Source organism: Aythya fuligula, chromosome 2 (assembly GCF_009819795.1).
Source record: "Aythya fuligula isolate bAytFul2 chromosome 2, bAytFul2.pri, whole genome shotgun sequence".
Classification (NCBI taxonomy): Eukaryota; Metazoa; Chordata; class Aves; order Anseriformes; family Anatidae; genus Aythya; species Aythya fuligula.
In genome coordinates, this window is record NC_045560.1 from 155,591,713 (window position 1) to 155,856,313 (window position 264,601).

Consider the following 264,601-nt stretch of genomic DNA (forward strand, 5'->3'; position numbering starts at 1 on the left):
CCACCTCAGGAAATTTTCACACCCAACCTCTTTGCTTTGCTTATCAGGAAGACACTCCTGTGCTATCTGATGAAATCTTTATCAGCACAGTTGCATTATCACCCTACATCAGAGCATTGGCTTTCTGGAGCAAGCCCTAGTAACTCATCACTCTGGAAGTAATTCAGGATCCTAGAACTGTAGAATACACAGAAGCATATATATATATATATTTTAACGTAAATGTATTTTTTTCTGATTTTTTATTTGACTTTATTCTGAGCCCCTACAGATCAGCCACTTCAGTGTCACTCGATAGATGCAGCAAGACAGCCATGAAGCAAGGATGCGGGCAAATCTCCTCTAATTAATGTCTTTATCAACTGAAACCTAAGCTTATGTGAAAGTCACGTTTAAATTTCAGGTCATAATATTTTATTTTTAAACAATGCATCTGAATTTTTTTAATGGTTTTCGCTTAAGGACTGTTACCTATGTCCCTGTTCTCTCCTATAGGGTCTGCCCAAATTTCCACTCAGACCTTCACCACAAAAACAGGATAGCAAAAGCTGGCCCCTGTCGTTCACCTGTCTTCTTACCCACAAGCAACAGAAACTCCCAAGTACTGTCCCCAAACAAATGTGTTCAACTTCAGTACAACAGCATGAAATCTGTGGAACATCGCCAACAAGAAGCCCTTGAACACACAGAACCTGCAAGTTCAGTGAAGCTAGATTTTTTGCTGAAGACAGCAAAAATCTAGCTAAAAAAATCTACAGCAAAAAATCTGTCTGAAGACAGCAAAAATCTAGCTAAAAATCAGATTTATAGGCACTATTTAAATCCTGTACAATAAGTTACTTTCTATTCAACGCAGGATGTTTTCAGCGGAGCAGGCACATTTCAGATGCTGAATCTAACATCATTTGGCTTCTCAGCTGGCAGTGTCTTTAGCCATGAGGTATAAACTGAGCTATTTAGCTATCTTCACGTGGGCTGTTCCAATAAAGGCTCATGGTGGTCCTCCTGCATTGGCAATTGATAATTCCTCTTGCTTCCATCTGCTTCAGCAAGTCATTCTTCAGTTCCCTCTCCCACATAGACAAACATAATCTGGGATCTGTTTAGGAGGAATCTTTCTTACTGGATAAGGTTGGGTCTCCTGCAGCTTTTTTTTAGCCTTTCCACAAGCTGCACATTTCCAGAGGTGCTGTTGGAGTTGCTCAGAGATTCCAACGCCCTTAAACAAACTCCAATTTCTGCTTCCAGATATTTCGAGCATAGCTATAGCCTACACGAGAACTTCCTTCTAAACTAGATCTGTGAGTTCATTTGCCTGAAAATTACATTTTTTGGTCACCTGCAAGCAAAGTGCCGCAACATTCAGCATTCACCATCTCCAGCAGTAAGTAGCATCTGATCCTCATCCAGTGAAACTTGGAGATGCTTCGAATTATGAGGAAGGGATGGATAAAAGATGTATTGAACGCTGTCATTTTAGGGTTCTAGATACCCTATCTTTTTGCAAATCCTTAAATTATTCTGCTCAAGCTTGATTTTGAAAGTTTTATTTACAGATCGCAAACACCAGTCTACAAAAAAATACGTATTTTAAGTAACTTTACTCTTATCTGGATATCGGTTGATCACATATAAATAGCAGAGGGGGAAATGCTGGAATTTGCAAAGGTTACAAAGTCACCTCGAAGTGGGGAAGTGGGAATTGATCACAAATGGCTCTTTCCACATCGCTATTTTATTTATTTATTTATTTTTGCACACGTGCGTTCAGGCAAGCAACGTCACCCTAAGGTGCCAGCCACCCAGGCGCCACCCACGAGGTTTGGATGCGTTTTTGGGGCAAAACAGTGCCAAATCGCGACCCCTCGTGGCGCAGGGCGGCAAGCGGCGCCTCAGCCCCAGCCCGCCCTCACGCGTGAGGGGGGCAGCGGGAAATGGCCGCCGCCTCGCCTCCTCCCGCCCCCCCTCCGCGATTGGTGGAGCTCCTCTCCTCCCCGCTCTCGGATTGGCTAACGGCGCTGTCATCTCCTTGTTCGGCTCTGCGATTGGCTGAGGGCGCTGATATAAAGCCGCCCCTCAGGGGCGGGCGCCCTTTCCTCGCTGGCCGCACAAGGTGCTGTGTCCTTCACACGAAGCTAAGGCCGTTCCACCCCGGCGACTGGCACCGCGCCCCCCAGATACCACACCACCACACCATGGCCTCCGTCTCCGAGCTCGCCTGCATCTACTCCGCCCTTATTCTGCACGACGACGAAGTCACCGTCACGGTGAGTGCAAGGCCCCGGCGCCACAAGATGGCGGCCGGCCGCGGCATGGCGGCGGCGGCCTCCTCCTCCCCCTCCTCCTCCTTCCCTTGGAACCGTCCCCTCAGCGCCGGCCTCGTTGCAGGAGGACAAAATTAACGCCCTCATCAAGGCGGCGGGAGTCACCGTGGAGCCCTTCTGGCCGGGGCTGTTCGCTAAGGTAAGCGGGGGGTGGATGGGGAAGGGGGCTCTGGGGGGGGTGAAGCGAAGCTGCCCCCGCGTTGACGAGGCCTTGCCGGGCGCTTTTCTCCTCAGGCTTTAGCCAACATCGACATCGGCAGCCTCATCTGCAACGTGGGAGCCGGCGGCGGGGCTCCGGCTGCGGCTGCTCCTGCGGGAGGGGCTGCGCCGGCGGGCGGCGGGGCTGCCCCGGGTAAGTGGGGTGCTGGGATGGGAGGTGCTGGGTGAAACCTTGGATTGAGATGTTCTTAGGCAGCTTGGGAGGCAGCGTGCGGGTGGGAGGGAGCAGAACCACGCCTCATGCTTAGTAATAAGGCTGGAGTCAGCGTTTGAATTAAGCACGTGGGGCTGGGGTTACCTCAGAGGCACAGGCTGCCCATAAAAGCTGTGGCTGCCCCATCCCTGGAGGTGCTCAGGGACAGGTTGGATGATGCCCTGAGCAAGCTGATGCAGTGGGAGGTGTCCCTGCCTGTGGCATGGGGTTGGAACTAAATGATCTTCGAGGTCCCTCGCACCCCAGGCCATTCTGTGATGAATAAGCTGTCACCGTCCAGGTTTTGCTTCTTGATGTTAAGTCCTTCAGCATGTGACTTTTATGAATTGGTGCAAAAAATTCTCACTGCTCTTTCTTTTATAGCTGAAGAGAAGAAAGAAGAGGAAAAGAAAGAGGAATCAGAGGAATCTGATGATGACATGGGCTTTGGTCTTTTTGACTAATTAGTTTTGTACCTGCCTGTAATAAAGAAGCATTGAACTGTTTGGTTGTCTCTTAAATGCTGGAAGGGAGTGGATGAAGGTTGGCCACACTCCCTGCAGTCCCCAAAACTGCTGCCACTGAATGCAGGCCTAGGGTTTAACTACTCCCCGTGTTGGTTCTTCATCCCCAGCAGCAGTGAAGGCGTAGCACAGCACCAGTTACAGCTCCTAACTGCAGTCCCAGCATGTAGATAGAGGTGTGCACACAACTCCAGTGAGCATGGGAGGTGCTGAGGTTTAGAAGTGTTACTGCTTGGTGTGCGACCTTTTGGGATGCTGCTGCACCCCACCGATTCCTAGCTCACAACACCAGACAACTGAACCTGCTCAGGAGCAGTTAGGGTACAACTGTGGAGGGCAGTTGTTGAGCTCAACATGTTGGAAAAGGCTGAAATGCTTGGTTAAAGTCTGGCTAAAACTGAGTGGCTGTAATTATTCATGTATAGCTGTAATTTAAGAAGTACATGAAAAAAGTTTGCAATACTCAAAGCTTCAAGCCTGGGGTATATAATGCACAGAGGGCTTTGCTTTTCCAGGGAAAAAAAAAGAAAGCATCACAGGAAAAAGCAGCTTTGAAGGGTGGGTGTAGAAGAATTGTTCAGCTTACAAATGGAGTGATGTAAAAGTATTATGAAAACTTTTGAATTGGGCTTATCCTGAGCATGTGAGTCAAGGTAAGGGCTATCTTTAAATGTGTGTCAAAATATTAAATGAAAGGCAATAATAAAGCATTCTGTACGTTTAAAGGAACACTCAAAAGCTGTGTTGGAGGGTTGTGTATCCGGATGAACGGTGGTAGCACTATGCTGCCCCATCTCACAAAACCCAGGACTTTTTGTGGGGAAGATGCAGACACCTGGGGAAATGTGCTCTGGTCTTGATGGGGGACTCCAGGTGGCAGCAGATCCTGCAACTGCATTGCTGCTGAGAGCTTCTGAAACAACTCTGCAGCTGCTGCTCCCCCCACCTCCATCAAAGAAAAAGTGATTTTAAAAGTAAAGGAACGTAAGAAGTGACACCCCGTAATCACAAACGGTTCATTTAGATGGCTGGTAGCACTGGCTGACTTGTTCCTGTGCTTAGAAATAAAACTGCTTTAGGGAAGATTGCTAAAAAAATTTTTGATTTCTTCCTTGGCTGCTCGCTGTAACTTCCAAAACCTCAGGGAAAGGAAGGGAGGGCTCTCCAGTAAACACACACAGACAAAAAAAGAGCCAGACTCACTGGTAACACCTTTTTAATAGGTCAAAGTAACTGTACAGTTCATTATATTCTTCCTGAGAATAATTTATATCCCTCAACAGCAAAAAGGGAGTGTGGTTTTTATTTTAACAGAACCGATGGCATAACTGGAAAAACCAAGGAAAATCTACTCACGCTGCTCTACGGTAACTCCTCCCAGGCAAGATAGACAAAAGGATGGGTTAGTTAGCTACAGTGGGTTTAAAATATTCAACATGGCTTTAATCTGTCTTTATAAATTATATAAAAACGGGGGGCATGAATGGTTACAGGGCTCCTCGAAACGCCGCTCTGAGTTGCTCTGGTACAAAGCAGCATTTTTTGCTTCCAAGGAAAACGACGTTGCTACAAAAAGAACTGGCACGTTAATTCGGGTGAAAGGGACGAGTTTTCAGTTGTGTCCTACAGCTAGCTCCAACCAAACGCATCACACGGGCACGTAAAAGTAAAAGGCAGGAAGATGAAGAGGGCTTTTAGTCTGTCCGGAAACGACCGACGTCTTGAAAATATAGCTTTTTATTTTCTTTCTCTGTAAATTGTGATTAGCATATTGCGACGTTAAGTGTTCTAATAAAAAAAAAAAAAAAAAAAAAAAAACTTCCAGTCTGGATAGTTCATACACTGCGGGCAAGAATTCTCAGCCCTGAGGTTTCCCAGAATTCTTCTTATTCACGATCTCTTTTTTTTTTTCCCCGCTCTGCTGCTCGAACAGTTCTGGCTCCGAGACCCCGCGGCAGCTCGAGGCGAAGCGCGGCCGACGCGATGGGAGCAAAACCCAACCTCGCTCCCCCAGGGCCTTCTGTACAGACTTCGGCTGCTGCCCACGCCGCTGCTTCAATCCCAGACCAGCTCGGCTTTAAAAAAAAAAACTGGGTTCAACTTTTTTTTTTTTTTTTTGTCGCGGGAGAGAAGCGCCGGCTGCCAGGCAGCTGAAGCAAGAGTCACTGGAAAGCCAGGACTGCGCCGGGTGAATCCTCGCTGCTGGTGGAAGGTCAGCCTGTGGCGAGCAGAATTCCTTCAGCCTGCTGAAACTCTTCCCTCGGTGCTCCTAGTGCGGCCTGGACTGGCTGATCATTTTCAGTCGGGCTTGGTCGATGACATCCAGCAAGTTTTTGGCGTCCACGGCCAGAGCGTGAGCGGCCGTCAGCATCTGCTTCTTGTACTCCTGCTGCAGGCTGGTCATGACGTACTGCTGGGCCAGCTTCATCTTGTTAATGAGCTCGGCCAAGTCCGAGTTGAGCAGCTTCTGCGCCATCTCGATCTGCAACGAGAGGACTCGGTCAGCTGGGGAAATCGTCAGAAATCATTTAGGACAGAGCAACAGCACCCTCCACCCTCCCTGAGGTTTCGTTTTGGAGCTGGAGCCACCACGTGGAACTGCTACACAGGATGATTTGCTGCCTTTCTCACTACCACGCTCAAGGTTTTGGAGGAAAATGGTTTTATTCCTGACTCTCCTCAACTCCACTGACAGATCTCAGTCATTTCTTCATCCCAAACGAGGTTTCTAAGGGATATTTTCTCATCCAAAGCTCCCAGCCGCACCGAGCTGTGCTCAGTTTCCTGTGTCATGACTTTGTGTGCAAGCTGTTTAATCAAAGATTAAAATTGCACCAAGAATTAAGGCCCAGATGCTCTCCCTGCACCCCAGTTGTGATTCGCTGTAAGCACTGCTGACAGCTTTTATTTCAACTGTGCTCCTTCACCCACTGCGAGCACCTTCACTTGGAAAAAATGACATCCACACAGCGCTTAGGTTCTAATAAACTTGATTTCATGAAGAAATCGGAGTGTTCACAGTGCCTACTGCATCCAAACGTGTGTGTGCAGGGAAGAGAGAGCCAAAACAGACGGGGACTGAGCAGCACGTGAGCTGTACCCACCTCTCTGTGGGTGCTTGCAGGAAGCACCGGCAGGGTCTCATCCACCGTTGCCAGCAAGGTTCTCAGCGCCAAGCCCACCTCCTGAAGAGAAAAGGAAGTAAATAAGGAAACAAAACAGCCCCAAAACGTGTCTTGACTTCCCAGAAAGCTTCTCCTCCATCAATTCCGTCATTCGGGGGCGAAATCCAGCCCCGATCTCCCAAGTTCCTCCTCACCTTTACCATGGGCACGTACTCCTCCGGCGGGGCCGGCTGGATTTTGCTGGACATCTCGATGACGGCTTTCACCAGCCCCGTTACGTTCTCGTAGACTTTGTCGTTGGAGCGGTCCAGGTTGGCCGTGGGAGGAGGGCTGATTTCCTGCGGCTGAAGCTGGAAGCAGAGAGGAGCTGCTGAAACTCGTGTCCCCCAGCAGATGGGGCTCAGCAACCTCCCAAGCTCCGGGAAGGGCTGGTGTTCGCCACCGCCACCCTGTCCCCGCTGAACACACTCACCCCTGGGGCTGAAGGAAGTTTCCTTCATGTGAAATGAGGGATTTTACCCAAAAATCTCCGAAGAGCTCCCAGTCTGACCCCCACAACAACAAAACAAGGTGAGGAACGAGGAGCAGAGCACTGGGCACATCTCAGTGCTTCGCTCCCGATGGACAAAGTCCCTTTTACAACAGGTCCCTTGTCCCCCAAAATCCTTTTTTTATTATTTTTTTTTTTTGCAGGGCAAATTAACAAAAACCAGTGTCACCAGCAGAGCTGGGACACCCCAAAGGTGTTCACTAGTTTCTTTCCTATAACTGAGGGTAAGGAACCCGGTAATTATTGAATCAGCAGGGAGAGGCCGTGATTGGAATTGGATGAAGCGAGCGAGAAGTTACAAGAGGTCGCATGCAAAGACGTCGGGGGACAGGGCACGTACACACGCTCACGCACTGCTTACCCTCCATGGCTATTGTTGAGCAGAAGGTGGGGGAAGGTTAAAGAAATTTACCGAAAGAAGGGGAAAAAAAAAAAAAAGAGAAAAACAATATTAATAAACTCAGCAGGAAAAAAAAACAAAAAACAAAAAACAAAAAAACACAAACCCAAACCAAAACACGCGCAGCAATAAGAGCCCAGTTAAAAAAGCCTGCAACAAAAGTGATCCTGAAGGGGGCCGGCAGGCGTTCGGGTTAGCTCGTGGCCCCCCCAGCTGACAACTGAAGGGGGGAGAAGTGCTGGCCATGCGCCCACGCCGCCTTTTGGCTCGGCACGTGGGGAAGAGAGCATGCAAAGCTCGAGAGGAGCAAGGCAGGCTGGCAAACAGCGAAGTGGGGAGTGCAGTGAAAGGGCCTCTGCAGCGGGGGGGGGACACGCTTCCTGGGAAACCCTGCTCCCTTTTAACGCAGCCGGGGTTAGGAAGTACCAAGAGCCCGCTCCAAATGCATTGTAGGACGTGTAGTATACTGAAATGAACCCCAAAAACATCTTCAGTGAGCAAAGTCACGACCTATTCCAAACTAATGAACTTTTTTTTTTCTTGAAAGGGCACGTGACAATCCCATTTCAGGAAATCGCTGCCAGGAAAAAGAAGAAAACCAGCACTTTTTTTTTTTTTCCACTGAAGGAGCATAAATAAATCTTCGCGCTGATGATGTTTCTGGCTGCTCAGGTTGGTTTGTCGCGAAGAGGCTGTGTTTCAGAAAACATTTTTCATGTTCCAGTATCAGTAGTTAGAAAGCAACTTTTGGAGAAGCCAAATTCAGCGCCACATCTGCTCCTGCTTTTTTACGTTTTCTGTGGCTTGGCAGCGTGAAAAGCACTGGCACCAGCTGATAATAAATAACCTGGCTTGAACTCGCCCGCGCTGCCTGTTTAGGCTGATTCTTAAATATTCAGATAACCTCAGGACAAAAGTGAGCAAGAGCGAGACAGGCAGGGGCTGAAAGATCAGTCTGTGCCAAACACGGTGCTTTGGTGGCAAGTTTTGAACCTCACGCTCAGAGGAACTGCATTTTTCCCTGAATTTTCTCAAAATCAGCATCAGCTCCATCTGTGCCTGCCGGAATAGGGATTCCAGTTCTCTGCTCGAGGCTTGGCAGGGCTCTGATTAACGCGAGGCTCTCCTGTGAGGAACTGCACTATTTATTAACTGGCTGTCGTAGGAGAGCAGGGATGGCCCCAGCGTATTTACAGGAGCCCGCACCCTAATTCTGACGTTGCTCTCTTCTCAGGAAAGGGCTGGAGTGCACAGAGGTTGTAAAGGGAACTGGGGTGTGTCTGCATCACTTCTGGTAGGGCAGTGCTGACGGGGAAGCCCCCATCAGTGTATCTAACTCCTGGAAATTGCTAATAGCAAAAATAGCTCCAGTGGTTCCCCTCGGGAGGCCCTGGGGTCACTTGTTTCGGATTAGGCAGGTAAACGAGTCCCGAAGGCAGGGAAAAAAAACCTGGAGACATGATTTTCGGAGTCACTGACACTCTTAAGGACCAGTTCCACTTGCACCAGAGGAAACAGGGCAAGGTTTCACACAGCCCTGCAGAACCTCTCTGCTAGACAACTCCACAAAGTTTCATGTCTGGTTTGCTCGCCTATTTACTGGAGATGTGACAACAAAGACAACAGTAAGAAAGTCCTGACCACACCGTTTCCTCTCTTTCCTTGCTCCCCAGAGCCAGCAGGGTTTTGGGAGTCATGGGGCTGCAACAAGGAGCTTTTTGGGGCACCACAGCTCAGATGTTTCTCCTCTACGTGACTGAGGGCCTGGACACCGTGGCAATACCTGAGTAACCTGGGTGTGCTGAGCTCCAAGGCTGGGTCCATGTGAGCAAGATCCTACACTCCTCAGACCAGAAATAAGCTCACCTGGGAAAGATTCTAGGTGAGGAACGTGCTGAATCAGTCCTGGAGGATGTGAGCCACGCAATAAACTCCCTGCAGAGCTGCCAGCGCACGACAACGTCTACTCGGGGAGTTCAGTCACTTTTGCTTTCCATGGGCTCGGGGAACAGCTAACTACCTCTGAGGGGCACCGTTTCATTTTCTGAGACGTGTGCTAGTTTCATTTTCCTGTGCTACCCAGCACTGTACCTTCACGCCTTCGTTGTAGCTGTCCACGGGGCTGTTGAGGCTTGCCAGGCTGCCCAAATGGCCGGGGGCTCCGGGCCGGGGAGGTTTCTTTGGCGGCGCTGTGTGATCTGGGGAGGAAAATCTGCATTTTAGAGGACCAGAGCATCAGCTGTACCTGCTTAATTCTGGTCTATCAACATCACAAAGTGCTACTCCTGCTTTACTGACTCGGTACACCTAACCCAGAGCTGAGAGGTGCTCACCACCTCGTGCCCCAGCTGCGTGTCTGGGCAATCAGGCCTCTTCCTGGCAGAAGCCCTGGGCCTGACTCACTTTAAGACAGAGAAACCTAAATTTAGTTGTCTACCTGTGCTTTGCATGTCTCAACTCCACCCACAGTGGAGTCCTACACGGTGATTCAGCTTCCTCTAGACTCCCCAGCTGTTTGAACACCTCCCTGGAGTTGCTGACTACGTCTCTGGGAATTTAAGCACTGCCAGCACCGAAACACCTCTGTGGAGTTCTCTGGAATCGAATCCAACCTTGTATGGAAATACTGGAAAGCACCTTTGTTGACTACTGCTGCTACAAGACCTGTAATCCAGGATTCAAGGCGACGTGGTAGGATTTGACTGCTTACCTGGTTTCCCCACAGGCTGATATATGTGCTGGTTACCAGCCTACAAAATAAAGCACACATTTATAGCAGTTAGCACAGCGCTCACCATTTCACTAGCAGAATCTTAACCACCTGGAAACAGCCAGTTCTCAGCCCATTTCCCAGTTAAAAACACGTCCATATTCACCATCATCTCCTAATTACATTATTTACACAGTAAGGAAAGGATTTTCATTTATGTTGTAGTACCCACAGCAGCCCTGGCCTGTGTGTGACAGTTTATCCCTCACTATGAATCAAATGTGGTGCCATATTCACGATATCTTTTGCTCTCCATTCAGGGATCAAACTTCTGAGCTGTGAAGCTCTTAATCAAGGTCAATTTGCTTATTCATTTGGAAGTATTTACGGATAGATTCAAGTGAATTTCCTCGGGAATTATGCTTATACAACCTCCAGGCCAAGAAAGATGAAAATCTGTTTGGTCACAAGCAAATTAATACCTTACGCAAAACTTGCCACATTAAAAAAAAAACACACAAAAATGTTACAGTCACATTTTGTGCAAGTGTATCTGTAAAAAGGAGTTTCCATTGCAAAGGAAGACACTGAAGGCAGTTAGAATTTAACATGCCCAGCAGGAAAACATTTCAAGAAGGCATTGGTTTATAAAATAAAGGCTGTTTTCTGCAAAGCCAGAACAGCTCTCTGCATCAAACCTAGGGAAGCTGCTTTTTCAACATGTTAAATAAAAAATCCTAGAGCTCCCTTTAAATGGTGTGAAAACACAGGAGCTGCTTTGGTTCGACTTCAGCTCTGGATAATGCTATCATAAATCACTGCCTAAAAATGTTAATTCACTTTTCTGATCATTTAAGCACCGTTTTTGAATCTCCCACGTTCTCTCTTTTCAGAAACACACCCAGGTGACGGGGGCAGCAGCAGCACCCCCACTATTCCTCAGCTTCCAGCTTCGTAGCTGCCTCCTTCCAGCACTAACACAACCACAGCTGGACAAACCAAGCCCCTTCCTTGCCCAACAGCGTGCAGAAGGTCTGCAGGAGGTCCTCTGAACCGACCTGAGATCCTCACATCTTGCTAACAGGATCATCATCCTGTTAACAAACCTGAAGGACACTCAGAATTTTACTTCAGCATTTATTCAAAGCTTCGGCCTGGCGTTTTTAGAAATTAATGTCAGGGGTTTAAAAATTGCAGGCGGATCTGCCAAGGCTTCTGCGGTTAGGGCTGCCCAGCACTTCCTGAGGCCTCTTTTCAGCTGCTCAAAACTTTTTTTTTTTCCCAATTTTAACTGCATGGACTGAGGATTCCCACGCTAACTCCACTCCTAGCTTGTTTCTAGCAGGTTGCTGTGGAAAACTGTGGCCAGAAGGAAAATGTTCAGGGTGTCGGGTCCCACAGAAATATCTTGCTACCACCATGCCTCACCTACCAAAAAGGCACTCGGTGGGAGGACTGCAGTGACACCTCGGTGATCGGGATCCTGCCACAGAAACCTCTGCGTAATTAATGCCGGGTGATTGTTTAACCCCAGCTCTCCTACGAATGCCTCCTGATTTCTCATCCTCCCGATGAGAAACTGAGATTGACTCAGAGAAGCACCAGGCATTTCCCGCTGCAAACGAAGTCAGAGTTGCGTTTTAAGCGTATTAAATGCTTTAAATGTATTAAGAACTCCAAGAATGCAAACTCAAACTCTGGGACTGAATAAAGAGCCTCTTGTAAAACCCATTTGGGCAACCAGCACGTTTTTCTTCCCACTCCTTCAAGTGGGAAGTGCCCTACCTCACCTGGGAACCTGGAACGTATCCTACAAGCAGTTTGGGATCAGGGGGTTGGATTTTTCAGCCTAACCCCAGGCGGTCAAAGCTGAAATGAGGGTCAGAGAAAGCAGCCTGCCCAAAGGAGCTGTGCTTTGAGGAAGCGGCGAGGAGTTTGATCAGCCCTCTGGCAGGACGGAGGCCATGCGACGCCTCTGGGATTGCATCCCAAATGATCGAGGAAAGTGGATTTTAAATGCTGACTTCCAATGCTTTGAAGGTGATCCCTGGACACCAACAAGGGAGGAAGCGCCAGGTTTCTATCAGTAACACTCCCTGGCCTGATCCCCTGTCCTAGCTGCGTGATTCAGAGGGTCTGATGGCAGTTCAACCACCGGGGAGATGTTTTTAGTTAAGTACACAGCAGTGAAGCCAGGAAGGAAGAACAGCACAGCTGCAGCTGCTGTCTGACAAGAAATGGATGGCTGTGGGGTTTGCTCCATTTGTTTCAGAGCGGGTCAGTTACCCTACACAGATTCCCGGGTAATACAACAGCAACATTTACATTCCTGGTAAGAAAACCCTTCAGATATTTAAACAACTGCTGAAGTTATTTTCCCCCGGCTTCCTGTCGATGGGAGTTTCAGAAAACCATCGAGGGTTTTAAAACGCCCAGGCCCAATTAGGCACCGCAGAAGCTTTTTGAAAATCACTGCGACATCTCTGCAGAAGCATTTGCTTCCACGGCAGCTTCGAGGGGCCAAAACCAACCCCAAAAAATCCTCCCAAGTGCTGCACGAGGAGCTCCGCCTCGGCTGCTGTTCCCGCAGAAGCTGAGCTTCTTGGAAAGCTGGAGCAGCGTGTAAGAGCAGTGGAAACATTGAGCAAAGCCTCTCAGTCATCTCCCACAGTCACGACTGCACAGCGTGTACTACCAGGAAGCTGGAAGAAGGGCTGGGAGCCGAGGAGATCCCACAAGCACTTACAGGGCCCTGGAGACCTCCGTCCTCGCGGTCGATGCTGCCCCGGGAGAGCCGCACGTCGGGTTTCTGCAAGGAGAAGTCACAATTTCACTGCTCTGCTTGCAGAGTCACACAACCTGGGCTCAAAACCGTCTTAAAAACAAGCAAATAACGTCAAAAATGTTATGCTGACATATCCAGATGTCATTTAATTCCCCTCCCTACCATGCTACAGCTACCAAAACGCCCGGTGGGCTTCTGGACTGCTTCTCAGCACACGTGTAAAAAAGGCTTTTTTTAAGCAGTGACGGTACCGTTTCCCCAACACAACACTGGAAACCTGCATTTCCATTTTCCCAAAGGCAAACGTTGGGTTTGGGGCTCGTTTTCCTCCCCACAGCACGATTTCAGCCCCAGGATGAGGAGCGCTGCGCATTAATTCCCGTTTCCAGCTCGGGAAGGCTGAGATGTACTTGGCTGCCTCGCCGAGCCTGCGACCGGGGCCAGTTGCTGGAGCTCTTTAAACGTTGCTTTTGGGCACAGAGGTCTAATAAAGGTGCCCAGATGCACTGGTCTCCACAATTAAGTGACAAACAAATGAATTTCTGCTTTATCTGCTTTAAGAAACATGGGGCCTGATTGTTTTACAAGGTAATGCTACTCACGATCCCTTCCCTTCCTTCTTTCTAAAAGCACCAAAGAATGATTCCAATTCCCATATCCTCCTAAAAAACCCTAAAAGCCATCAGGGGAGGCAGATCAACGTGCTAACGTTGATCTCTTATCATTAAAACACTCGTTTTGTGCCGGCAGCCTGCAGCAAGGGCTTATTCTTGGGGTTTTCATTCAGTCCTTCCCAGATGGAGCAAGGCACAGTCAGAGAGGGTCGCTGCCTGAAAGAGCTTGAGATTAAAAATAGGGAAACAAAATTAGACAGGGAAGTATTTAACCCCTTCTTGAACGTGAAGAACCAACAGGACAAAAACGAGCAACCTGCTCCATGTTTCTCTGAGAATTTGTGGTACTTTTATAGCGAGACCTGCATGGATGAAGCTTCAGTTTATTTCCTTGGTGATGAGGAGGAATTTTTTCTGATGAAAGTCTCATTGGGTACAGATGTTAGATACTTCGGAACATATCAAGTGACTGTGATGCTCGTGGTATTTTTTAGCTAAATATTATCTAAGCACACGACTGAATTTCTATCGCACTGATGCTCACAATTTATCACTTCCATTTCTAGCCAGAGATGTGCCCGAAAGAAGATTCAGAAGCACAATGTGCACATGAGCCCAAATAACACCTTTCTTTCCAGTATTAGCAGGAGAAGTTAAATTTACAGACACAGTGAGTCTTCTCCCCTCCTTGTCCTACAACCCACGGCACCACCAGCAGCCAACGTGCAGCATGTGAGCGACCTTCAGGACATTGCACACACGAACACCTGGCTGCAGTCTAAGAATTGTTGCACGAGAAGGGCGTAAATACACAGAAATTATTATTAAAAGCAGGATTAACAAAATTCTGTTGGACTAGCCCTTGGCAAACAAAGCCATGAAGTTGCCCAGGCTCCTCCAAGAACCTGAAAATGAAGATACCGAGTGCCAATGGGTCCGTGAGCAGTTTGTGCCACTGCACAACTGAGCTCTCCCAGCTATGTTTCATGCAACAAATAAGCCCCACACCAAAATTCACCTGTTCCGTGCTTTATCCATTTATTTTTCTGCATTTCTTAACCTTGTTGGAGCACAAGCAGTGCTCCCAGGTGTGTATGTGACATGTCAGGGGAAAAATCAGGCTGTAATTTTGGCCGTGAAGCCCCCCAGATTGAATGTAACAGGTAAGACTTGTTAGCAAGCCGTGCCTAGAAGCACCCTGCTTAATGCTCGTGTTGTCTCTTCATTTCAGAGCATGAAGCCTTTGGGAAATGGGTGATTTACGATTGCAGATTTTTCTGAAAACGTTTCTCACTTGCAAGGATATTTTTTAGTACAGTGACTGACCGTGATGACGAGTCATCCTCAGATGTGTTTCATACTCACCGTATGATGGGGCTGCTCAAACACACAGACTTTGCTTTTTATTTCTTTTTGGTGCGAGCTTTACCAGACTAAAATGCAAGTTTAAGCAACGTCTTTTCTACTTACTATTGTAGCCATTACAGATATATATTCCTGGTTGGATTTTTATCAAAATCTTGCAGAAAATCAAAGTCCTGGAGAAGTAAATGAATTTCTTTTCCTAATAAAAAATCTGCTATCTGAAATCTCTGGAAACTTTAGGAGGACTTTTCAGACAGGATGCATATGTTGACAAACTGGAACAGAATCTATTTTATTTCCCGAATTCCCGGTCACTCACTAATAAAAGGACCATGTATGTCTTGGCGCTCTCAAGACATGCCGAACTGTAACATCTCGGTGGGATTTTCTCAGGCTAAAAATTAAAATCTTATTTTAGCAACAGTTCACATCAATTATGCTTGAATTGCCGTTCTCAGTGTCAGAACAGGACCAATACGAAAACCACAACTATGTGGGAATTTCAGAAAAAAAAACAAAACCAAGCACGATAAGGAAACTATGCGAGTTATTTCTTCCAAACATTGCAGGAAAGAGCTCTACATTTCTCAGCACAACACTGCTCTCTCTGCTGTGGAGTCACTAAAAGGAGTGTGAAAATGCATCTTTATTTTATATAATTAAAAACGACACCACATAGCATAACTACAACTGCAACAGAAAGGTTCAAGCTGGAAATTAAGTTTAAACGGGGAAGGAATTCATGAAGATGCCCCAAAAGAAGGAAAGTCCTCTGCAAAACGTTCAGAGACGGCCAGCTACAGGGCAAGAAGTTACAGCATAAAACCCACAAATTTCCCTACACCGTTGTACTCAGGAGGTCACCTTGAGAAGGTAACAGCGTGACAATTTCTGTCCCACAACTTCTGCTAAGCATGGCATCACCTCCACCATGGGTTTTCTTAACTGTGGTTGTGGACGGATTCCCCTTTGGGGCCAAACTCTGTCTTAAAATACAGAAGATGTGCTCTTCTAGAAGCAATTTAAAAAAAAAATCAGGATAGTTTCTGGCAGTTCCCAACTTCTGCCAAGACCCCAAAATCAAAGTAGGCCTTTAAGGCCCCCTCAGAGGGCCTTTAAGAAATTATTTTAACTCAATGAATTAACTGATTTGCTTTTAAATTCCTTCTACACATGAGATCAGGGCTGGAAGATCAACATTTACATACCCTGGCCCTGATGGAGTATTTCAGTCCTTCGATCCTGATTTTCTGTGCACACGCACTACAAAGGGAAGCCAGCAGGCTCGAGATGAAGTGCAAGTATCTCAGGATGCGTGCCAGAGTGCAGGGTAACGGGCCAAACCTTTTAGTTACAGCGAGCTGTTGGGCTATTTGTGATCATGGAGCTCTGCTTTCAGGGGTGGAGGCTGCTCATTCAGCTTCTACATGCATTGCACTACGTAAGAGTAAAACCTTGATCAATCTTTGTGTATTTTCTTATTTATTTTTTTTTAGAGTGGAACTACCCAGATGGCTGAGAAGTGATAGGAAAATGCAGAATGAGAGCTTCGTGTACTTCTTGTGATACTTCCCTTGGGAATGAGGTAACCACCCAAACATCCCAGGATAAAAACGAGTGAAAATCTTGTGGACTGCAGCACCTAAAGAAGTGTACAGCAAGATTCCTTGCCCTGAAGGATGAGCAGTGTCCCACCTGTTTGATGCAACGCGTTTATGTGGCAGCTGCCTGCCATACACAACCAGCGTCTTCCGTGGCTGCCTGCGCCACGGGTGAAGTGCTGCAACGCTTCCTCTTTGCTTCGACTTCCTCAAACACAACTCACAGATTTCTGTCTCCTTCCTAGAGGCACTTCTGCCAGGACAGCATGAAAAACTGCAGGTTTCATCCGTGTCCTTTAAACACCTAGTGTGCAACATCCCTGCTGTATCAGGGGATGGGATGGGGTCTAGTCCTGAAGACGACAACCCTCCCCACCTTCCCTATTCTCTTCCTACATCCCAGTGAATAAATTTGCCTCAATTTAAGAAGTTCTTTATGCCTCAGTTTTTACACAACAGATTTATTTGTATTCAGGAGCTTCCCATGAAGAGCGATGTTTGTTTTCTCTTTTTCCAGCAGGATCTCAGCATTTTGGATTCCGTTTAAGACTGCAGCTTGCAAACATTTCTGTCTCCTCTCAAGTACTGACTGGTTGTGTGTTCTCAAAGGACCAGTTTCAGACAAACTGCTTACACAGATAACATCCTCTCTGAAGACTGCTACATTTCCATTTCAATGCCGCTGCGATTTTGTTCTTCATCTGGGGTCTCTCTTCTAGCACACACGGCACCAGCGCCGTTCGTACTTGTGCTAACATGCTTTGAGTTGGATTTTCTCTTTGTAGAAGCAGCAATAAATTTTGGGTCACGAGCGTGTTGCTGCTACTCTAGGGAAATAAAAACTGTACTAACAGAAACCCCAGCGAGGCTTTTTCTTCTCCGTGCAGTGTCTCACATTAAATGACTTGCACTTACCCCTCTGAGAGTCCAATTCTCAGTAGTAGAAGTGCGATACACCGTAGGAGTCTGAGGGCTGTGTAAATAGGGGCTGCTTTTGAAAGCAGTCAGTTTAAACTCAGTGCACTAGGCTGCAGTTGCATAAGTTAAAAATTAAATTCTGGCTCTCCTCTCTCTATTGTTCTCTGTGCTCAAAGGGAAAAATATTCTTCTGAAACCTATAGCAGGGAAGGGAGGGCCATGCTTCAGCCAAACAACGTGACCGAAATCTAAAGGTCAGTTTTCCTGCAGAAAGCAGGAAAAGCAAGCGAGACACATGACAACGATTTTGAGAGAGCAAGTTGCTCTCCTCCTTCAATCACCTGGAGCACAGTTAGAGAAGTCCCTTCTCCTGAGAGAAAAAGGACATGGGACAAGGAAACATATATTTAGTGTTTATAATATAAATATTTCTACACTGTATGTAGTTTGGACTCTCCTGTATAAACTCTGGATATTCTTCAGGAAAAGTGCAAGGCCTCTGGGAGTGCCTCCCCTCAGCATCTTTTCTGCCATCTTCATTTCTTCAGGGCTAACCCTAGAAACACATGCTCCTATTCCAGGAAATACCCACCTATAAAATGAAGCTTCCTCTGACATGTGTCATGCTATGGGTTCAAACACACCCTGTGTCTATCGTGGTAGCTTGCTCAGCTTTTGACAGTGTGTAAACGTGTCATGGGTTTACGAATTCCAATTCCTCGTTTTGGCCATTTTTAAGTTCACGTTTACTTCCTCTCAATCTTTCTCTGCTTTTTGCCTTTTTAACTAAGATTTACATCAAAAATTACCAAATTCAGCTCTGGCAAACTGCAGAGCTGTAAAACTGCTCACAAGTTCCCTCTAAGCAGGATGTGGCAGCAGTGACGGTGTCTCTCCAGCAGTAAAGACTATTAGAGGTCAAAAGAAAAATCACTGAGTCCCTCCTCAGGCAGCAATCTGGGGCACGGTGAACATCCTGCTGGTCCTGAGGCTGACCCAAAGCAGAATTAATGCTACGATTAATTATCACCTATCCTGCAGAACAGGAAGGTCCCACGTAACCTAGCGCCACCGCCGAAGTCACAACTGCCTCCTTCTCAGAGGCATGCCATTAAAAGGCATCCTCAGGAGCAAAATATTAATCCCTCAAGAAGCTCTTGACAATGTTTTAAGTTTGCATCCACAATTTGACTTACTAAGCTTGCGAAAGTCCTAAGCAATCGGAGCCGCTTGAGACTGGAAAAGCTAATGCCTAAATTAGGCAAGAAATTTTCCTTTCCCCTCCCTCTCTTCAAGCTCGTAATTAATTGGACAAAGCAATGTGGGTGCAGTGGTTTCTCTGCTATCATCCAATGGCAAGATGCAAATTCCCACGTGTACGTGCAGAGAAATAAGTCAAAAGCAAGCTGTTAACCAAAAGCAACGTCTTAACTCTAGCACAATTTGGATGGTGGCTAGAACATGAAATGGGCATGTGGGCATCACCAGTAACTCTCAACAGCAAGTAGAGATTTACACCCTTTCTTGTCAATGGTTCTGGATACTGCATCTACCTAAAACCCTGACAGAGTAAGGTTATTCAGCTGGCCAGGAGCTAGGTCTCAGTAACGCTGCCTACACACAAGATCTGCTCTGCATTCCCTCCCACTGGCTTCCTGTAGAATAAAGCATAAATGCTTATTCGCAAGGAACTCAATGTACTGGCTTCGATATCCCTAAAAGACATTTTTTCAAGCTCTGTGGGACAACCACTGCCAGCGAACTTTGATGTCCAAGCTACAAATAATCCATCTGTACAGCAAAGGCTTCCCTGGAGGTCTGCTCTGGACAGTGCAGAAAACTCTTAGAGAAACTGTCTCCTGTCATCATCATCTTTAAATACGCAGCAAGCTTATTTAAACTTACCTCCCCTAACAAACCTAGCACACCTGCACTTATACAAACATGTTTTGTACCTATATACACAGCTTCCAAAACAAAGGGTTCCTTGAAATACACTTATGACCAAACATAGGACTGGTATTTGTCACAATCCATATCACACCACTGCAATTTATTCACCTGCCAGGTGAGGCTCCCCAGCACGAGCCTATTCTGGGTAAAATGCTACCAGCATCTTCTGCTGCATCTGTAGCCAACAGTCTTGAATTTTAACACTGAACTTGAATTTTGACAATAAAGAAGTCAGAATTGAACTCAGAAATGAGTGGCTCTGACAACAAGAAAACCTGGAACTGCAGAGAAACAGTGACAGTAGATGCCATTACCAAAGCATTTCTTCTTCTTTTTCCTGGTGATGCTCAGAGCTTTTCCCCCCACCTCACAGAGCTCTCTTTTTAAATTATTTCTTCCCACTGATGTGTCTCTTTATTCCTTTGGTGCAAGACTGCTTGCAAGTCTAGTCGCAGTCAGGGTTGCTAGATGGCTGAAGGTTATCCCTTTTTTAGGGGCAGAGTGTGCACAGATCGATATCCTTAAGAATAAACAGGCAATCTGCAGATGGCCACAGAACCCACAACTTTTCACACATGAATACTTGACTGAATCAAGTGAGACTCACTAAAAAAAACAACAGCTGTTTGAGGCACCTGTAGCAGAGGTCACACTTCCTAGCTGAACACTTCAATTAAGAATTTCTTCCAAACCTGCATTTTGGAACCGACTCCTGTGTTCATTAATATTCTCATTTCACAGAAGTGATCAGTTTTAGCAAGCTGCAACAAAAAGAGTTAAGAAGCACCACAAAACAAAATTTTACCAGGAACCGTTCCTCCTTTTCAAGCCAGCGTTGATCTTCTTCCATCTCTTGTTGTTGTCGTATCAACCTCTCCTCCATGAGATGTGTGGGTAGAACCTGCCCCATTCCTCGTATGTCCAAAGTGCCTGAATCCTACAAAACAGAGGTAGGTTTATGCAATCTCAAAACCACTGACAATTTGTGAAAACAGCTGCAAGAACTTACTGAGCTTATAGAAGAGTGGATTTTTAAAAGCCCCAGTGCACAATAGCAATCAAGCAGAGTTCCTCGATCTGCTTATAAACTGAAGCAGGTCATCAGAAGAATCACTTTCCAACTGCAAACATTTTATTTGCCTTGCTCCTAATCACTGGAACCCAAAAGATTTGAAAAATCCTGTTTTATTTTTCAATAATGTTGTCACTTCATATGTTGCACTTCAAGTTGGACAACAATAACAATTATCAATTTCCTTTTCTCATGCAATAATGCAACTATCCAGTTGTTAAAGCTGCAGGATACGTATTTTACCCAAACCAAATACCCTTTTCTGTTTCAGCTGACGGGTAAATCATGTCACGAAAACACTTTTAATGAATTTTTGAACAGGTTTTTGTGTGTGCCTTGAGCCTCAATATGCGATATCTCAACTATATACAGCAGGAATAACAACAGCATGGCAGCAAGCTGTAATGGCAGAAAATACGACCAAATCTACCAAGAGTTACCTGAGGCAAACTGAAGGCTCGCACACCTATCTGTTCTACTGTATTTTGGGTGTAAACCTCAGCTCTCACTTAAAGATCTACCAGAGGCACAAAGAACAGAACACTGCTTAGAGAGTGCAAATGGATTTAGGACAGAAACTGCAAAAAGTGAATCTTTGTGGAAGGATAAAATGGAATGAAAAACGTATAAAATATTGGAGGAGAATGGAATAATGGCAGAAGGTTAGAGGGGGGAATAACTTCATATTCCTTGCAGCTATATGCAATTGTGAGAGGCTGAAAAGCGTCTACCAAGAATACAGCTCAAGAACAGTTTTGCAGACCATTTCATTTTCTGTGCCTGATAAATTACAGAGAATCTTTGAGTACAGTTTCTATACTGGATATCTTCCATGAGAGGTATTTTTAACTAGGTAACGATATAACAAATTTTAATATGAATTTTTCCTCCTCTCTTAACACCACTAAGTTTCAGTAAAGCTTTCTTCTAACAAACTCAGGATACCTATAATCACTCGTTTAGTCTCAATGTCTTAGTTAAGATGCTAAGTAGCAGTCACTTCATCAAGAATTTGTGTAAAGAGTACAAGCACTATGTCCAACCTCACATAAGAGGATTTGGTTCAAAAAGAACTGAATTCAGTCATGACTCCAACCCAACTCCAAGAAGGCAACTTAAAAAACACCCAAGAAACATACTCAATTTTCCTACAATAATCTCCAGAGGTATCTGAAGAATAAAAAAGTGTCTTTACTGTACAGAGAGCAACAACAGGTGTGTGAGTTCACGCTACCTCCATGTTTGGTTGCCACACTGATATTTCCTGAGGTCGATGGTTCCAGGAATCTGTTTGATCCAAGAGAGAAGCCTGCCCTGGATAGATGCTGCCTGCCATGGCTGGTATCCCGTGAGAACCAGGGTAGCCAGATACCTTTAGGGAAAACGCAAAAGGTGTTATATTAGCAAACTTACTTCCCCATATTTAATAGATTTTATTTTTTTTTTCTCAAGGGAGCAAACATGAGAGTGCAGAAGGGACTCAATTCCAGTAGTCACTGCAAGGGAGGAGGAGAAGAAACAACAGCAGAAGAAGGAAGCCAAGCCACGATATGATAAAAACTCTTTCTCTAGGACTTGTACTATGTCAGGAAGCCTACCCAAACAGCAGCATTAGAAAATATGTTTCAACCTCTTTAGTCACAACGATCAAAGTCCTCTGATGAACAAAACCAACCGTATCGATACATTTATAAGACCTACACATGCAGAACTCATGTTCAAGTTAATAGGAGCCATGCACACATCACCCTGTGGAGCCATACAAACATGTACCCCCCGTGCATATGACAAGCTTAAGCCTGGAGTGACTGCATGTAATTACTGTGCCTAACTGCACAGCCTGAGAACTTCCCCACAGAAAAATCAAAGTAGTTTTAATGAGCCTGAAGCATTCCAATAAAAACAAGGAAAACCTCCCCCCCTCCACGGGAAAAAGGACCTCGACTGAGTCTGTTGTATGTGGATGTTGATTTGAACAAGCCCAAGAATACCCAAAGGAGGCTATCAGCTAGCAGAAAATAAAAAAATTCAGAGAACCATCAGGGAGTAGAGTATCAAGAAACCCAAGGAAAGCGTGGCAGCTAATCCCTGCAATTTACAACACAAGTAATTTCATAGCTTGGAAAAATGCTAACATGAATATTATATTCCTTCAGTAAATATGAAAATGTCTAATGCATTTCACTTTAGTTTTTAGGAATTTGAGTACTACATCACATTTGAAAGTATCTGCCATCTGGAGTAACCCTACCAGGTCCAGTTCAGGGTTTGTTCTTATGTAAAACAAACCAAAAAAACCCAAACATGTTTAACGCAACTCAATGAAACTAAACTGTTTAAGAAGTGAATCAATCCCACCAGCTGCAACTGAGTTATAGACTCCACGTTTGAAAGAAAACACGCGGAGTATTTAAATTTAATACCTGGTAGTGATTTGGCTGTACCATATGCTGTGGACTCGGATAAAACCCTTCACTGGATCTTGGGCTGGGGTAACCAGGCCTGCTGGGCTGTAAGTATAAAGGAAAAGAGTCTTTTAAAAGAGTCTTTAGACAGAAGAGAGTCTTTAAACAGAAAACTAAACACACCAAATTCCTCTTTGCTGAAACAAACATTTACAGGAGGCACATCACAAAAACAAGCTCAAAAAAAAAATCCCTGAAATAAACATTCAAAGTTATTTACACTTCAAACAAACAAACAAACATCCATATAAAATTAAGTTTTCCTCCACTTTTTTGTCTGGATACAGAAGAAGCTATATTATTTGCTAGGTATTTCATTAAATAACACTCACTCTGTACATTTTTGGGGCTATGTTTGAACCACAGGGCCTTCTCTCTGCTGGTTAAGTCCAGACAGAATATCACAGAAAAACTTAATGCTTAAATCATGTTTCCAGGTGCAAATAGCGAAGTTTCCAAGTTTATAATCTGCATTACGTAAAGTTTTGCCGTTAATTTGTTGTTCTGTGACTGTTCCCAGCAGTTCCCAGCAAAATTCTTTTGCTTCAGTGAGAACACAAATCAAGTTTTGTTTAGCATGAATATTTACACGCGTTATTCTGAGGACTGATGTTAGTTCTGATTATTAACCCCCACGTTTCAGTCATATTCTGAACCCCATGTCCTTCATTATACATGCTATAGGTTGCAACCGATTCCCAGCCAAGAAAAAAACAGAAATATTTCCTGTTAGAAAGGAGCTAAAGAAGAGTTATCGGATTATTTATCTGAGTATCGTGCTTTACCCCTTCAGGAAAAACACAATACTTTGTGCATATAAACAAAGAGGAGGTATAATTACAGAAAACCAGGAGAAAAGGCACCAGAAATTTGGAAAGCCCAGTTCAAAAAGCCTGTTTTCCTGCCCACACTGAACAGATCTCCCTTTTGCCAGAGCAGGCACAGAAACTTCACACTAGTGGACGAAGCAATGCTGGAAAAAGTTTCTCAGAAGTGTACTTTTATCTTCCAAGAAGCAGTATTCTGTTATTTGTACTTGATGTTAACCTCTGAAGGTACATTTGCCTCTTTTCCTGAGAAACAGTGCTGCTGGGTGTTTCAGAAGGAAAAAAAAAATCAACCAAAGAGAAAAAACAAAACCCAAACCCAACCTCATCGTTTTGCACATGGGCTCCTGGTGTCCCTCTGGCAGTTAAAAGCTACTTTCACAGTTCTTTGGAACTACAGAATTTTATCACCACTGCATGAAAAATGTTGTTATCACTCAGCACTTGTTATTTTTGGTTTCTAACTAATCACTGCAATCCAAGTAATTTCATAGTACAGATTGTGATAGCTGTGAATTGTCTGAGAATGTGCAGGAATTTAAGGCTGTAAGTAAAAGGGAGTTTAAGTCCTGTGAAGAATTCAAACTTTTTAAATGAAGTGTTATAAGAAAAAAAGTCAATTATTACCATTAAAAATTTACATAGTAAGTTGAGATGCTTGAAATTCCTTATCTACAAAATTCAACTTGTTCAAATGTCATTAGCATGACATTTTACAAAAACCACATTTTACAAAATCACAATGTAAAGAAAAACTAAGCAACGCTTGCATTGCATACACAGTGAGAGTACCTCAAGGAGTTAAAATATCAAGGCCCTTCTACCTCTTGAAAAAAAGGTGTGCAGTGGTAGGAGCATTAATATCAATCCTAACACCTTTTTTCAGGTGTTTTCATTTATGTGTCACACCCACAGCTCTGATGATGATCACTCCTAACATTAATTAAAGGTATTTTTAAGCCCTAAAGACTACATTCTTAAACAATTTTGCAATAATTAAGTAGCATATTGTTCCAATTCACGCAGTTTATCTGCTTCTGTAATTCAGGATGCTGTCTGTTTACATATACACGAAATCATATAATCTCAGGTGCCTAGACAGGTTGATGGATTCTTTGCCATTCTCAACTCTGAAATGAAAGTAGCAGCTTCAGTGTCCGTATTTCTTGGTTGCCATAAAGTTACCAAAATGAAAAACAAAGCCAGGAAATCTATCAGGCAACAAGCCAGATGTGTGGAAACCAAACAAAAATAAGTTGCCTTCCTATGGCCGTTGGGGCAGCAGAAGGGGCCCTGCTACTACTACTAAAATCCCTATCAGCACCAGAGCTTGAGTAGAGGGCTACAGGAATTCATCACAGACTGATTAGGATGCAGATATTATTCCGCATCATAGCAGTGACTGCACAAAATGAAATCCTCCGAAGTATGGACCCGATCCTTCAAACTACAAAATATATCTTAGGAAAAGCACGCAAGTTATGGAGAGAAGAGTGTGCTCAGCAACTGGAGAGGTTAGACTACCCCAACTGGAGAGCTTAGGGACATCCAAACAGGGCAGACATGCAAGGAAACAAAATTAAGTGTAAACTGAAACACATCTCGTCCTTGGGAAGTAAAACCGTTGTCCAGAATAAGAAAATTACAATTAATTAATTTATACTCCGTCGCTGATGTTTTATAAATAAACTTGACGAATGTCTGAGATCTCACCAGCTAACGTTTCATAGTAGTGCTAGAAGAAAGAAGAAAGAAAGAAAAAGCCAGGAAACATTTTTGTGGCAACTATGGGAGTCTCTTGCAAGTTAAACAAACAAGAAACAGAAAATTGTCAGTGCAAAATTACAGCACAGATCAGTTCTAATAACAGCCTAAGCAGAGCTGGGTCATTTCAGGCAAGCATTAGCAGATGATGACAGAATTGGGCAGAACGCCGTTCTCAACCAACCCATCAAACCTGGCTTTGAAGAATAATCATCGTTTCAATTCCATTTCTTTATTATTACTTTTAGAAACACTCGTGCTTTGTGTTCTGATATCTTAGCTACCTTGGGAGGAGCCTCATCCGATCCTCCTGAGTCCCAGGACACCGTGACTTGTCGCCTGGATTCCATTCTCATTCGTTCTTCTTGCTGCAGCTTCTCTTCCTCCAGTATGGTACTAAGAAAAAACACATCGGAGGTAAGTAAAACTCCAGCTCCACGTCTAACAAACCTCGGAGCTCCCACATCTCTCAAGCCAATGAATATTACACGAAAAGAGTGAGTGAGAACTTTTGAGACCAAGTTGTTTTCTGTATATTGCTTCTGGAAACCAGGTTTCTGAAGAAATGCATCTGTAGGGCTGTCAGGGTGCTTTCAACAACCGAAGCAGCACCGGGCTTTCAGAAAGCTGTGGTTGATCTTGTACAAAAAAGTTTTTTGCATGTTAACAGTTCTTTTGATGTGTAATTACAAAGAGAAATCCTCAAAGACAACAAACCAAGCACTTACTTGCATGAAAGCTTATTTTTCACATGAAAATACCCCGATTGCTGCAAAGGATCAAAACAAACCGAAAATAACGTCCTTTATGGAAGCTCAACCGAGCTTCAAATCACTGGGATTTTCCCCTCTGTTAAACAAAGCAGTCAAAAAAAAAAAAAAAAACCAACATCTCAAATACCATGCTTTCCTCTTACATTTCAGCCTAACCAGGAACACATTCAGCAAAGCAATTCGGCGAGACAGAAACATCTGACAGCATTCACTCCGCTTTTACAAGGCTCAGGTCAGGAGGGTACATTTTCAAACAAAGCACAAGACAGTAGTAAAACCGAGTTTGCTACTTACCACTGCTCTGACTATTAAAAAGCCCGTTTGAAGTTCAACGTGATACTGCTGCCCCCACAGCAGCCTCCTCCCAGTTCTGCTATGTGGATTATTAATGTTGGATATTTGCCATTTCAGAACTGCTCAGAAGGAAGCTTTGGACGAGGGAGCTGCACGCTGCACGGGATAGTCCCGAGATCTGAGCAGGGCAGATTATTGACACGTTGATCTCCCCAGAGTAAAGATAATCCCGAGAAGGAGCTACCCCAGCTCCTTGAGCACTCCAGTTTCTAGAAACAAAGCTCGGTTCTGAGTTTATAATCTCCTGCTCAGACGACTAAATAACCACCCAGAATTACTCATGCAAGGGATGAGATCAACTCCAGCAATCTATTCTCATCTTGGAACTTCGCTGCTTGTTTCAAGAATAAATTCCTGCTTGGTCGGAGGCTAGAGCTTCGCCTTTCCTCCCTCAGCCAAAAAAATTCATGCCACTTCTTAAAAGCAGGGAAGTCAGCTCATCTCAACTGCAGCCTACCCGAGTTTCTGAGTATTGCAGCAATCTCAATCCATCACTGCCGAAGGAACACAAGAATGTGGAACAAAAACAAAATCAGACCAAGTTATTTGCAGCAGTCATTCTGATAGAGCTATTGCAGACAAACAGCTACAGCCCCACGCAGGCGACTAAAAAGAAAATCCTTCTGCTTTACCACCTCTCTCTTCCTACAGAGGAAGGAAAAAGAGTATTTCTTACTATAACTCACAAAGAATTAGCAAAAATGCCCCGTTTTAAGGCTCGGTCAGGCTTTGGATATTCAGCACGAGTTTTTATGTATCATGAGAAATCAGTCAGGACGCATCTGGAGCCACGAACCACGATTACAATCTTTGAAGAAATACCTCAAAACTTAACCAAAAAATGCCAACAAAACAAAAAACCACCTACACGTATGAATAAAATGTGCATTTTTAATTTTTTTTTTTCGTTGATATGGCAGTTGCTCTAATGCGAGCACAAGGAATGGAACAAAAGTCAGCTAAAAGCAGCTGACTAAATTTAGAGATGGCTTATTGACAATTTGGGGCCACGGGTATAATTTGTCACAGCCCAGTCCTGTTTTTCCATAAAAAGGAATGAAACACTGCTACCTATCTGCCTTGCTGTCAAAGCCATTTTATCTGTGGCGTCCCGGTATTTAATACCGTACCGTTAACCTCAATCGTGTCACTGGGAATGACAAATTCTGACTGAAATGATTTGTTTTTCATAACACAGGCTCAGCTTTTTGCCTTACGGCTCTAATTCATCCTGCTATTCCTTCGCCTGTGTCATCACGAGGACCTTTCCCTCCCAGCCCGGCGAGTAGCCTGGTCAACGGCTGATGAGCTACAGCAGAATTTGTACCGGATGCCCTTGACTGCTACATACAAGAAGAGAATATAAAATAGAAATGCCTCGGAGAAGCATCACTCGAAAAAAAACCACAAGGAATATAAATGACTCACAGAAACGTCTTTGTTTTTACAAAGGGAAGACCGATCCATAGACAGAGCACAAGTGTGCCAAGAGATATTTTTGACCTCTTCTCGGTGCAGCTGCTTGAGGACTCTCAACGGTTTATTAGAAATTGCAGAGGTCAGGGAAGTCACATCTAGGCATATTTTCCCAAACGGCACGTATTTTTAGCAGCAGAGAGGCATTTCTACTCGTACGACTTCCCTAGCAAACCTCGAGGTAGAACAAACAAACCTAAGCTGTCTTCTTGGCTAGGTCTGATGAAAAACGTCTACTATTGAAGTTTGTGTAGTTGATAAACTTATTTCATTTTCAAAGAACCTTTTCACTCAATTTTGCCCGTGGCATTGAAAAGGAAACATTTACTGGGAGGTTCAAAGCAGAAATATCTGAAATACTGAAATGCAGCCTTACGTTTTGGAAGACAAAGCAATGCCAGTGTTTGCTTGTATGTGGTGTGGGAACCTAGAGGAAGTGCTGACCCTTCAACAAGCAGCTTCCTTTTTCTTGTCTGGCCAACAAAAACACATGGTTGCATGGAGATGAACACATTTTCCCCGTACAGCCCTAATGTAAGAGCACTTTTGCTGGACTTTATTCCTAATAGTCACTGTCAATGACCAAAAAGCCAACGAAGTGTTGCAACCTCCATCGTATATATCGAGTACGTGCTACAATTTTTTTTGCCAGATGCCATCAAACGACGTGACTTAAACTGCCTTCATTCTTATCAGTTTTGGGCCTTTTATTTATAAGCAACATTTCAAGAGCTGCAGCAAACACAGCCACAAGAAGGCTCAAGTCCCATTTCCATCAGTTAACTATCTCATTGCTGTCATAAAACCAAACTTTAGGGGGATGAATCAGTCATTATTTTACTTTTTGTATTCTTTTTAGAGTTGAATCTGTATTTAACACATGACCTGCAGTCCAGGGATCATCTGGGATCATCTACTCTGGTAAAACCTGTGCTTCTTCATCAGCAACCAACAGAGGGCCCAATCTTGTCACAGCAATGATAAAACTGCTCCTGATTTTGCTATTTCTATTAGAGAGGAATGGCTGGCGACAGGTACTTGATACAAAATTAATTCAATGATGCACTCAAAATGTCATGGCATGACGTTAATTTAAAAAGCTGAAAAGGAAAATCCAGTTTAACACAGAATACTAAAAGGAGTTTTAACAGGATTATTGCCAAGGGATGTGCAGGGCACCACGACTCACAAGCACAAGCCTGGGAGAAGACCTGTAAGAAAACCTGGGAGTGTACTAGGGCTTCCTTACCAACACAAACCTGTAGCATATTGAACACAGCAAAGAATAATTTAAATTTAATAATACATTTATGTATGAGGTGGTATGTATATGTTACGGTGCTGTAAATAGGCAGAACTCATTCTGAATAGCAACACTATTAAGAGTAATAGTGCACGATTTGGGTCTGCTAAATGCTGAAATGGACCTAGGAAGGAAGGATGCGATGACTAACTCATCCTTTACCCACTCTGGACAAACCAAATACCACAAAATTTCCGGCCTTATTTCCCTCCTAATAACACTACACAAATTCTACAGCAATCAGCATCTTTGCGTGGCACAAGCAGCTGCAAGTAACGTTTGTGCAACGCAGATGTCACGACAGAACGGGTAAGGCATCAACTAAACCGAGAACAGCTGAAATATTTGTGCTCCCATCAGTACTCCTTCAGATGCAGAAAAGCAGTTTTTTCCCAAAGCCACGGTCTTTGTCGTTAAAAAGGGAGGAATGCTGCAGTGTTGTATCGTTGGCTTTAGGCAAACAAAGTCTGCTCTCAGCTTGAAAAAACTACCCTGGATCCTATCCAGCACGAGCAGCAGCCACACCACACAGAGAAGGCCACCAGGGAAATGGCTTGTTTTTGCAAGTTCATGGGAATTGGAGTTTTGAAACACAATCCTTCCTCGTTGCCTGAGATGGCCTCGCCATGCGGGACTTGGCAACCTTTCTGACAAGGGGCTGACTCTGCGAGCAGCGTGGAGAAGCCCTGAGGACGACTGTGCTGCCTGATGTCCAGCAGGGAAAGGTCACTGTTTTGGAGGGGCAGAAAACTCTTCGCTTTGGTGAGAACAAAAACTGCATGTTAGGGTTGCTGCGGCCCCAGGAGAGAGCTTGTTCTCTGAATGCTGCTTCAAGTCTCCTAGCATGACAAGAGGAGGGTAAAAAATTAAAAAATCCCCCCCTTGGTGCATTTTTCATCCAGAATCAGAGAACCACTGAGGTTGGAAGGGACTCCCAGAGGTCTCCAGTCCAACCTCCCAGTAAAGCTGATGCACAGCGAGGTCAGGTCGCTCAGAGCTTTTTCCAGGCAGGGTCTGAAAGTCTCCCAGCGACCAGCTTCAGTGCTTATTCATGCACTCTGGGAAACATTTTTCCTGGTAAATGATCAGAACTTGCCTTGCTGCAGATTTTGCCTGTTGTTTCTCACCCTTTGCCTGAGCGTTTCTGACGAGAGCCAGGTTCTGATGAGAGCCAGGTTCTTGGGCATTGGTCCACCCTGTTTATTTGGCGATACCTTTTCCTCTCTTTCCTCTTCTGACTCATGCTGTTAGAGCCATTCTTGCCTTTGCTCTGTTTCTCTGAGTACAGTCTCTGAGTACAGTCTCTATTTTCTTCCAGAGGAAGAAAAAAAATAAAGAATTGCCACTTTCCACCTAGTATCCAAACCACATTACCAAGTCCTATCTTCTCCTTGTAATCCCTACCCAGGCCCACCACTCCTTCCTGTGCACTGATAATATTATGGTAAGGTCCTTGTGAGAAGGGTATGTCCTTCTCTAGATATGTACATTTTAAGTTTACACAAGAGCTCCCAGAGCAACAGACAGTGGAACATTTTACTGAGGAGGAAAAAAAAACCTTAAAAGGCAGCTACAGGAAAAGTTATCCATCCAGCAACTTTGAAACAGCATCAGAATTATACTCAAATTGCCTCTTATTTTAATGACCTGTGAATTCTCTTCTAACACAAACATCCAGCAGCAGCACATATTATGTTACGAAAACAAAACATACCACAAAGCACAACTTCAATGTCAGCTGAAACTGAAGAACTTGGTAATGAATCACAACAAATTCAAGATTGGATTTAGAGCTGTACAGTACCTACACGTTGTTTGAAGCCTTCACATACTGACTGATGCAAAATAGATACTGAGGACTCATAAAATCACTAAAATGGCCACAAATATTAAATGTCTCTATACAACATCTCAGGAATGTTTCTAAGTTTAAATATCACCCTTGTCCTGTGGCTGGAGATATGGGTATATGGACACTGGATTGAATTACTGCAGAATAAACTGTGGTGTGAATTTAGACTGGTGTCAAATGTGCACTCACACTTTACAAGATGAACATAAGGTAGTCCATCCCATTTTACGAAGGGCAGAGTAATTCCTAGCTAATTACAATGCTTTTATTGCAGGCTCCACAGTTGCACACAAAGAGATACCATGGGGAACTTGTGTGCTAGATATGTAATAAAACTGACTTCCAACAGCACTTCAAAATTTTGCTTGTTCTACTGAAAATGCTCAGATGTCTAATTTCAAAGCATCTGCTCTGAAACCTGGTGATTCATTTCTTTAGGAAAATACACGTTTGTACCCCAAAACTGTATACTACATGTTTGACTAGGTAATCACTCTAAATTCTTTCTACTCCTCCCCCTGCCCCTGGAGAACTGTAGCATATATAGCTCAAATTATAAACAAATTACTAGTACAAAATGGAGTTTTTCTTGGCAAAGAAAGATGATTCATATTTCTGATTATTTGAATTCACTGCCTAGTTTAATTTTCTCCAACAGATAAGGTCCAGATTTCCAAGAAAGTATCACCAACCTGGCCCCCTGGAGATAAAGCCTTGCATTTTTGACAGAAAGAAAACACTGTAATGGAAGGCACAGCAAAAAGCAAATATTTCTGAACAAGGAAATGACCTTTCAGAAGTAAAACCCTACCTGAGTTGTGCTTTAAGTTCTGTAAACCTGGGTCGTCTGCTAGGGTCGTATGCCCAGCACTTGGTCATAAGGCTGTAGAGGGTAGGAGGGCAGTTTGGAGGCATGGGGAGCCGCTCACCGTTCTCAATCCGCCCAATTACATCATTGTTCTTCACTCCCTGGAAGGGCTTTACCCCATGCATGAGGATCTCCCACATACACACACCTGGGGAACACACACACAAAAAAAACATTTCCTCCGTGTGAGCAAACAAAAAAAAAACTGGTAAAAGAGAAAGCAAACCTTTCCCCCAGCCCCAGCACACAAAGCCTCGATTTTAAGAGGGAAGAAAGGAGGTTTAATAAGAATGGTGGCTAAAATAAAGGACAAAAGCCTCCTTTCAGAGTTGCTATGCTCAGGAATACTACATGTTACAAATTCCCAGAGTACTTGCTTTGAGAAGTACAGCCAAACAATGCAATTTCTTCTAAACCCTATAGCCAGGGAATCAATTTTTACTTACCGGCTGACAGCCCAAGGAGGGACGTGTAGTAAGATCACACACGCAGTACCAACCAGAACTATTTATGAGGAAGCATGACCCACAGCTGGCTCACAGCAGCCTGCCTGCACATTTAGCTACGCTTTACCTATTGTAAATCAGAATGGTTGCTCATATTCAAATCTACTTTTCTTTCTCTCTCTCTCTTTTTTTTTTTTTTAAAGTAGAATGAGCTGTATTTGCTTTTCCCTTTGACTAGTTCCAACTGGCCTGTTTCGACTTGCATAGTGTATTTTCACTTTGAGGGTGTTTTAACGCTGGCACTGATCCCATTTTTTTTTTTTTTTTTGTGCTGAAACTATGTAATAAAACAGTTTCTGTTGAAACTATGTTAAAAAGCACAAAGGGGAAAAATGGTCTGTCAGGTTAAGATCAGCCAGAATGTTCCACGGGCTTAATTCTTCTGACTGTACCACCAGAATTTTCTTCATACTATTATAAAACAGGTAAAAATCATATACCCTTTGCTTAAAAAAAAAACACACTTTATTTTGTGAAGAGGGTGAACGCTGCTCTTACTTAAAGTCTCGTCGTCTTTGCTCCTTTACACAGCCTGTCTTTGTTTTGTCTGTCTAGAGCAGCGCTCTGTGAGCTCTTGTTCGAGCACAGGTGATCAGATTCATATAAAAAACATGCATATTTAGGAAAAAAAGATGAAGGATTCAGGATATTCCTGAAAGTTAAGCCTAAACTTATACATAGAAAAAAAAAAAAACAGAGATAGAAAAGGTGCTAGAAGAAACTGGAATTTCCGAAAGAACAATAAAAACAGCTGAGTATCTAGAAATTACTCATCTTACAGTAATTAAAAACACTGAACTTCTGGGACAGGACAGTAAAAGCCGCACCATTTGGGTTCACTTACCAAACATCCACACATCACTAGCTGAGGTAAACCGTCGGAAGTTGATTGACTCTGGAGCCATCCATTTGATAGGTAATTTTCCTTTGGAAGCTACAGGAAAGGCAAGACAAGGCAGGCTGTTATTCCCACTGCTGTGTTCAAACAGCTTTGTTTCATTAGGGAAATAATTTACAGGCAAAACCCATCTCCAGTGAGTAACTATCAAATTTGTACACGAGATCTCTGTGCCACCTGGCCAGTTCTGCTGGTCATCCTTGAGAGAGAGGGGAACAGCACCTTGCATAAATATACAGACTGATTAAGCCCCTTCTAATTTTAAGTCAATTCTTCATTCAAAATACAACTATTGTGGTTAAGAACCCACTGGTACTAAGTCTAAAACTCACAAAATCTCAGCTAGGGAGCAGGTGTTTGCAAATGATTGATCAAAATAAGGGTAGCTTGCTTGGCCTTACATGAAGCAGAAAAAACAACTCCAAAACAAAGCATTTCCCCAAACCTCCCCCCAAAAAAAACCCAAAAGCACAACAAGAAATGACCATGTCAAAAACATTCCTCACCTTCTCGGCAATTAAATCAACTGAAAGTAGCTCAGAGTGAAATGAGACAAGTGAAACCAGGAAGCATACTGAAGCGTTAAGAGGACAGATAACGGATTTTTAAAATACACGACTAACTTCAAAATTTATTGAAGATTGAATTTGTAAAGACAGCTACATAATATGCACCAGATTTCAATGTTGCAGTTTGGCACCACATAGAAGGAGAAGAGAGATGGCCTGTTTTTCCCCATCAGGCACTGAAGGGCATCTCACAGCTGCTGGAGACACTTCAGCTCAGTCTTCCATGCAAAATGGGGGTAAAAAGTAATTTCAAGTATGTTTTGTATTGAATCTTGCCAGACCAGTGGCATTTGTGAGTATGCAGCATACAATAACAATGCAGGCTCAAACATCTGTAGCCTTAAAACCATTTTAGGCTACTTATATTATACCATTAATGTGATTATCTCAGGACCCGAAATGGAGAACCTTCTTAGAATTGTGAAAAAAGTACTGTGTGCTTGTCCTAAAAACCAGAATGTAACCTACAAATGCATTTCCTACTTTTTGCAACTTAAATCAGATCCTGTGATTTGCCTTCTTGAGCCATACATGTAGGAATTTACTGCCATCTACTAAATTTTTAAGCAGTTGTCAAACTGAATGTCGACTTACCTTTATAGTAAGTACTATCTTCCATGTATCGGGATAAACCAAAGTCACCTAATTTCACACAGTCAGTGGCAGACACCAGCACATTTCTAGCAGCAATATCCCTGCCAAATAGAGGAGACACTATTTCTAGTCATTTAAAAACTTAAGAGTGGTAAAACACTATTTGAAATATATTATTAAAGTCCAGAAGTATCAAAGTCCCTTGAGAGGACCAAATTATTCTTCTACAGTTTGGGTGGGTACATACAGAAAAAAAAAAAGTCTACATATTTGTCTACTGATTCTAAGAAGCTTAAAGAAATATTCTAGCACATTTGGTCTTATATCTGGGTGTGTATTATATATAGTATGCATATATATGTATCTATGTACAATATATACCATATACATGCAACCTGAACTTAAATCTTTAAGCACAAACAGAAAGTTCAAGCCCTAAATGTTTCATAGCAGTTTGAATTCTGTTTACTGTTAATTGCATACAACATGAGGCTAAAATCAGTCTTTCCCCCCTAGGGAGGAATTCAAAGGGAAGAAAATTAAAAACACATCCAGAAAGAAATTTAGGTTCACTTTCTGGTTAAAAAAGAACTTTTATTTTATAAATATTTTGTTTTCCCTGTTCTTTGCTTAAGAAGCCGGCTGCCCATTGTTTTATTTTCTGTATTTGCAAGATTACAGTTGACTACCAGTTTGAAAAAATGTAACCACAAAGCAACAACTCAGCTGAAATCTATTCCGATTAAAATCAGGCACCATCTCCAAGTCAATCTAGGGCTGAGCCAGCAGGTGTCACTCTTGAAAAGGGTGTTATTTTGACTAAAAAATGCCATACTGATATGGAGACAGACATAAAACACGTAAATGGCTTTTAGGAGTGTCAAAGTATTGCTGCTACACATTCATCATAAGCCAAGGGAAAGAAACATGAAAGTGAAGCTTAAAGGATCCAACTATGTATATTAAGTCTCTTCACTCAGACAACTGTATCTAGTACCCAGAATTACTGCCAACAAGCAATTTGGTAATCTAAGACACAGCTTATTCTATAAAATTTCAAATAGTTACGTATAAAAACACGCACACATGTGTATATACGGGCTTACCTATGTACAAATCTTTTGCTCTCTAAGTAAGCAAGTGCCATGCTAAGCTGGTAAGCGTAGAGTATGAGGGAGGCCAGATCCAAGCTGTATTTTCTGACTTGCAAAAACGATCTCAACTTTTTGCACAAAGAAAAAAAGAAGGAAAGAAGTCAGAACAACAACAAAAAAAAGATAACAGATTTGAACAAGACATATCTCAAATTGTAAAGTTTACCCAAGTGTCAACAGGCCTGCTTTCCCTTTAGATGGGCAAGAACAGAAAACCACTTATGAAAAAGCCCAACTGGGTTAAATCCAAGCAGTATTTTTTCTGTGTGGAAACTGTTAGCCCAATCAAGAAAACATTTCTGCATTGCATTCAGGCTCCTTCTGAGGGCTGAGTGCATACGCTGCTGCTGAGACAAGTGCTCGTGGTCTTGTTACGAGTTCTTCCCTGAGAACTGAGCAAGTTTTTGTCCTAAATGATTTCAGGACATAACAGTATCCAGCAAATTGAAATACTGATTAGATGAATATTGTTTGAGCAGCATGAATTTTACTCTGCATTTACATTTGCTAAGATATACGCATTTAGCTCAGAGTAGCCCCTATCAATGCAGAAGTTTTATGAACCATACTCCCAGTAAAAGGCAGTTAGGACCTAATGTAGGCCTAATCTAGTAGCACTAGATTCTCTTTTATCAATTAAAAAAAAAAAAAAAGGCTTTAAAAAGTAATTTGGGCTCCATAAAAGAAATTTATAAACTTTTGACAGAAAATGCTTCCACTATAGTTTTGCTGCCTTTTTTTGGTCTGTTTGGACAACGTACTGCAGGTTGCTAATTAAAATGTCTTACAGAATGAAATATTACTTCAGCTCACATTTTCAGATATACGTGGCTCAAAGGAAACAAATGAGTTTCAAAAACCTGAGCTCTAGTTTTCTTTAAACCATTCATCCAAATGACGTGATAATGAGGAAAGTCATCTTATCTAAGGTCTCTGCTGCAGAGACTGTACAGAAAGAAAGATAATAAATTCAGGATTCTGAGGAAAATAGCAATATTACTCAGGAGGCTTCCAAAAGCCATCTTTGTTTAAGAATAACAAACCTGCTCCCTTTCATATGCAACGTCCACTTTTCAAGAAACATCTATTCAAGGCTGGGAAAGAAATTTGGATGGTTTTATGTACCCCACTTCCACCCTCCTCCCAAACCCTCTCTGCTATAGTTTCCTTCAATTGCTGCTCACACAACAGCAGCCACTACCGCCACCTTTTAGGAGCAGAAGATGTACCACGTAATTTCCCTTCCAGAAGGCATGCTTGAAAATGCTATTTGTAACTCATTACCATCATCTGACTTGACACAGGTCATGCTCTCACTCTGCAAGAGCAACTGAAGTTCTCTGAAAGCTATGACTAAATCCCTTTGGTACGAGCTGATGCAGTTCCCTTAGTGGAGGAGTGAGGTCAAATCCTGCCACTCCTGTGTCTGAGTCCATAATTCTACCACAAGTATGATATCATGTCTGAGGAGTTTGCCTTTGGCTTAGTAGTGATAAGTGATTTTTTCAGTCTTTTGCAAAGCTAAAAGGGAAACCAAAGGCACAGGGGAAGTTTTCATACCTCTCCAAGGGTACAGAGCTCCATGATTATCCAGACTGGGTTTTCTGTAATAACTCCAATGAGCTTCACAATGTTCGGATGATCAAACTGACGCATCGTTACTACAAGGAGAAAAAAGAAGTTTGTGTTTTTGTTTTTGTTTTTTTTTTTTTAATAAATATAATAATTAAGTTCTGCCCTGGCTGAGCATGATGTAAGTGAACACATTGACCTACCAGCCCAGTGTCCAACCTATAAACCTATCAGAACAGGAGGAGGAAGGAAAAACCAGTATATTTAACTCCATGTCTGAAAAAATATGTCAGTTTATGGCACAGACACACAACCTCATTTGATGATTAAGTTCACATCTGATTTTATTTTCTATGGGCTTAATTAACTTTTCAGTCTCAGCAGCACAGTCGGTATATTTTATGCAGGAAGATGTACAAATGCTTATTAATGTTCTGGGGAGGTCTATTTGGTAGGTTAAACAAAACATCAGTCCTCTGATTACGTTTTTATCTTCCAACATACGCACAACAAGCATCCTTAATTTAATCTTAAAGTAGTCTCTCTTTTACATTTACAGTGTATGCTGTCAACAGAAATACATAGCAATTACCAAACTGGCAAGTCTGCTTTAGTTCACACAGAATTTGAAAAGAAAAAATGTATTTTGGCTTTTAATTAATTATAAACTGAAACAGCAGGTGGTTTTGGATTCACATTCTGATGAGCTCTGAACTCTACTTCTGATACACAACAGCAGTATAACCACTACATCTTGCAACACTAAAAATCCCAAGAAAATCCCTTGGACAATGCTACTTAATCCCACAATGTTTCACTAATATATTTTACTGCAAAGAAGGAAACAAAGATACTCTTTAAAATATTAATGTATTATGAATAAATCAGGAAAAGAATCAATAAAACAAACAACCCTGTCGAGGACTTAGCTTAACACATTAATGAACAGGAATAAAGAACATGCCAACTGGGCAATAAAAACTGGTAAAACACTACATAGAATTGAGACTAGGTTCCTAAATCACTGAACTCCCCTCCTCCCTTTTGAAGTAAAAGGAATTTCAGAGAAGGAAGTTTAACTGAACCCTATTTCAGTATTAAAATCTTGGTAAATAAAATGTATATTCTGAAACACCACCAATTATTTACCTTTAGGCCTCTCTTACACTAATCTAACTCAATGAAATTTGCAGTATGTTTTCCAACACGAAAATATTGCTTCTTTGATGTAGAAATGAAGTGGGAAGACAAAATGATGAAGAGGAAATCAACATACATATTTCTATACTTCTTATGGTCTTAAGTTTTAAGCACAATATATTCCATTGTTGGAAAATATATCTGAGAGACTAATTCAATCAACGTTACCTGACAAACTCACAAATTCATTTTGCCATCAAGATTCTAGAGCCAAGAGGAAGATTCCCTTTCCAGAAGGAATGAACCACTTGCAGAAAGGAGCAATTTACCAAAACCAGTGGAAGATCAGTGAAGATCTCCAAAGCCCAGGCAGTTTGTCTTCCTTCTTGCAAGAATCAACACAGCATCTTTTCAGCACTGGAAAATCCAATGTGAACAACTAAAACCCCCAAACTACCAGAACTGTCTTTATATCATACTTAGAAGTTCTGAATCCGCAGGGTTTACATATGTTATGTGTTATTAAAGGAAAAAAATACACGAAGCTCTTTAATGAAATACTGAAACTCTGGTTAAAATGTTGAATTTGGGCCTTTTATGGGTGCTCTTACAAAGTGGCAGTGTCTTCTCAAGAGTTTGCAATCTGAACACAAACAGGGGAAATGGAATGGATGGAATTAGAAGAAAAAAGGAAGAAAAAATGATTAAAACTAAATTGAAAAGCACTATTTACCTGTCTATGCTGCTGGCATTTCCTGATCTGTTGAGCTCAAGGTCTAATAAGCAGCATTCAATGAGCAATTATTTTCTATGTTGTTAAGAGACAGCAGCCTACCTTTGACTGCTATGTTATTACTCTAAACAATGGTATTTACTTTTCCAACAGCTAGATAGATAGTTGAAAGAACTATAGTAATTTAAGAAAAATCTGACATTCAAAAATAATAAGCCATTAGCACTGAACGCTTTTTCTGAACAATTACAAATCCTTAAACAAAAGCCTACTGAGTAAGAGAATACAGTAACATCTGGCCATAACCAATTAATTTACTGTTATAACACAATGCCTTTACAAGATTTATAGATATGTAATAGCGGAGGATAATAGGCAAAAATTAAGGTCTATGTCTCATATCATAATTTACTTACAAAGCCAAACATTATGGAAATCAGCACCTACAATATGCTTACAAACGTTTTCTGTAAGTATTCTTCTCAACGAAAAGCCTTCCTCGTGTGTGAAAGATATTAGTTGGGGAATGCAATATTTGTGGGCAATTATTTAGAAAATTTGTTTATTCTACTACAATTTTTAATTCTGAAATTTCAAAACAGGTAAGTATTAGACCTAACGTTTTAGCAACTTTTTTAACAAGCACAACCTGACCTTCTAAAGGTAGTGTAATACACTGAAACAAATGCTACCTGATTTTATTTTAAAAATTGGTTGAGGAAAAAAAATAGAAGATCAGATCTCTGACACTGCAAAACTGTTTCTGAAGTCTTCCAGGAGTCAGATATCACTGTTCAACTTGGAAAAATCAAATAAGCCACATATAATCATATACATAGGCAATGCCAGGAAATAAAGCAGTCTTCCTGGCACATTTTGCAGGAGAGAACAAAGCTCATGTTGTACATTAACAAAACATTCAAATTAGTATCAGAAGTTTCTGGCACAGAGGGCTGCAAAATCTTTCCAAGGACCATTTACAGAAGCTACCCTGAAAGAAATAATTTAATACTCACAGGCTTCTTGTAAGAATTTTTCTCTAACGCTGTCTGAGGTGCAGTTTTTACAAGTTTTGATTGCAACAGCCATAGCCGGATTTTCCTGAAACACATTAATTAGAAATAACTGAAATACAGCCCACCAAAAGCTAAGTCCTGTAAAATTCTAGCACTTTAGTTAAGAAATTCATTTTGCAAACATCACTGATAAAACATTAATATAAGCAAAACACTTAGTGTCTGTGTTTATATCTAATGAGCCTTGGAAAATTTAATCTGATTTAGAATATATTAATTCAAACAAAAATTGTGATAAAAGATGACTGATTTAAATGAGTAGTGCTATAAGTGTTACAGGGCTACTGGAGGAGAGTAAACTATGAGCATATTTAGCAAAAGCAAAGGAAAACAAGTAGATACATGCTTGAAAAACACACTTGGCTTCTGCAAGCAAGCAACTTGGAAAGCCAAATAAAGGAGTGTTTGTGGCTGTGCAGTGCAAAGACTGGCTGTAATTCTGACTGACTCCAATCCTTCCTATTAAGCAGACTGCTAACAGGATGCATACTAATTGGACTTTTCAGCTGAGCTCCAACTACAAAGGGAAGTGAAATATTTTATAAATTAGCTTTACAATCAGTTACATCGAGAGCTTAGAACCGATTTAACACAACACATGTATTCAAAATCAGAAACAGATTGTAGCATCTGATTGCTTATCCTCTGAATACAGAAAAATGGGAAGCTCCAAGAAAGCCCAAAGGAGGCCTCCTGGCTCAGGCGGCATCTTTCATCTTCTCTTCCTTTCGTGTCTTCTACAAACACTCCTTTTCTGAGTCCCAGACAGCATGGAGAAGCTATAAGTGCCTTTTATTTTGTAAAGAAGCTTTAGGCATTTGAGCTTCAGTAGAATTCAAAACACTGCGATTTACTTAGAAAATGGTATTTTAAAAGTTTAAATCTTCATTTATCAAGTGAGTAACCTGCATTACAAACCGGAAAGCTCGTGTATCCCTAGCTCTCACAAGAATAGCTCTGCAGGGGCCCAGCAGAAGCTGCTCCACCACAGGTAGCTCAAGCTCTTCCAGCACAGCAACATGGCACATCCCCACTGCTCCACGCCGTGCTAAGATGTCACTCTGATGAATTCTTCATGGATTAAAAGCAGCTGAAGTGTTTTAAAATTAATCCTGATCCAGTCCTGACCAGGGCCTTAGATGACTTCCTTCATATTGGGAATTCTGTGGTGGAGTCCCTGTCCCTGGGGGTGTTCAAGGAAAGGTCGGACGTGGTGCTTAGGGACAGGGTTTAGTGGGTGACATCGGTGGTAGGGGGATGGTTGGACCAGATGATCTTGAAAGTCTTTTTCAGCCTTGATTCCATGATTCTAATGGGAAAATTACACACCACCTTTTCCCCAAAAGGGCAGAGGGTAGACCAATGTCCTCGCCTGGTTTTTAAGGCCTGTGAGAGCCCAGCACTCACAGAATTGTCCTGTGTCCACACATCCTTTGCTATTTTAAATCCATTTTTATACACAAGTGTTACCAGAATTAGAATAATATTTGTATTTTGCAGGCTTCATGTCCATTTGCTAAGAGTCAGTCACAACACAGGTCTTCGGGTTGCCTTTGCATGAAAACGTTGCTCAAAAATCTTCTCTCGTACATAAACGTGCCCATAAGCTGACTGAAAAACTGGTGGTAAATGAAGATTTTATTCCCTTCTGAAATCAGGATCCAACGATCAGGGTTGGAAGAGTTCTCTGGAGCCCTGCCAGACCAATCCTTCTCTCCTGGGGCTACAGACAGAGTTTTTCAACGTCTTATATATCAGTAGTAACATCAAAAGGCAGAGTTTTAGTGCCTGCAGCCAGCAACGACTCCAGATACGCAGCACAACAACATACAGAAAGAGGACTCTTATCAGGGTTTTGCTGATGCTTTATTTTTGGATAAGGAGCCAAAACAGCGAGGATCTAACAGACAGGTACCAAAATGTTCAGTGAGCAGCAAACATCACCGTTTTAAATGACACTTTTGGCTTAATTCCAGAGCAAAGAAACCTTTAAAGACGGTCTTATTTGAACAGCTTACACCTGAGCAACAGGATCCTGGGTGTATATGTATGCATACATCTTTCATTCAGCATGCTATAAATGCAGGCTGGTTGTGGTATTTCGGGAATTCTTAGTAAAAAGCAGCTTTCTAGAAGATGTGGATGCTGCACAATCAATAGAGTAGGAACTTTACAAGTCCAATGAACAAGGATAAATAAGATTTTCAGATTGGAATTTGAGCTAACAGAACGAGATGCCAATAATCACCCTTTTTTTTTTTTTTTTAATGTGACCTGAATACATACAAAGATGGGAAGGCTATCATGCTATGGCATCTGATCTTTTACCTGCTGTACCATTTCTTCCAGAAGTTTACGTTTCAGTTTATGACTACTGCATAAAAATGTAATGGTACCTTACTATTTTTCCTTTATATATTCAAGTTCCTTGTATGTGGTCAAAAATTCATGAAAGAAAGTCATCAGTTTCAAAAATCTGCCACACACACTGACTTAACAAAACCAATTTTTTCCTAGACAAAAAAAAAAATAGAAGTGGACAGCATTTTCTTTCAAGAAAAAGTAGTAGGTTTATTAACATATAAACTAGAGAGCAAGAGAGAGATGCTTACTGCCGAAACAGACATTTTTCAATGTTACTGTCCCTCTGTTGTAGGCTGCTGCCCTTCCAGCATAACAGAGTACAATTTCTCCTCTGTATTTCAGTACAGTGAGATTAAATTAGATTACCTTATCCTGACACAAATGGCAGCTTCTGCACTGAACACTGAACCTAAACCCAGCTCAGGTTTCACAACTTTTGATACTGTTTTGAACTTCTGAACAAGTTCTAGAGCACTGAATATCCCACAGTGGAGTATGGCCAGAGGTACGTGCATGCTTCCCATGCTTGGACACACTCAAAATAAAGAAGTGTATTGCTGGGGTTTAAAAGCAAAATTCCAACTCTGCCAGTGGCTTCGATAAAGACCTGAATAATGTAGTCAGCATTTTTGATTTGTTTCCGTATCTGTAAAAAAAAAAACAGGCATATCGGAGCAGAGAAGCCACTCTGGAGCTCCTTTTTTACATACCTGAAAACTGAAAAATATGCACTACATGCTGATTATTTTGATAAACCACAGAGTCAACATGTACTCGTGTTCTGGAAGACACAGTCCAAGGCATATGAGGCATACATTTATTTATTTAAACTAGAAACTTTTTGTTTGTCTGTGATTTACTTCCAAAATAAGGCTTACCGGACTCATGTAAACTCCTTGATGTACATCTCCAAATTGTCCTTCACCAATGCAGCGCCCCAGCTCAATTCTCTCCCTTTGAATTTCATAATCTCTGGCTACAAGAATATAATGCACTTAAAACATCAGATCTCCGATGAAGAGCAAATGAACAATCCACAAGATACCAAACTCAAAGTAAGTCACTCAAATGTCTCATATGAATAACTAAGATTAACACTTGCTGCACACCAACCTATAAAAATGCCATATACACAGTGGAAACCTCTTAAACAAATGCTTGAATCAAAGCAGTGTAAAAGGAATTGTGAAATCTAATCTGTTAATGAACTATTATGCATTATTTATTTCATTGCAATAGACGTAATTAAATCTTTCTTAATTATAGCTCGTAAAAGACAAAGAACACAAACAGCCTAGGGCAATACAGATGATAATAAATACAGCCTTAGCCCACGGGCCTTTGTATGTTTAAGAGAACTCCACTATGTGATATTTTAGATCTTGGAACCATCAAATGAGCCAGGAGAATTTTTAAAGAGGTAACTGCAAGAAAAAAAAATACAGAAACAAGAGCGTGGCAAACAAAGATAAAATGAAAGAGCAGAATTTTGAGTGCACTACACCACCATCAGTGTGTAATTGGAGTAAAATTGATATAATGCTTTGCAACTTATGCAATTTTGTTAACTCCATTGTTTAATAGACTGAGAATATTTCTGATGAAAATGTCTCGGTACTTCAGCAAAACATTTAATCAATTGCAACTGAATTACTTCATTTGCAATTTAATTTCTAGCAGACATGGAAAAATATTTCAGGAGTAGCAGAAAAGCATGTGCAGTATATGTTTTCACCTCTACTTCTTTTATTCAGAGAGAAAAAAATATAATCTACCAGCTTAGGACTTCATGACTGATTATTTTGTCTTCATTAACACTACAGAAATGACGTCACCTAGAGCTGGGTAATACAATGTTAAATGCCTTTTTCATTTCTTGTTTTAAGTACTGCATTTTCCTCTTTAAAATCCCAAAGCTAGCTGGTTTAACTAGAAATAAATGTTTATTAAATGAAAGTGAATAGGAAACTTAAAAATTCCACATCATTCCAAACTGCAAGCATACAGGGATGGGGAAAGGGTCTCCTGTTACCTTCATCTATTCCATAGCTTTCTGCAGTGCAATTAAGAGAAAAATCAAATGCTTACTTAGATATAGCTTCTTGAAATCAAAGCAAGGACAAACATTTGTTAACAATAAAAAAAAAAGAAGAAATATACTGATGCAATTTTAAGTTTACATTAGCAGAAGTCACGGGTCTGTTCTTGTGATCCTACTGCCTCAGTCCTGCGAGAGCTGAACACTTGAACCCACTTCAATCCAAGCAAAGCGCTTCACTTCATGAATTTCTCTCCAACAGCCCATCTTATGGGCTTCGAATTGAAGGCATACTTAAGTGTTTAGCATCATCCAGGGCTGGGACCACAAGTAATTACTTCCATGAGAGTTTAAATAAAAAGATTTTTTAAAAAAATCATACAGAGTTAATATGTTCACAAAAAATAAAGGATATAGCTTATCACAGTACTTTTTTTTTTGCTCCTGCAATTATTTTGGTAGATTCATGTAGTGACTTACTGCAAGACATTCGAAACACATTGTTTATTTCTGGAAAACATATATTCTTGCTTTTCAAATATTTTCCACAGCAGTATGCTATATTGCGAACACTGGAGTGATCATGCAGCATTCCTGCCACATGGAAACCTGTAGAAATCCTTCCATATGTTCATCATTCTTCAGCAGAACGTGGTACCAGCTCAGCACCACCCTCCCCTTTTACGCTAGCCAAACCTGACGTTTTTGCAGGTCTGAGCACCATCTGATTGCCAATCATTAAATTAGCTAACCATATTTAGTATTATACCTTAATTCAAATATGCCATAAGAAAATCTTTGCAGTGACTAATGCATGACCTTTTTTTGCTTTCAAAGATGAAGACTCAGAAAAACTTTGCATTTTTGTTCTTGTTCCCCAAGTCTTTCATCTTTAACAAAATTGCATGTGGTACAACTTTTTTTTCACCAAGGAATTAGAGAGCAGCAAGTCTGAGACAGAGCAAGGATGAGGAGCAGTTACAGAGCAGTAGGCAGCAGCTTTCCAAATTCCCTGCCCTTATTAAACAAATCTTATCCAATCTTTCTTTGTGCACTGTGTTCAGCATCACCATAAAAAAAATGTATTTTGAGACATAAAAGGCAGTTCTCTGTGAAGTCACTGACATCAGCAAAAAATACTGAAGAACTTGTTTTTGTTTGCTTCGTAACCTGAACTTGAAAGACACTGAAACTGAGTTTTCAGAACATCATCAAGAATAGTTTCTTTGCACACATACTAAGCATGAAATCTCAGATTCACCCCTTGCTAAACCAAAGAAACTGCCAGACAAAAAGTTCCTATTAAGTCCCATACTTACTTGATGGCATTGTATACGTATCTTCTTCATCTATGATCTCTGCATAGTCATCTGTTTCTGTAAAGGGAGGAATTGAAGAATTTCGGGGAAAAAATGAAAACAATTCTCCAAAACAGTACCTCCAATTTATCAAGGGTGATATGCGACAACCCCCCCCCCACTTCAACAGCGCCGGGACGCATTCACAATAGCGTGAATAAAACTTGCTCATGCATAATTTATGGTATGGTAATGACCCCTGCCAATTATACCACGTCACATAGATGCATTCACCAAGGAATAAAAGGAAGATTCATTCGGATTCAGAAAAGTCTAAGCTCTGTCATTGAAACCAATCTCAACTGTTGACTTCAGAAGAAAACCTTTCTAACAGCAAATCCCACCACAGGAAAGATAAAACATCATTAATGGATTAAATTGCTTCATCTTCAATAAAAGTGTGAATAGTAGCTTGCTACTATTTGGTGTCAAACAAGCAGAACAGCCAGTAAAGATGTTCCAGGGCAGCATCTACCCGCTGTCAGTGGGGCAACGTGAGCAATTTCTCTTGGAGCTTAGAGGTATTTTAGGTCACACTCTTGCCTCAGACCCATTTTCCTTGTATCGCTCTCACTTTCCTTTGTTTAGCAGAAATTTCACTATCACTTTTGCTGTCAAGAACCGGCATCTCATGGACTGCTTGTGAAAACGCCCAATTCTCAAAGTTTTCAGAAAAATGCCAGTGTATTTTTTCCTCTGTTTAGGACTTAGGGCTTTTATGTCACCACTTCCCAAAATGGTCTAAATGGTGTCAAGCCCTACCAGAAGGTCCTTGTCTTGCTCTAAAGAGCTTCTTGCAGTGAGTGGAGGTCATTTCCTAATGGTCAGAAACTCTTCCAGGGGTTACAAAACCAATCCACAGCAGTGAGATGGTTACTCACTGCCAGTCACATTCAATTCACCAACTTTAAATGCACAGAAATTCTCAAAATCAAGCAATTTCAAGTCCAGTCTGAGGTTTTCATGGTTGGTTTCAGGTGATCGTGTACTGGGCTACCTTTGAAAGGCGAGATTCGCTCCCCTTTTCTCCCCTTCTGCCCTGGAGCATACGTATGTTCCTACATGTCCTTTGCATCATCTCTAAAGATAAGGTTTCTGAATGGTGAGTGGGACAAAGCAAAGGTCGGATGATCCCTTTTGGCAGCAGCCCTCAGCTCAACCAAATTAAGCCACTTCCGAAACCAGAGCAAGGCCCCTAAATATTTTACACGTAGATAAACAAGAAAAAAAGCTTTCAGACCAACTAAATACTCAAAAACTGGGAAACTAGAGGTCCCTGCAACCTCTCAAGTTCAACACACTTCAGTAATTAAATGGAGAATTAAGTGGAGATTTATGATCCTAACTTGGTACTACTAAAATAAAATTAAAGCGATTTCTCTGTCAAACACCTGTACCATGTCTTGTAAAAACAGAATCAGGAAATTTTATGCCATTTGAATCTGTGCTAGGCAATTTCTATTTAGGACACTGCAAAACAGGGCCACCTAATGAAAATTCAATGAAATCTGAAGGCAGTGCACAAGTCTGAACAGGCAGCACACCCCAGGGGCACTGATCTCTTGGTATGTTTTTTCCTCCTAATATAAACTAGTGTTTTTGCAGAAAAGCCCCTGCTTGATCTGAAAAGCATCTGCTTGAAAGAAAACATCAGTGTTACACCACTGTGATGGGGACGGATCACTCTGCCTCCTTGCAATATTGTTCAAGATGGTTTTAGTTCTCTACTACAAGCTGTTATTTGAGGATAATACCGAAGAATTCTTCATATATGTATAAAAAAGGGGCTGAAAGAAATATAAAAACATCTTCAAGAAGAATTTTAAAAGCCTAGAAAGTGTGGTGCCACACTTCTTTAGAAAAAGAAAACATCTGTCACACTAGGTTATGGGACAGTGCTTATAAAATATGATAAATGACTTGGCTTGTTCACCTCCCTGTTTTAAATTAATGAAGTTTATTTTTAATAAAAGCATTAAGAGAACACTGCAGAGCACTTTACATGGTTTTGAGCCACTGCCCAAAACTGTCCTGAAACGAAAAGGGTCTTCGTAGCCAATCCAAATAAATAAAATGTATGTAATTAACTAAGTATTTCTTATTATACATTTAACACTCTGGAGGGGGATATATAATGAGAATTCAAAAACGATTCCAATCCATGTCTGGCATCGTTTCTTGGAATTAGAGGCGAATTCAATCCAGGTGATGTGCTCCAAGTGCTCTGCACCAAGGGTAACCAACCTCCCTCGCTTGCTGCTTTACCCCATGACTGCAGTCACTCGGTAAGAGATGAGAACCAAGCCTGGTAAGACCATGACCATGTTTGCCAAGAGATGGTCCAAAATCCACGGAGTCTACAGCAAAACCCATCTGGGTAAGGATCTGCAGGCTTGGATTATTCCAGGTGAAAGAAATGAGCAGGCCACTTCTGGACAAACATAGTGTCAGTGATAAAGGGGTGTGAGCCAAGTCGAACCTCACCAAACTGAATGTATTTATTAAAGAGTAGAAAAAAAATCAGTATTACATCCATAATAGCTCATCCTTTATTTTAACCTCTTTGAAATTCTTTTTCTCATGATTTTTATTCTCTTTTCAGAGCCCCTGTTTTTTAAAAGGTAAACACCAATGAAAATCAATGCAAGGTTAGTATCTGAAATACAATTTCTGAATTTATGACAGAAATAAAACACTGAGTTTTTAAGAAACACATCACTATTTCTAAGTAATAACTAGTACTATCTTAACATGACTTATATCTGAAAGAGAGAAAGCAGATGAGAATTAATACACCCCCTTGACAGTTTACTAAGAGAAAGGCCACAAGACATTCTCTCTCTTTCTTCTCATTTCCTTCTTTTGCAAATTAAAAGAACATAAAAAGCAGTGCCTCCTACTTATAAGAATAAAGACACACACACCAGTCTATCAGTTTGATTTTTTTCCATCATCAGATAAAATCCTTTAGAAAAACAGCTAAAATCTTTTTTTTTGTTGTTGTTGCTAAAAAACAAACTTCTTTTCAGAGGATAGCAAGCGAGTATTTCCAGGAAAAAAAAAAAAAAGGCTTTAAATGTTTAAAGAGGATAATATTTTATAACCACGGTTTCAAACTTTTGAAGAAAAATATTAAATGTCTTAAAAATTGGTAGATTGAGTAGCCGAAACCTGATTAATATTTCATATATTCGATCTAAATCAATCCCTCACGTATAGCTTCTTTAATGCAAGGAGCAGTAGCGGACCACCGAGCACTTTGATGCTACCATGCCTTTAAAGCATCACTTTGTGGATTCATTTCCCATGCTGTATTACAGCCATTGACCAAACCCGATCTGTGATATAACCATGTAAATCAAACTGAATGGACGCTCTTGAAAAGCTAGAAACTTTCTTTGCATCATGCCAGAGCTCCCTTTGCAAACGCATGCAATACCACATCTCTGCGTGTCTGAAATGGGTTTTCCTTTTTCGTTTCCAGTTTAGCAGAAAGGGTTAGTGGCACAGCCTGTAAGGTACAATGTTTATCGGCTAATGTCCAATGCAGAACTGCTTTTTAATACTAAAAGGTGTATAAAATTGATTACTGAAATGCGCATTGAGTGGTATGTGGATGTAGGAGTTGCATATTGCATATTAGTAACACACAGACTAGAAAACATATTACCGTCCCCACTAATTTCATCTGCAGATCCAGGTGGCATGCAAGGAGAGAGAAAAACAGAGGGGGAGAGAGAAGGGACAGAGAGAAGGGGAGGGGAAAATACACTATTAAATTCATGAGTAATCCAAAAGTATTCAGACTGCAGTTATCTTATATACCTGACTCAAGAGAAACCAGAAAAGTAGCGGAATTTAAGACTTCTCACCTAAAACCCAAGGGATAAAGATATGTCCTGAGAAGCTTGTATGACGAAACAGAGTTAACGACTTTCAAGCACAAAATTACACAAAAATTAAATCCAGGAGTGGAACTAGTACTCCTAAGGTATTGCTCAGAAATGACAAATTCTGCTATAATTCGAAATTTTGCTACAAAATAGATCTCCTACGGCCAGATGAGCCATTTCAGTTTGGCTTTGCACATACACATAGGGCTGCTGGTAACTAGAGTTGGTGCTGACACTTTCCAAGGAAGGACACTCCTGTGCTATCGCTAAGACATCAGAAACACCCTCTAATTTAAGTATTAATTAGACAGAGCATAGTGCAGTTATGCAAACGAGCCCCACAGCCTGCATTTCTGGTAATGACACTACTCCACGCCAATCCCCGCAGCACAAGCTGATGTACTTTAGACATTATCTACGAAGAAAAGGAAAATATTGGAAAAGAAATGCCCTCGTTACTCTGGTTCTTCTTATGCCTACGGAAGCCAAACCAGCCCAGCCCAAGTGCTGAACCAGTGTGCAGCCACAAGCATCGCTGTACTCAGTATTTAATTCAAAGTGATCTGAGCCGATGCTTACTGTTGCTATTCTATTTCATTCATGAGCATGCTGCATCAGGGCTCCAAGAATGAAGGAAAAATACATCGACAAAACCCACCGAGGGTAGACGGGGCCCGCAGAGCTATACAAATAAAAATATGAGTAATTTGTCAGCGTAGCATACGATGTTTAAAACAAAGTCCCCTACTAAAACGGAGACCGGCAAGTTTGCGACTGCAGGAAAATCCAATTCAATGGGAGACGAAGGGGTAGCAGAAATTTAATGAAATTATTCTTGGAACTCTGTTTGCCTGAGGCTAAAGTAGTAAACAAACAAACAAACAAAAAAAACAACAGTAACCGAGTTAGTATTTCAGCTTTTGGGTTAATAAGGCAGCCTATACAAAGAGCAGTGCAGTACCCTTAGGCGGCGGCTCATGGGAACAGAAGACGAAAGGGAGAAAGCGCTTGGCTTTCTTTACTTTATGCTGACAGTGATTGACTCCTTTACAAAGAGGCAAGAAAAGAAAAGAGAAAAACAGAAACAAATTATTTGGAAATAAAAGAAAAGAGAGCGGAGAGAACATCTACAACGAATGAACATAAAAATAAAAGGTTTACGTTACAGTTCTCTATACGCAAAATGGATATACAAATGTTCATGGGACTCTAAGGCACATTTGTTATTTTTCTACAAATTCCTTTCTACAGCAATAAGCCATTTTCATTTCACTTTTTAAAATAGAATCTATTAAAAAATAAATAAAAAATTGCCAGCTACATACGCCTCCTCATTCACAATGCAGACACCGTCCATCCCAAACGTGTAATGCACTTTTGCAAGCTCCCTAAGTTTTCCTAGAAGGTGCTGTAGCTAAATTCTGACTTAAGTGGCAGTCACCAGACCAAAACATGCATGTACTGACTTTCTAGACACAGGGAAAACTTCACACAAAACAGGTATTTCACATATCACGGTAACACAGAACAAGGAAAAGCACTATGCTACTCTGTCCCACTGACACATATTATAAAATGGGATCAGTCACTGAGTTTTCTTGCTAGTGCAGACCTCACTTGCCAAGAGATATTCAGCACAGTCCCCCTTTCTTCATCATCACACTGCACTGAATTAGCAAAGAGCTTATCATGACGAGAGATATTTCTGAGAGCATACAAAGCGGATTTCACAAGGTGAGAAAGGAGGAAACAAGATGCTAAGAACCTGAGGATAGCTGCTCCTCTTATTTCTGGCATCTGTACACTCTTCTCTGCTTTCATCCTTTCCCTCTCTCCTCTATCTCAGGGAATAGGAGAGGTGATGTAAAAATCCAGTCAACCAAAGACTCCCTCACAGCTACCACTCGAGCAAGGCCCAGTAAAGGGCAGAACTATAGCTGATTTTATTTAAAAACTTGACACTTTCAATAGAGTCTGGAAACCTACAGACCACCAAAGCAGCTGTATTTATGCAAAAAGCACTGTCTTACACTCTTTTTTTGTGGCTGGAGCTTGAGGGATGATGTGCAGGATGTTTTAGAGCTGCATTAAGTGTGTTCACTGTCCAATGTGGAGGCTGCACGCTGAATTTCATGCGCACAAACCTAAGGGTAACGTTCCTAACAAAGCTTTCGACATCCACAAATAGAAGGAAGAACTACTACAGCTATTTTTAGAGGCTGCTGAAAAGGTACTGAAATAAGAATGAAGGAACATGATACACTGCACTGAAATACAAGAACAGGTATAGAGTCGCTGGAAGCAATGCGAGCTGTCTCAAAGGGAAGAGATGCTTCAACTCGACCCATCTGCTCAGGCTACAAAGCTAATTCCGAGCCTGACGCGCTGCAACGTTGTCACTCCTACACCAGCACGTGGGTGGCAGAAGCTGATGGAAACCTGACCAGCCCATTTCTTATGAAGCTCTCTTTGAAATAACAAAGGTGGGTTGACTTCATCATGCCCCGATGAGTAGCGATGCTCAGATCAACTTGTCTCCTGCGTTTGAAAATTTGTGGTTATGATCCACTGCTTATAGCTTGTGCAATTATTCTGCCAGCTTAAATCCAGAATGCTTTGTCTTAAACTTACTGCATCTTCAGTCTAGCTACGGAAAAAGTTTATTTTGGTAAAGATTCATTTTTAAGTTCAAAAAGAAGTTGCAACTCTTTTTTAGGAACCTTGAGAGTACCTGGTTGAAATGAATGTTATAGACAGATTTCTGCCATTCCACACTGATGCCCATAAAGCTTAGAAATGCTGCTGCAAACAGACCTCACCTGACTCCTTTTTTGTTTAATTCCTCTCCCAAATTCTAAGTATTCACTAAAATTACTGTGCTCAAGAAGGCCACAACACTTTGTACATGGTAACCTGTTCTCCAAAGGGAGCCATCAGGCAAGAGGGCAGCTGCTCCTGGAGCTCCTCGTTAGGATATCCAGCACTGGAAGGCTGGATATTGTAACGTCCCTTTCTATTTTAGTCACATATTCCTGAACCAGTTTGAGAAAACCCCAGAGAAAAACCTGTGAAAGAAAGAAATCTATGCATTTTCAAGGTTTTTGAAGTAAAACAAGTACCACAGAGCAGAAACATGAATGTATTTGTCAAAGCAAGTATGCTTAGACATAAAGAATAAAACAAACAAACAAAAAAGTAACAATGCATGGGATGTTTTTCTTGCCATACAAAAATGTCTGCTCAAATCAAGAGAATGGATCGCAAAGGAGGAGCACAGGAGGGGAAGAAATTTAACCAACGCTACAGGTTGATGAAATCAGTGCGATAACTTCCTAGGCTTTGACAGGGAAGAAATCAGCTTAGAGTGTCACCACAGTTCATTTTGGTCTTTTTGTGCATGAAGAGAAGTAAAGTTGTTGTTTTTTTTTGAATCTTAAAAAATCCACGCACTTTTCAGCATTATCTTTTTGGACTGATTTGATAAAATCAGCATGCAAACAAAACAAAACAAAAACCTTTACGACCTTGGGCAAAGAACACCTTTTCCCCCTTATCAATTTATTCAAATTGGACTAGGCAATGTAAGCCCTACACAAGAAACTCCTTCAGAGCTGAGCACAGGGCACACCTTCATTTTTAGCACAGGAATCACCACACAGGGCAGGCACTGTGCTTTGCAAACAGAAGTGATTTAATAAAATCTTATTTGTCTTTCCATCCTTGCTCACAGTTTTGCTTGTGAACAGCCCTCATCGTTCACAGCTATCCTGGGCCTTTTGTATGCCAACACTGTCTTCATTAAGAACATTTTTAATTGTCTTAATAATGTAATCAGGTAAATACACTTAGCATTTTCTTCTCTGCTGTATGTTTAATTTTGACAGTTGGCTCCTGCTATGTTTCATTTTGTTCTAGATAGCCAACTGGAAGTCTTTCTCATAGATAAACTGTACCATATCCTGTTTATTTACTTATTTATTTACTAATGCAGGCATAATTTAAGTGAACTTTTAGTATATCTCCTTCAAAGCAAACCTTCAGGCCTGTGCCTTGTGCCGGTGCCTGCTATCACCTCTCCAGTCACTGCTCCCTCCCCACAGACACTTCGTTTTATTCAGCAGCACCAGAACATCCCAATGCCAGTTTTGGCTTCTGGAGTAGGCCTTCAAGATGATCAAGTCAGCAGTGTGCCCTGGCAGCCAGGAGGGCCAACCTTATCCTGGGGTGCATCAAGCACAGCATCGATGGTTGGTTGAGGGAAGGGATCGTCCTGCTCTGCTCTGCGCTGGTGTGGCCTCACCTTGAGTACTGTGTGCAGTTCTGGGCACCACAGTACAAAAAAGGATATGAAAGTGTTGGAAGGTGTCCAGAGAAGGGCTACAAAGATGGTGAAGGGTCTGGAGGGGAAGATCTATGAGGAGTGGCTGAGGTCCCTTGGCCTGTTCAGCCTGGAAAAGAGGAGGCTGAGGGGGGACCTCATGACGGTGTACAGCTTCCTCATGAGGGGGAGCGGAGGGGCAGGCACTGATCTCTTCTCTTTAGGGGCAAGCGATAGGACCCTTGGGAATGGTGTCAAGCTGCTACAGGGGAGGTTCAGGCTGGATATCAGGAAAGGTTCTTCACCAAAAGGGTTGTCGCACACTGGAACAGGCTCCCCAGGGATGTAGTCATGGCACCAGGCCCGTCAGAGTTTAAGAAGCGTTTGGACTGTGCTCTCAGTCGTATGGTCAGAATTTTTGGGTAGACCTGTGTGGTGCCAGGAATTGGACTTGATAATCCTCATGGGTCCCTTCTAGCTCAGGATATTCTGTGTTTCTGTAAGTCCACCCACAGTCTGTATGTATTCTGCCCTGTTCTGTAGCTCAGCACATAATGCAACATTGGAGCTACAACTCGAAGAATTTATGGCCAGAGAATTTTCTAGTGCAAAGGAAGCACAACGATTAGCTATGGCATACAATCATTTGATATTTTTTCTTCCTATTCATATTTACGTGAGCAAGGATGGGGTAGGAGAAACCAAAGAACTTTGTCATGAAGGATTTATGTAAGAGTGGAGCAAGCTAACTAAGGCTTTATTGATTCCATTTTATGAAGAACTTCTTATAATATATAACTGACTGGGTAACTTATTATTTTTGGAAATATGTCTATCAGGAAATACGTGCATCACCTTGCTGAGGCTAATGGTTGCTATTTCAAAACAAACTGCTGGCCAAAGAAAGTTTCTGTGGACTAGAGTAAAGCATTTAATAAGGTGACTCCAAGCAAAACAGCAGGAAACCCAGTCAATAAAATCATAGTAAAGTCCTATGTTGCTTCTTACAAATTAGATGTACTATTTGCACACAGCAAATAGCTTAGCCTTACTGTTTCCTGAGTGCACGCTCTCGGCCAAGTACAAAGAATTCCTTTTTAATGTGAAAGGAAGAAATAAACTGAGAGGGAGATAAAAGTTGGGACTATCCATCAGCTAGAACACCACTCGCTTCTGGTGAGTCACAGTAATTTAATCCAAAACATCAAAAAATCTGAAATTCCACTCAGATTTAATTGGGCTTTTTATATTTATATATAAATACATGCAGACACGCACACAGAAATGTAAAATTTGACAAATAAAATTATTACTATGCTTAAAAACTGGGGGAAATCTGGTAGGCATCTTGCTTGCACATAATAAAAGATAATGCCTGCTGCAAGAAACATTTAATTTAAAGGCAAGACAGACAAAGAATAGAAGAACAAACAGAAAAAAAAAAAACGCATGCAGTAAGAGGTGTGTGGTGAAAGCTGGTTCAGTGACACACAGCCATAAGAGAACATTTCTTGGCTCCCAGGTCCAGCAATCTCCTGCTTTAGATTCCTGGAACCAACTTCACCCTCCATTAGTTTGAAAAGGTCTTTATTCAAAGTCAGAGCAAAAAAAAAAAATAAAATTTGTATTTAGAAACCTTCAATCTTTGTATGCCTTGGAATACTGAAACACTTGGAAAGAACAAGTTTTCATTTCACTAGACCAGAAATATTTCAAGGTAGCTTAAAGCACATTTCAAAAAGCAAGACAAGACGTCTTTCATTAACAAGTTCAACCTCAAACCTGTAAAACTTCAGACAAATGCCTGAACTTTTCGACCACTACATCATGTTCCACACTGGCTTTCAGCTACTGCTGCTTCCAAATTGTGGAGGGGGGGCTCGCTTTGAAACTTTCCTTTTGAAATATGGGGTTTAATGCTACCAATGTGTCTGACTGCTTGATTTTCCTGCTGAATGCCTGTTTATGATTTTTGCTCTTTAGTGTTAGCATTGGGAGGGGTCTAAATAAAGAATAGGAGTCTCACTGCACACAAAGAGGAGAATTAATTGATGATTTAAACTATCAAAGGCACGAAGGACATTACAGCTGTCCGAATGTTATAAAGCCTCATCTCATTTGAAGTCCTTCGCTCTAAGGCATGTAAATGTCACCAGAGAAAAGCTCTTATTCTGCAAACCGAGATAGCATCATCCACAGCTGGCTTCGCGCTGGATGCTGTCAGCTGTCAGACTCTGCTGACCTGTAAGTGCCGGGTTAACCGAGCATTACGTACATCTGTTGCCTCTGCTGTTCCATATGATGTATCAGTTACATCTGACAACACCAGTGGCACTTCTTTGCATCTACACGAAGCATTACCTCATTTATAACGAATTGATTCCTTAGGGTAACTCGGAGATTTTTACAGAAGACAACTCCCTTAAGGAAAAAAACCCCTTATTATTGTGCAACTTTACCTCAATGATCTGGCTATGGGTTAAACCCAATGTCCGGACATCCACACTTGATGGACTTCAAAGAAGTTGGGGGCAAAACCAAATCAAACACAAAAAAAGTTCAAGATTGTCTGTGCTCTTATTAAAAAGAAGAACAAATCCTTGAGACTGAATTATAAATGAAACGGTTTGAATCATTCCAGTATTATGTCAGTGTTTCCAACAGCTAGTAACACGGTACGAAACCCAAGCACAATGGTTTCTTTGTGGAAAGATACTTTAGGATTTTCATTGGGGAGAGATACTTTAAATAAGATACCTTACTACAAGAAAAATACATAATTGGTTTTGATTTTGGAACTGGAAAGAAGCAGAGGGACATTTGCTGGATTAATTTGCCTGGTTTGCTTATGTTGTTACGAGGCAGCTTTGTGCCTTACAGCTTCTTTGATGTCCACTGGAACAACTGGCTTATCTCCAGCTACTTGTTTCTCCTGGATTTTGCTAGACGCTATGCTCTTGTTTGGCTATCATTCTTCTGCATGTGACGCCCTGCACACCAGAGGTACGGGGTATCACAACTAACATCAAACGACTTTTTTGAGCAAGTCTGTGGTGTGAGACATGACACTAATTCAGATATAAGATATCAAGCAAAGAATACCTAAATTTGCAAAGTTGAAGTGACTGCAATATAGGATCACGAATTAAGTATTTAATACCATACACTTTTTCAATAATAAAAGTACATCAGTGGTCTTCCAAAAATTGAAAGGGTGGAAATTTGAGGTGGCAGTGTGTTTTTTCCCTGGAGATTAACTTTTTTTTTGTTGGAGTGAGGTGATGAAAAAACACTGCACTAGTCGTTTCCACTTTTTCTAGCAGCCAAAATAACCCACACAGGTATGAATCAAGAGAGAAGCCTATCATGCTTCGTGCTTATCTACCTCCATGCCCCAAAACCTTGCCTGATGAAGGAGCAAGAGCTGCTATTTGAGAGCAAACGTTAACTGATGAAGCTCTATTACACGTCTGCAATTCGATAAACATTTGAGTTCCAGATCTTCTCACCTATTTTCTTGCACAAGGTCTGTCTACATGGGCTTCTTATGCCAGGGGTGAATCTTTAGAAAAGGGTAAGGATGGGGAAAGGAATCTGAAAAGCAGGAAATCAAACATTATGCATCTTTTCTCCTTTTTGCAAGTTTTTTGAGAATGTACCCCTAAATGGTTGCAAAACCCCCAAAAGTGGGGCTGCAGCCTCCCTGTAAGTCAAGGATGGACACTCCACTGGGTCACAGTAATTGTTCCTGAAGTCTGTGGCCAAGCACTCTAACTCTACAGGGACACATCACAATATTAGTACACTTCCACACTGCAAACCTCCATTATAAATGTCATGTGTAAGTATTCAGAAATGCATTTCCTACTGAGACACTGACTCGATCCCTCAAAAGGGCTTCTTCTGAGATTCTGTAAAAGAAAACTGTTCTTTCTCAAGTATATAAACTTAAAACAACACAAAAAATACAGTAACTAAGGGAAATCTTAGACGCCTATAAGCTGCAGAGACAGCACATACTACCTCACTTGCTCAACCCTTCAATTAACTTGTGATTTTCAATAGGAAAAATTTAAGTGCTTTGATCTGAACAGCAGCTACAAGAAAACAGCTATTCAGTTTCTTCGTTCAGCAAGGCGATGATGAATATTTAATTGCTTATTTTCACTTTCCAAAGCTACTCCCTCATAATTAACACATCCTCAGGTAATTTAAGAGATAGCCGACTTGATTACAAAGCCAAGCGGGAATATTGACAGCCTTGCTTTGAAGTAGCCTGGCCCTGCTGTACTGCACGGCCGGGGCTGCTCTCACAAGCAACACGACACGGAAGGATAGCTGGAAAAAGTTTCCCTTTACAAATTCCACTACAAAAGCAGCACAGCTATGGTCTTGGGGAAAGTCAACAGCCACGAAGCACAAAACGAGCTAACTGCAAATGCAAATCTGCCTGAACATCTGCTAGCTTTAAAAATAAACTCGCTTATTTATTTTTTTTTTACAAGCCTTACCTGATACAGAGACCGTGTGTGACCTTACTCCTTGCTTCTCATTGTTGGCCAGCCTGTAAAAGAGAGGTTTGAATCGCTGAATGCTGTACATTCTTCACGGTCCCATACGCTGTGAATTCATCCTAACAGGGCACCTTCTGTAATTAGCAGGGCCAATCCATTTGCCACAGCGACAGCTTTTGAGGGGGAGCAAAGTCAGAAAGGAATCTACCATTTCAACCCAGCTAAGGGAGGAGTGGAGAGAAGGCATTACCATTTTAATTAGCAAACAACTTCTTGACCACAGAGTGAATTTCAAGAAAAAGATAAACCTGAGTTTTAAAAACTTTTAAAATCAAGCAGTGCATGTCTAAACACTGTCAGTGCAGGCAATTTGATGGTGTATCTGCTTTCATTATCATGCTAGAAATAGAAAATATGAATTTGTTCTTTTTCCTGTAAGATGACTTATCCTGTAAAAGAATTTTAAATCGTTTTCTTCATTTACTTGACATAGAAAAATAATTTATTTAGCTACACAAGTTCATCTCTAACAAATTTCAATGAATTGTTCCAGCATTTTTTTATGTACGTATATAATTTTAATGGCAAGAGAGCAAAAGAGTACTGCACTTTGTGTTGTGAAAAATCCGAAATTTCAGCTGCCCAAAGCAAGTCCTTCTAGATGCACGATGGTGTTGGCTAGTACTTTTATACATTTGACATAAGACCCTTCCTCTACTGTCAGACTAAGAGTGTATGTGGTGCTCTTGTTTATACAGACATGGGTGTACTAATCCAGTTCTGGTAAACTGTCCCTAAAATGGGAATAAGCTTCTCCTTCAAACCTTATTTTATCCCAGAAATCCCTACAATGGAAAAACAAAACCAGGAGTAAGATGAAATGTATGCAATTAGAAGGTTATGCTGTGTTCCTCAGTTTTATCTGTTTAAGAACAAATTCTCTTTTCCTGTATGAGTGCACACTGCGTTTACCAATCTTACTGCCTCCAGCCTCGACTTTCATTTCCTTTTCCTCCCTGCATTTTAACTCCTCTCTTTCTGCACTGTGACAAAGCCAGGCTAGCATGGACTTCAGCAGGACATGCAAAGGAAGAGCTACCACTAATATCTACGTGGCCTGTTTCTTGCTGATTTCAGGAATAAATCATGTTCCATACTCCATCCAGAGGGTAAAATAGTAGTAATAATAATAATAGTTTTGGACTTCCTCCAGTAAGAAAAAAAGGAAGAGATAAGACAATATAAAAAGCTACATTTCATGTGGTCTTTCAACCATCATCTCCTGCTACTCAATATTAGTGATGCTACCTGATAGGGCTTCAAGGAAAACAATCTGATGAGATTCAGCTTTAAATTGGGTCGAAATGTGACTATTGATGAAGCAGTCAGACTCCAAAGAAGCCGGTTAACAGAGTGTATTTTAGGAAGCCACAATGCACTTGGAAAGGGTAGACAAGCATCACAACTTGCCAGACAGGACAGAGATCTAGGCATTAATATTAGGTGGGCAAAAAATCAGCAGAAAGAATTAACAGGCTTGCTGTCACTGCATTAGGGACTATAAACTCCAACAAGGTAAGGAGTATTCATAGTTCAAACAGTCAAATTAGAAATCTTTTCTTATTTACCTGAAGGCTCTGAACGGAGAAAGATGCAGAGAGATGTATTAGCACACATTAAATACGAATTATTAGATGCTGATAGCATGTCTCATCGTACCTTGGGTTGAATATCACAATAAAACTATGCAGAAACGAAGAATTCAGATCTATTTGCATGACACAGATTAGGATTTTCTACACATCTACAATTATTATCGGAGCAGATTTTTTCTGCATTACTATATTTTTTAAAAAACAGATGAGAAATTCTCTGCCATATAAGTGATATTCTTTATTACAGTCATACCTAGAGATTTCAACTCAGATTGGTCCCATTATAGAAATTTAATTTAAAAAAGGAGACATGAAAGATTTATGATAGGGAAAAAAAGAAATATTTTCTATATTTGCATAAGCAGAAAAGAGGACAAATAGGAAAGAACAACACTGTAGGCTGACTCACAGAGAGACTGAGAGACTGAAGTGACAATATGAGGACTGTTTAGCATCACTCCTGTAATCAAATTTACTCCTATAATTAAATTTACTTATGGACTGGAAATAAATGGCCTGAAGCCCAGTCAAGTCTTTTCCAAAACATCCTACTTCTGTTATTGTCAAACATTATTGATGCATTATGAACTCCTTCCCCACGGATTTTATTTCTGGTATCTTTATAGTTTAATGCTGCTGTCAGTCATCTATGCCCCGCAGTCCCAAGTGATTGCCTGCTATTTGTCCTAGAATCCAAAAGCAACAATAAAAATTAAGCACGTATAAAAAGTCCCAAGGTGTCACTTAAGCAAAACTATTTTTCACTACATAAAAAAAAGAAAGCGTAAAACTTACTTTGGTATTGACGGTAAAGCTCTTTCACCTTCTGTGTAAAGAAGAAGAAAAAGGAATTAAAAATTTATTTCACTTTCCAAATAACCTCTCTCAATGTGCAATATATACAAGCCTGAAACAGTAATCACCACAACCTCTCAGGGAAACTAAGCATGGTGACTCAAAAGACCATTCTATACTTATATTACCAGCAGCATATCAACACAGCTCCTAATCAGAAACACAGACCTTCTGGCAAAGTCTTGTGTGAGAGCATCGTAAACAGAATATAACTCCTCTTTTATTCATAACAAATAACTCTGATCAATCACCTGGCAGAAGGTATGACAGTATTTCAGCTCTCTAGTGAGAAATGCTTCTCTCACTTCCAAGATGTGCTAAGTATACACAATACATGTATAAATACAGGAAATAAATATAGATTTATTTTTACATATAAATATAAAAATATAAACATAAAATATAGTAGATATATAGATATATAATAGATATGTATAAATATATAGATATAATAATGTATTTCTAAACATACTATGTACACATAAATAAAACTACTTAAGCCAACGTGGACTTCCAAACAAGACAACAATCATTAATGCATGTAACATATAATCTTAATTTCCCATTTGGTTGAGTTTATACAATAGTAATGCTCAGAAGCTAGAAACGAGGGTATCCTCATATAAACTATTTTCAAATCCTCTGCCAGTCTTTGTGTGATAATGGCACTGAGTGGAAAAGCTTGGATGTAAATAATCAAGTAGATTTCCCATCTGCATTTGATGATACACTCAGTATTCATAACAGGAAGGATGATGGGGAAATTACTAAGCCTTTACTAAAACACCAATAATTTGCAGTATATTGAAGTATGCAGGGAAGGTGAGAAAGTGGGTAACTAGAACAAGTATCTTTCTCCAAATCACTGTAGCAGTGATATGGTGACCTGAGAGAAAATTGAAGAGATGCTTTTAGAAAATGGAGATGTGTGCTGTTTACAAAGAATCACATTATTTCTAGTTTTTCTTAATCCTATGTTCAAATTTCTGAAATTTCCAGACCTTAAAAAAGAAAGTAGTAGAATGCAGCGAAATGCCCAATATCCAAACGTCATGCTCAACATGGCAAACGACAGCATTTAGTTACAATTCTTCTGGTGTCCAAAAAACCCCAAACCCACTGCAGCACAGGTACGCTCAACAGAGGCATCATGCAGCCTCAAAGTTAAATCTCTCCTGTGTGAGGGGACTCCAGCACTGTCCCCTGTGCAACTAGGAAGTATTTTCTAGACCTTACCAACTCCCAAGTGACAAACTGAACATGTATCAGCCCACACAGAGCCAGTGCTCCTTGATCCCCCTGAAGTTTTCGGATGTTGGCTGCAGGACATGCACCATGTTCCCAAAACAACTGAGTAAGTTCTTCCACCTGGCACTGACCAAAGTGTACATGCATCATCTCCAGCAAGTAACTGAACATGCTCCATCTCTTTTTTGCTCTTGTGTGGACTTCCACATGTTCCTAAAAAAGTGCACATGCTCCACATCCCTGTAACCCAGGGCTACAAAACCAGATCTTTCCAAGCAAGTTTGGAGACTGGAGCAAGTAGAGACAGGCACAAGGAAAGGAAAAGGAAAGAAGGAAACTAAAGGCAAAGATCATGAAAGCAGTGTGGAGTGACAAAAAAAGAATTCAGAAGCTTGACCGTGACAGCCTGGCACTAAAAAGATGCAGGAGGAGGGAATATCCAAAAAAGAGAGACTGGGATGGGCACTAGAGGAATCACATTGGCTTGAACTAGGCAAAAGATGTCAATCTTGGAGAAACAGGCACAAGAGTCCTGCCCACCACCTGGCGAGGCTTTTTTGGGTTGTGAAAGAGGCTCAGAAGCTTAAGACTCCACCTGCTATCTATCTCCGGATACCTCCATCAGCTGTCAGCCCTTTTTTGTGGAAGCATGCCAAGTTCTAGCTCGCATCAAGTTACTCCAACACCTCTCCGATCCATTGGCAATGGATTGAATCAGATGTTGCTGATGAACCATGTGTTGCTGATATAACATACCTGCCAGCCTGCTTTTAAAGGCTCAGGAAACTATACAAACACACAGACCTCTATGTTAAGAGAACTTTATTAAACTGCAAACTTAACTTCATCACTTGCTATTTTTAAATCAGGTTAACTGGCGTACAATTAATGAAAAACTATTCAAAGTAAATATTCTACGTGCAGCTCCATCGCATATTAACTGCACACTATTCAAAACCGTATTCTAAAGATGGGCTTTTTAATTTCCTCTCTTTTTTGTGTGTGTGAGGAGCATATCAGCATCATATCTGAGGATTTCACAGAAAGAGCGAATGATTTTATAACACTGCACATGTTCCAAGTGCTGACTTCAGCTGCAGATCAGATTGTTCCCCTCTCCTGCAAACACAGACTCCAATCCCTCAAGAAAGTGAGATACCACATAGGTGGAAACTGGTAGTGGAAGCTGAAGTTGCTACATATCGAAAGGGATCTCTCTAAAAGAGATAAATATAGATTCTAACTTTCCAGGGCAATATTAAATATCCTTAAACACGATATCTCCCATTCTGTCCCTGCAACTCTCTACTTCTCTTATTGAACAGCTTCCCATCGATGCAAAATAGAAAGCAAAGGCCTTATCAAAATATCTCTTGCACAACAAAATCTGATTCCACCTTGGGAGGAAGCCATCCTATGTGTCTTATGATATAAGGAGAATGTGAATAGAGGTGGTATTACATAGTTGTCGATTAGTAACACAGAGGGACAAGGGATTAAACAAGCATTTCCTAACGTTTTGCAGTCTGTGACTTGATTTGCATTCTCTTAGTGCCTTTATGTTGTCATGACTGCATTTAGGAAAGCTGTCTTATTTTCAACTTTGTGAAATGAAAAGCAGAGCACAGCAGGCAGCAGGAAGAATCAGGAGCTCCAAGGATGAACAAGCAGTAACTGATAGCATAACAGCTCTACACGTGAACCAATTTTCTGATGGTGTTGCTGGAATGAAGGACTGTGATGAAATTGGAAAAAGGCAGCATGCAGGAGACCCCAAATGAAGCACTGTGTTCAGCTCTGGGGCCCCCAGCACAAAAAGGACATGGATCTGTTGGAGCAGGTCTCCAGGAGGGCCATGAAGATGATCAAGGGGTTCTCCTGTGAAGACAGGCTGAGGGAGCTGGGGTTGTTCAGCCTAGAGAAGGCCCCGGGGAGACATTACAGTGGCCTTCCAGTACCTAAATGGGGCCTACAGGAGAGCTGGGGAGGGACTCTGTCAGGGGGTGTAGTGACAAAGGGGAATGGCTTTAAACTAAAAGAGGGTAGGTTTAGATTAGACTTAAGGAAGAAATTCTTCACTCAGAGGGTGGTGAGGCCCTGGCTGCCCAGAGAAGCTGTGGATGCCCCATCCCTGGAGGTGCTCAAGGCCAGGCTGGATGGGGCTTTGGGCAAGCTGGGCTGGTGGGAGGTGTCCCTGCCCATGGCAGGGGGTTGGAATTAAATAATGTTCCTTTTTACAGTCCTTTGCCCACAGGAAGCACGACTGGTTTCATTCTCATTAGTAGCAGAGCAAGGCACTGGCCAGCCACAACGGACAACGTCCCCATTCTGGCCACCAGAGACGTGCCCCAAATGGATGGTCAAATACGGACAAGGAGAACGGGAAAAAAAGGGGAAAAATAAACATATGTAGAAAACCACCAAAACAGCCAAGTCAGAAATAGAACCCTACTATCAAGTACCTCTACTTTCACTGGAGAAAATTTAGGGAAAATCCATCTGTATGGGACTAGAGGTGAAATGGCCCACCAAAGCTGATGGTACAGATGCCTACATGCTCTTGGTGCACAAACCAATCACTTCAGGCACCATTTCCCAAGCTGGCACTCATCCACTTACAGCTTATATCCCAAATCAAATCAGAAGCCTTCATTAGTACCTTTGCAGGTCCAAAGTCAAAACTCCTTACTAACAGCATCCCAGTAAAAGCATATGTTGTTTTTCACAAGTTGAAACCCACAACATTTTGCCCAATTCTTCACACACTTGAAAAAATAAAATAAAATAAAATAAAATAAAATAAAACAAAATAAAATAAAACAAAACAAAACAAAACAAAACAAAACAAAATTCAGCTCTGCACAATTGTATTGGGGTATCCATGCCCAGACATTGACATGATTTTAATTGTAGTATTTTAATTAGAGTTCGTTGCCATTCTGTTAAAATGAGAACAATTTTCACAGGTATGAACCAGGAGTAAACACTTATTTGGAGAATTTCATGGATTACTTCATTCTGGTGTTTTGAGACTCAAAGCTCTGAGTTTTCATTTAGCTGCAATCCTTTCATATTCAAAGGGAATGTTTAAATTTAAAGGTGAGTTTTGATCTAAAGGAATGACAATCAGTTATCTAGTTCAGTTACTCAAATGTTTTTTGTTCTCTTCCCCCCCAAGTATTTTTAGCCTTTTATAAGAGTTTTGACAATTTTGCATTACCTCACCAGCTTGAATAAATAGATTAATAAATTCAAAATTCAGTCACTGGACTCAGATCACAGGAAAGCTACTCAGCACATAGCTCAATCAGCAAATAGCTACTTAATGTCAGCTGAAGTTTTTAATCATTGATTTGTGCACTTTGAAAGAGTTAAATATGATAATGCAAGCACATATTAAGTTCATAAAGTTTCTACAATGGACTAAATTGACCTATGTACTAAAATATTTATGAAAAATAAAACAAACTGAATGAAAATACGCCAAATGCTGTCCAGGTCTTAAACATTAAGAGATCTCACCAAATTAAGAGAAACAGGATTATTAACTGTGCAGATATCACAAAAACATTTCTTGTAGTAATCAAGGAAGACAATTTATAAAGAGACTTGCAACAAACATATATATTTAGAACAAAGAGGGAATGGGAAAGCTCATGGAGGGGAAAAACCACATCTGTTGGATCCAGAGCTGCTACATGATTTGTTTCTGATATGCTTCAAAGCTCACTGTTGGAGGGATGTGGGAATTCAGATCATGGTGGGGACAGCTCTCCTACAAGATGTTTAATTAATATACTAAGTATTGCTACAATATTAAAAAAAGCTTCAAATAAAACAACAACAACAAAACATTTTTAGCTGGAGGGATTCTCTTAATGTTTGCATAAAGAGGAATGTTCCCAAAGTGCTATATAATGTTCCTTTAAGTGAATCACTGCTCGTTTGCTCTATGTTAATATACACTAAGAAGAATATCATGCAAATAAACACATTCCCTTTCTTACATGCATTGATTTATTTTGCATTAGTGCCTACAGTCAAACCACAGTGCATGGCATAGCCATGCTTAGTACTGTATAACATAGAAAAATCAGATTTTTTGCCTTTAAAAGAGCTTAGTGAGCCTAGAAGACATAATAGCTGAATAATAAGGAAGTCAGGTCGATAGAAGAAAGGAAAGAATTAAAACTGAGTGGGTCAACTTTTATTGCCTCTTTCAGCAGTAGAGTATCAGGACCAATTAGTGCTGTTGGTCTTAGCAGTTGCTTGTATGCATCACGGAACAGGTTATGTTGACAAGGAAAGGTTAAAACCTGTAGAGATTTTGGCTGGGAATTGTTCTCCTGATAAGGCAAGAAGCAGAGGAGGGTTTGGCAGAGAAATGGCAACAGGCATGACTGGAATACAATCAATGCTGCCATGCACAGCACTGGAAGATGGCCCACTGGATGGACAGAGCTAAGACTCGATGCGGACTGTAACTGTCTCTTGGTTGCTACTGTGAATGACAGGATGGGAAATCTTCAGGCAGTAGTATTCTGTGGAGTTAAAAACATCTATTTGTAGATAAGGAAACCATTCCAGCTGATAATTTTTTCCATGCTGATAATTTGCACTGGCCACAGAGGCTAAGTGGAATAAATTTCTAAAATACCACCAACGCAGAAGTGGCAAGAACTGGACATAGCATACAAGGGTGCCTTGAAAGAAAAACAAGGGCTTTCCATTAACTTAGAAAAGGCTAACCATTAACTTCGGATGACTGAGAGGTGGGAAGAGACATGAAAAAATTAAAAGCCCAACTTTGGTACTATAGTTAAAGCTGATAACTTGCCATTCCACTGGGGATATTGGAAGGGAAGATCTGAGAGTGAATAATAAGGATTGTAACAAACCCCAAACCATGATTTCCAGAAAAGCTAAGGTATTGTGAATATTTTAAATAATAATATGCATAGAAGACAATTGCTAAAAGGTATAAACTTGACTAATGAAATTAAATTCTTGGTTCGTGATGCCTGAAACTGAAAGACCCGAACTATTTTGATAATGTTACCTCATTCAAACAACTACAGAGTGGGGAAAGCTGGTGGCAAAAAAAAAGCAAAAATGTGGCTATAAAGGGACTCAAGTTTGGATTGCAGAATTTCTGGAATGGCTCATGTACTTTCTTGTATGACAAGTAAGGAAGAAGGAAATAATTTGTTCATTGTTTTAGAAACCAAAAATGTTGGATGAATTTCCATAAGCAAGGATTATGGAAGAAGGATAAAGTTCCATTTTCAAGCAGCTTTGATCGGACATATTTCAATAATTAAAGCTAGCTGGAAGTAGAAAAAATTCTACTGAAATTTAATTAAATTCTCTCTTTACATCTAGCTGAAGCTGCACCCTGGTCTCATGGCTTTCAGCTTGTGGTTTGCTAAAAAACAATAGATCAACACTACAAAATACATGCTTTGCTTCAGTTCTATTAACTGAGAAACACTTGCAGGACTTGTGTCAGAGTTTAAATAATAAAAACTAAGAAATTTTGAGTATCTGGGAATAGAGTGCTGATTTCCAATAGTCTTACCTAAAGGCATTCTAACCAACCTCTCCGAATTTCCACTTGAATATTAGGGTGTTGTATTTCAAGTTAACAAGTTCTTGTTAGGGCTGCCTTTATTTACAGTTTGCTTACTTCTGTTAGTTAGGTTCAGAATACTGTAAAGCAGTGACTACTGGAAAACAATATAAATTATCAGTTATTAAGTAATTTTCAATGGTGTGACATTGACTGCCAGTGTTTGCCTTAATAAAAATACCTTAAGTTTCCTTCGAGAAAGACAACAGTCTCCAAATGAGGATTTTGAAGCTACCCTGGGTCTTCTATTCAAGTGCAAGATAATCTATCAGTAGGTAAGAGCATAGCCACTACCAGAATGAAACACCTCCTTACCTTTCTGTGGCCTGATAATAAAAGATTGCGTGGCTCCATTCACCAGTCGGCAATATCCATCTATCAAGTCAGCCATGTTCTCTGCAATGGTTAAGGATGGTGCTGTCACTGTCAGAGGCTAGAGAAGAAGAAAAACAAGGCAGCAACAAAGAGGGATTATTGTAGTTGCAAGCACTGAGTAGAACAGCTGTGTCATTGCATCAGAACTTTACATACACTCACAAACAGTCCACAGAAAAAAGTGGGCAAGTACAGAAATATCAGATTCATGCTTTACCTTTAATGTAGCAAATTTAAAACACAAGGTTTAGAAAGTACAGCTGATAAAACCTTCCACCTAAAACTACGAATAACATGGACTTATTAAAACACCTGCTAGGCAAACTTTTAGTCAACCACTCTTATTACAATTTTCTCCCCACCCTTTTGCAGAAACTTATTCTTTACCCTAAAAAGTTACCTCTCCAAATGCAAAATAAATTGAAATTAAACCGACAAAGGGGAGAAATTGAGAAGGAGATGAGACATACAGGCAAACTATTAATTTTAATAACTCCAATATTCATCCTCCTCTGCACAGATTTGCCAACTTGCCCCCAATGCTTCTCTATCACAGTGACTGTTTTCCTGTGTACAGGACCAAGAAAAAGATTTGATTTCCCTTCCAGCTCTTCCTCTTGTAATATAAGAAAAACAGATTTTCTCTCTTTTATACTTCCCTTTTCACAAAAGTGAAATTGCTCAGTTTCCTCTTCAGTGCATAGCATCATATATATATGCAGGCTACTATTAAGATGCACTTAAGAGATAGTATTTTCAAATTAAACCTCATTTACAAATATCAGAGTATACAAGTACCAGATGCAGAACAAAAAGCACGTAATGAGCTTTATGAGTAATGAATACTCACACTCAACTTCCCTTCCCTCTTAAAGCACAAGAAAAATCAAACAACTATACAAGACTGCCTGGAATGCAAAATTCAAAATATAATGCATGGGCTGTAACTACAGGAGGAGCAAGAGAGTTTAATGATAACTGAAGTCTTTGTATGCATATTTAGTTAGGCTGTCCCCAGATTAAACACACGTGCAAACATGGCATATACTTTTAGTGCAATGTATTTGTCAACTACATTGACAGTAGAAAAAATCAGGATGAAGTTACAGACCAGAAGAAAAGTAAAATTAACAGAGTGTTTTAATTAGAGTACACTAATTTCATTTATTTTATTTAAGGAAAACCAAAGATAGCAAGTTTATCACAACAAGAATCATACCTCAGGGGCACCTGCTATCTTGAGTTGCAACATCCCTTTTCTGTCCTTGTCTTCACTGTTTGAATACTGAATAGTTTGCACTTGATTAAAATCTGCCAGGTGAGTTGGCTACAAGAAGGCAATGGAAACAAAATTCAAATTAAAGCAAAATACCTTGGCTTTACTCCTGAAGCATATGTAGATTTTGATCTCCACATTACACTTTTAGAAGCCTGTTCCTCTGTTTCTAGTTTCACTGGGCTTTGCATAACAGTATCTACAAATATGCAAAAGTAGCTACCAAATGAAACCAAGCACCAAGTTTGCCTACAGAGGTCACTGTTGAGTAACTCTAGGCACTTGCTAAAGTACATAGTGGAAAAAACATCTTGGAGGGCAAGACTGAAAACTCAACAGGTTATACCAACATGGTATCTGCACTCAGAGCACAGTTACATATCATCAGATGGCTGTAAGAGGTTTATTTTTAGCTGATCTCTAAATCTTTTCACTACCTTTGAATGATTTTCAACAGAAGTTGGCTTAACTTATATCATGACTGAAGATGTCCTAAACACTTTGATAAAGAACCTGTCCAAGCAAGCTTACACCATGAAGGTGTACAGGCAAAACTGTAACATGGCCAACATCAGGCAATAGCAAGGCTGTTAAGAGCACAAAATAAGACAAAAACCAGAAATAAGCCAGCGATGACTGCGCCAATGCTAAACACTGATCAATAAGCTCTTCACTTATACAACCTCCTGAAGAAAGGAGAAAATAATTTAAAATAATTTACATGTTTCACTGTTAAAAAAGTAACCACAAATGCTTCAAACTCCTTAAGTGAGCACTTCACTGGGTTAAAAAATAAAAATAAAAATAAAAAATTCAGCGGTAAGGACTGACACTCTCTCTACTTAATTATGTTTTTCTCCATCCCAAATCATGACTTAATGTCTGAGTAATAGCTCTGTACATTGAATTTCCCAGCTCTTTTGAGTTTATTTCAAAGATTAGAGTTGCCATTCCTCTTCGTGTCAAGTTCAATTCGCAACAGGCCATGGCTGTTAACTCAGTAACAGAGAGAAGAAAACAGAAGTAGACTCACATTTGCGCCCTTGTCTGTAAGGTAGCTGATTCCTTCTTCTGGGCCAATTGCCAGCTCCACCGAAATAATCCAGCTTGACTTCAGAATCGAAGGAGAAAGAGTAGAATTGCAGTGTGTTTAATGGAATGCTATCTTCCCACGTTATCCTTACAGTTTTTAGTAATTAATTAATCTCTAGAAGCTTCCAAACTTTTCAAACATTTTAAAATATATTAAAATCAAGTCATTCTATAAGTAGCAGAACTCCTAATGACGAGTTTCCTGGGGATCTGTTCTACGCAGAGTGAGTTGCCATGTGTTTTATCTTAGGTCTACATGAGAACTGAATGTTTCCTTTATTTCCTTTTCTCTCCTCATGGACATTGACGTTCATGTTCTAATTTCTACTTGAGTATCTATTTTCACAAAGTTTGCAGACTTAAGGTCCCCTTCGCAAAAATTGTTTGAAATTGGAAGAGATTAAAAGCCAGCAGAGGAAAATTTGCAAAACAGAAGAAGCTGAGGAGTCTCATTTCCTCAGGAAACCAAGTTAATGACTACTCAATTTTCACAAATGAAGCACCAGTAACAACATCTAATAAGGTACAATTCTTACCCTACTACGAAATGGTGCTTTTTAACAGTCAACTGAGAAAGTTCCAAATAAAATCAATAAATATAGTTTGTCGTTAACGAAATCCAAGGACTCTTCTCTACATCAAAAGACGAACTAAGCAAGCATTTAACTGTAGAACTAAGCAAAGCCAATTTAATTTGTAACTACAACATGTATTCTGGTGACTTTCATTCTTCTACTTACACCGAGAGCACATTTGAAGCATTCCTTGTCAAATCTATACACCGGGGAGAGGATCTCAAAGAATTTCAAAATACTTTCTTCTCTATTAAGGTTGGCAAATTGTCGAAACGTTTGTTGGATTAATTTTCGTAGTGTTTTGGCCTGCGCATGAAAATTGTAAAGAGTCATTATTTTAAATCTAGTCGGTGATGGTGCATTTTAAGAGTCTCATTCACTTAGTGTCACTAAGAATTCCTTTCAAACGATACCCTGAAAATTCTCAAGAAAAAAAAGAGTTTCAAAATATAAATAATGTTTTTTCCTTACAAATTCTTCTTGGGAATAAGATTATTTCTGCTATACTTTACAGAAGGAATCTCTAGCTAATAATGTTTTGATTAAATTACAGCAAAAGACAAGACATTAACCTTTGCAGGAACTATTTCTTCTACATTCCTCACTTCTCCCAACATCTTAACTGTCTACCAACAGAAAAGCACTGCCATCAGGACCCTACACCTTCTAATTTGCCTTAAATTTAAATCACCATTCTCCTATCTGGTACGAATACCTCAGCTGTAGCTGAATCTTAATCTCTCCATTCAAGTATCTTAGACTATCCATTACGTACTGGATTCTTAAAGTCTGATAACATGCAAAATAACTTTCCTATTAAAAAAAAAAAAAAAAGAAAAAAGTAATGTAAAAAGGAAAATAAATATTTAAATTAAAAAGTAAAATATTTAAACTGTATTACATATCATTTTAGTAACTCTTTCCAGGACAGAAAGAACCACTTTGAAAGAGCAGTACACATCGTTCTTCTAATAGCCACACCATTTGGGACAATGAGATGGAGCAAGACACCTGTTACATGTCCTGCCACAAAGCATGTAGAGGATCCAAGCAGATTTTCAAGCAACCACATTTTTTTTTTAATGGGTAACTAAACAAAGACTTAGGAAAAGTGAAATATTTGCCTGTATGTAATACATATCCCTTGGGTTGCTGCCATCCATATCACAATGAAAGCAATCTGAGATGCAATCTCTTTAACACACCCCAAAATAGAACAAACAATCAAGAATCCCAAATGAAAACATCCTGACTAGCCACCAGAAAACACCCAGAAAAAGTCCAGTAGCTTCTCTCATCTGTCCTCATTATAAGAGCATAACGATGCTATTTAAGTAGCATACATGTAAGTAACTTGGGGTTTCATCACTGCTTACATTACTGCACAGTGACAAAATCTCAAAACCCAATCCTTTTTTTTTTCCTTTTCAAAGCTTGAATGGTGTCAAAAGTGATTGAATGGGACGTTTAAAAAAATTACCTTTGGTAACACCTATTTCTGGCATATCTTCCAACTAACACAAATAATAAAATGCAAAACCATGTTTGTTTTTTTTCAACACGTCAAGGTTAAAACAGGAATTTCCATTGTTCCTCTACCAAAACGTATCTAACTTTCCTGTCGTAACAGCACTAAGGGTCTTCATTCTTCCACGTTGCCTGAAACAGCTCCAGGCTCTGCTCAAATATAAACTTTCTTTTGACATTAGCACTTCCAGTCAGCTTAAGCATTAATTTTTAGGAATCCTTTAAAGAACATCCACTCTAAATAGGCAGATTTTTTAAAAAGTAGCATTAAGAAAAGAGCATTATAGCAGTGATCTAATGGTGCGGTGTGTTCACATACAAAATGACGATGAGTTTTGGAGCAATGCATATGTGGATGGAAAAAAAAATACCTCAGATCAGCAAGTAAGCTTTATGTCATAAAGTGAACAGAGAAATCTGCCATTTTGTCAAATTACCCTGTCTGTATAGCAGAACCTTCTACCAACTGTTGTTTGAACCATTCCTCTGCCAAGTTGAGGATGCTGGGCAGGACAAAAAAGTGGCTCCTCCATATGCACCCAGAGCCATCAGCACTCAGGAATACCAGACCCTCCTGTGCCTCTATATTTTCCTATGTAATGGAGGTTAAATCCCTTTTTTATAGAGAAAACTGATATTAGGGAACTTAAGACCATAGCCTTACCTGGACAGCTGATAAAGACCAGGAATAATAAGAAAAAAAATCTGCTAAATGGAAGTCGTCCCAAGTAGTTCAGCCATGCAGTTTGTGAAAGATAGATTAATTTGCCCATGATTTAATTCACTGCCCTACTTTATCTTGACTTCAAGGCATAAGGGGAAGTATTATTTGGTTCTTTTAAGTCAATGAAGATGACTTGCTACCTGCATATAATCTTCACCTTAACTTCAGATCATTAATAAAGCCTAAACATAGGAAGTCAGTTAGAAAAAAAAACAACCTCATCCACAACATAAGAGACATTTATGAGAAATACCTGCAAATGACTTCAAGAGAAATGCATTAAAGAATTGCTCTTAAAATATTTCATAAGAACATTTTTTTCTCTGTTATTTATCTGTTATCTCAAGGCATGCTATGGAGTGGGAGAAAATCTGCAAACTAAAAAGAATCTGGCTTATATTCATTCCCCCCGTCCACTGTTGGTTTAGTGTAAGTAGCATTTTTATCCTGTGGTTTCCGCACACATGATATATCTAGATGGATATATCAACAAATTTCATTAGCACTGCACGATGCTGTAATTCTACCTCCCTAATAGAGAGAAACACTTTTTTTTTTTTTTTTTGCATTTCATGGCCATCAGGAGCCCTTCTCTGCCTGCCAGTTCAAAACTATTGGTCATCACAAAGTTAGTCATTTAATTATTTGAACGCGTCCCAAATTATTTTTCATAGGGATTTCATTTTCATTAAAAAGCAGACCTGGTTTTCCTTCCCTTGCTTTTCTCTCCAGACATCCAACATTTTTTCATGTCTTTGCAAGTTTCTACCCAGCTTCACCTTCTGGCAATTCTTGCTACTTCTTTCTGTTATTTTCTCCATTTCATAATTTCTAAAGAGCAATCTTCTTTTGTTGGTCAGTTTTCTGGCTCCCTAATAACATTTTTCAAGGTAGTTTTTCATTCGTTTGGGTCTGGAGCCTTTCACCACAATATCTCCCTCCAGCTTCAGATAATTGCTTGAATTTAAATGCAGAGGGATTACTTAAATCCACTTGACTTCACTACTTTCTGATGTTCAGAAGTCTTTTGAAACAAAACCCCTTCATGACAGACCTTTGCTGTTTATCCTCCCATTTAATTAACAATGAATAAACTTTCTAAATCTGAAGTTAAATTCTATTGGTAACTCCTCTACAAAAACATCACTGCTTACCAAAAGCAGCTCTAAAATAACCATTTATATTTGCATATATGAACAACAGATGTATTTTACCACGGCAACCATATCAAGACAGCTACAGCTGTACGACTTCATGGTGACCATTCTTAACATTGCCTCCCCTCCCCACCTTTTCAGAACATGTAGGAAAAAATTTGCATTTTTTACTCTGGGAACATATGGACTTCAATGGAAGTGAGATCTGACTAACGTTTATAGTCTCAACGAGGATTAACATAAATGGAAATTGCTGGAAATCTTCCTCGAATGAGTCGGTTGCAGTCTTGAGCAAGGAAGGCAGGATTTGGTTCATCAAGCTGACACTAAAAATGTCTTTATATGACTTTTTTTTTTTAATATCCCCATCCTCCTTCTCCAGAAGCCTCATTTCTCTTTCAGAAAATAAGTTATTTGATGCCAGGGAATCTGAGGACTCGTTTTGAGCTTTTGTCCACCAGGCTGAAGAGGTAGAGGTGTACCTCTCTCACATCAGCTCAGCAGGGCCACGTAAATCACTATCAGTTCTTCCAGTCGCATGCTTATACTTGGCTATATGGATGTATGCCCTACCAATTTGATAGACAGCTTTGATATTTTTTCAGCAAGATACTACAACTACACACCAACTCACTTATGGCTATATATTGGAATTAATCATGCCATTTTCAGATTTCTGAAACAGATTTTTTTATTTTTATTTTTTTAAAGTGACATAGAGTTGAGAGGAATTAAAATTACCTTCACTGAATCTAGCAAGCTCTTCGGAAAAAATCGTCGTAAACCAACATCTTTCCTGAAAAAAAGCACATATATTATAATGAAATAAAATAAAATAAAATGTCAGATACTGTATTGCTGTTTCTCAGGGTGTCTTTATTTTTTTTAAACTTGTGTATAGTAAATGATTTTCATAGGAAAGTCCTTGACAATTTCAGCATCTCAAACACCATACCAGTAATATGCTAACCTTATCTACTCTACAGCAAATGCAGAATTAGCAGCATTGTCTACTTTAATCTCAAAAGGATTACACATTTACAACAGGTACCTGATGTGGAAAGTGTATCATTTGAAATGTTGCCTTAGGCACAGAGAAGTTTTGGTAATAAAAACTGTTAATTGTGCATGTTCTAATAACTTAAATATTGAAAAAGCAGTCTTACAGCTTCATCAGCTTAGAAAGGGGTAATACAAAAATGACAAATTCTAACAAACAGCTATTGGAATTAAGTAGAAGATACAATATAAAGGAGAGGACCTCTCGTGCTATCAGCTCAGTAGGCATTCTGACAGTCTTTCCACTACTATGTTACCCATATAAAACACAATTTACATCTTTGAATTTCTACTGTCACTTTTTCCTCACATTGAGCATCTAATGTTAGAATTTCCAGCTTTTTATTGCAAATAATCTCACTTCTTGCATCCGTATGTCAGGATCCTAAATCTGTGAGCTTGGCTTCTGCAAACTAAATTACATCAAGCGACCAAATTACATCACTTACAAAGAGGCTCAGTCATCCACAAGGAGTGAATATTTTTGTGGCTTAGGTGTGCTGCACCTACCGTATGTTTAACATATATATGTATGACTACAATAAAAAAGAGCTTAGATGCTGGTGGTGTTGGTGCTGAAGGAGATTATTATACAGGCAGGTACATCAAATACTGCATGACCACAGACAAGTTGTACACACGTTAGCAGGAAATTTGCATTACAAAAAGGAAAAATTGAAAGAAAAAAAAATGTAAATAGGAAAAGGACTTAAATCCTTGCCTCTCAAAGGTATTAGTGACAACTTTATTTAAAAAAAAAATGATCAAAAGGTTGCAACCTTTTTTAAACAAAGACTGCATTCAACTTCTGAAATGAGTATGATGGCTTTCCATGACTGCATGCTTTGCAGAATCAGACACGTAACTGGAATTTTTACATTTGGCAAAGCTGTTAGCCAGCTTGAGAAATATAGTATACATTCACTGCTGCCTAACGGCACAAGAAAAAAGCCAAAATTAAAGTCAATATAAAAAGCTTGCTCAAAATAATAAAGCGGGGTATTTTTAAAGCTCTCTAAAGACTAGTCTAGAATTTTATAAAACATACTAAAAACATCCTCCACCAAGAGAAGCAGAATGTTCACGCGCAGCAGTGAACACTGGCATCTGTGCAATGACAGTAAGCTGAAAGATGATAAAACTTTCATAAATGTTAATTCCTTTGCTGCGTTTCTTCTCAAATGCAAATGATATGCGGTTTATCATCCCACACAGTTAACTAAGTCTAACACACCATTACCATCTAAATAACATGCAAAGACATTTTGACAAGGAATATATTAGTCTAACATTAAGCGTTTTAGAGAGAAATGGTGTTTTCAAAAATTAAGCACCCTACATCTCTGCTGTATCACTCATCTTAACAGGACTGCAACACCTGGCTGTGCCATTCGGATTCAGCTGGCTGCTAGGAGGTGTGGTTTGTAAGGTCTGCATGCAACAAATTTGGAAGAAACTCTTATGCAGAATACAACGAAACACAGCTCTTAATTAAATTTGTTAATAAAGTATGCTAGGCTAGGCTGCAAATTCATTTACTGTAGGAGAATTTAACCTAAGGAGCACAGAGATTTAATGCCAAAGTCAACAACAAACGATGGGTACCTATAAATAAGAGAAGCATTATAAACTGGAGCATACAAACAGCTCTTTAAACAACCCTACAAACTCTTTCCTCTCCCTCCACAGCTGCACTACGTGGGGATAAACCACAACAAATCAGTCCTCCCTATTAAGAACTCCAACATCTATTTTCTGATGTAAGAAATAATTTGCAGGGAGATCCCTGTTCATACAGTTTCAGCAGCTTTGTGTTTAACCCCATCTATTCCATCCTACTTGTGGACTTAAATGCAAAATTATTTTTTTTTCATGTACAAACTTCAATAGGATTAATAAAACACCAACTACAAATAGATGATACTGCTTGTCGTATACTGATAAGCAGCTCTAGGCAGGACCCATCTTCATTTTTATTTTTCATCTCAATTAAAGTTACATCAAAAAAGTAATGTTAGATTAACATAATAGACTTCAACATGCTCTTTACAAAATTGTGGATGCAGCTGTTTCTTCACATAGCTCCCATTTGTATCCTTGTAATTATCCCTGTTCCACACTAACAGGCTTCACATTTATCATGAAAAAATTCTTCTTTCATTACATGAAGGCCCAACTATTAAAGGCTACTTAACAGTTTGATTCTATCTACCATTTCCCATCCAGATTTGGTCTTGTCTGAAAATTTGATCAAAGATGAATATACATCAAATAGACATCTGACAAAGACAGGCAAGAAGCAATCACACCGAATGCAAAAAAGTGCTGTTTAAAAATTGCACTCAGCTGGTTAAGTGCCTCATGAAGTACTAAAAGTAGCAAAAAAAAAAAAAAAAAAAAGGAGAAAGAAACAAAAGGCCTCACTTGAGAAATAAATATTAATTGTATAAGAAAGCCTTTATAGGCTAATTAAGGTGATAAGATCAAATGGATACATTTTGGGGATCACTGGCACTTTTTGCACACTCTCACAACCTCATAATTATCTGCAGCCACTTTAAGATGCTTTTATCCTCCACCTCTCCTAGCTGAATCCCATACAAAACACACTTTGTTTCTTGAAGTGCACAATTCAACTTTTTTTTTTTTTTTCATGGTATTAAGCTTTTCCATTTTGCACATCGTGGTTTTGCTTCATTTTCTTCCTGGATTTCACAGCAGCAATTACGTTAAAACCTACCAGAAGAGTAACTGTTTGGAAAACACGTGCATTGCAAGAGATAAGTCATTGTTAAAATGGAAGCAGCCCCATGCGGAGTCCTACAGGAGCTCTTACCTGTTGTAATTCTTAATTAATACTTGTGTCATCTGTTATAACCCTTGTTTCCTTTGTCTCATGGCTTCCCAAGTTATTAACCTCATTACTAACATCTGTACTTCACGAGTTGCCAAATAACTGTCTAAATATTCTCAAGTTCTTGCTGAGTTTTATATAGTATTTTAGCCTTTTCTAACTGTTCATACTGTTCATCTTTATTAGTCCTTTCTCATTTTGTTATGAGTTCCCTCACCCAGCACTTTTCTACTGGTGACTATGACAAAAAACTGAATTCCTTCAAAAAAAAAAAAAAAATCAAATGAAAGCAGAACTTCAGAATGGCTGCACAAACAGAGGAGCATTATATAAAATTCAATTTATCCTTCTGAATTAACAGAAGAACAACTGTTTTCCATTTAAAAAGATTGAAAACAGTTGGGTTTTTAAACCGAGGCTGTCTCTACCATACTCAATCTGGAATATCTATTTCTGAAGACTAATTCACAGGTTCCAACCACAAACAAATCTAAGCAGAGTCAAAAAGCCAATATGGGAGCTCTGCCACACTTCTCAGCCACTTTTGAAAGTTTAGGTCTCACCACTTTGCTCAAAAGCCAACGTTAGACAAGGGGACCTAGAAAATCCTGGCTGTGTGTTCAGTACAACCAACTGGGTGCGTTAATTAAACAGAAAAATCTCCTGCCACAGTATGCACATGCAGCAGGGTCCATCTGCAGTAAGAAGTCTGAAGATAGGGAAACTTTTGAGTGGAGCATCTGAGGAGGGTGTTATTGTTGCAGCCTAACGAGCAGGCAATTCCCAACTTATCTTTACCCATTAAAACTATATGGTTTCCTCAAAACACCTTATAAATATTCACTGTGAAGAAGATACTGATACTCCAAAATACTCTTAATATCACTCCTCTACAAGTCAGCACACTTGTTTTATTAAAAATAGAATAAAAATACAGACTTCATTGCTACATCTAATTCTATGTTATGCTGTAGAACATATTTTCACAAAGATAATTGATGAGCTCAATGGACTACATATGTATGAAACACAGTTCCACTATATTAACACAAATAAAACCTTCAAAAAATAAAAAAAATCTTCAATCCCTAAAACTTTATGGAATTTGGATTTATTTTTTTTTTGACTGATCCCAATCTACTATACACCGTGATTAATCCTCCAAAATATTTTAGTATAAAGATGCTTCCTGGTCATCTTAAAATTGGTGATACATAAAATAAATCATCAACTTGTTAACTGCGATTCAGCAAGTACACCTACTTAGCAAATAAAAGGAAAAAATGATACCTCAAGTGTTTTGGGCAATTCAAACTTTACCACAGATTACTCACAACTGAAGAATGCAGCCACGCACAGAAAATCATTTAGAAACAAGCACACCTTAGAACTAGACTTGTTGATCCCATAGACACTAGTAAAATTGAAAAAAAAAGATCATAATAAGCCTCACAATCGAGTTCAAACAACTCCAACTTTATTTCCCTATAGCAGTTGAATGTGCTGTTCCTACTTCCATGCTTTGGTTGGTTTCATCAACCTTTTATTTAATGCACTCAAAAATCTCAACAATCTTCATGAAATAAAAAATAACAATGGAATCTTTCTTTCATGGACCTGCATTTCATTTATCTGATTAAGAAACAGTTCAAACCTCCAGCTGGAACACAATACTTACTCTAACACTTCATAGTTGGACTTCTTTTCTAATGCATTGCCTCTCATCTCTCCATAGGATCTCCTGAAGGCAGGAAAAACATTTGAAAGCAACAATTATTGCAAAACCCAACTTAAAACTACAATATCAACACAGTCAAATCTTTCAGAGACTTATTCTTAGAAACCATTTGCAGAATGAATTCAAATATAAGTATCAGTACCTTATTAACCTAGCTCAATACAACAGATTTAATTTGGGGGGGGGGACAAAATAATTTCAGGCATGGAACATTGCATGGGACTACATGCACTGCGTTTTCAGAACCACGTTGACCTAGCCTAACTTTTGAAAGAAGCTATTTAAGCCCTCCTTCAGCAGCTCCTTTCCACCCCTCCCAGCATCTCCATCCTTACATCTCCATCATTACATCTCCAACAGCATTTGTGTCTGGGCACGTAACAGGGAGAACCAGAGGAAGGGGCAAATGATAAGAGCCAGAAGTTTCAATCCAGAGATGTTCAAATCACCAGGTCAAAAAATAAAAAAATGTGAGAATGAGTGGCTGTTGTAGGGAGAGGACAATGTGGGGCCACTAAGACTTAAAATAAATGTTTTAGTAGTCATCTACTAAAAATGCCTCACTGAGGTGAAAACGTGGGAAGAACCACAGCATGCTACCATGAGAGCCATGGAAAGCAGGATTTGGCTGACAAAGCAATCGTGGATTATTATATTCATTGCATGTTTTGAAATAAGGCACTGGTAGTTGTGCCAGCGTAGAAGGATGTGCAGGTACACAAACAATTTGTTTTCTCTGGGACTACCAGCAAAACTTACAGCAAGGACATAAGGTTTTCCCTAACAGTGCCCAGGCAATTTCACAGACCTAAATTCTGTTTTATTTTGCAGAATTACAGTTCAAAGGACACTTATTCTGTGCTAAGAAGTTTACATTTGCCATTATTTTTTTTTATCAGTTTTACTACTTTCCTAATGTCCCTGTGTGAGACAACAGTGTAACTAAAGCAAATGTTTCAGGCTGTGAATTCTCCATAAATTAGCAAAAAACAAAACAGGCATTTCAAAAGCTGTGCTGGGAACTCTCTCAAGGATCTATTAATCTGATAAACTTATCTTTATTTTCCAGCTGTCTATACAGTTGACAAGAACCCGCCCCCCCAAATCCCTAAGATTTAATCATTTGAAAACAGCACATTAAAACTGAGTAAATGGAGAGAGACAAGGTAGCAGCATTTATCTTAAGCAGTATTTAGCTGTAGGATTTATATATTTATTCTTATTTATAGATGCACATTGGCAAGACTGTTTGCTAAATAAAACCATGGATGCATTTTTCTTTTAATGTATATCACTATCCTCAACAGGGTTTTGGATTATTCAAATAAAAAAAAAATCATCCCAAGAAGGCAGTATCAAGAGGTAATTAAAATTTTATAAATAATTTTAATCTAAATATCACCAGAAATTGGTTACAATGCGGCCTACTCAGTTTTTCTTTAACAATTTTGTAGCAAAAAGTCTGATGATGTTTTATTCAGCTATATTGGCCAGTTATCTATGAACTACAAAGAGTTTCAAAATTAATGTAGATATTCTACCAGAAACATGTTGAATAATAAATGAAATTATCGGCTTACCTGATTTCAAGGCAACCGAGTTTCAAAGCAATTTCCTGGTCCACTTGATCTGCTATTTCTAACATATAGTCGTTTTTCACCTACAGCAAAAGAAGCAGGTACGTATCACAGACAAATCAGTTCAGTGCTGATACAGATGAAAATGCAGCCCAAACATCTTTGGGATAAACCTATCTTGGGTTTAACTTTTTTGGAGTCTTTACTTACAGTGCACAGAAAGAAGCCATATTTATATTATCCATAAATGAGCCGCATTTTTGTAAGAAACTTATTTCAACTGCAATGAACTTGGTAAAAAAAAAAATAATCTACATCAGTATTACTTATGCTTTATTAAATTAAATGAAAATCTTCAAAGTATCTGAGCACACGGTCACCCCTGATTTTGAGATACATCAACGTGTGCTCTACTCTTGAACCATTTTGGTCTACAGTTTTTAATTTTCTAGGTGCATAAAACATATAAATGTCCATGCATTGCTGTGAAAATAAAAATAGTTGTAAGTAAAAATAGTGGCATGTGAAAATCATGTTCTATACTGACTTGAAATAATGTTTGAACTAGCAACTAGAAGAAACAAGCATAAGTAGATGGGTGCCATCTACAGTAGGAAAGCAAACAGGCCAGGAGAGTGCTCCAACAGAGAAACCAAATGCTATGTTTGGCCATCGTCTTGGCTCCTGAAGAGGATGGTTGGGCCAAACCAGTGCACTTGGAGCACTGGGGGCACACAGCGTCCCCACCGCACGTCCTGGACCTGTTTCATTTACCAACATCAGCCTAGATAGCAAGAGCACTTTTGGGGTAGTACTTTCACAACACTGCAATAAGTCATTTGTACAGTTATTAATAAAAAGGACAGGGAGAGGGAACAGAACTAGTGCTGAAGAACTTAACTCTTCAAACCCCATCTTCCACACAACAGACATGTTTTCACCAGTAAAAATTTTACAGAAGCATAACTTTTTTTTTTTATAGCTCACATTATGCTCTATCTCATGAGATCATAAACCTGCTGTTGCAATCCTAAAGCCTCTTGTTCCAGAAAGTCCTAAATTACCAGAAATATCAACATGACAACCGCAAATCAAAGAGGAGATTACACACCGTGAGAGAAATATACTTCACACCATGTTTTCTGAGTGATTCCAAGTTGTAAGAAAAACTATTTCATCCTACCACTATTTCAAAACTACCACTACGAAATTCATGGATTATGAGATAAGGAAATCCAGCTGCAGATTCAACAGCTGGAGGTCATCTCAAGGCAACATCTGCCCAGTAAAATATTATCATGCAGCAGTCCCCACACCAGTGTAACAGCTGGATCCAGCCTGAGACTAAAGTGCAACAAATGCAGGAGATTTTCCTAGATATAAAGGACATGAACATTTTTAATTTGTTGCTGAAAGATGGTGAAGAACGAATATGATAACTACATTCTCACTCTTACCCAGTTTATTACAAAAGCTGCAACATTAGGAAAAAGCTTCTTGCGTTGGGACTCAATACACTGACAAAACAGTGAGTTTTTAATCGTTCTTAATTCAATTCTAACATATTAGAGTTGACGATTAGAAAGAAGTTAAAGACTTAACTAAGTGTCCTTCTGCATTATGTAGTTTGCAAAGCATATACACACATGGAAATATAATCGGTGTTTTGTGCTCCCATGGTAGTAATTCACAAGATACGTAGAATTAACGACTACTTCTTTCTTCGTGAAGTTTACAGGAAAACAAAACAAAACCCTCTTGTATTTGATTCCTGTTTGAGTTTTTCTGGTAACATTTACCAAGATTTATCTGATTAGAGGTTAAAAACCCCAGCACCCAAAAACCAAAGGCTGCATATATCTGATAAGTACAATGGCTGAAAGTGATGCAAACTCGGAGAGAGATGCCTCTTCCGGGAAATCAAGATGTTTTGATTCTGTATTTTAATTCAAAGGCATGAAGGTTTCCGTGCAAAGAGTCCTATGTGTTAGCCAAGTAAACAGACATTGCTCAAATGAATGAAGTATCTAAATTGCGAAGTCATATACAAAAAAAAAAATCAATTAGAAGGAACGGTCAGTTATATGACCACAGATACCACCTACAACATGTGTTATATTGCCATCTACTTATTTATATTTATAGAGTGGATATATTCCATTCATTTCAAAGACACTGCAGATATTTTCTGAGCAGTCCCAGCTCTCAGCCTCTCCTCACAGGAGAGATGCTCCGGTCCCTTCATCATCCTCATGGCCCTTTGCTGGACTCTCTCCGCCAGCTCCAGGCCTTTCAAAGTCATTAGAAAGCCTTTCCAAGCTCTCCAAGGTATTTGGAAATCAAGGAATTTGGGCACTTCTCACCAGCCCGTACTGCTCAGCATCATGAAGTGCCAAAGCAGGAAGAAGTATGTAAATGACAAAAAAAAAAAAAAAGAAAAAAAAAAGGTTTTGAGCAGTACTTCTCTTGGCTAGTATCTACGTTCACTCGTCATTCTACTGCAGAATTGCACCTGTGTGCGATGGTGTAATATTCCTCCATGGGAAAATCTTCTGTTTCCAAGGTTTTGTTCAACTTTAAATCAGAAGTACCATCTAGACAGCGGCACAATGTAAGTATTTAAACAGAAAATTAAATTAGAACTTCTGTTCATCAGTAGGGCTATGAATCCAGTCCTGCACTAAAACTGTCGGTCCCAAGCTCAGAGCATTTAAATAGAGAATATAATTTTCAGACTCCTGTGTTATTACCATAACCAGCTTCTGCAGTACTACAGATGGCAAACAGCAGGCTGGTACTCCCTGTCTGCAGGTCTGCATGGGGATACAAGAAAAATAAGAGACAAACTGAAGAGGCGAACTCTAAGTGAGTTCACTTCCTATATGGATGCCTGTATTCCAGAAATGAATCAAGTTAAGAAGAGCTATAACCAACTTACTTCTCATTTATATCATTCATAACGAGGTTTAATGAACTTTAATGGCACTTTAAATACAACCTTTCGTTTCAATCTCCTACCTTTTCTAAGCATTCGCCTTTATGGATAGTCCAAATTACTTCCCTGAAGACACTACCGTACCTGTTCACGAAATCCCTCACCTAACCTGCCTTACGTCCACCCAGATCAACCATTCATCATCTAACTCACTCACTTTTAATTATTTTGTTAAAATACACATCCATTTTTGAACCATTTCAGCAATTTCGCATCACCAGCAGATTTCACAGTGCTGTTACCTACCCCTTCCTCGAGGCCTTTGCACCACAAAGGGCCTGCCTGTGGCAAAGCATTTTCTCAACACTGCCATACAAAATTTCCCCTTGCAGACACGATGTTGAAGCTACTAGAATATATGATGATCAAATTTTTATTCGTTTATCTTCACAGCTCATTGCCTGGCGGATCCCAGTACTGAAATAATTCATTTGTTAAACTAAACAGCTCAAGAACATCTTCAGTTTCATACAAACAAATTTAAAAATGCTGCTAGCCTCAAGTAACTCGTAGTCCATAAATAAATATGCAACATTAACCAAACACTTAACGCTTGGGTTTTCTTTCCCCTTGCCCTCTGGCTTGGGAGCTTTCACAAATTCCAGTCGTGTTTTCCCTGCCCGACTCTGCAACTACAAGCACCAGAACTCAACAAAAATAATTTAAAAGCCCTCCTGATCTCGACAATTTGGCAGGAAAAATAAGCATTGTGAAAATCCTCAGCTTATTTGCAAGACAAAAGTGAGGCATTTTCACCGTATTCTAATAGGCAGGCAGATATTTGCCTACTTGACTGCATAATTTTGTTAGTGTGACAAGCAGAAAAAAGGAGGTTTCCTGTTTTGCACATCCCAGTCTGGAAGAGACGGACAAACACGGATATTTCACAGAGGTGGAGTAAATCAAGAATATTCCCATATCCTCACATTTCAGCTCAAAAGAGACTCTTGCCTGCAGGTTTTCTGTACTTTTTTTTTTTTCTTAAGTTCTTTGGTGATGTAGAGTTTCAAGTCTGTCAAAGCCACCCCAGTATTCAGCTCGAAGAGTCGAATAAAAATGCCTTTATCTGCATACAAATGGACATGAAAATACAGGAAAAAAACACCTCTCCAATTTTCACAAGTGACCAATGTCAGCGTTCACAAAATCAGCTATGACATCCTCTTACAGAAATGAAGAGCTGCACTTGATTAGCATAAAGCGCTGCATATTCGTCTGTTTATTTTTATTTTTAAACTTTGGCAAGTGTACAAAGTCGTACAAACTTCAGAAAGCCTACAGCCATAATCTTGCGGTCTAATTCGATCGAACAACATTGTATTAGAGATAGCAAATGTAATAAATTGATAGGAGGAATTAAATTCCTGCTTTTTTCAGAAACCTGTCTGCACACATTCTTCTTTAAATTTCAGTAAGAAAAAAAAAAAAAAAAAAAAAAAGATTTGATTTCTGCTCCCAGAATATTAATGAGAACTTCTCTTATCGTCTTTTCTTGCCTATTCTCTTTGAGATCAATGCATGAACTGAAGCTCACGCACAGACTGGAGACGAACCTTGCAAGAGTTTCAGCATGTTTTGCATAGTATCAAGGAAAGAGCCGAGCAAATATTAAATAGAAGAGACACAAGAGAGAATTCAATGGCAATTAAGTGTGCTGCCACAAAGCAATCAAATAGTTATCCTCCAAGTCTTTTGTGTTTGCTCAGTTATGACTTTTATTATTGTTGTTAATAAAGTTAAATGAGAGAGATGAGTGGTTTTGTGTTGTTTTTTTTTTTATTTTATTTTAAATTTTTTTTAAAGAAAATGGTGTTTATTCTCAAGAGCAGAAAACCTAAAATATATCTAAAAACCACAAAACATTAAACTCTTGACACATTAGAAGAATTTGACTAGTTTTTCCTGGTTATTGCCAAGTCAAAAATGCATTAAGAGGAAAGATGACTCCTGATCTGTGTTCCTTGGAGATATCACAGAATCACAGAGTTGTAGGGGTTGGAAGGGACCTCGGAAGATCACCAGGGCCAACCCCCCTGCCAAAGCAGGTTCCTCAGAGCAGGCTGCCCAGGTAGGCGTCCCTATGGGCCTTGAATATCTCCAGAGAAGGAGACTCCACAACCTCCCTGGGCAGCCTGGCCCAGTGCTCCGTCACCCTCACCATGAAGAAGTTCTTTCGCATGTTGGTGCGGAACTGCCTGGCTCCATTTTGTGACCATTGCCTATTGTCCTGTCCCCACAAACCACTGAAAAGAGGTTGGCCAAATCCCTCTGTCTCCCACATTTAAGATATTTATAAATATTGATGAGATCCCCTATTGGTCTTCTCTTCTCCAGGCTGAACAGGCCCAGGTCTCTCAGCCCTTCCTCACAGGGAAGATGCTCCAGGCCCCGTATCATCTTTGTGGCCCTCAAATATGATACCGTTATATCCCAACTCACGTTCCCCCTCAGCACTGCCCTCCTCCTAGACATGTGCAGACCTCTAGTTATGGCTTGGAAGTTCAGATATATCCTCCTGGAGGAGGGCTGAAGAGTATGTACCAAGATCTCCATACTACTCAAGGATGTGAAGTCTCGCTGCTGTTGCTCTCTTCCCCATTTTAGTGGCTCAACATGTGAACTCTCCAAAGGCTAAACCAGAAAAATGCCTAGTATGCTATTTAATTTACCTAGTTTACATTATTTAATTTACGTAGATTGTAAGAGAACACTTATTTAGATAAATAAGTCTCACAGACCTGATTGTGAAAAAGCCACAAAAAAAACAACAACAACGAGACAAATACGAAAAAGCAAAGCAGCAACCCATACCAACTTCTACCAACCCAACAAAGCCTTTGAAGTACTCCTCCTAAGCTGGTATGATGCTTTTACGTTGGTTTACATTGCCTGTAACACAACTGTGTTTCCACGTACAATTTCCATTCTTGCACACTGTGCTTATCTGACCTTGCGGAGGAAACTGTATTGGAAAATAAATTTTAAAGGAGGATAAAGAAAAAAAGAATTTCTTGCTGCAAATTGCGGTGTCGACTTTAACCACCTCTTCCCTTGGATTTGTTTGAAAATGTTCCAACAAGTTTAAATCAGGTTTATGGGCAAGCAGGTGTATACTTCAGGTGTAAAGGATCACGTAGTATAAAGGAAATTCAGACTACTTCAAACTTCTAGATAAGTACTACAATCCGAGTGTTAACGTAACTGTACCTGTATTTGCCCCCTCACAGGCTGATGAGTAAGAATTTAAGCACAACCTATGCTTCATGTTCTTAAGCTCTTGCTCATGACAACTAAAGTCTACTGCAATGAAGGGATGAAATATGTGAAAACCACCGGTGCGAAGCAGAAATGCACTTCTCAGAGGTAGGAAAAAGTCTTTTACAGGCCCTGATAAAATAAAAGGTGGAACAAAACTGAGAACCCACGCAATGTACACTGCCTATCAATAAATATGTGGTTAGAAAGGGCAGTAACATTTAAAACAAACAAGAATGTCAAAGTCCAACATAATCCTAAACCACAATTTATTTGACATATGAATGTCCTGACATTCAGCTAGAATTCCCTTTTAAAATTATTATTACCATTATTATTATTTGTCCTCACCAATATTCACCTTCTGTTCTCAGCAATGTATTTTTATCCCCAATACTCTTCATTGGTTGGCCAGAGCACAGTTATCTGTTAGGTTTTTAAGTCTTTTCAACAATAAAAGTTCAAAGATAGTGTGAAATCATAACAAAAGGAGGTGAACATTAAACCACAAACTAATAAGCTTTTTCCACGAGGAAGACAGGCATGCAAACAAAAAGCCCAGTTTCTCTGGACCAGTTTCGTTTCTGATGTCAGACTTTTAAAATATTTGTTCTTTTCCATGAATGGACAAATTACTGATGGTGTAACTTGTAAACTTCTCAAAATTTACTAGGAAATAATTGGCACTTTGCTAGTTATCTCAATGGCTAGCTATGAATGGTTCCAGCTGGTACAATTAAAAACAAAAATTGGAGACAGGGGAAAGCCCATGTTTGTGAAGACGGAGAAATTAGAGAATAGCCCTGTGCTAGCACACATGATCTAAGAAGAAATCTATCACGGGTCTCGTATTTTATATACCAGCTGCTACTTTCAAAAGCCATCTGCTTCATTTTTCTGCACACGAGTTTTTGATGCAGCTGCAGTATTTCAGAACAACGTTCACTCGGGCTGACAAGCCATCCTGCCAGTGCAGTTCATAAAAACACCATGTGGGATTGAGATTTCTTTATTAAGAACAAGAGTAAAACCACTCTGAACTGAGTACTGAACTCTTTCCAGGAGTTTAGAAATTTTTAAAAAAAGAGCCTACTTCTTATGTCTTAACAATATACTTTCAGTTTAAATTTGTTTATATCCTAAAAAAAAACCCTATAAAATACAATTATCAAACTTTCTATTGAGTTTTGTTTTCAGGTATAAATACTGTGAATATTCCTTACTTACAATGCTATTAAAAGCTGGCTAAAAACGAGCAAATACCAATAATTAGCCTCTGCGCTGGCTCTCCCATCTCATTTAATGTTACCAAGGCATTTCCCACAGGATGATCTCCAATTTTTCAGGACAGTTTAAAATTAAGCAATCTATTTCTCCTGCTATACTTTCACTGCGTGTGACCTACTTTTACAACTTAGGTTTTCAATTTTATTTATACATATGTTTTTTGGGGGTACCAATTGTCTTCTGCACTCCCATTTAGTAAGCAGCACAGGAGTTGTCATTAGAGTAGTTTAACGAAGCGTGGAAGACAAAAATTAAATTACATCACTTTCTCCTTAGGCAATGTGTTCTGTCCACAGATTTTCAGCTGGTGTTTTTATGTTTGTCATTCAGAAATTAGTACCTGTGGTTGGTTAGTGATATCTGCGTTAACAAACACAACTCTCCTCCTTCTCTTCCTCTACTTACAATAATTATTTCTTCTTTTTAACAACTTAGGTGTGTTCTAGCTCCTGTGTTTAAAGGTTTTAAGTTTCTGAAAGGTGTTCAGGTCCAGAATACATCAATGCATCAGTCTGCAAAGCTCATTTTCAGCGGCTAGTTATGTGCCCATGACAAAAAGCGAAGCACATACCACATTTCTTTTCTCTGAAACCTGGCATTAAAAATTAACCAAGTTACTCAGTGTTCACATTCTGATCGTGTTTTATTTCCTACTTACTGCAGGTAGCCCACCTAAGTCCACCACAATCCATGTCACCGCTCTTCCTACCAGAAATAATCATCTCAAATATTGTGTGCTTTCGGTTGTAATCTGCTGTACAACGTAAAATAGACTGCCAAAAAGCTGTAGCACATCCTGGGAGAGATAAAGCATTAGATGAATGTGGAAATGTCCCGCTCTGTAATTGTTTATAATCACAAGACTGCAAAAGGAGATGGCTCTGCACTGCAGACTCTAAATAATCAAACTGAGATACAACTTTGCCTAGAGAGTAAGGCCCCAACCCACATTGCTATAGCTTCAGAAATCTTATGCAAAATTAACCCTCCAAGATTTGTGCCTCATCTGCTTTAAATGAAGTACCATATGCACAAAAACCCAAAGCAGGCTTCTAATGTCATCAGTATTTTAGGAGCCTCCTTAATAATCATAATGGTAGACTTTAAAATGCACACAGGAGGAAGAGGCATATGTGGGAGCTCACTGCCCCTATTTACCCATCCGATAATATTAGACTTATTATAGAAACTAAGGCTACATTAGGGAAAATTAAGGCTTCAAATCTTTTCTCGTGGAGCTAAAAGCACAGATTCGGTGTCAGGATAACATTCATTTGCCATCTGCCCTCAGCTGCTCCTCCTCTTCATCTTCCAAGGTCACAGTCTCTACATTATCTAGAGGTGATCTTTGACATCTCTAACTAATTTTGGAAGCTCCTATGTTAATAATAAGGGCATTAGAGGTAGGGAGAAAAGAGAAAAAAAAAAAGCAACTTCTGACGAGGCATTGTTTGGGACAGAATGGCTAAAAGTGATCCCTTCTGTCAGAGAGGGCTGATCTCCAGATGTCACCGCAATATCCACTGCTGCTCGGAGATCTTCGATAAAGTAGGACTATACACTTGGGAGCCATAGAGCACTCAACCTACTAAGCACGCCTTGCTAACAGCTCATTTCATACTCCTCCCCTCCGACACATGACTTTGCTTCTCCAGATCAAACGAGTCCAAGGATCAATGTGATTTACATTTTGGTTGTCTGAGGGATGTTATATACCCCATAACCCGCTCATCACAATGCCATTTTGTTCAGGACACTGGGAAAGATGCACACACGCACCAATACGTGAAAATCTGTGCTATTTTCAAGTTAACAGCCACTCACATACGACTGAAAGCAAGCCCACCACAAGCACTATTTTCTCCACTTCTGTTGACAGGTGGAAGTTTAAAATCAAAGACGTCCTTTTCCTTCAGGCTGCGCTCGACTAGTGAAGAAGGATTTAGGAACACAAGCATGTTTCACATTCCTGGCACACGGCCCTGCTAACAGAAAGCAGACGTTTGACACGGAACATTTGGAAGATGCAGAAGCAGCGACGCACCCGAACAAACAGCAGGACCTGCAAGAACATCGGCGCAGTTACAAGACCGTAAATCAGCCGTTATAGGGAAAAAATGAGTACTTTATGAGGAATTGTGAATTTCAGCAATTTCAAGAAACCGACCCCTGTAAAGGGTACCTCGCTCATAATTACTTTTACAAGCTGTAAAGAGCAGACAGGTGATGTTCACTTAGATTTATCTTTCCACTTTCTAAGCAGCTGCAATTCTTACATTTATTACAGTTCGCCTTAGGGCACAGTTTTGTGTGTCAACCATTAACTCTTCTTGAAGGATTTTATTTTATTTCCAACAGGCTGCTAATATAAGGAACAATGCAAGCTTTTTCCTCCCATGTCCTTGATTCTCTACAACACTTTTACTATCAAAGTCATTTGCTTTAGGTCTCCCCTATTTTTATTACAGTATAAGAGATGCTGGTATCTAATTAGGTTAAAGAGTCTAATTCCCAGCCTGCACTTTAAATTATATCTCCTGCACCAAAGCCTTATAAAACTTTAGTCGTTATTATAGCAATTGTCCCGACTTAAAAGTCTCTTTCGTTTCCCCCAAAATGTTGGGGGACAGATTATAAAAATGGTATTTTATTTGCATATATTTCTCTAGAATAAAGAGAGAATTTTCATTTAAGGAAATTTCATTTAAGGAAATGCATTTAAACTGGTAACTTTACCTTCACAAATGCTACAGCAACAGGACATTGCCCACAAGAAACCATCTCATTTTTCTTTATAGTACAGATTTATTTTTTTTAAATCAGAAAACTACCGGCGCTTCTTTTCTATTTTTTTTTTGAAAAGGACGCCATTTCTTATGAAAACAAACCTGCACTGCAATTACCAAGTGAAGCAAATTCATCTCTGTCTTTCCAGAGCACCGTGTAGCTGCCCTAACTTTGAGCTCATCCTCCTTCTGCTTGCAATTCCTCCTCTTGTGCATTACATAAAGTTTGCCTCATTTTAAAAAGCAAACCCAAAACAAGTCCTACAGTCTCCTTTCTCCGATAAATGGACACCTCCAGGGCAGCTCCATGCCATGAACTATAAAAGACAGCATAGAGAAAATTTGTACATTTATAAAAATGACTTTTTCCTATTCTTTGGGATCTAAAAGCCCCCAAAAGTTACAAATCTGTTGGAAGCACAGGGACGGCAACAATGGGACAGCTGATGCCCAAGAGCTGGTTACCCCCCACTCTCATCCAGATGCTTATTCCCTTTTCATCAAGGGATAAACCAGCTCCAATTACTGGGGCCTAACATGTTATTCAAGGATAACCGTGGGCAGGCTCTTGTCCCACAATCAAAGGCAGGCGGTTCAAGTAGCTTACGTCTGATTTTAATTATATGAATGTTTTAAAAATCTGTATTCTAGCTTGATGTGAGACACAGCTTTCGGTCCTCGCTCAGCTATTAAGCCTGTACCACCTCCCAGCAGCGTTATCCCTGGACCACAGGGAGAGGAAGACACTTGCAATGATTCCCAACCAACACTTCATTTTTAAAAAGGAAATTGAAATGCTCCAAAAAGAACAAGAAAAGTGTGAAGTGTAATTTTCCTGACTCGTTTCAATCCAGTTTTTAATTCTCTTTTCATACATTGTTTCATCTGAAGTCTTCTTTAAAATCGGTATATTAAAAAATCATAAAAAATAGTTGACTTTATCCTTTTGAGATTTACAGTATCAGTTAATAGAAAAAAATACTTAGTGTTAAGAATTCATTTGCAGTAGTTTTCCTCAGCAATCCTGTGTACTTGCTGTTTAAGGGGTTCGGGGTGGGTTTGGACTTGACCTTGTTTCGGATTTGGGTATCCAACACGACAGGACACAACTGAAGACGGGCACATAAAGCCAGTACAGCATCTGCAGACTGCGTGGTCAACCTTAAAAATGGCACCTCCTGATTTTTGACAACTTAATCTCTCAGTTCAAACACCACTGGGTGGGATGAAATTTGCCTGATTTGGCTGAAATTGCAAGCAGTTGGGTGCAAGGGAACAACACAGCCAATGCAATATCACCAGCTAAACGTGCTTCTACTTAAAGAAAACACCTCTGTAGACCTGTCCTCCACTACCTTTGCTGCCTTTTGAACAGACCAGGAAAAAAAAAGTGAAAAAAACAGAAAATTCAAGCACAAATCTGACCTGAGCATCACTCTTCACCATCCCCAGACTCAGCCTGAAACCCAGACACTTGGACAAACCACACGCTATCGATGTAAGTCTGACTAACTGTGACACTACAAACAAGTCGCAGCATTTCCGCCCCCCCAAAGTATTGATTTGAATCCTTTGCTGTACAGCTTGCAGAACAGGGGCACTCTTGTGAAAGGTCTCATTAAGTGCCCTGCTTTTATACTCCCAATTAGGACCGATTACGCCCACTGCAGCTGGCAGAGTGACTGCCACTGACTGCGAACGGCTCCGCTTGCAGCGTCCTGGTTTCAACTCCTGGCAATAAAGAATATGTGATACGAAAAAAGGTCACAGCATCCTCAATGTAGTCAAACACAGGAAACAAAAAAAGATTTCACATATTAAGAACAAGCTGAAAAACTTAAATGATTGCATCAATTTATACAGGCACGCATCGAATGAATGGGAGAAGTCATGCACGTGGGGTGGCAAATGCGTGCCAGTTTGCAGTTCGACAGCCTGGTTTGGTTCAACTGTATGAATAAATTGTGTCTGTTGACAGCAATTAAGGTAATATTTTGTCATCTTTACTAATGTTCTGGGCTTTTGTGAAAGACGGGGGATCACTTGAGGACTTGGTCTTGCCCAAACTTTCAGGTTTGCAATGATACCGCTGCTCTGTAATTAAAACTCACGAAAATAATTGCATGACTTCTAAAATCCATGGACTTTTCATAGGTGACAGAAGCCACCAGCTTTATTTTCCTTCTCCACGACCTTTTTAATTTGATGTTGTACATTTTTAATCAGCCAGACAACATGTGTTTAGATGTTATCAAGCCAGCAACAGGTCCTCAGCCACGTCTTGAAAACAAAGATTTAGTCACGGGCAGCATCTGGTCCCCCAAATCTTTTTTTTTTCCTCATTTAAAACACACAAGGTAAGACCTTGTTCAACTTTTACATCCATTTGAATCTTAAAACTACTACTTTGGCTTTTATTTTTTCTTAATTCTCTAACTGGGCCCTACAATCATTACCTTTAATGTAGTAATTTCTGTGCTGAACCCTCCTGATATCCGTGCACGCATATATAATTTAGATGTGCTTTGTTCTTGCCCGTACACAACATGCTGTGTCTGATGACACAATGTCTGATTGTGAAGGGTGAGCTGTGGCTAGCAGAAAAGAATACTAAAATGTTGTGGGAATGACAATTAGAGACAAAGTGAAAAATTCCTTCCACGTCCCTCCCTGTTTTAGATCTGTTTTATGCTGCAGTGTTATTGCTCAAAACCTTTTCCTGCTTTCTTTTCCTAAGTCAGTGGGGTTACCTTACCAGATAGAAGTCATTGTTCTGATTTAGCAAGAAGCCAAGTGAGAATTATGGAGCGAAACAGAGCCAGGGACAGAGTTTGATAGGTCTGAAAGTTACACACTTCATTTCCATGACAATAGAGACCCAAATACCTTGCAGGACCCCAGAAGGAAGAACAGTGACTTTTGAAGAACTGGATTTAGAGATGTCTCCTGATAACATGATGAAGAAAGGGGAGGAGAAAAAAAAAAAGCGTGGTATGCAGAGTAAGGAGACAAGAACCTCTGATTTTCATTTGGTAATTGGCAGAACTGAGATTCAGGGTATCATCAGATACATGCAGCTGTCTGTCTTTGCACATCAGTTCCTGCACAGCTTCATAAGCCTTCCTGCTATTCTCAGACATTTGTACCTGTTTATAATGATTTCTCCAAATTTAGTAAAAGCATCTTTGTTTACAAGTATCCCTCTGGCACTTTCAACTCCTTGCTTGAAAGAAACGGTCCTGTGAGGCACGCATGAGAAGCTGCAGGCTTGCAGTGCCACTGTTTGCAAACATAACAAATCTCTACACACCAAGAAAAAACAAGTAAGTACACCACAAGGGAGTGAAAAGACATAGCTGCTGCCCTTCCTAGGGCTGAATTGTGGGATTAAAAAAATAAACAAATCACAAAACCAAAGGTAACTGCGTGTTCTTACCCAGATTTGGGCTGTGACAGCCAGGTGAGTTTTGTCACACTACAATAAAAGGGGAGCAACCTGGGGGAGTTCACCTGAACTCTTCCCACCTGTTGAGCAGGCGAATGATGGAGCTGAGGGGATGATTCTGGAGCTCATCACCCACTTTTGCATTATGAAAAACAAAACCTTCGTATGTTTAAAGCCAGTAAGAAGAAAGTCACTTGCTGCTAAAGTAAAAAGGAACACGATTTTGTTGCTTCTGCCAGAACCCCCGGCAATACAAAAAAGTCCAAGCATATGTCACAGATTGGTTGAACTGGAATGCTACGTCCAGATAAGCACTGCAGTAGGATTATTGCCTTCTCAGGTGTCAACTCCAGCACACATCAATTTTGTTACACATTAAAAAAAATTACAGGTCATTTACCTAAGGCAGTAACATATGTGTGTACAATAAAGTGTAACAGATGTTTAAGAAATTAATGCCAATTAGTAGTAATTCCCTATACTGACTTAAGATGAAGGATTGGACAGAGGGGCTGATTATATTTTTGTCTTTCTAGGATCTTAAAGAGAAAACTTAATCAGAATTACTGTCTCCTAGTTCCTCATCTGCAAATGTAAGAGGACGCTGCCTATTCACAAGGGCAGGGCAGTCCCACGGTTTGCCCCAGCTCCAGTTATATCCTAATTTTAGGTGATGTTGCTCGAGAATTATGGCATGCCCCAAGCAACTGACCTAAGATTGGGATATTTCTGAACCTGGCAGATGCCCTGTTCTCCTGCCTCTCAGTCCTACCTTATTCTGTCTCTATTATGACATAACGTCTCGTAAGAAGTCTCATAAAATGACACCTCTTAAATGATTTAGATTAAAACTAAGATTCCATATAGTAGTATAAACTACTGGTTAGAAGTGTAACATACAAATGTATCTGGTTTACAAAAAAGCCACCATTAATAACAGAAATTGTTAAGCACTAGCAGTATTTCAGTGCATGAAGGCAGACATTACACCACCCAGAAACTCAAAAAGACCAACCTAACATGTAGCAAATCTGTAACAACTGCAGAATTACCAGAAAATACTCATCTCTTCAAAGATGCCATTGTTGGTTCCTTTTGATTTATATATGATTAGATTTTTACCAATTTATGTTTCTGCAACAATACATTACCCACGTAAGCAATGCAAGAATTTCCCAAACTGATGCCAGCAAAATAGAAAGTAGCAGAACTGAACGTACCTGCTGATAGAAAAAATTTAAAGTTGGTTTGTCCTCGGTGAACTGGTTTAGAAATCCTTTTGGCAAATACCGAATTCGTAGTTCATACCTGAAAAAGCAAGAAAGAGTTGAGATGAGCAATCATCAAGAGTTCCTCACAATTAAAGACAGCCTTCAAAGGTTGTGCAAAACAAAGATAAAATCATAAACTATGGGGAAATTGACTCTTTTGACCACTCAGAAAACTAAAACAAGGGCAGAAAGTACCCAACATTTCCTAAAAACCCCTCCATGGGACCTTTGTATGGAAGCAAACCTAAAATCCTGGTGCCTTGCCTTCCCAAAGCTTCAGGAGGGAACTGAAACATCAGGACTCAGTGGATACGTGATTAGGACCACAACCATGGGAAGGGTGAACCCAGAGAGGTGATGACAGCAGGTCACCAGCCATAAACACTGGCACAACCACTGCCAGAGAATTTATCTCTGGTTATCAGCAGCGTGATTCTCCACGCACAGATCCCAAATCCTCCAGACAAAACAAGGGTGTGCTGAGGGAAAATAGCTCAGCTCCTTCTTGGATCCAGTACTGCAATGTCCACTTTTGAATTGCGCCACAGGTTTAGAAGGGATTTACCTGTAAAAAGGTTTCCTGCTTCCTATTTCATCACTAAGCAGCAGCAAAAGCTGAATGAAGTGGTTTTCAACGTGGCAGTCATGTACAAGCTAACAGTGCATAATGGGTGACATTCAGATTTCCCCTTGATTCATGATACACCAAATTTCTACCCCTTCTCAAAGCCTCTACTTCTATTTCTAAATCCTAAATTTAGCATTATTATTTGTCCTGTGGCAAGAGCTAATGATGTTTGACACATACTGCATTCCTGCCATGCAACCCTAATAATAAATGTACTCATCCCTCTAGGGCAAGCATCCCTCTACTTTCTTTTAGGCAAGTAATTGGGACGCCCATGAGCAGGGTTTATATGGGGCTACGAGGAGTCCTACACAACAGACTTCAAAGAGAAGCTGCAGGGTTCTTCTTTGCTTTGAAATCACTGGAAATATGTTGTCTAGTTAGAAGTCAAACTAAGGAAAATATTTAGAAACTGGAAACACACGCAGACATTGTACACAAACGAGGAATATTTAGAATTAAGGGTTTTCTACAGGACAGCAAGTTGTTCTGTGCACAGAAAACTACATTCTTAAACCATCTTCAGGCTGTAGGATATACAAGAGATGGAGGACACCACCAGGCAGAAGCGAGAAAAAGACCCAAAGTCACGTTTAACGAGTCATTTTTTGAGAGTTTGTCTATTTCAAGATACATAGAGGATACCTGGTTATTCACTGGAATTTTAACTATAAGGCAAATTGTACCTATTAGTGTATAAGTGCCGAGGAGAGAAGGCAGCAGGCACACACGACCCAGAAGCAGAAAAGCAGAGCGCTCCCTATCACCACCTCAAATTCATCACCCTCTATCCCCTCGATTTCATCACTGAATACCACTGCAGAGATTGAAATGGAACAAATCTATATAAAAAAAGACCCATTTACACTTTTTTCTTTGTTCTGTAACCCACTATGTCTCAGTTGTCCTGCTACATTTTAATATTAACACCACTGTGCTCTGAAAGCCATCCTTACTGTTCCTCCTCATTTCTCAGGTGCACTTTCTCCTATTCTTGGCGCTTGCTTTTGCTGTTTCTGAGCCAAAAAAAGAATATTCAAAAGTGAAGATCCAGCCTCTGAAAAAAGGAAAGCGGGGTGACCTGAGACCTGAATGCAGCAGGGTTATCCACATTGCTTCCCGGTTAATTAAAAGCAGCTTCGTTATGCCCATTCCTTTCACTCCTAAAGCAGTCTGACAGCTGAACTGGAGCTGAATTTGAGCAGATCACTGGATGTTAACACAAAATCCACTACCTATTTTATTACTGTTAGGATTATTTTGTACTAGGGACTTGCAAATACGTAGCGGAGGCTGATGTGCAACTTGAGGGCATTCGCATGGCATAAAAGAATTGAAACATCAAACCAAACCAAAGAAAAAAGAGCAAAATCAGCTAAAGAAAATTCAGTATCATCCAAACAGAGGTCACTTGTCTTGGGTACAAACCTCTGACTGGAGCAGGGCCACGTGTGAGGAGGAAGAGTCCTCCCTGGGCAGCCTGGCCCAGTGCTCCGTCACCGTGAAGAAGTTCTTTCGCATGTTGGTGCGGAACTGCCTGGGCTCCATTTTGTGGCCACGGCCCCTTGTCCTGTCCCCACAAACCACTGAAAAGAGGTTGGCCAAATCCCTCTGCCTCCCACATTTAAGATATTTATAAACATTGGTGAGATCCCCTCTCAGTCTTCTCTTCTCCAGGCTGAACAGGCCCAGGTCTCTCAGCCCTTCCTCACAGGGAAGATGTTCCAGGCCCTGTATCATCTTTGTGGCCCTCCAGTGGACTCTCTCCAGGAGATCCCTGTCTTTTTTGTACCAGGGACAGGTACAGATTAATGACAGGTTCTAAAGATGGGATCAATTTTTCACACCACATGAATGAAAAGACCCCTTTATTTGGTCTTCCAAAGTACAAAGAACAAACACTGGCTAAACACCATTGCTCACCCTACACCTCTTCTCCTATTTTTCAATCCTGCAAACAGAAATAAGACATCATTCAGGCCTGAAGAGATGGATATGGAACTTATCTCAAACCTCCAAGATTCAGTCACCCTTGTAAAGAGGTAAGAAAATCCAGGAAAAGCGGCATTTCCTATCTGCAGAGACCTGCCTGCTCCACTGAGGAGCCATAAAACGTATTGCTTTTTGCAACAGGACCTCATCAGCAAATCGAGCAAAGTCAAAAAGCTGGGCTGGGCCAGCAGTAGTGACCTTCATTACCTATTTATAAACCAATCTCTGACTACACTTATGGGAACGAAGAACCTGATTTCCAAAGGCCAGCTCAAGGATGGGCTCGATTTTCAATATCCTGTAAATTTACCCTCTGAAACGCAGCCAGCTGAAGAGGATGCCAGGTCCCTTCTCACAGCACTGACCTGCTCGCTGAGCCAGTCAGCCAGCTAATGTTCACCTCCCTTAAGTTCACTAAAAACACTACCAGAAGACTTGTGGGGAAGCTATCCAAACTTACAGCACAGGATTGCTACGTTCTGGGGCTTCCTTCGGGGTATTTATCTATTAAACCCGAAGCATGAGCGATGTCCCGTTACGAGGAACACTTTTACCCACACCCCTATAGAGCTGGAAGAGCCCTACCCCAGGAGGAACAACCTGTTCCAAGAGATCTCATTTGTTACACGAACCTTTTTTGATTTTCCCCCTTTTTTGGGACAAAAAAAAAAAAAAAAAAAGGCCAAGAAATGAAACAGTGCTTTAGCTGCTGTGATTGCCGAGTCTGATCAAAAATGACCAGGGCTGATGCTGTGATTTAAGAGTCCTGCATCCTGGTAATCCTATTTTACCCCGCTGTACAAGGATAAAAATGACAGTTAAGGGAGGAAGCTTCTTTCATCTTTTACCCTCGTGCCCTTTGAAACATCCAATCATTAAAATAATCCTACAAGTGAAGAGGAGTTTCTTCATTAAAAAACTGAGTTTAATGCAGTGCCCAGCTCTGCCTTGCTGGCATAAACACGGAGAGGAAACCTGAAGCAAATAAATCAAAGGCACTCCGGTCTTTATTACCTTCCCATAAAAGAGCACTGGGATTTTGTTTGTATTCCTCTTGTCATCTGGGACCGTCTTGCACACACAGCTGCACAGAGCTTCACACAACCAAACGCTTAATGAAGAATTAACAATTTATGCTAGGCTAAGATAAACCTACCAGCAGCAGTGTTGGTGGAATTCAATAACGAACAAAACTCTCAGGCTGCATCTGGACGACCCCAGTTATTCTACAGCAACTGCATGAAATCGTCCTCAGATTTTACAAATGCTTCTGTAGTGCTAAACCTTGGACATCTCCAAGATAAGGCAGTATTGCCCAAACTGACATAAAGCAGACTCCAGAATATTTATTTCCCGAAAAGTTATCACAAACAAATAAGCACGCAGTTCCAATAATTATAACGCTGAAGACTTTTCGGCACCAGGACTGAGATACATTTGGAATTTTCTGATGCTAGGAGGAGCCATCTTCATTTCCAGAGATTAAAACAAAAGGGATAGAGAATATTTTGTCTGACATGGTTAGCTAGCATGAATATTCCCAAAGCGAAGGTGCAGTTAATACACAGCTTCAATGTGAATTTTAGTGCCCATCTTTGTAGGGAAAACTGAAGTATCAGGTCTCTACTGATTATTTTTTTAACCACAAGATAGTTCAACATTTGCTATCCCATCCAAAATACAAACGTTTTTTTTTTAGCAATGAGGAGGTCAAAGGAGTATGTAAAGGCAAACATGAGGGTGGGGAAAAAAAAGACTTGCAGTAAGCAGTGATTTCATGCTCATCTTTTGCCACGTAATTGAGGTTACCCCCTGGCAGTCTGGCAAAGCTAAATCGTGTGTGCTCCTGCAGCTCAGCTGCTTGCCATAGGGAGAGGGAAGAGAATTTGAAATGACAGCATTTTGGGCGACCTCATTGCCCTGCTGTCCACTATTATTTACTCTTCCTAAGCTCTAGCTACAGCTGTGTCATCCGAGGCAGGGCCACAGCCCTGCTGTTCCCCATCACTAACCCATCCTCTGCAGGTCTATAAATAGTGCAGGACGAGACAAGAGATGCCTACACGGGAGATGGATTTTACTCTGGAAACTTTTGCCTACGTCCTACTGACGAACGGTACAACTTCTAGCATCTGGATCAGTCCAGGAGAATGTTTGAGATCTTATTTCGGAGCACTGAATGTACAGCCCTTTAAATTTAGATAATTAAAAAAAATAAATCACACGAGAGGCAGTTATTGGGTTATTAATACTATAGGAAGCTTTTCATTTAAGACCCATCCCAAGACTCCTCTCCCTTAACTAATCTAAATATTTTTACAAGTACTGTCATATGATCTTAAACACTCTGTTTTATGGTATTACAAATATGACAGCAACGTTTTGATTATGCACAGCAAATCTCCACAGGTTTCAAAGGTATGTCAGCTGCATGTGTTCGATAAAACATAAAATGACTCCCTGGAAAGGCACTGAATAATTTACGTCTTATCACAGCTCTTTCATGAGTATTTTATCCAATTCCTTTCCACAAACTTCAAAACAATCATTTACCTTGGCTTTTAAAACTGATTAACTCTGCTCTGCAATGTGTATCATGTGAGTTGCACCACGTAATAAAAATGGAACTGGCACTTGTGTACACTATTTAAGAAATTTCAAACAGCATAAATAATTCACATCTTACAGGCAGCGTGACTCTCAGGGAAGGGATTCAGGAATCCCTTACTTCCCAAGCTGTGATTTCACAGTATTATCAATGAAAAATTTATTGTGTGGTAAAGAAGGAAAAATATTGATGCACATCCCAGAAAATAAATGTAACATCCCAGAAAATAAAATGTAACGTGCATAGAAGAGAACATGCTACATTTCTGACACCCAAGGTTTAAATATTTCTGATTTGTTTGCTGTGTGGAAGTCAGGACACTAAAGAGAACATATGAACTGTGACTTCTGCTGGTATATGAAGCTAACTCAATTCACAAGAAATTAAGACTATTTATGAAAATTCTGCAGAAGATAATAATTGCAGCCTTTGAAATAACAGCAACTTTTGCACAAATTGTGGTTATGAACATAAAACACGGTGAAAAACATGCACAAAACCCCTGCAACAACCTAGTAAACCACAATATTTTTTTTTTTAATTTATGTATCAAGATCTCTCCTTTTCTGTTTTAGAGGTATGCTTACACCACAGATACACTAAGATTCTTGTACTAAAACTTTAAGGATGACAACACGTGAGATGGGGCTCACTGGATGTATCACAGGTTTTGCAGACTTTCGGGACAAATGTCTGAGATTTCTGCCCCTACTTTATACTCCTCTAAATCCCAGGTTAGACCTATCTGTTCTCCGTTTGCAGGAAACCCCTTCCAACAACAACAAACATTTTTTTTTTTACCACTTAGAGCTCTTCAATGTGAAAACCATTTTACCCTGCTCCCCCAAAAGAGGATCTTCCTTAATAAAGCACATGATAGAGCTGACTTTTATGACTAGGCAAACACTCACAGGACTTGATTTTGACACTAATGTCAAAAAAATTGTCAAGAAAGTTTATGGCCTTACTTCCATTCTTCTGGAGGGTGGGCTTGTTCGAATTTCTCCCTCACATTGGACACCCCCATGTCCAGGTGTAGCCAGTGAACCTCCTCAGACTGCAGATGGCTGAGCCGCAACCCATAGCAGGCCACGTTTTTCACTTTTTGACTGTCCACAATCTTCTGAATTATGCCCTAAAACAGAGAAACACGCATGTTACAGCTTGTAAAGAGTGTAAAATAAATACATATTTAAAAAAAATCCTACAGTAAGGCTTTAAAATGTAACCAGGTCATACACTATACAAAATATTAAGCAATAAATCAGGTATCATCTTTATTAAAAATACTTAACATTTTAAGCTCCTGTTTAAGATAAAGCATTTACAGTTGCTGATGCTTTACTGGCACAGCTTCAGAAATCACCGCATAAAAAGGTTTCTATGAATCTTATCAGAATTAAGCCACTATTCCTTCTATGTAAAATAAAATAACAAAAACCAAACTATAAGAAGCAGATTTGTGGATGAAAGTGAAATTTATTTGTCCAAGAAAAAACATCATCAGCCTTTAAAAAAATCTGTCTACATCTGGAAAATTATGTTAGATTTTCACGCTGCTTAGTGCCTGAGCAGCCAGGATTTAAGCAGGTCACAGCCCCTTCGTTTCATTGCCCCCCAGCTGATTTGTTCCTGAGCTTCAGCACAGATCCCATACAAAATGAGGGAATTGACAATTACTGAAGAAGACCCTCAAAAAAACCCACCGAGGTAACCTTCCGAATTTGAGGATCTCCTGCCAGGGAGAGGATCCATGCAAAAAGCACCCAACAGCTTGTCTCTTTCCTTCCCAAATGAAAAGTTTAAGATGCGGTAACTAAAATCGAGATGTGTTAACAGAGCATGGATTAGCAACCTCTCAAGCGCCGTGTGCCGGGCTGTCCTGCTCTTAGCCAGATTAGAAAGTCAGCAGGAGACCAGAGCTGCAGCCTCACAGCCTGCTGGAAGGTAAAATGTGTCCCTGGCAGGCTGCAGAGCCCTGCCAGGGCTGAGTTCCCAGCTCAGCAGGAGCACGGGCTATCGCCGCTCCCAGGCGCTGCTTTCAGGAAATCATCGTCCTCTGCTGCTCACCCTGTAATGAGCTCGATGTATCCTTCTGAAAACGCTCGTGTGGGCATGCATGCATGCACAAATACACAGGTACAGCCACGAGCTGCTGAGTCTTGCACAGAATTTCAGAAAATGTGTAGGCAACAGGAAATTTTGCAGGAGCCAGGTGCGAGCTGTTAGAGCTGCTCAGGCAAAAGTTTGCTACACCATGACACTGTTTCCCCAAATTCATGAGTTTATATCCCAAATAAATCGTTTAAGACCTCGATTCTGCAAATTAAGCATGCAGAAAACAGCAAAAAATATCAAAGAAGCATTATATCTGAATAGAGGGGGAAGTTGCTACGTGTAGGAGTGGAACCATGCTTTTGGTGAGCGTGCCGGCGCATCTTATCAAACTGCAACCTTGGAAAGATCTTCCTACAGGAACAGAGTGCACAGTGAAATGCAAAATAAAACTGTTTAAAGCCTACAAGAAGGAAAGACAAAGTGTGTTGAGTAAGTTTAGACTGAGTTAGAAGCAGTGCCGTGAGCCCAGCAACCTGTCTCCATCCTTCTCCTCCTCCTCGGTACCAGCGGTGCCTCCAAACCCTTGTGCTCCTGGCCAGGAGGTGCCAAATCCTCACTGCCAAGTAAATTGCGAGGCTGATGCTTGCAGGAAGATGGACACAAACAGTGAAGTCTGTGAGATGCTTGTGGAGGGCTTTATCATATAGGAAGGATGCCTCAGAACATGCTGGACAAGTCAAGCTCTGGGAGCAGCCGCTACCTGCTGGCGGCACCACGCCGACAAAGCAGCGAGAGCTGAGCCCAGGAGCCAACCTGCTGGGACAAACGTCCAACCCAAATGAAAATGAGCTCCCTACAGGCTGGTAAAACCACTGAAGGAAGAACCACAGCGGCCAGGGCTGGATGCCCGGGGAAGAGGCAACACCAGACAAGCACACAGGCACTGCCCGAAGCACTCTGCCAGCCTCTGCCTATTTTTATCCCGAGGATTTCCTGCGCCAAGCCTCGTGTCATTCATCAGCCCTCAGTGAGACTCTTCCAATTCCTCCTCCGGTCTCTCCGTAAGGCTGTTAACTTCCTCCACTCTTCACCAACCGCCTGAAAAGGTCTCTTACCCAGACAGCGGGCAGGTTCAGAGCTGAATTAAAGGCACTGACCGCAGGGTACAAAACGGTTAAGTTTGTTTCTTGCCTCTATTTATGGCTCTTTGTGTAAAGGAGCAAATACTGCAGCAGAGTTGCCAGTATCCAGGGAAACACACAACAACCCAGCACTCTCAGAAGCCACAAAGAGAGGAACTTGTAATTTAACCTCTTCTTCACCCAGAGGGCTGTCTCTGCTTAGTCAGGGAAGCCTGGTATTTTGGCAGGCGTGCTTTCCCCTGAAGGGCACACCGCCAGCTCTTCCATGCGCACGCAGCCAGAAGAGATTCATTCATTCTCCTCGCTTACTGAATGCTGAGTGAGTAGAGGACGTAGCACGCAGCCTTTGGTTCTGGAAAGCCAACCCTTCCCATGTCTCTGGATGCTGTCAGTCCGTAGTGAAAATGGGTGTGCTTGTTCTTAACAGACAGCCAGGCCTGCTGTGATAAGAAATGGCTTCGGAAGGAAAAAAAAATAATCATTTTTCTATGACCATGAACAACCAAGAACACTGATGAGTAAGGTAGCTGACACCATGAGCATCTCAGGAAAGAATCAGGCTGGACATTTGAGAGCCTCTAATTTTCAGGTTGAGATCTCAGAAGGACAGAAGAAGCCAGCTATCTTCATTCCTGCCAAAAGCAAGCAAGATTTTCAAGCCTCTCTCCCTTTTACGCTATCACAGAATCATAAAGGTTGGACAATTCTAAGCCTATCACAGAATCAACATAAAAACACATATGGATTTTTAGTATTATTTATTTCAGCAGGGCACAATAACCCCTCTGGTCAAGCAGTTAGTACCACACTGAGAAAATAAATAGCAAGAGACCACGCTGCATCTCAAGAAAAAGTTGACTACCAAACGCTACGGAGATCTCAGTATTGATGGAAAGGGGTCAAGTGTTTGAAAATATAATCGAAGAACTACTATGTATACCCAGAAAGGAAGAAGTGATGCTTTATGTGTAACAAACACGTAGGTTTCTTCCTCTTTTTGGTTTAGGAAATCCCAGAGAGCTCATTCCACCACAGCCAGAATCAAGAAGCAGAAGTAAGGCAACGTGGTGGTCACACTGCTCAAAGTGCCTACAGCTAGTTAGCAGGGGAAACCTCTCAAATAAAAAACCTATTTGCTTCTTTACTTCTTTATTAATGTATCAGGGAAGGTGAATTTGAACCGTGTAGTTTCAAACGCCACGTGGAGCCTCCTCGGGTTGTGGGCAGCCTCCCTGGGCCAGGCTGAGGTGCCGAACAAAGCTGCTGCCATCGCTGCGGGACGGGTGACGGCTCCTCTGCCTCGCCAGAAGTATGCTTGGTGTTCTTCGCAGGCCTGGACCAGCATGCTTAATCAGCAGTTCCCAGACAAATAATTTAACTGCTTGAGCACCACACAATGGGGACTGAACACCCAGCTGGGCTACGTCCCAACAGTCTTTGAAGTGGAAGCGCTGCCAAAGAAATCTGAAGTCTCTGCAGGCTCGACTGCAAGCAGCTTTTTAGCTCAGGAAGCTCCTCAGGTGTGTTCTTGAGTGAAAATACACACAGGTAAGCAACATCAAAGTTTCATCCTTGAAAACAAACTCACTGCCCCAAAGCCATCCCTGATAGAAATACCGGTGGGAGAGCTGCACCCCAAGCAGACACCTACATCAAAAGAGGATTTTATCTGGGTGTAAGCAGGGTACCTGCATGGGCATAAAATCCTGATAGAAATGTTCGCTTGTCCCTTGTCACTCTCACCTAAACATAGGCCAACCGTAATGAAGTCACACGACTGAACGCAAGCTGAGTGCTGTTTACTGCAATCACATCGCCTTTAATTAGGTTTGCGGAGCTGACATTTACATCCCAAACAAAAAATAGGCTGGTACAGCTGAGCAGAAGAGAATGGGAAGCCCTTGGAGGAATTTCCTATCAGTAACAGGTGATAGGTCACCTCTTCCCTCCCTTTAGCCCAGAGGGGAGGCAAAAAAAGCTTTTTCTACAGCTAGCAAACCGGGCAGCACTAAGATTTATTCCTTCAACCAAACAACCCATGTATTCAACACAATTAACTCGCAAAACAGATTAATATTTGTCCTCTGTTAGGAGGAAAAAGTGTCCAAAAATTGAACTGACAATACGGGCTAGTTAGGAAGCTGTTGAAAAGATCAAGAGAGGCCAGAGGAAGGCTCACGGCGCAGGATGATAACCTCAGCTCTTGCAGCATGCATCAATATCATCTTCTGCTCCTGCAAACGAGTGAAAATGAATTGCTTGCTTGTAAATTAACCAAGCTGATGTGCTACTATGAATAAATTGAGGTTGGAATAATGCTCTCCCAGGGCGACTACAAACCTAATTTCCCTATTTAGCAGGAAGGAGAAAGTCTCCTGCACTAGAAAAAGTCTTTAAGCGGCACCTCCTACACAGGGACACAGTGTTAATGTTTGTGAGGCTCTCAAAATATGTCAAATGCTATTTATATATCGCGTATTATCATTTCTGGTGAGAGATTTATATGGAGAGCTTAAACGAAGAGCCGAACAAAAGGAAATGACAAAGCTCTGGTGCAAGTTAATTTTAAAATTTCCATAAAAGAAAACTCCAGAACGCCTTCGCAAACCAAGTTTTGACCGAGCATCACCCCCTCTGATGATGCTTGCCCAATATTTGAACAGCAAAACCCACACCTCTGTTTCTAAACACTGTCATGTTGCTTCTTTTCTCTCTCTCCCCTGCACTGATCCCACAAACACGTCCCACAAAACACGGATCACTCATCCCAAGTGCCAAATAATGGAGGACCTCTGGGCACGTGCGGATAAATGCACAGCTGGTACCTTTCATCCTAGGATATCCAGAGCATCCACAAGTAAAGCAGGCACTCTAAAGACCAAAGGTGGTTTTGTCTGTTACAATTAGTTTGATTATAACTTGTATACCTTCATTTTTTATGCTGCTTCCATTTGCAGGTCTGTAGTTGTGTTCTTGATAATTTTTTTCAAGTTCTCAGAAGCAAAGTTCATAGTAATTAAAAATACAACTATGTCTTCTCATCTGGTGCAATGCAGGTTGGGATACAGCGGAGAAGAGGAAGATAAAACAGTAAATGCTACTTATTTTCTAGCTCCTTTGCGACACCAGGATGGATTTTGTTTACTTCTACACAGATGTAATTGATGTTAGGAAGTAGTGTGCTTGCTCCAGTCCAATTCTACTACGTCAGAAGGTTCCTGTGGCTCTAAGCACATGTATTACTGTGTATATATGGCAATTAGATTCAGATGTGTAGCCCTTGCTGCATGCAGCAGACTTCTACCAATCAAAAAATCCTCATCTGGCACAGTTCTCAGTCCTGCTGGTGTTCACAGGCTCTTTGCCCTGAAGATGAAAGGGCTTTTTCTGTGGCCAACCTGCTAGCCCCATACCACGTTATCATAAGAACCTGTTAGAAAAGAGAAACCTACTAGATAAAACCTACTGTGTAACACATCAGCAATTTCCTCTACAGGTAGCAGTAGATAAATTAAATTAGAACAGCCTTGCAGCATGCCAAATCCTCTAGAATTCTTCAAGGTACCTGCTTGGTTTAGGTGGAATATATTTGGCCCATCCAGCAGCTGGGAAGCCACGTTTCTGGCTACCTGGCAGTAGCACCCTGGTAGCCCGTCGGGATCAGTATCACTCAGACCAGCTCTGCTCCAGACTAGCCACAGGATCCGCTGTCTTTTGTCCATAAATCAAGTCAAAATAAGGTGGGTTACAAAATGGGGAAAAAGGCTTGAAGGACAGAGAGGAAGGCAAAAGGGTGCAACCCTGGCTAGAAGCAAGTCCCACGGACTGAAGCTTGACTGATATGCCTCTAATTCCCTCCAGATAGGTAATATCCTTCTTGATGTGTGGTTGGAGTCCAGGAATGCTGCAGTGGATGATGAGGGATGCTCACAAAAAGCTCTAACAGCCTGTTCCCTGGTGGTGCAGTCACTGCAGACCCGAGCAGTGCCAGCACCAACAGGCATTTCCTTTCGTCCTACAGCCCTCTCAGCTGGGTCCGTCTGCAGGATGATGCAGCTAACAGGACTGCAGGGCTGATCTGGGTTAGAAACGCCACTAAAAGCGATGTCAAAGTGAACGGACTGAGCTTGCTTGGAAGGAAACAAACCTGCGTGACAATTCAGGTGTGATGCAAGTCCGGCAATAACCTGGTTTGAGATATCTGGTTGTTATTTCACACAATCACAGAATCACAGAATTTCTAGGTTGGAAGAGACCTCAAGATCATTGAGTCCAACCTCTACCTAACGCTAACAGTCCCCACTAAACCATTTCCCTAAGCTCTACATCTAAACGTCTTTTGAAGACTTCCAGGGATGGTGACTCCACCACTTCCCTGGGCAGCCTGTTCCAGTGCCTCACAACCCTTTCAGTAAAGAAGTTCTTCCTAACATCTAACCTAAAACTCCCCTGGCTCAACTTAAGCCCATTCCCCCTCGTCCTGTCACCAGGCACGTGGGAGAATAGACCAACCCCCACCTCGCTACAGCCTCCTTTAATGTACCTATAGAGAGCGATAAGGTCGCCCCTGAGCCTCCTCTTCTCCAGGCTGAACAAGCCCAGCTCCCTCAGCCGCTCCTCGTAGGACTTGTTCTCCAGGCCCCTCACCAGCTTCGTCGCCCTTCTCTGCACCCGCTCAAGCACCTCCATGTCCTTCTTGTAGCAAGGGGCCCAAAACTAAATTTCTATGCACATAATGCCACTTTCACCTCTCACAACTACTATTCACAGAATCACAGAATCGTCTAGGTTGGAAGAGGCCTCCAAGATCACCTAGTCCAACCTCTGACCTAACACTAACCAGTCCTCCAGTAAACCATATCCCTAAGCTCTACATCTAAACATCTTTTAAAGACCTCCAGGGATGGTGACTCCACCACTTCCCTGGGCAGCCCATTCCAATGCCTCACAACCCTTTCAGTAAAGTTCTTCCTAATATCCAACCTAAACCTTCCCCGGCACAACTTTAGCCCATTCATCAAGGATTCCTGAAGGAACCTTTGAGGGCTAGAAGTTGAAAAGATATAATGTATGTGAACTAGACACCTTTGGGGTGGGAACGAACTGCAGCTGACCAAAAAGCTTTGTATCTAGACCCACTCACACCCTTTTCAATGGTTCGTTTAACAAAAATCCCCTCTTCCACCCCCCAAACTGCTAAATGTCAACAACGCCTTCATTTCTCCATTCAGTAGGGTAGTTCCAACTTTTCTTGAGCCACACCTGGAAGGAGAAAGGTGATTTACTTGTGACTGCTGATCAAGCTGTGGTGGCACTGCTTGCATTCAGGGCACGTTGGGACCACTGAAATTCCGTTTCGGCAACAGCCACCCACTCGCATGGCCACCCGAGGCTGTGAACAGGACAGAGCGTGCCCTGTAAATCCATTGTTGGCAATATCCTCGTAGACAACACATCCTAACACAAATAGGCAAGATAAACAACCTTCCTTTCCCTGCACTGCAAATACAGACATTGGCAGTAGGAGAGCAATGGTTGCACGTTCAGAAAAAAGCACTTTTTGTTTTGGAAATGAAGCATGTCTGGAGTGTAAAACCAAGGAAAAAAAAAAAAGGAATAAAGAGAGCACGCCAGTTCTTTGAAATCCAAGGAAGCATTTCCAAGAATTGAAAAGCTGCCCTTCAATCCATTGGAGAATACAGACTCATCGTTCAGAGCAAACAGCTGTCTTGGAGGGACTAAACCCATCCAGAAAAAACAGAGGTTCACGGCCAGGATTTCATGACCGAGGATTTGCGTATAATGTATACAACTAAAGCACTGCTTCCACTCTGCTCTTGAAAAATCAAAAGAGGGTTTTCCTCACTTTTTTAACCACCAAGCACATCCTTTCCATTGACAAAGGCAAATTTGACTTGGTTGGAAATAGATGTTACAAATCAGGAAAGAAACTTCAACACTTACTTTCCCTTGGTGTTAGAACACTCCACAAAGACCTCCGCTTTACCAGCAGAAATACTTTTTTTCTGGAGATTTCAGCCCAAGTTTAACTTCCTTTGAATACTGGGAAGGTTCCTCGGCTATCATCCCAGTAGCCACACTAACCAGGGAGAAGTCTTAAAAAACAAACAAAAAAACCACCTTTTTTCCCCCTCCTCTTTTAACTGCAGAGCTACCTCAAAGATATTGACCACTGAACACTTTCAAGAGTTCATCAGAAACAAGCCAAATACCGAAGCCAGCACCAGTCTCCTTCCCAGTTCGCAATTCAGAAGGAACAGAAGCTCTCTTGCAGTCAATCTCCATAAGAGAAGGAAAAAAAATAATGCATAAACACCTTAAAGACTATTTTCATCTTAAATTATTCAGCCTGGTTGGACAGCAGTCACTTCAATGGAATGTAGGCCTGTACTCCACCAACGGTTTACTGTTTCTAAAATAAGTGTCAGGACGTGGTAACACATCAGTGCTAAGTCATTACTACAGAGTACCTGCACGTTTCCACTGTCACTGTCCCAGTCTGACAAAATAAAAGAGCCATCGTATTTGTTAAAAGAGTAAGAGCGATCCCTTCACCTGCCCAAAGTACATTCTTCTGTCTTAGGAAAGGAGAACACAAAAATAATGTTATTTTTTAGAAACAAACATCCAAAGAAATGTGTATGTATGGAAAGTAAAAATTAAGGGAAGCCTCAGGTTACTGGTACTTGTCTGTTCTTTTAAACCAGTTTTTTAAAAATAATATGACATGTTTGTGCTCAAAACAAGGATATGTTGCTCTGCAAACTGAACTCGGCACTGAGCTTCTTAGTGAGTGTAAGTTTTGAAGCCCCAAAGCCCATAACCACAGGTATTTCTGAGTCGAAGAAACCAGAGATGTAATCTCTGCTTTTGTTTTGCAAGTTCCTACATTCTCCCTTGGAAAGATAACCTGCATTTCAAGTACTGTATAAAGAACCTTGGACTTAGATTCATGGTAGAGGCTTGCAAATAAGGTTAAAAAACGGAGACAGTTTTCCTCCCTTCGCCCATTAATACACTTTATGAAATTAATCAATCATATTGGATTTCTATTCAAACTAATCTACCTACGTCAGGGTGTAAAGACGTTTCAAATGGCACCCAAAAAAACCTATTTAATGTAAAATAAGTGTATGTTCCCGATGACAATGATTCCCACTGCTGTATGTCTAATTTGTGCGGTCACCAGGCTATCCCTAAACACAGATGGGAGCTTATTCAATTGCCATTAGGCAGATTCTTTGATGATCACCAGCGAAAATCCTTGAATTTCACAGGTCTGCAATCCCTGCCACAAGACTTACTCCACTGAGGCATGCTCTTAGGTCTTTTCATACACAGTGATGCTAGAAAGTAGTAAGAAAGGAAGAGCGAGCATTCAAATTTTGTCTTTTTTCCTAAGTTTTCTCTTACACAAAAGAAATTTGTGTGGTCAGTAGGAGACAACATATCTCCTCAGCTCTGGCAGTCCCTTTCGCTTCAGCAGATTGGAATTGTGTCTCTGAAGTGGGATATGAAGTACTGTACAGAGGACACAAGTGACGGATGGGAGGAATGAGCAGGTGGAAACCTGCTTCTACAGCAAGAACATCACAGGAAAAAAAACAAACCCATACACCACAGACCACCAGGCAAGACTGTTATTGGACAATAACTAAAACCAAGCAAATCATGAAATTTTTCATGATTTATCAGATTTATTCATTTTTAAGGAAAATTGGTATCATGAAAACATTTGACCAGTTAAAGTGAGCTTTGTTTCAGTACCACAAGACCCCAATTGTATGAGCAAGTGTAAAAAATGGTAAATAAAAGTCTCCGCATAGGATTATTGACCTGCACCTTCCACACAGTGCTGCTTAACTTCCCTCTTCTGAACAAACATTATTTTCATGCATATGTGCATTTCCACCTATCTCAAAGATTACAGATACTTAAAGCTATCCTTCAAACAATCCCAGCCTTGTATTTTGTGTAAGTTAACTGAAGGACTACACTGTACAAATACAAGCAGCAGGTGATTGCCAGGGTGAGGAGGGGAGGACAAAGGGATGTACTGCTGGGACAAAGGGCTCTGATGCAAAAACTTCAGCTCAGTTTCCCCACATTGGGAGGAAAGACTTTCCAAACAGGGATGAAAAAATAAAAAAGACAAAGAAAACAAAAAAAATATGTACATTTGAATTTGAAAATTACATTTGAACACAGTAAACATGTAAAAACATTGAACTTAAAAAAAAAAAAAGAATATGAAGAGAGTAATTTAATGCCACTTTTCTCTTACATTTCCTCCAGTCGCCACAGAGGATTTGGGGGAGTATACAGTGATAAAAGTCAGTTGACATAAATCAGGAGTGGTACCTAGACTGGTAACCAGTTCTCTAAATTTCAAGTTTCTGTTCTGCAAAAATGGGAAGAGTTCTTATATTTCTTTAAGGTAATACACAACCGTTTAACAGATATTTTTTTTTTTTTTAAGGAAAACTGGTACCATTTAAAGCCTTCTCTGAAATCACTCACAGCACACAACTGGTAGAGATTATTTGAAAATAAACTGTGAAACTTGTGTGTGTCTGTTTCTGGACTTCTGCCTTTTGGCCATGAAGTTAACATTTAACCTGAAGATGACATGAGAACGCTAAAGCCAGACTTACTCGGACATCAGTAGCATCTCCATGCCGGATATTGCTGGCCCACGTTGTCGGCTCACTGTTAGTTTCGAAGTAGTGAAAAACCTTTAAGACTCGCTCCATGGACCCTGGGGAACGCTCCATCCCAGTACTGAGGTGTGTCTTTGCACTTGAACTTGGTGTATGATTCAAGTTTGGATCGAGGTAAGCTGCCGCCATGGTTTTGCTAGATGCTAGGTATCGGTCATATTCTAGGAAAGGAAAACAGAAAGCAAATTAATTTTAGTTATGCCTGAATCTTACGCTGAGTCAGACAAAATATTTACTGCAAATCCAACAAAACTCTTTTTTAAGGGACATTTAATTGCTCTTTTGGAGTCCCCTACTAAAATAGTTATGCAAATACGAATGTAAAAGAAATATTACCGGAGAAACAGCAAGCCCCGGCAAGCAAGTGTGTCTAATTTCCATGATACAGTTAACACAAGTGGCATCTTTGGCATCACTTCTTCCTTCAGTTTCTCAGTGTCTTAACCCAGCCCTCCACCAAAAACCTTCAAAACCAAATACGGCCTTCCAGTTTTAACAGGAGGTCTCATCCCAAAGGTCTCTCGAGTTTACAACAGCCCAAAGATCAGCATCAGGAAACCCAAAAACCAAGTCATCAAACTGAAGGCTCTGCACGAAGAAGCTGCACACTGACACAGCCTCTCCAGTTGAAGACTAGGGGCTAGTTTTGTTACCCACTAATTTCGGAGTGATTTCCAAGTCTGGTGGCAAAAGGACTACCGTACGAGTCTGCATCCCAAAGAAGAAAAAGATTGCCTCTTGGCTACTGCTGCAAATTAATCAACCATGAGCAGATGGTGTCTGAGAAATCAATACAAAACGAGAGGGTAAAAGAGAAAATAATCCATCCTTCCTTGCCTGATGCAGCCTCAAGAACCATCCCAGCCTGATGGATGGAAAGAGCAAAGACCTGTGGGGCTCTGCTCCAGGCTGACAGGGCTTGGACAAGCACATTGAGATTTCTGTAGAATCAGAGTGGTTTGGGTTGGAAAGGGCCTTAAAAATCATCTAATTCCAACCCTCTGACATGACAGGGACACCTCCCACCAGCCCAGCTTGCCCAAAGCCCCATCCAGCCTGGCCTTGAACACCTCCAGCCACAGCTTCCCTGGGAATTATATATATAAACCTCCCCCTTGCAGCAAGCAGACAGTGGGGAAGCAATTTTCAAAATCTGGAGCTGAGTTTTTAAAAATAAACTTGATCTTTTGGGCACAGCAGGATGAACGCCTTTCTGGTAGTAAAGCTGAGCTGGGAAAGGGGCAGAAGAGGTGAATTCATGTGTTTTAAGCAGTACTGTGGTCAAATTGCTGAACCTTAGCTTGCTCCACTGCAAGGCAGAAGGCTACAGAAGGCTACAGCTCAGCTTTTAGGGTAGCCCTTTTTAGTTTTATAGCACAGCATCTTGAATTAGCTCTTCACAGAGCAAGAGCAGCAGAAGTGGGCAGGCAGGGGCAGGAGGGGACACCCTGTCCCCTGCATCAGTTCTCCCCAAATCTCAACCCACAGCCAGGGTTTGGCTACCAGGAATTCAGCACCGGCCCTTATCAAGGCTCGAAATCTTGAGACTGCAGATAACACAGTTTGCTAGAGGCTAAAACAGGGCTTGAAGTCTAACAACAATGTTAAGTGTCCAAATTCCTAGCCAGGGTACAAGATAAAGGGGAAACAAACAGCCCATCTGCACAGTGTGACTTTACCTCTACAACAAATAGTTGAATTGTGTTCGTCCAACAGAGCTGTAAGAACTTGGAACTGGCAGTACTGGGGCAGACAAAAGCCCTCCTCCGCCGTCCTGCCCTCAGGGGATTTAAGAGCAGGCCAACAAGACTTCTCCCAAATATTCCCCATTGCCTGAGCCCTGAGGGACTTCCCGTACCTGCCAGCTGCCAGCTCTGCTTTCGTAACCCTCTGTTGCCACAGTGCCTGAAAATTCAAGAAGCTTTTAGGAGCTTCTGAGCTGTGCTTTATTGCTCTCTTTTCTAGCAATCAATACAAATGCACTAAACCAACCCCATGTCCATTTTAAGACCCGTCCGCCCTGTCCCAACAGATAAAGATCCCAAAATGCTGGGAAAACCTCGGCGAGGTTACTCGTGGGTTTTCCACACTGAAGGAGCCGGCATGCTGTTTCCATAAAAACCTTGATTTGGAAGTTGCAGCGGGTATAAAAATCTTCTCTGTGGCTGACTGAGACCAACACAACGTCACGCAACGTCACCCTCCACGCTCCGACCTGCGAGGCTCCTCTCCTGTAATGGTAAAATGGCCTCAGCTCCTGTAAAAGTGCCTCAGTCTCTCCTGTAAAAGTGCCTCAGCCTCTCCTGTAAAACTGCCTCAGCCTCTCCTGTGATCGTAAAACAGCCTCGTAAAACTCCAGATGACTGCAGGCTGGGGAGCTGCATGAGGACAACTCCCTTGGACAAAGTCCTAATGGCTCTCATTGGTGTAACTACTAAGAATTAAATAGTTTTCTATTAAGAATTTATTTTTCTGCTCAAACTTGGGCCATGTTTAACCCTCCTCCATTACGTTCTGCCTCCTTTAAAACAAGCTACCCTAGCTCAAAGTCACTAGGAAAAATACTGTGTTACCTCAAGCTTATGCACACAAACTATAGAAAATTTGACTGCAAACCAAAGCAATGTATTTTTTTAGTAATGATGAACTAAAAGAGCTCTTGTTTTAATATCTATGCATAGTATCATCAACTTAAAGGACCTATTTATCGGGTTTTATTTGGCAGAAAAAGAGTAGGCAGAAAAGCTATAGGAAAAAGCAGAAACAAGCATTGTAAGTGTCTAACCACAGATTTATTATGGACAATCTATGGGACAATCTATGTCCCTTGGGAGCAGCAAACAGAGAAGTGAAAGACATCAGTTCCTATATACTGAAGTGCACTTAGGCAGCATAATTTCACTGGGTGGGGAAAACACAACAACAGAAGGAATTCCTTCACATTCATCACAGTGAGGGCAAAATCTGGAATCCAACATGGGACCAACCACAGCAGATACAAAGTATTGTCAATTTTCAGTGTTTCACAGGATAGGAAGCACTAAAAGGTAAACCAACCTCCTTCTCAAAAGCAGACAAACATTTTTCCTCAAAAATTTCATCATCTTTGGGTTCTTTACAACTTCTTTTAAAAATCCCAATGCTTACTTTACGAGGCAGCAGAAGAGCAGTAACTTTGGTAGCTCTGAAGTTACAGAAACACATACTCTGTCTCTGGTTATGGACCTATTAATATTTCCATTAAGCCCTGCCCCTGGGTCTGAGTTTATAATGTGACTGTAAAACTTTGCCCCTGGCCAAAATTCTGTAAAACATAGCTGCTTGTCATGTAAGGATAATTAAACTACTATTTTACAAGATCTGCTCAGTTATTTAAGATACAAAGAGAAGAGGGATTACAAGACCAGGATACCTCCTTGTGCTCTTCTGAATTCAAACCAGATCAGTTTGTAATCCTGCCATTACAGACCTCGGTTTAAAAGAACAGTATCAGTTCTCTTGGTATTAAAGAACCAAGCAGGACACTATTACGGAGCAGAAACAAGCTACAGTACACACAGAGACTTAATTCTACCAGGTTTTATTGGATATTGTGGTGATAAAAGAGCAGGGGCAAGCCCAGTGGTCTAAAATCAAGGCTGGTCAAACTTGTTTGTATGCAAAGTCGTGCCAGCTCTCCTTGTGCTTGTCCCAAACTAAACACTACTGACCTCCTGGTGCTCACACATTACAAAACACTCTGCTGTTCCTTGGTACTATAAAGACAATTTATTCCAAGCTTGGGGAGAGGAGTGGAGCAAACCAGTCCTGGCCTGCTGATACTCAGTGGTTCTGCTAAGATGCTGCAGTCACTCCCCTGAGCATCATCATCCTGACAGCTTGCTATCAGAGTACCTGACATTTAGGGAAATAAACAGGAGATTGTTACATGAGGTTAGAAGATAAAGCCTTTTTTTCCCCCCAAACAACTATACTTTGCAGCAAGAAAGCACTGTTGACCTTTTTTTGTACTTTGCTTTTTATACCATTCAGTTTTGAATGGCAGCCATTGTCATTACTCACATATCAGCTACGTTAGGAAAGAATAATCAAAATCATTTTGTCAAAACCCCCAGAATTATGAGGCAACTAATTGAATTACTTCTGAATTTCTGTTTGCAAGTCATTTGCTGCTCAGCCTAATTCTTGCTGACATCTCACCAGCACTGCGCAGCCCCACATCTGATGACTGCAGCAGGAGCAAAGTCAATATTATGACTTTCAGTAGTACAAACAAGCAAAGTTCAAAGTCACATTTCACTACCAGCTCTGAGTACTCAGAAACTAAGTCACTTCCACCGATGAGACAGTCAAAAAAAAAAAAAAAAAAAAAGAAAGAAAAAAAAGAGGTCATAACAAATGTTTAAATCAATTAATTAAGAAGTGATTAGCACACTGACAGAAAAGTTAGTGTAGTCCCATCGGGGCAATCTTTTCCATGCCAATAACGTCTTCTATATTTGACAAGTTACCGAAAATAATAAAATAAAATAGAAAAGTTCCTCATGCTGGTGTTGGCAGATGGCCATCAGCGCGGTGTCAGCAAGTTTGCCTGACAACGAACCAGGCCGGAATTATTCACACCGTGACTTCACGTTGTCCTTTGAGCAATGTTATAAAACTTCGGGGCACTTCCAATCTCCATATCCTGATCCCCACCTCCGGCCTGAATGCAGCCACATCTATGAAAATTTCTTGCCACACTTCATCAAAACTAACTTGGGCTGTCGCACTTCAGGCCTACAAAAGTAACTAGGCCCAGAAGAAACCTCCCACTACAAATAAATCCAGAGTTCATTTCGTTCATCGGTCCTGGTGTGGAAATTCTACAAGACTTGAAATACTGTTAAAATTAATACTAAAGTTGGACTTATTAAAGTAGGCTTATTAAAAGGAAGGAAACCCCTCAAGTTACTTGCACCCTCAAGGAGCAACACTGCTTTATCGGACTGACACAAAGCCCTTTTTGGCACAAAATGCTGAACAGGAGGTGCCATTTAAATGTAATACAAAGATTTTATGTTATCCTAGGGGGTGAGCACTGGTTTGGGTTGCCCAGAAAGGCCGGGGAGCCTCCAGCCCTTAAGATGCTCAAAGCACAGCCGGGCACAGCCCTAGAACCTGCCCCTGCTCAGAGGGGGCCTCGGTTTTGCGATTCGGTGAAGACTGCATTAAGAATTCCTTCCACACTCTAAAATCCTAAATTATCCATAATGTGCCTCGTATCAGACAGTAAACATCTCACAAACATACAGCTCAATCCATTTTCACAGCTTGCATTAAATCCTGCTGGAGCTCACCTTGCAAATATTACCTTGTCTATCTCAACCTGACAGAAAGTGAGGATGTTAGGCAGAACTGTAAATATTTTCCCCGTTACAAAGCTTGTATTTTTAGGAGTCTGTTAAGTTTTGCACACTGCTGACACTTGATATGCCACATCCTGATACATTTTTTTTTTTGTTGGTGGTGTTGTTTCTGAGGGTTCGGCCCGATGCTTGCTCTTGGACATAAATCAGATGACTCCCTATCTTACCAGTACCACACTCTTCCTAAGAAAACTGTCCTAATGTATTTAACAGAACAGAATGGAGAGGTGGGAAAAGCTGAGCTGTCAAATTGAACCCGCAGAACATGCATGTGCCACAGCAAAGCAGCAGCAAGCACACCAGGAGTGCAAGCACAAGGTTCTTCTCCTCTCTTTTCTTTTTAAAGTTATCTTATGCTAACTTCAAATTTTGCTACGGATTTAAGGATGAAACTTTGAAAAAGCTATTAAGAGTTTTCTATTTCAAACGGGATAAAACAGAGGAAGACAGCAAAAAGGGTATTTCTTCCCATTACATTCACTTTTGCCTTCAGAAAGTCAGTAATTTCAGCTATTTCCAAAAGTCACATTGGAAACTCTCTGTTTCCTAACGAGCTTATTTCTCTTGTTTTTCTTTCAGCTACTGTTGATGTTCAAAAGGAAAAAAAAAAAACAGCGATCCTTTGCTCCAGCTTTGGCACCTTTCGGCTACATCCACCCTTGTTGGTAAGGCTGCCTGTAACTACACATCCAAGAAGGCACACACATTTCCCTTGCTGCCTCCTCTCTGATCCCTTCCTGGCCACCACTCCCTCCCTCATACATATATTTATTTTAAAGTACATTAATTGCAGTCAGAAGCACTTATTGAGGCCCCCAGGTCAAAGTATAAAGCAGCCTGGCCAGCCCCATTAAAGCCATTTAAATAATGACTTCTTAATATCTATTTTAGTCCGAATTGACCCACTGAATATTTCACTTTATCAATATGAAATGGGAATATGGCCTGTGACTGACAAAATTCCTCACCGTTTTCTTTCCCGTAGAACACTGCCCAAGCACTTACAAACTCCAGGCCTCAGTTCAGTTCAAAGCAGAAATTTATAGTCCTTCTTCAAACAAAATTATGTATTTGAGCTATACACTGAAAAGCCAACATGGAAAGACAGAGACCAAAGTCAAAGCAAGTTTAGCAATGCAAGGTGCAAACGTACAAAAATCTATTTCAATTATATCAGTGTTTTAGGAGATTAAGTGTTCAGGGGAGCATGAAGAAGGAATTTGGAGAAAATGTAAACTACAAGACTCATATGAAATAAAGCAATATGACATCCTGTAGGTTGTAACACGAGGCAAGCATATCTCGACAAAAATCAATTATTAAGTATAAAAATGCCCTAAATTAATTGAAACAAGGGTGGATTCCATGTACAGCTGCTACTGGTGAACTTGTATTCAAGATTTGTAAGAACCTGTAAATCACCTTTGGAAAATGCTACAAAAGCATTCGTCTGTACCTTGGGAGAAAAAAGTAGGGAAAAGTTTTAAAGAACATTCACAACCAGCTGAACTATTTGTACTGTCAAACAGTAATTTTAATCTAGTAAGATGTCTTGCAATCCTTTTGTCTTGCAATATCCAGTATGGCACCAGTCCTAAGGCTCCCCAGGGATGAGTCCCGACATACCTTCGTACTCAGTTTAACCCAATTTCATTGCAATGTGCTTGCATAATCTGCACCACTCAGCAACTCCCTTTGGAGTTGGCACCAATTCCTAGTTTTAATGTGAAACATTTGATAATGAGGAAACATCATTTGTGCTGGGAATACAAGAAAACCAGTGTCTTTAATTAGCACAAGGTATCCAGCCAGATATTTGCTTCAGTTTTCAACAGCACTCTGAACATGCACTGCGGTCCCTTGGTACCGCAGAAATCCACGTAAACACTAATTTTCCTTTACATCTTCAATTAATGACCTTACAAATCTCTCTAGCAAGGTATACAAAATTATAATGAAGTTTCCTTAAAAGACACTGCTAAAAGTGAGCAGTAAAAACTGTTCTTCTAAAAAAAACTGGCAGCAGCCCTACCTATGGACATCAAAACAAGACTGAGAAGGAAACAATATGACAATCTTTAATACTACTTACTGAGTACTGCTCAATGGAGGCCCTACATAGCACGAGTTCTTCTAAACAGCTGCAGAGTAAGCAAATAGGAGCACTGAGTGTTTACTGTCTTTCTAGAAAACCAAATGCAAAGAATAAATTAGAATTGGTGATAATGAAAACATGTTTCCAGGAGATTAGGAAGGAGACATGCCTGAACCAGAGGCAGTTAGGGGAAGTATTAAGGTATTCCTGCTATGCAGTATCACAGATTAAAATATTTGGCTTTTGCTGCCATTTGACTCAAAACCTTCCCTTCCTAGTTTTAGGTTACAGCATGATGCCATCCCAGACCCGCACGTCACAACGTTCAGCTGCACAGCCTTTTAATTTTGGATCCCTTTTAATACAGCATTAACTGCCCCCACGTTATCTCCATTTTTCATGGAAACCAGAAGGGCACATCAGATAACAGGCACTGTAAGTACTGAAGGGGAACAGAGCATGACAATGGTCACGTTGTCGCGCTGTATGGCAACGGCCTGTTCCAAAAATCAATGACCTGTAAAAAGTTTTACTTAAGCCTATTCCAGCTCAAGTGTTTTCCAAAGCCAGTAATTACAGCCTCTGTTACATACAGAGAAAAGTAGGGACCAGACACAAAGTGATTCTCATTCAAGTGACTGAATGGCTGCTTAATGTAGGCCAACCATAAAAATCCTTCTAATTACGGCTTGCTGAGATGATACTTCTGTGCATCTCCACACACACAAGAAATATCAGTTATTTGCAGAGCTGTTGCTGTTGGAACTGCACATGTACCATGCGTCTCCTTACATCCTCATGTAAAACCCTGAAGAGCTGGGGAAATTGTGGGCTTCCCTTGAATCCCTTTAGGAATCAGAGCTCTTGGCTCCTCATCTTGTGCTTGAGGATCTAAGCCACTCCATTCTTCAGCTAAGGGTCCTTTTCTCCTAAAGTCTCGATCTATTGCACCCAAAGACAGAAGAATAAGCAGAATTAGGTTAATTAGTCAAAGAACAGGTACGGTAGCTTCTCAAGTTTGGCATCTGATCTAAAGATTAAGCACACTGCCAGATAAAAATTCCTCTAACAAAGCCTCTGAAAGAGAAACCTAATACTCAAGAAACAGTGGTCCGCAGAAGAAAAATTAGGGTTCAATTCTCTACAACAGGGATGATTTTGTGGCAATTCAGCCTCATCCTTTTGTTGCTTTAAAATGGATGAGATCACACAGGAACACCTCAAGAACACTCGATCATGATCAGGGGGGGAACTTGGAAGGGTCAGAAACATCAGGTAGTTGGGCTGCTGCAAATTTGGGGGAAAAAAATCATAGTAAAAATTAGTGTTCACACATTGTTTAGCAGCCCTAAGGAGCACAGCCGTAATGACAGAGCTATCAACACCCACTTATGTCCAAAGCCTGGTGTGCCTTGTCCCTCATCACGCCAGGCTGTTGAAGGACACGGGTGACAGATAGTCGGTGAGAGATCTTCATGGCCTAGGACATGCCAGGAACAAAGGCAAACCTGAAGAAACGACTGCTTACTTAGCAGGTTTCACTACCTCCACCAGAATTTGTTGCACCATTTTATCATACACCTGATCATAGGCAGGCAATTAAAAGACTCGTACGACGAAGCTTACTTTATCGTGCGTTTTGATTCCACTTTATTACTTCCTTGGAAACAATAAATCAATTCCCCACTATAACATAGAAATGAACAGTGCAATTTGCATCCCACGCTGACAATTTACGGAAACACCAGGTGGTAATAAATTGATGTTACACAGAGACGACACCTCCACAAGCCTCCATTACTCAGAACGAACAACCCCATCTTCCTTCAGTCCCTATTAGAGCAGGCAGGCACGTTAATGTCAGGGGCTACTTAAAAACCTGGAATTTTAAAAATGCTGAGTAGCACTTGGCCTGAGCACAGACCCTGTTACAAGAGGGTCCAGCAATGAAAGCATTACTTCCTGAGCTTCAGGAAGCAGGGAGTTTTTTTTACATATTTGCGATCCGTGCTCTTAATTTGTTTAAACTTCTTGTAAAAGTCCTTTGCTGTAGCTATGGAGAACACAGGAAAATAGAAACCTTCACGAGTGCTTTTGTATGTACAAAACATCTAAATTTCTGCACCAAATGAGAATTTGTTCAGTCTTGACACCCTCCACTGTAGAGAGGATTCATTTTTTCTCTGCAGGTTGGAGGAACGGGACCGTCGCTCCAAGCCCTATTTCCATGCTAGCTTTATGAAAGATACCACAAAGGAGTAAAATATTAGGTATTCCAACCAAAGGGTACTGTATTTCATTGCATTGTATTAATTTTAGCCTGAAATTGGGTCTTCAGGATATTCATAACTTGGAATAACTTCTGTCAGTGCTCACCAAAGGCTGGGGGTAAGTGGCTGCTATCTTTAGCATCCTACAGCCTCTCACCAGCAGAGAACCATGGATTAAATTTGTTCTATTTTAACTTCAAGGTGCAACAGAGTAGAAAAGTCAATGAGATTTCCACCAGATTTGACAAATATCCACGAAGTCTAAAAAAAAAAAGGTAACCAAGCAATTAGGGAAAAAGCAGCAATAGCAGTGTGAGGGGAATTAAAAAGGCTGGGACCCTTCAAGGTGTGAGGACAGGAGAAAGGGGACTGTCTCAGCAAATCTGTAAAGCTTTTGGGTAAATTCAGGGAGAATGGGTGCCTAAACAGATCCTGTAAGACTCCTCTGAAGTCTCTCATGCATCAATGGTGGATGCTGAAGAACCAGGAGAACAGACTGCAGATAACAGCCACCCTCATGTGGTCTCCTCAAACACTTACAGATGAGAGATGCTGTCAAAGAGAACAGTGAGCAAGATGGACCACCGATGTGATGCACTTTTTTACATTCTTAATGTCCATAAAAGCTTCACCTCTTGCTTCTACCACTGAAGCATGATCCCTGCTTCTTCCTTAAAGTTCAGCTGAGAACACAAATAACCAGACTCGCAAGCCTTCCCGTGCCTGACATTTCACAGACCGCATTTATCATGTCATTTGTTGCCAGTGAAGGATGATTATTTCCAGGCTTAGAAAAGGCTTTGACTGTAAGTCAGAAAATTAAATGAAGTCAAATAAAAATTAGACGTTTTTCTTGCATGGAACAATTTAGAAAAATCCATAAATCTGAGAAAAAAGCACATCTACTTGCCAGAAAACATTCACAACATATTCTCATCCTTACAGGGATCCAAAGTAGTATGAAAAAAGCAAAGATGCCCCATCACTCATTCAATACTTTCAGGTGTTTTGTTATTTTCTTTTTAAATGTCAAATGTTTGCAAGCACGGTTGAAATTCTCATGTATAGTCTGATGTTCAAATCTCACTACAGGAATTCAAGTCTTGCTTCTCGAATCTACCTCCAAAAGATGCTGCAGACAACAGAATTGATACATAATTATTTCTAAAGTGTATATATATATGTTTGTACGGATGTTTGAGCTCATTTTTCAGAGGAAAGCAAGTTGTCACCACAGGCTGCTGAGCCAATTTAATATAACCAATTTGTCCCTGCTGCTGCCAAAGCTGCAGAGCCTGCTACCCCCTTCCTCCCTGCCAAGCATTTCCTCATCCACGTTGCCTGACGAGGCAACCCTTGCTTCCCTTCTGTGGCCTCCTGTTGCTGCTTAAATGCTTTTTGAGCTGCTTTTACTTATTAAGACAGAAGAAATCTGTCCGGGCTTCTTCCTTCTGGTTTTGGGTTGTGTGTGTGTGTTTTTTTTTTCTATCTAAGTGCGGTGAAGTGGCTGAAAAAGAGCTCTAAGAAGCTCTGGAGCCAGCACAAAGTAAACAGCAAAAGCACATGGCCAGTAGTAGGGAGGAGGAGGAGGTTTCCCCGTTCTTGGCAGCTGCAAGCTATGTCGGCTCTTTGCTCTTCTTGGACTACACCTGGCTGGGGTGGGAGGAAAATAGCTAAGCAGGGGATAGAAAACATCCTCTGCACGCACAGGAGGGGGAGAAAAGTGAGGGCTGGATTTTTGTGAAACTGCTTTTTTCCAGTCCAGCTGCATGGATCGTTTGCAGTCCACACCTGACAGCTCTGAGCCCCTGACACTGAACTATTAAATTGCACTTGGTGGTACTGATGCTGGGGAGACCATTTACTCACCTGGGCAAGAGAAGTGGAAAAAGGGAGGAGAAGAGGCAGAGCTGGGAGGAGAAGAGGAGCTCTTCCATTGCAATGGTTAAAGAAGGCAGAAATATTTGGTTAAAATACTCATATTAAAAATCCTTTCAATGCCTGACCTACCTCACCACGAGGGAGTCCCGCTGATCTGGGAAGCTCCTGCCTGCATCTCCTTACCAGTAAGGATGGATGGCTCTTTAGGTCACCTACGTAGTCTCTACTGCCAACCCTTCGTACTGAAGAAAAGGGAACAGAAACTGCACAGGACTTTCATGTTCCATCTCAACTACAAATAATAAACTTACAGTTACAGCTTTGCTGAAATTAAGTTCTGTTTCTGCACCAGATGTTAAAGGATTGTAATGTAATACACTAAATCGTCAGAAATAATGATAGTAATTATTAAGATTGTTCTTATTAATAAGATTATTCTTATATTTCCTGAGAGTGGAGCAAGAGAAGCAATTTATCTTGTAGTTTTGGGGGTTGAAACTTTGGTAAGCTGGACAATTCTGGCTACAGCAGTATCCAGTGTTCTTCTGAAACACAAGTGTCTTATAAAAAAAATTAATAGATTTTGTAACATGCAACTTTGATGGTATTATAAAATGCACACAAAGCAAGTGCAACAAGATATGGGAAGTATAGTTGCGAAATACCAAATATATTCCCAAAAGTCCATCAGAACACCCTTATCTCTGGAAATTTTAACTCTTAAAAACTGAGGCATCTCCTGCTTTGGGTTCACATTCAACACTGCATGAGCTGAAGTCCTTGAGGGTACATGCCAGCAGTGCTGGCACTGAAGTTTTATCTTCTGACACATTCTTATCAAAGAAATTAACTCCAGGAATTTGGACGTGGGGCAAAAGCGGATGGGACTCCTGGGTAACAGGGCAGACAAGGTTTGTTTGCATCTGATAGGAAGCAGACAGGGACAAGCACCTGTAATTTGCACCCAAATCAACAAAACATCTGAGAGTTAACTAGCACAGTACCAGCTGGAGATATTCAGCAAGGGATTGTGATTTAAGAACATTGTAGAAGTGCTATGGTACCTTTTAAAAGTAAATTTTTGGGTTAGAAACCATTTGAACACATGACACAAAACAAGCAAGCGTTTGAAAGATGCCTGGCACAGTCAATGGCAGCAGGAGCACACCTGATCTCTAATTATTCTCAAGTAGTTTGTAAATGTCAAAGTATGCTTTAAAGATGCTCGGCATTTGTTTGAATCCGACTCAAAGCACTACGTCTTCATCAGCTGCAGGATATTTCCTGGAGCAAATGGGGTTTCATAGCTAACAGCCAGTCAAAGAGAAAAAAACATTTAAAATGTCACACACGCTGCTTAGAGGAACAAGGGACACCAAAATGGGGTGAAAAGCAGCAAACTAAGGTTTCGGTAGCCACAGAGCCTATGGTCCTTCTACACAAATATAAAATCGGAGACAGGGTTAGGAAGATTTACTCCAAAGAAATGCAGATTATTTCCACACTCCAGGAGAAAATTGGTTTTACCTGCTTTAAGGAGTGGATAGAAGCTCGTTTTGCTCATGTAAAGCTGAGTCCAGACCAGGAAATGTAATGAGACTTTGTGCTTCGCTGTCCCTCCAGCTACAAAAGACCCTAAAGAAGAGCAGACCCTAAAGAAGCACCCCCCAGCCACAATCTTTCACTTACTGCAAGGCTACAGAAAGTGCAAAAAATGAGAAGCAAACTCTGATTTATTAATGCAAACCAGCAATTCCTCATTTCAGATGTCAGTTCGTAAATGAGACTGAAAACTTCCCCTCTTCTATTTCTTGTGAAAAACCTATTCCCTTACGAGAGTCTCAGCTGCAGGCTGCTTCCCGGCCACACTTCTCTGCAACAAGATAGGCACGAGAAGGGTGTTGGTGGGAGAAAACCCATCAGGAACAGCTAGCTGCATGGTTTTATTACTACAGAAACAGGCCCATGGCTTTTCCTCATCTCTCACTTACTCCAGCCATGTGGGACTTCAGGGAGCTGTGCTTCAGGATTTCCTCACGGGATTTCAGGTCTTGATGGCCAAGTCAAGCTGTGGCACTTTCCTCGCTGACACTCCTCCAGGCCTGTGTTCCCTCTTTGTTTCTAACTAGATGAGAGATTTTTAGTTTTTCTTTAATTGAGCAAACGAACCTCAAAGCTCAACGATTTCAGAAGATGAAGGCAGCTTATACCAAACCGAGCAACCACTCGGGACTGATTCGGTTTCTCCTTCACATTTATGATGCTGGTTGTAGGGGACCAGCTGCTCCTGGAGGTCTTTTCCAACCTTAATGCTTCCTTGAACTAAGTTATTTGCTTTTAACACAGCCACTCTACCAATTAAGTTACCTGAACAGTATTTGAGGACAGAGGACTTTAAAAGCACTGCATTCAAACAACTGTTCACCAGCATGCCCTGCTGTCAACTGCTTCATTTTCCATCACCCACAAAAGACCTGGTATCAAGGAATTATTTGAATTACCTAGACTTACTGCTTTTATATACCAGAGCAAGTGTCCAGGAAAAACAAACAGAAAAAACAACTTTGTTCTTCGTTTTCCAGATGCAAGGCATACTGTTAGAACTGGATTTGTTCTGTAAATTTGATTTAAAAGTAAGAACAAGCTCCATATCTTTAGCTTGCACATTTACCTTGCTGTTTTATTCCCCTTTATCAGGCCTAAGAAGCAGCAGTGTTTTTAAAAAATATGTATTTTGGAAAAGGTTTATCAATTTTTGAAGGACTTCTTGCGGGAGGGGTTTTAAATTCCTTGTTCTTGTGATTTAATGTAAAATTTGGATTAAGGAGATGACAAATGGCTCTGGAAATACTCCTAAGAAGTGTTTTCACAGACAGCTATGAACTTATAAATCAATTTATTATAACATTTATATATTCTCCTCTTATGTGCTAAACGAACCAGTTCACAGTGATAGTACAAACAGCATCTCCATGGCCCAAAGGCAGCAAGGGGAAAAAGGAAAATACGCAAAGTAGCTGTAAAAAATGCCAGAAATAATTATAGTCCATAGAAAAACCCAGGGCCAAGTTACACCGGGCAACCAATGTCAAAGAAAAAAAGACCTTAATAGAAATCAGCAACCTGAAGTGTCTGGTATCGAGCCCTTCACCAGTTTGGCCTTAATTTTGCAAAGCAATGGGTGCCCCCAGGCATTGCCAGGAGCAGACTCAAGTGGGTATTTATGGCTGGGTGATGAGCTGGAGTAGGTGTGTGCATACTGATAAGATGGGAAGAAACGTTCAGCACCTGAGAGAGCCTGGCCCTAGCCCTACAAACAGGTAGAAAACTGCAGAGTCACGAAGGACACATTTTATGAGCAACTTTATGGCTTGCCAGCAGGCTGACTGTCCTTGCGAGGAACAGAAGGGTAACAGCCTACATCGTATTTACCATATTGCTGCTCTGAGAACTATTTTTCCCATTGGAGGAAGAAAACAAGACTGCATTTTATTGCCATCAGAAGTGGAGTGATATTAGACTTAGAAGTAGGATCTACGGTATCTTTACATCGTAGATTGGAGATGAAGAGTGAGGAAAGTCTAACAAAAAGAAGGAAAAGATGCTCTCCAAGAATTTTATGGTTAAGTTACAGACAAGCTGCTAATGAACTCCTCCTTCCCACGATCTGTCCCAGGGCTGAAGCATCACGTACACCACAGACTGAGAAACCCAAGTGAAGTTCACGGTATCTGTCACCTCCTAGGTCCAGGCATCATCCCCAACAGCCCATGGGAATGCTTCTGTGCTTGCAGATGTTGTGTTGTTCAGAGGACTGACAGCATACCCAACTTCTTGGTCACAGGAAAATATCGACTGGCCTCAGGCATCAGTGATGACTGATTTTTTTTAAAAAACTATTAAAATAAATCATTATATCAACACTTTCTATGGATCCACAAGCACAACTAAGGGCAAGTATACTTAACATACAAGTAAAATTATTTTAAGTTGAGGTTTGGCACCCTACCTCCAATCTGCCCACTGCTTTTGCTTTCTTTTTTCTTACATCTCTGAACAATGTACTCATACTAAACTTCTCTGAATTGCTTGATGTCAAAGAAATCCAGAAGAGGTACAAGTACAAGCTTCTGAGCTGGTTGTTTCTCCTTCTCCTGAAGATGCACAAGCCACGACTGAGCTGGTAACTATAGTAGGTAACTCCAGATACTGAATGCAAGCATCCTTAAATTCCTTTCTGGATACCTCAAAATGATAACTGTCTTCTGTATTCATAACTTCACATCCAAGAATTATCTTCTCTTATAACATAACCAGTTCCAATTAGGTAGCTTACTCATTTGTGCAGCGATGCAGGTCCAGAACAGACACTGAAGTTCACCCTGTGAAGGTTTTTCCTCTTTTTTTCATTGAATTTTACTGATTTCTGAGATTATTAAACCCAGACCCTCCCACCCTGATTTGTTTACTTCGGCTTTACTGCGATTTTCACATAAAATAACCAAGTGGAGATAAACCTATATTAAGCAGAAATCAGCATCCAGCATTATTTTTCTGTGCTGGATAAGCATTAGATAAAAAGTCACGTACTTGAACTAATGGAAACTCCTCAAATTCACTTCAATCAGCTCAGTGAGCAGCCACCAGATTTGAGAGAATCTCACACTGGGCTGGTGGTGATCAAAACATTGTTTTTCTGAACTACTCGTAATTTATTAATTACAAAGCAGAAACGATTCTCTACTTCAGTATTTCTTTATTTAAGCTAAAAATGAGCACAGCTGCCTCTACCTACAACGACTTACCATTACCTAAACGATACCAGTGTCCAGTGACAGTGTTTTGGAAGTGCTTCACTACCATTTTTTCCTCTTCTCTCACTCTTCTTTAAGGAAGCTGCTCTGTTTAATTTCATATCTTCAGCTAAAGCCCTGCAAAACGTACTTGGGTGATACCTATGCCGGTTTTCTTAGTTGCTTTGCACAGCCCTACAAAATTTCTCATATCTACTGCTCTTTTCAAAATGATAATTTTTAGCAACTAGAGCTAAAAACTAAAGCAAAACAAAGAAAATAGTATTAAAAGTACCGGATAAAACATCCTATAGAGATGCATGGTATTTGCTAGTAAGGCCTCATATTAATTCCTTGGCAGGAGCACAACATCAAGATCTCTACAGAGAATCCTGATGCTGTTGGAAACCCACAGTGATAGAGCAGAGGGATTCCAGAGTACAAACCTGAGTAATTTCAGCAGGAATAGTAAGAACTCTGAGTTCAGAAAACTACCTGAAAGAGGGTTTTTCACAAAAACTGTTATGCAGCCACACTCACAGCAAGTGCTGCTGTTCCTACTGTGATCCGTTGGTTTCCATCATTAAGGTATTGCATTCTTAAACTTTATGAACATCACAGTTTTGAAAGATGTGACAGATAAAAGCAATATATAGCTTGAGTCCTTACTGCCCCTTCAATTGACAGTAGATACTTGGAAGTGTTTAAATGTATTAACCTGGTACTTTGAAGGCCAAGTGGTTTTGTTTTACTAAAAATTAGTTAAGTGCATCCAAAACCAGAAAGAATTTGTTCAGTATCTGATAAAACTAAAACCTACTGAATTCCCAAAATGACTTTGAAAGAGTAAATAATGAACATTTTCCCTCCCGAGTACTGATGATGCCTCGTACCCATCTACATATGCAAATAAGCAACGTGGCTGAAGAAACTTAGCAGCTGAAGTACAAATCCTTTACTTCAAGGGCAGAACAGGTGCCTTGATGTTCTCCTACCTTAGCGTAAGATAAACCCCAGGCATTAAATCCTCGCGTTATCACTGATGTAAAAAACCTTCTTGTATTAAACAAGCACGGATTCAAGAACACGTAAGGGACGCCTACCTTTTGCTATAACCTACTGTTACCCATTGCCCCTTACCTTCAGAAGCCAGCTGAGAAGCTCCAGGAATATATCTGGTTCTTTCCCATCTTCCTGCCTAGAAATACAGATTTGGCATGACTGCAGGCCACTACCCACGCAGCAACTACTTGTGATCACGTTATTTGCTGCAGTGATCTTTATAGTTCATGTTAAAGGAGAAAACACAAATCCACAACCACAGGAATCCATGAACTATTAGCAATTAAAGAGTCTAGCTTCAACAAGGAGCTAGAACCAGGAAAAGTGTAGTTTTATTCACAATTTTAAGTATGAATGGCTTCAGCTAAATCCCTATAGTTATTGGCAAGCATGCAAAAACCAGAAGGATTTACTTTTCTTTAGTCATTAGACAACGCCAGTGTCAGAGGCTGTAAGAAACAAGGGAATGAAGACGATCTGTGTAGTCTACAAAGTCAAGAAGCAAAGTAATTGATTGCTTTTTTAAATGTTTTCAAAGTTATTTTATCAGCACACCTCTTCTGATCCTGAAAGGAAACTGGGGGCACATTTGGCTGATGCAAGGTAAAACACCAAACGCTGGGTGCAGAGGAGTCACAACTACTCAATTTCCTCTGACAACAAGTGACTTTTAGTCCTACAGCATGTCAAATTCAAGTCAAAATTCAGCTTTCTGCCTCAAAATGCCACACTTTTATTAAGCTCTTCATCCGCCCTCTTCCCTGCAAGCTGCTCCCCAAGTGGCTTCAGCTGCCCTGAGCACAGCTGTACCTAGCAGTGGCAAAACTGAAGGTCATGGGCCGATTTTCTTCCTGGGCTTAATCCAAAAGAAGAGTCTTACACCACGGAAAAGCCATATTTTCATTAGGAATTTCCCCCATAAAACAAGGGACTATGCATCATTCGCAGAACGAGTCCAATTTAAACAAACAAACAAAAACCAGGCAAAACCAGAAGGCGAGCCTGTAGTTTTACAGCTCTGAAATCCCTGCCAGGCAAAACACTCCTTTTGGAAAGCAGTGGTGGTGCTGGGGAAAGCCATCCCTCTCCTGGCAATGGCACAAAACTTGGTTATCAGATAAAAAAAAGGAGTAAAGAACTACTATAATCAACTACATTTATGAAGTGCTGTACTTAAGCTGGTTTTAATACAACATTCACAAAGGCATTTTCTTTTGTCTTTGCTGTGCCAGTTTATAGGAACCAGCAGCTTGTACGGGCTTGCCTGCTATAATGTGATAGCGCCTGTTAATTTAATGTCTCTCCAGTTTTTAATAGGGTATCGTGAACAAATCCATACCACGTCATGAATTAAGGATAATAAAGAGGGTTTTTTTTTTTTTGGACTAAGAACTGATGAAAACTACAGGCTCTGCTAGCACACTGAAATTTTTGCATGGCATGAATTTGCACCTCTTCCCTTCAAGCCACACTTCAGCAAGTGGAAGGATTTAAGCAAGCTAATATATGCCCTGCAAATGTAATGCCGGTCAGAAAAGCTCATTTCATTACAATAGTCCTTCCAAAAGGAGCTGTGCATGGAGATCAGTTGTGCAGTGGATTGCTTTTGTTAGCACAACAAAAACAGGTAAGGGAACATCTGGAGTGGACTCAAGGATTAGCACCTAAGGATGCTGATTTCTAAACGCTGCAACAGGCTATTGCCAGGCTAACTGGGTGAAGAAAATGAGTAAAAATATATATATGTAAGAACATACACACACTTTTTTTTTTCCTATGTGACTTGTGATAAAAAAGCCAAATATAAATGGAATAAGAAATCTGTTAAGACCCCAAACTCTTGTCTGAACATTCAGCAAAAGGGAGTATTTCGATCAACGTGCCATCCTCTTTTAGATTCTGCCTTCCAGACTTTGCTCTTCTGCCTTTATCTCAAGCATCTCCAAAAGGACAGTGAGATCACTTTGTTTTCCTTGCCTAACTTTTGGTTTTCCAGTGGCAGCACAGGATTTAATTCCGCTCTGGTTCACTGGCTCATCACTAAGTACCACAAGCGATAAGATCACACATCTCCATTACACTGCTGACACTAAATGCTCTCCAGGCACTCAAAACAATCCTTTGCCTTTCTTGCCCAAGTATCTCGAGCTCCATCTTCTATCCCATTTCTCTTGGAATAAGAAACAACCACCCCGATGGAAACACATCACTTCTCATAGCCCTTCTCACACATCCTATACATTTTGAGCAACATCAGCTCTACCACGTGCAGTGCGGTAACGCTGAACTGAAAACCAAAACCACCCACTTTTCCAGGCTATTTTTACTCTTAAATATACAAAAGCATTTTGGGAATTTTTCTTAAATTGCCTATGAAGAATTAGTGGTTCGATGAGATTAATGATATTTTTCTTTTCCTTTTTTTCTGCAGAGGCTTCCAACAATAAAGCAGGCACACACTGATGGAAATAATACGTGCTTCAAGAGTTTGTGAACCTCACGTCTTAAAAAGTCACTAACAAAAAGTTTAGAGAAAACTAATGTTTGGAAATAAATGGCTAACGTGTCTCATCAGCTGATGCAGCTGACGTAGGAAGATGCCAACAGGCTGCCAAAGGACGGACTGAACTCTTCCCCAGGTCTAAAAGAAGTGCAAAAGCGAGCTGAACACTCCCTCCAGCCACCTGAACCACAGGTCACGAGGAAGATGGAACAGAAAACTCACGCTAACAGATTATTTTTCTTAATACACCATGGCTATTATATTTCTATGCTATGTAAAGACATTAAGGAAAAAAAAAAAAAAAGAGAACTCAGACTAATTACCTGCCTACCTTTCCAACATCAGCAACTTTCCTATGCCACTGCTACCATTGTGTTTAGGGGATTACTCAGCACCTGAAAAGCCATGGGTGTGCAGGACTTCAGTTATTGCCCCGGTATTTTCCTGCTGGTAAAACAGGAGAGAGTGAGGAGCTGGGGCTGAGGGAGAAGGAGCTCTGAACTTTTCCCCCATGTACCGAAATCTGGCTTTTACTCATCGCTTATCGCATTAGAAAGATTGCAACACAAACAGCTTGCAATAAATAGGGTAAAACGCCTTCCTGGTGGACTGAGTGAGTTTCACAACACAGCTGGCTCGAAAACAAAATCAACACAAGGGCTTGGGCTGAATTGCAGTTATCTGGAGGCAGTGCACACCTTTTCCAGTCTAAAAGGCAATATTCAGCAACTGCAATCGCCCCTCGCTGACTACTCACGGGCGATACACTTAACATCACGTCCATTTATTGCTCGTAAATTATTAAACCGAGCTCTTCACTTGGAAGGTTATTAAAGAAACTTCCTCCTCCCTTGGGCGGATAATTTACAGCTATACAGCCCAGCCATCCAACCACCCTTAACTGTTGATTTCACATTTCCTTCACCACGTTATTGGGTATATTAAAAATGGCACGCCACGCAAAAGTTGGGAAGAAAGGCTACCAGCAAAAGCATCTAAACCAAAATGCAATAAATCATATTATTTATAAGTTTTAGGTATCTGCAAGCTTCAGATTACAGCTTTAGTAGGTTACTACCGATCCACAGAATGGATTTGGTAAAATTTAAGGCAATTAAAGTACTCTCTGGTCACGTTGCAGAAAGAAAACTTCCCTCTCGGACACCAGCACAGATTTGCTCAGCCCAAAGAAACTTACTGCCTGCCTTTGCCGCGACCAAGACACCGACTGCACTGCTCTCTGAGGCTGTGGCCAAGCCTGAAGCTGCGTATTTCACCAGCTGAGAGAGTTCAAGTTTCAAATTGCTCCGTGAGGGAAGGGTAGCGGGGGGGAAAGAAGCAGCCAAAAACGTTTTCCTCCTATCGCTGCCGAAGTAAGTCAAGTTAGAGGGGCTGCTCCCTGAGAAGAAGCATGCCTGTCAACAAAATCCACGCTTTCTTTTCATTTGCCAAGCAAAATATTCTCAAATCTGGAATATACGGAACCAGGTTACGGTATCAAATTCAGCAGCATCACTTTGGATGGATGCTAGGGTAAAGAGGAGGCAAAACCTGGCAACAGAGATTATACAAATGCTTGATGAAGAAAATAAGCATTTATCTTATTCTTTTTGCAGCCCTGCAGTGGGAGCACACAGAATTAACAGCAATTAGGTCGGCCCACAGCACCGGCAGGACCGAAGGTTTCAGACTGATGCTCAAAAGCAAGCGAGCGCAGACTTCCCGAAACGTTTCGAAGCATTTTCAAGGAACAAATGTTTGCTATGAGATCACACACAGCACGCCAAAAGCTTCATCTGTCACATTCAAAGGGAGAAGGGGCCGTTCAGAAAGACGTTTTCCGTAGAAATCAAAGACACACATCACGATCACACCTTTAAGACGTTACAAAACACTCGATAAAAGTTTGATCAGGTTTTGCTGCAGGTAAACCGGGGCTTTAACAGATTAGAAAAAGGCTCAGAACGAAGCCAGGCAAACCAACCGTTTCTCTCATTAATATATTACCTTTCTTGGACTGCAGATATCTCACGACCCTTATCAAAGTAGGCCAGATCCGTTTCATTTCCCTAAGGTTAAGCCGGCGAGCAGTGCACAGGGCATTCATCGACTAGCGAACGGCCACCATTCAATGACAAATATAGCACAAGCTATTGCTCATCTGCCCTATTTTTTGGGGGGGAGGACGGTACGTCTTTTTTTTTTTTCCAGAAATCGCCACAATTGGCAGACTCGGAGATGCTGTGCCTTTGTCCTTACGTAACCGCTCGTGTCCCCTCTCCCCCCCCAAGAGGAATAAGAAGAGATTACACAGCACGGGGACGGCTGGGATAAGCCATCAGCACCCAAATTAAGTCCTGAGAACCCTCCTCGGGCAGCCAGGGCAAGAGGGAGGGATCGCTTTGCCTTCATTTTGCTTATTGCAGAGGGTGGGGGGAAAATCAATACCTTTTAGCGTGGCCCAACGCAGCCATCCCCTGCAAGAAGGGTGCAGGCAGCCTTCCCTGCTGCCTTGATCCTCTGGTGCTGGAGCAGGAGGGAGAAAACTGATATCCCCGAGACTAAACAGCCTTAACACCAGATGGCAACAACCTGTTCTTTTTTTTTTTTTTTTTTTTTTTCCCTTTAAAAGAACTTTTTCTTCCCTATCTGTACACTCTGCAAGTTACTCTCTAGGAAAGAGACTTCCTTCTGACTCCCAGGATATCCCAAGGAGGTGAATCCCGATTTCATCTAACAGTGCTGTTACCCAGTTTATGTCAAAGAGGAGTAGACACCACTATTACCCATAAATCCCACTAAACAAGTGTGTTTTTTTCTGGAATCCAAGCACAGCTTGGTCTCAGCTTTACCTCCAGCTCCTGTTGCTCACCGCTTTATTAACTTTTGTTCCCCACCGAGGTGACAGATCCTATACTTCATTAGACATTTCCAGGACGCGGCGGTGTTCCATTTCTGTGATTTCTTTAAGTTATTTCTCCTATTTTTGCCCCTACTTATCACTGCAAGGCAAGGGGCAGTAAGTTTAGCCTGAACTTTTCAGCAAAGCGCAGAAAGCACGCAGGACAAAGGCAGCGTTAGCTGCATCGGGTGTCCTCCAGACAGCAGCAAAAACTGTAAATAAACTCGGTGTTACTTTACCCGAGACCACTCCTAATCAATTACTACGTGTTCCAGCTCCTACAGCACCGTTTCCTCCCTGGTTCAGCCACCTCTCCCCTCAACTCCTGAGGCAACCGCCTCTGTCGGCGATCCAAGATTACGGTGACGCAACACCCCACGGCCGGTTTCTCTTCCAAAAAAGAAAGTGGCTTTGAAATGAAAGTGGACAAGGGGAGAGTTATGCTTACAATCAGCAGCACTTAACCTTTCGCAGCCGCTTGCCATCTAAGGAAGATTGGATTCTTGGACTACTAACAACATTTTGAGCTTAATCCCCGCGCTGTGTCTTCCTAGGGATACTTTCACCCACATCGCCAGCGCAAACATCATAGCAGGGTAAATATTAGTGTTTTGCAATGCAAGTTGAGATAATCACGGGAATGAGCTGCATGTTTCCACCTAATTATTGTTAAGCCTCCATTTCAAGTCAAAGCGCCTCGCTGTAAGGGATGCCTGCTTTGTGGCCAGACACCCTCTCTTTTTGTGTGTGTAAGAGCTGAAGCAAAGAGATATCAGTCCCCCATCATAAAATGATACACACAACTTCTTCCAAAAGGCACAGTAAAGCAGCACTAGGCTGTTTTAAAACACAGAAACCTTAAAAGCGAAGCGCCGCAAAGCTACAGACGCACAGGTTGGTAAAACATGAGATGAAGGAGGGAAGGGAGGAGGAGGGTGAAATCAGGGTAGAGATGAGTCTACCTTTCGCCCAGCACATCGGGAAAGGGCTGCAGCCGCTTCTCTCCATGCGGCTCGCACCTGCTGGGTTGGGGCCCCGCCGCCAGCACCGCCACCACCGCCACGCACCCGGGGCGGAGGGGATGGAGCCAGGCTCAGGGTGACCCCGCTCAGTGCTGCGGCCGCCCGGGGTCCTGTGGCGGGGCTGGGAAGGAGAGCTCCTCTCCTCCTGGCGTGAGGAGAGATCCACCAGGCGACCTTCCCTCCTGAGCCCGCTCGGCCGCCTTCATCCTCTCGCTCCTCCGCCGGGCGAAGCCAAGGCCGGGTGAGCCGTGGCGGAGGGCGAGCGGAGGCCGGGAGTGAAGGAGGGCGGGAGGGAGGGCGGGCAGAAGGAGGGGAGGCGAGGAGGGAACGCGGCGTCCATAGAGCCCATCTCCCCCTGCTCCCCGTTGACGGGGCCTCCAGCGGCTTCCTCAAGCCCCCGGTGCCGCGGTTGGGGCGGCGAACAATGCGGCCAAATTCAATGGGGGAGAAAATCCTCCCAGAGGCACCCGCAGCCGGCATTCACGCCCGCGGTTTTCTTCCCCCCCCCCCTCTTCCCTCCCCTCCACCCGTCGCTTTTATCTCCTTTCTACAGATGCTCGCACGCAGCCGTCCTGGAAAAAAAGGGGAAAAAAAAAAAACAAAAAAGAAAAAAGAAACGGCGACCCCAAAAAGCGCACGGGAACCTCCACAAATTTGGAGGGGCAAGCAGGCAGCCCCACGGCATCGCCGGCCCCACTGCGCACCTGCAGCCTGGCTCCCAGAGCCCTGGGAGTGTCTGGATGCCTTAAAAAATAAGAGAAAGCACAAAAAGCCAGCAATTACCACAGCCCATGTCACTACAGAGCCAGCAGCACGGCTGCCACCCCCCTACAAGCAGGGCTTCCTCATATATTTGTATATATGTATATATGTGTATATATATTTATTTTGTATGTGTATATATATGTGTGTGTGTGTGTATTTTATATATATCTGTGTATATATATGTATATATATACATACAGGCATATATATTATATATATACACATATATAAATATATATTTATGTATATATAAAAATATATATAGACACACACACCCCTCTAGTCAAAAAGTGAGGATCACCACCAGCACACAGCCTTTGGCTCATCTAAACTTTGCAGGATTTAACATCTACGCTACTTAGAAAAGGATTTTCAGAGTATATAATCACAGGATAAAATTCAGAATATATTTCAGTATATAACCAGAGTATAAGCATTGCACACGTGTGTGTTTCTAAACACGCGCTCGAGCGGCGTGTGTATATGGATATAAAGGAAAAACCCATTTTACCCTTGGCACAAAACAGACCGTGGACAACTGCTTTGGCTGAAATCCCCACTAAAGCCACCAGAACAGGGCTCAGGCAGCTCCTTTCACGTATTTTCGATTCAGGCCTTTTCACGTCTTGCATGTTAATCTTTCCCCGCTCGCAGCTGTAAGGCACAGGGCTTAGCCAAGTCTGCAACCAAAAGGGAATTAATCCGAAGCTAACAGCCTTCGACTTAACCTATCTGCCTACTTGTAGCAGCACAAACTAATCTATAGCGTAGATTTAATTACTGTTCATTATTTCACTGCCACCTTCACTTCTTAATACACTGGCTACGCAGAACTACGGTGGTTCATGCGAAAACTCTTGATAAATACAGTTGCTGCTGCTTCGGAGAAGCGTTGCTTTCTTCTATATTTAAAGGAGAAAAAATATTCACTGAAAAAAAAAAAAAAAAAAAAAAAAGAAAGAGCGGGGTGAGGCCACAAGCAGGCCATCAGATGTTCTGCATCACTGCTCAGGCACAAAGCTCCTTCTGGGGCTGAAGAAAGCCAAAGGGAACCGAAGACGTGACTGGCTGCCTCCCCCCCTCCCGATAAAGTTTTCAAAGCCTTCAAGTGCTCCGCAGACAGCCCGGCACTTCCCAGAACGGGCTGGGTGCTATTTACCTTCAACGCTGAAGAAATACATGGTGCTCAGGGGACCCGTCGCAACATGACCGAGTACATTTGTGTCCTACAGAAGATGCACGGAGAGGAGGGCAGGTGCCGGTGCGGTGCCAGCCCCAGCAGGGAGATTTTCCAGGTCCGGCTCCGCCACCTCGTGACCCTGAACCCTTCTTTCGCTCCGCTGCAAAACTGAAAGCTGCAGGCGCTTTCCCGGTTTTCACCCAGTTTGTTTGCTCTGTGCATTAGGGTGTAAAAGTATATTAAAAACAGGTGCGGATTTGTCCCATAGAAAGATGGTGTTTTGCAGAAAAAAAAAAAAATAATAATTAAATTGAGAGGCAAAAGCGGTAGGGCCTAAATTAAGTTTTATTTATGAAAAGAAAACTCTTAAATATCAACTAATAAGTGCAAATTGTAGCAAAATGAGTGGACCTGCATTTGTCTTTCCACTTTTCAGGTGAAACGGGTGCAGGCTATCAATCCCAGCACCAAGAGATGCTGCCTGCTCCTTACAGCTCTCCTTACTAATGAGACGATCCTTCCTGGCAAGGATGTACTTCCCTGCTGTAAAATCACTACAAAGTCAAGGTGAATGCAAAGTACTACACGGCCTGAGAGCTTCTGTACTCTGTTTTACAATTTAACCGAATATCTCATACCCTAAATAGACAGCTTGTCAAAATAAGCCAATTGCTTCCTTGATGCTAGGGTTTATTTTCTTTTAATTACACTTTTTCTGTTAATTATTGTAAAAAGTACCTAGTAGACACAAGCTCTTTCTCCTCTTTCACACACCACTGCCAGTTTTTCCAGTACAAAAAAGCCCAAAGAGTAAACTTTGTGTTCTGGATAAAGTCAGAAACCCCAAACCTAGGCTGTTGGTGGGCTTTTTGTTCTGTTCTGGGGGGCGATGCAAAGCAGAAGATGAAGCACAACGTAAAACAAAAAAAATAATCAAAAAGTATTTGCAACATTTTATACATACTGCACATCAAGAAGGTGTTGTAGTACCACTAACACAAAATCACCTGTTTTAAGTAATGCCAATCAGATTAAGCATTTGAGGTAAGGACCATTTGTCAGAAACCAGGATTGTGGAACAAGAACATTTGTTCTTCTCGTGTTAGATGCACATGCTGACATATATTGATAGTATCTGCGTTGTACTCACTGTGTAAGCAATGATGCTAACAGCTATTACACAAAATACTAAAAAAAAACACATCTATTTCAAAAAAAAAAAATGTATCTGTTCATACTAAGAGCATGTAGAAGGATGGGCACTCTCATAAAATACACACTGTAGCCAGAAAACCTTGGAGAACCCCAATAATAACCTAGAGAGCCTAAGAAATAGCATTTTAGTTATTTTAATATAATTTTTATTTCTTAATTTTTACACAGCGGCAATGACTTCAGTTGCCCAATGCCAGCCTAGTTTCCAGGCTTCTGAGTATCTCTGAAGGCAAAGGAAAGTAGTCAGAAGCTTTTGAGTTGTATCACCGCATTTGTGTTGTGTTTTTTTTTGTTTTCATTTTGCCTGAAGGGCTGGTCCTGCCTCCCAGAGAAGCCAGCTGCAAAAATAACAAAGCCTCGTGGAACAAAGGGTTAAAGAGCAGTTTTGTTTTCCCATCAGTTAAGATCTCTGTTCATCAGATTTCGATCAAAACTGGCTGCCCACTCTGAGCACTGCTGGGATGGGCAGCAGGACGGGAGCTAAATCAAGAAGTTTCTTTGCCCGGAGAAACCAAACTAAACTCAGTCCTCAGAAACTTGGTGAAGTTCATGGATCTGTCTCAAGGCAGCGTTCAATAGCAGAATAAAAACCTTCTTTTTCGGTTCCTCTGCTGCTACATCTCAGCTGCCAGTCGAGCATACCAGCACCAGGGCTCTCCTTCCAACAGCGAGAAGAGAGCAGCAGTTTTGCTTCTTAGATGAAACAAAAAGGTGCAGCCTAGAGCACAGGAATCACACCATCATTATTTTATTTATTTTTTTGGACTTGACCATTCCCAGTCTCAGCCACTTTCTGGGATAGCGCCGGAAAGAACATTTCTTCATTGAATTCGTTTTGCCAGTTAAAAAAAGTGACAGTTCCCAAACCAAATTTGCCCTGATGAAAAATGGAGGCTTTTGTTTTGTTAAGCTGTAAATGCTTTTTCCTGAGAACTGCAGAACAGCCTGTAAAGCTAAAGTGCCTCACGACTGTTTTAACAATTAAAACATGTTCGTTGCTCATGTGACAATCTTCTGTATCCTAACTCATTTGCTTTTCCATGTTTGTTTCTAGAATTCAGCAGCAATGCTCTCCAAAGAGCGAAGCTGCAGTGCAATTTTTACTGATCTGCACTCTCTCAAGCTTACCCCTTACAGTTCCTTTAATTCCTGTAATTAGTTGTGGGTGTGCTCAATTCTGCAAGGACTCTATTGGAGGTCTTCCTGGGATGCCCTGGTACCTAAACACATCAATCTTTAAAAAAAAAAAAGCCAAAAAAAAGAGCAAAGCAAACTCCCAGTAAGATCAGTTCTCTTTTGGAAAGTTCTCAATAAAGAAATCTGGATTTGGGAATTCAGCCTTCAATGTTTGTCTTTACTCCATTCAGCAGATCCTGCTTTATGATTTCTTGCTCTGTTTTGAGGACGCTTGTGATTTTAGCTCGTACGACACAGCGATGGACACCTCCTAGCTTCAGCCTGGGCCAGGACAAGGAGGGAATACACTGCAGGATTCACACCCCGGTGTCCTGGCTCATGCTGTTAAGGCACCAGATGTTAGAAGGACCACTGAGTTAACTTCATTTTTATTGTTCCACACAAAAAAAAAGACTAGCCATTTTTTAAACCCACATGGGTTGCATTAATTTGCAGGCATGAAAGTCACGGCAGATTTTCTTGTGGGTGGACCAGCCCCCTCCTACTCTCCCACTTCCTTCCATTTACTTTTGCGAAGGCTTCTTGTAGAGAAATAGAAAGGCAGCACCATGAAATCTGAGAATGGTTTAAGATTACTCCTTCCTTAGGGCACCGATTCCAATCTTCTGCCTCTTTGGATTCGAGGCTCTTCACCAAAAACCCTACTGTCATCCTCAAGATGTCTTTGCGAAGTTCCTTCACAATTCCAGTGCTTCCACAAAGCAGAAATCTGCTTGATGGTGAGCTGGAAAGCCAAGAGGAGAAAAGACCCAACCCTGCAGCTCCTGCTCCGTGCTTTAAGGCAAAATCAAGTCTGAGAATTCTGCTCCCCGTGCTTACCAGTTTGCACTGCTGCTCTCTTCCAGTTTGGATGGGGAGAAGGAGTGAGACACCAAGCTATCCAGAACGGTCACCAGAACCTTACAAAACCTTCCTCTGTTTGTGGGGAAAGGCTCTGGTTATGGGGTAAACACAGTAGAAAGTACCTCCAGGGGGAGAACCCCCCCTCTTTGATGATGTTTAATGGGGACTCATTCTGCAAGGATTACTTTTGTTCTGTGGAAGGGATGCGTGAGTTGATCAGTTGACCTTATAGACACTCCTGGAAACCCCTCTTCATTAATTCAAAGGTAAACGAGAAATAATTGGTCACATCTTCGACGAGGCGATAGAGGAAAAAGAAGTTGGTTAGGGGTCAGCAAGTCTCTTAAGTGCCTGCTCAGATCTGGGCTGCTTTTTCTCTCATCTATCTAATAACCAGTCATACAACAGAAAGCAAGCTACACAGCCACAGAGGGTCCAATTAATTTACCAGCAATGGCATAGCCTGGACACGTTTCCCTCATCCTACCAGCTTCTCCTCCAGATGCTAAATACCCAGCTAGAACAACAGCTTATCAAAAAAATAAAAAAAAAGCGTGCTAAAAAGATGTTTACAACTAAGAGTTGTGTCTGATTTATGTATCACCGCACCTCAGAAGAAAGCATGTAATTTTCAGACTCACAGCATTACATGAAACACAAATATAACATTAGCAATTCCTCAGACTCACATCACTAAATGCCATCACAATGGAGAAAAATCCACAATAATGCAGCATTATTTCATTTATATTTTAAAAAATCTGGTGGAACGGTTAGTAATGTATTTCTTACTGAAGGGTGAGAGCAGCATAAATAATTTCCACGTGTAAATAAACACTTACAGGCTACGATAAACACCCATCTAACTTTAATGTTTCAGTGCTAGACGAGTCAAGCCAGTGTTGACATCCTTCAAGCCTAAGAAAATAGGAAATTAAAAATTCATTTTTACATAATGTCTTTTTAATTAAAATTTTATAAGCCAAAATGTTAAGGCTGCTTAAGCGAGCAAATTCTTTGCCTAAGCTATCAAGCAAAGAATAATGCGTGTTTAAAACATAAGAAAAGATGCACAAATACACCTTTTCCTCTTCCATTCGCATAATTTGGGGTGAGAGCTGTTGAATGGGAAATTCAAATAAAAATTGAGTTTAACTTTTTTTTTTTTTTTTTTTTTTTTAAAGGATAACCTCAGTAAAGTCAGCTGTAGCATAGCCCCTAAACCACCAATAAAAAAATATATATATTAAAAAAATCGACTCCTGTTCACTTTAACCAATCTCCCCTACAATTTTCTACGAGAAGTGCCATTCATTTTACAGGAACTTTCTCCTGTGTCTCTGACTACCTGAGGAGCAGCTCCTTCAAAGTTTATTGCTGTTTGCCTGAGGCATTCTCCGCTCGGTTATGGGGATCAAAGGTTGTCCTCAGGTAACACAAAACCTTTGATTCGATGCAAAATCCACCACCTTATATAAACTCGTTTGTTCCTCCAATTAGGCACAACTGCACTGTTCTATCCAACAGGTTTACCCATTGAAGTGCCTGTAAACTGTAAAGCAAAGGGCCCAGAAAGCACAAGTACATGTTGCTCAGTTGTAAAAAGGTTTCCAGGACGTCACTGGGAAATAAAGCCCACGTTGGGTTCGTTAACCAGCTGTAACACAGCATGAAACTGTTTTGAAGACAGCAATTACCCCTAGTCTTCATCCTTCTGTAACAGGTACATTTATGAGCAGACCCATACAACCTCTTCACTGTAGCTTCAAACTCAACTGACTTGTAATTAACTTTATTCAGTGACTTGAGGACAACTACGCACAAAAGGCAGTGTTTTAATGAAGTCAAAGACAGGTTCAAGAATGCTGTAATGAAAATTAAAATAAGGAAGACCAAAAGCTACAAGACCAAGTGAGAACTTTTTGGGGCACGGCCCTTCTTCAGATCTAGGGAAAGGGATATTAAATAAATATCCAGTGTCTTGCAATGGTAGACACAACATTAAAAAACCTGACAGTGACCTGAATACATTACCAAACATCACAGGAGCAATGCTGTCAGCACTTAACAGCATCTGACAAGGCCAAGAATTCACCTCTTGTCTAGTAGTGAGCTGTCAAACACCACTTCCAAAAAACCTGTGGCATTCGTCTCCACAATCCCATTTGATGCCTTTCAACCAAGTCATGGTGTTAAGGTTTTTATGCAAAAAAAACCTGAGACAAAAAACAGTGAATGCATAAACAGAGGAAGATGATAAGCCTTGTCTTGGTGGCAGCACATGGAGAACAAAATGCAGTCAAATGTCTGATAGAGAAGTTTAAGCATTCTGCAATGAAGGCCCAGTAAGAATTTTTAAATTGCTGAATGAACTGTGAAACCGACATCTTAATAGGTCATCTTCATAGGTTAAAAGACTTATGTCTAGTTGGTTCTGTCTTGAGGGTAGGAAGGACAAACTTCTTCTTCCCCTCAGGCTTTGAAGGAGGCAGGTCGTTCAACAAAGCTCATCACTGTTCTCCAAATTTCAACTTAAAACCCTTACAGAACAAGTTGTACATTAAAAAATGTCAGTAATTCAATTGCTGATGTTTCCAGAACCTCAGTCATTAAGACCACCTCTAATATCCAACCATATACCTTTCCGTATCATAAGGCCTAAAGTTTCAGAAGTTTAACAAAACCATTTAGTCCTCCTCTTGGAGGATGCATAGTTGACCAGGGAACAATCAGCAGGAATTCTCATATAGCCTTTCATTTATGATCATTTAAGGCGTAACTTATAACAAAGTCTGATAAAAGTTCAACCACGTAATGTTTTTCCTCTTAGTTCACTGTGGCCCATGATGTTCTACTTCAAACAAGCTTATGTGTATTTTGGGAGACGATCCCAAGCCACTCCCAATTCAGGTCTTGCAGAACAAAAAAACACAAACAACTAATATTTTATATAAACAACTGCACAAGATCCAACCTGATTTCCAGAATACTTCTTTCAGTAACACCGTCATCATCACCCCTCCTTTACTTTATATTTGCTGCTATCACAACCTTAGGTACTAACATACTTGGATAGTATAGCAAGCATATCCAAGCAAGTTTCAGGGCTCATTAAAACACACTATTAATGGTGCCCAATTCCACAGGTATCTTAGAATCACAGAATATCCTGAGTAGGAAGGGACCCTCAAGGATCATTGAGTCCAACCCCTGGGTCCCCAGAAGACCACCCAAAAAAAGTCAGACTACGTGTCTGGGAGCACTGTCCAAACACTTCTTCAGCTCCAGCAGGCTTGGTGCCATGACCACTGAGCCGGGGAGCCTGTCCCAGTGCCCGACCACCTCTGGGTGCAGAACCTTTCCCTAACCCCCAGCCTGACCCTCCCCTGTCCCAGCTCCATGCCGTTCCCTCGGGTCCTGTCGCTGTCCCCAGAGCTCAGCGCCTGCCCCTCCGCTCCCCTCGTGAGGGAGCTGCAGGCCGCCATGAGGCCTCCCCTCAGCCTGCTCTGCTTGGGGCTCAACAAAACAAGGCACCTCAGCCACTCCTCATACGCCTTGTCCTCCAGACCCTTCACCATCTTTGTAGCCCTTCTTTGGACACTCTTTAACACTTTTATATCTTTATATTTATATCTTGTATTTGTATCTTGTACTGTGGTACCCAAAACTGCACACAGTACTTGAGGTGAGGCCACACCAGCACAGAACAGGACAATTCCTTCCCTTGATGGACTAGCAATGCTGTGCTTGGCACACCCCAAGGTACAGTTGGCCCTTCTAGCCGCCAAGGTATGCTGCTGGCTCATGTTCAGCTTGCTGTTGACCAAAACCCCAGATCCCACCCTGTGGGGCTGCCCTCCAGCATCTTGTTCCCCAGCGTGTACATATAACCAGGGTTACCCCTTCCCAGATGCAGAATCCGGCACTTGCTCTTGTTAAACTTCATGTTGTTGATGATTGCCCACCCCTCTAATTTGTCCAGATCTCTCCACAAAGCCTTAGCACCCTCGACAGCGTCAACAGCTCCACCCAATTTGGTATTGTCCACTAACTTGCTCAAAAAACCTTCAAATCCTTCATCCAAATTGTTTATGAAAAGAATGAAGAGGACTGGTCCTAAAATGGAGCCCTGGGGAACCCTACTAGCAACAGTTCGCCGTCCCAACATTACCCCATTTACAAGTATCCTCTAAGCCTGACCCATCAGCCAGTCCTTCACTCAGCTTATTACACTTTTATCTAACTGCATTCTGGTCACCTTGTCCAGGATAGCGTGAAAGACAGTATCAAAAGCTTTACAGAAATCCAGAAAGATTACGTCAACATCTTCTTGACAAAGTGGAGGGATACAGAGGATGCTCCCTTCCCATACTTTTGCGTTTTATCAGAGGAAAAAGGAAAGTAACATCTTGAAAAATGTATCAAGGTTTAGTCATCTCGATTGCCTCTGCAGCAGAGCCCTACAATATGAGATGCAAATATAACTGGACAGGAAACCCACATGGTGTGTGGTTTAAGAGAAATCTGCTTTGTGCATTATTTCTATGCATTCAAAGGATTACAAGAGTTGAAGTGGTTACAGAAATTAGCAGGAACTGCACTTTTCTATGGAGTAGCCTTATTAAAAAAAGAGTAAATGTGTTATGGCATAAGCGTAAGATAAAGGTGCTGCAAGATAAAGTATATATGTTTATGTACTGCAATTATTCATTTCTTTAGCTTTCAGAATTTCATATTTTTCTTACTGTGGTCTGCACCATAACAAGACCCTTTCAGCAGCTGCCACCAAATGTTTTTTCTTGTAAAGGAGCAACACGGTCTCTCATTCACCATATCCTAATGCCTGAATAGCTCACCGTCCTCCACTTGCAAGGCTGGCTCTGCTTCTACATCTCTTTTTTTTTTTCTTTTCCCTTAAGGATATAGGTGAATTTTCTCTCAGTTCTCTCAGATAACTACCTCCAGCCTTGACTTTCAAACAAATTTTTACAAACTCAGAAAATCCCTCCCTACAACAAACAAATCCCTTAAGTTCCTAACTCCTTGCCAAACAGCCTTAAGAAGTTCCCTTAGAGTTTGCAGCTGTATGATGTCCCAGGGTAAATGAGCAGGCATGCACTTCTTAGAGCAACGACGGCCAATCTTTCCATTTAAAAGCGACTCCCTTTGGCTGATGCTCTAAAATAGCCCTGGAAATTAGTTCACTGTTAGCACACAGTATGCGTAACAAAACGGGAAACAATTTTTGCATCCTCTGCTACTATCAGGATGTCTCATTCCAGCAGGGTTTGCTCCATCAAGCTGGAACAGGGATGCTCGGTCAGGTTTTTGCAAAGGTACCCACTGAAATGAGTGCACCAGCTGCACTTCTACCAGAGGCAAACCTTCACTTCTGAGAAGCACAACAGCACTCATACAGCTACTCCCCTGAGGCCAAAAACCAGTTTTTCCTGCAGAAATGTGAGAAATCTCATGTTTCTGTAATGTTGGTTGAGTCCAGACAAAATTCTGCTTTATATCCAGATCAATTATGCCACTTGAATAACTCTCAGCAACGTCCCTTTGGCTTTGTATATGGCATATCCTTGACTTCTGCAATTCTTCCGCTTCCAGATGACTGCAGAGAAGTAAGCAAGAACAATCCTAACTGTGTGTCCCCCCAAAATCTTGGGAGCTAGACAGGAAGCACTACAAGAATGTGCTCAATGGCTGCAGGCTTTGGTTTTGTTTCATTGTTTGCTTTTTTGAAGTTATCAGACTACTAAGCCAGCTTGCTCATGTTTACAGGAACACGAAGCATAGGGCTAGAAGGACTTTTCACGTCATCGACTCCTACTCCCTACATTGTCATGCAGTCCTGTCATAGTGCATTAATCAAGCGATAAACGCATCGAATTTCACTTTGAGCATCAAGAGAAACTAAACCAATTACTAGGGGTGCAGCACTACTCCCAGTTCTCCTGACTTTATCCCCAAAATTCAATACCCTACACTGAAACCTTTTTCCTTCTATCCTTTTTCTTCTGTCCCTTCAGTGCAAGACTGAGACACCAAAGATAACCTTTGAGCATAGTCTGTGTGCCACACACAGCCTCTTAAACAACATTTTTGCACTGCTGGTACTACACATACCAAAGTTTAAGAATCTCTTATGGAAGTATTTATATGATTTTTTTTTCTTTTTTTTTTTTCTTTTTCAAAAACTGAGTTTATTTATAGTCATACATAGAATTTCTTACTGTTTAGTAAAACTCTGGCATGCTCAGAGGCACGTAAGTTACATTTACAGAATATACAGCACTAACATATAAATACAAATATAAATTCCAAAGCCAAAAAAAAACAAACATTGAAAACAAGACTTTTTACACCGGCTTATTGTAGTTTACTTTCTAAATAACCTCTACCGAACCAACATTTTAAATGAGAAGCAGCAGCAACTAATATTTATCTTGCATTTTTTTTTTAAAAATAAAGGCTCCTAGATCTGCCATTGCAGATAGTCTTCCCCCTTTCCACAACCTGTTACAAAAGAAAGATTCTCTTTCCAAATAACTAACTTTACGTAAGGCTGTATCTTCATGGGCTATAAAAAAGCCAGTAATGCCCTAAATCAACCTCAAAATAAGCAAACCAGGCCTTGGAAGCATTTCAGGTTGGTTTGATGAAGTGACATTGTCGCCTCTAAATAATATCAAATTAATGCTCACCAGCATTTTGCTGATGAAATGTCTTCAGGAGAGAATAATAAACTACTGCCTTAGCATCACTGACGAACCACAGACTTACTTGCAAACAGAAATCAATTATTTAGCTTTGATAATTACATATAAGGCTACCCCTAGCTTACTGATGCTACAAGCACTTGTCCTTTTCTGTCTCTTCTGATACTTCTGAGAAGAGCAAGGGCTTGAGGAGTAGATGGACCTTGGGCGTCAACAAAAGGTTGCACAGCTGGTGTTGGCAATAGGGTTTTGGCTGGGATCCTCTCTGAGGATTGAAGACTTTTTGGTAGAGAAGGGATCCACCTTACAAAGTGAGGCAAAATCATCTCTACCACCAGGCTGGCCTGGTTAAGAGCTTGAAACTAGAAATGATGGAGGGCACAGATGATAACTAGGTTAACTGATTAACAAGGATATCAAACAAGGATTGAGGTAGGAGATGTGAAAGGACAGAACTGGAATAAGCAGGCCCTGGTCACCATGGGGGACTCACCACCCTAGTATCTGCTGGAGGGTCAATGCAGCAGGGTACAACAAATCCCAAGGGTTTCTGGAGTATGTTGCTAGCTTCCAGGCACAAGTGATGGAAGTCTAGCATTCCTGACCAACCTGACAGACTTCTATGATGAATGGGCTAGCCTGGTGGACGAGAGGATGTTGTTTATTTTTACTTCAGCAAAGCTTTCAGCACTGCCTCCTTTTGACAACATCTTTGTAGACAAACTGATGGAGCATGGACGAAATAAACGGACAGTGAAACAAACTGAAAATGGTCCAGACTGTCAGACTCAATGTCTTGTGACCAGCAGCTCGAAGTCCAGGTGGAGACCAGCCACAAATAATAAAAGATTAACAACAACATTTTCTAAAGGAAAAAGAAGAAACACTAAGTCACCTGCTTTTGAATTGTTTGGACCAATGCTACAAGATATGGATGGGGGCAAAGGGAAGGGTGGGAGAGGGCAGTGTCAAAAGAGCAGCCAAAATAAGCATAGAAAGTTTCATTACAGAGGCTTGCCAATATTGAATTTCAAAGTTTTTGTTGTCTTCTCCTCACATCCCAAAAGTGTTCAGTACAAGAAGCCAGACACCTAACAGCAGCAAAGGATAGATTATATGGTTTTACCAAGTGTCAGAGGTATAAAACAGTAGGAAAAGGTATTATATGAGCACAGAGAATTAGATTATGAGAAGTACACACCAAAATTTTAAAGAAGGAAGATTTAGCATACAAAAGGCAAAGGAAATGTCTTCAAGGTGACAATTAAGTTTTATCAGCAATAGTTCTCATCCAGAAGGAGTGGGAGTTTTACAATACACTATGTGGAAGTCTAGATTCCTCAATAGTGAAGAAAGAATTAAAATTATAAAGTGTACTTGTATCAAAAGAAGAAAAAGCTTTCTTGGGACTTCCAAACTTCAAGGGGCACGCAGACAACTATTCTGACTTGACAGCACTAGCTTTTTATAGACTGAAAATTGCTAATTCCTTATTTTTTCATTTGTATGAGTGCCTCATCTAAACACAAAGTAAAAATTACAACCAGAGGCATTACAAACATATAAAAAAATATATTTAAAATGCTAATATTGTTGTATTTAATTTAGTAAATTTAATACTGTTAGATAAGAAGCAGAATTCTAGATAAAAATTCCTTGAAGAAGATCCTAGTTTTCCAAAGGTATTATTGAAAATACTACACCTGTAACAAAACAGACGATGCAGGTTTCCTTGCATACCACCTTAGGCACCATAAAACAGGCGATGTGACATGAGCAGCGAGAGGAGCTGCCCACAATCTCTAGCACAGTTTGCATTCACTTTAGAATTGAAATGACAAATCAAAAGGCCACTATTTCATACTTACTTTTAAGTCCACAGTTGGTCATTCATTTTTGCTTTAAACAGAGACATTAACAACAGTTCTCTACTAATATTACTGAGTTTGTTCTCAGCTGAATGAATAATCGCTGCAGAATTTATTACCCGCTGTCTTAAGCGGAAACATTTATTTTTAAGAATTCTGCATTTCATCAATTTGTCATTTCTTGCTACTGCAACTTCATCTGGCTATTGCTTAACTGATTTTCAATTTTCCATCTTTTAACATCATGGAAAGTATCCCTGCTTGTTTTTCATCTCTAGTCTGAAAAGCACGGTTGTATTTCAGGTTGCTACATGCAAATTCATCAGGCAGCAGGTGTAGATTTAGGATAAGGAAGATCCAGCTACACAGCGCAGCATTAAGCACCCCGCCTCGTAGCTGGTAGCTAACAAAAAAAGAAGCAGCAGGTTTTTTTTGAGGTGTTGTGTTTCTATGGAGGGTTCCAGGGGATAAATCTGGTTTAACTAAAGGGATCACCAGCAGGCTTCCTCTAAGAAGGAACACACTAATAAATGACAGAAGACATTTTTTTTTTAATTCAGGAAGAGCAACACTGTTAGGCTGAGTTGAAGATTCAACTTTATTCATTTTTATAGTTTTTTTTGTTTTTTTCCTGGTCAACATAGAACTAAAGCTAGTCCCAAAGCCATTTAGTATTTCAAGATGACAACAACTATGTGTGGATGGTACTTACCTAAATTCTATGCTGTACATCAAAATCCACCCAAAAAACATTGGACAGACCTCAAATATACTGCACCTCTCGAATTCAGCTATACTTATTCATTTTTCTATGCCTTAAGCTAGGAGAACAATGCTTTACTCAACTCAGAGTATCTGTGAAGGAGAAAGTCTTCAAGGAGAGAACATCTGCATTTAAGATTCTATTCTGGGAAAATGCTTCACTCCGTTTCAAACCAGAAACCCAGTATATGCTCCTTCATCATTATTCTCTAACTATCTGATGTAGTCCTTTAATACACAATTTCTCTCTTTCTTACTATTTCTTGATTCTAGTAATGAATACTTATTTGCACTACAGGATCAAGAACAAAGGACCAAGGCTTAAGAATAGCCACCTACATCATTAATACTATACCTATTTTAAATTCAGAGGGGAATAAAATCCAGGAGGGATTATTTTTAATTCCAACAGTGCCAAACGGACAAAAGTTTAATTGCACTTACCAAAGGGAGCTAGCCTTTCATTCCTCCAGGCATACTATGAACACACTCGTATTCCAGGATAGCTTCACACATAGACAAGAATACTTTGTTCTCTACCTGGCTTTGAAATTCTGATATTTTAGCACATTTCCTTCCAAGTCCCTAATGGCTCACATTGCAGAAACCCTCTACGATCGTATCTGTGGACTCTGTTAAAAGGTAATAAAACACCCGAGTTACCTAGGCTTCAAAGCAGTGACACAGATTCGGGGAGGACGACTCCCTACTAATGATTTAACCAGCAGCCAGTCAACCAATACCTTCAACAGCACACAAGCAATTATTCATACCACAAGAGTTTGTTATGAAATCAAAGCAAAAAGGAAGCTTTCTGGGTGACTTTGGTATACCACTGACCACAACAAACTTATGTGCAACACAACCTTAAACGAGACACTGTGATGAAGACCTCCTTGCTACTGCAAAGTCTTCAAACACCCAAAAAGCTTGCACGATGCAAAGCTGGAGTGCTAAAACATAGGAGGCAGAAATGAGAGCATTTCTTCCAGTATCTGTTAAAAGTGGCACATGGAAAAGAAAATGAAGTTCTGCAAATATGAGTTCTGGTGACAGAACATCAATTAAAGCTTCCCATCTAAATGCAGAACCTCATCTTCATTCAAACGCATTGTATCTTTCATCCTGGCTATTTCTCTGGTTTGTCAAGTTTCTGTTGAGTTTTAATCCCATCATCCAGCGTGCTTGTAGCCCTTTTTATACTGCTGTCACTCGTGAATTGAATAGGCACATTAAGTCCATGATCATGGCCATTAATGAAGCTATTGTAATACCACAGCACAAGTCAGACCTCTGTGGGACTCCTTTCCACACACTCTTTTCTTCTGACAACACTTTAAGTATGTTTTTAAAACAAGTTCCCTTAATTTCCTTACCTGTGAGAATTGTTAAACCCTTGTCAAGCTATGTTGTACAGCTTTTCTACCCTATATAAAATCCCCTTACCTTGCCACAGAAAAAGGTTATCTTTTCAAAATCCTGGACAATTAATTGCCCTCTATCAGTATTCAATGTCACAGCAAAAATCGCACTCGGAATTGCAACTGGGACGCCCCCCTGCACATACACAAATTGAAAGGAACAATCTCCATGTGACTCAGATCCACGGCAGCAGACAAAAATCTTCGAGTCCCAAATGGGAACTCAGAACAACACAATACCCAGAGCTTGCCACCAGCCTCACCAAACTCTCTTCCCTGCTTCAACCAAGCACGATTCTTTCTCAGAGCAGCCACATTCAAGTACTTGGGGAAAAACTGTATGAGAGATCATTTGTCAAGCTTTTAATTGAAACGGTCAGTTGGTTCAAATAGAAAAAACCAAGCACCTCCAGAACAGATTTCGAATAATATCCATAATACATACATACCACTGCACTTCAGATACTAACTATAAAAAGACACTCTGAGGGTAGATATGAAGCATGTTTCAGCAAGAAGAAATAACAGAAAGGATACTTAGGAAAATCACCAACCAAGAGTAAGGACAGCAGGCAGCAGGCCTGTTAACAAATATCCAGCTCAAAATTTGCTCAGCTTTGAGTAAAACCGTGCTGTTAATGGAGAAATCATGTTTCAAACAGAGGCTGTCCCCTCAGCTACTCATGTTGGGGAACACAGACAAAAACATTGTGAAAGCAAACAATGAAAAACCATCCTCATCCTGAGCTCCATGGCAAACACTTGGGCCCACAACACTAGCCAATTTATACTATTTTCAAATTATTATTATTTATTTTTGGACAAAGAACACTGATGTGAGACACAGGGTTCAACAAAGACACATTTCCAGCTCTGCCACAGTCACCAGCAACCCTGGGTGGGTGAACTTGGCCCGTACCATCCCTGTTAGCATCTGGGTCCTGCCAACCATAAACCACCATCCACATCTCCTTGCAGGCTGTCCCTCTGATGCACCACCACCAATATCCTTGTTGTTCTGACATCTTTATCATGCACTGTGCTGTTTTAAACATTAACCACACCACCTGCATATTTAACAACTGCATATATTCGAGTTAGCTCCTCCTCTTGTCAAAATACACCATCTGAATGTAAAAATCTCTGGACCTCACCAGGTTTTGTTTTGACCTTAGCATTACCTCAGGTCCCCGCATGACCAAGTGCCATGCCAGGGCCGGTAAGAACCGATCCTCTGATTATATAAAAGCACTGCTGTACTGCAAGCAAGCCTCTAAATGCTGCTTGCTGTCACATCAAGACATAAATGAAAGAGGAGAACTTACCTGCTGGCAGGGAATGTCTTGAAATATCTGTAACAATAAAGAAATACATTTAGAAGCAGAAGGAAAAATAGCTCTGCAACTGAAGCAGCCTAATCACTTTTCTGCAAAGCTGTGCTTGCCTAATAAAGCCCATTATCTGAAGCAATTTGCTAGCTGCTAGGCACGCCACCTGCAAGTCAGAAGCATTCCCCTTGTCTCACCCTGTTCATTAACAAGATTATGTTTTGCCCGCCTAACTGAAGGATAAAGATGACACTACTAAGCAGTGAGGGTAATTATTGCAGCAGAATACCAGTCACTACGTACAAATTTATGTTACATGTGCATTTCTCTATTAGTACCTATGTAATTTCAGTGTTAGAAGTGTCAGGGTTAATCCTGGCATATGAAGAGGGCATGATTGTTTGCTTTATTCTTAACCCTTTAGAGAAAAGACCATAAAAACCTTACCAAAGAAACCTTAAAAACAAACAGGCTTGGAACACAAGAAGCAATACTACAAGAAAGGAGGGCTGATATTTGCCATTATCTGAGGCACAAGACACAGCCGCTGAACATTTTTACAGTAAAAGTCAAGGCTGTCTTTAACTACGATCAACATAACAAAAACCACTGGTTCAGAGCCTAAATAGATCATATTAAAAAATGACACCTTAAAAAGGATAGACGTTGATGTAAATACACAAACAGGTAATAAATTATAAATCATTATATTCCTTCTGCCTGGTTTCCCTACATCTGCCATCTCAGATCTGTGTGATCCCTCCATGGGACTGGATCAGGCTCAGCACAGAAACTAAAACCCACCCAGAATGAGAAAGCAAGAGCTACTCCAAGTCAGTACGGATGAGGACGGGGAGAAACATTAAGGAGTTAATGAAAGCTGAAATAAATACAAATATGGGTAAATAGAAAGAAACTGAATTAAGAAACTGAACTGAGCCCATGAAAAAAGGTCCACATAGTTGCTTGGTCAGAAGGCAACAGCAATATTGAGTAATAAAACCCCTGTTTTGGGTACAAAAGCCCTGTGGAAATTGAACTTCGTCAAAAGGTGAAGCAACTGGAACAAATTCAGAGATTATCAGGGCAGATGGTCGCTGCATTGATAGCTATTAGAAGAAATAACAAGGCTTAATAAACGTAGCCCTGCTCTCACTGCCAGACTCTTAACGACATGCTTGCTTTCATTTATACTCCACATTTGCAGCTGCAATAAATGGCAAAACTTGAATTCCAAAGAGGATTACACTTGGAAAGGAAACGTAAAGGCAGCCTCCTGAAAATTTCGAAACCGAACTTCAGTACCCTGAGAAACAGTGAAGAAGCAAAACAAAGCTAAACTACACTTAAAATGCCAAACAAAAATAGCAACGGGACGCTCGAAAGAGCAGAGACAACACTGCATGCTTTGTTCAGGCAGAACAAAAAGGCTGAAAGTCAGTTAAGTTACATTAAAGAGATGCTCACCATGCTGTCTGCTTATGAACAAAACGAGCTGATGTGGTCAGAAATGCCTTTAGATAGGAGAAAGGCAGGAAGAAGCTGCTCGAACGGCAGGAAGGAAAAGCCTCAAGCCGCCTCCTGCAACAGCTTCTGCATCGAGTACACAGCAGCGTACAAGGAAGGGAGCTTTCTTCTGGCACACAAACCTTGAAGCTACAATTAATTTGTAAAGTTAAACGAATCAAGAGAAACGTCACACCTTTCTGCCTGCCTGTTTACATAGAGGTTTGATGGTTTCTCCCCACTTTTCTTTTTTTTTGATAATTCAAAACAATTTCTGCTTGTCACTAAGACCACACAACCCTCGCCACTTGAGTAAATAACCTAGAATAAGACTGCAGAGCAGAAAGCATTACATTTGACTTTAATTTGTCTACTGTGATGAAAACCAATCTCTAAATTCCGTTTAGACTTAAATTTATAAAGAAAACTGAAAATTTAATTTACCGTAAAAAACTAAAAGCTGCATTAAAGTTTTCTCATAGCCCTTGATGTACTGGAAAAATTTTATCACAGCATTTATTACTCCTGAAGCAGTCCATTTGATTTCGTGCAATCCACAACAGATCTCAAGAAAATAATGGTAAACACGGCCGCCAGATAAATACATTATCATACCACAGAGATATGCGGAAAACGTTCATTTACATTCTCTGAACTTAGCCAAGCAATTTCAAACAGCTCGAGGGAAAGCTCTGTGTCTAGGATGCACACATGATTTTTAACTTAACCAATTGCTTGGGATACTTCTGTGTTTGTCCCCAGCACCCGAGTTGCTTCTTCCTCTGTACTATCATTGTGTGAAGGCACCTGTGTCCCACCGATCTCTGTAGGACCTACCAGATCAGATCTGCTGCTATATCGAAGTCCACGACTACAATGATTTAGTACTTCCAAGTTCCGCTACAAATTAGTCCTGTAAATGCAATAAGCGAAGAGATGCTGCACCTCCGGGACAAGTATCCTGAGCAGCTTCCTGCAAGTCCACCTTCTTCTAATACAACTGATTACGAGACTGGTTTACAAGATTAATTGACATGCACACACTAGCGTTAAAAACAAGTAGGCCAAAAGAAATTGAAGCCTGAAGGTCACATCCGTCAACTGAAAATTGCATAAATGCACTTAGCAAGTTGCTTTTATTTTTCAAAAGATTTCCATCAAGCTCAAGGTCCTCCATAGGCTAATGCATCCTAACTCTGGAAAACAGAGACTGCTAAGAAACATCAACTCATAACAGCATAAAATGAAGCAAATACTGTTCTGATTGCAAACTGCAAAGCAGTTCCATGCTTTGTGATCACTGTGCACCCAGGAACCACAGCAGTAAATGTTACTCCGTTTGTTACCTTCACGCATTTTTATTAGTTGCAGTCGCATCACAGATTTTGAAGATTAACTTCCATGATGTTTCTTACCGTTTGGTCTATCCTGTCTCCTCAGCATCTTTTCTGGCTTGAAACTTTTTAAGCCTATTCTCCAAATACAGTTTCTCATTTAACATCTAACATTGAAAAAAAGACGAGTGGATTCTGACAACACTTTAAGGACTTCATTGAGAAGCAAATAGACTATGCATTCAGCCAGCTACTCATTTCACATCATGTTTACACACTTGTCCTTTTCCAGGAGCTGTCCTGTCGGTGAGGATCCCCCCTTTTGGAGGTTTGCACTGACTTGTCTCCTGCAACTCATTTCCTGAACGCCCATGAACTGGCACGTGCACCCCATTTACAGCTGGGTAACACGAGCCAAACGTACATTCCCATCTGTTCTAAATATTTTCTTCAAAGTGTATTTAAAAAACATTCAGATTTCATGTATTTCTCTTTCTACTCCTACTTCCAAGCAAATCAGTCACGTTCTGCATTTATGTTCTTACTTACCATGCTACTAAGAAGAAAAACTGTCAGTCATTACATAGGCAGAAAGAAAAATAAAATTTAGACTTTTTTTTTGTTTAACAGCCTTTTATATACCTAGCAAAGGTAAGCTACTTCTCAAGGAAAACTGTTTTTAATCCTAGATAGTGGAACGATGAAGGAGATGGCTTCAAGAGGTCATTTCCAATCACTGTTTCTGTAACACTACACACAGGTGACAATAAATGAACAGGAAAGAAGCTGTAACAATATTAGAGGTGCTATGAAATACGGTTCCTCGGCCAAAAATCCTGCTAAGTAAATCAATTACCTACAGGAATTCACAGAAGGACTTCATTTTAAAGAAAGAATACGACTGTCACTTCTCTACCCGCTGGGATGGTTTGTGGCAGTACAGTCCTCACGCAGGCTTTGCTGATCCAGTCACAAGCAGTGTTTTTAAGATATCCAGTACTCCGAGGGATTCATGTATTTGTAACGCTTTTTTTTTAAAGATTAAAAAAAATTGTTTAAATAAAAAAAATTGTTTTGAATGAAACCATGCATTTTGCACTGCAGACTTTCCTCAAATGCTTTCTTGGAAATCGAGCCACAATTTAACATCCGTCTTTCCAAGAGCAACATTTAACCATCAAAGGCAGGAATATTTTGTGAGCTTTGTGTTCCTGTCCCATGGTAAGATGAGAATATGGCTCCACGGGCCATGACAGAGGCTCATGCACTCGCCCAGGCTGCAGCACGGATCTCTTTCCAGCGCCGCGGTAAGCAGACAACCGCAAGAAATTCAATCCCGTTTTACTGTAGCAATAACAGACGAACCTAACAGTATCCCCTTGAAATGTGTTCAGCTATTCGGTTCACAAACCCATCTCTCATTCCTGCGAGGAGCACGCAGCATGCGAGGAACCGCAGACCACAAGCTCCCAAGCTCCAGGAAGCGAAGCAGGACGTGTCCTTCAGCAAGCAGCCCTCCAGCTGAACGACGAATATCGCAGCCACAGCTTCAAATACAATTTTCTTATTTACCTACCGGTACCAAAATCATTTAGGAATACACGTGTGTATTCAGCATTTAGCCTTCCCGTGACTGATCCTGCACGATAGTGCCTCAAAGGCTGCATTCAACAGCCCTGAAGCCTGCCTCCCTTTCCTACTGCTTGCTGACAGGCAAAGGGGACTTCTGGATGGATGCTCCTCTAATCTTTGATGAAGCTTAGATTTCACTAGGTTTTCGTTTTTAAAGTGTACACAATTAAGCAGAGAACACAAACAACCTTAAAAAAATTGTAAATTGACGTTTGTTGTGAAGCTCAAGCATTTATTGAAAAAGGGTTAACTCAAGGAATTAGTGAAAAACATCTAAAGGACGACATAGTCATTGGTCAGAGCCAACATGGGTTCACCAGAGGAAGGTCATATCTAACAAACTTTAATTTCCTTCTACAAAAAGATCCCTTGGTTTGTTCAGCCCAGCACAGAGCAGGCCGAGGGGAGGCCTCATGGCGGCCTGCAGCTCCCTCACGAGGGGAGCAGAGGGGCAGGCGCTGAGCTCTGCTCTCTGGGGACAGCGACAGGACCCGAGGGAACGGCATGGAGCTGGGACAGGGGAGGGTCAGGCTGGGGGTTAGGGAAAGGTTCTGCACCCAGAGGTGGTCGGGCAGTGGGACAGGCTGCCCAGGGCAGTGGTCATGGCCCTGAGCCTGCCAGAGTTCAAGGAGTATTTGGACAACGCTCTCAGAAATATTGTCTGATTTTTTTTGGATGGTCCTTTGGGGACCCAGGAGTTGGACTCGATGATCCAACTGGACTTGTGGGGACTTGTTGGTCCCTTCCAATTGGGATATTCTATCATTCTTTTATTTCTCCACGGTCATCTGATCCATAAGGCAAAGATACTGGAACTACAATTAATCCATTCTTGCAGCATATCCAGTAAGGAAAAGCTGTTAAGTAGTTTTTACAACATGATTAAATTCCCATGCAAAATCTACAGTAGCCAACGGTTAATTTTTCCATACATTTTCGTTCACTGTTAAAAGTTCATACCTTATTTCTAACCTCAGTCTAACCTACTTCTAACTCAGCAGTCTGCAGAGCTGAATGGCAGCAGCCCTTTATTATATCATTTCCCATTAAGGCAATTTTAGGTTAAAGATCAACTCAATGAAAACTCTTCTTACATTAGCTACACAAAATGAGAGACAGAAGCGTTTCCCATTTCTCTAAGCCTTTGATCAGCCTTACAGATCTCACACTACTTTTGCTTTTAGTAGCATCTCTGATTTGCAGGTACCAGTACCTGACACAGTATTTGTGTGTCACCCACAACAGTCTAAGCAAGCAGGAGGTGTTTTTAGTATCGAGTTTTTCCCCATTAACATATTTACTGCATTTGCCTTAAGCACAGCAACACCCGAATGCTGTAGGACAGACTCTTCCATCCACCCAACTTGCCTGCACTTTTTGTCCTTTCACCAAATCAGAGGAAATTCAGTGTACAAAACCGCACGGCTTTTGTTTTCAACCCTACTTCGTAGGAGACCCACCCAGGTTGCGCTGTAATCCTTTATTAGCTTCGTTTAAATCCTTGTTTCAACTGTGAATATCAGCAGTAATGACTTAATGCTTTCATCTACGTCTGTTGAAAAGGTTAATGAGCAAAGAGCCAAAAATGAACCGCTATCAGACCCTCCTCAGGAAATGTGCACATTCTGTATTGTATTTTGCGAAGGTCTGTTTTACCATTTATTAGTTTTAACGCAAGCTGTTGTCTCTGAATCATGAATGCAACATGAAATTAAGGTAAGGAAAAATTAGAAGACAAGCTGCCATACTGCACAGAACATTAACTTTTTTGGGGATTGTTTGGTTGACAGAACAGGTATGATATATTTACAGTATCATCACCACCTATCTGCCATACTTCAGACAGCTTAAAACAATATCATGCATGAGTAAAATATCCTATTACAGAAACACAAGCGTCAACTTGTCCTATATCTCAGTAACGTGTTCAGTTCATATTTATTTCCATAACTGACAAATTGACAAATCTGGAGCTAATTAACTGTGGCATTCTTCTCACTGCCCCCAACCTCCTGCTTGTACCTGCCTTCTGCTTCTCACCTACCGTGATTTAAAAACAAAAGCAATGTTTAGTTTCCTTAGTTTACAGCATCTACAAAAGTTTTTCAACAGTTTCCAACAACAATTTCCCCTCTCCCACCGAAGGGAACACTCCTAAATCACTTGGCTTATGGTTTTTGAATGCTATTTTTTTTTAATTAAAAAAAAAAATCTAAATTCTGATTAAGATGCTGAGTAACCCACTTGTATTTTCCTTCATTTCAGCTGAATTCTGCCCTCATCTAAAAGAGCACGCTCCTGGAAACTTTGAATTAATTTACACAACGTAATGTGGGATCATCGGCACTACTTACTGAGTTACAGAGCAACTCGGGTGAAGAATTTATTCTCTATTATCTCACTGCTCTTTTGCCTATGGTGAAGAGAGAGATGAATAAAGACTCGGGTCCCGTAAGAGTTGGTTTTATGCCTAACAAGGTGGATAACAGACCTGCAAGTCTACGTGCACCATTAAGCTCTTGGGGGTATGCAAATGCCATGCTAGCGGGAAGAAACTCCAGAAGGACCTCACAAAATGAAGCAAGTTCCCAAAAAGTAGCAGATGTACTTCGACAGAGATGTGATGTAATGCATCTAGGGGAAAATTTTCTGAGCAATACCTCAATCACACTTACCACTTTCACTTTCTGCAGCTCCAACTGCAGGAGGAAGTCTGAGTCACTGCTGACTGTTTTCTCTGAAATCACCAGCTCCAACAAGGGCAGGAGCCAACAACAACAACAAAAAAAAAGGCAGTAAAGCATTGTGTATCATTAGGAAGGCCACCGAAAACGTGGTACTTAAAGGTGTTGCTATATCAAACGATAAGGAATCCTGCCTGTTTTGGCCTCTGCACCTGAGAAAATGCATAGTGGAGTTGGAGAAGGTTCAGGGAAGGGATGGAGCAACTGCTGTGTGAGGACAGACAAAATAATCCAGGACCCCCCTGCTGGAAGGACATGAGACTCACAGAGTACAGCCACAGCTTACAAGCAAGGGTAAAAAGGACAAAAAAGAGAAAGTGCATCAATACAGCACCACTGCTCATCAAATCCTACCAATATGAGTAGTGGGAGGCATCTGAACGAAGTGCTGGAGATGGCTTCAGATGGGTAAGAGCACAGCTAGCAGTGAGCTTCCTCGAGTGCCTGCACAGACAGGTAGCCTCAGTGAGTTCCAAGGGACTGGAACATCCACACACTGATTAAACAGCATCTTTTTTTGTCACTAAAGCATGACGCTGGGCTGCAGGATCACCAGTCTCATCCAGCAGGGTTGTTCATGGTCCTGAACTCCCCACCACAGCTCTGTGCAGATGTAGGGCATCCACAAGCTTTAAGGTTAACCTGGAGAGATACCTACTGAACTGGAAGCACTATCTGGAGGGTAGGTCAGCTACATTATAGGAATAATCTTATATTTTTGTGGCTTAAGCACAAACGCATCTCCTTTTGCTATAACTCTGAACAAGCCCAGGAAACTTTAAAACTGCTTAAGATGTTTAAGGAGGGACATCTGTGTGCTGGCAGTGGTTCAGATATAACAGGAGTATCTCCAGCACTGACCTGTGATCACGTAATCCTGGTGGAAATCCTGTGACATTTTTATGAACCAACCAATTCAGGCCCTCAGGCAAGCTTAGGGAAAACAGCAGACTTGTATTCTACACACACCTACCTCTCCCCTCCTCATTTGTACTACAGAGAGTTTCTTCTTGAAAGCAATGGGTTTAGTGCAACCTTTTCTTTTTAAACATAGGCTTGACGGTGCCTGCTATGATTAAAATTCCCTCCCGTGCCATTTAACATGATGGACTCGTGACATGCAGTGTTCCAGCACAAGTCACCCGCATTTTCAAAAGGTGACAGGATTTTGTAATTCTTGTGCTAAAATACAAACCAGCACTGCATGCCAGAACAGCTGCTGCAGGTATTACAGGAACTCAGTACAAGTATGGAGATGCTTCGGAAGAAAAATAATATATTTTGGGGTACAGAAATGAACACCAAGGTCACAACAAGAATGGAAGACAGAAGTATTTCAAGGCAGGAAACTCAAAAATAATTCCCCCAGAGCCAGAGATCCCAGAAAACAATGTATAAGAATATCCTTACAAGAACAAGAAAACAGTAATTAAGAAGATTTAGAGTAATAGACCAACAACAGAAAAAAACCAACACTTAAAATTTATTTTCTGAATACCGGAATGGTAATTTGCAAGCCTTTTTTCTTCTTTTTGGGAAAAGACTTAAATTCTTCGAAAGTTGGGAGAGTCACTTCCTTTCATGTTCCACCACTGTAAAATTATGCTGTTTCCATGGCTATGGCCCACACACGGATTCCATTGTTACGGCAGTTTTCCTGAAGCTAGAATTAAAGTTACAGGACTTTGGAGTGAAAGAAGGCTGAAGGAAATCAATGCAAGTGGCACTGAGGGAAGGAGAAGTAAAAAAAATAAATAAATTTAAGAGACAATGTTTCAGTGAAAGAACACACACACAGCAGTTTGTCAGGAGTTTAACAGCTTAGCATCTCTGCTCATGCATCGTACCTACCTAAAAAGGGCTGTTGTGTAGTTAATGCATGAAAAGACCAACTTACCTAGTGCCAAAAATTAAGAGTTTGATTCATTTCAGTAGGATTCCTGCAAGCTATTCAAAGGAAGTTTGACAGCAGCTGCAAAAGTTTTGCTCTGTACAGAAGCCTGCTCCAATGCAGGAAATTAAATCTATTTTAATGAGAATACCGATGCTTACTTAGCTTGAGGGTGATGCTATGGACAGAGAAAACCTTAGCTACACTTCGAGCTGATTCTCAAAGCGAAGCATAACAGCTCTACAATGAATGGGCAGTTCCACAAGCACATGGTTTAAGGCATTTGCAATGGGAAATCGCTCCTCCAGTGAGACAGAACAGCTTTTAGGTCCCAACAACAGACAAAACAACAGGGAACTGAAGGCAGCCAGTGTGCCAGACAGGCTCCCAATAAATTTACCACCACAGGAGCAAGGATGACTCCTTTAATGTTATTTCAGCACGTCTTAGCACTTCTTACTAGGGACACAGATACAAACCTTCAAACTACTTTGCTGTTCGGAGGCATAACTTGCAGCAAGATGCAATGCTGGTGCTATAAAATATATATAAGAAGCTTTCTAAGACCTAGATCACAAAGAAAGGGATGTTCTTTCAAGAACCATCTAGGTTAAATTATTTGTCAGAGACTGGACAACATACGGTAATATTTTTCATGTTAATTTTCATTATTATTTCTATTGTTAGACAAATATTCGTATTTATTTTAAGCCAAAAAGGCAGAGATCCTAAAGAGGTGAAACAAATAAAGATGGCAAATCAGGAAATAATAAAAGAATAGTCTGAGATATAGACTCTGCATTCATTTGAAACATAAAACCATTTGGGGGCAGCTATGTTTAATAATAACTGCATTGGCGTAGGTTGGTTCCCCCTTCATTTAAGGGGGATGCTAGGGAGAAGTTTTTCCCCTAGCTTCATCTCTGATTCTGTCACCTTTTATACAGTTTTCCAGCTGGAAAAGAAATGGAGGAGAAATTAAGACAGCAAAAGAAAAAAAAAGATGACAGGTGAGGTAGGGAGGACCTACACGCAGAGCAACACGACGAGAAAATACACACATTCGCCAGGACAAAGACACCAAGAGATGACTGATGAAAACTAGATTAGGAAGAAGAAAAGGGGTGGGGGGGGGAACAAGGCTGCAGCCAGAAGGATTTCAGTACACAACACGAGACAGGCTTTCTTCTCCTAATTGGCTCTGTCATGTAGCTGTCGGAAAGCGATGCTCGAAAGCCGCTGTTGTTTGTGTCAAAGGAAAACCCCCAACACGTCTGTTCTTGGCAAGAACACGATCAAATGAGAGCCCCAGTTGGCTTGACAAAACACAACACACGTGTGGCTTCCATCTTCTGTTTGCAGCGACTTCCACACGTGGCCCTTACTCACACCAGCCAAGTGAGCAAGCCCATTTATTTCTAACAAAATGCACCCTTAGTCTAGCGTGCATGATTAATGGGTTCTCATAGCCACGAGCCCACTGAAAAAACTTCAGCTTGGCATCATTAAGATGCTATCGGTCCTGAAAATGCAATTGAAGATGGTATTTCTCCCTTTAATCTGCCGCGTTACTTAATCAATTTCAATGCGCAGTAAAAAGTTAATTTGACAAAATTGGATGCGTTATTTCGCTCTGCCTCTGGCATGAAGCAGATTAAGACCACCAGAAATACTTGCAGAAAGCTTCAAGACTCACTACCATCCTGGGAGGCAGATAAACACCAGACACGCCACAGACTCTGCATTCTGTAGACTCAATCCTGGGTCTACAAAAGCTGTGGGTTTTTTGGGTTGACGCTGTAATTACCTCCCCAGCAGCTAACTCAGACTGCGCCTCCTACACAAGCCACGATCGCAATATTTCAAGTCAAATACAATATTTGATGCCATGCAGACTCTGCTGACATTAGGGAGATGGAACAAGGACAAAGACAACTCTCAGTTTATATATATTTTATTTCTCCCATGTAGGTTCCAGGCCTCAGCAAGTTGGCTAAACGCATGGCTCAGAACTGAACGAGTTCCAGATCCAAATCCCTGTTGTCTCAGGTGAGAATCAGCTTGCAATCCCCCCCCAAAACCTATCAAGGGGGGATTTAATCTGATTATCCCCCAAAACACTGAAAGCCCTGCCGCTATCTGTACGATGAAGCAGACGCTTCTGCCTTTGGTGCTGTCAGACTGATTTCCCTCACAAATAATGAACAGGCCAACCTGAAGGGCAGCAGCGGGGAGAGGAATCCTGATGGAGGACTGTTCATGGAAAACGTTCATTATTTTCTTCTATAAAAATCACTACGGTCCCTACGTAACTCCAACTTACCTTATATTGAGAACTACTGAAGTATTAGAGTGTTATAGGTCTACTTAAAATTGACTGTCTACCAGAGTTGTGTATTTAGACTTGATTTCGAAGAAAAAATACGTCTCTGAAACTTTCAGAATTCAGAAGTTCCTGAATACTTTTCATCTAGTATTCAAAAAAACAGGAAATTCAAAAAAAATTTTACTATTTCTGAAGTTCAGAAACAGTACTGTTTCTCTTAAAGAGTACTTAGTCAAATATTTCACTAACAGCTTTTCTCCCTTTGTGCACAGGGATCATACAGTGTACACACTCATACAATTATGTCTTTCTTGAACTTGCTTAGTTGATACGTAAAATGCAATACTAATGCTGATCATATACACTGCTGACATATAATGATTCCTTATTAGCAAGCAAATTAGCTAGAACACACATTGGCATCAAGAAGATGCCAATGTGTGTTCTTGTCTTCCTTGAAGGATAAATAGAGAAGGGCTGCAGATCTGAATTATATAAGCACACTTAGTACAGCCATGTGTAGGTTGGTCGTGGTGAACAAGTGTTTTCTATACAAAGATAGAAATTCAAGACTGCAAAGAAGCATACAGAAAAGGTGTGTGCTTTCTCCTCAGCAACGAGGGATGAAAGACAACACAACGTTCATCTTCCCTACCACAATACGATGTGTAGGAAATGAAAGGTTTTATTGTGGCTGCTACATCAAGAAAAAACAGTGATAAGACTTTTAAATTCTTCACTAATGTTATACTTTATTGGTTATCCCATCACTGGTCGCCTATAAAAAAAAAAAAACAAACAGCCAACCATCAACCAACATAAAAAGAATAACCACAGCTCGCATCTTCCTAACAAGGACAAGCTATTCAAGGAGCTGTAAAAAGCTTTTCCTTTTCAATTAATTAGTAAATTAACTAGTTGAATAGCTAATTACAGAAGCATAATAAAGGAATAATGGAATAATTAATTAATAATGCAAGAAAGACCAGCAAAAGAATCTATTCAGCTTTCTCTGCTCCTTACCCAGCCTTGTCACTTGGATGCCACCAAATCTCACCAGGAGCAAGAAGGAAGAATTACACCCGCTCACAGCAATTATGAAGAGCAGAATGACAATTGTTTCACACACGTTTAACCTTGGCAACATTTAAAAAAGGTACTTTTCTTTTTACTACATCATGATTTGCTTTTTTGCATTATCACGTACGAAATGCTATTTATTCCTAGCAGATTAAAGTACTTCAAAGACTTAAAAATACCAGCACTCTATGGAGGATAGGAGAGTACGTACGCCAGGTTTATTAAAAATTAAATTTCAGTAAATATTGAAGCAGCGTTGAGGACATCAAGATCTCTTCTCTTCAACCCTCCCTTTCTGACTTTGCAGTGAAGGTACCCTAAAAGTCATCCTAAGGAAAATCATTCAAGTTCAAGCTTGAAACATAAATAAGAAAATGGTTTAAAGGTCCAAATTAAAAACCTTATTAAATTTCCCAGTAATTATTACCCCCCAAAACCCACACATTTTCAAAGCAAGCTCTTTCAAGATCCAGTCAAGCTCAGAGTGAACATGAACTTGAATTTGCTGAGAACTGTTGAGCTGTGCTGGCACAAAGCTGTCCGGCTACAGCAAGAGGAGAGCTGTAGTTCAGGAGCCCCTGAACGCATCCACCTTCTGCTGGTATGCAGGAAGAGAGAAAACTAAAGAACTACAGCATATACTTACTCTAGTGTTAGCTCTGCTAGAGTTGATATTTATTTCATCGTTCTGCAAATTAAGCATTTTTGACAGCACAAAGGAATTTCAGGCTGCGTACACTAACAATATCTCGCAGAACTGGAGTTGAAATAATTTCTACTTTGTATTTCTCTGTCGCAGCACCACACAGGAAAAAAAAAAGCCCAAGTTGTTAATAACAGGATACAGAAAGCTAGAACAAACAAGGAAGCTCAGAATGAAAGCATTATTTTCGGTCTAAGTCACAGGGATGTTAACCCTGCTGCCACGTGAATGCAGTTGAAGGGAAGTCCGTCTACCTCCTCCTCAATTCCTGAATCACGAGGCCAGAAGGAACCTTAGGGAGCCTCTCCCTCTGCCCACAGGACACAAAGACCTTGGTTAGAAGGCTTTGGGGTAAGACAGGCAACACTGACCTGCAGGAGAGCAGAGCACAACATTTCCCATCGCCGTAGCAGATCCGGCAGTCAGCGCCTGCAGGCATTCCCCAGCACATCCAGCAAGGCTGGAATCAGCAGAATCTTTTCGAACAAATTCACACGCAGCCCAGTGCAATTAATTACACGTCTCCCTGAAAAACCTACAGCCTGAAACCAATATCCTACAAGTTCTCTATTAACCCGTCTTACACCTCTAGCTGGTACTGCTTGAAGCACGCAATCCTGAGGCTTTCCCTTCCTGAAAATTGTTCTAAAACCAGCAACTCTTGCTTGTTATTTCCTCCTCCTCCTGTCCCACTGCACAAATCACCCTTTGCTTGTGTCTAGAGTGGCTCAGATGAGTGCACCAAACATGCAGGCACCAACACGGAGCCATACAAATCCTATTCCATCGCTCGTCTTTGTAAAATTTCAGGCTTATTCTTGCTTCACCAGTAGTCAAGTCCTGTTCATTTCATTTATGGTGGATTTTTTTTTTTTTTAAATACAATGAAGGAAAACTGAAAATGTCTGAAAAAAGTCTCCAAATTAAAAAAAAAAAAAACAACACACAGACTAAGATGCAAATGAATGGCACAGAATAGTGCTTAACAGGATAGCTCAGACCACAAGAGCTTCTCACATGTTTCCAGCGCTATTTTACTTTAAAACGGCTAACTACAGCATGTTTTAAATTGAGAAGCTGTTGTGAACAGATTAATAAAGGATTATTTCCAGCATAGTGTGTACTCACCACCACCACAGTAACCAGAATACCCTTCCCCTTGCTTCACGAGCATCTCCCCCCAGCTCACCTTCTCACTAGACATTGGATTTGGCTGGATGGCCGCATCCAGAAGGTTGTGGTCAGTGGCTCAGTCCACTCTTCTCACAGGTAACCAGTGATAGGACCAGAGGGAATGGCCTCAAGTTGTGCCAGGGAGGTTTGGGTTGGAAATGAGGAGACATTTCTGCTCAGCAAGAGCAGTCAGGCACTGGGACGGGTTGCCCAGGGAGTTGGTGGAGTCACCGTCCCTGGGGGTGTTCAAGGAAAGGTTGGACCTGGTGCTTAGGGACATGGTTTAGTGGTGACATTGGTGGTAGGGGATGGCCACGAGGGTGACCAGAGGGTCCCCGTCCATTCCCAAACCATTCAGCTGGTGGGACAGCTGCTGGCCTGAGACCAACAGCTCTGCTCAGCTGCTTGGAAGCTTCTGCCACTGCGCTCAATTTGGCAAGAACCAGCTTATGGTCAGAAAGAACATGAAAGATGAAAATAGAGGTGGTATGAAGTGCAAGCCTAATTATTTAGGAAAGCAAGCTATTTAATAATTTATTTTACTTGTAAGTATAATATTTTAGATGTACATACATATATATTCATTCTATAATATATAATATAGAAAGAACAGCATGGAGCCAGGAGTTGGACTCAATGATCCTTGTGGGTCTCCTCAAATCCAGGATATTCAAGGATAGTGATTCTATGATTCTCAAGAACAAGACCATGAAGAGAAGGGAAATGTGATGTCACAGCTGATACAGACCTTAACTTTAAGTAGTTTCATCCTGTCCAAAAGTGTTTCTGTGCACAGAAGGGCATCACCTGCTACAAGTTACCTTGGCTTATCCCAATGATGCACAATTACAACTGACTACCTTAAACTCATTTAAGTCACCTCAGAAAAAGCAATACAAAAAAAAAAAACAACTAGTTTTTCCAACAGACTTTTCTATTGAAGACATCTTCGCATCTGTCTGTAGACAATCAGTGATATCAGTAGGCTTGGAAGTGAAATGCAGCTCTAAAATCCAAAGTATACAAAATAATTAGACCCTAAGCTTTATTTTAGGAACACCTAAGCTTTATCTATCTGACCTGCATCCAGCATGTCTATTTCTGGAAAATTTAAAGAAAAACTATTTTCTTGTTTGGCAACCCCCACTCTACCTGCTCAAGAACTGAGACAACCTGATTGCGTTACATTAACTTTTACCTTAATTTTTATAGTCCATTTAAGTCAGAGACAAGAGCTTTGGGTAGCACGCGGCTCTTCTCAGCTGCTGCCTTCTGCCAGGCAGAGTTCCTGGGGGGCTTTTGAATTTTATGGCATGACCAAGACCCGGTGGACCTCCACCCCAGCACCCCGTAAAGACAGGTCTGTCTTCAAAGGCAAGGCAGGCAATGGCAGCATTGATTAAGAGCAAGACAAGAACATGCATCAAAATATTTTAAGGATCAATACAAGAATAAAATCACTCGTGGCCTCATACAACAGCCCCCCAAATGTATTATTATTATTTTAGGGATAAAACCTCATTAAAAAATGAGGGATGACAATTGTTTAATTCATGTTTGTAAGCGAAGAGAGGGAGACTCAGCTAGCACAAACCTATGTCGGGAACATTTGTGCACCGGATTGCAGCTCTGATCACTAGCTAAATACCAAAATCTGTGATGGAAAGCTCCAAAAAATTGAGATCTGATTTCTGAATTTTCTGGGAAACTGAACTTCATGAGATGGACAGTATGAATGACAAGGGAGGCATTTCCAAGTACGTTTCATGCAAGTACCATCAGTGTCACTTTAGAAAGCTGGTTAGCAGTTGCCTATTTCTTATTTTCTCCTGTCCTTTTTCCCCCCCCTCCATATTTACACCAAACCTTTTCTGAAAGCAACTTTCAGAGCAAAACCAAGCTAGACTCACATCACTGCAATCAGTAGAACCCATGAACTGCAGCTGTAAAACAGAAAGCAGTTTGTAATTAAGATGTCTGGCTTCCAGAAGCACCACTGTGTATTAAAGTATGGAGTTAAAGATCAATTAACCACAATTCAGGAGTGCCTTTAAGCTTAAAAACAGCAACGCATAAAATCAATATTTCATTTGCAGCCAGCACAGGATTGAATAATATTAGGAGAGATTATCTACAAAGCATGCATATTATATCAATAATGAAATAAAAGCCAGTGTGCATTACACATTGTTAAAAGCAGGGGATATTTAAAGAAAAAAGACTGAAATACAACCTGTAAACAACCACCCGTTTAAGTTATAAACGGCACATACATGCCACTAATTGCATGCTCCGAAACTCCAAAAACAAATTTTTCCTCCTACTTCTTTTTCTGCTACAGGGAGAACAACAAGCCCGGATAGATTTCCTTGTCCTCAGGCTGCTCACATCCCCAGCTGCCCCCCTCCTTCAAATTTCTGCATTCTTCTGAAATTTGAGAGCTCTCAGACAAATCAGGACATGCCCTCGCTCCCAAACATGTTTCAGGCAATTTCAATAAGAGGCAAAAGAAAGAATAAAATCCCATCAAAATTACCATAATTTCAAGAACAGGCTGCCTATGACCTCAATTAAGTCATCGAGCAGCAGTACAGAAAATAGGGGTGCTGCAGAGGTGAAAACCCAGATTAACTGAAATCAGGTTTGCTACAATCTTCCAGTGCTGCCACTTGACTCGGAGAAAAATTACAGCTCTACCATACACAAAAGCACCAAGTGTTTTGTTCAAATTCTATAGCCTTCTAATACCTCTCATGAAAGCAAAAATTCTAGACCAGAGACCAAGCACTGGACCTCTCCTATAAATTGCTTTTCAAGTGTTCCCAGGTTCCTGCAATTTTCTCTTGAAGAAACTGCTTTGAAGAAAGGGAAAGAAGTTCATCCTAAAGTAACAAATGGGAAGCAAACTCCAACCAACTCACCCAAATAACGTAGAAATCAATTTTTCCTAACAAAAGCAGCAGTTCTGATGCAAATCCAATAATTAGATTTATTTTCTTTAAAAACGCAAAATCGATGAGCAACTTGAATGAAGGGATGATGTAATCCTGTACCTAAAAACAGATGAGCATTCTGATTCCTTGCAACCTTCCCTCCCCACCTTAATAGCTCTGCACTTTGCCCACTATTTAAAACTTTGGGGATACAAAACTTGCATTAGAAAAGTGTTAATGTGGAAGGAATTACCACAGTTCAGTATTCGTGCCTTGCAGCTCCTTTTAAATCTGTGGTGCTCCACTCCATGTAGCCACCACAGATTTTCTTTGTATGAGAATACCTTCAAGTGGGAGGTTTAGAAAAGCTAAAGCAGCATCTTCTGACCCACATTACTCATCCTGCTGGAATACAGTTATCAGACTGATGGCAGCAGCATCCTGTGCAGGTCCTTCTGCTGTCATTGCTATGGATACAGATACCATCGGTACATTAAGCAATGCAACTCACTGGGTTCCTTCTGTCCTTCTCTCTCCTTTCCAGCATTTACTTACTTTATGTCTCCAAAGCTAAGTGTCTGTTAACAAAAGAAATGTCAAAAAGTATGAATTTCTTGTATTAGTATCAGGATTCTGTCTTTTTTTTTTTGTCATTTTTAGTATACAACTTTTATTTTTCCTTTTCCTTCAAGAAGTAGGAAAGTAACTGGTGTGAGAATCTCACACCATACACATACATTTCCGCACATTCCACATTAAAAATAAAAAGCACCAATCTTTCAGGTAGCTTTGCTTGGCTCCTCTTCAAACTTTATTAACAGGAAACCTCGGAACCGAAGCCCAGATCAACTCCATCCCCCAAATGTCCAAGTCTTCATTGACTACTTATACAAATACAAAACCTCCTGGAGAAAGTGGGCCTCAAAAAAACACGTCTCTCCCCAAAAGATGTAGAGAACACCCTGTTTAGGGTCACATCTGTTCAATAGATTCAAGCAACTAGCTGCCTTGAGGAGCAGAGCACAGAGCTAGGAATGACCCAAAGCAAAGCACTGGCAAACGCATTCAAGCTGATGGCCATGAAGGCACACAAATCCATTTGGACTGGCACAACCACAAGCACACAAACCTGCAAAGTGAAAAAAGAAGGCTATTCTGTCAAATTTTATCCTCATATGTAGATTTGTATTCATCCAACAGGATAAAAGACCAACTTACTACTTTGCTCTCCTCAACGCAAGGATGACTTTGTGATGCACAACAGCCTAGTCTCTGCGAGAAGGCAACATCACCTCCTCCTCACCTATGAAGTCTTGTAAGTCAAGACTTTTTTTTAGGAGAAATTATTCTTTAGAATTAGCCCTATCCCCCCCAAAAATTAATTTCTTCATTTCCTGTTTTCAACCTAATTTAAGGTATCAAAGAAGGATTAGTACATAGCCTCTAACACCATGCAAAAAGGAGGTGCAAGTTAATATCCCATTTGTTTTTCAAAGAGCAAGAAGTTATTTTGGAGAGGTCTGTAAAGTGAATTATTCACCATAATAAACCAACTCAAACGCATATGAAAGATGGTTTGGATGAGTCAGCATACATTAAAGGCAGATGAGCACAACCTGGATTGTCCTGCTTAAAATAGCTATGACACAATACAATACCAGACTCCCAGCACCGTGACAATAAACAAAACAATATCAGAAGACCTCCAAAGATAGGAGAAAGTCAAAAATTTTGAGTGTTAATATTACTAGAAAAAGCCTACCATTCCTTTTGGACATTTCTCTTGCTTAAGTCATTTAAGAATAAAGAAATGGGCTGAAAGGAAAGGACTCTGTGTTCACAGCTACCCAAATTTCTTAACACCTACCGAGATACCGTCAGGCTTTTGTTGTCCCATCCTGGAAGTTAAGCCAACTGTAGTGATCCTGGGAGAGAGAAATGATGGCACGACCACCTGCTTACAGTAAACACAAATATAACCTGGAATGCCAAACTTGGAGCCCTCTTGACAACCGTGACTTTTTAAGTGCCCTTTTCCTTTCCACGTGCCCGATACCATTATACTAAAATAAGAAATGACCTTTTGTTTTCAGCAGGAACCTTGGTGGGTGATTTAAAGGCTGCACCTTTCACAATACAGCTGTGAGCAGGTTCCACGTGTCCTTAGGGGCAGTATTTTAGCAATACCTGGAATAGCCATTGATCGTAACACTGTTAGGTGATCCCTCTTTGTCCTCTTGGTAAAGAGCATTGTAATCTAATTTAATGCGTTCATTTATGGGCTCGGTTATAGACTGCTACCCTGTTATGGTCTTCTCACGTCCTCTCATTCTCCTTAATAAGGAAACACTGCACAAGCTGCACGAGTCCAGAATCCTGCCCAGGGAATTCGAGTTGCTTGCTGTACATCTTGCCAGAGAACAAAAAAAAGAAGTACAAATTAATAGCTTCCAGTAAGAAGGAAACACAAGAATTCACATCGCTTCTGACGGTCATCTACTCTATTCCTGAGCTAGCAGCATGCGTGACTAGCACACGATGTAATCAAAAAGAAATCACAATTTCTGCCAAATCTTGCTACTGTAAGTGGATTTCATTACATTAATTCAAGCACGTGAAAACAGAGCAATATTTCCACTAACTGTGGCCAACACTTCTGGTCTACAAATCCATCAGCCTACGACTCCATTGCTTAGTCCGAACATCTAAATGGAGATGGTTAGCAACACAAGGATGGGAAATAGGAGAAAGCTTTTTGTAAGTATATTCTACTCAATTATAAGCTTAGCCAAACTCAAAACATTTTGTTTCACAAGAAACTAGCAGCCAAAGAATTAGGATGCATTAGGAAGAAATAGGAAACTCAAGGTCCCGAAGAAATAAGAGAATTATCAAAGTTATCTTCACGTTCCTAGGCATAAAGGGGAGTCAGGCTGATTTGAAAGGATTCACTGAATTTGAAAGAAACTGGCTGTTCATTTAGAATGGTTTTGTCTCTTACAGACACATGAGAGGACATAATTTTCACCTAGGTAGGAATAGCAAACCATGCATATCCAAAATGAGATCACCAGCAGGACAGTAATTCCATGGAACATAATCTGGGGGCTTCAGTCAATCAAAAGTGAACAAGAACCAGGGCAACTACTGAGGGAAGGGGGAAAAATAAGAGTCAATTATTACTCTAGGACTTAAGAAAAAGGGATGCCTTTTTCATGAGGAAAGACTTCAATTTATACAATGCTGATAAGGATTTGGCTAGAACATTGGGTCCAGTTTCCATGTCCAGCACGGCCCAATATTTATAAACCCTGGATATCTTGAAGGATGAAATTCTCAGCATCTCGGGCACTGCTAACACACACATCTCAGGAAGCATACTCAAGACTGCTTCTACTCAGAGGAGCTCTCCAAGAGCACCTGCCAGGAAATAATGTAGATTTTTCCTTTACTACTGAGTATACAACCAAATCCCTGGCTTGCCACTTGCTGGGCCTGCTGCCTATCAAGCTAGCCAGTATTTGCCCCATCACACAGTATTTTATGACTTGTCAGTACGTTTGTGTCCACTAGTTTTCCTTCCCTTGTATTTGGTATGTGTATTTGGTCGAGGACACTCGTTACCCTTTGTGCTGCAACTACAACTCCAGATGCTAAACCATTCACAAACAGTACCAGGAAAGGCAACGGGAAGCCTGGCATGCCAAACTAAGTTTATAGGTTAAAACAGATATTTTCAAGCCTTGGAAAGATCACGGTCTGGTTTGAATTCGGGTCTTTTTGATGCTCTCCAAAACTCTTCAAGTTTTCTTTTTACAAGCACACTATCCAAGGTGCACTCAAAGCCTGATGCTGAGTTGATCCACTGAATGTCTGAAGCTTGGACATCCCGTAGGGTTAAAGTCCACCAACCAGCAATGCAAAGCACATCATCATCAGTTTGTCCAAGAATGTCTGAGCGAATGACTCAGAATATCCTGCTGCTTTCAGAAGCTTTCCTAGACCAGTGTCAGCCCGGGGCATTTCCTGCAGCAAATAACAGCCAGTACAGATTTTTAACCTCTTCAGTCAAAAACAGTATCAAAGGACAATTAGCCATGATCAGCTAGGTAAGTGTTCTTACAGAAACAGCTACAGCAAACCTTACTGCGTCCCCAAGAGTGACACATCTATTTTTAGAGAAGTGGTAAATACACTACTGGGGTGGAGCAGAATAACCAGAGGGGACCAGAATTACTTTGCCTTTTAAGACAAGGAAATGGATTACATCCACCTTCATTACAAGTACAAATAGGAGCCTGCTGCCACAATAGCTAAGCACTGGAGTCACTCTGAAAAACGTGTGCAGGCACGCTTGACTTCAGATACTCTGCCTGATGTGAGCAGGTCAGCGTGGTTACACAAATCCAGACAGGTACTTACTTGCAGGGCTGGGATTAAGAAAAAATTAGTGGCCCCAAGACAAGCAGCAGCATTTATTTTGTGAAGAGGTTTCAGCGTTTATTTTGTGAAAAAGATCTCGGCATTTCCAAGCTGAAATAGTGCTGCAGTGGACAGGCTGATGCCCTGATGGATGTTTAACCAAGTCAGTCATTCGGAAATCTGTAATTTAAACAGTCTGGAAAGTTACAACAGCAGCGTTACAAGGCTATTCCTGGCATTGTCAGGATGTACTCCTACAGATCCATCCAAGTTGTGCTACAAAGGAATACTATTTATAGACTCACAAGCATTATTTTCTGCTGCATACTTCCCTACTCACACTTAGCAGAAGAGCTAGCAGGCAAAACAAACCATTCGCTTTGGTGTCCTGAAGACCTTTTGGCACCTCCAGAGGGAAGATGGAAAACCCTACCTCATTCCACCTTGGTAATGTATTCCCAGGTAATCCAGACAGGCTGAAGTTTTATTAAACTCCACTGAGAGATGAGACAAATATGGAGAAAGCACTTAAATTTATTTCCTCCCAGCCCACTTACTTCCATGTATAAAACAACAGTTGCTCTGGGGACACACTCATGAACAGCAGCAACCCTGAGCAAAGGCTTGGAGAGAGAGCCGAGGAAGGCATTAAGCATCACACAGCATGGATCGTGTTTGTTAAATTCAAAGTCATCGCTTCCAACGCTGTGCATATTGAGGGCTCTGATGACATCTGCCAATATGGATCAAGAACAAAAAGGATCCAGCCAGAGCAAGGAACACTTTCTACACCACACCATCAGTCAACCCAAGCACACTTGTGAACCCAGCCTGCTTGGAAGAGTTCAAAGTTGCCTACAAACTTAGTGGAAGACTAAATCTTTCCTCAATGGCCCCAGAAGGCCAGAAGAATAAATCAATCAGCGAGCCCAGCAAAATTCCACTTTCGGAAGCCAGGAGGAGCTATAAGCACATAGGTGTTATTGGCTCAAAGCACTATACATTAATTAATTACCTTGACACTTAAATGATAGTGGTTATTCCTTAGAGCTTGAGCTGCAAACTGAAATCTTTGGAAGCAGCTTTTATATCAAGAAGGGAGTCTTTAATTCTACAAATTGGAACATGATTCCAAAGCAAAACACCCAAAAATATAGAGAAAACGTGGATATATTTAGATTTTATAAGAGAAACTGCAAGAAATAACTAAGAATCCTTATTTATCAGTCTACCACACTGCTTTTAAATGAATAACGTTAAAGGTACAACAAGGTTGCTTACTAAATACTAGTTTAATTCAAATTAAGGTAAAAAGACTTGAAATCTGGAAAGCATCCGGTGCCACCTGCAGTAGGGATATAATCAGGAGAACATTTTTTGAGTTGCTTTTTAGGTGGAAGTGCTAGCACCACCTACTGCCACTGGCTGTCCATCATCTTTGAAAAGAAACACACAACATAAACCCATACCTGTGCCAATTCAGTGTATGAAGACTTGCCTGAGGCATAAATCAGTTATAAAGCCAAACTGCTGCTCATAATCCCTCCTCCTTGATACACGTCTTCTACATTTGCTAATAAATAATCCGAGTAAATAAGGAGCAGCAGGAAGAAGACAAAGCTTCACGAGCTGAAGCAATTAGTGTCATCTGCACATTCAGGTTTCTGGATGATGTTAACAGAGTCATTTGGTTCAGCTTTCCACAGTCACCATGTGTTTCTCTTTCAGACACGTGCCTTGATACCCTGGGGGTTAAATACAGAACTGACAAGTACTCTCAGGTGCTGTTCAAGTCAGTGAGAGATCTGCTTTGAATGCAAATTTTAAGTGCTACAACAAAAAAAAAAACGCATGTCTGAGGAGGGAGAGAAAATCAAATTATGTGATCCTAAATTCTGTGACTCCATCCAGCACATGTACTAACCAGGATGTAAAATGAAAGGGTCAAGCAGACACTGCCACTGCAAATTTAGCACAAAAAAAAAAAAAAAAATCAATTCAGTCAGAGAAGGGCTCAAAAACTGCAGAAAATAGACAAAATATGTTTGGGTACCAAATGAGGTGTGGAATGAAACGCATGATTGTGTACGTAAAGAGTATCGTGGAACACGGTAGGAGCTTAAATTCTGACAACTTGAGTACATAGCTCACAGTAATGGTCTTTAACATAGCAGGAGATCCGGTACTGGAAGTGTCACTGCAGTATTTGCACATATAACACATTTCCAAGAAGTAAGGAGTGCTAATCTCTTCCTCCTAGCAAATCCCCAGCCAGGAAACAAACACACATACTTCAGTGTTAACCTCACGAATCAGAAATACTCGCAATTTACATTTAATATCTCTTGCTGGTTTTTTCTTACTTGCCATTACACTTCAAAACCTTGTTATTCACAGGGCTGCTTTCCTCTCGAGCCTTATCTAGGAAGGTACTGCAAGTTATTTACCTAACAAACTCATAAATACTTAGTTGTCATGGTTTTACCAGGATATGACTCACTTCAATCCTTTACAGACTATGTATTCCAAAGAACAAATGGCTTCGGTTCACAACACATACAAGTGTGCTTTTTGCCCGTGACATCACGACAGTAGTAGCTGTTCCTTTTAAAAGGAAAAACAAAAGGAAGAGGTGTAAGAAAACCTGAAATCACAGGGCTGAAAAACTCAAGAGGTGGGTGCCCTGTTTTAAGAGCCCCTCCCCTTTGTTTTCTGTGTTTCCCATATTACCAATCTCTCATGTTAAAAAAAAAAAAAGTTATGTCTGGAATTCCTTCTGAACCATAATTCAGATTCAGCTTAATATATAAAGACAACAAATTTTGGTCTTAATTGAAAAAAGTACAAGTGGAGATGCCTTTTTTCTTTCTTTTTTTTAAATTATTTTTCCCCAAACTAAAGTGTTTCACGTTTTTCCAGTTTAAGTGACAAAACTGAGACTTGTTAGTTTATAAGCTATTCCATTTATCCCTCGCAGCAATGAAAGTTTTTTCCCTGAGGAATTCCATCCACTAATTGTATAGTAAGCACATACAAGCAGCATCCCCAACCAGAAGAGGGAAGGAATGAATTAGAAAGAAGTAATTAGTCGCCATCAACTTAAAAATTTAAGAAAGGCTAGCATGCACACCACTCATAGAATAACAAATTATGCAAAAAAAAAAAAAAAGAAAAAAAAAAGCTACTGAAAATTAAAGATATCTACGACTACAAATTTAGACAGTCATGAGACAATAAGTGACCCTCTGTTTCCCAAAGATGAAAATACAGAGATCCAGGAGAGCTTTTTTATATACCAGAGGCAATACACCAGTTGAACTGCAAGGTAAGTCTGAAGTCCCCCTAGGGACCTAGTCCATGTAAAACGCTAGCCACATCTCCTTTGCTACCAAGTGTATTCTAGCCCAAGCAAGGAGAATACTAATCTTGTCTAAAACAGGTGATATAATTTTTAAAGAAGGTTCTCCATATCAAGAAATTATACACAAGTGCTCCTGAAGTGGCAAGAGATGAGTTTTGTTACGTGTCAAAGCCTGAGCTACAGGAAATAAAGATAAATCTTGTAATGCAAGCTCACAAAGCAGCAACTACAGAGAACGCTGGAGAAAGCAATCATGGAAAAAATTAAAAATGGATCCAGCAAATTCTTCTAGCTATGCTCAGATGAACGAATATTCTAAACATCCACACATGTCAGCAGCATAAAAGCAGAAGTCAGGAAAACTCCAAGTACACCGAGTAATAAAATTGAAGTTTGCAAATATAACCATTGACTTTGGGAAAGGCAAATCAGAAGGGATCAAAAATAATAATAATTAAAAAAAAAAAAAAAGAAAGAAAGAGTCCTCCAATACAATGAATACTGTGCTTACCCAAATTCTCTGCTCCTGCTTATAGCCCAACTATTTAAGATTAGGTCAAGTCCCCCTACAGTGAAGATTTTGCCTAAGACAAGCTTTTATCTACTACAGAAAATAACATAAAACCATTTTGTTCCAGAGCCAGGATGTCAGTCTGGCCAGCCAATTTCCAGCTAAGCAATTGTGGTAGGTGAGAAGACACCTTACAAATTCCTCCCAAGCACAATAAATTCCTGTGCATGCCTATACCTCGGTACTCAGGCTGAATGGAAAGAGCACATAGGGGCTATCAGGAAGGCAGAAAACGGCCAGTTTTAAAAGACTCAGGTAAAGAAACACACCAAGAAACTCTATTTAATGCGACCGTTCAAAACTCAAGATTTTCGGCAATAATTACAGGAGAGTAACAAAACCAGAAGAACAAAAAATACTCAATTTGGAGCATTTTATCCACCATACAGCCTTGTAAGAGCAAAATCATGAGCTCTTCTACCTACCTTAAGTAGACTTTCCAGCTCTCAGCAGTAGGTGCTCAACGTAAGATGAAACATGAAATCTGAAACGAACAATTAGAGTTGATTAGGTTATTTCCTTAACATCAAAGCAGACCAATATCCCATAGAAGCAGAACACAGCTAAGTGATGTTCTTGTATGAGGACGAGATAATTTAATTCTCCACTGAAATGGAGAAGAGTAGGTACCCCGCATCACAAGTTATTCACCTGCAAGCCCTTAGGAAGACCCCAGAAATACAGTGGGAGAAGCCAGGAGACTTACATTTGAACTGAAAATAGACACCTTACAAAGCAAGCTGCCATCCATGTCATAGGTTTCATACATTCAGAACTTAATTAATTGGATGGCATTGATATTTTGAGGAGTGGAAGGGGTTAAAGGATTCTGAAGTGAACTTTTAATCTAGCTGACATACATTGAACGGTAAAAACAAAGCAGCAAGTACTAAAAATTTTGATCAGTGATATAAAAACAACGACAGCAGCATCCAAATCTAGAATTAAAGAGTGCTTTCCTGAAAGAAAAAAGCACATGGGGGAGGACCTAGTGAAAAGCATTTATTGCCCCAGGGTATGTGCATCACGGGACAGCCAAGCCATTTTTTAGCTGAAGTAATGAATACAGGCAGATACAGCTCAAAATACACATACAAGACTGTCCAGAAAGATTTTTTTTTTTTTTTTTCTCTTAAAGGAAATGCTTAAACTGAAAGAACTCCTTGAAGCTGAGTAATCTGCAGAGTTGTTGTTTTTTTTTCTGTTTTGCTGGTTGTTTTTTTTTTTTTTTTTTTCTTTTTTTTTTTTTTTTTTTTTTTGCTCTTTTGCCTTTTGAACGAACGCGTGCTGCAGGGACAACGGCGGTACTGAGCAGAGAGAAATCAATTTTTAAGGACTGTTTCTGAACCTTTGTTCACCTTAGCTACTTAAGCTATTTCACACACAAAGGCCACCGAAGGATTTCCACAAGACAAACTAACACACAACAAAAAAAATACTAAAAAGAGACTGCAAAGGAGCTTGTATTTTTTTTTAAATAAGAAAACAGCACACAAATCCCCCTTCAAGTAGTAATCTATGATATAATAAATTGAAAAAAAATGAGAAAATCAAACTACTTGCAGTTTCTACACGAACAGCCACAAGAATTTCAGTGTCTGGCCACGTGCATGGTAAGGGAGAGCAAGATGTGCTGCCTCTTCCTCACCCCATTTACACGTGCTGGCTGAGAGCACTTTGCAGAACTCAGGTCTGAATTTTAACCTTCCCCTACAAAACCGGTGTGCCTACGTTAAAAATTAAGCAAGAAGCTGCCATGAGGGAATAGGGAACGTGGCCAGGCCGGTGTAAACCCAGCAGTGTGCTGACTATGTGCAGCGATGCAAAGTGTGCCTGGTGCAACTCACATTTTTGCTCCTTCTGATGCAGCATTTCCCCAGGAAAGGCGTCTCACCTGGTACCAGGATGGCAGAGGGGAGATGTTCCTTCCCTTCCACAGATTCTCACCCCCTACCCATCAAACAGCAGAAGCAAAACCCCTACTCACCTACTCCTAGCACCTGTTTTTCCCCCAGCAAGAGCAGAACAGCAACCAAACACCCCAAACACCGACTTCAAAGTCAGCACAGAATCCGTCGAGGCAGCCAGCTGCCCCATCACCTCCTCCAGACTGAGTGGCAAACGACAGCTTTCCCCAGCCTCGTGTCTGCCCGGAGTATTTTTAGGGAATTAGTCATGATTTGAGACAAGTTGTGGGAACACCGACGACGAACACAATGGGAGTGACATCACGACGAGTTTTTTACATCCTCTACGAAAAGGGAAATTCCTCACGAGACTGTTTCGCAGACTGAGAAGCCCGTGCAAGTATTGATTTGCTTTAAGAAAGACTCTCTCCGATATGGCCAAAGCTACTTTTAACTTCCAAGGCTGATAGTAATGACCTTTCTCCGCTCTGGGAAATTACGTCAACGGTATCCGTAAAGCATTTGTTAAAAGAATCGTGTGTAATGCTTGGGAGGTGCTCACAAACATCCTCAAAAATGCACCAAACGCAAATACCAGAAAAATATCATTTTAATTGCTTAGGCATCAATAAATGTAGACATTAGGAGCATACCAGACTCTTCACACAGGTTATCCCATTGATTTTCTGCTGTCACTGCTGCTTTCTGGTCTGCTTCGTACACTGCTTTGCTTTAGGAAGCAAGAGGTGATGAGATCTCTGCTGTGCTCAACTCAGTTTCCACCAGTTTTAAGTCTTTTCAAAAGTGTCCCTCAGTCTCATTCTGGCTGGGATAAACACCGAAAACTCCTTAAGTGGTCAATATGAGACTTAAAAGTGGTTTGGGTTGATCAAAATGCAGCGCTTGGATTTCAACTTTAAAAGAGAACCCATGAATTTTTACCAAAATGGTTTCCTTAAAACAACATAAAAGCACGGCAAATATATCTGCTGTGAAAATATTAGGACAGAACTTTCCATGGATTCGGGAATTTCTCTGCCTTTCTCTCCAAGGGAAGACTCTCAATGAACTGACGATATTTAAGCATTAACACACTTGTTTGGGGTGGAAAACCATTTCCTTTTACATTTCTTCCAACTGGCTGAAAGTCTTCCATTTGCTCCACTTTTGCTTCCCTACTTTTTTTTTTTTTTTTTTTAAATGTTTTATCTACTACTGTCTTACCTCTTTTAAAACACTCACAATTCAACTTGCTTTTTCTATTAAAATTTCATCTTATTTGGGGATCTAAACCTCCAAATGCCCTGCCTGAAACTTTAGGTTTTGTCTGCCAGTCTCTCTCCAGCTCAACCTCTTGACCAAACACACTACTAAAAACAAACTAATTGGTAACATCCAAGAAAAAATAAATCTTAAAAACATCTTCTAGGTGTAGAATTCAACCCTTATGCTTCCTTGAACCTTCCAACAACCCATTACCCCAAGCCTGACAAAACTAATGATGGACCACTACCGACCAGCATCCCTGATTTATCTCTCCTTCTACCTCTGATCTGCAACAGCTGAGCAAATTTTGGCACAATGCCACATTTTTTTTATCCTTATACATGAAACATTTATAGCCTTACAACAACCAGAACTGGTTTCTGATGATGCTGTTTGGCACTACTCTAAGTTACAGGACAGCTCCACAAACAACCATGCCAGATGGAAAAGATTTCAAGAGCTACGCCAGCGCAAGGAAAGAGCAGCAACGCTGATTTCTGGACACAAGCAACACTTGCTTTATTAAAGATCAGTCTTTTTTATTAGAGATGAGTCTTAGTTATCATAGTTTTGTGATATTATTCTTGCTAGTTATATGGCACGTACGGGTTTTTGGATGCTCTCCTGGACCTTGTGTTAACAGCTGTACACGCACAGCTCCTCCACGCCTGGAGCAGTAAGGGCAATGAACCTGCCTGGAGCAGCAAAAGAATTTGTGTTTCAGGGTAATTAGTGTACAAGGTACAAGCACTAACTTGATCTTCATGCTGTTTGTGGCTCGGGCAGCAGAAGAATCCAGTCCTTCACGAGGATTTGGAGTGGACTCGTTGGACCCAAAACATGTCAGCACAGGACGTGGTGCTGTGGCCACTCAGCCCCACCACCAGCAGCTCAGCACAGACACGCACCAGCTCGTCAGAGCCATTATTTGGGGGACAAAGGGCAAATTTGTGTAAGAACTCACATCCCAGCGTATTAAAGCTGCCACAAACCAAAGGAGCCCATACCTGCTATCGGCTCTTATCCCTAAGAGCCATCACACATCAGCCATGCAGATTAACAGCTTCAAGAAGAAGGGATCAAAGCCCATGGGCTCTACGTGCATTTATTTTCCTAACGTGCTGCAGCCCTCACCCTCTGCTCTCTGACCTTTTCCTTGCTGGAGTACAACCAATGCTCCTGTTCCCCCTTCCAGCTACAGCGCAACTCCTTTTGCAACAGACTTTGAAAGGCTTGAGAGGAAGGATCTCAATGCAATCCCCATTTATCTTCAAAAAAAAAGAAGATAAATACGTTACAGAACTCCAAAGTTTGTTTCCTAGGAAGGGAAGCTCCTGTGCTCAATGCTCTGCTCAGATTATGAAGCAGTTGAAAGGTTTTGTTTGCCTTTAAGGGAAGAAAAAGCTGATTCAGTTGTAAAACGAAGCCGGTGATATACACTCCTGTCCTACAAATTGCCTCTCCTCTTTCACTGAAAGCAGAGCAAGGCACAAACCCAGCTGCTGGAAGCCCTGAACAGCACGAGACGAGCAGCACAAAGGAACTCACCCCCTTCTAAAGCTGAATCAGTGGAGGCTTTGTAGCCTGTGCCACAGCTAAACTTTCATTTAAATCCTCATCGGAGAGTTCATCTTCTGTGCTGCACACCATCGCCTTCGAACAGCGCCTGATCTCCTTAATAAATCAAGAGCATTTTCTTTATTTCGTGGAGGTAATGAACTTCAGGGAAGAAGGTAATGACAGGCAGAAAACTAAAGCTCATTTCTTATCTAATTAAAAGTACAGGCACAAACCCTGGGCAGGGGATGGAAGAGAGGCACGTTGGGTGTTATGACCCTCTCCTTTCAACTCCACTCTTTGACTAAGTTTTATAGGAGCAATGACTCCATTGTTTCCTTCCATATCCTAAGAAATACAAGTAATAAACTCCATCTAATATTCACAAACCAGCAAGAAACGATTCAGAATATTCCCACAGCAGAAACAAACACCATATATCCCCACACCATTTCTCTTAACATCAATCCTTAATCTGTGCCTTACAAATAGAAATAAAAACAATATGATTCACTCGTAGAAATCTATTTTTTCTGAATATTGACAAATTAATATACCCAAAACTCCTTATGTACATGTGCATTGTGGAAGATACTGCAGCACTGCTTCTCCTCCTCCTTGGAGGTGATATTTCCCCACCCCAAAACCACACAGCTTACAAATGCAACGATAAACAAGCCCACGTAAATCAGAGATTAATATTAGATTGCCCTAATAATGAAGATTCAGCGTGACTGGGTGCTTTTATAAGTCGATTAAGCAGAACTTAATACGAATGATTAGGAAGAGGCTTCCCCTTGGCTCCACGTCACCTTTTTATTGTTGAAATCCCTGCCAGATCACCGGGCCATGCATCACACAAGGGAACACGTTGAGCTCTGCTCCTTAGTTTGAAGGCTCCCTGAAAGCTCAGGTGTAGCACTAGAAGAGTAATTCATGCAGATTCCACCTCTAAATTTCAACTTCGGGTTCAAAAATCTATTAGATCAATGAGCTTACTCTTTATTTTCACGAGGAACACTTCGAAGGTGCCATCACTGCCAGTTTCCAGCAAAGGCTGTAGCAAATACAGACAGCACGCAGACCATGCTGCAGTTTCTCTCTACACGCTCTTGCACTAAGGATCACTTCATTCTGTTTCCCAATCTCAGCAGTTCCTTGCTCCTTCCTTGACAAAATGCCGGGAAATATTTTGACTTGCTTTAAAACAGATTCACGTAAGTTACAATTAAGAGGAAGCCTACTGGTGCAACTTCAAAATGCAAGCCATCGCATTAAGGAGTGAAAGATGAAGTGTTCAGGGTTTCCAGACTACTCTTCTGAAATAAAGACTCAGTTTATTAGCATGCAATAAAATTTACTTGTTAAATAAAGCACGATACCAAAAAGAATGAGAGAAATTGTCCAAGAGCACTCAACTGATTGCTCCTGCGGTTTAGCAGCCTGGTGCTTGCACTTTCCTGGAATTTGTAGAGGTACAACCAAAGCAAGCTGATTGTTGCAGGGTCAGTAACCAGTTTGCAGTTCTGTTTGTCCAGCCATATCCAGGTGACACGCGCATTTACAGAAAAGCATGACCATTTCATTTATGGAAGGGATCTTTTCTCCTTCTTCTGAGCTCTGAGAACAGCACTGCACAAAGAAAACACAAGATGCTTTGCTGCAACAATTCTACCCCAAAGCTGCAAAGTAGCAGGAGAAGACTTGATAAAGAGCTCAGAAAAAGCTACAAGTTGCTGGGGTTACTGTCAACTACATCGACCACCAGTGTAAACATGGAAATAACAAACCCTGTGTTTGTTACCTATTACTGTCACCAAAATCAGGGATTTGAGTGTGTCTCGTCAATCTGCTGCTCCTGAGGTAGGGATAAACGGCATCTCCTTTCTCACAGGTGCCTAGTTTGTTCTTCGATACCATCAGTGACAAGAGTCTGCTCCCTAATCTATTCCAATGCTAATGTATGGGAATAGCTTTAGAATACAAGGAGAGAAAGCATCAACACCTTACTCTGTTCCATTTTTATACATCTTACACTTCAGCCATCTGGTCAGCTACTGAAAGCGTCCAAAAGGGAGGAAAACCCTTTCTTGCTGCAAAGTGCCCCAAACGAACACAGCATTTTCCCTCCATCCCACCAATATTGGATTCGGCTGGTTGATTATTCCAAGTGTTCAGCCCTTGAGACATCACAGGAGAACACGTCTGTCTTTGCCACACTACAAAAAAAAGGTGATAAACTGAGAACTAACACACATCCAGGCATACTCGGCTTTTGCAGAACTCGAAAAGCATGCTTGAAGTGGACACTTGAACAACAAAATTCAGAATCACTCAGAGTAGGAGAGAGGCACCAAAACAAGTAGAGAAAACAGCCAGCTTCCCGATTTTTATAAACTAAAATGAAAATGAAAAGATGGTTCATAAACCAACTGGGATCTAGAAACCTCTAGGATATGGTGCTTAAGCCTGATGTAGAAAATGAGAACTGATAAAAATCAGAGTTACTTCTCCATTAACAACATTCCTGTAATGGTGCTGTTAACAGAAGGATGAGAACAGAAACTATGACTTGTAATATTTGAAAAAAAAAAAAAAAAAAAAGAAAAAATAAAAAAAAAAAAAAACAAACTTTACTGAGAGCAACAGAAACTTACAAGTCAGCACACAAAGGTTTCCTGGCTGAAAACTAGCAATAGAAAAATCCAGTTTAAAAAGTTAATATAGAGCTTTGAGATTAAAGCCCTCCAACTTGTGTTGTGTTTTTTTTCTCCCCATATACGTAATATCAACCTGCTTTTGTTCCTATTTGTTAAATAAAACACGAAGTGGTTCTAAGTCAGGCATTGTGAAAGGATAACAAGTACACTGACAAATGTGAATTTATTGAGATGGCCATGTCAGGGCTCTTGCCAAGCAGTAAGAGCACCTTAACTGACCAGCTTTCACCCAAATTCATGGTGAGGGGTACTTCAACCCCTCTTACAGAAAGCACTCCAGAATCACCATGAGTTTATATGCCAGCAGACGAAGTCGGAGCATAGCAGCACCCTTATTTTAAACAGAAACAAACAACAACACAGAAATTCAATCAGTTCAGCTAACATCAGAAGAAAAAAAAAATAAGCCAGAGAAGAGGTAGAGGAAAAAAAATCTCACCTCCTGACTTTTAGTGCTGGGGTTTTATCAGTGCTTGCTATCTCCTTCCACCAGTGGTTAGCAAAAGCAGCGCTATCAGGAGCCTTAGCAAGCACTGGCAAGAACACAAGAACACCTCGCTCACGTTCTGGAACTGGCCAGGGGAGGGCACGAGGAAAGGGAGATAAGGGCTAAAGCAAAACAAAACATGTACTGAGTTTAAATCTCTACACGGAGTATGTTCAAGCAGCTCTGGAGGTACCTGTTGCAGACATTTCTTTTGTATGCCACTGCCTAGATCATCAGATCGACTGTGAGGAAATATCCCTGCCTTCAGCAGCTGCTGCTACAATGGAGCTTCAGTGAAGAACAGCAAACAGGATGAAGGAGACTGCTAAAACCTGAAATAAAAGCGGGCATAAAAGGACGACGAGAGCGTTCAGCCCCGAGCAAAAGGCATTTCTGCCTGAAGAAAAGCGTCTTAGAAACGGGAGAAATAAAAAGTTGGGAGACAGCTTGGTGAGCTGAACAGGAATGAAAAGGAACTGTGCTCCTTTAAAACACTAACTTCATTTTTCCCCTTTATGTACTTAACCTTTACTGGAGAAAAAGCAGGCTCCAGTGCTCTAAACCAGCCCACAAAGGGACAAAGAAGGAAACCACGAACACACACCTATGTAAAAACATGAGAATGGGACTAGACTACATGCTTTCACTCCGAATTTCACAGAATTTAAGAAGTTGTCTGAGGTCAGTAAGAGGAAATTCTCTTTTAAAGATCATCAGGCATGGGGATTTATGAGAAGTCTGGTACTGTACCTTCTGTACTTCACTAATTTTGTCTGGAAGCTGTTTATTGAGGCATCTCCAGCAAATAAAATGTGAAGTGTAGATGAACCTTGCTGGCTGCTGTACGTCCCGTGGCTTACAGCCGTGAACTCTCTGCAGCATTAAGAAAGAGGCAGGAAGGAAGCTCGGTCCCTGGTTAAGGAGATGCATTCAAATCCACAGAATAAATCACTGGGCTCATTTGGAGCTTTTGCTAGATTAGACTTCTGCTACTCCCCTGCAATCAAATTATTCGCTATCCGAGCAGCGAGACGACAGGAAAGAGCAGGAGCTCCTCCTTCCTACACTCAAAAAGGAGAAAAAAACAAAAACAAAACAAACAAAAATCCCATCTGCTGGTTCAAATCCTTCCCAGGAACTTTAACGGGACAGAAAGAAAAGTGATCTCTGCCTTCCAAAGGCATTTAATAGCCTGACGTGGTCTGCCGCTGCTCCCCTCCCCCAAAACAGATTAAAACAAAAGCAGGAATTGCACGTTTTCATGCGAGGGTAAACAATAAAAATAAAAATAACAGGATGGCAGCAGGAAGCAGGAGCAGCTACCAGGCAGCTGAGCCCTCCGACCTCTTCCTCACCGTCCCCAGCAGCTCCAGCTCTGTCACACCAACCTCTACGATCCGGGATGGAAACGAGACAGGCAGCACTTCAAGGATGCTCCCCTACACATTAATGCCTCCTAATGTACTGCTCGATCAACTTACCAAGCATGAGAGCAGGGCAAAGAATGTGTAAGCTCCTAGTGCTGTCTCCTGGACAACCGATGCACACCTTTAGCTCATGCTCTTCTGATTAAAAGGAAGGAAATTAGCCCAGGGTTGTAAAATGAGTTGAATTACAGTTCCAACGGGGGAAAAGGGTCGAGATTAATGGAAAGGATAAAGCTCTAAGCTGACCTGTATGGCACTGTATGAAGTTGGAGTCCTGCAGCAAAACAAAACGGTCCCGAGCTTGCCTGTCCCACCTCCCAGCCAAAGGAAAAAAGCAGCAAAGCTTCGGTGCAGGAGGAATCTGCACAATTATTTGGATGCATCCTTCATGCCCTTCCTGTGCTGAGCACAATAAAAGACACTCAGGTAACCCAATGCACAGTGTTAGAGGGGAAAAAAAAAAAAGTCTTGAAGTCATAGGGTACAAAGGAAATCTGATACAGGAGAGGGTTTTTTTAATCAGTTCAGCTGTGGGCTGCTGCGGATCTGAGGAAGCCTTCGATATACCCACGATTGACGTTGATACAAGAGAATGATGAGAGCCTCTCTAACAAAGCCCTCAGCTTTTATTTACCTCTTCCATTTTGATTTTTTACTCGACAAACACTGCTAACAAACCTTACAAACCAGATTTCAGAGACTGTTCTCCCATTTCTTCCTCGTGCATCTCTGAATTTCGAGGACTGTCAGCCAGCAGGGTGAGTTTCAGTGGTTCTCATCCCACCTCCGACTATGCTCAGACATTATTTCTTCCATATACGTGGTTTCCAGCATCATCTCCCTCCATCCACCAACACATCCCTCTGAAAAAGCTTTCAACACCTCCCCTTGCAGGCTTTAGTAGCTCACACACCTCGCAGCACAACCCTCTGGGGTAATCAAACCGCCCCTTGGGGCTGCTCTAATACAAGTGGAGGAAACCAAACCAAGCCATCTGATTTGTATTTATTTATTTTAAATACAAAACCACTTTCTATTTGCAAAGACCTACTCAAAAGCCACGCTGGAAGCAAGACGTAGAGCATCAGGAACCCTAAATGCTGAGCAACCTGCAAACCACCTTAGGAAGCCTCCATGGTGGAAATACCACAAACTTACAAAGGAAAAGGAGAGGAAAAAGGAAAGTTTAAGCCTGCAGTACAAACCTGAGGTCTTTAAGATGCTCAGCTCCTAAATAAACACTTGCTTCAGCAGTTCATCTGATTAGCCATCAGCCACTGCCTGAAGAGGGAAAACGTGACAGGAACAGACAGCTTTCAGAAAGCTGTTTGCTCAGATCCACAGCAGCTCTCCCCCTCCTACGTTAAAAGGCTACTTAAAGCCAGCTATCCATTATCACGCTCTCAGCTGAGTTTCTCCTTCTTCCACCTTCCCATCTTTCTAACAGACACGATAAACCAGTGTTTGAGTGCTGTGGTGCAACACACCGGCCATCAGAGGTTCCTGAATGTCAGCCCTACACACACCGAGAGACTCACCTGAAAGAGCCAGCAATTTACAAGCTCCAATCCTACACTAACACGCATTTAGTTCTGCTTTTTTCAGACAATTTTAAAGCAAAACGTCAATCCTACGGAAGTCACCATTCAGGGAGACAAGAATCACTGAAGTTCGAGTGCTAAATAAATACATTTAAAACTCTAGAGCGTTCTTACATCATTTCTACTGTCACTCCATCCAAGAGATGGAAACGATACAGCAAGAATTTGTTGCAGTTATTAAATCCCGGCCTCTAATTAAAACCTTTTCAAGAAATTCAGTCAATATGTCTGTGTTTGCAAGTTACCCAGCAGTGGTGCTCAAAATATTAGAGCTACACTAGCATGAGATGAGAGGGAAAATGGATTTAGGTTGGGAACCTCACGTGATGGAGGCAGGTATCAGTCACACACTTGCACGTTCATTGAAAGCTGTCTGAAAGGAAAAATCCTAAGCTTACTGGTAAGAAGCAAATAAAACCCCCAGATTTCACTACTAGCATTCCAGTTGGAGCACAAAAGAAAAAGACAATGAATTCACAGTACCCTTGTTAAACACCTTTTAGTGATTTACTGACATTTATCCAGAACACAGTAACTTGGAGGCGCTGTGTACAACCACCTATATCATGTTTCAAGCTGCAGATGTTCTAATTAAGACAAGAAATGATGCAAAATGAAAACCAGACAACATTTGAATGTATACATTACCAGTATTCTGCAAAACATTACTTTTTTTTTTTTTTAAACACCACTGCAGGTACTGCCAAAAACCCAGAGGTGAATGCATACACGGGGATTTAGGAACATAAAGCACATGGGGTTGCTGCAAAACCACACTTGGAGAGCACAGAAAGCTCTTTGTCATAGTGAAAGAGACTTTTCCACAAGTCCCGAGGCAGAGGAAGGATGGGAACAAGCTGTTATCATCATGAGTGTTGGAGCATCCTACAGGCAGTGCTGCTATGCACTGCAGTGACTGCGAGGGGGAGAAAATGCATCTTGTTATGCAAACAGCACGAAATAACTTCTTGTTTCCAGAAACTGAGCATCTCTGGGATTTTCCCTCTTCATAAAAAAAATACATTTATGGATCCAAAACAGAAAATAATCTGCTAAGCCATCAAACCCACCTGGCTCACTACTTCATTTCCAAGAACTCCTCCTCTTTTCGTGCCTGTCATCCCCCCCCACATCTGAGAGCTGGGTGGAATTCACAAAACCAAGGTTTCCCCCTTTCAAGCGTTAGTCATCGTGTGGTAAACCATTATATTTAAAAAGCCCTTTCAACAACAAGCAACTACTTTGAAGCCGGGTTGCATCACTACGCTCGATATCTAGAATCTAAACCAGTTTTTTGAAGCTATTTCAGCCAATTCCACACTCGAAAGCGCTATTCTAACGTTGATTTCTGGATAAAGTACTCCAGTACCAACACTACCAACACTACCTTTGCCATGTCACCTCCACACGTGTAACACTTTTAATAATACCCAAAGCTGAAGAGTTTAGAGCTTCTGACAAATAAGCACGATGCCATCTTCCTTTTATGCGTACGCTTCAACCTTCCCCAAAGATAAAAGGTCGACCAACACAAGCATCAATCTGAGCTCAACACCAATATATAAAAAACACGTTTTAAATGTACAAGGCAGATTAGTTTCTGGACCATATTCCTCTTTTTCAATAGCCAGAAGAGTTAAGGTCCTGTGAGATAAAATGTTTTCCAGCAGCTAGCCAAGTGCATCCTCCCTCTTTTTTTTTTTTTTGTTTTGTTTATAATACCCCAGATTTTACCTCCACTGAATTTATTCCATGAGCTCCAGCCCCAAATGTACACGTACAAATTCTTTACAAACTCTCTGCTACAAACCCTGCTTTAAGAAATCCAAAGGCTCTACTTTTCATCCCATAAATCCCACTGTGGGGACAAGGGCGTCCCCAAACAGAGATGTGCAAGGGTAACAGCCCGATTTTGGAGGTAACAAAAAAGGAGATGGGTGGAGAAAGGAAGCGGTGGAAATTTGGACAGGGCCAACACCAATAAGATAACACACTGTTCTCGATGGCTACGTAACCGGATTTGCTGGCCCCCGTCCAGCTGTGCTCTTGACCTTACCCCAGGTTTCATAAAATCAGAGATGCTGAAGGCAGATTAGCTGCGAGGAATGCGGGACTTTTCCACTTAGCACAATAAAAAAGAAAAAAAAAAGTTTGAAACAGCCAAAGACTAAAATAATCTGTATTTTTAAGGGGCATCACAACACCGCTTTCAAGCTAGCCCATTAAATCCCACTTTTCCCATTTACTTCAGCAGGGATCCCCAAGCGTTTCTCCCTTCAAGGGAACTTTTTGTTCGGTGCCAGTGTTACAGCACCGCTATTATTCTCATCAAACAGCCAAAAACGGAGCTGGAGGCTGACGCTGCAGCAGCCTGACCGCGGTGCCGGGGCCTGCGGGACACGCTCGGCTTCCAGGGCACTTGGACGAGACCGAGGGCAAGTCGGCGGACACAGGAGCAACACGGCGAACTGCAGTCTTTCAGCCAAAAAGAGAAGAAGGGGGGGAAAAAAAATCAAATAGGCAAACCCCCTGCTCCAAAACAGCATCATCTGAGTAAAGGAAGTTTGGGAGAATGGATGAGAAAGGGCTTTGTGCGGCGTGCGTCCCAAAAGGGGACCCGGGAACGGAGCAGAGACACTCGGTTACAGCTGCAGAAGTCAATGGCTGGTGTAGTGCAGAATCGGGTTTACAGAAAGGGAAAATAAAAGGAAAAAATCCAGTTTCTCTGAGCGCCACAAAGGCTCCGCCGCAACCCGTGTGGCGGACCCCCAAGGCAAGGCTGAGGGGCGCTCCCCGCTCCCTGCCCCAAATCCTACCCCGTGTGCAGGACCAGGGGGCTGCCACCGCTTCTCCCTGGACCTAACCCTGCTCTCCAGAGGGTGCAGGCACGGAACAAAAAGCACCAAACCAAAAAGACAAAAAAAAAGCCGAGAAGAAAGAAACCTCCACGCTCCCCCCCCATTCTCCGACCAGGGCTCCCCCAGCACGGCTTGTGGGGACGAAGGGGGGGATCCGGGCGGCCAAGGGGCCACCACCCCCTCCTCTTCCTCGTCCTCCTCCCTTCCTTTTTTTCCCTTTTCTTTTCCCTTCCCTTCCCCTTTGTTTACTTTAGGGACCGGCCCCGCTCCGCCCGGCCCCGCGTCCCGCAGCATCCGCCGGGACCGGCCCTGGGCGACGGAGGGAGGGAAGGGGGCGAGGAAAAGGGGCAGGGGGCGAGGAGAAGAAGCAGGGGACGAGGAGGAGGAGGAGGAGGAGGGAAGGAGAAGGAAGGAAGGGCGATGCAGCAGCTCCCCTCTCCCCCTTGCCCCTTTTTCCCTTCCACGCCGCCCAGCGGGGCAGGGAAGCGGCTTCGCCCGCAGCCCCCCGCTGTGGGCTCCCGGAGCTATGTGGGGGGGTCTGGGGATGTGGGGGTCCCCCTAGGGGTCTGGGAAGACCCTAAAGGGTGTGTGGGTGCCCCATAGATGGGTATGGGTGCCCCAAGGGTGGATATGGGCGCCTCAAGGGGGGGGGTCTCCAGTTCCCCCCCCCCCCCGGTGCCGCTGCCGCCCCCTGCGCGGAAAGAAGGGGAGGGAAAAGGGGGGGTTATCTCCTCCTTCCTCCCCCTCCCTCCTCTTCCTCACCCCCCCACAGGGCCCGTTATGTAAGTTCAGGCCGCCTGGCCCCTTATGCTTGCGGTCCCCCCCCCCCCCCACCCCAACCTCCCTCCCCAAGCCTCCAGCACTCACCGCGCTGCGGGCAGCCGCCTCCGGCCAGCTGGCCCGGAGGAGGGGCGGCGAGCGAGTAGGCGGGGAGGAAGAAGAAGAGGAGGAGGAGGAGGAGGAAGAAGAAGAAAAAGCCGTGAAATCGCCCTGCCGGCCCCGCTGTCGGTGGCTCTGCGCGGCGGGGCGGGCGGCAGCCTCCTCCCTCCTGCCCCCCCCACCCGCTGCCTGCCTCTCCCCCTGCCCCGGCCACCCCAAGGCCTCTCCCCCGCCCTCCCGGCGCGCTGCACCATGGGATGCGCCGCTGCCCTCTCCCTCCCCGCACTAACATGGCCGCGGGGAAGGAGGGGAGGGGAAAGGGAAAGGAGAAAAAGGGAGAAAAAAGGGTCCAGTTGCCTCCCCTCTCGCCCCCCCCTGTAAGGGGAGAGCCCCGCCTCGCCCGCGCAAGCGCCTCTATGGAGGCAGCTCCCTCCTGGGGGGGTTTGGGGGGTCAGTGGTTGCTGCTAGCCCCCCAGGTGCACACAGGGTTGGGGGGAAAAATAAAGGGGTGAGGGTGGGAGAAGGGAGGTTTAAATCTGTGTCCTCCCTCCTGAGTGGTAGGGGTAGCTCTGCGTGCTCAGCTGGTGTTCTCAGTGCGTCTGTGTTTGTTTTACTGAAAGATCACAGAATTTCTAGGTTGGAAGAGACCTCAAGATCATCGAGTCCAACCTCTGACCTAACACTAACAGTCCCTACTAAACCATATCCCTAAGCTCTACATCTAAACGTCTTTTGAAGACTTACAGGGATGGTGACTCCACCACTTCCCTGGGCAGCCTGATGCTGGAGCGTGTACAAAGGAAAGGCATGAAGCTGGTGAAGGGGCTAGAAAACATGAAATGAGGGAACCAGGGTTTAGTCTGGAGAAAAGGAGGCTGAAGGGAGACCTCACAGAATATCCCAAACAGGAAAGGACCCATAAGGATCATCAAGTCCAGCTCCTGGCACCACGCAGGTCTACCCAAAAATTCAGACCATATGACTTAGAGCACAGTCCAAATGCTTCTTAAACTCTTGACAGGCTTGGTGTTGTGACTACGTCCCTGGGGAGCCTGATAAGTGTGCGACACCCTTTTTGGTGAAGAACCTTTTCCTAATATCCAGCCTGAACCTCCCCTGTTGCAGCTTGACACCGTTCCCAAGGGTCCTATCACTTGCCCCTAAAGAGAAGAGATTGGTGCCTGCCCCTCTGCTCCCCCTCATGAGGAAGCTGTACACTGCCATGAGGTTTCCTTTCAGCCTTCTCTTTTCCAGGCTGAACAGGCCAAGGGACCTCAGCCACTCCTCGTACATCTTCCCCTCTAGGCCCTTCACCATCTTTGTAGCCCTAACCTCATTGCTCTCTACAACTACCTGAGAGGGGGTTGTAGCTAGCTGGGTGTCAGTCTCTTTTCTCAGGTGACAAGTGAAAGGGCACAAGGAAACTGCCTCAGATTGTGCCAGAGGAGGTTTAGATTAGATATCGGGAAGAATTTCTTCATGCAAAGGGTGGTTAGGCACTGGGACAGGCTGCACAGGGAAGTGGTGGAGTCCCCACCCCTGGAGGTATTTAAGGGATGCGTGGATGTGGTGCTTAGGGACATGGTTTAGTGGTAGACTTGTAGTGTTGGCTGATGGTTGGGCTTGGTGATATTACCTCTCATTATCCTCTCATCATTTCACTGGGCACAACTGAAAGGAGACCAGCTCCAGCCTCTTGACACCATCCCCTCAGATATTTATTCACATTGAGGAGGTCTTCCCTCAGTCTTCTCTTTTCCAGGCTAACCAGGCCCAGTTCTCTCAGCCTGTCCTTGTACAACAGGTGCTCCAGTCCTCTAATCATTTTAATTGCCCTAATGACGCATCAAGACAGAATATTATTTTTCAAGGAGATACTTAAGCATGGCAACAGTGTTTGCATGCTTGTCAGTCATTGCATATATTCAACAACTGAAGTTTGAAGCAGCCACTTTAAAAATCCTTATTATATCTCTCACCTTTAGTGGCAGTTGAGCCTGAGAAGCCCAGGCAGACCCAGCTTGAGCAGGTCCCAAGCTCTCACCTCTGTGGAAGTTGCCCCTGTGGCTGGAACTCGAAGGTAGGATGCTTCAGTGGGAACGTGTATCTACAGCTGAGCTAGTTGGCTGGGTTTTCTTTGTCATCGATGGAGTACTGGTCGATGCAGTCAATGGAATTTAGGCTGACTCATCAGATCAAACGTCGGTAGTTTACTTTAGGGCAAGACAAGTCATGCTCTAAACCTCACTGACCGGGTTGATTAGCTTTCCAGGTACTATAAGGAAACAAGGGAGCCATGCTAAACAAATAGATGCCTAGATTGTAAATAGCTACTTCAAATCAGGTGAATCCCAACTAAAATGTCCCAAGCCCCTATGGGAGCCAATCTATCTGGTAAGCTCTGAACACGATACAAATGCACTGAGCGCTGTATAAAAATAAGTCCTAGAAACTTTTAAACACAGGTGCAGCATTACCATCAACCTTTTGTAGAAGAATTGGGCCATTAGGCTGCCAAAAAATGGGAGACGCAGTGACTTCCTTAGCTTATGGGGTTTGTACATGAATCTGCCAGTCTCCTGGGAGTCCTTGGCCCAGCAGGCTGTAGGCTAGACAGGATAGCTGATACTCTCTACCCTTTCAGCCAAAGCTGGACCACTATGCAGAAATGAAAGAAGGAAGGAAGGAAGGAAGGAAGAATGATTTCAGTTATTTTATAATTATTGGTCTGGGGATCACTATTGATGCTCTTGCCAAAAAAAAGGTAGAAATGCACTAATTAAAATTACTGATGACAGAAAGTTGGGAGACATCAATAAAGAGGATGTTCACAGTAACACACAGGAAAAATTGAATGCTCTTGGGGACTGGGATAGTAAAAATGGAAGGAAGTGCATGAGTAAAAACAGAAGCATATTTTGTGTAATAGGCAGGGAAGGGAGTGGAGGTACATTACTGGAAAGGGAAAATGTATCTTCATAAATTTTTATGATATTTTTACTAGTGGTAACAGGGAATTGCACTAAATGACCCATCCAAGCATTTGATCCCAATTATTGTTTCCTTTTGTCTCAGCCTTCATCCAAAGACATCATAGTGCACTAGCCTCCCAACAAACTTGTGAAGAGGATATTGTTATCGCTATTTTTTACAGTGGTAAGTTGAGACAGTATTTGAGTTGCCACATGCACGCAGTGTTCACTGGCTGAACAGGCCTGAAAGCAAATAGCTCCTCTCCAGAGCTGTATCTTTAGCATGTAAGGCAGTAACAATACGCACTTCCTATGACACATAGTACATCCTACTGTTTTGATACACAGGTTTAATAAACATTCTTGTTTCAGGTAGCTTTTCACATATCTTTGCTCTAATAAATGGTGACTATTCCCGAGTATTTATACCTTCATTGTCCGCAGATTCTCTGGGAAGCATCAGAGTACCAATTCTCCCCATTTTATGGATGCAGTACTCCAAGTGAGCTCTCACAAGAGCAGAGTAGAGGGGAACATCTCTCATTACTGATCTCCACATGAACATTGAGCCATTGACCACAACTCTTTGAGTGTGAGCACCCAGCCAATTCCTTACCTGAGTGGTCCGTCCATCAGATCCCTGTCTCTTCAATTTAGAGACAAGGATATCGTGTGGGATGGTGTCAAATGCTTTGCACAAGCCCATCAGTTGCTCTTCTCTTATCAACCCTGCTGTAGAAAGCCACCGTAATTGTCAGGCATGAATTGATGGCTTCTACCAATTCCTGAAAAGTGGTTGTTTTATATCCTAGTGAAATTACTTTTTGTTGGCTTCTCATTGCTTTGTCCATCAGCAAAATATTAAAACAGAAGCATTCAGCAACATGCCTATTTTGATAAAACACTTGATGGGAAATCTCTCTCACCTTACTGAATGCAATTTTTATTCAGTTATAGAGGAAGTTCCATAAAAGTTGTTGACTGAAGCTCTCAGCTGGGAGAGGGGAGCTATATTCAAGTTTAAATCCAATGACAAGTTAAACAGTTAACCCAGAACAAAAGCGTCAGCAGAAATTCATCACACATTAGGATGATAGTCATGGTTTCTGTATGGACAATAAGGCATTCATTTTCAGATCTTTGCTGTTTGTAGTTGCCTTTTTACCCCCTCTAATTCCATATTCTCATCCAAACTAATAATTGCATTTCAGAAAGACAGGCACTTCAGAAGTTCACCCATCCTACCTACTGAGAAAACAACGAATCCCTCTCTGATTGGATCTATTTTTCTTAACTGACTGCTGGAGAGCTTAGGTAATGAGCCTAAATCTGTACACAGATAACCTTTTATGAGATATGACTTGCACCTTGGGCTTCTAAGATTCTTGTTTTCTTCTATTCCTTGAAAATATATACAGAAACGTAAAATAACTTGCTTGCCAGCTCTGTCTCCACAGAGGTTGTTGGTAGGTGGAAACGAGACTTTCCTCTGTAAGTCATTATTGAACAATTAATATTGAGGTAAGGCATTCAGTTGAATACTAATGTTATTATTTGTCTAGTCCACGCCATTATCTCATTCAATTTACAGCAGTTATTAAACCTGTGCTGCACGGTATAAACAAAAAGATAGGAAACTTCATTATAGTGTAGCGTGTATTGTCTTTTATTGAACGACGGAGCTGGGGTAATAGCTTTAAAAAGACCCAGTCCTTTCCGGTGTTTTGGAGCACAGCTGCAGTCAGGCGTCTTCAGCTTTCCTGCAGGATGGTAAATATTCATCAAAACAACCAGAGTGATCAGGCTGGTGAGAGACAGGTAGCTCTGAACTGCAGGGCTAATTCAAGCTGTGACAATGAAATGCAGGAGGATTTAGAAAAAAGGAGAAAATGGCAAGACGTTAAATATTTCACAAAATACACAGTTACATCTTTCATCGTAAGAGGAGAAAATGCTTTTTAAAATCCTTTGAATCAGCCCTAGATGAAGAAGTCTTCAACTGCTTATACAGGGTGTCTACTCAGTACTCTGACATTGGTTAAATAAGGCACCAAAATGTTAGTAATGACAAAATGCACATCTTTGGCTTCTCCCCTAATTAAAAAAAATAAGCAAAACATTATATTAGCATCTCTGGACAGTGTCTAGACTATAAACTGAATGGAAAGGCACCAAAAGAAGTATTTCTGATTTATTAAAAATAATATTATTTTTTAAAAATATATTAAATATATAAATAATATAAAATAATATAAAATAATATAAAATAATTACTGATTTATTAAAAATAATAACAATAAAGAACCCCAAATAAATTCTTATGGAAAATTCCAAGGAAAATTGACGTAACTACACAGGAATATGAAGGGAAAATTCAGGTTGAAAATTGGTTGTGGAAAAAACTAATTAGTGGCTGGGGGACCCTCTTGATGAGTTGCTGTTATTAACTACAACCTCCAAAGCAAATGTTAATGTCTTAATTAGAAGCACAATAATAATCTCCTAGATTTCCCAATGGGAAACAAACAAAGAAACAAAAAACATTTTTCTACCATTTTGATGCCTTTAACTGTGTTGCACGCTTTTCTCAGACAGACCTGGAAGAGAAGGGGGCCTGAGGAGTGCGTGCTTTTGGGATACTCGGGGTCGGAGCAACAGAGTTTGCTTTCCAGGAGTGCACTTGGTGGCTTTCCCAGTAAAGATACAGCCTTCCAGTTCCAACCAGCCCACAAGCCTGATGTTTGTAGTTGTCAAACTGGTCTTAAAACATCTAATTTTTTTATTTTATCCTCATGCAGTCCTGCTTCTTTGTTATTAATCAGATCGAGTCAGCCTTCTGCAGAAACTGTGACAGCGATGTCATCGCTCTGTTCTCTGTCAAATCCCTCCCCAAATCCCTGCAGCTGCTTTGGTAAGCTTACACTTCTCCTGTAGAGCCCCTTGATGTGTAAAATGTATGCCATGTTTTGATCAAAGGAGTTCTTGTACTTAATGCAAATTTCAGCACACTTCTGGCAGTCAGATGTGGATGTATAGATCTAATCCTCCCGATCGCCAGAGCGACACCGGGCCCGTGGGACAGCCGTCCAGCCAGCAAGGAAGTCAGGGGTGGCTGCCGAGGAATAGTTTGACTTCCTTATTTTAAGACTTACTTAAGCCTTATCTATTTCTGATAAGATTAGCTAATATTACTTATGGTGGTCCAGTCTAGATGACCACCTATGAGAGAAGTTGTCCTTTTTTTTCTTTTATTTACTTCTCAGGATTTGAACAAATGGGAAAACAAAAACACTCTCCTTTCTGCAATCCTCGCTGTTGTTTAAACAACAGTTTAGACATCTGAGAATAATTTTCTGTAGATTTATTTTCAAACAGAGGGAATTACATTAAGTCGGAAAACTTTTTTTTGGATGTTGATGGTCTTTGCTGGCCAGCCTCATATTCAATGAATGATTTTGAATTGTTGTGAGTATTGATTCTTTTAATACCTCCCTTATTTTCCACTCTGTTTATTCAGTTGTAGCATCTCCAGCTTTGTTACCAACCTGATTTTTAATTTTAGGTAGATGGACTTCTGAGAGTCGTGGCAATGTGACCAGTCATTGTGAGGTCTGTCCCAGAATCGTGACAACTTTGATGCCATTTTGGTTTGGATTTTAGGAATGGTATACAGGCCTGGTGCTTGTTCCTTTCCTCTGAGTTTTAGGGTTCTCCCCATCCTCCCTAAAGCTGTGGCAATGGAAATTTTATTCTTTCTCTGCACTCCCACAGCAGACTGATGGCTAGGGGCTGCAGTTGCTCTGCTGGTCCGAAGGTGTCTTTGGCTTTGATAGCTGCATTGCAGTGGTGAAGGAGACACCTTCTAGCACTTAGTTCTGGGGTGGGGCAAGTCTCCTGATCCCATATTCAGAGACGATCCCCCTGCATTACATTTTCCTCTTGTTAAAAAACAATTACTTTAAGTTATAGTCAGGATATTGCTGACCTGCATGAATTTATTCTCCGATGGCTGCATCGGGAGTCCCTGCTGTCTGAATGAAGTCATTATTTGGGAACTGCTGAATAAATGACCTCATAAGTTTAAGTCAGCCTGAAGGAGCGTATCTAGGTAGAAGGCTTCTGTTGTTCCTCTAATTTTTTCATCCTGTACTGCTTTGAAAGCTGAAATAAAAATAGAATTAAAAAAAAAAAAAAAAGACTGATTTTCTTGATTTCAGGTCCATGCTCTTCAGTTGCCTAATTACAAAATGATAATTTACTATCGTTTAGGACACTGAAGAAGAAGAATACCACTCACGCACAAAGTCTTTGAATGGAGCCTCTGCAACAGATAAAATGTAGAGTTAATTATCATAGCAGATATGTTTACAAGATGGTGATGCATCAGAAAATACTTTCTTTGCAGGATTGTCCAGCTCACACATATTTTATTCTGTGTCCCTTTGGTGCTGACTGATGTTCACTGGAGTGTAGGTACTTGCAGTATATCGATGAAGAGAGATTTTCTACAGTGTCTTTTTTGCCACCAGACACTCTTAGTTCTACCTACTGGTTTTCTCAGCACATGCTCAACATCTCTGCCTATTTTCAAGATGTTCTGTGAAGTGCCTTAATATCTGACTACCGCAATGCTACACCTGAGTTTCTGCACTTGGTAGGAAAAGCATTGCATCAAAATAAGGAAGAGAGAATACCTTTGGCTGGACTTAAACCAGTGTGCTTTGCTTTGGGGGACTAAATTAGTTGATTATGACACATACAGGAGTGAGTTCATGCTTTGTACGTCCCTTCCAACCCAACTCATCTCAGTAACTCCTGAAGAGTAGACCACGTTCTTTAACAGTTATGTTCTTCTACATCCTGAGGTTGTGTGCCATTTTGATTTGACATGGCAAGCACTGGAGAACACAAATATTTCTCTCAGGTTCCTTTATTCTGAAACCAATTGCTGTAGCAGAAAGACTGCACAAAGATTCATGCCCTTTGTGGCAATCTCACATTGTTGCAAGTCACTCGAAGCTATAGAAAAGCAAATTGATGGCAGCTGAAACACCTATAACACATCTTTAAATAGAAATTTGATCTTGAAAATGTTTCTCTACACGAGAAAGAGTGGAATAGTTTTAATTTTTATTGAACCAGTTTAAAAGTGTGACTATCTAGCTTGGAAACAGAATATTGCTTCAAGTAAAGGCTGCTTCAGAAACAGCAAGAGACAAAAACCAACAGCAAATGTACTCAGTTATGTCTTTCTCTTTCTCCAAGAGCCAAACATGTCTTTCTTATGAACGCCTGCCTCTCTAGAAAGTTATCTGGCCATTTTGGTGTGCAGGGAAGAAAATGGCCTCATAAATCAGCTGTGGATTATTCCTTCTTATTTATTTAAAAATTTATTTTTTGCACATCACTATGAACTTTGTAAGAGTATTACTTATGAGTTTACAAGCTAGAAGGACAAGCAATGTTTGGCTTTTTTTTTTTTTTTTTTTTTTTTTCTCTGCTATCAGCTTCCCATGGGATTTAATGTCATTTAGGGTTTTAATGCCCCCAATTCCAGTCTGTAAATTAGGCGTAGTAATTCCTTAGCTGGGAAAGACACTGGGTGTCACAGCTAGGAGGATGAAGCTGTCTGAACATTCACGATCACGTGTATGAGCTAGGCTTTCTTCTCTTTTTACATATAGTTGTTTTCCCAACCCTCTTATCTGTAGCTTACAAAAAAACTTCTACAGTTCCAGGGACGGAGTGGGGTTGTGTGTAATGGAGGAACAAATGTTTCCTTACTGGTTTCTTTTGATGTTGCTAGATCAGCTCCTCTGTCGGCCTTTTTTATTTGTTGGTGTTAATTATGTACCAAGCAGGTGACAAAGTGTAGGGATTTTTCAAGCTCCTGTTATTAATTCCCCCAATGCTGTCTTTTGCTATGATTTAAATTAGGGATGTGTCCAGAATGTAGGAAAAAATAACGGCAGTTAAGAAGTTGGAGAGATTTCATGCTTAAAAAACAAATTGTCTTTAGAGGTACTTAGTGGTTCCCCTTTGCTGTAGGGAAGGGAGCCCTGCAATTTGTCTGAAAACAGAAACTCACAGGTATTGAGGTCAGGAATAGAAATGAAGTTCATTGCTTCTAGCCAGATGGCAATGAAAATCTTAATATTTGCAGAGAATGTTATTTTCCCTAAGTTATGTGTTGAACATCATATGTAAATCTTCTGAGAAACATATGGTATTTTGGGAATATTTCTGCTTTTGGTCATTATTATGATTTAGTAAGAAAAGAAAAAAAAAATAAATCTCATTGAGCACATCAAGGTATTACAGTGACCAGCTCAGAAGCTCTGAAGCAGCTGCAGAACCACCAGCTGAAATGTCTGGGTAGCCAAACAAAGAAACATTAGGTTGTTTGCAGCATTTCTTCCAGATAATGGAAGCTTTGCATGGCTCTGAGCCTTTTTCATTTCCCTCCTCTCCATCCTTGTGGGGAGCAAACAGGCCTGTTGCTTCATAGGATGCAATACTTCCAAAAAGCCTTCCCAAAAGATGCAGCAGAACTGATCTGAGCGAGGCATCTATAAAGTCTTTGGGAAAATCAAGTCAAAAGGAGGGGACAATGTGCATCATCTTACCTTGAATGATATGTCTGCAGTCACCTGAATCACGTGCTGACCTTACTGATGAAATCTTTACGGACCTTCTTGAGTGCTTAGAGCATCAGCTTACTACAGAAGATAAAAGTAAGGGAAATGAATACCTATATTTTAGAATCCTCTCCTAAATCCACAAGCAGAGTCATCCAAAGGGGTGAAACCCCAGAAGGTCCAAAGGCAGTTTGTGTGCTGTCACATCTGCTCTGCCTGCCCTGCATTGATCTGCCACAGCGATGCTGCAGGTGCGGGGTGAAGGTGCGCAGTGCTCGGCGTCTCCCAGTTGGGAGGAGACCCCAAGATCAGCAGAAAATCTCCAGTTGACTTCAGCAGCCTTTAGACCAACCTCAAAGCTCTGCAAAATGTGTGTATATATTGTAGAGAATTAATACAATCCAGAAATTATAAATAGAAAAGGAGAAATAACTTACCAAAAGTCCCTTCAGGGTTCCCAGCTTCCAGTTCCGTTTTCAGTTAGCCAAGCCTCACACAGTTTTACTTAGCAATGTTATTTATATAGCTGGGACCAACCTTATAGATTCTTCACATTATTTCCAAAGTCATTTTATTATTATTACTCTTTTCTGAAGACTGATGGCAGGTTTTTTTTACCATAACCCCATAAAACATGCTCGTGTCTTTTAAGTACTGCTGGACTTTGGTATAAATTAGTTCTCTTCTTTTACAAAACTTTATATTTTAATTAAATCAGTTATTAATTGTAAAATTGTTGATATTATTGTTGTTGATATCAAATATTTTGTTAATATCAAATATTTTTGACATTAATATAAATTCATCAATTTTTCATGATTGTTATTGATATTTTTATCTTCAAGTCTTACCACTGGAATTCTCGTTGTGAATTGGAAAGTTTTAAAACATTTCTTTAACCTTTCCGAAATATCTTCTGTTACAAAAAAAAAGGTAACTTTCAATGTTTTGTGCCTGGAATTACTATCTTAGGAGGCTTTCTTTGATATGATACATGAGACACGTAACCACTGCACTGTCTGAAAGCAGTGGCACAGTGCCTGCGGAAAAGACACAAAAATTTATATAAAATATATTAAAGTTGTCAATAGAATGTAAGGAATTTAAATTTTATTTCTGATTTCCTTGCAGACGAGAGAATATCTTTTCTCTAGAGCTGGTGAAGAGTTGGAGTCTTTTCCATTTGTTTCTAGCAGAAGTTATAAGAAAGTTTGCAGCCCTGGTTTTTGTGGGGATGGATGCAGTCCCTGCATCCCTCCAATCTCTGCCTGAGCAATCCTCCACAGGAAACACAAATTAAAAGAACAAATTCATTAGCAATGGCAGTGTTATTTTAAGCTACTGTGCCAAACAATGTTCCCTCAGTAAAAATAATACAAATACTAGACTATTTTCGACAATAAATGAGGACTGTTTCACAGTCCATTTGGCTTCTGTTGTCTTTCTTACACTGCAGCTGTAGCGTCAAATACTAGAATTGCAGGAAAGTCACCTGTGGACTATTCGATGCCCTGAAAACAAGACATGGTCATGTTTATTTTTAGGTATGTAGACTAAGACTCCTTCATTATTTTGCCCTTTCATTCTAAATTAAAGTATTTATCTCTTGAATTTCAAGAGACATGCTTGATACATTCATCCCTGAGCTAAAATAAGCTAAAGTGAGCCCACAGAGGAAGAGATTGCTGTAGAAGAGAGGCTTTTACTACTGCTAAACCGGCCAAATATTTGCAGTGATTCATCCTTTTTCCTCTCTTGTTCAGCAGTAAGTATTTTGGAAGAGCAGAATAAGGAAGGAGCTAATGATATTCCTGGTCCAAAAAGAAATCAAGCCCTTTTTTGGTGATTAATTTGACCTGAATCAAATCCTTTGTTCCTATCATGTGGCCGCAGAAGTGAGAACCGGCCCTGTCCATCCCAACTGGAGAGTAAGCCCTTTATCTTATGGTTTTATTCTAAAAGCATATTTTATGTGGTTTTATTATTTTATTTTATCTTATTTATTTTTATTTATTTTTTTACATCACTGCTATTATTTAATATTTACTATTATTCCTGTAAAGGGAAATACTCAGACCTGGGGGGACCTTTGCTGAGGAAAGGATGGCACAGCATCGATTAGGACCATCCCACAGAGGAGGTCGGTTCTGAAAGGAAGCTCGTGAGTCAGCCCCATCCACCTTGTGGTGTGAGCCTCATCCTGAATTGGCCGAATTCAACCACAAAACAGTTAACTTCCCAGTCCTAGGGTGTACAGTAAGCTAGCCACGAGTCAGAAGCCTCCTTTCAGCCTCCACCCTCCGTTTATCCATGGAGTTGTTTGTGTTTGCTTTTTTCCCAAGGTAGTTTCTTGGCAACCAGTTCCCCTCTTTCCCTTTAAGGTGCCTCCACCCTCCTAAATGACTCGGCTCCCCATTCACTTTTGGGTCCTTTCCCTTGAGCATCCACAGTGCATAAACATTAGTTCAGTCCCAGCTGTCCTTGGGATTCGGTCAGACGCTTCCCTCTGAAATAAAAACTGTAGTGTTTAAGTTTGTTCACTCCAAAAACCACTCCCTGGGGACTTTACAAACAGTTCTATGGGTTTATCTCCCTTTCCCCTATAAAGTCCTCCAACACCCTCCTACAAAGCTGTACACCCTCAAAAATAAATAAATAAAAGAAGGGATTTTACAAACCATGCACATCGCTGCTTTGCGCTTCCTTGCATAGCAGCCAGGGATCATTCACCGTGGCAGACAAATTGAGCATCCTCTGACTTCTCAGGCTTGCTGTTTCCCTGATGATAGACAGAATCCTTTGTGCTTTGCTTTTAAGATGCTGAATCTTCGATGCCAATACTCAAATTATGATCGTCCTCTGCTTTTCACTCCAGCCCCATGCTGCTGTAATCAGTAAAGCTGTTTTGGGGCTGCATTGGGAACTGGGCTGTGGAGCTCACCTAGCTCAAAAAAAAAATACAAAAAATAATAGTTTTCTTAAATATAGTTAAAAGTTTCTAGATAAATACTCAAAACCATGCATATTAATTGAAGAAGGCAGGAAAACAAACAAACAAACAAACAAACAAAACTTTATTAATTTACCTCTTAATCAGCGTGAAATGGAAATACCTGTTTTGAATAAAATAGATTAAAGGAACATTCTTATTGCTGACCCATCGCTCTGTGTCTAAATGAAAACGTTCAGCCCTAAGTGTCCAGAATGTGCCAAGGACAGTTGAGAACGTGAGAGTCCTTTCCAGAAAGGCTGCTTTACCCACCTGTGTGTTTCAATAACACCTGCACTTCTGTGGTGTGTTATCTGAAGAGCTAAAAGCACGTTATAGACTGAGCTAAGTGGATAGCTAAGGTAAGAAGTATTCTGTCTACCATTGAGTCAGGTGGCACCTCAGCAGGGAAAACATCAGGATTAAGGTCAGAAAATGGGTCCTGGCAAAGCTGGAAGAGAAGCAGGAGAGGTGAATTTAATAGGATCGATGGCAGCCAGCTGCCTTGCTGCAGCTGCACTCAGGGAACGTTGATCTTATTCTTGTTGATGCAAGTGAACTTCTGGAGACAAGGAATAGCACATAAAACCAAACCATTTATCAGCTGTTAAGAGAAACGAGCTGTAAAACGTCAGGCTGTCACAACTGTAATGCAGGCAGCAATTAGTAAGCTTTAAAGGGGCGATGTTCCTCCTCTCCATCTTTCTTGTATGTTCCTATAAAGCTCTGGTCCTATGTAAAGCTCTGCTATACTCCTACCTTGGGAAGTGCATATTCAGATCATAGAGTACTTCAGTCTGGAAAGCTTCCCACCACCTTTTTAAAAATGATAATGCAAAGATCTTTCCATTTTGACATGCTAGACACATTTCTGGAAGCAGAAACACCTCATGCCCCTAGAGACCTGAAAAGAGGAATGCATAGCTTCAATACCTGAAGTGAAACTGCTCTGTCTCGGAGGCAACGTGAAAACTCTGGCTAGAAGTTAAAAACCTATGAGTTGAAAAACTTTTCAAAAAGGCAAATCCAAAAGCCTAAGCTGTGGAGAGAGAAGTATAAACCCATTTCCACCATCCATCTATTCACATTGGGAGTTGCACAGTAGCACTAAGTGTGAGGTAAAACCATCAGTAGGGTGCCTCAGACACTGCTGGTTCCCCCAGGACTCTTTTGGCTGCCTTCTGGTGGCACTCTTAGAGCTACCAAAACAAAATTATTGAATTACAGACTCACCTAGGTCAAAAAAGATCTTCAAGACCAAAGATCAACCTGACCAACCAAGTCCCATCACTAAATGCCGTGTCCACACATCTCTTAAATACCTCCAGGGCTCCACCACTTCCCTGTTCCAGCACTTGACCACTCTCCATGAATAAATTGTTTCTAATATCCAATCTAAACCTTCCTGGTTGCAACTTGAGACAGTTTCCTCACATCCTATCACTTCTCAGCTATCGTAAATTCTGTCCCAGATGGGTAGATGGGTTTAATTTGTAGGTAGTCCTGTGTGGAGCCAGGAGTTGGACTTTGTGTGGACTCAGGATATTCTATGATTTTATGATCCTATGACTCTATGGTTCTATGACAAATAGCCAAATCACTGCAGGAATGGGTAAGCATCATTTTCTCTCTCTGTTGCCATCCCTAAAAGAGATACCACAGCTTTCTCTCACTGTGATGGACGAGTCTTCGTGGCAGAGCCAATGAAACACATCGCACCTTGAGGTCACACATGGGAGGGTATCAAAATGAATAGCTCATCACATCTGGTGGTATACAGGATGAAAATATGTTTCCCTGTGGCTGAGCCTTGATTTTCTGTGATCTTGAAGTGCCTTTTCCTTCATCCTTTTTCCAGAAGACCACAGCTAGCTTTGTTACCTCTGCCGGGGTCCATACTAAAAGGTCACTGCTAGATCAAAATGAATAAGCATTTTTGAGCATATTTTTCCCTCAGTTGCCAACCGTACCGTATTAAAGCTGTAATAAAAAGCACGCACAGTTCACCTGCATGCTTTGCGTTTATCATTTATCTCGGTCTACTGAAACCCAGCACCATTCCTCTCCCATTCAGTCACCCTGCTCTTGCTGGTTTTGTACTCATCGAAGCCGCAAGAGTGCCAAAGCTGCAAGGAAATATTTAAACGCTAATTAACTTCTTAATTCTGTGTGTGGGCAGGCCCCTTCTTTCCCCCGGAGCACAACTGATTTTCGAGATATTTATTTGGGATTTCAGGGTGTTTGCATATTGTGTGCGCTCCCCGTGCATGTGTTGGTATGTGTGTGGGATGCCGCTGGCTCTATCTGCCTGCAGCTGAGCCTGCCTGACATTCCCCTTAGAGCAGGCAAGTTTTCCACTATGAAAGTGAAAAAAAACAACCCTCTCTCCTATTTTCTTTCAGTCCCTGGGTAAAAGCAAGTGAACGGCAGCTCCATCGAGTACCAGCAGTAGAGGTGTGCCCGTCCTCCAAGCTTGCAGTGAGCTGGTGGCAGTCACTCGGCAGCACCAACCCAGGTTCAGCCTGTGCAAACCCTGTGCAAGTTTTTATTTTCATTTTTTCCAATGAACTGAGATCTGTGAGGTATTATTGCTGAAGCTAATCTGATTTGCTCTGGGAGGCGGCTAAGCATGTGGCTAGAATTTGTATTAGTGGTTATTAAAATTGCTTGTGTCCATACTCCCTTCCCCATTCAGCTTCCCCTCTACAACTTCCTTCTGCTGTGGCATGGAAGAAAAGGCTGGAGAGCAATATTAAGCCCCTAAACTGAAAATATGCCTGAAATATTTAGACATAGTCTGTGTGTTTCTATGCCTGTTTCCTGCAAAGAAAGTTCGTGCCGCAAACTTCAGCCCTCCAAGCATTAAAAATACTGGCGTTAAGAAGAGATTCAAATATGTTTTATTTTAAAAACCCTGCAGAACTGGCTGCGGCTCAATGACACGGGTCAGAACGTGGCTTTTTCTGCCCTAAAGGAAGGAGCAGGGTTGAGAGGAGCCCGGTGCATGCCTGCTGGCAGCGGTTCCTCTGGGCACTGAAGAGCAGAGGCAGCAGCACTTGAAGGACTTGTTGCTTCACGCCTGCCTGGCAGGAAGCTGCAGGCACCTAAGAATAAGTTGAATCAGCCCAGCTGGAGTTGTCTTCTTCATATATTCCCCTCCGAGCAAGAGCAAGGTGCTGTATGGTCCCTCCAATCTCAAACACATTGCTTGTGGGGCTCCTACAAAGACTCACCTAGGTGCCACAAAGGACCATCCTTTGTAGATCCACATGGAGCCTGGCTTGTAAAACAGTTTTCCCGTTGATTTGCTTCATTCTGTGTGATTTATAACAATGCTTCAAGAAGAGCTCTGTGTCTAACAGGTTTCCAGTGACAGTATGGGTAAAGCTGAGTGTTGACCTTAAATGTTTTTTTCCCCCCCTTGTTGTGTTACACTTAATAGTGCGTAGTTATACTCCCCGTGCGTTGGGAGAGCAGGAAATTACACAGTAAATGTTAGCAGAGGCTGAAGAATAGGCTTTGATTATCACTTGATAAGCCCCTGTAAATCCCATTAACGCTGAGAGCAGTTATGTGGATATACCAGGGGAAAAAGAGACCATTTGCTCTCGAATGCGTGTAACTAAATAAAAATTTAAGAGCATACAGTGCATAATTATATTAGACTGTAGGTTAATGCTCTTGAATGAAAAATGCCAGATGAGCTGAAATTGCTCTACAGAACAAGAGAAACTCTGGCTGCCCTGTGTACAGAGCCCGGGAGCTCTCAGTGAATGGCCCCAGTATTCCCCGTGCTGGCTCGTTATGGGGTTGGGGGCTGATGGAAAAGGCCACATCGCCGGCTGTGACCTCTGTCAGGACCTGCAGGGCAGAAAACAATGCAGGGAAGATGAGAAGACAAGCCTTGGCACCTAAAAGCTGGCTTCGCATCCTCTGCTGAACTTCTTTCTGGCAGCACTTTACTTGCCAAAGCGACCAGCAGGCAACGGCTTAATCAGCGCCTCTCTCACCATAGGGCAGCCTGCTGCAAGCATCACAGAAGCTCCGGTTGCCAACATCCTCTAAATTCCCATTGATTTTCACCTCCAGAGCGGTGTCAGAACTGTGTGCCCAGCAGGAAGGCCGTCACCTTCCCCCTGAGTAAGAAGGCACCAACCACTGGTACCACTGGCCCTTGATACAAAGATGACACAACCCCAAGGAAAAAGGCCACGAAAGAGATTTGTTATTTGTGTCTTCCCGAATTTAAGGAAAACAGGCTGCCAGATTCTCTGCAAATAAAGAGCATAGGTGTTTCTTGGTCCCATCTCTGCTACAGGTTCACAGCCCCGTAGAAAAAAACTCATAGGGGATTATAATTGGGTATATAAATTAATACAAGTTCCCGACAATCATTGCATTTTATGGCAAGATGGAACTGCTAGAAGAAAGTCCATGGGCAGGTGCACAGCCCAACTTCTCAGCACAGACTGTCCCTTATTGCTTATAATCCTTCACAGTTTCAGAAAGCCCCAGTAACACACAAACCCAACCTCTAAAGTTTTTCCACGTGATTTATGCTCCTGTAGCCGCTGCTGGTTCACATTTCGCATCCATTTCTTGGAGGGAAAGCGGAGCTGATCTGTTTTTCATGATAAAAGAGCAGCCACCGAATTAATAGCAGGTCACTCCAACATATATTACAGCGCGGTCTGGCATTTATGTGGAGAATCTCCCGTCATCTTCACCGCCACCCCCAAATGCCATAGCAACCACATTGCAAAGGGGCTGAAATGTATGCACAGCTTAACAGGCTGCTAAATGAATGCACTACTTGTTTTACCATTGTGATGATGAATTCATTTCAGCTGCACTCCCTGATTAGCAGAAAGCCTCGCTCCCACTGAAGGGAAAATAAACAAACAGCTCGGATTTTTGCCTTTTTTTTTTTTTTTTGTAATTGAGGAGTTTTGCAGAATTCAGCTGTGTGGGCAATTAACTGAAAGGACCTCAAATTATATGTTGCGCTTGCACATTAGCTTTTAGAAATGCCATAAGAAAGTAATCCTTGCAGCAAACACAGGGTTCAACCAGCAGAAGCAACACTTTGTTGAAAACTTAATACAGAACAATGCTTGTTTATTCAGCAGTGTTTGAATATTAAAGTAGCCCATGCAATTGTTCCTAAGTGTAACAAGTTTCACCGATGTTTTGTGAAGCTCAAGCAAGTCAATAATTTGCTGCAGTTAAAAATATGCAGCTAGCATTGTGATTGCTTGCAAAATACCGTATTTTTATTTTTTTTAACACTTATAATGTTTCAAATACACTTAAAATGTGTGCTGAAGCATCCAGCTTGTTCTTCATGTACTTTTCCCACAACTTGTTCCCCCATGAAAAGCTACCTCCAAAGACGTGGGCTTTTCTCAGATACTGCCATGCTCCCACGTTGCTACACCCACTTCCAACTTTCCACACCCTTGTGTATCACATCGAGGTATTAATTATTCCATACTCCTCGTGGGGATTGCTCGTCAAATATTTCACTCGAAACACTGGCTTACTGTTGTCCACAGACAGCTCTGAATCCAAGAACGAATTGTTCCTGTTACGTATTCACCGGTTATTTTTCCCCTCTTTGTGCTTCCAAGCATCTCCCAGTAGAGCTGAAGGAAAGGGAAAAAAAAAAGGAAAAAAAAAAGGGAAAAAAAAAAAAGGGAGGGATTGCACTAAGGCAGAATCTGCAGCCAGATGGATTCAGCCTGATTTTAGCCACCCCTTTCTGACCTTCCTTACACCGTCACGTTTGGCTACTGGCCTTAGAAAGGATGGGATAAGAGGTCTCCCAAAGGAGCAGGTAGGACCATGGAAATCAGAACTGCTGAGATATGGGTGCAGTAAATGCCCATCATTTTTTATGGGCATTTTTTATTTTTTGTCTTTCTCATGTACTACATTACAAAGTACAGCTGCTCTCCAACCCTTCCATTTTTCTCTTGCTCAAACTGGTCAATGAATAATCCTTCCTTTATTTTGGGGGGGGGGGGAAAGGCACAGCAGTTTTCTTGCCTGAGCCTGCTCCCCTCGTCTCTTGGTTTTTAGCTCCTTCTCCCTCCAGAGATTAGACGGGAACTTTGAAAGTGCTTGTTCTGAGACAGGCTGGGCCACCCGATTCCAATCTCTCAAACAATGCAACATTTCTTTGGCACTGGGATCAGAACGAAGACGAAAACCACAGAATGAAAACAGAGCTGGAGGATCCTGGACCCAAATTCTTTGGCCACGTTCGTGCTCCAAAGCCAGGGAGTTCTGCGGTGCGCAACGGGCTCCGGGTCCCCGGCAGGGACCTGCCAGAGCATGCTGCAGCTCTTGCTTTGTCCAGGCACTGGAATTTCTCTTTGAGACAAAGGTCGATGTGTTCCTCACCTGTGGAGGCAAGGCTTGCACCTGGCGTGCGCGTTGGGAAGGCCCCAGGGCTGGTGGCATGGGACATTCCTGTTTGCTAGACCCTAGGTGACTTCTGGTGCTGGATTTCTCCCTAAAGGCACTTGGATGAGTGTCTAGCCACCCCTTAGCTTTCTTTTGACTAGCTAAACAGACTAAGCTGCTTAAATGTCTCCCTGGAAGCCATCCTTCTCAGTCCCGTGTACATTCTTGCCAACCTCCTGCTTGTTTCGTGGATGCAAGAGCAAGGCACGATGTGTTGGCAGCGGTCTGGAGAGGGGAGGATACTCAGACAACATAATCCTCCTCTTCCCCTTGGATTTCCTCTGCCTGTATGTACACAGATCGGGTCAGTTCATGGTCAGTTGGTTGCTCACCGTGACTTGTGAGCCTTTTTCGGTCAAGGCTTCCCACTGCTTCAACCCCCACCAGGCAAACACCGTCTTCTTTCTCTGATCTTGTGACTCTGCTTGGCTGTACTTGCTTACCTCCACACTACCAATTACTCATTTGTTTCCCTGACCTCTGTTCTAGCTCTTTACCATTTTCCCAACCTTCGGCTCATCTGAAAAATTTGTTGGTAATTATTTTATTTTTTTTTTCTTCTTCTTTCCAAGTTGCTGATAAACTACGTTAGTGTAGAGCCAAGAACCAGTCCCTATGGGATCTCCCCAAACACACACCCACTCAAAGAAAATTTCTCTGTTTATAATTATATTTGAGGCCCGAAGTTAGCCAACTCTTAATCCATTTAATGTGTTTCCTGGTGGTTTTGTATTGTTTTAGTTACTTCATCAACCCTCTGCACTGTAGCAAGGAACATTTCTTACAGAAGCCTAACACCAATTCCCTCAACAGCCAAACGTGTAATCTAATGCAAACTTCTCCTGATCTGCATTAAAAAATGGTGTAAAAAAATGGTAATGGGATATATCTGCCCCACAGTCACAGCACAGACTGCATAGCCTGGCGTAGAGAGACCCAAAATAATGTTAAGTTGCCTAGTTTGGGTATCGGTAGCAGGGTAGGCATGGCACTGTGGTGCTATATGAATTCGTATTATATAAATAAACAATGCAAATATATATAAATTGAAATTATCTTTGTCCCCTGCAGCCTGGAGGACAGGCGTGATCTCGGCAAGGTGAAAACCCTACTGCAGGCAGTGCTGCTGCTTCCGTCCCTCTGCAGACACCGGTTATATGATCCGCCGAGCCACGTCCTAGAGGAGAGTCTGTGTTCCCAGGACAAATGCCACCCCGTTGCAACCAGAGCCTCTCGTGTTTATAGTGCCACAGATGCTTTGTAAGCCGAAGGTGTTTAAAAGAAATTTCTGGCGTGCTGGACGTAACCTCAGCCTTCCAGTCGGCTGTCAACAACACACAGCACCTCTCTGGTTTCTAACGCACTTGGAGGGCAAAAAGGGGAGAATGAACTGTTGAGGGTTATCCTTTTCTCCTTGAGTGTTTGGTGTGATTTTTATCTTTATTTATTTATTTATTTATTTATTTATTTATTTATTTATTTATTTATTTTTCCCCAGCAATAGCAACATCTTGACATGCACCTACCATATTTGCCCTGTGAGAGATGAATAGCGTGGGGTTTGGCTCACGGTGCGTGGCTTTATCTACCTTCATGTGGTAGGGTCACTGCAGCATAGTCATTGCCTTAGTTGCAAAGAGGACAATTCAAGGAGCTCTCCTTTTCAAAGAAACCTTCTGAGCTCCAAGGAAGGACCTGAGGACTATGCTAAACTTTTGTGTGAATAGCAATTAAAACGTTTGCAATAGCCTCAGATCTCTTGACTTTCCCAAAAGGCAGACAACCTGCAAATGATGTGTACACGCTAAATCAAACAATTGTAATTTGGATTTAGATTTGGGAATGAACGGGATGTTAATGAGATAACGTCTAGGCATGATACAGCCTAACTTCTTGGCATAAGGATGCATAATAAAATCTTCTATGCTGTATAAGGTTGAACTGTAATGACACCAGTATTTCATACCTATTTATTTCTAGCATTTATTTATTTATATAATACGAATGCATTTATTATAATTAGATTATTGATAATTGCAATGTGTCTCGGTGTACATAAATTCCAATTTAATGCTTATAAAATAATATAAAGCTTAAAGGACAATGGGAAAACAGGAAACACTAGGGCACAGGGAGGTTAACTCATCAAGGGCAATGCTGTTCCACTGGAAACTTTATCTACTGTCTAAAAAAACGCTTTCGGTTCAGTTCGATTGCCAAAGCGGGGATTATTCAGCAGCAACAGCCAGAACAAAAACCATTAAAAGAACAAAATAGGAAGGCGAGATCTCTGCAACCGGGGTTTAATTCATGTTAATATGCACGAGAATGCAATTAGGGGAGGCTCTGAATTGCAGGAATGCGTGCCTGATGACATGCAAATCTCATTTCAACCGGGGCAGCCACCCGACGCGAGGCGGTTAATAGATTATCCGAGTTCTTATCATGGAGCAAGCTACTTGGGGTGGAGTTCATTAATACAAATAAAAGAATGGGAACATCAGTTCTGAAAGGATGAGTGGGTGGGTCAGTCATGAGATACAGGGCAAATCTTCTCCTGGTAATTTTAGCAGCAGCGCAGAGACCACCTGTAAGCTGCCTCTGCTGCTCCGAGAGTTCAGACCCGCAGCAAGCAGAAAGCACGAGGCAGAAATTCTGTCTTAGCTGCATTTTTTTTCCCTCCCTTGCTCTGCAGAAGGGATTAAAAAAAAAACAAAAACCTATTCCTGCTGCTGATCGTTAATCACTCTGAAAACAAACCTGGCCTTGCAGAACCAACTGCACAGTCAGAGGGCTGGGAAAGCTGGAGAGATGAAGAAAGTATTCAGGTGGTTTCTGGATGCTCAAATGTCTCTAGTTTGGGGATTCCTATATTTTGCTAATGTGATTATTTTGCAGTTATATAAATTATGCCATTGAGCATCTTTTTTTTTTTTTTTTTTTTTTTTTTTTTTTTTTTTTTTTTTTTTTCCCCTGGAACACTCAGCCAGAAGTCCTGAATCACCTCTTTTGGGGATATTTTTAGTTGTCATTTTTATACAGACCTGCATAAGTCCTGAGATGTTTGCCCTCTTCTTTAGTGTTTCTCCTCATGTTCACACCAGTTTGGGGTGGTAGGATTGCTGGTTGTGAGGAAGGGGTGGCTGACATGAATGAAATTGAGGTAAAACACGTAAAAAATTGTCCCTGCCCATGGCAGGGGGGTTGAACTAGGTGATCTTTAGGATCCCTTCCAACCCAAACCATTCTATGATTTTCTAACAAGGGTGAACCGTCACACGGACCTTGTTGAAACACGTTGAAAATCAATAAAAAACAGGTGGCTTCAACTTTGGCACTGAGGAAATAATTTTATTGAAAAGAGGACACCAAAAAAAACCCCACCCAAGTCATTTTCAGAGAGGGGCAAGGCGATCCTATGGTCTTCTTTCAGTGGAGCCGTGCCTTGGGGCTGGAAGCAAGCCCGGCCTCGTGCTTGGGACTGCCAGGCCTCTTGGTATCTGGAAGGTGAATTGCTCCCTGCAGTGGGCTGCGTGAGGGATTTTCTCAGCTGAAACTTTGAAGTTGGCTGCTTTGCCCACTCTGTGATGTGGCGCTGTATGTTTATAATTTGCGAAGCACCTCGGGGTGAGAGGCCTTCTGTAAACGCTGTTATTCATCAGGAAATAACCGGGCCCATGCTTTGAACGCTAGCTGGCATCGCTCCCAAACCCCACCAGCACGTTCAGCTGTTTATTTTTCTTATTGCAGCAGCGCCCAAGGATGAAATGGGAGTGGGGGTCCCTGGTGCTCAACGCTGTGCAAATATAAATGTCATCTTCCCAATGACAAGAGAGGAAAAGGCTGTGGGAAGGGAAATGCTTTATACTCTGGGTCTGAGATTGTTTCTTTCCCAGCTCAGCAAGGATGGTTGGAGGGCAGAAGGTTTCCTGTGTTTTTCCTCAGATGTAGCCTAAAAGTGAGTCCCGACAATGGGAACGGCCCCATTCGAGCATCCAGGCTGTCCTCTTCAGTTATGGGGGCAAAGAGGCCTCCTGGGGGCAGTTCACCTGAGCCAGTAGACACCAAACTTAAGGTGAGAGGAAGGGCATCCTTCTTGTACCTGCTTTTCTCCACCAATTAAAAGGGAAAATCGTGAAACTAGCCTGGACTCAGACACCTGCAGCTGGAATGAATTTGGCCATTGTAGGTTGGGATGACCAAAGTGGGTACCACCTGGGTACAAACCCCATTATATCGAGCTGTAGAAACGAAAAAAATGAGCTCCAGTGCCTCCACCTTGGGGCTGAGCAACACACTGATCTCTGAGGTTATCCCTTTGCCCTTTGCTTTACAGCAGCTGAAGCAGGAGAAGAAGACACGAACCCTCCCAGCAGCATAGCTAAAGGAGTAGGGTGCCGGTGGGAGTGTGGGACAAGGAGAAATACCACAGTGAATTAGATCTTGTGTGTCTGACAAGAGACCAGTCAAAGCCCCAACAGACCTCCTTTTATTCCCACAGGAATGTACCATGTCTTATGGGATGCCAAGGACAGTATTCATGCTAAAAACAAACAAAAAAAGGTCTTCTGTGTGAAATTAATACCGAGTGGTAGCGCTTCGCGTCAGGATTCGGACTCCCTTGGGCTTTAGGGCCGCAGAGCTCTCTGTGTTATTTCCAGGGCAATTAGTATCCTCGATAAAAGCGCACCTGCCTGCAAGCCGTGACAGTCCATTACGGGTTTAATGCAGACGATTAGCTCAAATCCATCTTCCGGAGCCTGCAGCACGGGGCTGGAGCTTGTGCACGAACAGAAGTGCCTGTGGCTTCCCCTGCTTCCTGCCTATATTGACTCAGAAAGGCTCCAGTAGAGCCTCTCCTCTTTTTTTGGCATTTCAGCGTCCGATTTTGGCAGGGCTCCACCGTATCAGCGGTGTTAAAAATACCGAATAAAACCGACATAATGGAAGAAAATCGTTCTGAACAGGACACAGCCCCCTCCCGATGAAAACATTGAGGCAGCGTGTTTAAAGATCTCACCTCAAGTCTCACCCTACCCATCCCTGCTGCCCGTTCATTTGGGTTTCACGTGTCCAAGGCTCTGCCGAGACGAGACCCATTTCTTTTGAGCCGGGCCCAGGTTCTTAGCAGCTGGCTGGGAAAAATGGAGATATTCTTCCTGTTTGCATCAAGGTTTACTTTGGGGAGTTAGGAACGAGCACCACACTCCAAAATGTCCTGGAACCCTCCGTTCTAGAATAACATCGCGTTGTGATGGTTGGAGAGAGCTCCCTTTCCCTGCCACAGTCTGATTGTGCTGAGTTTCACAGCTTGATACAGAAGAATTTATTTTCTTTAGGTCTGGGCTAAATATTTACAGTGAGATTTTAACTCCTCGTGTGCTGGCTGAGGGTCTTTTAGGGGTTTTGCTGCGCCATGGAGGAACTCATCCCCGCCAGGGAGAGGGGTCCTGTTACGTGGTGCAGTGCTGGTTTGAATCTGTCCCATTTTCTTCTTGCTCTTGGTATTAAGAGTGTTTTCAGAGGCTTTGAGGAAGTTTTTATTATTTCAGGAATGGCTTCCTCCTACTTCTGAAGGAATTACTGCTACACCTCCTCCCCAGTTACATGTGCCAGGACCAAAGGAGCTGCCATCGTTTCGGTGTTTTGTGTCACTGTGCATGTCTTCCCAGCCCTAAACCCCATGGGTCTGCCAATACTCAGCTTTGTGAGCAAAAATCACTGCACTGGGTATGAGATTTGCCTCGTTACCCCATTATCTTTCCAGCACTACAACTAGTCACTTCAGTAAAATGGGACTTCACCTTCTTTTCGCGTTATAGTAATTTATGCTTTGGACTTTGTGCTGATATTAAAAACACCCAATAACCAAATGTAAACACGTCCTCTGACTCAGCCACGGTGCTCTTTAAAAGACACAACCTATAAACATCCCTTCCTGCTCAGGCCCAAACAAAGCTGCAGGGCCTTCCTCCACGCAGGACGTGGTAGGGTTGGCTTTGAACATCTTCTGCCGATGCCATCAAGTCCCCTGCAACTCTCTACCTTTATCCAGCTTCTTCCATTAATTTTATTTATTACTCCCTAGATGACTGATTGATGATGCTTAGCAGATTTCCTCAATCAAGCTGCCTTGCATAGCAGGGCAGTGGTAATTTGTTTGCCTACAGACACCTCCCGCAGTATGACCAGCAGATTTTTTTTTACCCATTGAGGCTGATTTTGTGCAAGCAAATCATCCAATTTCTATTATCAGGGCTTGAAATTTGGTGGAAAGTTTCCTCCTTCGTTCTTCGCATTTCTGAGGAATGTGGGTAACGACAGGAATTGCAAATGCCTGTTGGTTAAAATAAATTAGGCGTAGTTGCCAAAACTGGAGGCTGACTGGAGCATTAAAACTGCTGACAACAAGCTGTGTATGAACAGCAGTGTGTGCCCGAGAGAAAAGGATGGGTGGGACGGCATGGGAAGAAGCCTGTGACCCGTCTCGTTGTTAAATATAAAGATATTAAAGCTTTAACAATCAAAGTTAGGGGGTTAGTGCGGGGCGAGTGTGTGGGAGTGCCAGGAAAGGGGATTACAGACCGTGGGCTCACATTAAGAGGTGAGCTGCTTTTATCTGTAATATATGGAAAGAAATACCAGGTAATGGGAGATTTCAATCATCAAGATGTATGCTGGAAGTCTCATATAACCAGAAATAAATCTCTTTGAAGTTTCTCGAATGATGTGTGATCATTTTCTAGCACAGGAGATATTACGCCCAACGCCAGATAACAGTATTTCAGCTTTCCCCCTGACAGCTTGGGCTGTGCATTGGAAGATGACGGTGTCTTAGGAACATATGGCTGGGACCCCGTTTTCACAGAAGCAGAGGATGGCCCGACACAGTAATGAATACATTGGGTAGATCAAAAGGGGTAATTTCCCAGTCCTGAAGCAGAATAGGAAAGAATGAAAGTTGAGCTTTATATAAGAGGATTTTACCAGCTGACCAACACCTCGATTTCACAGGGACACGAGCAGACAATTTTAATTAAAAACCCATCCTGCTAAAGAGGGGGAATGCCACACAGCATGAGACAAATGACTTAATAAGCTGATTGGGATAAATAAAACCTCCCTTCAAGGAGACAGATGCACAGTTAGACATGACTGCAGCCAAATGGCCAGGGCAGGATGGGAAGCGGTGTAGTAGTGAGCTTTTCCCTTTGGTGGCAGAAATGCCATCCCATTTGCGTGTTCACATTTAGGAAATGTTGAAAAAGGCTGAGCTGGTGTTGGTGGGAAGGAAAAGCAAGATACGATTTGGGGCCCAGCAAAAATGCTTCACTGGCAAATTTAGGAGCACCATCTGTTCAGTTTGCCCAAAAGAAGACCAAGGGATGACTTGGTGTCTGTGCAATGTGCTTTGGGGAGGAAGCACCAGGTATCTTGGGAAGAAACATGTGACAGCAGCCAGTTCTGGGGGCTTAAAGTTGGGCAAATTTAATGAGAAATAAGTTTTGTTAAACACAGGCTGGTGATGGGCTCTTCATCTCTTGATACCTTCAAATTGACATGCAGCACTGCTCTGCACAGGGTGGTGAATTAAAGTGTAGGTTACTGAGCCGGTGCTGTGTGCTCTCTGCAGCAATTCCTGCCTTTAAAAAGCTCTAAATCCATGAGAAGCAGGTAAGGAGATGTGATATTTTATTATGTAAGGTCTGTTTGATGCTCTGTGCAGAGTTCTGCAATGATGCAGCTTCATCTTCCTGAGGTGGCAGACACGGTGGGGTGCTGGGAGAGGTGAGTGCCAGCAAGATACACATGGGAAACATTCTTCAAAGGCTCTCTGCTTGTGTATTGAACCTTATGATCCGTCAAAAGCCAGCTGGGAGCTGGAAGATGGAGGTTTGGGGTCCTGGAGCCTTGTAAGGAGAAGAGATGTGATGGGGATATTGAGCACAGAGAGCATTGCTTCGGTTCCTGTTGTTTCCAGGTTGCTGTTTTCTAGGTAGATGGGGCCCATGTGCCAAACAGCCCCACCAGCCACGTGGTTCTCATATTCCTGCTCTATCAAGACAGCAAAAATAAGTTTAAAATAAGAAATGCTGTAAAATTGGAGAATACTGGGGCTGGAGGCTGTCTGACTTCAGCTTAGGCACTACCCTCTCCTTGGGGGGCCCAGGTCCTTGTTTCAGCCCCGCTGAACAGCAACAGGGAGCTCACTACCTGCCTGTGTCTCCATTTCTCCCCATAAAACACGCCTTTTGCAAAGCACATTGGTACCTCCTGTGGAGAACGGCTTTTTTAAGAGCTTGTTGTTATGTTTATGTTATTATGCCAAAGCGGGAGAAAGCAGTTTCTTTCCCTTTGCACCAATAATTGAACTTACCCAAGAGTGACACGTTGATGGGTTCTGGAAAGGGAGTGGGAGCGATGTCTCAACTGGCCTGAAATTCAGTCGACAGCTTGTAGCATCTCTGGGAAGCCTCCTGAGTAGTTATTACCACGTCTTTTGTCTGCAAAATCATGACAGAAAGCAAAGAGAGAAACCCGAGGCGTTTTTGCAAGCGGTCAGGTGAATTTATTTCCCAGGAGTTCTCAGGAAATCAAAGTTTTCTTTCCTCCCCTCCCAAATTGCAGCACTTTTAATGATCTTATATATAACGTTGAATAATCTGTGCCATTTACTATTGTGCTTTCCCAGGGAAAGAAGTGATATAAAGACATTTAGGATATGCCCAGCATTTCAGAAGGACAAAATAGGGGGAAGGACCCCAAATGGCTCAAAACAACACGAAGAGCAGCATGGAAAATTGCTCCAAAAGCTCGTCTGTGGCTGTGTGAGGCAGTTTGTTTGAACTGCCAAACACACAGAAACTCACTGCCTGACACCACTCATTGTGCTTCTGACACGGTAAGGACACGGGTGTTCGTTGTGGGGAGCGGGTGTTACCAGGAGTCAAAAGAAAAAGGAAAAGAAAAAAAAAAAACACCCTTTGGCTCCCCATAGCTAATCAGGTATTCACCTTGAACGACCGCTAATGAAACCAGTACGGCATCAAAAGGAAAGCTGGCTCCAGCCGAGAAGGTTATTAAAAAATTTAACAGTACCAGACGGCCCCCGACCGGCTTAAGTGACTGCGTTTTACATGCAGCTTTGGAAAAAGAAAAGCGGCCTTGTGCTTGCCCCTCTCAGCTGCCACCTGTTTGGGGGCTCTCACAATTAAAACAAGGCATTGGGGATGCTGTCCTTCTAGGCTAAGATTATTATTTTTTTTTATTTGAGGAAGAACTTAAAACTTTCCTGCTTGCAAGACCAGTGGAAGAAAAATGAACAGGGTTTTGGTGAGGGGGTGGTAGAAATTCACTGGGAATGGGACACGTGCAGTTTGGTTTCCAGATGTATGCAAGCTTAGGAGGAGGGGAAGGAGTTCCTAGCTGGGGTGAAGCTGCTCCTGTGCTTTTAGGTGGCTTCTGCTGCCACAAAATGGTTATTTCTATCACATAGTGCCCCAGGTGAGGAGCCCAACCTGCCTCTTTGCCAGGGGAGAGACGGATGTGGGCACCTCCATGTCATTCCAGCCTGGTCATCAAAAAACCAACCAAACAACCAACCAACCAAACAAAAAAACAAACATCACTAACAACAAAAAAACTCTTTTTAATGGCAAATGCACTGAGATTTCTCTGTGTATCAGCACGAGGGAGTCTCGGCTACTGTCATAACCTGGCTGTTTTCCACCAGACTTTGATAGCATAAAAGCACACCTGGAGACAGGGGTAGAAGGTCTTTAAAGCCTTAAAATCTTTCTGCTCATAATTTGCCTTAGTTTTCCCACCATTTTAGGCTTGTGCTATCTGTAATGACTCCCTCTGGGTGCAAGCAAAGCTTGGCAGCTGAAGGCATCCAGGGTTTTATCTCCAAATAATGGTGTAGTCCCCCACACCTGAAGTAATGCCTAATGTAGGATTCCACCTCTGGCCAAAAACTCCTCTGTAGATCATTAAAATCCGTATTTCAAAGAAAACTGATGCCAAAGGACTCCACAGGAATCTGCTCCAATGTACATCTGGGCCACAAGACCTTACAAAATGAATTGAAGTGGCCAAATCACTCTCGACTCCCAAATGACCCCTCTTTTGTTGCTGTTTTAAAGTTACAAATTGGTTGTAAAAGAATATGCAAAGTGCCAGGGAAGTGAAACAACTGTGTGTTTTATCTCAAGGAAGCCAACAAGTCAACCCCCACAAGTCAAACTCATTAAGAAGCTGCCTTTGGGGAAGACGTCCATCGCCATGTGTTCAAGACAATTTTTCCAGTAACGGTTCTTAGATCTGGAAACGTCCTTGATGAACCTTCAAGCAAGGCTGCACCATGGATAATCTGCTAATAGCGTTTGAGCATTAATGCCTGATGTGAGTGTCGGGGGAGTTTTTTCTTGCGAGGGCTGGAGATAAGCAAAAAAAAAAGTGATAAGTAGGTGGGAGATCTAGCACAAAGACGGGGGCAAAGAGAAATGCCTGTGCTTGCAATGCTCTTGCCCAAACCCCCGCCACACAAGACTCAAGGGGCTGAAATGATAGTCCTGGGAGGTTGGAAATTCACACTTTTTTGTGGTGTTTGTGCTGTTTGTGGAGTATCTACTCCAGGTTTTTTTGCTGCTGGTGGTGATGGGAGAAACAAAAGCAACAGACAGATCCTTCTGTTTTCAGGAGAAAGTTACAAGTTCATGGTTGCACCAGGGGAGATTTAGATTAGATATCAGGAAGGATTTATTCATGGAAATGATGGTCATGCTGCCCAGGGAAGTGCTGGCATCCTCATCCCTGGAGGTTTTAAGGGATGTGTGGACGTGACACTAAGGGACAGGGTTTAGGGGTGGACTTGGTGGGTCAGGATGATGGTTGGACTTGATGGTCTTGAAGGTCTTTTCCATCCTGGCTTTAGTTATTATTTTTTTTTTTTACCTTTTTTTTTGTTTGTTACATGGATTTTCCTCAATCCAGATGTGGTATGGCCACGTTGATGCCATGGTTAGGAATAAAGCAGGCCATCACACTTCGAAGTATTTAATGTACTTACCTCTCGTATTTTAGCTCAAGTACACTCAATACCCAGCAAATGGGTTATCCGTGTTACAGGGGGACAAGGAGCTTAAAGAACAAAAAACGTGTTGTGATGTTCTACAGAGCACAAACATACAAAGCAAAACATGTATTTGTGTATTTCTGTATTTTCTGTAGGTGTATTTCTGTAGGTGTTTTCCTAAATGGATGGAGTGAGCCTAGATTTTTTGTTTTGTTTTGTTTTCTTTCTTTTTTTTTTTTTTCCTTTTTTTAAAAAATATTTTTAATGTCCAGAAAGGCTAAAACTGAGGCTTAAAAATGATGGTCTGGCGAAATTACACTTCGAAGCAGAGGAGTCAGAGCAACGGAGGAGCCCTTTAGCATGGAGGTGGCCTGGACCTTGGTGAGGACAGCTTCTCTGTGGCACAACGAAGCCCAAAGGACTATGAGGAGGAGCAGAAGAGATCTATTGCAGGAGACCTTGCATCTCCATCCAGCTCCTGGGCTTGGTGAAAGCTCACCCCGGAAAGCAGGACTGGCACATTGCCTCCTCCTGACCTCACTGGAGGTTAAGGAAGGAGCCCTGACCTCAAGCATCCTTTCTCCTGCTGTGCGACCCGCCTTTGTGTGAGACCTTTATTGTTCGAGTCCTGGAGAAGAATAAATAGGCTGTCGCTGGGAGCAGATTGCAACGAGAATATTGCCACACAGAAACCGTCCTCGACGCCCTGTTTCCAATAAAACCACATTTTTTTGACTGCATGGTTTCAATAAAAAGCCCAGAAAGAAAGAATCGAAGGGGGCACTGCTTTTCATGGAGTGCCAGCAAGCTGCAAAGAGTCGCTCGCTTTGAAAGAGTCGCATGAATAGGGACAAAGCAGGGTGCTTGGGGCTGCACACACACCCAGCTCCTCCATCAATTCTGGATTCAATTCTGCTTCTTGCCCCTCTCCTTGAAGATTTCCATCCTGGCCACTTGCCTTCATCTTCTGAAGCTCCTCCTGTTCGCGAGGACACGGCGAGAGGAGGCATTAGCTGCAGCTGGGTGGCTCGATGGGAGCATGGGGTCTCAGCAGGGTTTCTTTATGAAGACATTGATCCCAGCTCTTGGCAGCCACTGGGGCTGATGCCACAAGTTAGCGGTGTGGTGGGGCTGGGATTGCACGGGCACAGCTCAGCCTCTTCCGCTTCGAATTTCTCCCAAGTTGGGCTCTTCCAGCAGCCTCTAAATAACCCTGAGACAAAACAGCACCAGGAAAAGCTTTGCAGAATTTATGACTGTAAAAATGCCAAGCATACAGACCTATACTATATATAAATTATGTATTTCTAATCTCATATTTTATCCCTTTTTTATTTTTGCAGTGAGTACTGTTTTCTTTTATTATTACCATTATCTTTAAACTGCTGTGTTTGTACGAAATCAAAGCATTTCTGGGTCTTTCCCCCACCCTCCCGAAAACAGCGTGCCCCTCAAATGTTTCTGCTTCGTGCCCCAGGGTATCTCCTGCCAAATCCCCATCTATTCATGTCCCAGAGCACATCCCACCCCCAGGCACCCACAGCGCGCTCTTGGTGGGGTCAGGGAGCTTTGAACCCATGGTGTAGTTTTTTTTTACATTTCAAGCCCTGCTTTTCTTTTTAGCCCAGCCTTGCAAGCTCTTGACAATGTGCTGACACCAGAAGCCTTGGCAGGGAGAGGTTTTGGCAATGTCGTGGAGCCAGGAGGCTCCTCTGGTGGGTGCAGATCCCATGGGATGTGCTGGGATGAGCCAGGATGCTGCACCCCCACCCCACCTCCCACAGTCTCTCCTGCAGGATGCTCTTCCTCGTTATAAATAGATGGGAAGGCTCTGGAGGAAATTGCCATTGAATCTCCCTCTTTTATCCTCGACCAGCTCTTTTTTTGTGTGTGTGCTGTTCCTCCACAGAGGCGTGGATGCGGAGCAACCATCAGAGCTGTCTTCTGCATCACAAACACGGGCCAATAATTTTGTCATCTGTGGGATGAGCTGGGAGGATGCTGAGGGCGAGAACAAGAGGGGCTGTAAATGCTCCGGGCGTTTGCTCTGTTCTGGGGCCAGATGGGGTAACACAACCCCATGGTGCCAGTGGCTGTTGTCACTCTGAGTCCAAAAAGCATCCTACAGAAGGGCTTTGTAGAAGAATGGACAGCAGAGGGAATGCACTTCATGGGTAATTGCAAAAACACATACCAAAATGGGTTGTTTGGAGAAATCTGTCATCGTAGGTGCAGCTTTGTCTTTTAATTCTCTGGGCTCATGGTTTCCCAAGCCCGTCCTGGGCCACTTTGTGAAACCTATCCCCTCTCTAAGGCTGTTGAGTGGTGGGAGGGAAATTCCTGCTGCGTACCCCAGACCACTGATAAATAGTGACAATAATAATGATAAATAATCATGGTAATAGTGATAGATAGCAGAGAAGCAGGGCCACGGGTAGGTGGTAGCAGGCAGGGGAAGATAACTCTGTGCTTGGCCTTTATTAGCCCAGGATGTAGAGCGATAGTGAGAGCCAAAAAGGTAACAACACGTGGTTTTTAACCTCTCTGGTTATGAAGATGGGGCAGAGTGTGGGAGCTCAGGCAAAATATTCAGGACGGTGAATTGCTGGACTTGTTAAAGGAAATTATAAGCCTTAGGCTCTTAGAGGAACAGAAGAAGAAGATGCACGAGGGAGGTCGTGATTGGCTTGGCCTCATCCTAAAAATGATGCCTTTAGGGAACGGCGTGGGAAGGTGTCCTGCCATCCAGGAGAAATAAGACAGCTCTGCCTTGAAATGTCTGGGCAAGGCTTAAAAGCTGCTCGCTGGAGGAAAAAAAAGAAAAAAGAAGCTGTGATATTGTGCCAACAGGCCACAGAGCTGTGCGTGTACCGATTAAATCGTCGCTCTGTGAGATGCGCTGGGCCCTGCGCCTGCCAATTAGTGACTTTGGGGAGAGCATCTCGCCTTGTCTCCCCTCTCCTCTGCAATGCAGGCACTCGCTGGGCCTTGGGTTGGGCTGGAGCACGTCCTTCCCTTCAAGAGAATGAGACGGCATCGTGGCGATTTTGTATTTTTTAGCATCGTTTTATTCGTTCAAAGCGAGCGGCGCTTGTTTTAATTAAAGAATTGTGTTTCTCTTTTCTTACGCCTTGGCTCACTGCCTGGCATTGCATTTTTTTGGGGGGGGCCTGGAGAATGAAATGTTTCATTCAAAGCAGGATCCTCCTTGTCCCCGTGTGTGGCCGCTGCTCGGAGAGGTGAGGGACGTGGGTAGGAGGCAGAGGTTTTGGTGTGGGTGGAAGGGGAAGGAGGGAGCAATGGCTGAGGTTACAGAGCAGTGAAGGAAACACAAGTTTTGTAGCACTCCTCGCACTTAACTCTGCTGCTTTTCCAAAAGCCGTAGCAAATCCTATTTATGCAAATCCTCCCCTTGGCAGCTTTCTAATATTCATACAGCCTCCGGTGTGTGTAGAAGGGAAAAGTGGCAGGTATATAATCCTGGACAAACGCTGAGCACCTTCAGAGCTGGCTGCAAAACTTTTGAGTAACGCTGTGGCACATTTAACCTGAATTTGCTGACCTCTGCCCAGCATCAACTGTTCTTCAGAGCTCTGCCTGAGCTTATCAGCCCTCCTCAATATCAGGCTAAATTCTGAAGAAAGGAGGGAAATCAGCTGGCAATTCATCTGATGTGTTACTTTTTTTTTTTTTTTTTTTTTCCCCCTCCACACTTAGTTGAGCATTCCACTTCGAATAATCCTCAGCATTAGATTAAATCTCTATTGATCTCATTTTAATGAGCTCACCACTGTGACCAACGGCCCCTTGTCCTGCAGCAGATGGAGACGTGGCCATCTGAACGTGCAGCGGCAGGAGCTGTGTTTCGCAGGACTGACACCTTCTCCCCCATACAACCACCCTTAGCACCCTGTTATAGCTGAATCTGTAGACCCAAAGCCAGCAGAAGCGTCCTGTTCTTCACATCATGCTTTCCGAGTTTGCTGTCACAGTGAATTTCTCCATAAACCACGACCGGTGACTCCCAGCTCAGGGATTTTGTTTCAGATTTTGCCCAGGTCCATCAGGATGAAGCTGGTAGCCAAGGGCTGTACGCGAGCCCTTGTACACCACGGGGAAAGCAAACGTGCTGAGTGCTCGCAGCTCCCGGCTGCCTGGTTTAGGGGCTGCATTACCGATTCAGGTCTGGGGCAAATCAATTTCGTAAGCTACAGAATTGATTCCACCCTCGCATTGCAGCTTCAGACACCTGCATTTAAATTTCCACTTGAGATTAAAATATAAAATGAAGGCAATCTCTCTTTCCTTATGAGGATTAATGGGGTTTTAAATCCTAATGACAAACAAATCCTAATGACCCAGCACTTCTGATGCCAAAGAATTTGCTGCACTGTAGCATTTTGTAGACTTTATGAACCAAGGGACCATTAGGGTCAGTTAATATCACCTTCCACCTAACTAAGGTCATGGGCATTTTCTCTGTGATTTTTGCATACAGCCTAACAGCTTGTGTTTAAATTGAATAGTTTGACTCTTTTTGAAAGCCTACCTTGATGTAAAGGCAGCAGCACAGGGCTGTTCCTGGTGGGGAGCAGTGTAGTGCTATGGAGGAGACGTTTAATTGAAATCTGTCTCCTGCATGGTATAGAGCTGTCATCAAAATACATCCTATTCTAAACAATATCTTAAATTTGTATGCTCATTTTGGTGATATGTGTTTATTACCAAATGGCATTTCTTAAAACCAATTGAAGAGATGCAGCCACCTGAGGCAGGGACGTTGGCTTACTTTCAGCACGAAGTTTGCAACGTGAATTTGCAGATGCTGCCCAGCATCATTTTAAAGTTTTTCTCCCTGGCTTTTAACTTCTTTCCATCTACAAGAGACAACACGTCTTGTGTCAGCAGATTATGGTTAATAGTCATGATGTGTAATGACATTAATTAGCAATAACTATTGCTAATGCTTAATAACAGCAGCTAAGTGAAACCTTGGCTGCAATGATTTATTTCGGTTTAGTGAGCTGTGCATCTGGCAATATTGTGATGCTCTAATACATTCAGGGGGGTTGGCTCTGTGGGGAAGCAAAAGGCTGAGAAAGTCTGAGTGAGGGCACACGTGTGGACTCGTTCCTCCTAATTGCTGCTCACAACCACCCCCTGGGAAATTTGGTAGCTTCAGTGGGATGGAAGATGGGAGCTCAGCATGCCACATGCCTTGTGGCTTCAGCACAGGTCCTCTGTTGACCATGAGCTCCAGAAGGGTGTGGGGAAGGCTGTAATTACTCATGTTGGAGTGAGACTTAAGATTCCCTCTGGCGAGGTGTTGCAGAGTTTGTAACAGATAGAAACCTTGCTGGGAGTGTAGGATTTTTTTGTCCTGGTGCTTAACCTCTCTGCAACCACCTGGAGAAGTATTGCTCTTTGCTCCCATGGGATGTTGAAACCTTACTTCAGAAACAGTGAGCTGAAGCCGTGTTTAGTAGACTACTAATGAAGTCTCTTTTTAGTCGTGCCTTAAAGAGAAAAATATAAGCTAAGTGTTGCGTAGCTTTTGTATAGCTCCTGCACAAGGAAAAATCATTTTATTGTCTATTAAGTGTTTTGACATTGAATGGGAGACAAGCCAGAAGTGCAAAGCAATAACCTCCAACGTTGCAATGAAGGACCTGAATCAAATCCCTGCACTTTGATAAAACTCACCTCAAATTGGAAAGGAGAATTGCAATATGGGCACATAATTGTTGTTCATTACCCAGCTGAAAGGAATGCAAAAAGGCCCCTCTTTAGCATGGCCTTAGTGCTGGTTCCACCTTCTGGGAGAAATGAACTTGCATTTAGATTAAAGTACAATTATTCCTTTTTCCTCTCGAATCCTATTAATTATATGCAATTTACTCTAAAATGATCTGTTACTGTGCTAATCTTAGCAGTAACCATACTGCAGCAAAAACGTTGCACAACACTCCAGGTCTGTAAATGTTTCCAGAGATGAAATTTCAAATTAAAAAGCAGCAACAAACATATCCTGGACTACTTGTGCAATTTCCCTCTGTGGAACAAAGGTTTCTAAGAAAAACATTTTCCTTTCCTTATTTGTAGTCACTTCTCCTACCTCTGCAGTTGTTCTTGTGGGCTATGCTTTCTAATTTAAGTTGCAGGCAGCGTGAGGCAGTACCCAGCTATTTGATTTGTCTTGAATGAGGCAAGCAGATGAATGATGTGGGCTGTGTAATAATAGTCAGCTTGTTCTGGGCAGGGACTTCCAGCCTGGTGCCTGGTTCATATGGAAATGCCCAACCACCCTGGAGAAAACATTGAGAACAGCGGCAAGGTAAGAGGTTGGAAACCTTCCAGTTATGAGCGAATGGTTCAAGTGCAGCTGCAGATAATTAGGATGAGAAGTTAGTTTCTGATTGTTGGGAGATCCCATGGTGTCCTACAGGGTGCAGGTGAGACAATCAATATGTAAAGCAATGTGCTAAGGTGAAAACAGGAGAGAGCACCACTGCCAAACCTTGACTGGTATAGGCCAGAGGTAGTTCTTGCACCATAGGCTCTTTCTCCAAAGGTTTTGTTGAAGTCCATTGACAAGGTTGTTAGAAGGAACCCTGACCTGCTGTGGCTCACATGATAGTTTCTGGAGGGCAACTGGGATGGCAGCAGCCAAATTACAGCCTCCAGCACTCAGAAAAGGCCAAGGCGAGCCTCTCCACTGACACCCAAGGAGCAAAGGCCTCAAAATGTCCTACACCGGGCCCAGTAATTTGCAAACCAGTTCAGTCAACTTCATTAGAACAAGACACTGAGTTGTCAGATGAACCCAGTGAGCAATTTATCTTCTCCTGAAGGAGATGCCTGCGTTTGGTAGGAATAGCACCTTGAAGTTGACGCAGATGGTTAGGCCTCTTCTCACCATAATGGCTACCCAGACCATTAGCTCAGATGTAGACTTCTTGGGTGACTTTTGGTCACCTTAACAAAGGTGAAAAGAGCAACTCTGGCTGCCACTGCAGAACGTGCAGTTCTCCTATATGTTCGGTGTCACGTCTGTCAGCCCTGTGTGGTGGCCTTGTGGTAACAAAGAACATCCCATATGGCACTAAATAGCGAGTCTAAAGCAACTGAATCCCACCCTTGCATTTTCTAGACTCCTAAAGTGAGGTGAGATGAATCATATCCTACTGACATTGTCTGATCTGAAAAGTCTTCAAAATTCTTCTGAATGTCCCTAGCTTTAGAGATGGCTTTAAGGTCCCTTCCAACCCAAAGCATTCTGATTCTGTTAAACGGAACCTTGACCAGAGAGGGCACAGAGGGGGACAAGCCAGATAAAGGTGTTTTTGGTGAATACTGGGCATTTCCCCACAGTGCTGAGGCCCAGAAGGCTTCAAAAGCCAGGCTGACAGAAGGCCTCCGTGGTGTCATGCTGTATCTACAAAGAGCCCTGCTCTCCCCAGGGGCTGCAAAAGGACTTCTTGCTGGGCTTTCAGTCCCATGGTGGGACCAGCTTTACTGAAGGCTTTCTGAGTCTTTGCTCTGACACAAAACTAAGTTGTTTAGGGCCTGGAACATGCCTATAACTATGGAGTGAGAGCTTGTGGAGCTGCACTTTCTGTGATCTGAGCCTGATGGCAAATGAGGACGTTACACTTTGCACAGGATTTCCAGGTAATGATGTAGCTGGTTGACTTGCAAAAAGAATTTGAAACCAAGATTCAGACATTATTATTATTATTTTAGACTGAACAAAGGTTGAAATGGCTTTAAGAAAAAAAAAAAAAAAGACATCATGTTTGGTCAAGATGTACTGGGAAGCCCATGGAAACACACACAACTGAGTGGGAAGCATGAAAAGAGGTTGGGATTGCTCAGACTGGCATGGTGGCTAGGAAGGGAAAGTACCCTTTCAAAGTAAAACCCAGCCGAAAACCCAGCCCAGTGACTCATCTGTCAGTGCAACATAAAGACAAAAGATAGCAGAAAGTCCTGTCTTTTCTAGACCTTGTTGAAAAGAACTTGAGACACAGAGATATTTGTGGAAACATGCTCAAGACTTTTCTGTAGGTAGCGTGTGGTCAGCTGTTAGGAAACCCCTCAGCTCAATTCATGTGCGCAGAGACAGAAAACGAGACTATTTAGAGATGAAAGCAAGGCAACGCACGATGAAATTAAATACCTTAATGATTAGTGAAGCTTTAGTATCAAAGAAAACTGTAGCCTTGACGCTAGCTACTTTAATACAGCAACTATTTTTGATCTGCATGTTGAAAAATGTCACTTGCTAGATTCTCACCCTAAAATCACTATGAGAAACTCATTTAATTTTAGATGTGCACAAGACTTGACTTGTGAGTACTGGGCCCTTTCACACTGTCTCGAATCGGTGATCTCCTGTCTCTGGACACTTTTGGAAATGTAGAAGTTTGTGGCTAGGACGACGGTGAGCCAAGGTAGCTCGGCAGCTCCTTTTCCACTGCGCAAAGTGCTGAGTCCCCAGGTACTGTTTTTAAACCACCAGCCTGTGTTTCTTATTGCTGCTATATATGGAGTCTAGCTACAGTTAAAGTGTAATACATGGAGCTTATTACCCTCATTTTTTCAGCGCTGCAGAACGGAATGCAATTACAAAGCCTCTCGGAGGTGATTTGACTATGCAGACGCTTTGCAGCCTGCTGATTTTTCAGCCACATTTAGCGCCTGTTGAAGAACAGAAATCCTTCTCGGCTGATATTGGAGCCATCTGGTGATGTCTTTTTCAGTCCAGTAAGCACTTCTGGGTTCAGTTTAGAGGATGTCAGTATATAACAGCTTATTTAAGAGCCTAAATGCATGAACATAGCCTGGGTGACTATCAAAACCTTGGGAATGCTGTAAGAGCCGAGAAACACCAGTGTGAAGCAATGCATTATTTCTAATAATAACCTGAACAGAAGACAGGAGAAACCTGAATAGTTTCTCTTCAAGCATGGGTTAGGGGGTTGAAAGGAATTTCAGTGTCAATTCAAAACAAGGCAGTGAGCCTTGTTTTTTGTGGGGTGACTTCACTGTAAAAACATAACCGCATCAAGCAGTCCCCTGCTGCACTGCCTGGAGCAGAAATAACACCATTGATCCTGCAGGCTGGGGAGGAGAGGCAGCATATAGAGGATGTTTGGTGTATGTTATAGGTACGATGAGGTAGTGCTGCTCTGCCAGCAGTGCCCTCTATCACCTCGCCAAGACTCTGGCTTGGCACAATGCCTGATGGTGCAAGGCCGTGCAGGAGAGCACTGCACCCCTTTTTCCTTCAGATCCCTCCCTATCAAAGGCACTTTCCCCACTGACCTCCATGGGGCGAATCAATATGAAAAACTCCGATGAAACCTTAAAACTTTGGCCGCATACTCCCCTGGTTCCTTCACAGCCAGATACTGGAGGCTCTCCCTCCTTCCTGCCCAGCAAAGCCTTGTGCCCGTCACTTAGCCCCATGCTTGTTGCAGTGAGGAGCTTTACTCTGTGCCCTTCCAGTTTTCTTTCATCAGGCCTCATGCTGCCTAGCGTTAATTAATTAGCTGGCAGCTCCCTCAGGGCTGCAGCCTGCCCGTCAGTCTGGCCTGCAAGGCATTCACGTACTTTCAGGTGATGTTAAACCATAACTAATACTTTTAAAATTCACTGCTGGAGGACGAGGCTTTGGGATGGTTCTCAGACTTTTCAGATTTTGTGCCGTATTTTATGGCAGAAATTAATTCTCACGGTCAGTCAAGACTGCATGCTTCTTCCCCTTACAGCCTTTTGCTTTTGCTCTGGCATCTAATGTTGTTCTTTTCATGGCAAGGTGGGATTAGGAGGCCGAGAAAGAGATTTTGATTATATTTTTAGTGGGTAGCTGCTGTTGGAAAGGGTGGCCAGGCTCAGCAGCCTGCACACTTCCATTAGATGATCTTGGAGGTCTTTTCCAACTGTAATGATGCTGTGATTCTCTGATCGGGTCCCTTGTGCTGATCCTGCTGCATACTGGTGCTGGGAACTACACCAGCAAGAAAACTTCTCCAGGAACTGGAGGGCTCTGTGCTGCTGCTTCAGCTCCTGGCCTGGCACAGAGTGGGTCAGGGACAGAGCAGCACGGTGAAAGGGAAGCTGCAGGATGCACGCCGGGGTCAGGGACGGCAGCAGGGAGCCGGACTTCCTTCTTGGCAGTGGTTAAAGGTAGGCTGGCTCCTCTCTGCAGTAAAATCAGTCACCCACAGGCCTCCAGAGCTGTGCATCCTGTGACAGCTGCCCTTCGGTACCAGCGTGAGAAGTGGTGGATTGGGATTTGCTCAACAAATGCAATCTCTTTTCTTTTTCAGGAGCGATCAGGTTATTACTTTTATCGCATGTATTTCATATTTCTCACACCATTTTTTCCCTGGTAAGCCATGGCTTATCAATGATACATTAGCAGCACACAGTAGATGGCTTATGCTGAGGTGTGCTGTCAGTTTTGACTGGACACATGAATCACACACTGGGTTTATTTCCTCTGGCTGGAGAAGTTCATCCAGAACCAGGTCTCCGTTGCGGATATTCACAGATGACCTCCAGGCTCATTTCCATAGCAGGCAGCTACTCCCCAGGCATTTCCTTCACATTTGTGTTTATACAAACATTCCTCCCTGTGAAGCGAGCAAAAGGCAGAAAGGAGCAAACATGAGCTGGAAGCAAACGGAGGCAAAGATCTCAGTTCAGGTACCCACCATCACGTACAAGGTTTGCAGGATGAGTCTGTGGAGCTCAGCATAATCTGGATTTTCCTACAGCAGACCCAGTTTAACTGGGGTGAAACACAGTTTGATTATTCACAATGATTCACGATGAATTTGATGAAACACAATTTGATGATACGGGGATGTAGGTAAGTTCAGGGTTTTCTGTCTGTCCCCTGCTCTGGCTGCTTGTTTTCAACTCTATATTTCTCCCCTAGGTGTGCAGCTGTCCCCACAGCCGGACAAAAGCTGGGGTTTTGAGACCAAACTTTGAGGTTTTCTATAGGAGAACATCACTAATTTCAGGGTAGATTTCCATAAGTGAGTGAACAAAGGCAGCTTGCACTGCAAAGAGAGGCTGCTCTGCATGCTGGAATTTATCTCCATAGATATCCGGAAGAAAAGAGCAGCCTGAGTGCAGGAGATCAGCACAGCAGCTATATTTCATACTCTCCTTTCTCCTTTGCTGTCAATACATCCGTGCATAAAATGCACGCTTTGTGTGGGTCCGGCATAAACTGAGTAACACAGAAATAGAAAAGTCTAAAATGGGAAACCAAATCCATCTGATATTCTTTTAATTTATCAAGTTCATTCTCATAGCTACCTTGGATTTTACCTATTGAAAAGTTATTTTTGGACATTCTGGAGTAAGTCATCCTTTCCTGAGCATCGTCTTCTGGACCAAATGGGCAAGTCACCAATTTCTCTCAGTGCAATTAATAATGTGCAATTTACACTTTACAGTCATAAATTGCACATTATAACAACTCTGGGGCCTTCACTTGAGAATAATACCCAGAGGACTGATACCCATAAGGACTTTACATTGCTCCCACTTCTTTGGAGACAGAGAATTAGCAAAAGGGGATTTTGTATCGTGGTTTTCCTTGAAGACATCATAGTTTTTCTGACAATTTATATTCCAGATCATGGCAATTTTGTGGCAGGTATTCTGTGCCTATACTTGTATTTTAGACTGTGGTCTGTGTTAATTTAATGCCTTTTCCATTTACTCAAAAGTTATAGGTGGACCTTGGTCTTCTGAATTTGTAAGGCTTAAGTTTTTGTTTAAGATTTTCCTCAATCCCTCATTTTCCCCTTATGGTTACAACTTGTAGTGGGAAGGGGTTGGAGCATGTCAAAGCTTTGTGTTCAAAACTTCCTAGAGGATATGGAAACTCCTCGCTGAAGTTAATGGGAATGACGTGTCCCAAGTCCTGGTGATTCAGATGGTCTACCTCTGCCCTTCCTAAGGGAATAGAAAAAAAGTCAATCCTGAGATCTGCCAGCCTACAGATCCCTTGCAGTGGGTCATTTTAGGATCCCTCTAAACTAAACCAGTGCCTTCTAGATTTGGTAATCTCAGAGCATCCCAGGGCTGCTGGGAGAGAGGCAGGAGCATGCATCGGTGCAGAGCTGGAGGCTCTTGCCCATGAACAACACAGCTCACACTCAAGACACTGGGAATACGAAATGTAGACCCCTCAGCTTGTCTACTGGAGGCACATGGGGTTGCACAACCCTACGTGTCACGCCGAGCATGTACGTGCTCGGCGTGGTGCTTGTGCTCACCTGGTTACTCACCCTGACGGCGGCGCGCTCCACGCACAGCCTCGCTCCTGCCAGCAGCACCCTGAGTCACTGCGGTGGGACAACTGGTTCTTACTGGTGTCTGCAAAACCCTCCCCAGCCTCCTGGAGAGGTCAGCTCCGTGCTATGAGTCCAGGGCAATGTCTGGGAATGGGGTTTGATGAGGAGAGTCAAAGCGAGATGTTCCTTGGGGTGGCTCGGGGCTCCAAAAAGACGTCTGCAGCCCATGCAAGGCTCAAAGGTGCTGGTGCTTTGCTTCATCCCAAAGCCACGGAGAGCTAGAAAGGGTGAAATGTTCTCCTCATGAGAGGCAAGAATGCTTGTTTACTTTTCATGGTTTATTTTGGAGGAAATGGCCACAAGGCCCTTCTTGAGCTGTTTAGCAGCTGCTCTTTTCTAGTTTTTATTTTTTTTTCCTGTCATTTATTTTGATTTCTGGATTTTCTAAAACATAAAGAACCTGTCCCCCAACCCAGAAGGACAAGTGGTAAGAGACTGGCTGCAACTGTCCGGGTGATGCAGGCAGCCCTGTGCTTTGCCATGCAACCACTGCTGAGAAAAAATAATAATTAATTAATCTGCACCCCAAAACCACGAAAATAATCATTTAAAGGATCAAGAAATAATTCACTCTGGATTATGTGAAGAAGCCGGATTCTCCCCTGTCTGAATTTTCCTCTCAGACGGGAGGGGAAGGTTGGGCTGCCTGGGGGCTATAAACATGTTCCTGATTCACCGCACAGGATCACTGCAGCACGCACTAAAGAACCTCTTTCCCTCGGGGACTGACAAAGCTGGCAGCAACTTGTCTGGTTCTTCCTCCCCTCATTTGGCAGGGCTCCCACCCCCAGGATTTTGGGGGGATATGGCGAGAAAGAGGAATTTCCTGCCCCTTGGAGATGTAACCGAAGGGAGACCGGTGCTCGTCTTGCCAAGAGGACTGGCTGGGGCAGGGAACTTTGCTTGTAATGTTTTGTGGTAGGTAGAAAAATCCTGCCACGGGGAAATGATGCTGTGGGTCTGACCCAAACCAACAGCAAACGCTAGGAGGAAAATCTGGGGAAAATATCCCAGCTCCTGATCTTCTCGCACCTGAAAGACACAGTCTGGAAAACAGATCCAGCGAGAGCGCTTTTATCCAAGTCTTGGACGTGGTCTGATTTTTTGGGTGGTCCTTTTGGGACCCAGGACTTGGACTCAATGCTCCTTGTGGGTCCTTCCAGCTCGGGATATTCTGTGATTTTATGGTCCAGGTCTCAGGCCTTTCAGTGGTGTAGGAGGCTGCCTGCAGATTGGTGCCGTGCTGCTGCTTTATAGGAGCTAGCATTAAAAAAACAAATTAGTGGACAAACGGGTAAATGTGATGTGCTGTGGTCGAGTCAACCTGGCGTTTACAAAGGGAAGTCCTGCCATGTGGGCCCACTGGAGTCCTCTGAAGGTGTCAACAAGCCTCTGGATAAAGGATATCCTGTTGATATAACCAGCTTTTATTTCCTAACGGCTGCGGACAGCATCTCTCATCAAAGGCTTTTAAGGAATGTCCAGGCATAAAAGGGAAGGGCCCTGAATGAATAAAACGAGGATTAAAACCTAGAAAACAGAGAGGGGGAGCCCATGGTCGGGTCTCATGGTACGGGCTGATGAGCAGTGGTGTTCCCTGATACCACGGGCTGGAAAGGAGCGAAGAGTGAAGTGACCAAGTACCCAGGACACACTAATCCCAGTGCCAAGGGTGAGGACAGGCTGTGAAGAGCTGCAGAAGGACTCGATGGCTCCCAGTGACACAGCAATGAGAGGATGCACAAGGGGAAAGCAGCCCTCAACTCATGTGCGGAGTGGTGGCCCTGAGCTAGCCACTGCCAGCCAAGAGGGAGAACCTGGGGTTGTGCTAGCTAGTTCTGTGAAAAATGCCTGCTAAATATTTAGCAGCCGTCATTAAAGCAAATTAAATGTTAGGAAGTGGCTGGAAAGGGAGAAAAAATGTCGTTATGCAACTGCATAAACCTATGGATTCCTTTGAGCTTGAAAGCTCTGTGCACCTCTGGTCCTCCCATTTAAAAGGGAAAGAGAAGAGCGAAAATTATTTAAAAGGGAAATTAAAGAGCTAAAAGGATTCAGAGAATAACAAGGATAGCAGAATGCAGCTGTTTAATATACGGAAAAACTAACCTGGTCCACCTCTTCAATCCGAGAGATGCCCAGGAGAAATCTACGGCATCATGAATATCATGGAGAAGGTGCCGAGAGCTTCGTTTTTCATTGTTTTTCTTCAAGAAAGGAGTAAGGAAGTTCAAGTAGGAGAGGACGAGCTCAAAGCAACCAGAAGGAAGTGACTCTTCACACCTGTGGTTAAACTTTGGGACTTCCTGCCACGGCGTGCGGTGGGAACCGAAAGCTTGTGTGGCTTCAGAAAACTTTGAATCACGTACCTCACACCCCTGTCCAATTCTCACCCTCTTCCTTAGGTGTCCTTTTTGGGGAAGGGTGCCTACAGATGGCAGAGCCTGGTCCTTGGGCTGCCCTAAATCAGGGCATGAGCTGACGCTCAGATGGTCAACAGAACCTGAAATACATTCACAGAGGATAGAAAATATTGCACATTTTTTTTTCAGCCTCGCTGTGCACGTGAGACCTCAAGGGTCTGGCCTTGGACGTAGACAAAGCAATGACCTCAGGCATTCAGTTGCTTTTTTCTGTATCTTATTTGCTAGAGCTTGCCTCGCTGTTCTTCAGTTGTTATCTCCAACTTTTCTTCTCTTGCAGGAACACCATTTGCAGTCATTCCCCGTGTAAGGATTTTGCTATTATCCGCTGCAAAAAAAAAAAAAAGGTAGAATTATCACAAAACCCACAAATTCTCAGCATATTATTTCAAGCGCTATATTTAACCAAATTACCCCCCCTTTTGGAATTGTTTGTTATTCCTTTGGTGATAGAACAGCATCCTGTTTGCCTGCACACATCGCAGCTGCACGGTTTAGAGAAATCCTCATGGGTTTCTTGAAATAGCTTCGTAACTGAAACCACCCCAAAACCGAGCTGCACTTCTCATTTATTTAACTAGATCTGGGTAAGAACCAAGACTGCTCCTACCGGGCTGTATTTTCATCAGAGCATGATCCTAATGTTTGTAGTGCAAATGCATACAAATATCCCCGAATTATGCAACTTTATCTTTTCCAAAGTGTGTGACTCAAGCTGGGTGGGTTCCAGAAGGTGTGTTTGCTCCCCCAGCCTTCGCTCGATTACGCCGCACATCCTATGTGAATAATCCATTGTCAGCTACAGGAAACGTGCATCTCATTGCACTGCCACCACCTGATTACAAACTTACAGACAATGACCCACACGCTGGTAGCTCTGAGTAATATTAATCACTTTTCCTGAGCATTTGAGCTTAGACACATGTCTTGGTAATTAATTAGGCGCTAATAAATCTGTAGAGTTTGTGAGGAGTAGGTTGTACTACAGTTATGGCAAGCAGCTACACCTTGTAGTAGTGCTTCTTGCTTTCTGTACTGTACGAGTACAGGGTAGGACTGGGAGCTAGGATTGCTTTGTGCTTTTTAAAGATGTGATGTTCACATTGAGGTTTTTTTGTAAGTGCAGTAGGACTGGACCCAGACTAAACCAGGCTTATGGATTAAGGATTCGGGTGTTAATTATATATACTAATAATTGGGTAGCTTTGGAAAATATTCAGAATCTGGACATTTGTTGCTACAGAGCAGTAGAAATCAGAACTGGAAAACTGGATGGTAAGAAAAATCCAGATGATTAGCCCCCAGCTATAGGCATAGATGAGAAATAGGGTGGAGAAACCACCAGATATGCAGAGTGGAAACTTGTTGCTCCTTGGGTAATGGTCTGAGCCTACAATTAAAAGCTCAGGTGTGGAGTATCTTCATTGCAGACTACTCATCTCACCCAAGATGAGGTTCCTCAAAGGTATCCAGGCACTGGCATCACCTGAATGAAGAGAATACAGCAAGAATAAAACGAATAAAATGGCATCACTAGCTGTCTACAGACAAAATATGTATGTATATATATATATATATATATATATATATATATAAAGCCATTGTACTTTTAGAAATTACCAAAGAATTGCTCCATACTAACACCTTCATGGCAAAACAGCATGCTGGGTTAAGTGACAGTGTGTTCACTGTATTTCAGGAGGGGAAAAGGATTTCTCAGAGAGAAGGACGCTGCCTTCTGCATGACAGATGACCTCGCATATGGAATCCATTTGGCCCCAGGCGGAACCACCCATGGAGCTGCTCACAGAGATCCTCAGCTCTACACAGCTCCAGCCGCTCTGCCAGGACAGATGGGTTTGCACGTCGTACTTAAATCTTCATTACCTCCATCCAGCAGATGAGAGAAAAAACGAAGAGCAGATCGTGGAGATAAAAGGCTCTAAAAGCACCTGGCCACGGACAGGATGGCAGATGTGTAGGGATGCTTGGTGTATCTCTTGCATGAATATACTGAGCAGCAGTGGGAGAAGAAGGACTCACTTCCCAGTTTATTAGCTTTATTTCAGCTAATTTTTTTTAATATTTTATTTATTATCTTATAGTTTCAGTGGGTAAAGATGAAGCCTCCCAAAAAACTATATATAAGACTGGAAGCCCCAGAGTAAAGCTCTGGACCTGCACAAGAATGAACAGGAGCACAAACATGCAGCGAGAGCAACCTTAAGGGACCACTCTTGGACCATGCAGCAGAAACTGCAGCATGAAGCTGCATCTGTAGAGAAATTGGATGAGATCTGGGAAAAAAAATCTTGGAGATGCTTGAAATATGGCAACAGGGGAAGAAGCAACAGGCAAATATTGTATTTTCACTGTATTGTCAAATATAAATCTCTTAACCCTATTGCTCATCCATCTCCACTTTATGTTATTTATTTATTTCCCCCCCCCCCAGCCCAGCTGCAGGATTGGTGAGTGTGCATCAAGGAAGCAGCTCGATGGCAACCTGATGTGCACGGCACATCGATCCTCAGTGCTCACTTGTCTTCTCCACCCCTCGTGTTTCCCTGCCCCTTGCTTTGCACAGTGCCCCCTTTTTGTGCAGCCGTGTTCCTTCTGTCCTTCTCCTTTGGTCATGCTGCCCCTCGATCTTTTTGCTATCACTGCAAAGATCAGAGCTAGCTGAGATCATTTTCCAACCTTTATGGGGTCTCCCTGCTGGTGCTCCCACCTTGGAGCAGAAAGAAGGAGGCTGAGCTTTCCCTCTACTCTACTCGCTGCCCTTAACCCCATCCCACTTCATTTTCCTACTCTCCCACTGTGAATGGTTTCCTCTTTTGACTCTTCTCCCCTCACCTATCCACACTGCTGCTTACCTGCGACCTCTCATCTTACCTGCATCACCTTTCCTCTTTAATGTCTTTCCTTTGTCCCTTTTCCCACAGTCTCCCCTCATTTGCTTCTCGATAAATTTGTTAACCTAGGTGGGACCTGGGCAACCAACTCACTATTAGGCCCAGACTTTTCCTGGATATCAGACCAGGACAGCTGCAAGCTATTTTTCTTTTTTTTTTTTTTTTTTTTTTTTTTTCTATCTGCAGAGTGTTTTCAGTTCACTGTCTCGTATTGATTCCCTCAGCAGCTATGCACAGGGTTTATTCTGTGAATTGATTCAGCATTAGGGCCGAGTTATTTCCACCTAGTAGGAGAAATAACGCCGTGATAATAAACCTGCAGCACAGTTGCTAGTTTCAGGATTTCTCACCCGTAGACGCTTACTCCCATGTATGTAAAAAACTGAATGTAAAGGGAGGAAATCGTGTCTTTTTTCCCTAAATCAGGTGGGCACTGGTCACTGTTGGAACCTGTTGTGATCTGTAGGACACTCCCATCAATTCCTAGAACGTGTCGTAATCTGGGGATTTAGATCCTGCTTGCAAAATAACATTTTGATTTGAGTTTTGTAAAACCTTGGCATTGACGGTGAGACTTGGCCACAAAATAGCGCCTTACAGAGCAGAACAAAACAGGGTCCAGGTCCGAGGGGCACTGAGCGCGTGTAAATCCCACTGAAAACTGTAAAATTTGCAGTTTCTCAGCATTACCTGGCACTGAGGCCACGCAGCTGAGAATATTGGTTAAAAAAATGGTAATAGAGCTAAGAAGAATTGTCGGGCTGGCTCCGTCGTGCTGTGCAACTGGAGAACTGCTGTGTGCTGGTAGCAACGTGTGATATTGCAGCCAGGAGTCCCAAATCCCTGCTAGATTTCTTCCAGGGATGTTTGAACTGCCTGAGCTCCCTCTGCCGCTTCGTCAAGGCAAACAAGACACCGGGACTGCACCCACCTGGGGCAACGAGCATCCCAAAGCCAGGAGCAGCTGCCGCACGGCACAGATGTGCGTTCGAAGGAAACTCATCTCGAAACTCATCTCACAACGATCAGGATGGATGTGACCTGATATTAATCCCAGGAAGGAGCAGGCTGACCTGCCCTGCAGCTGCGGGCTGAGATCGATCGTCTCGGTGAGTGCTGCTGTGGCTGAGGCTCCTGGCACCATGCAAACCCCTAGGACAAAGCTGCCCCAAGCCTTCAGCATCCCAGGGTTTCCAGGGCAACCAGGAAAGTTCACCGCATCGCAGCTCTTTCAGACATATTTTTCCCTCACTGAACTGGCAGCTGGAGCTCCAGTGTGCGCTGCCGTGCCAAGAACCAGCACAAAAGGCAGATGTGATAGATTTTGGGAAGTCAGTGGCAGCTCCTTTGCCTTCAGTGCTGGTGGCATCCCTTAGGAGAACAGCCATCACTACAGGGGTGGCTGTATGGCCATTTGGTGGGGCAGCTTGCTTCGGAGGGGGTTTAGTGATGGAGACATCTGTATAGGGTGCAAACAAGCCCTGAGCTCTCTTTTCCTTGATGGTATAAATTAATCCCCTATATATAATGGGTACTGAAGTGTTTATCTCCCTCCTATGGTATCTATGTTCCCGTTCCTCTACCAAGTTTTCTCTCTTTGGGGTTTTAAGCAAATTCCAGAGCCCCATGGTTTGTAGTTACGCTGAGCAAGTGCCTCTGCTGTAAAATTATGATTTTCTCATCTTTTTCAATGTCATTTTGCTCTTTTACTGTATGGAAAGGAAAACGGGCGCTCAATCCACACGTCCTAGGCTGTTTATTATTTGATAAATTGCATTTTGTCCTTCCCAGATAAATGGCTCCGATCCTTCTTTTAGTTTTTCTTTTGTTCATCGCTGTAAGGACGCCGCTTGTCCCTGAACTGCCCAGCCTTGCTATTTATTTTTGACACAGAGGAACAAGCCCTGAAGATACTTTTCCAATGTCAGCAACCACATATATTGTGCAACTGCATTAAAGAGCCTCCCCCTCCCATCCCATCCCATCCCATCCCATCCCATCCCATCCCATCCCATCCCATCCCATCCCATCCCATCCCATCCCATCCCATCCCATCCCATCCCTTATAAAGCCTCCTACATATTTGATTGCTGGATGTGGGCACACACTGAATTTTCTCCAGTTATGGCCAAGGACTTTTCCTGAGCTGGTGCTTGTACTAATTTACGGTGGCACAACGGCACGGTGAGCTATGACAGCTGTAACTCCATCCCACGGACACAGATCCTGCAGGAAGCCTTTCCAGGGAGAGGAATTACCCCCAAATCCCTGGAAAAGCCTCCCACATAGCTAAGTCCTAATTTAAGGCCATGCTTAGCTCTCAGGCAGCTTGGGAAGAATCATGGAGATGCATAAAAGGAAAGATGAAGGTGTGAGCCATGAAGGTTGCCACAGATAGTACACGAGGCTGCTACGACAGGGCAGCTAAATAAAGTGGCAGTGACACAGCCAGAGACCTTGAAACGCACGACCCAAAATAAAATATTTCCTGCCCAGACAGATCACTCAATTAAAAAAAAAGGGGCCCGTTTCTAGGTGGAACCAGCTGTAAATCTCGGCGAGAATAGAGACGGCAGCGTCCTGCTCGAATTCTGCTGAAGGGCCATAAATCCACAGGTAGCAAGCTGCAGGGCTCTGCACATCGCCTAGGAGAAAAGGGAAGAATTGGAGATTTCAGCAGCAGGGCTGTGATGTGCTCTAGGTGCTTCCAGAGCACGTTTGATTCTCTGATGGCTTGTAAAAGGCTGGGGAGCTGCTCGGGGCTGTACTTTTCTAAGTGGTGTTGCTAAATGCACCCGGGATGCTGTGGGCACAGCAGCGTTTCCTTTAGCAGCTGCAGTAATCGCATCCCATCCCGTACCTCCAACGCAAGCTGGTCCTAAAATAGCCTGTTCCGCTGCACAGGAGCGGGAGATCTCATTTTCAAAGCATTTCCTCTGCCGGTAGGCTCCCGGCTTTCGCACACAGGGCTGGGATTTCAGGCTCCTGTATGAGGGGGAGGCAGGAGGGAAGGAACCCGGAGAGGAAAACTCGCCCCCCTCTGTAATAGCTCAGGTGGGACTCAGCTGGACAGGTGGCCCAGATTTCATCTCTCTATTCTCTAAATTGTTTCTTCCTAGCAAATTAACCCTGTTTTTATTATAACACCATACACCAGGTGCCCTGAATCCAGCAGGAGCTCACCTCCCCCTTTCCTCCCCACCTGCGCCCATCTCTTGTAGCATGCCCGTGTTGGACAATGATGGGTGGATCCCCTTCAGACAACGTGAGCTGTGCCTGTCCTTTCTCTCCTTTACTAGGATGGCCATTTGAAGGAGTTTTATAAAAAATCTTGGCCATTTTTATAAAAAGAGTTTATTTCCCTTTCCCTTTCCCTTTCCCTTTCCCTTTCCCTTTCCCTTTCCCTTTCCCTTTCCCTTTCCCTTTCCCTTTCCCCTTTTCCCTTTTCCCTTTTCCCGTTCTTTTATAGTTCATACAAGATTTCTTTGTGAGCAAGCGTGTCTTAAAAACCAATGCAATTTTCCACCAGGCTGTTCGAATGAAGTCCAGCTGTCAGAAAACAAGCTTCTACTTTTTTTTTTTTGGAAAAAAGAAAAAACAAACAATGAACCACCTCTTTTCCCCCTTCGGAGTCCCTGGCTGGGCAACATCTGGAATCAGTCTAATTACTGAGCACAGCCCAGGGAGGCGTGGAGAAATCCTTCCTTGGCAGGGTGCTGGAGCCGGATCAGGAACCAGGGGTCCTACAAAATCCTGCTTGTGGCCAGACCCTTCTGCATCCCAGCCGGACACATCCTTTGCTGCGATCAGTGCCCTTAAAGCTCAAGAGCAACCTCAGGGGTTTGAACATAGCTCAGATGGTGGAAACTTCCCCCCATTAGAGGTAGGTATGGGTCTGAGCTGGGTTTTCAAGGAGAGAAAGGATTAGTACACTGAAAAAACTGGGGTATGAAGCACTCAGGTGCTCCTGGTTGAAGGGAATATCCGGCTCTCGAAATGGAAATAGGCAACAGCCAAAAAATGTTATCTGTCCTTTGCAGCTAATGAAAACTCTGTCTTGGGAGCCAAGGCTCTGCTCTGATTTTAATGCATTTTCTCAGGTTTTCCATGGCTGTGACTAATTTGTGCTGTCAGGTGTGCCTTTTTTTTTTCTTTTTTAAAGTTAAAAAATGCATCTGAAGTGCTGCAGCCTCTAGCCAGGATGTTTAAATTGGGGAGGACTGACTGAAATAGCATTTCAGAGCCTGGCAAGTGAGGGGATGGCACTCGGACAGCCTGGTGCTGAGCAGCCTGTGCTCCTTGGGGGATTTGGAGGAGATCCTGGGGGCTGTGCTGCTTGCTCTGCGGGCACAAACAGCACCTTGGCTGCAAGCACAGGGTGTTTCAGAGCCACATCCCAGTGGGAATTTATGGCAGCAGGGCATGCAACATGCAGTGGCTTCCCCCTGAATCTCAGACAAGGAATAATATTACGTACAGCGTGGAAAAGTGCACTCAGTCCCATCTATTCTCAAGGGTTTGGGTCTTTAGGAGAGCCCAGGGTCGGAGTTTGGCAGGCTGGGATGTTGCTGAGCTGTGACGAATTGCTGCTCAGCTCCTTGCTCCTCTGCTTCAGCTGATCCCGGTGTCGTCAGCTCTGCTCAGTGATCCAGAAAGGGGTCGGAGGAACCCCCGAGCAGCCACAGCCTCAGCTGGGCAGCCCACCCTGGTGTGTAGGGTGAGGATACCTTCTGGTGCCTGTGACAGATGGGTTAATAGGGCACGGGGAGGTAGGGAGAGCAATCTGGGCCACCTGCTCCCCATGGCTACTAGCTATAGGGGGCAGGCTCTGCCAAGCCTGGGTAGGAGAGCTGTGGGCTGTTGTCAGATGTCTTAAATAAGATGGGATGTAGACAAGGGCCAGAGATGAGCTTGCACATGGCTTGTGCTCAATGTTCGGCGTGTGACTTGCTGCCTACAAGGCGAGATGTTGTTTGCACATCACTGGGGCTCCAGTGTCCCTGCAGCTGAGCACAAACCAGTGTGCATTTGGCTGCAGACATTAACCCTGAGGAGAAGGGAGGCCAGGTCCAGGAGAGCTGGGTCTGCGGCAGCAGCTCCTTGAAAAGCAGAAGAAGGTGCAGATGTGTGTGGCACGACAATGTTTATCTCCTGGGAATGGAGCCAGAGGTTTTCTTGTCTTCAGAAAGCTGTCAGCTCTTCTCTGTGCCCTTCCGACAGAATTTATTTTCTCTAAACTGGGAAATAAAAAGCAAATTTGCCCATCTACCCTTGCTTTTTGTACTGGAGAGCAGATAAAGACCTAGGTGCTTCCTGCATTCAGCAATGATGTATGCAACTTAAGCAAAAAAAACAACAGTCAGTGCTGGATTCAAGAGGAAAAAGGTCACATTTAGATGTTCTGTGCTGTTTGGAAAGAAACTTTCACAGAAAGTTGCTCTCTTGGACTGCCAGAGCACTTTCATTCTGTCCAGTGAGAGCTGTGTCTTCCCATCTCTCTCCAATACTGGCTGGAGTTTAATCACACACTTTCTCACTGGTGCCTGCAAAGACTTTGTAGGATCATGGCATCGGATGGATTTCTCCCCACCCTTCCTTCTCTTGCTAATAATGTTTAAACCTCTTTTCAGTCAAATGTGACAAAAGGGCAACATTTTGAGCAGAATTAAGTTCCTGCCAGCTTTGTGAAAACAGGTGAATGGGTAAAAAAAGCACCTGTAAGCATCCTTACCAAAAGCAAAGGCTGTAAATTTGTGACTCAAATGAGAATGGGTGGACACCTTGTGGGTATTGCTACTGTGGGAAAAGCTTCCCTGGGTGCTTTCACTTCTTTGTGTGCAGAAGGCAGTGAGTTGGGGCACAAATCTCGAGCAATCCATGGTTCACTGATACTCAAACATCACTTGTACAAATTCTGGTGTGTTGAAAGATGTTTGCTTGTAGCTAGCTTGAAAAAAAAAAAAAAGGGGGAAAGGGAAAAGGAAAAAACAGTCCACAGCCATGACACTGCTTCCTTTTAGAAAAGGCTGTCAGTGTGTCAGCACCATATGCTGCAACTGAAGCCTGATCTCTAAGATTTTTCATGTACTACTTAATGAAACATCTAGATTTACACCTTTAATCAGAGGCTCTCAAAGTACTTTGCATATGTTAGGAAGTGGTACCCCACAGATGAGGGAAAACTTCTCGTTTTACCAAGAATTGTGTGGCTGGCAGGCGACGTGATTTGCTCAGGGTTATACAAAAGGCTTAGGAAAAGACGTCCAGCCCTGATGACACATCACAAGTGTGCAAAAAAGGTCTGTTTTCTAAATAATTTTTTGAGCTTTGGAGTTTGTAACAAGCCCGTGGATTTGTCTTGCAAACTTCTCTGTGTGCAAACTGCCTACACTGGACAGAATTTAACTGAGGAAAAGCTGATGAAGTAGAAGTTGCAAAGGTCTATTTTGTTCGGTTGGTTGTCCTTTCCTTCACATTTTGAACCTGTTTGGTAAAGCTGGCAGTAGATAAAGAAATTTTGCTTTTTCTACAGCTGACCTGGTGTACTTTCCTAAAGACATCTGTGATCTCCGAGCCTGGAAATGATGAATATCATGGGAGTGCAAAATCCCCCAAAGACCTATTTAGAGATTTTGCAAGAATTAATATTTAAAATAATCAAACACCCAACAACATCCTCAGATTCCCTGGCAGTTGCAGGCAAAAAGAGTGTATTAGCCCAGAGCAATTAACAGTCCTAGTCGAGGAATGTTTGCCCCCTTTCTAGGCCCTTGTGGAGTCCAGAGGATGAGTCTTTATGAAAATAGGATGAATCTTAATGAGTCTTCATGAAAATAGGATGAGTCTTTATTGACAATGGACTCTTTGGCTGAAGTGACTTTCTGAGAAGTTGGGGCTCTAGCTACAAAGCCCTCCAGAATCAGAAAGGCCTACAACGCTCCCTTTGTGTATTTTCTTTATTTTTTTTCATATTTCCTAAGGTTTTTTTGTATGGGATTGAGGTGGAAGCACTTCTCTTCCCTCCAGCTCTGTCAATACTGGCTGTCCAGTGATGTGACCACACTTAGAAGAGTGGGACCATGAGGAAATCTGGGCTGGACGTAGGCACTCCTCAAGAGTTTGGGTTGATGTGGAGCTTTTTTTTTGGCTTAGTCTGGGAAATATCGAGTGTTCCTGAGAGTGTCGGGAGCTTGGCAATCCCAAATGCAATCATGGATGAGGTGTCGATGACTGCAGCCCTGGCTGGTAGGAGATATTTACCGTTCTCTTGACCTAAAAGCTAAAATTTGCCATGACTCTTATAACCGGGAGGTGGTCTGAATACGTCTCCTAGTGGTTAAAAGCAGCCATGGCATGTTTTGCATGAGCTTTGTTGGAGTTTTGATGCTTGGTAAACTGGATGAGGAACTCTTCCCGTTCCCTAGAATTACCCACCGTAATCTTTCTTCCTTTTTAGATTTGATTTTTTATCCTTTCTAGAACTCTTGGGCTTCCTCTAGAACGAGAAGGATGGCAACTGTGAGAAAAAGGATGCAAAGGCAGCAAGATGGACAGTGCCCTAACGCCTAGCCATCACTGGATATTTCAGGCAATGCATTTAGCCTCTTCCTATCCACCTCCTCATTTACCTGCTACTGTTAATTAAAAAAAAAAAAAAAAAAAAAAAAAAAAAAAAAAAAAAGAAAGAAATGAAGAGGTAATCCTGCTCCAAATTGCTTTTGAGGTGTATGACAAGAAACAACAGATGGATACAGTCTGAGAGCAGCACTACTGATCACTACTGATCACAGGATGTAAGCTGTTCATGAGGTTTCTGTATTGTGGAAAAAAAAAAAAAAAAAGGATTTGAGAAAAGCTAATGAGAAAGCTCTGTAAATATTTTTGTAAGCCCAGAGCATGAGAGAAAGCATGAAATTGATTGTTTGAACATCTAACAGCAACTAATTTGTGTAGTAAGTACGATGCCCATGAATTCATAATGGAGGTTATGGAGGTTAATTCATGAGCATGTCTAAGAGTATTTAAATACCACTGAAGAGTGGAATATTGTTAAGTTAGTCATTCCAGGGAAAAGTCTTAGAGTCATTTTAGAGAAAGGTAGTGTGATTTTAGACAGGCGACGAGTGAAGAAATTGGAAGCTGCTAGGCCATAACCTTCTGGTATGAGCAGAGGAAGTTATTAGCATGAAAATTGCCAAAGGGATTTTCTAGCAATTGCAGACTCTGCCATATCAAATTGGGCTCTAATTTCATTTGCAGTGGCTAAAATGCTGGTTGTGGTTGCTCTGACTTCAGCGTTAGTGTGTGTATGTTTACTTCAGGAAGTGAAACTTAGGGTGAGAGAGCTACTTACCTGTGTGCTGGGATAAAGGATGTAGTGTAAATTGCATGACTTACAGTCAACACGCTGCTGTCGGAGAAGTTAGCTTATCTCAGCACAAGTGATGTAATTCTGATGAAGGAGGTGTCATACCTAAAACCAACACTTCTCTTAAACACATCCCAGTAACACATTATACTTGATTTAAAAAATATTATATGGAAAATAAAGAAACTTTTAGAAGACCCCAACATTTAATCCGACAAAGCTCCTTGGAGTAAATTCCTGATGTAGCCCACTGACCCTGAATATTTTTGGTTTGCTGTCTGCAGTGGAGATACAACTGGGAGGACCTTTGTGAAAAAAGACTTTGTATGGAGTCACAGTTATTCATGACACATAACAGCAGCTAAGAGATCTTTCCTGAAACACAGATCCCCTAGTCTTGAATCCTTCTGAATAGCTGCAAAGATGCATATTTTTTAAAACTTAAAAGATTTAAGAGTCTATTTTTTTAAACTCACAAGATTTAAGAGTCCAATCTTAAGAGATGAATTTTAGGTTGTCAAAACTGATCTTTTCAAGAAGCCTTTAGAAAGATTTTTTTTCTAGCGTGATTTGTGCAAGATAATTCAGTCTGGAGCAAATGTGACCCCTCCGTGCCCTATTCCTGCCTAGACAAAGGCAGTTGCCTGCAGCTGTGTCCATCTCACTCTCAAAGGATTTTTAAAATGCCACTTGACGTGCTGAATGTATTTGAACGAATATTTTCTGTCATTACCAATTGAAAGAACTCCTGCCATCTCCTCGTGACCTTCAGAGCGGGAACCCCATAGAAGAACAGCATTCTTCCTCTTTGGGACAATTAGAAGTCTGATCTCCCTACACCAAAAAGGAAGTTTATGAGATGGGAAATGTTTCCTTTTCTTGAAGAGAGGCTGTTGGTTAGATCTGTGTAGCCATTACAGGGAACTAATTTAAGAAGTCCTGGGCTCTAGTTTTGGGCTGGCTCAGACATGAACTCACTCTGTGGCTCTTGGGGTGTTTCAGCCAGTCCAAATTTTCTGAGTCTCTGCAAAACCCAAACAGAATTGTTAAGTCACAATTAAAATCAAATATTCATTTGTTCCAGCAAATATGGAACTAGGCTTAGCAAGAGTTAAATGGCCATGCACAAAAGGAGCTGGGGTTTTCTCAGCTAGAAGATACTGCTTATGAGAAGGAAGATAAAAGGAGTAGTTTGTGGTAGGGGAAATCCTGTTCTCGGTTGTAGGAAACAGTTTACTCCAAGTATGCCCTTTGGAGAAGAGAGGACTTTGATTTCAGTTACTACACCTGCTGGCACGGAACAAATAAGTGTAGCTTTTCTTTCTCTGTTACAAGCAGCACTGGGGAAGGGAAGCCCACACTTCACCATCATTTTATCTAACTTCTGTTTTTCAGAAAAAGGGTAAGTAATGTACCCGCAAGCTTCCTCCGAGATATCTTTGGTTGCCAAGAAGCCGTGATGGCCATACACCTCCAGTTCACACTGAACAAGCTGCAGTTTGAAAGACAGCACAGAAACATATAGAAACATAATCAAAACCAGTAGCTGCTTTGGAAATTCCTTGCCTCTGTTTAGGATGTGCTTACATTCCAAAGAAAGACAGAAAGAAAGAAGTACACTCCTAATTTGTGCAAAGATTAAGAGAAGTCACCTGGGGTTTTAATAGAGGGACGGGGCTAGGTTTTACACTCAAGTTTCCCTTTGAAGTTTTCATTTAGTACCAACCCAGCTTTTAAGCTTCAGCTGCCATGCTCATGGCAGCCCAAATTAAGAATACTTCCCCTCCCCGCCCAAGAACTAACACATTTTGTGCCCTCTTAGTTTTGAAATGGTTGCTTCTTACCTACTTTTCCATGGGTATGTTTACGAGTTATTGTTTGCACAGAGCTGGAAAGGAGGAAGTCCTCGCCTATTCAATCTGAAGACCAAGAGCTGCATGAAATAGAACAGGGGTAGCCACCTCTGTACATCTGGCCCAGCCTCTTGCCTGTCTTGTTCGTGGTGTTTGCTTGCTTTGAACAGATGGAGCAAGGTAAATAAGCTGGTTAAAAATAAATCCTGTGGTGCTATTGTATGTACCTGCTTTTTCTGCACAGAAGGTGAAACAAAGAAGACGTCAGCTCAGGTCCCGAATGTCAAGGCCTGCTGTTGTTCATCTGCAGACAGCGTTGTTTGCCTGGTAGAGGTGAAAGCAGTGCACTGATTTTCCCCATGTGATCTTAGAGAGGTGAGTCATGGCAAACAGTGATGCAGGTACACGTATTTTATTTATAAACTCCAGGATAAGAGCGTTGCTCTCCATCACATGCAAAATGCTGTCAGTACTCAATACCGATGAGCTGGCAGGGAAGGGAAATCCAGCTTGTTATTTTTAGTACGCCAGAACTACAAACTTCAGGCTAATCTTTCAGGCAGAGCCGTTTGCTAGTCTTAGTAATTTGTTATTAGCAGTTAAATATGGTGGAAAAACACTACCTAATTTAGCTTTTTGTTAATCATCCCAACAACAGTCTAAGCAGTAAATGTGCAGATAACATCAAATGTGATTTTTATTTCCCCTCTGTTATAATTGGAAAGATGCAGATGTGCAAGTGCTTCTTGAGAATTTATCGGTATCTCTTAATTCAATTTTCTCTGTACTCTTATTAGAACGATTAAGCTGAGGTTTATCTCATCTGTCTTGGTACCAAGTGAAGGAACTAGGCTGAAATTCACCCTAAACTCTCTCTATTGTCACTGATGTCCTCATCCCACTACCAGTTTGAAATCTGGTCTCCACAGCTGTTAGGAGACAGAGCTACAGTTTCCCTAACAACTGATAATTTTTACATACTGGTCTGTACCAGCAGTATCATCTCTTCCAACCTTAACGACTCAATGATTCTATCAAAAAGCCTGAAGAATGACAGGCTGGAGGGAAAAGACTTGCTTTGTTTTGCTAACATGCAAAGTTAATGGCAGTAACACTCAGAAAAGAAATTGCTTGTGGAACATCCTTACTAGTCAGCAGCTTCTGCAGAGCTGGTTATTTGGGGGTAGTCGTGGGAGACAGGGAACTTCTGGTGACAGAGCTGTGATTATTTCTCATTGCATACGTGCCCATCCCACTACTTTGTCAAAAGCAGAGCACACCACCTTTGTTTGCAGTTTCACGGTCTGCATCCAGGGTGTTTGCACACACTTACAAAGACAGATTCCTTCCAGTAGGACCTTGCATGCCTACAGTGTGTCACAAAGGGCTGTGATATTAAATAAATCAGTAATAACACAGCATTTTTCCTTTCTTCCCCAGGAGAAGTCATGGATCCATCCAAGTTCTTTTTCATCAGATCACCTCCTGCTTTTTTTTCCTGTTCTTTCTGTGCAGCTGGTGGGGGTATATCTTATGAGCAGGGGTGGCTGGATTTGGTGTTGTGAATCTGATATGACACACCTCACTTGGCACTAACTTACTAACAGTACTCACGACTGAATATGTGCAGTCTTTTCCCAAGCTTCCTTATTACTTCAGTCCTCGGTGCTGCCAGATTTTTTCCCTCCTTCTGGAAAAAAAAAGTGGACACTAGTGAGAGCAGAACAGATTAAAACTTAACAAAGAAAATATATGCAGTGGAGGGAGCTAACACTGACCCCTGATCACCTTTGTGTGTGAAACCAGTCCCTTCAGCTTGGAATAAATATCTCTGTCTTGCCACAACCTAGTAGTGCTTTAATGCTGTTTTTTTTCTTCTTTTTCTTAACCCTTTTGAGAAATAGTGTCTCTGTTGCTTTATGTATCATGGTTGTATTTATGCACTCATAAATAGAATAGCAAAAATTAGAGCAAAGAATTGGAATTGATAATTGAAAATTTTGTTGTTTCCCAATACCAATCAATGATTTGAGTGACATTACATGATTTCAGTGACCCAACTATAAACAGAAAATGCTTTCTGAGTGTTGTTGCAGGATTTTCATAAAAGAGCACATCCTGGTACCCTTATGCACTTGAACAAATCCCATCATGAGTTCCACAGTGCTGTTCATGTGCTTTCAGTGCTCAGAGCATGGCTCGTAAAGTTCATTACCTGCTGTGGTGGGTTTGACCTCAGCTGGCTGCCGGACTCCCACCAGCTGCTCTCGTACTCCCCCTCCTCAACAGGACAATGGGAGAAAAACAAGACAGAAAAGTTTGTGGGTTGAGATAAAGTTGGGGGGATCACGTACTGATGATTGCCACGGACAAACCAGACTCAACGTGGGGAAGATTCATTTAGTTTGTTGCCAATTAAAAATAGAGCAGGATGGTGAGAAACAAAACTAAAAATGCATTCCCCCTGCACCTCACAGCTGCTGTGTGGGGTTTTTACCCTTTCTCCTGAAATGTTATTGCAGAGGTGCCTGCAGTGGGTGCATTTTGGAGAACAAAGAATCACAGAATGGGTTGGGTTGGAAGGGAACTTAAAGCCCATCTAAATCTAGCGCCTTGCCATGGTCCAGGACCCCTCCCACCAGCCCAGGTTGCCCAAAGCCCCATCCAGCCTGGCCTTGAGCACCTCCAGGGATGGGGCATCCACAGCTTCTCTGGGCAGCCTGTGCCAGGGCCTCACCACCCTCTGAGTGAAGAATTTCTTCCTGATGTCTAATTTAAACCTACCCTCTTTTAGAGGTGGCTGGAGCTGGCTCTGCTCAAGCAAAACTTGATGAAGACACCCAATGCACCTGCTTTTATGGAGGGAAGAATCAGAAAAAATCAAATGTGAAGTGATCTCTGAAGGTCTCGACGTGCAATCCCCTGCTCCAAGCAGGGCTGACATGGAAATTAGATCAGGTTGCTCAGCAACAGGAATTTCACAACCTCCCTTTCTCAATTAAAAAGGAGGAAAATCTGGATGGGTGGATGATTGCAAGAGCGGAAAGCAGAGCCTAGTTTGCAATTCAGACCTGAGAGTGCCTGGATGCCATGAAATTGGAGCCGCAGGAAGAGACACGTGCCATGAGTATTGGCATCCACACAGCTTGTGGTGTTCCTCACAGCTATCATTAACTGCTTCCATTCTGCCTCGGGGCAGAATGGGCAATGAGGGCGAGGAAAGGTGGAGAGTACATTACCTAAGGCAAAGCCTGGGAGCTCATCCTGCCTTCAGAGGTCTGGATTCAGATGGCTTTAGGTTCTCCTGCAGTGCAAGTGCTAATGACTTCTACAGAAACCCTTTTTACAACTCCTTTGTAAAAGGTAAGGGAAACGTGTTATGCAGAGTCAATGAGGTGAACCCGAAAAAAAATAATGACCTCAGCCTCCTTCCTGACCTGTATCTTTTATACAAACCTTGCTCCTGCCATGGGACATGGGATGAATTTAAGCAGAAGATCTGGGATGGAAAACTCCGGGGAAAGTCATGAAGAGCTGGGTTTGCTCTTTGTGCCTTGAACAGAATGGGAAAGTCGAACTCAGAAGCTGTTGCTCGGGCTGTGGCCATCTCTGAATCATCATCTCACACACCTTCTCCCTCTTCCTTCCCGGGAGCTGAAAGGGTAAGCAGAGCTTTTCAGAGCTCTGTCGTATGCTGCAGGGGTAGCCAGAGCCGTGGATATTTTGTTATCAGAAAGTTGGCTGTCTGGAGCTGGCTTTGCTGTCTGAAATGAGACTGGTGGTGAAAGATAATAAGGGGAAAACATTGCCTGGCGATACGAGGGAGATGTGGTTAGAATTAATATGAAAACAAGGCTGCAAATTCTGCATATTTATGCAATCACTTGTCTGGAGGATGTGGATGTTATATTTAAGTTCTGGTATTTATTTTAATTTAGCAGAACTGCACACCATCTGTACTCAGAGAATAAAGACAAAACAAGCCCTCGTTGCCTGGCTGTTGGTTTTGTAAGCTCTTCAGACCAGACGCTGTGCCATAGGTCTGCAGGATGCTTGGCATCAAGGGTGTCTCGAGCCCTCTAGTGTACCTGGGTGTTAGCAAAAATAAAGCAGAGTACCAAAATATCCCATGGGGGATCCAACAGCTGGCTCTGTGCTGAATTACAGATGCTGCTTGGTGCCAAAGCCTTTGTGCTGTTTATGTTTAGGGGCTGCTTTTTGGCTGAGCAGGAGAACAGAAGGCTTGGCTGCTGTTATTTCACGAGGTTTAGATAGGCCGGGATCACTTGGAAACTCCAGCTGGGGGCCGCTTTCTCTGAAGCAAAATTTACTGCTTTTAAAAGATGTTAATTTAAAAATAAACGCAACTTTTATAGCATATTGTAAATGTGCTTCGCAGCACGGTGCCCTGCAGCACTCTTCTAGTCATCGCTTTATTAATAGCCCCTGTGATTCCTCCCTGGTGCACTCAGACTGCTCCTGTTGCAGTAACTCTACAGTCTTCTGTGTTGAGATTCAAGTTTTGCTTCAGTTCAAGAGACTGGATGTTTCTGGACACTACGTAAATAAATTACCTTCTTTCCTTTTGAAGTCCTTATCATAATTACATGATTTTCAGTGGTAGTCGTGCATGTCGTTATGAAGAGGAGACTGTAAAACGACCTCCCTTTTGGTGCAGTACAGGCCACAGCAAAATGATGTATCCCACATGTATTTCGATGCCTCCCCACTTGAGGCTTTTACAGCCTGATGTTGCAATGCTGTAATGACTTGTGTGGGCTTGATCCTAAGGAAGAAATTAAGGGCTGGAGGCTTAATTTTAAAAAAGATGCAGCAAGCGATCTTACCAATATATAAAACATGTGGATGAGAAGAAAACTTAGGCTACTGGAGGAAGACCAAAGCTGTTATAACCTGTTTGCTCTTTCTGACACTTGATAATTACATCTAAGGTTCATCTGTGTGGGGTATGACCCTTCTTTTACGATTTTCAGTCACTTCCTTTTACGCTGGGTTGTATTCCTTCATCTCGTAGAGCCATTGTATTTAGGTGGTTTTCTGCTCTTCGAAGATTTGAGGTAAATCGACTTTGAAAAATTCTCCAAGCACCAAGGAAAGATAAATTGAAATAAAGACAGGCAGTGTTACGTTCAGCTGGGCCAGAAAAGAAAGCCTCATGCTTCTGATGAATAATTCACCTTTGTAGATACTCTCTCTGCTCTTTAACTAACAGGATAGCCTACAGAAAACTGAAATTCCCATCATAGAGGAACAAACAAGAACCACAGAAACAAGACAGAGGGGACACACTGTCAGGTAAATTTACCATCCCTGACTTCGGCAGTTCTTTATCTATAATATCAGGAAAAATGCAGCATAAAAAACAAGCACAGACCATGGGCAATGCTTCTACTATTGTATTTTTTCTTTGCAAACCCACCTATGTGCGGAATCTTCCTTGGTCTTGGAGCAGTGCAGGCTGCTTGCTCTCATGTTCCAAGTTGCCCTATGATGTCCCCATGCAAATGAGGGATTTTGAAGCAGTTAACTGGAGTTAACTATTTACCAGAAGTCACGTTATGTCCAGTTTCAGTCACACACGACACAGCAGTTTGTGTCTAATTGCTATATTTGACCCGTCGGGTGACATTTAAAGAGATTTCTTTCACAGTGCTATAGAAGTACACCTAAAAGTACCTGATATGTTTAGCTATGCAAATGCTTGAACTTTGTTCTCCCTCTGCTGCACCTCGAAATCTCTGAGGACCCTTGGATGCAAATAAAGCAATTTAGGCTTAATTAAGTATAGAAACAAAGCCAGGTGTTGTTTAGAAGGAACCTTTGGAAGTCACCTGTCCAACCCTTTGCTCAAATGGAGGTAGCTTCAAAGTTAGACCAGGTTGCTCTGCTCTTTATCCAAACAAGTTTCCAAAGGGAACTTGGAGTAACCGCCTTGTTGATTGACCTTGGTAAACCCATGCTCACCACTTCAAAGCACCTTCAGATTCCGTCAGATACCAGGGACAGAAACAAATTTCCTTCATTTACAACAAGCAAACAAAGAAAAACAGCTTATAGTTATGAATTATGATATCTGTCTTCATGTATTTTAAGGCTTCTGAGATTGATTTATGCAAAAATTAGCACATAAAAATTATTCTACCCGAAGTTTTACTTTTTGTATCTGGTTTTCCTTCTCTCTGCCCTAATGGAGCTCTCCTCTCTTTTGTCCCACCACTTCGATAATTCTGGATCTGCACTTCTTTAACAGCACTGCAGTAAAATGACAAATGTTATGAAGCCTTAATGCTACTATAAAAAAAAGCTGTAAAACTATCAAAATCCCATTGGCTGCCCGAGATTGTGCCAGATGGCAACTAACTGGAACAATAAATGTCATGTTAAGCAAATCGGATTTGAGGGACATGCTATACGTCCCACGTAAATAAAACACTGCTAAAATTGACCCTATAGTAATTAGATTCAGGAAGGAGCTCTCCTGCAGCCTCAGGAAAATCTCACAGTATCTGAAATGAGAAATGTTTCTCATACTCACAGCACTCATATTAGTCTGGTTCTTCTGCCAGCACCTGACAGCTTAGCGGTGCTACGTGTGATAAAGCTCAGCTCTTTATTTTTTCATCCATGGACTTTCAACAGACTTTTTTTTTTTTTTGACCAGAAAACTAAAATTATGGCCAGTCTACTTAATGGGAGTGTAGAGATGATGGGGAATAAATGTTGCATTGACACCCAAAGCTATTTTCTTGGGGCTCGGTTACCCTGCCACAAAAAAATACTCTATGTTGAATTGAAAGGTCACTGTTTGTCCAGCTGGCTGAGGATTTTCCCTACTTGGTTGCCTGCAATTCTAACATTTCGTTTCCTATACGGAAAGAATTTTTAGCCTTCTTGTTGTGTTTGTACAGGGAGTCGCTGAGGATGACGGACTCATCCAGGCTGGAAGGGACCTCAGGAGGTCTCCAGTCCAAACTCCTGCTCCAGGCAGGGTCAGCTGTCAGGTCAGATCCACATGCTCATGGCTTTATTCAGTCTCTTCTTGAAAATCTCCACGGATGAACATCTCCAGGCCCCTTTTCCAGTGCTTTACTATTCTCAGAATGAAAAATATTTTCCTCAGATACATTCAGTACTTCCCATTTCAGTTTTGACCACTGTTGCTCCTGTTTTGCACCTCGGTTATGAGCTTGGCCGCGTCTTGTTGATGACCTGGAGGTACTGGGGCTGCTCGTAGCTCCCCGATGCCATTTCTTCTCCAGCCCTGTTCCTTTGACTCCTCTCAGGTCAAGTGCTCCAGCCCCAACCACCATGGCAGCTCTTCTACTGAATTTAGTGTTATCCTACATCCTTTGCAGCTTTTATCAGGTTGTGGGATTACAGCGGGGCTACGGAGATGTTAATTTCCTCATTAGCCCTCTCTCCCTCCCTGCTGGGGCACAAACACCCGCTCACACAACGCTGCTGCACATTGTGTGGTCGTGGCACCTTTTTTTCCCTCCCACATCCTACCCTCATTCACAGTGTGGCTGGATCCGCCTTTATATCTCAAAGGAGGTGACAGCCATTAAGGTAAATTAACTGCAAGCATCATAAAAGCTGACGAGCATTCTGTGTGCAGCACATCCAATTAATCGGATGTTTTTGCAGGTGCAAAGACTGCTATTGACAGTTCTGGGATTGCTGTGGGGCAGTGCAGAGGTACTAGCTCGGTACCGTAAGAGTACCAGACAAGCCAAGTCAAAAAGGAAGATGCAAATGGAACTGTTAATAGCTGCTGAGATGCCTAAGCTGTCCTCCTTTCCCTCTGATGCCTTCCTGCTGAATCTGGTGACCTTTTAGAGAATAATACTGAAGTCAAAGCCGTTATCCTCAGCTGGACAATAAGTAAGATAAACATTTATCACAGTCATTTTTATAGCATTAGTAAGAATGGGAATAAATATCTGAGGCTCTGAGATATTCTAAGCCGGTGCAGGGCCCGTGTTTGAAAATAATAATTCAATTTGCATAGCCCGTTACCAAGTGGTTGCTAATACCAGGTTAAATTTGCATTGTCCGGCAATGAAAGCGATGTCATGGCTGCCCATAAATACCTTTCTCTACACGGCCATGGGATTCTCTTGCTTTGTATTCCTTCTGAGAGAAGGATTACAATGCTGAAATGCTGAAGTTGGGAAGAACATTGCAAGACGATCTGAATTGTAAGAGAAGGGGAGGATACTGAGCAGCGTGTGAATAAACCTGCAGAAAACAAATGATGTCTATATTCAGTGGCAAAAGGAAATGCCTGTCGACTTATATAAATCATGGTGAAACTCTGCAAAAGTTAGAAACTGTACGCTCCTTGTGTGGCTGACACATAATTCACAGCTCTGAGAACGTGCACAAGCATGAACGGAAATCAGCACTAAAATAACACGCCCGATAACCATCTTGTAACTCCTTAGGGCACTTCTGTGCTTTACAGCTCACAGTCCTAGGGCTTCTGGAGGGCAAACTCCTTTCTCTTCTTTACCTCAGTGCTGCTGTTATCACGGGTTGTGCCACATCCTTTGGGAGGCAGCATAAAGGTTGAGGACTGAGCACTGTATTTTGGGTACCAAAGACGACAGAAGACTTGTGTGGGAAGATGCAAGGATGAAGACACATCGACTGGCTTTACTATGACACCGGTAGGGTTCATTTAACTAAATATAGGTGTTCTCTACAGATGCCTGCAACCCAACAAAGTCACACTGAGCTCTCTTCTGGGGTGATGGAGAGCACGTCAACCATGCCCATGCAGTTCATAGCACGACTGTCAGACAAATCTGATTTGCAGTCACTCGATTTGAAAGAGGTGAAGGTGTAACTCCACCTTCTCTTCCCCTTGGAGAAGATTTCAGAAGAGATTTCAGATGCAAGGCAGAACATGGAAGATGGAAGATATTCCCTGTGACTATGGGATTCTGACGATGTCCTTAATGCTAGAGACAGCTCGAGGCTTCTCATCTGATTGGGTTGGTTATATTTTACAAGCAAGATGGCATCAAAGGAACACTGAAAGCTGAATTAGATTTCTATGTTAAGGGAATCTTTACCAAGACATGGCCTTCAGGTCCAATAGAGCCTTGCCCACTCAAGGGCATCTTACATCTTCAGATGTATCTACAGCAGCAGTTTTTCTTCATGTACTCTAAGCAGTTGAGCACCACATCAGATAGTTAACAAAGAAACATCTACTGTATTTGTACTCTTGCAAAAAAAGAGAATAATAAAAGTCAATATTTCTTCCTCAGATGTCAATTTTTCTTGGGTAAAGTTAATTCAACTACGTGAATCCCTTTGTAGCACAGAGGGATTCTTCTCTGCGTCAATTATTCTGTCTCCTACCAGTGAGCCCATATAGCTGTTTTCTTGTTTCCAAAGTTTTTGAGATTTTATCAGAGATTCACATTGTCACCTTTTATCTTGTAGTTCTGCTTTTACAACTTCTTGAGGGCTAGACTAATTATGAACAGGAATCATTCACTATTTATCATTGCAGAGAGCAGAGAAATCTGAAACTAATCATAATACAGAGTAATTAACTGTAGGGTGACCTAGATTGCTAAATAGCCTTTGTTCATTTGTATGTTTCTTTTAATGTGGTCAAACAGCAGGTCACAGACACGGGTCAAAGACTGTGAGATGTAGGGCTGTCACCGTGGAAGTAATAACCCTAAGAATATCCAGAAACTGTGAAGAGATTGAGAAAAGATGCACAGATGTGACTGGGAAGAATTTTAATGAGTATACATAAATTGTATGATTTCTTAAAAATAAATTGAGATCAAGAATTGTCTTGAACTCTACATTTTCTCTGCAAGGAGAAATCTCTTTGTAGCAAAGATGTTCAAACAGGAGACAAAGCTTAACATGAACCAGTGGCAAAAAGCCGAACTGAACAGTGAAACCAAAAGTAAGATGACTTCTAGCAGGGATTGCAATCAAACCCTATTTCAGGACTCATGCATCAGTCAGAAGCATCCAGAAATCCCTCTGATTCCACGTCCTGGGCTATGCAAGCTAAACAGGATGATTTTAACACTGAATTTTAAGGCTGTAAGGGATTAACATAAATCTGTGAGCCTTGGAAGAAATAATCCCTGAGCTTCTAGGTTTTCAAGAATTTCCTTCTTTTAGTCAGTGGTATATAATGAGTTTCTTTTGTGTGACTTCCCCCAAAAAGTTATCTGAGAACACGTGAGGCTGTAAAAAAAAAAAAATAGTTTATAAAATCTCCACGAAAAGGCACTTCTACCAGGACTTTTTTGTGTGTGTAAGACGTGAGTAAACCACGAAGAGGTTGGTGGCTGTGGTGAATTTACCTCTCACACTTTCGGTTTCAAAGAAACTGCTCGCCGCAGTCGCAGGTACCTCGTGCAGCCACCGATAAAATTACGTGCCAGTCCCAGAGGACGCAGATTTCGGTCAGGGAAAGCCAATTTGAGACAGTAGGTATGAAGTGACTCAGTATCTGCGTAGATTAAAGAGCTGGAAAAGAAACCACGGCATCCCCTCGCCATCCCCTCGCTTGTGTGGGC

General features: G+C 42.0%; 2 protein-coding genes across 15 annotated transcripts; one reads left to right on the forward strand and one right to left on the reverse strand.

Moving 5' to 3' along the window:
• The first annotated feature begins 2,083 nt into the window (after positions 1–2,083).
• RPLP1 (ribosomal protein lateral stalk subunit P1) lies at positions 2,084–3,242 on the forward strand. The gene is made up of 4 exons (XM_032180864.1): positions 2,084–2,267; positions 2,389–2,463; positions 2,559–2,676; positions 3,121–3,242. The coding sequence occupies exons 1-4, from the start codon at positions 2,196–2,198 to the stop codon at positions 3,198–3,200; spliced, it is 345 nt and encodes a 114-aa protein (XP_032036755.1). The 5' UTR covers positions 2,084–2,195; the 3' UTR covers positions 3,201–3,242.
• Positions 3,243–4,459: 1,217 nt separating this feature from the next.
• Positions 4,460–196,101, reverse strand: PTK2 (protein tyrosine kinase 2). 14 transcript variants are annotated; one of them, XM_032180854.1, is made up of 36 exons: positions 195,918–196,101; positions 181,653–181,711; positions 155,549–155,575; positions 114,246–114,472; positions 103,339–103,505; positions 97,092–97,179; positions 82,107–82,186; positions 80,467–80,529; positions 75,617–75,671; positions 71,633–71,773; positions 70,834–70,911; positions 69,744–69,851; positions 68,465–68,582; positions 61,213–61,243; positions 58,760–58,812; positions 49,708–49,725; positions 45,999–46,055; positions 44,674–44,694; positions 43,520–43,617; positions 40,218–40,302; positions 37,317–37,417; positions 35,709–35,824; positions 34,603–34,703; positions 33,386–33,475; positions 31,979–32,183; positions 25,694–25,805; positions 22,777–22,863; positions 21,588–21,725; positions 20,087–20,218; positions 12,792–12,854; positions 10,046–10,085; positions 9,427–9,533; positions 7,297–7,305; positions 6,580–6,735; positions 6,365–6,445; positions 4,460–5,742 (listed from the first exon to the last, which is right to left on the reverse strand). In XM_032180854.1, the coding sequence occupies exons 4-36, from the start codon at positions 114,438–114,440 to the stop codon at positions 5,530–5,532; spliced, it is 3,207 nt and encodes a 1,068-aa protein (XP_032036745.1). In that variant the 5' UTR covers positions 114,441–114,472; positions 155,549–155,575; positions 181,653–181,711; positions 195,918–196,101; the 3' UTR covers positions 4,460–5,529. The 14 variants fall into 14 exon arrangements, with proteins under 14 accessions (XP_032036745.1, XP_032036746.1, XP_032036747.1 ...); XM_032180855.1 differs by lacking the exon at positions 155,549–155,575; XM_032180856.1 differs by lacking the exons at positions 155,549–155,575; positions 181,653–181,711; positions 195,918–196,101 and adding an exon at positions 131,899–131,945.
• Positions 196,102–264,601: the final 68,500 nt, after the last annotated feature.

What these genes read in the sequence shown, in the direction of transcription:
- PTK2 (XM_032180861.1), bottom strand. Translation starts at nt 114,440, where the DNA reads ATGGCGGCAGCTTACCTCGATCCAAACTTGAATCATACACCAAGTTCA. An exon ending in AGCAAAAGATTTGTACATAG is followed by an intron (nt 34,704 to 35,708) that starts GTAAGCCCGTAT and finishes TCTATTTGGCAG; the next exon opens with GGATATTGCTGCTAGAAATG. An exon ending in TGTGGCAACCAAACATGGAG is followed by an intron (nt 20,219 to 21,587) that starts GTAGCGTGAACT and finishes TCTGTTTTGTAG; the next exon opens with GATTCAGGCACTTTGGACAT.
- RPLP1 (XM_032180864.1), top strand. Translation starts at nt 2,196, where the DNA reads ATGGCCTCCGTCTCCGAGCTCGCCTGCATCTACTCCGCCCTTATTCTG. An exon ending in ACGACGAAGTCACCGTCACG is followed by an intron (nt 2,268 to 2,388) that starts GTGAGTGCAAGG and finishes GCCTCGTTGCAG; the next exon opens with GAGGACAAAATTAACGCCCT. An exon ending in GGCCGGGGCTGTTCGCTAAG is followed by an intron (nt 2,464 to 2,558) that starts GTAAGCGGGGGG and finishes TTTTCTCCTCAG; the next exon opens with GCTTTAGCCAACATCGACAT.